The 288,358-nt window shown below is 42.7% G+C and overlaps 2 protein-coding genes, 1 long non-coding RNA gene and 1 other non-coding gene across 4 annotated transcripts; 1 reads left to right on the forward strand and 3 right to left on the reverse strand.

Annotated features, from left to right (window-relative positions):
• Positions 1 to 13,484: 13,484 nt before the first annotated feature.
• LOC124550674 (mast cell protease 1A-like) lies at positions 13,485 to 75,106 on the reverse strand. The gene is made up of 4 exons (XM_047125398.1): positions 74,770 to 75,106; positions 50,582 to 50,789; positions 36,045 to 36,189; positions 13,485 to 13,823 (listed from the first exon to the last, which is right to left on the reverse strand). The coding sequence occupies exons 1-4, from the start codon at positions 75,104 to 75,106 to the stop codon at positions 13,485 to 13,487; spliced, it is 1,029 nt and encodes a 342-aa protein (XP_046981354.1).
• A 4,682-nt stretch (positions 75,107 to 79,788) lies between these two features.
• Positions 79,789 to 195,214, forward strand: LOC124550675 (serine protease ami-like). The gene is made up of 4 exons (XM_047125399.1): positions 79,789 to 80,098; positions 104,943 to 105,144; positions 149,356 to 149,497; positions 194,879 to 195,214. The coding sequence occupies exons 1-4, from the start codon at positions 79,789 to 79,791 to the stop codon at positions 195,212 to 195,214; spliced, it is 990 nt and encodes a 329-aa protein (XP_046981355.1).
• Positions 183,275 to 183,349, reverse strand: Trnas-cga. The gene has a single exon. It is a non-coding gene; the product is annotated as a tRNA-Ser (tRNA).
• Positions 195,215 to 264,643: 69,429 nt separating the features above from the next.
• LOC124550616 lies at positions 264,644 to 278,968 on the reverse strand. Its single transcript, XR_006967728.1, has 3 exons — positions 275,225 to 278,968; positions 274,838 to 274,955; positions 264,644 to 266,207 (listed from the first exon to the last, which is right to left on the reverse strand). It is a non-coding gene; the product is annotated as an uncharacterized LOC124550616 (long non-coding RNA).
• Between the last annotated feature and the right edge of the window lie 9,390 nt (positions 278,969 to 288,358).

Genomic DNA, 288,358 nt, shown 5'->3' on the forward strand with positions numbered 1-288,358 from the left:
ACATTAAGCACTTTCTTCCACTTAACACTTTCCTAAAGATGCACGGTATCTCAAATATCCTTGTGGGTACCGGCAAATAAAAGGTGCCAACACGGTGGGACATTTTTTTGCAGTGTAACATGAACTTTTTGTTGCCATAAACTTCGTATTGAGCAAAACAGTGCTCATCAATCTCTAACTTCCCTGAATGCCAAGTCGTCTGAAGTCAAACAGAGATTAGTTGAATTCAGCTCTGTATTCTGTCATCAAAAAAGTGCATGACAAAAATTTAACTAACGGACTTCAGATCGACCGATCAAGGACTGATCTTTACTAAATGCTTCCTAGTATTTTCTTCTTACAAGGAACAAAAGGTTAATGACCTCTCAGCGAAATGAAGATCCACACTTATTGAGGATCGCAATACATGAGGTGAATCATGACCGAATATAGCGCAAAGAGGGCCCCATCTAAATCTAGTTAAATGATTAAGAAGGTTGTCACTTGTGAGAATCCCTTCGTGTTTCAACGACTGACTTCAAAAAGCCATAGGGAATTCTGACTCGGAAAAAACCGGACCATCTCCTATCCACAATCAAGGTCCAAGTGCTCACCCAAGGGGCGTATCATACTCATCACATATTACCTCAGCGACTCTTCCGCTACTGACTGACTCATGTATTGCGATCTTCAAAAAGTGTGGAGTTTCTTTTCGCTCAGATTCACAAGCCAGCCTTGATGACTCGATCATTACTAGAAAATGGTGAATTTTGCCTGCGGCTATTCTGTTCAGTCTTTGAATCTATGTGTTGGAGCAATTGAGCGTCCACGCTGCATTACTTAAACAATCAAACCCTAGCTGAATAATGATAATCACCATCAGTTTCCCTTATGAAACAGCCCCTTAGAAAATTTATAAATGATAGTGCTGGTAAACCTCTTACGTTATTTGATTTTTAAACAGCTGAGCGAAACTGAACGTACTCAGACATTTCTCTCTTTACTTATTCTGATCGACAGTAAACTGACACACATTTTTTTTTTTTTTTTAGTGCAACGCAATCTGACTTTCAATAATCCCTACAAAAGAATGGCCCTGACTAACAATAACCTATACCTTTCATGAACCACTTACCTCACAAAAATCTTCGTTACTCAAACTACTGCAATACAGCGTGCGCCAGTACTGCCAGCTAAATAAAAGATTCTAACTACTGAAGGCACTAACTACTGATAGGCATAGTTAGCAAATGAAAGATTTTGGTGGAGAACAAACAATGTATTTACCTTAATAGTGTTCAAAAGTCATAATATATATATCTGTTCATGACATCCATTCTTACAAATTTCCTTTTTCTGACGGACGCACATCCAGATCGTCCGCTCTCAAAGCTCTGCCATCTCTCTCCCCACATCCACCACTGCTGGCGGCTCACCTCCAACCGCGCAACGCTACGCGCTGTTAACATCCAGCTGCCCAACACTACAATAGCGAATATTCCAACAATGCCAACCAGCCACAGACTGCACACAGCACCATTACGGAACCATAGCGGTAGGAATTCATATATGTGAATTGTTTTGGAATTTGTGGACTGCTCTCCAGTTAGTGAACAGACCTCGATTTGGAACCAACTTAGTTCGTTTAACTTTCCCCACATTTGCATACCAGCACACCATTCCCCCTCTGGAGGTCATTAACCTCTTATTTCCTATAAGAAAAAATACTAGGAAGCATTTAGTAAAGATCAGTCCTTGATCGGTCGTTTCTGAAGTCCGTTAGTTAAATTTCTGTCATGCAGTTTCTTGATGAGAGAATGCAGGGCTGAGTTCAACTAGTTAACGAAATCCAGCATGCTCGCCTCCAAGTACACAGGCCGTAATAACTTCGAGGGGGCGAACTGACCTAATCGACAAGATGATTTTTTCAGTGGTACCAGGCATTTCCTCCAGTCAGAAGACAGGAGAGACGATGTCTGTTTCTCTCGCTCGAGATTTTCCATCTATTCAACGTCTAAAATCTGAACGAATGCGTGAGTTGCACGTGGGTCTGAAGGAGCCGATCGCAAAGTCGCACGTTAAGAATGCCCGTACAGATAAGGTCCCTCCTGAGCAGCTTCTCAAGCCAGCTTCGAAAATTATACTAAGCTGCTGTTTGCAAGCTTCTGCTACAGAGTTGAAACAAAAATTCCACTTGAATTCACCCATACGCGTGCGTTTGCAGTTGCACTCACATTCATACAACCTAGAAACCATTCATGTTTGGGAAAGATGGTTAAAGGTACATTGTGTGCTCAATATCAAACGTAATAAAAATTAAAATAAACCTCTTCCACAGTTCAGTTCCCAGATTGATCTTTATCCCCGGCATGGTAAAAATAAAAATTATAAGACAGTGGAAAGACACTATGCAGAACTTGACAAAACTACAAAAACCACAAAAATTATGAAAGATGGGTTGACTGCCCTCTTTCAGTGTTAACTTATTCATGATATTAATTCTCTTATTCACTTTCATTCTACAAAGTCCATGTCCTAATTATTTTCTATTATTTTACAACAGTTGCACAACATTATTCAGTATCAACACTGATGTTAGGTTCAAAGTCCATTTTCTAGTTTTGATATTGTATGAACTGCCCGTTAAGGGGTGATCATCACAAAAAATTTCGGGGATAGTTTTCACATTTGACAACCTACCCAAATTGGTTTGTAGTTGGTTTTCGCTTGTTTCCGGTACAGATCTTGAGAAATCATTAAAAAAGACAAACCGAGGAGAAGTAATCCCAGACATCACGCTCGCACCAGTTAGGAAGGTAAAAAAAAGGAGGCGTTATCTCTTCGCAATGCTGCATGTGATTATCAGACCAGTTATCGAAGATATTGCTCAGGCGAAATCGCACTTCTGCCTTCCACCACCGTTGGTCAGTTTTCTTGTTTTTTTTTTTTTTTTTTTCGTTCCACATCGAGTGTACTAAAACTGTCTGTGTGTAGTGTTATTCATGTGAAAGAGAGCGAAAATTTTTTAAACGTTTGCAAATCGTGTAACAGAGGTGGGACTTGGGGACGAGCCGAAAGCTCATCTAGTGAAATGTGGGAAACCGCCTAAAAACCGCATCCAGGGTGACCGGCACACTGACCACTCGTCGTTAATCCAACGGGCAGACTCGCTGTGGCATTAACTGATAATGTTTTCTTTGCTGGAGCTCAAAGCAAGAAAATAACTGCTTAACCAGTAACAAATGCTCTCTCTGATCATGATGCACAGTTATTTACGATAAATAACATAGTGCCTTACTGTATGGACACTCCTCAGTGGAACTCAGAATAATTAATGACTCTGGGATAGTTTAAAAGACATGACATGGGATGAAATTCATAATGACCCATATGTGAGCATAAAATTTAATCTATTTCATAACATATTTATCTTATAAGTTGAAAATAGCTTCCTGCTTAAACTTATCAGGAAGGACATTAAACAGACACATAACAAAACATGATTCACTGAAGGGATTACAGTATCAAAATCACTAAGAAAGCTTGTTAAAAAATCAGGGGACATGTACATTAGATCAGGAAACAGTAATTCTGCTAACAGACTTAGTGCTATATAGAATGTAGTGAAACAAGAGACAGGGTAACAATCCACAGAATAGGATAACATCACCACTGAACTGAATGAAGGGGCTATAAATCATGATTTACAGGTAATGCATATATTTAATAATCATTTATTAAGTGTAGTAGGAAATATGGGGACAAAGAGTTCAACATAAAAATCGCAGCAGTATGTTGAAAAAGCAACTCTCATAAATTTCAGTCATATGAATGTATCACGAACTCCGTCTGAAATTAAGATAATTACATAGTCTCTCAGAAATATAATCTCTTCTGGTTTTGATGGTGTTTCCAATAGAGCCTAAAGATTTAGTCCCATGCAATACGCCCAGTAATATCTGAAATATGTAATGTACCACTAACTCAAGGTATTTTTCCAGAGAGACTGAATTATGCCATTGTCAGACACTTGTTTAAGAAAGGTGATAGGAGAGATGCCAATAGCTACCAAGCAGTTTCACTGCTGACATCACTTCCAAAATATTTGAGAAGATAATGCATTCCAGAATATTATTTCCCCTGAGCAACAATAATACCCTTAGCAACTCATAGTTTGGATTTCAGAAGAGTTGCTCTATTGAGAATGCCACTTACATGTTCACTCACCGTACTATACAAACACTAAATAATAAAATAGTGCAATTTGATATTCTTTGTGGTCTGTCAAGACATTTGACTGTGTAAATCACAATACTCTCCTAGAAAAATTTAAGTTCCATGGGATTGACAGTATAGCTGAACAATGGATAATATCATATCTAACCAGAAGAATGCATCAAGTTGTAATTAATAATTCAACCAAAGGGATGTAGTTGTGACTGAGGAGAGCACACATATGGGGTTCTGCAAGGGTCAACCTTAGGTCCACTATTGCTCCTCATATATGCAAACGTTCTTCCATCTAATATACAACAAGTGGAATTAGTTCTTTTTGCAGATGGCACTAGTACTGTAATCTGTCCATGCAGACATATAGAAATAGAATAAATGGAAACACTGTTCTTAAAAGTATTGTAGACTGGTTTTCTACGAATGGTCTCGCCCTCAATTTTAAAAAGACACAACATATTCAGATCTGCACATCTAGGGATACTACGCCACTGATAAGTGTAACACATGGTGAGGAAATAGTAACCAGGGTGGAAACCTAAAAATTCTTATTTTTCCATATTGATGTGAATTTAAACAGGAAAAACCACATTTTCAAACTCCTTAAACACCCTAGTTCAGCCACATTAGCACTTAGAATCGTTGCCAACCTTGGGGAAAGACAAATCAGTAAAGTGAGACAGTATGCATATTTTCATTCAATAATGTTATATGGAATTATGTTCTGGGGTTACTTATATTTCAGAGACCACGTCTTCATTGCTCAAAAACACGTTGTAAGAATAATATATGGTGCTACTGACGATCATCTTGTAGACATCTGTTTAAGGAGTTGGGCATTCAGACTACTGCTTCATTGTATATTTATTTTTTTGAGGAAATTTCTTATAACTACTGCCCTGCAGTTCAAAAGGAACAATGATGTACACAATTACAATACCAGAAGGAAAAATTAAATTCATTACACTTCAGTATCTTTAACCCAAAAAGGGGTGCACTGTGCTACAAGTAAAATTTTTGGTAACTTACCTAGCGATATAAAACGTCTGAAAGACAGTTAAGCAAAATATGAAAATAAAATGACGAAGTTTCTCCTTGACCGTTCATTCTATTCCATATTAAAATTTCTGCTATTGCAATGTATAAAAGATGGTAGCTTGGAGTTAGTAATTCATATATACATCTATCTATACATATTATAGAAATGATGTATGTACTGTGTGTATGTGTGTGTATGTATGTTTCACATCTTTTCCTAGATCACTGGACCAATTTCAAACAACCTGGTGCACATATACCGTACCACCAGGCTACAGTCGCTATCGGTACAAGAGCCACATACCTATCAAACGGATGGGGTGAGGGTGAAAAAGAAGCGTAGCTACGACGCATGAATTCCCAGACTTCATTCATCGAATATTTGAGAATAGGAGCGCTTACCGACTTGCAGCAGACTCACACACAATTTCAAATCTCATTGGTAACACATACGTAGTGGTGAAAGGGACAATGTTTATCGATTACTACTTTTCCACCGTTCATGGAGTAAAAGTACCGAATGAGCCATGAATATAATTTATTTCTTCTTCGTTAGTAATTATTTTCGTAAAACATTTCACATTAAGCAAATGGCCAGACACTGCGTGGTACAGGTGTGAATGCACAGCTATAAATAAATACTTTGGCAACGCTGGGTGTATATATATATATATATATATATATATATATATATATATATATATGTATGTGTGTGTGTGTGTGTGTGTGTGTGTGTGTGTGTGTATGTGTGTTTAAGATGTAGCTATATTTGCAAATTAATTTGTGATGTGAATATAAATTGATTCATTCCACATCATTCCTATTTATTGTGCAAAATGATACATGGAACATGAAACTAACTGACTAACCAATGCCGACATGGCGTCCGATCGAGAAAAACGGCAACGTCATTGATCGGAAAAGTTGCCAAGTTGACCATTTTGCCAGCAGCTCATTTTTAAACCGTTGAGAGTAAGATTTTAAGACTTCCGTATATAACACGTAATACTACAGATTTCCCTCTAAATATTTTTATACAAAGCTGTCATCTGTTATTCTGTCCATTTGCGACGATTTTTAACTAATTAAAGAAGAGTTCTACAAAACAGAAACTGTAGGTGGCAAAAAATTGTGGGAATCTTATGGAGTGTGATCACAAAAAACAGGTAACCATTGATTATGTTTATGAAATGGAAAAGCGATTTTATGGAGTTTCAGTGAACGATGTATGGAGATTAGCATTCCAGTAGGCAGAGGGGAGCAAAACACTGCATCGCTTTAACAAAGGGTCAGAGATGGCAGGTGAAGACAGCGCTCTAATATTGCCCTTAGGAAGCCTGCCTCAATGGCTGGAGGAGAAACTTTTAATACAATCACGTTTTTTGGTTTTCTTAAAATAGTACAAGAAAAAGAGTTTCATCCTGATCATCACATTTATATTGTGGATGGAACCAATGATAATTCAGTCCAAGAACAGCAAAGTGTTTCCGCTTAAAGAAAGACGCAAAGCCAGTGGCGTTAGCCGGCCGGAGTGGCCGAGCGGTTCTAGGCGCTTCAGTCTGGAACCGCGCGACCGCTGCGGTCGCAGATTCGAATCCAGCCTCGGACATGGATGTGTGTGGTGTCCTTAGGTTAGTTAGGTTTTTAAGTAGTTCTAAGTTCTAGGGGACTGATGACCTCAGATGTTAAGTCCTATAGTGCTCAGAGCCAGTGGCGTTACTTCAGCTGAATGAGGGAGGGCTGCCGTCCACTTACGGAGTATGTTATGTCCGTAATGGCCTCGTTACCCCGTCAGGTTGGAGGAATTAGCCACCATTTAAGACTTCAGAAAAATGATTATAGCTCCTATTTATTATATTTTTTTACTCATTAATATTTAGTGTGATACCTTATAATATGATGTGCCAAAATATGTGTCAAGCTTGTGGCAGTAACAATGCTTAGGTGAACATTCCGTTTCCCTTAGAGAGGTCTCATTATCCGACATTGCCCCATTCAAGGCCAAATAACTTTTATTTTTCCAGAATTAGATTTTCACTCTTCAGCGGAGTGTGCGCTGATATGAAACTTCCTGGCAGATTAAAATTGTGTGCCGGACCGAGACTCGAAGGCAAAGGTCCCGAGTTCGAGTCTCGGTCCGGCACACAGTTTTAATCTGCCTGGAAGTTTCAACTTTTATATTTGTGTGACAATTGTAAGAGTACACCTGCTAGAGATAAGTTCCTGCAGTCGCACTATCGTCTGTGTACACGGTGGCTCACTCGGACAGAGCGTCTGCCATATAAGCAAGAGATCCTGGGTTCGAGTTCCGGTCGGGGCAGACGTTTTTCAACTGTCCCTGTTGATATTTATCAACTCCTGTAAGCAGCGAAAGGTCTAGATTTCATTATAACTTCATTCATCGAGAGCTGCAGGATCACCTATGATATCTGTACAGACACCAGCTTCATATGATAGTGAGTAGACTAGTACAGGACTTATTTTTTTAAATATTTGCTTAACTTATTTTAATGTCTAAATCTCTACGTGTAAAAGGCGATGTCCCGACTGACTGATTCATTCACTCACCAGCTGACCCACTGTAGGAGATTTTTGGAAATTTCACTCCTAAAGGGTTTAAATAGGGGATGAAAAGTTTTTTTGAAAATATGTTGCTGTTATGGAAATTTTGAAGCCAGACCTACGAAAATTGGTATTGGTGACATAGTGGGATAAAGTTTTTTTTTAAATGCGTCATTATTAAATAATTACTAAATATTTTTAAATGTATGTCTACGAACTTTGCATTTGACCTCTCGGTTACAAATAAAAAAATACATGTTTCAGTGTTTTGGTAATTCAACACCTAAAAGGTTAAATAAGAAATGAAATGTTTTATGAAACTATTTTATTGTGAAAGCATTATTAAAAGTAAATACATAAAAATCTGACTTTGGCTTCTCAGCTAAAAATAAAAGAAAGGTGTTTCACTGTTTTTAGAAATTCATTCCTGATACGAGGGGAATAGGAGATCAAATTTACTATGGAAATATTTCTTTATGCAATATTTTTGAAGTTAAATCTATGAATATTTATATTTGGCTTTCCCTTTACAAATAAAAAATACACATTTCACGGTTTTAGAAAATTGAACCTTCGTTATGATGAATTTGGGTGTGAAATATGGTCTGAAAATATTTCATTATGGAAGCACTTGTAAAGCTAAATCCTTGAAATTCGGGATTTGGTTTCTTGGTTGCAAATACAAAAAATATGTGCTTCGCTGTTTCTGGACATTCAACTCTAAGGGACTGAAATAGTGCAAGGGTGAGTCATTGACACAGCATCACCCAGCCTAAACCGCTAAGGATACAAACTTGAAATTTGGCTAGAGTGTTAATCTTATACTGCAGACGTTGAGTAAGAAGGAACTGTTCAAAATTTCATTCCTAAGCAGGCGAAATAGGAACTGAAAAACCCTTTGAAAAGCTGTCGTTATTAAGACAATTTTGAAGCTAGAACTACGATAACTGGTGTTTGGTTTCTCTGTCAGAAATAAAAAAAAATCATGTTTCAGCTTTTTTGGAAATCGAACCACTGACGAGGTAAAAATAGTCGGTGAAAACGTTTTGGATATAAATCGTTGTTAGTCAACTGCTGAAGCATTTTAAAGGTACATCTAAGACAACTCGTATTTGACTTCTCGATTGAAAATGAAGAAAAAAAACACATGTTTCAGTGTTTTTGGAAATTCAACCACCCAAGGGTGTGAAATAGGGGACGTAAAATTTTATGAAATTATTTCATAATGAAAGCATTTTCTAAGCTAAATCTATGACAATTTGTATTTAGCTTCTCTGTTACAAAAAAAAAAAAAAAAAAAAAAAAAAAAAACGCGTTACAATGTATTTGGAAAGTCAACCCCTAAGGGAGATGAAATAGAGGATTTAAGAAAATATTTTGTTATATTAAAAATATTTGAATCCAAGTCTATGAAAGCTGGTATTTCTCTTTCAGTGTGGTTTGAGTTGCATGAGATTGCAGTCGTGTGTGTGAGTTGTGTTTGCATGAGTGTGTGTGTGTGTGTGTGTGTGTGTGTGTGTGTGTGTGTGTATTGCTGACAAAGGCCATTGGCCGAAAGCTTTAAATGTGAAAGTCTTTTTGTTGTGCCTATCTACGTCTCAGCGCCTCCTTTGTATGGTGAGTAGCAACTTTCCTTCTCATAATATTGTTACATTCCATCCTGTATTTTCCATTGTTTTATATTTCACTTCTCAGTTAGATATAAAGAAATATGTGTTAAGGGATGAAAGTTTCTGCGGAAATATCACCAGCAGAACGCAAAATGCATGATTAACAAAAGCCTTGGACACTAGCTACCAGAATCACATTTTCACTAGAAGTACATTCTGAAAAGACCATGCTTCTATGGCCTTTGCGTGAGACGTTTAGCAGGTGTTGCAGTTTGTAAACAACATAAAAATTCTATTAAAGAAAAACCGAAAAATCTGTGCAGACCACACAGCCTACACAAGCGAGGCAGTGGGTGCTAAGCTAGTTAATCATAAATACACAGGATGTTTCCGTATAATAGGACATAGAGGATGGTCCAATGAACAATTTGAGGTAGGAAACCTGGGGTCGCAGCAGCCAGCTTCAGGAGATAATAGGAGCAAAATTACATTACTGTGTACTTTTCTTATTTACATTAGTTAACTGCAAATACCGTCATGGCAGAATGAACGTACCATTTCTACTGTATGTTGGACAAAATGTGCTGAAAGTGACGGCTATCAACCTCAATCCAAGCATGACATCGGCGAACAAGATTCTGATGTACCTTGACAAATATCTCTGGTATGTTTCGAATCACATCACAGGCAGCTACAGTTCCGGCAACTAATTCCATCTCCGTATTGTAATGCGACACCCTCGTCTAACATCACCTTTCTTTATAGAAATAGGCGATACCAAAAGCCATACTTCTAAATTTTGTATAGGAAAATTATCTCAGCTGTTACACTAAAACAATTTCTTATGATTTTATATACAATGTATTCTATTTCAGGCTAAAATGTATGAAAAGAAATTAATCTGTTACAATCGATATGCACTAATGGTTAAAATTACTCCCCTTTTAGAAATATCTGAAATTACTAAATTTCTGGCATGTTTAAAATTCCTATTATTAATTTGCACAATCTGACGATATTTATTGAATTTATTTCTGGACTCATTTATAAAATAATGATATAACTTAGTACAGATTCTTCTTTTGTCAAGAGAGTTTGTAAACTCTTTTGCTTTGTAAGCTCTTCGGAATATTGTGAGTACCGCAGAATGTCAGTAGTATTGGGTATGCCTGTGATGGAAACGCACGTGTTTTTTAATTTTGTCTACAACAATGTAATTGATGACTGTATGCAAATGGAGACTGTGAAGTCAGTGTGATATAGGAGGGTGGGATAAAATAAAAAAAATCATAGCAACAGATAGTATTTTATCAGTTATTTAGTCACCTGGAACCCAGTAAGTCAAAATCTCAGCCGCAAGAATGTAACACTAGACGCGGTAAATGCAACCGAGAACAACAACAACAAGAGAAAATGAGGATAAGTAAAAAGTTTTTTCTTTTGTATGTCTTCCCCTCTTTAAGTTTTTGGAACTAATGGCGGCGCTAAGGAAAATTTAATAGTGATGTGTGTGACGGCAAGAGTACATTATCTATTTGGGTCTCATACTCAAGTGACTCTAGATATCCCTATAGGAAATAACTAGGAGGATATAAATACGACACAACAGCGCCATCTTATGGACAAGTAAAGTAAACAAAACCTGCATCATGACATCCTGGTAACCAGGCTCGTCTTCCTTGTTTCCTTGCAGGAAATAAGGAATGTACATGTACATAAACAGCATAGTACGTGTGAACATGTACGCCTGTTAGTTCTAAATAAGCTGGAAAACAGTAATGCTAGACAAAGTGGTGGTCAAGTTTTGTTCCATATGTCCTTAGGCTGGCTTCTCCAACCCCAGGTTCCCTATCTCAAATTGTTCAGTGCAGCATTCTCTGTGTCCTGTTACATTTTTTGCACGCTCATACGGAAACGTCCCGCTTAACAGGGCGTTATCAATATCATAGTTTGAGACCTGAGTTTCTCCTGGCGTATACAACTTTCAAATAACTTCCGGTAACTCAGCCAGGTAACACTTTCAGCGACCGCCGATATTTCGGCGGGAGAACACCCCGCCATTTTCGAGGCAAACTGCAACGGACAAGCGGCGTACATGCAAATTTAAAACCTCGGTTCTCGGACAGAAGCAGGAAAGATAACACACACACACACACACACACACACACACACACACACACACACACTGAACACTAGTGCCACCAAAGATGACCAAACTCAGAGTTATCGATAGTGAGACTATGAATTCGCAGGTGAGGTACCATTGACTCTGTCCCTCTGTTTTTTGACAAGGGAGAGAGCCGGATTCCAAACAGAGTTTAAACAGAAACCTCCATCCCTGTTAACGAGGTTGCCCGCTAATTGAATCTCAACTGCCTCCCTAATAACACTGTCCCAATAGCTGGACTTGCATGCCAATATCTTGGTGTTATTATATAACATGGGGTGACCAGTACCCAAGCAATGTTCGGCAATAGCACATCTATTTGGCTGCTGTAATCGTGTGCGCCGTTTGTGCTCAGTACATCGGTCCTCCACGGTCCTGATAGTTTGACCAGTATACGCCATGTCGCAGCTACAAGGAATACGATATACACCCGCCTTACGCAGTCCATGATCATCCTTAACGGAACTCAAAAGTGCTCTAATTTTAGATGTAGGTCGGAAAACACATTTCACATATTATTTCCGTAAAGTACGACCGATCATGTTGGACATGTTTCCTACGTAAGGCAAAAAGGCAGTAGACTTGGGTGTTGACTCAGAATTATCATTAATCACACGATGTAAAAATGGCTCTGAGCACTATGGGACTTAACTGCTGTGGTCATCAATCCCCTAGAACTTAGAACTACTTAAACCTAACTAACCTAAGGACATCACATACATCCATGCCCGAAGCAGGATTCGAAACTGCGGCCGTAGCGGTCACGCGGCTCCAGACTGTAGCGCCTAGAACCGCACGGCCTCACAAGATGGACAGTTGGTCGATAGCGCAACGCACGTTCAATCTGTCTATCACTATAACCATTTTGACGAAATGTAACTTCAAGATGGGACAGCTCAGCTGGCAAAGTCTCAGCGTCAGAAACGACATGTGCCCTGTGTACCAAGGTACGAAGTACCCCTTCACGCTGAGTCGGATGATGACAACTATTAGCCTGTAAGTACAAGTCGGTTTGAGTACGTTTCCTGTAGACTGCATGTCCCAATGATCCATCATCCTTCCTCCTAACCAACACGTCAAGAAAGGGAAGGCAACCATCCTCTTTCACCTCCATCGTAAAACGAATGTTCGGGTGAATCGAGTTCCGATGTTCTAGAAAGACATTCAAATTCTCCCTACCATGTGTTATCTTTCCTGCTTCAGTCCGAGAACCGAGGTTTTAAATTTGCATGTACACCGCCTGTCCGTTGCAAATGATCCATTGGCTCTGAGCACTATGGGACTTAACATCTGTGGTCATCAGTCCCCTAGAACTTAGAACTACTTAAACCTAACTAACCTAAGGACATCACACACATCCATGCCCGAGGCAGGATTCTAACCTGCGACCGTAGTAGTCCCGCGGTTCCGGACTGAAGCGCCTAGAACCGCACGGCCACCGCGGCCGGCTGTCCGTTGCAGTTTGCCTTGAAAATGGCGGGGTGTTCTCCAGCGGTCGCTGAAAGTGTTACCTGGCTGAATTCCCGGAAGTTATTTGATTATCATAGTTTGATATTTCTTTTTTTAATACAACTTCTTTCTGAATTAATAATTTATTTTTTCGTATCCAAACAATCTGTGACACTGTCCCTCAATGTCCATGGTGAGCAATCCAGAGTCAGGGCAGGTTGTCACAAACATTTTTTCCGATATAACTTCGTTTTTTTCTGAAAATGCTGCTGTGCCCTCAATTTTTTGGGATTCATGACAAATATAGACGAGGGTACATATTACGAGGTCGCTAGTGATAGAAAGGGAAACTCTGAATACTTCCCCATACGCTGCCTGCCCTGGGTCTCTTGTACAGGAATGTGGTCGGGGAATCTCAGAATGAGTCGGTCTGCCATGCATCGGCAGGCTCATGCAGCCAGGAGAGAGTCTGGTAAGGATCTGAGCAGGGAGAGAGCGAGTCCGGAAGACAGCGCGAGGGTCGGTGCAGACGCGGTCTGGGAGGCGGCGTCCCGGCGCCCCGGCGCCACTGGCGGATTGACGAACCTCATGATCCACTCGCGATAGAAGCCGAGGAACAGGTGTATGTTGAATGTGACCGGGGCCCCGCAGTAGTCGATGGTGCAGTTTTCGTACAGGGCCGCCACCACCATGCCGAACTGGACCCGCACGTTGTTGCAGAAGATGGGCCCTCCAGAGTCGCCGAAACATGCAGACTTCTTCTTGACGTCGAAAGTGCACAAGCCGTTCTGTGGACGAGAAAGCAGGCACAGATGCAAGGGCAGCATACGACACTCCCTGCTGCAGACCATCCTATGACACATCTCCCATGTACATTACTAAGTGCCTAAGCAGACTCCACATTTCAGATGCAGCTATAGTGCGCGTCATTTATGACGGCGGCCGAGTTCAGGTTCGTTCTGTGCAACTGACATCACAAAACACAGTCAGCCAATGAACAGAGAACGACGTTGCCAGAGCTCGACTGCAGTGCAGAGCACAGACGAGTGGCTTCAGTTTTAGAAATGTTGAGTCATAAATAAAATAATTAAACAAAAGCAATTTCTTGATAGCAGACTTTCATTTATAGAAAATTTGGAAAAAGCGTTCCTTATACCAATTGCTTCATATTCTATTAATTAATTAAACCAAACAAGCAATAAGCCTCCTAATTCAGGCGATAGCAAGGAAAGGTGCTGGTACCATTCTCACAAACTGCTTTTTCGCAATAAAGAACAGTGGTAATTGTTTATTTCCTATTGTACTTCGACGAAACGTGAATAATTCAAAGTCATACCAACAGTGTTGGGAGAGGTTCTGTGTTCAAACCTTGTTCGGTGCATAATATTTTCTTTATTTCAAAACAATATTGTAGTGTCTTACTTCATGAATTTTATTCGTTTGAATGTAATTTTTTGAAATTTCTAGTGCTTTGTCTCTTCATTACAATCATAATAAGTTTTCTAATTTTGTCCTCTAATGTTTCTTTTCACAGCAATTAAAAAAAATGAAAAGGCACAGATACAATATTCATGTTATCTGTTTTGTTTGTATATCTTCTCTTCCGCAGTCGCTGTTTTACTATTCATATTGAGATATATTCTTTGCGACAGTATTAAAAATATTGTTTAGAGCAGAATTTCGGCTCATACGTTGCCGAGCCACTTGATTGTCTGACGCAATTCTTTGCTTCGCTGCTTTGGCAACATCATCATATTCAATGTTTTCGTCAACTGATCCATGTTTTGGCAAATACTTGCTGTCCGTTGTGACGAACACAAATTGTTTGCACACTGCGCCTCACTGACAATATACAGGGTGATTCAAAAAGAATACCAAAACTTTAGGAATTAAAAACTCTGCAACGACGAAAGGCAGAGCTAAGGACTATCTGTCAGCGAATTAAGGGAGCTATAAAGTTTCATTTAGTTGTACATTTGTTCGCTTGAGGCGCTGTTGACTAGGCGTCAGCGTCAGTTGATGCTAAGATGGCGACCGCTCAACAGAAAGCTTTTTGTGTTATTGTGTACGGCAGAAGTGAATCGACGACAGTTGTTCAGCGTGCATTTCGAACGAAGTATGGTTTTTAACCTCCTGATAGGTGGTGTATTAAACGTTGGTATAAACAGTTTACAGAGAATGGGTGTTTGTGCAAAGGGAAAAGTTCTGGACGGCTGAGAACGAGTGATGAAAATGTAGCATGCATCCAGCAAGGATTTGTTCGCAGCCCAGGAAAATCGACTCGCAGAGCTAGCAGAGAGCTGCAAATTCCACAATCAACTGTATGGACAGTCCTACGAAAAAGGTTAGTTACGAAACCTTATCGTCTGAAATTGGTTCAAGCACGTCAACTACCCGAGGCGATGGATCGGCCGCCAGGCAGCCCGTGACAGAGCACTTCATCACTGGCCTCCAAGAAGCCCTGATCTTACCCCCCGCGATTTTTTCTTATGGGGGTATGTTAAGGATATGGTGTTTTGGCCACGTCTCCCAGCCACCATTGATGATTTGAAACGAGAAATAACAGCAGCTATCCAAACTGTTACGCCTGATATGCTACAGAGAGTGTGGAACGAGTTGGATTATCGGGTTGATATTGCTCGAGTGTCTGGAGGGGGCCATATTGAACATCTCTGAACTTGTTTTTGAGTGAAAAAAAACCTTTTTAAATACTATTTGTAATTATGTATAACAGAAGGTTATATTATGTTTCTTTCATTAAATACACATTTTTAAAGTTGTGGTATTCTTTTTGAATCACCCTGTATTTTAATTTCTATGTTTTATTACGTCCACAATTCAGTTTTGTGTACTTTGCCAATTTTGTTTTAATCAGAACTTTTTAGAAAAAAGCGGAATGACTCTGGTATAAATAAAACTTTTATTACAGTCGCGAAAGACGGAATATTTCTCAATATTACATACGAAACCTATCTGGTACTTAAATTAAATGAGATATTGTTATACAGTAAATTTAGGTATCTTGTCCACATTTCATTCTCAACATTGTGGCAACTAAAATCGACCATACAGAAAGTATAAGCTATGGATTTCTACCTCCGCAAACTCTTCAAAATTTCGCGCAATGATTTATTACATTTAATTTTGAACAATAACTGCGTTGAACATCGAAACAAAATTAAGTCATTTATGGGGGGAAGGTATCAGTCAAGAAGATGTGTAAAAATCAAATTTTTGGGCCAAATAGTTTTTGTGAAATCGAATGATAAGTGTGTCAAAGCAGTCAGAACACCATGTGTCAGCACAGGCGAGCAGTGCAGTGATGACAATCGCTCACAGCGCGGAATGCGGGAAGCAAGTCTCTGTAGCAGCGAAAGGGTTAATGCGGCCGTGGTGGCTTTACTTCATAAAAAGCGAACTTCCCCCGCCCCCCCCCGCCCCCCGTAACGTGAGTTTGCGAACTATACTATGCTATGGCGCTGCTTCTCTGGCCGCGTGCAACTGACAACGAGGCACTCTCCCGCGTCTGGGCGGGCATGCGGGAGCCGCCAAGATAAAAGAACTGAACTATATGTGCCTAAGCGGACACCTCATTTCTGATGCAGCTAGCCTATCCTACGGCTCCCAGGGGCAGCAAAAACTTTACTTTCACTATTATACATAATTATTGATTGAATTTAATAATTTAATATTCTGTCATAATGCATTCATTATCAGATGTAATATTACGTTAAAGATGTAATACAGTAAGTTAAGTACGAGGGTGAGACAAATGAAAACCTTAAAGCTGTAATAACAAATCGAAATTTCGCGACGTTATCCTGCAAGCTGGTAAGCGTGCTACAAACAGCGTGCAGAATGGCCCGTAGGTGGCAGCATAGTGCAGATGCACACATACCGTCGCAGTATAAGTATAAAAATGGCCGCCCCACTTGCGTCTTGCACCAGGGAAGAACAGCGTTCTGTTATTAGGTATTTGCGTAGTGAAGGTGTGAAACTTTGAAATTCATCGACGAATGAAGGTTCAGTACGATGATGCATGTTTGTCACAGCAGCAAGTCCACGAATGGAGTAGGAAGTTTGCAAATGGTGTGACTTCAGTGGAAGATGCTCCTCGTTCAGGTCAGGCACAACGAGTTGAGACTCCACAGAACATTGCAGCAGTTGAAGCCATAGCGAAGGAAAACCGCCGAGTGACACTGAATGACATTGCGTCATGTTTACAGATTAGTCATGGGTCAGTTTCACAAAGTGTCTGCAAGATGGGTGCCACGGCAGCTGACTCCTGAAATGAGAGAACGACGTGTTCACGCTTGTGAAGAACTTGTTCTGACTTTGAACGAGAAGGTGATGGCTCTCTTGCAAGAATCGTTATTGGGTACGAAACCTGGGTTCACTTCCACCAACAGGAAACGAAGAGAGCGAGCAAGGAATTGGCTCCATTCCTCATCACCAAAACCAAAGAAGTTTCGAACAGAACCATCAGGAGGGAAGGTTATGCTGACTCTCTTTTGGGACGAAAAAGGCGTCATTTTGGATTATTACATGTCTAGAGGTACCACTGTCACCAGTGCACCATACACAGATCTCCTAAAAAATCATCTGCAGCCTGCAACCAAATCAAAGCGACGTGGATTGGTGTCAGCAGGTGTCCTTTTGCAACATGACAATGCAAGGCCCCACACTGGCCGTCCAACAGTTCCAACAATCACAGACCTGCATTTTGAGTGTCTTCCTCATCCGCCATACTCACCACACCGAGTGATTTCCATACGTTTGGACCACTCAAAGGTGCAATGGGAGGGAAGAAGTTCCGTTCTGATGAAGAGGTACGCCACGCGGTGCATGAGTGGTTGCGCGGACTACCAAAAGAATTTTTTTCTAAAGGAATTTATGCACTTTGTAAGTGCTGAAGGACTTGCACTGATATTTCGTTGAAAAATGATACAGCTTTGTACCACTTCTGCACAATAAATAACACTTAAAAAAATATTTAAGATTTTCATTTGACTCACCCTCATACGTTCATCGTACATCTCGCACTGATTTCTTCGGTTATTTCCCACGCTGTTGTCTGTTAGCACTGACAACTCTACGTATATGCCGCTGCTCTTGGTCGTTAAGTGAAGGCTGTTGCCCATTGCGTTATCCATGGCGAGAGGAAATGCCTGAAATTTGGCATTCTCTGCACGCTCTTGATATTGTGGATCGCGGAATATTGAATTTTCTAACCATTTCCGAAATGAAATGCTCCATGCGTCTAGGTTCAAGTATCACTCCTAGCTCAAAGTCTGTCAGTTCCCGTCATGTGACCATAATCACATAGGCAACCTTTTCATATGTCTCACCTGAGTGCAGATGACAGCTGCGCCATGAACTCGTCTTTTATATCTTGTGTATGCGATACTGCCGCCATTTGTAGATGATGATTTTTGTTTAGTTTTTTAATACTGTAAAAACAATATTACAGCCCAGTTGTCGTTTACTTTTATTTTTTTACCAGAGATCAAGACGGGCGATACTACTCAAAACTGGTAATTCTGCTGTAATAAAACCGCGATCGACAGACTGCAAAAATTGTGCTCTCATAAACTACATTGTATATTGCAGTACTTGCAAATAAACACCAGGTATGCAACGGTTCTGCGTGTGCACCATCGCGCCTTAAACAGACATCTATGCATCTCCATTTCCTCTTCTACATCTTGTGCAGATTACTGGAGGTCTGCTTTGAAATGTTTTCTCAGCTCTTTTGCACAATTCTTGAGCAGCCTTTTACCTACTTCGATCCATATGGGACTTGATTATTAATTTATTAATTAATAATTAATAATTTCAGTGTGTATCCAGAAATTTCATTATCCACATCCTCGTGCACAGTTTACTAAACTGTACAGTTGGAGCTGCTTTTGTTAAAATATTTGTCACTTGTTCCTCAGAGCTAATGTCTAGAACATTCAGAAGTCCTTCAGTACACAACTGGCGTAAGATACTGTATTTAATATCCATATGCTTCAGTGGTCTATATTCCCACTTCTGTAATAGGCATGTGCGTGACCGATTATCTTCATTAACTGTTAGAGTTTTCGAAAATATTTTAAATTCCTTTAGAAGATTCTACAGGCAAGGGTATCTGTTGTAGCTGTTGCCAAAGCAAGATATTTTGCTTCCGTTGAAGAGACTGAAAGACTTATCTGTCTCCTTGTAGCCCAATAAACAGTTTTTCAAAAAAAAAAAAAAATCGATCTTCTGTCTTCTTGACTTCCTCAGTGACAATCAGCATAGCAGAGAAGATCTTTTGAATTTTCCTTTTTGTTACACAGATCAACAACAAGTGTTACTTTAAAATACCGAAGAATTTGTTTCAAACTTTCCATTAGAATTCTACTGCTTTATTTTTACGTCTATTAAAATATTTAAGTGATGCAATTATGTCTGGTCTTTGATTGTATCAATCATACCTTAAGACTTGGTTCTCACTTGATACTTCCTGTGACCTTGCTGCAAGACAAAGGCTATCGATGGACACAGTTCAATTAATGACGTTTTGTTATCTTTAGAATTATTACGCTTTGCTTCTCCGTCTAATAGTTTACCCTTTACGAAACTGAGTTACAATTGTTCACTTGACAAGGTTTCCTGAGCAGTAAAACAACCTGGTATGTTGGAGGCATTGTTAGTAACAAACTGCACATTACATCGGCTTCTTCAATATTAACACCCGTTGCTTCCAAATCACATATTAACTTTTCAAATTAAAAAAGAAAAAAGATTTTCAAGAGTATCGTCATTTCCATTACACCTCATGGTCAAGAGAGTCTTTCTTAATAAAAGTAGATTAACCATAGTTTTCCCCTCAAAAGTTTGAGTTCATAAATTCTAGAAATCTTAGGCAGCTCCCTTGTCCTTGACATACTCCGATTAACTGTCTGAAATTCTTTGGATTATTTGAGACACACTTCTTATCGCTTACGCTAAGTTCATCCAGAAGTGCTTTCTCCTGTGCATGTTGTTCAGTTGAGTTATGCTGAGTAATCTCTCTCACTTCGAAGTAGGGCTTTTCCGCAAAACTCAATAATGCCAGATCACGTAACTGTGTTCAGTCCTAAATTTCCAGTTGTTAAATTTCATGCCATCAAGCAATGGTATCCTGTACTTTTCCATCTCATGTGCCATGACTGTGAATTATATATTAAATTAATTAATTAGTTATTGCACCTTTACTTGTTGTGCTGTAAAACTTGGCAGCTAGGCCCAAACCTGTTGTTAATTACCAGGTATTTAGGTAAGTATTTAGATGAGTTTATTATTTATCACAATTACAATTACAGCCATAGAAAACCATGAAGCCGAGATACAGATACAAAGGGGAAAAACACATTGAAAAGCTCTTATAGAAAACAAAGAGAAAATAAGTCAAAGCATGATTACTAAATTGTCAATATTTTATCATGTTTATTGACTAGGGAGAGCTGTGTTGAATTCCCCTAGGATTATAAGTTTTCTGTACGCTTTTTCATACCATTTGACTAAAAAACTTCCAGTATTCATACGTAATAAGCAACGTTGCGTACCAACGTACATCATAAATAACGCAGGATCTTACTTTTGGTTTCCTTTGATATTCTGCAGTTAGGACAGCACAGTGAGATACATCTTTCGACTGCGAAAAGTTGAAGCAACCATTTGTGTCCTAGTTTGTAGCTTGCACATTATACCGTATCTGCAGCATATACTGGTTTGGAGCATGCGAACTATACATTGTTTACAATTTGTTTCTTTTATATATACCTTTATTTCTGGGGGATTTTATTGAGTAAACTTAACACTGCGTATAAAGACTTTTTTGTATTATATGTGAATATATTTTTGTGCTCTGGATTATTCACTCGTAGTAAATTCGTATAGTCATAGTCCACTGCGTAGTAGATTTTGTTTTTCCCTTTTATATATAGATAGGGTTAGTCGAGTATGATGTAGAGAGGCAAGGAGAGTTTTTCACTAGGCAGATTCAATGGAAACACAGGAACTCGTATATCGGAGTCCTCTGAGGGAGAGACGTCAGCAGCTGTTGCAGTGCCTGAAATCCAGACAGCCGAAGTGAGTGAAACTAGGGAGATTTACGGAACGGAGTAGACGATTGCGTGTAGCAGCTCACACTTTTGATCATGGGAGATATTCCATTGTGGGTGAAAAAAATTCTAGAGAAAGCAGAAGCACGCAGCGAAGAGATGGAGAATTGGAAACAGGCGCTAAACAAGTCGAACAGACAAGCGAAGGCAAGTAGGAAAGCAGCACAGGACAGAGACCCGGAGGTCAAAGCAGATCGAATGAGAGTAGACGCGAACAGGAAAGAAGTGCTGGAGAACAGAAAACGAATTCAGGAAGAGATAGCAGCACTATGTGGAGAATCCGATCACCTACTCAAATCAGTGGGCAAACGCTAGATTGTTGTTGTCGTCTTCAATCCTGAGACTGGTTTGATGCAGCTCTCCATGCTACTCTATCCTGTGGAAGCTTCTCCATCTCCCAGTACTTACTGCATCCTACATCCTTCTGAATCTGCTTAGTGTATTCATCTCTTGGTCTCCCTCTACGATTTTTACCCTCCACGCTTCCCTAATATGCTAAATTCGTGATCCCTTGATGCCTCAGAACATATCCTACCAACCGGTCTCATCTTGTAAAGTTGTGTCACAAACTCCTCTTCTCCCCAATTCTATTCAATACCTCCTCATTAGTTATGTGATCTACCCATCTAATCTTCAGCATTCTTCTGTAGCACCACATTTCGAAAGCTTCTATTCTCTTCTTGTCCAAACTAGTTATCGTCCATGTTTCACTTCCATACATGGCTACACTCCATAAAAAAACTTTCAGAAACAACTTCCTGACACTTAAATCTATACTCGATGTTAACAAATTTCTCTTCTTCAGAAACGATTTTCTTGCCATTGCCAGTCTACATTTTATATCCTCTCTACTTCGACCATCATCAGTTATTTTGCTTCCCAAATAGCAAAACTCCTTTACTACTTTAAGCGTCTCATTTCCTAATCTAATTCCCTCAGCATCACCCGACTTAATTTGACTACATTCCATTATCCTTGTTTTGCTTTTGTTGATGTTCATCTTATATCCTCCTTTCAAGACACTGTCCATTACGTTCAACTGCTCTTCCAAGTCCTTTGCTGTCTCTGACAGAATTACAATGGCATCGGCGAACCTCAAAGTTTTTATTTCTTCTCCATGGACTTTAATACCCACTCCGAATTTTTCTTTCGTTTCCTTTACTGCTTGCTCAATATACAGATTGAATAACATCTGGGACAGGCTACAACCCTGTCTCACTCCCTTCCCAACCGCTGCTCCCCTTTCATGCCCCTCGACTCTTATAACTGCCATCTGGTTTCTGTACAAATTGTAAATAGCCTTTCGCTCCCTGTATTTTACCCCTGCCACCTTTAGAATGTGAAAGAGAGTATTCCAGTCAACATTGTCCAAAGCTTTCTCTAAGTCTACAAATGGTAGAAATGTAGGTTTGCCTTTCCTTAATCTTTCTTCTAAGATAAGTCGTAGGGTCAGTATTGCCTCACGTGTTCCAACATTTCTGCGGAATCCAAACTGATCTTCGCCGAGGTCGGCTTCTACCAGTTTTTCCATTCGTCTGTAAGGATTACGCGTTAGGATTTTGCAGCTGTGACTTATTAAACTGATAGTTCGGTAATTTTCACATCTGTCAACAGCTGCTTTCTTTGGGATTGGAATTATTATATTCTTCTTGAAGTCTGAGGGTATTTCGCCTGTCTCATACATCTTGCTCACCAGATGGTAGAGTTTTGTCAGGACTGGCTCTCCCAAGGCCGTCAGTAGTTCTAATGGAATGTTGTCTACTCCCGGGGCATCGTTTCGACTCGGGTCTTTCAGTGCTCTGTCAAACTCTTCACGCAGTATCGTATCTCCCATTTCATCTTCTTCTACATCCTCTTCCATTTCCATAATATTGTCCTCAAGTACATCGCCGTTGGATAGACCCTCTATATACTCCTTCCACCTTTCTGCTTTCTCTTCTTTGCTTAGAACTGGGTTGCCATCTGAGCTCTTGATATTCATACAAGTGGCTCTCTTTTCTCCAAAGGTCTCTTTAATTTTCCTGTAGGTAGTATCTATCTTACCCCTAGTGAGATAAACCTCTACATCCTTACATTTGTCCTCTAACCATCTCTGCTTAGCCATTTTGTACTTCCTGTCGATCTCATTTTTGAGACATTTGTATTCCTTTTTGCCTGCTTCATTTACTGCGTTTTTATATTTTCTCCTTTCATCAATTAAATTCAATATTTCTTCTGTTACCCAAGGATTTCTATTAGCCCTCGTCTTTTTACCTACTTGATCCTCTGCTGCCTTCACTACTTCATCCCTCAGAGCTACCCATTCTTCTTCTACTGTATTTCTTTCCCCCATTCCTGTCAATTGTTCCCTTATGCTCTCCCTGAAACTCTGTACAACCTCTGGTTTAGTCAGTTTATCCAGGTCCCATCTCCTTAAATATCCTCCTTTTTGCAGTTTCTTCAGTTTTAATCTACAGTACGTAACCAATAGATTGTGGGCAGAGTCCACATCTGACCCTGGAAATGTCTTACAATTTAAAACCTGGTTCCTAAATCTCTGTCTTACCATTATGTAATCTACCTGATACCTTTTAGTATCTCCAGGATTCTTCCACGTATACAACCTTCTTTCATGATTCTTGAACCAAGTGTTAGCTGTGATTAAGTAATGCTCTGTGCAAAATTCTACCAGACGGCTTCCTCTTTCATTTCTGTCCCCCAATCCATATTCACCCACTATGTTTCCTTCTCTCCCTTTTCCTACTCTCGAATTCCAGTCACCCATGACTATTAAATTTTCGTCTCCCTTGACTACCTGAATAATTTCTTTTATCTCATCATACATTTCATCAATTTCTTCATCATCTGCAGAGCTAGTTGGCATATAAACTTGAATTCTGTAGTAGGCATGGGCTTCGTGTCTGTCTTGGCCACAATAATGCGTTCACTATGCTGTTGGTAGTAGCTTACCCGCACTCCAATTTTTATATTCATTATTAAACCTACTCCTGCATTACCCCTATTTGATTTTGTATTTATAGCCCTGTATTCACCTGACCAAAAGTCTTGTTCCTCCCGCCACCGAACTTCACTAGTTCCCACTATATCTAACTTTAACCTATCCATTTCCCTTTTTAAATTTTCTAACCTATCTGCCCGATTAAGGGATCTGACATTCCATCCTCCGATCCGTAGAGCACCAGTTTTCTTTCTCCTGATAACGACGTCCTCGTGAGTAGTCCCCGCCCGGAGATCCGAATGGGGGGACTATTTTACCTCCGGAATATTTTACCCAAGAGGACGCCATCATCATTTAACCATACAGTAAAGCTGCATGCCCTCGAGAAAAATTACGACTGTAGTTTCCCCTTGCTTTCAGCTGCTCGCAGTACCAGCACAGCAAGGCCGTTTTGGTTAGTGTTGCAAGGCCAGATCAGTCAATCATCCAGACTGTTGCCCCTGCAACTACTGAAAAGGCTGCTGCCCCTCTTCAGGAACCACACGTTTGTCTGGCCTCTCAACAGATACCCTTCCGTTGTGGTTGCACCTACGGTACGGCCATCTGTATCGCTGAGGCACGCAAGCCTTCCCACCAACGGCAATGTCCATGGTTCATGGGAAAGGGATTCAAAAACGATAGAAAGCAATGTGACAATGCTGGACCAGGTCGAGTCCAATTTAAAGAAAGTGAAGGAAAGAAACGCCTCACTTTCTGAAACAATGCAGACTGCAGGGTAAACAAATACCTCAGTATCCCAGAGAATGTAGGTACTGGAAGACCAAACTGGATATAAAGTTATGGAACCTGTTGGATTCTCAGAAACTGAAGAGTTTGTCTCGATGGGACACGATGTAGAGAATCCAGGGGGAGAAACTGAGCAACCGTAAGTCATAGAGTCATTAATTCCTGTAGCAGAGAATAGTCTGAGTATCAGTAATAAGCGGCATATTTGTCAGTGTTTGGAGACTAATACCGCACTGTCAGAGGCGTAAGATGGGGCCACTCCGAAGGAGTCTCATGCGACACCAGGATCTGCACCCAACAGCGGACAGAACTTCGAGGACAAGCACTTCTTCTCGCTGAGCAGTTTTATCACTTATTTTCTCTCTTATACCACAGACGGAGACGTACTAATTAAGATGTGGAAGGGAATGCTACGAAGAAGGAGAACAAAGGGAGTTAGTCCAGTGAGCGCCATCCCAAGCAAATCCAGCGGAGAGATTCACGTGTCAACTAGTTAAACTTTATCGGATCTATTGTAGTAAAAGACATGGCAATTGGGATGAGTATGTCAAGGAATTCAAGTTCACTTTTCTCACGATTTAAACGAGAAGCCTCCAACCAAAATTTTAACCCTCGAGTGGGCTCGCCTATGTATAAAGTGCACCAACTAGAAAAAACATTCTCTTCTTTTCTTGTTTTAAAATTGCCGCCCCGTACCTGTTCCTTCATTATTGCTTCAGTTAACACAGTAACTGAAACTTCCTGGTAGATTAAAACTGTGTGCCGGACCGAGACTCGAACTCGGGACCTTTGCCTTTTGCGGGCAAGTGCTCTACCAAACACGACTCTTCTGCTTCTGTAAAGTTTGGAAGGTAGGAGACGAGGTACTGGCAGAAGTAAAGCTGTGAGGACGGGGCGTGAGTCGTGTTTGGGTGGCTCCGTTTGTAGAGCACTTGCCCGCGAAAGGCAAAGGTCCCGAGTTCGAGTCTCGGTCCGGCACACAGTTTTAATCTACCCGGAAGTTTCATATCAGCGCACACTCCGCTGCAGAGTGAAATTCTCATTCTGGAAACACAGTAATTAGTTGTGTTTTCATGTGCTCAAGTGAGCAGCAGATGAACAGCGAGCTAGTTGAGAAAAAAGTTGAGGTGTGTACACAAAAATGACCCAGATTCCGAGCTAGCAGCACAGTCCCACAATGAGGCAGTTATTTATGAGATAATTAGTGATCAAAAATAAGCAGTTGGCAGGTATTTAACGCAACTGTTCTGTTTAATGCCTGTAGTGGGACATAATGGCGGGGTGACATTTCCATGCGGCACCAGCATAACATTATGAAAAGCTTATTTCGTTATTGTTTAATTAAACAGTGATACATCTAATGTAACGTAATTTTATTATATCATTGTTTAATTAAACTAAGATTAAATGTGACATTGCTCATACATGTTTACCTTGGCAACTTAAAGACAGCTATTATTTACACATGTACAAAGTACACTACACGCCCAATCGTGTTACGAAAAATGGCGCGACTGTTCGAGGGTTAATAAATCAGGAACCAGAGGACAGGATTAGAGAAATGGCTGCGTTGCCATTGCAGCTGCTGACTCAGCACAGGCAGCTCATTGCGGAGATTACTGCCAGCATCAGGAAAGAAGCACTGCAAGAGCAAAGAACGTGAAGCAGTTTTTCTTCTACCCCGACCAGAAGGTATTGGTGAGAAATTTAGGTGAGTTTGAACGTGGTGTTATAGTCGGCGCACGATCGATGGGACACAGCATCTCCGAAGTAGCATAGAAGTGGGGATTTTCCCGTACGACCATTTCACGAGTGTCCCGTGAATACCAGGAATCCGATAAAACATCAAATCTCCGACATCGCTGCGGCCGGGAAAAGATCTTGCAAATACGGGACCAACGACGACTGAAGAGAATCGTTCAGCGTGACAGAATTGCAACTCTTTCGCAAATTGCTGCAGATTTCAGTGCTGGGCCAACAACAAGTGTCAGCATGCGAATCATTCAACGAAACATTATCGTTATGGGCTTTCGAAGCCGATCGCCAACTCGAGTACCCTTGATGACTGCACGACGCAAAGCTTCACCCCTCGCATGGGCCCATCAACACCGACATTGGACTGTCGATGACTGGAAATATGCTGTCCGATCGGACGAGTATCGTTTCAAACTCTAGCGAAGGTATGGACGTGTACAGTTATGGAAACAACCTCATGAATCCATGAACCCTGCATGTCAGCAGGGGACTGTTCAAGCTCGTGGAAGGTCTATAGTGGTGTGGGGCATGAGCAGTTGGAGTGATATGGGACCCATGACACGTCTAGATACGACTCTGACAGACTACACGTACGTAACGATGCTGCCTGATCACCTGCATCCATTAATGTCCATTGTGCATTCCACTGATTTGGGAAATTCCAGCACGACAATGCGACAACGCACACGTCCAGAATTGCTACAGTTTGGCTCCAGGAACACTCTTCTCAGTTTAAACACTTCCGCTGGCGACCAAACTCCCCAAGCATGAACATTATTGGGCATATCTGCGATGCCTTGCAACATACTGTTCAAAAGAGATCTCAACCCTCTCGTATGCTTACCAATTTATGGACAACCCTGCAGGATTCATATTGTTCAGCACTACTTCAGACATCAGTCGAGTGCACACCACGTCGTGTTGCAGCATTTCCGCGTGCTCGCAGGGGCCCTATACGATGTTAAGCAGGTGTATCAGTTTCTTTGACTCTTCAATATATATTCAGACACACCTTAATAGACACTGCTTTGGCCTTCTATATGCAGAACTGGCAGCTGACCTAACTGAGGGCGGGGGTTGCAGTGCCATCGCTCCTGTTTCCAGAGAATGATTGAGTTACAAATTGTTGTGTACATAGTTCCGCATAGTCTGCGCGTACACAACTTTCCCACTAGAGCACGCCCCGCTAAGCACAACAGCGCAGGCGCAGCGCTCGTCCGTCTCCGCACTATGAGATGGCGCTGCCATAGAGACGGACCAAATTCTGCTTCCTCCAATCCATGTATTAATATGTAACATAGCCAATGAGATTGCTGCTAACGTAGAACCTTTTCTCCTTGCAGATCACACTCGCGCAGTGATACATGAATGAGCGAGGTATTATAACGAGTGTACAGATCTCCAATTAGTCAGTCTGCATTAGTTTGTACCAGTCTATAGTCAAGATTCAGTCTGCGCCTAATAAGATTACCATATTCCTGTACATAGCCATGAAGAGAAATGTATGGACACTTTTGTCAAGTATCAGATATATATGTGAGAATAAGATTAATGTACCAATACCAAAGGAACTTCAGAATGTCAGTTGTAAATAGCATCCAGAACCAAGTTAAGTAATTTTTATGCTTGTTATTATTTTAATAAATGTGTGTGAAAATTAATCCAGTTCTGTTTAAAGTTGGTCACTGTCAATCCGCTACTCTCAGCGTGCAAGTGGCATTTCTATCGTCTGACCTAACGGCAGAAGATAAACACGCCACGATAAGACCACGAGACATATTGCTGACATTCGCCTACTTCATTAGAGTAACAAGTCAAATAATCTGATGGTGTGTGTACTGAAGGTCTTACAGTACGCACACCACACAAATTTTGGCCTTTTCTGCATGATCTTCAAAGGTTGTCATGCCACCATGCTGCTCGGCCAACATGAGAAAAATGGTTGCTTTTACTCCAACATGTTGATCATCCAGTCTAACTGAGTCATGCCAACACCATGTTCGTTGAGAAGAAGCTGAGCAAACAGTTAGACACTGTAAGAGCCCAGTAATGACCCTGTGCTTGTTAATTTGCATTTTGTACACGAAGAGTCCCCCCCCCCCGCCCCCCCCTCCCCCCCCCCCCCCCCCCCGCCCAATGAACCATGGACCTTGCCGTTGGTGGGGAGGCTTGCGTTCCTCAGCGATACAGATGGCCGTACCGTAGGTGCAACCACAACGGAGGGGTATCTGTTGAGAGGCCAGACAAACGTGTGGTTCCTGAAGAGGGGCAGCAGCCTTTTCAGTAGTTGCAGGGGCAACAGTCTGAATGATCGACTGATCTGGTCTTGTAACACTGACCAAAACAGCCTTGCTGTGCTGGTACTGCACACGGCTGAAAGCAAGGGGAAACTACAGCTGTAATTTTTTCCCGAGGGCATGCAGCTTTAGAGAGCTGCATCAAACCAGTCTCTGGACTGAAGAGCACAACCACAACAACACCAAGAGTGGGATGTTTCCGCTGCATACTCCAGCTATTTTTTCATAAAACAAGTGATATTTTCATCCATCAATTAGCAATAGTAATGAATCGTCCCCTGCATGCAGTACTTTTTTAAAAACGTCAGATAGATTAGGGCTGTAACAATTGTTCTGGGCGATTCCGTTCTGGACCACTGTGGGCATTCCATCTCTGGGCTAGCATCTCCTTCTCTTCGTTCATGCAAGCTGTTGTGTGAGAAACATGTCACACAATTGCTGGAGTGCGATCCCAATTCTGAGCAGTTCGTTACTTGCTTAGTTTTCTATGCAACTTTCATTGCTTAATTTGCTTATAATCCGTAGCCTGTCGTGGTAATGTAATCTTCGACTCTACAAGCCGCCCAGAATAGCAGAGTTTGTTGCAATTTCTTCATACACTCTCCCACACTTTTTGGTACCTCCTCACAGTGTTAACGTCATTTTGCAATTTCATTTGAGTTTTAGAGAACTTTGTCCTCTGGCAATTTTCTTATGATTTATGTGAGTCATTAGAGCAAATAAATATCGCGTAATCTTAGTCTTGACTTGGGTTTCAAGAGCCTTTAAACTGTCCTACAACTTTTCCATGGTTATGTGACCCAATAATGATAAATATAACTAAGTATGCTGTTCTCAGTGTGACAGCGTTGTAGTTGTACAGATTCAACAATCATTCTCATATTACACTATGTGATCAAAAGTATCCGGACACCCCCAAAAACATGTAATGTGTAGTAGGCAGACATCTGTCCAGACCATCAGACAGGAATTCCAAACTGCATCAGGATCCACTGCAAGTACTATTACGGTTAGGCAGGAGGTGAGAAAGCTTGGATTTCATGGTCGAGCGGCTGCTCATAAGCCAGACATCACGCCGGTAAGTGCCAAGCGACGCCTCGCTTGGTGTAAGGAGCGTAAACATTGGACGACTGAACAGTGGAAAAACGTTGTGTGGAGTGACGAACCACGGTACACAATGTGGCGATCCAGTGGCAGAGTGTGGTGTGGCGAATGTCCTGTGAACGTCATCTGCCAGCGTGTGTAGTGTCAACAGTAAAATTCGAGACGGTGATGTTATGGTGCGGTCGTGTTTTTTTTCATGGAGAGGGCTTGCACCCCTTTTTTGCGTGGCACTATCACAGCACTGGCTTACATTGATGTTTTAAGCACCTTCTTGCTTCCAACTGTTGAAAAGCAATCCGGGGATGGCGATTGCATCTTCCAACACGATCGAGAACCTGTGCATAATGCACAGCCTTTGGCGGAGTGGTTACACGAAAATAACATCCCTGTAATGGACTGGCCTGCACAGAGTCCTGACCTGAATCCTGTAGAACACCTTTCGGGTGTTTTGGAACGCAGATTTCGAGCCAGGCCTCAGCGACCGACATCGATGCCTCTCCTCAGTGCAGCACTCCGTGAAAAATGGACTGCCAACCCCCAAGAAACCTTCCAGTACCTGACCGAACGTATGCCTGGAAGATTGGAAACTGCCATCAAGGCTAAGTGTGGGCCAACACAATATCAAATTACAGCGTTACCGTTGGAGTGCGCCAAGAACTTGTAAGTCATTTTCAACCAGGTGTACGGATACTTTTGATCACATAGTGTATTTAGTATAGGTAACAAACATTGCCCTCACTCGTCTTGTTCGACTGTAAATCTTTTTATTAATCAGGGAGAGCTGTGTCGATTTCCTACCAGATTATAAGTTCGCTGTGTGTTGTTTCACAATAATGTGCCTAACAACGTTGCAGTATTCAGATGTAATACGCGTTCACATTGCATACATACTGTATGTCGACCATTCTCGAACTTTCTTTGATGTGACGTTATTGTCACGTATCACTCAGCGATATTGTTTCGTTCTCTGCAACTATTTGGTGGTTATTTTATTGAGAATACTGGACATTTGGGGCTTGGGAGAAAATGCTTTGCTCACACTGGCAAGATTCACTCTGGAAGTGGTCTCAGGGCCCTGTTGTCTGCAGAAGGCACTCAATCAATCTCATTATGAGAGGCGAACCTTCCCAGGGAAATGGGCAGTTTTCACAGACGTGAAGTTGCACCCTGTTTTGGACTTTTGTCAGCAGAGGCGACACCTGGTCGAGCTGACTGCAGAGGATACTATGCCGCCACTACAGTCAGCACAGAATAATTGGGTATGACACTTTCGATTTTCCTGCATGAACCTGAAAGTTCGATGCACTATGGTGCCACCAAGCCAGCATAAGAAAAACAAGTACTTCTGCTCCAAAATTTTTGTCATCCAGTCAGAATGAGTCGCACCACCACCATACTTGGCATGAAGACGTATTCAACTGAGGACAAAGTGCTCCCATCCAGTACCACCCTTGTCTTTCTTAATGTCTGTTGTGTACATGAAGAGTGGAAAGCTTTGGTGCATATCCTTGTCTTTTCGTGAAATAAGCGGTATTCTCGCGTGTCACGTTGGTACCAGCATTGAGCTGCCTCTTCCATACGGAGATTTTTTTGGAATTAGAGACTTGTGAAGGAAGATCAACAGGGTGGCACACGAAATGTGTTACCAATTGTTTCTTTCACAATTTACGACGCACATTAGATATACCGCTGGGATCTCTACAGCAGTACCAGCAGAGCTTGGAAAAACAAATGAGTTACGAAATGACGTGTAATTCACAACACTGCCGCTAGGAGACTAGTAAGCAGCAATGGCTGACAATGGAAGACTGACGACACTTTTTCATGAAACGAAAAACCTTGTCGTGACTCCGAGGCGTTTTCGACAACAGTTTAACACGCGATGGGTCCCTTGGAAGAAGACCATCCACAGGTTGTACGATAAATTTGAGCAGGAAGGAACAGTACTGGAAGCGAAGCGACCTCGGCCTAAGTTGTTTGTTCGCCGGAGAATATTGAAGCGGTACGAGTTGCTGTACAGAGAAGTCCCGGGAAATCGCGTAGAAAGGCAGCAATGCAACTGGGAATATCCGGACGCTCCGTTCAACGCATTCTTAAAAGTGACCTCCATATTTACCCATACAAGATGACCTGTGCACAGAAGCTCACTGAAGAACACAAGCAGCAGAGGCTACTGTTTGCTCAGTGGGCGGAGGATAGGGAAGAAACTCTCAACAACGTATGGTTTTCACACGAGGCGCATTTTAATTTAGACGGTGTGGTTAACAAACAAATTGTACGCTTTTGGGCCACTGAAAACCCACAAGCGCTTCATGAACGACAACATTATGCTCCGAAGCTTACAGCGTGGGCAGCAATTTCCAATCACGGACTTATTGGACCTTTTTTCTTTCACTAAACTGTGAACACCGAGCGTTATTTGAGTACGCAATAGCTTCATTCCACAGCTTCTTGCTACTGCCTTGTCCTTCAGCACTCAGTGGTTCATGCAAGATGGAGCAAGGCCACATACTGCAAACAACGTGTTGGAGTTTTTACACGAGCATTTCGACATGCGGATCATTTCACTCAGGTTTCCAGGTCGCTTCAATGACGGACAAAATTGGCCCCTCAATAGTCCAGACCTCAATCCATGTGACTTTTTTCTTTGGGGGTACCTAAAGGAAAAAAATTTCCCGAAACGTCCACGTGATTTAATGGAGCTCAGAAGACTTATTCTTCAAGCTTGCAGTGAAATTACGGAAGTCATGTGCCGTAGGGTAATCACTAACTTCAGTGTTCGTTTGAAGGAAGTTAGGAAACGAAATGGTGGACACATTGAGCATGTGCTGAGTTAGAACAAATCTCCACTTCATTGTAGTATATATTCCTTTCAGATTGTATTGACAATGAAGTTTATATTCAAAACCAAAATGGTAACACATGTAGTTTCGCAGTCATTTGGTGCTGATGGACACACAGTTTGCTGATTTTGGGGAAATGTAAGTGTTGCAATGGTGGCAGCACGATCCATATTCTCAGCATCTTGTTGTTTGCTTACTTTACCACTCAACTTGGGTCGCTTAGTTTATTTTATTTTTTTTTTTTTTACAGTTTGGGCTTCTTGTTACATACTTTTTGCGAGATGCCCAGATGAGCAGACCATGTAGTGCTTTTACCATACAGTCTTCCGTACTTTTTGGCACATCCCCAAAGTGTCAGGGATATTTTGTTTGATTTGAGTTTTAGAGAACTTTGTTCTCTAGTAATTTTTTTATGATTTATGTCAGTCATTGTAGCAAATAGACCTCTGGTAACTTCAACCTGAGCCTTTAAACTGCCCTACAATTTTTCCATGGTCAGGCGACCCACGAATGATAAATATAACTTGGTGCAGAACTAAGCTTGTTGTTTTCACTGTGGCAGCGTAGTCTTGTGGTCGGTGGTCAAACTCAGTCACGTCAGTCATCACCGGGCAGCCACTTTAAGTTAAACTGTCCTCCCTTGTACGAGAATTACATAATGTGTGCACGAATACAGGTCGCAACGCCAGAACGACGACATATGGAACTATGGGTCTGATTGTGGGTCGATCACGAATAGCCAAAGCGGTTGAGGTGGCCTATTGTGTAAAGTGGTAAATGCAGGTTTGAATCCCAGACTCGCACAAATTTTCACTGTCATCATTCACTTATAAAACTGATGGTTGTTCATATTCACAGCTGATAATACATTTCACGTATTTCATGACAGCTGCAGTAGTTGCAGTGCCTGTTCCATCAGACATGCAAGCATGTCCGGAAAATTACATCATTTTCTTGAGGAGGGTAGGACGTCAAAAATTTAAAAATATTCGATTTTTAAAAAATATGCCTATTTTGTAACGCACATCTTCCTGAATACTTTGATCTATAAAACATATATATTTGAGTGATTATAAGGCACGTTATTTGGTCTTAAGTTTACCAAGATGCAGTGTCAAAAGGAAGTGAATCATGGTGTGGCTACCAAAGGTCAAGTGGTGATGGTGAAGAAGATTCTCACAGGAATTCCCTACCAGCTGCTGTAATGGAAGCCATCAAACCTCTAATCAGGGATCTTGCAAATGAAAACTTATTGAAGAAATCCCTTCATGGCGGTACCCAAAACCCAAAAGGAGGTTTTAACCAAGGTGTATGGGAAAGATTGCCAAAAACCATTTTTGTTAGGAGAAATGCGCTTTCTATTGGAGTTTATGATGCAGTTTAATGTTTTGATGCTGGTGTGAAAGCAGGAAATACGTTTTAGAGAAAATGGGAATTAAGCCCAGAGTGAACCGCATCAAAGCTTTGTTTGTGATAGACAGAGAGCTTGTACTGAAAGCAGGTAAACCATTTTTGCAGGTGATAAAATCAAGGAGAGTGCAACATAGGAATGTGAAAAGGAAGGAAACTGATTTAGAAAGTGAAAAAGAATCTGCCTATGTTGATCGACAGTTCTAAAAGAACACAAAATTCTGTAGTTAGGAACATGTAATACCCAAAATAAAGATCTTATTACTTTGAACTTGGCGTGCTTATTAAACACAAACTACTTAATGCAAAAATTTAAAGAGTTTCATACACCTGAAAGTACGGTTTGTGTGCTGTACAAAATTCATCGAAGAATCTTTCTTACTTATGAAGAAAAGTGTACCTATAGCAACAAATGCAGCCAATAGTAAGTGAAAAAATTATGAAATTTCACATGAAAAAAAATTATTTTGTTATGTTTTTGAACTTCCACTGCTATGATTGTGAATCCTGAGTCCTTCCTGGTCATGCTGACAAAGTTTTATGAATTTATTTGTAAAAGTATAGACAGTGGAAATTAAAATGTCCTGTGGTGCCTCTCCTATTCCAAGTCGGCCCATTTGACGTCCTACCCACTTAACAACACAAGCAATATCGTTAATCATCAGTCTGCACTGTATTCGCTCATCTTGTTTGATTGTAAATCTGTTTATTAACAACGGAGAAGTTTGTCGATTTCCCCTAATATTAAAGTTTCTCGTGTGTTGTTTCATGACTACTTGGCTAACGCCTTGCTGGACTCACATGTAATAAGCAGCAACTCTGCATACATTGCTATCATTAACAGACTTTTATCCTTGTGTGCGAATTGCAGCATATCTCACACTCATCAGAAAATAACATTCTTATGTGAGGTGTGCCATTTGGAAATGTACCGACAAAGCACGGTGGGTTGCAACTAGCTGCTCTATGTCAATGTCAATCAGAAACATTAATCTAAATCATTTCATATACTACTGGCAACAACGTTTTTTGCCAACTACAAAGCAGAGTTACAAAGAAAAAAGTTATTTATTTCGTGTATTACATATAGTTAAAAGGGGTATGGGAACTTTTCGGATACGCTGTTTATAGACACCTTCCACCTAATATGTTGTGCCATTTCGGTAATGTACACAAGTCACCGCTGAGATTCTCAATAGTTTTAATGAAGTTAATTGCTTATGCAATAACCATAACTGGGGGACATCAGCATGTAAGTAGTATTTACAGCAGGACAGAACTGATGTCACCCCACAACATACAATGAGAAGAGTATTGGTCTGAATTCTGTACAGTAGGATATGCCTGTGACTACATGTTTTCATTACGACTATGTCGGCCCAGACATAACCCATTGTTAGCAGTGTGTCATATGAACGAAAACTTTTATGGCACATGGAGAGAGAGTCGGGATGCTGAGTCTGATAAGTAAATGATAGTCAACTCTTACCTATAAATGGTTCACTTTACATTTTCAGAAACTGTTATCATCTTATTAAAACAAATGTGTTCTGATGTTTGCGAAAGCCTGACTCATCTTCGGCTACTATGTGATTCATCACTACTTTGACAGAAAGTTGGTCGTGATCTCTATTATCTGAGATGGCTACACCAACCTCAGCAACTGTGTTGGTATTTTCTTGCAAATCTTTAGGGTATTGAGCTGGACGTAAAGAACATCGACCAGAGAGTAGATGATACTCACGTCAGTGATGCCGTTGTAGCCACACTTGCTGCCATGCTCCATGAGGAAGCTGGCCCCCCTCAGGAGTCCTGTATCTGGTATCAGGTTCCTCCCACGTCGTCCGAAGCCCACTACGGTGCAAAGCTGCTTGAACCCTGGATCTAGCCTGCAATAAAGTGGACATTCACTGTGTGACAAACCTTCAAGTGGTGGTGTTCTGGTCTTCAGTCCAAAGACTGGTTTCATGCAAATCTTCACGATAGTCTATGGACTATTTGAACCTGTTTATTGTAGTATAGACTTGTTGTCTCTCTCTCTCCCCCTCCCTTTAATTTTCCCCCAAGCCCCCACACTTCATTCGATCGCCAAATTAGCTATTCCTTGGAATCTCAGAATTTACCCTATCAACTGATCCCTCCTTTTAGTTAAGTTGCATTCTGAAGTTCTTTCTCCCCAATTAAGTTCTGTATCACTTCATTAGTCATTCGATCTCTTCATCTAACTATCTTCTGACCTTCCCTGTAGCGCTATGATTAAAAAACTGCTGTTATTTTCTCATCTTAAATATTTTTCGTCCAAATTTTACGGTGTTAGGTTACACTCCAAACATTGGAGATTGACAGTACATTCAGCTAGTGGATAACGTCACATCTAAGCAAAAGAATGCAGGAAGTTGTGTGGTGTCACCGCCAGACACCACACTTGCTAGGTGGTAGCCTTTAAATCGGCCGCGGTCCGTTAGTATACGTCGGACCCGCGTGTCGCCACTGTCGGTGATTGCAGACCGAGCGCCACCACACGGCAGGTCTAGAGAGACTTCCTAGCACTCGCCCCAGTTGTACAGACGACTTTGCTAGCGATGCTACACTGACAAATACGCTCTCATTTGCCGAGACGATAGTTAGCATAGCTTTCAGCTACGTCATTTGCTACGACCTAGCAAGGCATCATTACCAGTTTATATTGAGATTGTAATAATGTCTAAACAAGACCGATGTTCTCCAGTTGTGGATTAAAGTTAAGTATTCCAAGAACTACGTTCTTTTCTTTATAGGATAATTACTTTACCTTCTTCCAGACCTCACTCCAATCTGCGTGAGCTTAAAAGCGTGCATTTCGGCCTCCTCTAGCAACACGGTGTTGGCTCTTCTGCCAACACTTCAAGTTGTACTTAGTAATTCAACTCATGTAGTCTACAGAGATAATTCTGACTGGGAGAGGGGTGGGGGATCACGAATGGGTTTCCCCAGGGCTCAATCTTGGGTCCACTATTGTCCTTCAAATATATGTAAACGATATTTTCTCTAATATACAGCAAGCAAAATTCTTTTTGCGGAGGACGCTAGTATTGTATTCAGTCCAAGCACACATACACCAAACAGAAAAGCAGTAAACAAGGTTCTTAAAAGTACCCATTTCTGCGAATGGTTTTACCCTCAATTTTAAAAAGGCACAACCTATTCAGTGCTGCACAGTTAGGGGTACTTGACTTATGATAAGTGTAATACGTCGTGACAAAATAATAAATATGGTGGAAACTTCAAATTTCTTAGGTGTTCCTATTGATGAGAATATTAACTGGAAAAAACACCTTTTGGAACTCCTAAACAAATTAGTTCAGCGACATTTGCACTTAGAATCATACTCCTTGCAAATCTTTGGGAGAGACAAATCATTTAGCTGACATATTACGCGTATTTTTATTCATTAACGTCATATGGAATAATGCTCTGACGTAACTGATCTTTAAGAAAGTTTTCATTGCACAGAAACCTGCTGTAAGAATAATATTTCATGCTCACCCACGATCATATTGTGGATACCTGTTTAAGGAGTTGGGCATTCTGACTGCTTCACTGTATGGTTATTCCCTCATGATGCTTGTCGTAAGCAGTCCTCTAAAGTTCAAAAGAAAAATGATTTGTGTAATTATAATACCAGAAGCAAAAATGACTTTCATTACTCCATATTAAGGTTGTCTTTAGCACAAAAACGGGTGTACAATGCTGCAATAGAAAGTTTTTTTCACTTACCCAGTGATATGAAGCATCTGAAAGACAGAAAAGTAAAATTTGAAAACAAACTCAGAAAGTTTCTACTTGAAAACTTCTATTCTTTAGAAGAATTTATATTAATGTAACGTATAAGAAGTAGTGGATAGGAATTACTGTCTCACATCTGTATATCTTTCTTTTGTTATATAAAAAAACTTAGAAATATTCAGAATGTAGCAATATGTACAAATTGATTTACGAAGTGAAGGGAAAATGAATATTTCCATATCATTACGATCCATCGTACAAAATGATCCATGGAACATGTAACTAATAACTAATTAACTGACTAACTGGCTTTGGTTCATAACAGACCTCCTGACACTTAAGTTTGTATTCTACGTTAACAGATTCCTCTCCCTCTTTCAAAAATGTTTTTCTTCTTAGTACTTCGCCCATCGTCGTTATTTTGCTGCCGAAATAGTAAAATTCGTTTACCGCTTTTAGTGTCTGATTTCCTAAACTAATTTCTTCCACACTGCCTGCTTTAATTCGACTACATTTCATTACCCCTGTTTCACTTTCGTTGATGTTCATCGTATAATGTATTTTGTGCGTACTGCCCATTGCGCTAAGGTGCACTTCCAAGTCATTTTCCGTCTGACAGTATTACATGTGAACCGTGAAGTTTTCGTTGCACCTCCCTGAGCTCTGATTCCCTTTCCAAATTTCTTCTCCTTTTTCTTCACTGTTTGCATGATTTACAGACTGAAAAACATCGAGGAGTGGGTAAAACACAACCTTACACCTTCCTCGATGTGATTCTGAACATTTAAGCCCATTGAAAAGTGATACTACACATTCCACATTTGCAGAATACCTCACTGAAAACAAACACCACCACAGGAGGCACATAAACTGATCTTCCGATCCTGAAGCACACAGACACAGTATGTACCATTTATTAAAAATAGAAGAAACTCTCCGCATCCAAAAAACTGTTACACAGGTCAAAAAAATTCATCAATGGCCAAACAGGACTGTGCAACAAAATATTTTCAGCACTGTAGGCGAATTATCAAACAACACTCAATAAACACACCACATACTCACAAATAAACTCTAACACACACACATACCCACAAATAAACAATACTCAATGGAATTCAAACTTCTCAGCTGACAATCGTCAACAAGACAGCGAAGCAAATGATTGGCAATAGCTTATGCGTAACACAAATGTACGGTAGAAAGTCTTCAGCTCATTCGATATATACTCTTGCCCATTATCACAACGGAGATGACTTACTTTCAAATTGAAATGAGGTGTAAACATTGCTTCAAATTTTTGAAAAATTTTGGCACTTCTGGCTTTGCTTCTAGAAAATACACGCAAGTAAAATGAGTAAAGTCATCAATAAATGTCTAAACATACCTTTTAATATCATATCAGTTTCGAATAATTGGTCCAACTACATAACCGAATAAATTCTAGTGGTTTGGTCGCTTTTACTCTTCATGTTTTATGTGTATGAGACGTCTGTTTCCCTTCAATACATGTATGACAAAAATTTTAATCTGACGTGTTAGATTTAAAGTTCATTCCGTTGGCTTGCTTCTGCGACTTACGAATATTATCGTCACTCAGATGAACCAACCATTCATCCCATAATTAAAAACGTCTGTGATGGTGAAACTACATGACATTTAGGGCCCTTTGTATACAATTTAGTGTGTACATGTTTGAGTCACTCCTTTGTGCAATGGCAAGAGCACATTGTTGTTCTGAAAAATACAAAAACTGCTAGCAAACCTTTTGATCCAAGTTTACGCACGGACAGCATGTTTGCTGAGGTTTGGAAGTGACAAAATATTTGTAATCGTACCATTTACAGAACTCATAACTTCAATTTCACCGACACACGTAACATATAGAAAGATTCCAGACTTAGTAACATTGATTTTAATTGAATACGGCAACGTTCTCATGTATTTCAATTGCATGTTGCTATTTTTTAAATGTTCTGTGGCTCCGGAATCCAAATGCCATTTAATTTGAGCCAGTGTTGACGAATTTTCATAACTAGTTGCTGAGAAACAGTAATTATTCTCTTCTCCATCTTGATCATTAGAAGCTGTTCTTATAGGGTTTTTTCTGTGCTTTTTTTATTTTAGACAATCTGACGTTTTATGTATATTCAATGCACAGTTATAGCATCGAAAAATAAAACGTTAGTACCTTTGCTATCTGATTGAATTCTGTTACCAGACTTCGATTTCTGTCCTAAATGCGACAAAAAAACGACGATAAGTTAATATGGTCTCCCTTGGGAACATCTTTCTTCTTCTTATCTTATCCAAAAGTCTGTTCTTCACGAAATTTAGAGTTAACGCGTCTGTTGATAGTATTTTTATCATATCCGCCGGAAATGTCAACAACAGATGACAAACAACAACGGTATCTTCTAGTCTTGCTCCAGGTGATCGTAAGTCTCTAATTAAATTGTCGAATTGATTAAAATGATCAGTAAGCAAGTCACTTGTTGAGTCAAATTTCATCAGTAGCAAAGTTTTCCAAATTAACAACTGACTTGCCGTTCCTCTTGCCTCGTAAACAATGTTCAGCGACAGCCATAGATCAAACGGAGTATCTTTGTCTTTGACATATTCCAGATAATTATCCGCAATTCTCTGTATGATTTGTAACATATATTTTTTTGTCACATTTCTTCAAAATTGCTGGAATAAGTTTATTTTACTTCACGTCTTTGGTCACAAAGTTGTAGGTCCCCAGACTACCGGTTTCGGTCAGCAATGACCATCTTCAGGTCTGCTTTATTAAAAAAAAAATGTGAATACATAGGACACCTTTTTATAAAACAGACCTGAATATGGTCATGTTGTTGTTGTTGTTGTGGTCTTCAGTCCTGAGACTGGTTTGATGCAGCTCTCCATGCTACTCTATCCTGTGCAAGCTTCTTCATCTCCCAGTACTTACTGCAACCTACATCCTTCTGAATCTGCTTAGTGTGTTCATCTCTTGGTCTCCCTCTACGATTTTTACCCTCCACGCTGCCCTCCTATGCTAAATTCGTGATCCCTTGATGCCTCAGAACATGTCCTACCAACCGGTCCCTTCTTGTAAAGTTGTGCCACAAACTCCTCTTCTCCCCAATTCTATTCAATACCTCCTCATTAGTTATATAATCTACCCGTCTAATCTTCAGCATTCTTCTGTAGCACCACATATCGAAAGCTTCTATTCTCTTCTTGTCCAAACTATTTATCGTCCATGTTTCACTTCCATACATGGCTACACTCCATACAAATACTTTCAGAAACGACTTCGTGACACTTAAATCTATACTCAATCTTAACAAATTTCTCTTCTTCAGAAACACTTTCCTTGCCAGTGCCAGTCTACATTTTATATCCTCTCTACTTCGACCATCATCAGTTATTTTGCTCCCCAAATAGCAAAACTCCTTTACTACTTGAAGTGTCTCATTTCCTAATCTAATTCCTTCAGCATCACCTGAGTTAATTCGACTCCATTCCATTATTCTTGTTTTGCTTTTGTTGATGGTCATTGCTGACCGAAACAGGTAGTCTGGGGACCTACAAGTTTTGACCTCACTGTTCCATTCGTCACCATGTCGCAGGTTGTTCAAAATTGCCAACTGCGCGTTTTTCTTTGCGCGTACTTCTGCCTCATCATTCTCGTCAAATACGACCATTCCAGGATATTTTATTGTGATGAATTCCATCAGATCCATCTCATGCAAAGTACCTCAGTTCTAAATTCCCAGTTTCTAAAATTGGTTCCATCGAACAGCGGAACTGTATATTTCTCCACCTCATCAACCATGATCAACAGTGAAGTCGCATCCTTTATATTATACAAGTGAGTTATGTATCCTGTAAATCAGCACAGCCTTGGGCCCATAACGTTATAAATCTAGAGAGCTGTGGGCATTCCTCAGGCACACGAATTATCAGTTTTCTGGCATTAATAACGATTTATCAGATTCCCTTAAAAAAACTTCTATTTACTTCTCAATAATCCCAAGAAACTGTAACAAAACACATATCAACAACAGAATAAAAAAGAAAAAAGGAAAATACTCCAAAACAATTAATAGTTGTGTAGAGACATCTGAATTGCAACTCTCAACATAAATGTACAGTGAAAAGAACGCGTGACACAGAGCAGTGAAACAACAACAGAATCCACCAATGAATTTGAGAAACCTTATGCAAACTCTGTTACAAAGGCGCAACACAGCACATGAATAGCGTACCATACGAGACAGTTTTTCAAAACTAAAACTAACGACGTTTTATTGGTGCCTTGTGATCGCTTTAAATGTAAAAGAAAGGACAAAGACACATTTAACAGCAAAATGCTAAGGAACAACAGCTGCTTTTTTTATCCGAATGCATAGTTTAGCAGTTATATTAAAGACAAAAAAATTCAAAATACACATTGCCGCAACATCCCGTAGTTACTTATGATCTGCTCTATCAATATAAAGTTGAGGCTGATTTCGTTTTGACAGCCACAGGATATAAATAGACTTATGGAATATCGAGAGCTTCAAGAGGTCGAAACATCTCTGACACCAGGGACAGGATCCTTTGGGGAGTAAAAGCGGAGATGATGATGATGTTGGTTTGTGGGGAGCTCAACAACATGGTCATCAGCGCCCGTACGAGTTTCCAATCTTTCCATGTCCAGTCTCGCGACGTCTCGAATGATGATAAGATGATGATGAGATGATGGGACAATGCAAACACCCAGTCGGCTAGCGGAGATAAACTCCGACCCCATCGGGAATCGAACCCGAAAAGACGGAGATGAACAGTGCGTTCTTGACGTTGTAACGGCGTGGCAGTTCTGTAAGCTCGCTCTATACAATAAAAAAATTCATGTATAATTTCATCATACATCATTCACTAGTGGTTCTCGTACACCTTAGTACCCTATTTCCATACCCTAATGTACAGGGTGTTTCAAAAATGACCGTTATATTTGAAACGGCAATAAAAACTAAACGAGCAGCGATAGAAATACACCGTTTGTTGCAATATGCTTGGGACAACAGTACATTTTCAGGCAGACAAACTTTCGAAATTACAGTAGTTACAATTTTCAACAACAGATGGCGCTGCGGTCTGGGAAACTCTATAGTACGATATTTTCCACATATCCACCATGCGTAGCAATAATATGGCGTAGTCTCTGAATGAAATTACCCGAAACCTTTGACAACATGTCTGGCGGAATGGCTTCACATGCAGATGAGATGTACTGCTTCAGCTGTTCAATTGTTTCTGGATTCTGGCGGTACACCTGGTCTTTCAAGTGTCCCCACAGAAAGAAGTCACAGGGGTTCATGTCTGGCGAATACGGAGGCCAATCCACGCCGCCTCCTGTATGTTTCGGATAGCCCAAAGCAATCACACGATCATCGAAATATTCATTCAGGAAATTAAAGACGTCGGCCGTGCGATGTGGCCGGGCACCATCTTGCATAAACCACGAGGTGTTCACAGTGTCGTCTAAGGCAGTTTGTACCGCCACAAATTCACGAAGAATGTCCAGATAGCGTGATGCAGTAATGGTTTCGGATCTGAAAAATGGGCCAATGATTCCTTTGGAAGAAATGGCGGCCCAGACCAGTGCTTTTTGAGGATGCAGGGACGATGGGACTGCAACATGGGGCTTCCCCAAATGCGCCAGTTCTGTTTATTGACGAAGCCGTCCAGGTAAAAATAAGCTTCGTCAGTAAACCAAATGCTGCCCACATGCATATCGCCGTCATCAATCGTGTGCACTATATCGTTAGCGAATGTCTCTCGTGCAGCAATGGTAGCGGCGCTGAAGGGTTGCCGCATTTGAATTTTGTATGGATAGAGGTGTAAACTCTGGCGCATGAGACGATACGTGGACGTTGGCGTCATTTGGACCGCAGCTGCAACACGGCGAACGGAAACCCGAGGCCGCTGTTGGATCACCTGCTGCACTAGCCTCTGTGGTTGCCGTACGCTGTCGCCCTACCTTTCCAGCACGTTCATCCGTCACGTTCCCAGTCCGTTGAAATTTTTCAAACATATCCTTTATTGTATCGCTTTTCGGTCCTTTGGTTACATTAAATCTCCGTTGAAAACTTCGTCTTGTTGCAACAACACTGTGTTCTAGGCGGTGGAATTCCAACACCAGAAAAATCCTCTGTTCTAAGGAATAAACCATGTTGTCTACAGCACACTTGCACGTTGTGAACAGCACACGCTTACAGCAGAAAGACGACGTACAGAATGGCGCACCCACAGACTGCGTTGTCTTCTATATCTTTCACATCACTTGCTGCGCCATCTGTTGTTGAAAATTGTAACTACTGTAATTTCGAAAGTTTGTCCGCCTGAAAATGTACTGTTGTCCCAAGCATATTGCAAGAAACGGTGTATTTCTATCGCTGCTCGTTTAGTTTTTATTGCCGTTTCAAATATACCGGTCATTTTTGAAACACCCTGTATGTTTCACACATTATATATGAAAAGTCAAAGAAACTGATACATCTGCCTAATATCGTGTAGGGTCCCGCAAGCACGCAGAAGTGCCGCAACACGACGTGGCATGGATTCGACTATTGTCTGAAATACTGGTAGAACGAATTGACACCATGAATCCTGCAAGGCTGTCCATAAATCTATAAGGGTACGAGGGGTTGGAAGCCTCTTCTGAACAGCACGTTCCAAGGCATCCCGGATATGCTCAATGTTCATGTCTGTAGAGTTAGGTGGGCAGCGGAAGTGTTTAAACTCAGAAAAGTGTTCCTGGAGCCACTCTGTAGCAATTCTGGACGCGTAGGGTGTAGCATTGCCCTGCTGGAATTGCCCAAGTCCGTCGGAATGCACAATGGACATGAATGGATGCAGATGATCAGACAGGATGCTTACGTACATGCCACCTGTCAGAGTCGTATCTAGAAGTATCAGGGGTCCCATATCACTCCAACTGCACTCGCTCCACACCATTACTGAGGCTCCACCAGCTTGAACAGTCCCCTGTTGAAATGCAGGGTCCATGGATTCATGAGGTTGTCTTCATACCCGTATACGTCCATCCACTCAATACAATACGAAACGAGATTCGTTCGACCAGGTAACATGTTTCCAGTCATTAGCAGACCAATGTCCGTGTTGACGGGCCCAGGCGAGACGTAAGGCTTTGTGTCGTGCAATCATCAAGTGCACACGAGTGCACCTTCTGCTCCGAAAGCCCATATCGATAACGTTTCGTTGAATGGTTCGCACGCTGACACTTTTAGGTGGCCCAGCATTGAAATCTGCAGCAATATGAGGAAAGGTTGCACTCCTGTCACATTGAACAATTCTCTTCAGTCGTCATTGGTCCCATTCTTGCAGGACCTTTTTCCGGCCGCAGCGATGTCGGAGGTTTGGTGTTTTACCGGATTCCTGATATTCACTGTGCACTCGTGAGATGGTAGTACGGGAGAATCCCCACTTCATCGCTACCTCAGAGATGCTGTGTCCCATCGCTTGCGGGCCGACTATAGTACCACGTTGAAACTCACTTAAATCTTGATAACGTTCCATTGCAGCAGCAGTAACCGATCTAGTAACTGCACTAGACACTTGTTGTCTTATACAGGTGTTGCCGACAGCAGCGCCGTGTTCTGCCCGTTCGTATATCCCTGTATTTTAATACACATGCCTTACCAGTTCCTTTGGCGATTCAGTGTGTAACGGCTTTATTTCTGTCACCTATATATCGATCGATGTCGAAAGGGCAATTTCGAGAAACGATATTATTAACCCGCAAAAAAAATCTTGTTCTCTGGAGAAGATGCACACGCACAGATTTGCAGTCTCTGCCGATTCCATATTTAAAAAAAATGGCTCTGAGCACTATGCGACTTAACTTCTGAGGTCATCAGTCGCCTAGAACTAACCTAAGGACATCACACACATCCATGCCCGAGGCAGGATTCGAACCTGCGACCGTAGCGGTCGCTCGGTTCCAGACTGTAGCGCCTAGAACCGCACGGCCACTCCGACCGGCCCCGTATTTTAAAACCAATTTTCTTGCAATAACTTAGTATTTGGAAGCACATTCGGCCGCCATTTTATTAGGCACTGGCTACTGTGAGCATCTTTGAACGCACTTTTTGTTACCGCTTGCCATAGTTACACCACGGAATAACATAATTTGCCATCCTTGTAATTGAATGCTAAAGCACATTATGGTTTGGGCAAGCTAAGCTCACACCAGGACTAGAACTAAAGCTGGATTTGTCCAGTAAAACACAAGTATAGGGTGAACATTAATGAAACCGACAAACTACAGGGAAACCGACAAACTGCAGGGACGCGTCCTGATGCATCGTTGCCACAATAGATGGCACTGACGAATGAACTTTCCTCTGACCACGTGCTGTGTGTTCTTTGTGTGCTGCAGGCTGTGTGATTGACGCAAGGTTCTGTAAAGAGGAGTGAGGACAGAATTCCTATCATTGTGATTGTCTGGTGCAAAAACCATCAACACAATCGTTCCTGTAGAGACAAATCCAACGCTAATAATCCTTGCACTCATTGGAGGTGATAGGGGTAGTAGAATAAATATCATCGTACTTTACGTTACACCGCTATGGCCGTCCTATCGCCCTCACCCCCACCCTTAAGTACCTTGGCGTCACCCTTGACCGTCGCCTCTCCTGGACTCCCCACCTCTGGACAATCCAAGCCAAGGTACGCTCCCGACTCCGTCTCCTCGAGCTCCTTTCTGGCTGTACATGGGGTCTGGACCCCTCCACCATCCTCGACACCTACAAATCCCTCATCTGCCCTATCCTCTGCTACGCCCACCCTGCCTGGATATCCGCCCCTCCTACCCTTTACAAATCCCTTCAAATCCTCAAACGCCATGCTCTTCGCCTCGCCTATCGTATCCGTCTCCCCTCCCCCACGCGGATCCTGTATGGCCTTATCCCATTACCCCACCTCCTCCTTTTCCTCAAATGGATACAGATCCTCTACACCTCCCGTAATCAAGATCCCCCTCACCCGCTTGTTTCTCCCATTCTCTCCCACCCCCGTCCACTGCCGCTCCTGTATTCCCACGTCCCACCTGCTCTCCATCTCTCCACTCTCCTTACCCTCCCCCAAGGTGGCTTCTGCCAGCTCCCCCTCCCTGATGATGCCCTCATCCCCTCCATCTACCCCGACTATCAACTTTGATCCTCCTCTTCGACTTCCTGTGGTTTTTTTCCCTCAGGGCACCCTCTCCCCCTTCTCTCCCTCCTCCCTGCCTCCCCCGGGTTCCCCTACCCCCCATACCTTCTTTACTCCCCCCATCTCCTCAGCCCCTGGCATCTCCACTCTCCCCTCTCCCTCCTCCCCCACGTTTCTCCCCTTTTGGCAGGTCCCCACACACGTTAAGTGGACATTATCGTGCCAGAGATCATCGCCATCGGTTTTGTGTGTGTGCCTTTGTGTTTGTGCTTCAGTGTTTTCGCCGCCCACGCTCCTTCGTTCATGTGTGTCATCTAAATCATCAGCGTTTGTGTACAGTGCTGACAGTTTTCTTGTTTTTCTTTGCGTGTGAACAGCTTCATGTTTTTTAATTACCGTTTTTTAAACACCGTTATGTTACTTTCGTGTCTTCATTTTTTTTTCTCTTATTGTACTGCTTGTGGCTGAAGAGCAGAGTGCAGTTGCCGCTGCCAGCCCACCTTGTATGAGGTGTAAAATGACAAAGAAAAAAAAACATTACACCCCCCCCCCCTTTGCTGTGCCTCTATTGCTGTATCCCTCCCTCTCTCCACCTCCACACCCTCCATCTCCATCATCAGGGCAATTTCCAGCGCCTCCCCCTCCCGGTTGATGAACTTCGCAGTGACATCTACCCTTCCTTCCAACTATAACCTGGCCTTGTTCCCCTCCCTCCCCAGGGCTCCCCTTTTCCTCCACCCTCTTTCTCCCAGAGCGGATTTTCCTCCTTCCCCCCCTCCCCCTGAGCCCTTGCACCCCATCCTTGCCTCTTTCCTTCCCACGTACCTCCCTACCTGGCCCTCTTCAGCGCGCCCCCCACCCATGTCCCCCTCTCTTCCCCTCCCTCCCTTCTTCCCTTCTCCCTCATCTCCTTGCGCCTGGCAGATTCTCCACTTTGATCATCGTCAATGTGTCACGTCAGTGTTGTGTTTAGTGCTGTTTCTCCTGTGCATCGAGAAGTGTGATTTTAATTGTGTGCTGGCCTTGTACTTAGTGTTACTTTCAGTGTTTGTTATGTGCTACACCATCCAACGAGACTTTTATGCTCCAATCATACTGCGCCTTGTGTTCTTTTAATTGTCCCAGTGTGTACTTTTTGTGTGCGCTACTTTTTTACGTTTTTTATAGCCATTTTACAGTCGCCCCTTTTTTGTCTATTGTCTTCCACGACGTCCCCCCTTTTTTATATCTATGTTTTCTCCTTTGATATTTTTAAATGTCTTCTATTGTTTGTTCTACACTCCTGGAAATGGAAAAAGAACACATTGACACCGGTGTGTCAGACCCACCATACTTGCTGCGGACACTGCGAGAGGGCTGTACAAGCAATGATCACACGCACTGCACAGCGGACACACCAGGAACCGCGGTGTTGGCCGTCGAATGGCGCTAGCTGCGCAGCATTTGTGCACCGCCGCCGTCAGTGTCAGCCAGTTTGCCGTGGCATACGGAGCTCCATCGCAGTCTTTAACACTGGTAGCATGCCGCGACAGCGTGGACGTGAACCGTATGTGCAGTTGACGGACTTTGAGCGAGGGCGTATAGTGGGCATGCGGGAGGCCGGGTGGACGTACCGCCGAATTGCTCAACACGTGGGGCGTGAGGCCTCCACAGTACATCGATGTTGTCGCCAGTGGTCGGCGGAAGGTGCACGTGCCCGTCGACCTGGGACCGGACCGCAGCGACGCACGGATGCACGCCAAGACCGTAGGATCCTACGCAGTGCCGTAGGGGACCGCACCGCCACTTCCCAGCAAATTAGGGACACTGTTGCTCCTGGGGTATCGGCGAGGACCATTCGCAACCGTCTCCATGAAGCTGGGCTACGGTCCCGCACACCGTTAGGCCGTCTTCCGCTCACGCCCCAACATCGTGCAGCCCGCCTCCAGTGGTGTCGCGACAGGCGTGAATGGAGGGACAAATGGAGACGTGTCGTCTTCAGCGATGAGAGTCGCTTCTGCCTTGGTGCCAATGATGGTCGTATGCGTGTTTGGCGCCGTGCAGGTGAGCGCCACAATCAGAACTGCATACGACCGAGGCACACAGGGCCAACACCCGGCATCATGGTGTTGGGAGCGATCTCCTACACTGGCCGTACACCACTGGTGATCGTCGAGGGGACACTGAATAGTGCACGGTACATCCAAACCGTCATCGAACCCATCGTTCTACCATTCCTAGACCGGCAAGGGAACTTGCTGTTCCAACAGGACAATGCACGTCCGCATGTATCCTGTGCCACCAAACGTGCTCTAGAAGGTGTAAGTCAACTACCCTGGCCAGCAAGATCTCCGGATCTGTCCCCCATTGAGCGTGTTTGGACTGGATGAAGCGTCGTCTCACGCGGTCTGCACGTCCAGCACGAACGCTGGTCCAACTGAGGGGCCAGGGTGAAATGGCATGGCAAGCCGTTCCACAGGACTACATCCAGCATCTCTACGATCGTCTCCATGGGAGAATAGCAGCCTGCATTGCTGCGAAAGGTGGATATACACTGTACTAGTGCCGACATTGTGCATGCTCTGTTGCCTGTGTCTATGTGCCTGTGGTTCTGTCAGTGTGATCATGTGATGTATCTGACCCCAGGAATGTGTCAATAAAGTTTCCCCTTCCTGGGACAATGAATTCACGGTGTTCTTATTTCAATTTCCAGGAGTGTATGTCTTTCAATTGAAGAGCAGTACATATGCTGCTGCCAGCCCTCCCCAATGTGGAACTGAATTACAATAAAGGGAAAAAAAGCGTTACACCATGTAGGTGGGTCAATTTCCCAGAGCTTGTACTAGGGTTCTTCTCAGTATCCTGTAGAACCCGGTCTTCCCAATGTGGTGTACGCACAGTCCGCAGCATTAATGCGCGTTCGTCTTTCTAAAAGGACCCATGATCACACAAATGCTCAAAAAGGGCTTGAAATGTTGTGTCATGTGGTTGGTGTCTGTGAGAGTACTTGTTTCGGTATAGCCGTGCTGCTTCTCTACCATTTCCATCTGCCTGACCGTGCACAAACACCGTCTCAGATTGTTCCCGATATGAACACCGGACCATTCTGCTGCTTACAGCACTCTGCGTCAATCACACAGCTTGCAAACACAAGGAACACACGGCACATGGTCAGAGGAAATGCTATTGCCCGCACATCTACTGTGGCAGTGATGCACTTCCGGACACATGTTTGTAGGACCTTTTTCCTCCGTTTACAGTCGAGAATCCGTCCCTGCAGTTTGTTTTCTTAATCTCCATCTCGTATAAATATTTCCAGTCGTTACTTACGTCCTCTCTTCAGTGATGGGAATAACTGTGACGTAACCAACGACGGAAGTGAAGCCCCTCCACACACGCACCATCATGATGTCGTGGTCCTTGTGGTCAGGAGTCGGAGGTATGTAACTCTTCGCATCCCTGACAATGCGTATCTGGACGTAGTACTTTGTGAACACCTTGTCTGTCGTGAAGTCCACGTCACCAGCGAATATCACGCCTGTGAAAGAAGAGACCGGGTGGCTGCTTCAAAAAGAAACATGCAGGGGCAAAGCACAGAGTTGCTTGGCGCACAGACAGCGTCAAGCTCTATATTGGCTGTCTACTAATGTGCGAAAAAAAGGCAAGCAGAGACCAATGAAACACACACATAATCATAATGTAAATATTTGAACTTGACTGGAATATTCTCTTTCAAATTCTGAAGGTGACAGGGGTAAAATACAGGGAGCGAAGGCTATTTACAATTTGTACAGAAACCAGATGGTAGTTATAAGAATCGAGGGGCACGAAAGGGAAGCAGTGGTTGGGCAGGGAGTAAGACAGGGTTGTAGCCTATCCCTGATGTTGTTCAATCTGCATATAGAACAAGCAGTAAAGCAAACAAAAGTAAAATTTGTATGTAGTAATTAAAATCCATGGATAAGAAGTAAGAACGTTGAGGTTTACCGATGACATTGTAATTCTGTCAGAGACAGTAAAGGACATGGAAGACAAGTTCAACGGAATGGACAATGTCTTGAAAGAGGGATATAACATGAACGTCAACGAAAACAAAATGAGGACAATGGAAGTAGTCGAATTAAGTTAGGTGATTCCGAGGGAATTAGATTAGGAAATGAGTAACTTAAAGTAGTAAATGAGATTTGCTATTTCAGAAGCAAAATAACTGATGATGGTCGAAATAGAGAGGACATAAAATGTAGACTGGCAATGGCAAGGAAAGCGTTTCTGAAGAACAGAAATTTGTTAACATCGAGTATAGATTTAATTGTCAGGAAGTTTTTTCTGGAAATATTTGTACCGAGTGTAGCCATGTATGGAAGTGAAACATGGACGATAAATTGTTTAGACAAGAAGAGAATACAAGCTTTCGAAATGTTGTGTTACAGGAGAATGCTGAAGATTAGATGGGTAGACCACGCAACTAATGAGGAGGTACTCAGTAGAGGCTGGAATAACAGAAAATTGTGGCATAACTTGACTAGAAGAAAGGATCGGTTGGTAGGATGCTTTCTGAGGCATCAAGGAATAACCAGTTTAGTACTGGAGGGAACTGTGTGGGGTAAAATTCATAGAGGGAGACCAAGAGATAAATACACTAAGCGGATTCAGAAGGATGTAGGTTGCAGTAGTTACTCGGAGATGGTGAGGTGGTCGTAAGGTCTTACGGGACCAAACTGCAGAGGTCATCGGTCCCTAAGCCTACACACTACTTAATCTAATTTAAACTAACGTATGTTATGGACAACACACACACCCATGCCTGAAGGAGGACTCGAACCTCCGATGTGGGGAGCCGCATAGACAGTGACAATGCGTCTGAGACCACGCGGCTACCCGCATGGCGATGATGACGCTTGCAGAGGTTAGAGTAGCATGGAGAGCTGCATCAAACCAGTCTCTGGACTTAAGACCACAACAGCAAAATTGTGAACATTGAAAATTGTAGTACCTAGTTTATAATATTAATTATACAAGGAGGCCAATGAAATTTACACAATTCGAAACGTACACACCAAAGTGTGTACCTTTCGATTGTGTCATAGATGTGTACAAAAAAATCATTATTAGGTTACATCTATAGCCGCTCAAAGAGTAAGAGGAAGCAGATACGCACACATGAGAAACGTTTTCCCGTCTCTCACACTTTTATCAACTTTCAGCGTGCATATGGATCAGGGGCTCTATGTAGTAGAAATTACACGCTAAAGTAAAATCGCGTGAAATCGCATTCTAGGGATATTCGTGTTTAAATGCTGCAGATCGATCATTTGCCGTAATACACGCATACCGGACAGTTACAATGCCACAACTGCTAGGTTGTTGATGTTGCCAGCAGTAGAAAACAAAACATCATAGTAACGTATCCTGGGGGCCAATACATACTACGTTTACACGAGGGACATCTTCCGAAAGGCAGAAACAGAACTTCGGACACTGTCTTGCACTGTCATTTTTATATGTTAAGGTCTGAAAGGGATTCGCTAGCTTAGTTAAATATGGTGTCTGTAAAAATGCTGAGTGTTAGGACAATGTGTGTTCTGGCCCACTCTGCATTGTTGCCAGATGTATCCATGATGACGGCAATGATGTCATCCAAGATGGCTAAGTGTAGACTTGGCAACAATGGATGACATCATCCAAGCTGGAGGCTGTGACGTCATTCAAGATGACAGAGTTTGATGGGAAGTTTGAATTTTGGTGGGAAAGCGCCACACCCCCCCTCCGCTCCTCTCCTCTCAGAAAAATGAAGTGAAGTTGAAATTTCAACAGGATAATGCATCACACCCTGCATATCTCTACTAAGCAAAGAAAATCGCAGGAAAATAGCTCACTTGGCCTACCTCCAGTAACCTAAGTCATCCAATCGCCACTTCTTCCTACGAACTGGCGCCAAGTTTGAATTTTGGCCATAAACAAAAGTCAGTTCGCATATATCTACTAAGCTAAGAAACTAGCGCGAAAGAAAAGACATTTGGACTAACCTCAGTCACCCGAATGCCACCTCATCCTAAGGATTTGTCAGAAAAGGACTTGGACATAAGTCTTTATTTAAACAACTCCATGCAGTGTGGCCATCCAGGGCCGCACATCGCCACCACCAGAGGGCACTCTTGTCTGTGATGTAATCCAAGATGGCGATACCCTGTGTGTTCACCACACGGTCCAGAGCCCAACTGACTTAGTACACATTGTCACTGTCAGAGGGCGCTACTGTGACATCAGATGATGACGCAAGTACCGCTATCCAAGATGGCGACAAACAGTGTGTTCACAAAGAGCTCCAGACTCCAGCTGACTTAGTACACAGTAACAGCACCAGAGCGTGCTGTCGTCTGTAATGTCATCTGATGACATGACTACCATTATTCAAGATGGCGGCATACAAAGAGTTCAACACGAAGCCTAGTACATATTGACACCACCAGAGAGTGCTACTGTGGACTTGGAATGAATTTTCGCGAATGCCATACCCACGTGTACGTGGAAGGAAATAGTTAAAGTCCCCACCACGTTCCTCAACCGACCGCCACACCCCTTTGCCGACCAATGTTGTCAGGCTACCATACACTAAAGTGCACTAACGTGAACTAAAGTGTACTAATGTGCACAGCGCATGATGTCATCCAAGATAGTGGGAAAACAACTCTCTCTATGATGGACCCCTTTGTTATTTTTCAAGCAATGTCTCCACCACGAGATCTAGGCTCCAACTCTCCTAGTACACATTACTACCACCAGAGGGTACCATCATTCCTCCTGTGACCAAATCCCAGATGGTGGCCTGTAGTGCGAAAATGGCGCGAAAAGGACTCAGCCAGTGCTGGGCTGCTGTATAGAGTAAGGAAGGAGAGCACTCTATTTATTTTGAAACAATTTATTTAGGGAATGAGTATATTTATCACACTGACTCAAAACACTAGCCCTGATGTGCTTGGGGACACAATACATAGTCCGCAGACTCGCAAACAACTCCTGGTTTTCTGGAATAATTTCAGTACAGACCAGTAAACTGTTTCTAAATAATCCAGTACACAGATGTGCAGACACGAACTCAACTCGTAACCTGTCCAAATAGCACATAGCACAGCCTACAGGCCCACCCGCAAAATAATGCAACAGACAGGCATTCAACACGTGCCACAGCCCCCGTGAAGTGATGCAGCCATCAGCTGTCACAGCACACACAGATGTCCGTTCAGGACTGCATGCACTGTCACAGCCTCGACCTGCCACTGGACACAGGGGAAATTTGTCTCTATTTCCGAGTATACAGTCATGGTTATAATGACATCACAGAACATCAAGGCACGCTCACGTCTGTCCCATACTCGAGACACCTCAAGGCATCACTTGTCTTTACCACTGATGACAGAATAGCACAGGCTGCTTTCCCCTTAGCGTTTGTAATGGACCATGCGTGACGTGTTCAGCCATGCATACCTGCCCCAGAATGTCTCACACCTCACCTCGCCACAAAACGTCCACGTGGCGACTCACCATCTAAAACGTTCTCAATGTTATTCTTACGTCACATGGCTTTGTAAAAAATAACAGCCAAGTCGACCTCTCGGGAATTGTACAGTGTCCCAGAAATAGACAACGCTCGCTTTCCTGATGTCTCAGCTTGTATGCACGAAAATTCTTACCCTAACAGAACCTGTTTACGAAAATAACGCCGAATGCAGTCTTCCTCGTGGACTTAACGTGCTACACATCCTGCTCTCAACATACGCAAATGATCGCACTGCTATGTAGAGGCTCCTATATCCCAGCACAAAGGACGTGAATGAATCGAGCATTATGATTGGCTCCTATCGAATTTACCCATCGAATTACTGATGCCGCCGGTATCGAAGCACTGTTGATCTCTTCTTTCTCGGACTTTCAGTGGTAAAATTATTTTGCACAGATCGTTAAAATGCATTGACAGTCAAACGCATAAACTTTTCTATAGATCATCAAATACATACGAGACTCACAAGGATATTGGAAGCCAGGAACATATCTACCAGTGTAACTACAATTAAATATAACGATTGCTGCTACAGAGTGATACCGATCGTTGTACAGTTAACGTCTCCTCTTGACAGCGGTGCTTCTGGGACCAATTTCATTATCTATAGCACACGTAATTTCCCAGGTAAAAAATCTCTCGTGGTTATCGATGTGCTGAATCTATACATCCCTCACGATAGAACACACAGTCATCCTCTCTAGTCATGCCACAGCATAAACCATACTAAATTTACAATGCAATATATACACATTCACCACAAGATAATCCACAGCAACTTTACAATGCAATATACACACATTTTACACAAACAGTGCAGTTATCTTTTATATCTGTACAGCACCCGAAAAAATTATGGTATACCTGCACTCACACAGGCTGTATGTCACGATGCTCCCCAGTCCTAGGAAAGCACCGTCAGAATGTTCTTTCTTTCTACAGACGTGACATTCAGCGCCATACAAAATCATCCCTTTTACATCAGAGCACCCTCAGCGGACTGAAGTCACTCTCAGAACTCTTCTACAAATTCGAGATCGTTTCCCCTCGGCACAAACGCGTTACTGTTTCTGCTCCTTGCTTGCTAGCTTTTCTACAGACATTTCCAGACTCGGGGATTACAAGAACACAGGTATTTTCGCCATAGTATTATACCATTTTCGCGGTTCTTCTCGATATGAAACATTAGGTGGTATTCTACCTATGGATACCGCAACTTAATTCCCAAGATATACACTGGAAATTATTTATCTACAAACTCCAAACTTTAGCGAGGTGCAGCATGCTGTAAACCACTGAGTAGCTTGAAACAAATAGAGGAAACTGATATTTCCACTCTCGAATACCGAAGTAGGTGATATAACATATTCCAAATCACCCATACAATTTACAAGTCAACTAAGCTCTTTCTGATGTCTAGAGAACAGGCAAATATGTCTTCCACACACCACAATCGATCTTCTCTCAACTAAATAAAAGCGCGAAATGTGCACAAGCAGTCAATTGAAGAATTTACGTGGGAGGGAATATGCGCAAATGCACAATCTTCTCAAATTTCCACATGATCACGAAAGCCACCCAACACATAGTAAGTATTAGTTCGCTATTTGGGCGTCTAGACGAGGGCAAAGTTAACTCAGATGCATTCCTACACTCCAACAGGCCTCTGCATTCGGACAGCTGCTGCCGTTAATGGGAAAGGTGAATCATTCCCACCACAGGCCATGCATACACGGAATTATGCCAGAAAACCGGTCACATATATGTTTTATCATTATACTTAAAATTAAATTTTACGATCGCGGTCTCAATTGAACGGCATTCGACAATGAGCGAAGTATCGGAAATACACCTTGCTGACGGCTGTGGCTCTGGAAATAGAAATATCTGTACCATTCTTATGACGACATACTTCTCCCTTTGCTATCGCACTGTTCCACGTCAAATCCATACCTTCCTTATGACTGCACATAGTCATTTCCTTTGCACATGTCGGAACACAAACACATACCTTATAAGCGTGATGCTCAAGGCGAACCTATCACACATCCCCTACTACTAAGTATACTACTTCGTCAGTAACTGATTGCCAGCGATGTGAAATAATACTGACCGAAAATCGACGATGCGTGGACATTCCTCATACGTTTTCTTGCGAGTGATACCACTGTGTCCCAGAAAGAGAGGCGTAATCATATTACAGCCAGCGAGATGTTAAAAAAAACAACCGTATTACCATCACAAGCGCTCTTTGTTCTACAGGTGCATACAAGTATCCATGTTAAAAGCTATACCCGCTTCACAAATCGAGGTATGGCATTACCTCTGAATGGAGCGTTTTTTTTTTTTTTTTTTCAGACAAATACCGTGACACTGAATATAGGCAATGATCGCCGGAGTGTATAGTATCAGACCGACATTGCACTTAGACATCGCCAGTGGTGCAACCTCGTAATAAAATTACCGAATTTTGAGAGTGATTCGACTAAGGAGCGTGGTATGAAACTGGTATTTGACGATTTTCAGGGAGACAGAGAACCACCCACCTCTAAACTTACGTACATCTGCGTTAAAGGATGACAGAGAGTGGACTGAGTGATCGATTGAGATGGAGCTGTAACGAGGTACGATTTAATGGTAGACTGATGACGCATTCTAGAGAGGGAGAAGTTGCTGCAGGATGCATCAGACGCATGGCATAGACAGCGTTCGACTTGTATACAACCACGTGTTCTGTATGTGATTTAGAGCACTGTCTACTCGCGATCGTTAACGGCAAAACTGTCGGTCATCAGAGGACTTCCATCTCATGTGTGGTGAAACGTGACACATTCCTCTAAACGAACTATGATTTATGCGATGTACTCTATCCCCCTGTCGCATCTTTGGTGTAAAATGGAGACTTCAGCTTAATAACTGAGATGATTCTAAGTTAGCGTTAGGTGTTTGTGAGGCACTGCGATCCCTGTGTACAGATTTGCCTGACAGATGTGCTGTTTACAGAGTTAGTGGTGGAATGACTTGTAATTTCACATGTCGGACGCTGCTGCTATGCGTAGTTAAAAATATAAAAGGTTGCTTCGGTGGTTAAGTAAAAAATAGACTCAGATGAATGGAAAATAGAGTGTCGCATATGAAGATATAAAAACAGATAGACAGTGCATAGGGTAAAAGGGAAAGACCGATGTGTGACAGTAAAAGAGATAAGTAGATGAATGAATGTGTGAGTGGAAATAGACTGCCAGGGAGAATGGTATCCGGGCAGAGTAGTATTTAAAGGTAGTGCATAGATGAGGGGTTGTAGGTGGATGTTTGGAGAAGGACTGGGGGAAGAGTGGAGAAGGATGAAGTTCTAAACCAAGATTTAGGAAGTAAGTGGATCGGATTTGAGGGGAAGGGAGCCCTGACGAGGGTTGGGTAGTAGGCATCTCTTGGGTCTGGTAGGATCTGCCCTTTTATACCTTGTCTACATCACACTGCTGCCATTTGCGTTTGTGCATATTGCTGTCCAACGACTTTTGTCAGCTCAGTGTATATGCTGAATAGAGACGCAGCATACCATCTTCACATACAAGTAACAACATACAAGGGATGACGCCTGTGCGGCGACACAGATTTTCAGATGACGACGACGAGGATGGTCACAGGCCAGTGGTGACGGCTATATCGATATGAGGCTCTCAAAAGGGGGCACTGGGGTGGCCAGTGGCACCCCACAGTATGACTGACAGCCCCTGTCCATGCATCAAAGCTGTTGGGTCACCATTTGACATGTAGTGTAGCTCTCTCTCCCACTATCGATCAGCATATGTGTGCTGTTGGTCACTGAATCTGGTGCGTTGATGCCTGCGCAGTTCCTTCTAATGTACGCGCGTAATAGAACTCTTCGGTTACAGCCTCAGCAATGTGTTAGCCACAATTGAAGATGTCAGTCAGTTGCGCCAATGAAATGTTTAAGGGATTTCACGACATCCGACGACTCACCAAAGAACCTCTTCTACAGCTCAATAGTGACATTGTTGAAAGCCATGATAAATAACAAGTTTGTTGGTGTAGCCATTCCTTCAACCATCCTTCATACCTACAAATCATTGATCTGTCCCATACTTTGTTTCTCCAATTTTGCCTAGATCTCTGCCCCTCCTAAATTCTATAAAGCCCTCTGAATCCTTGGACGCCATGCACTCGCACTCCACCTCACTCTCCATACCTGCCTCTCATCCCCCATGCGGATACTCTATGACCTCATCCGGTTCCCACATCTCCTCCTTTTCCTTGAACACATCTGTATCCTCCACATCAACCGCCACCCCGATTCCCCTCAGACCCTGCTGTCTCCTTTCCTCTCCACTCCCCGCTTGCTGTTGCACCTTTACCAATGTGTCCCACTCTCTCTCCATCTCCACACCTTCCATCTCTTCTCCCAAAGGAACTTCCAATGTCCCCCATCCCGGATTATGTACTTCGCCCCAACATTTATCCTTCCTTCCAACTCTGACCCTCCTCTTCCCCTCCTCCCTTCCCTTGGGCTTTCTCTCCTTCCCCTCTACCCCTCTGCTGTTTCCTCCCTCCTCCCTACTGTCCTTCCCACTTCTCCTTCCCCATTCCTTGCGCTCCCTCCCCATCTTCTGCTGACTCCACCCCTTCCCCCCCTTCCTGCCTCTTCCTCTGTCAACCCCCCATATCTCTCCCCCGTCTGTGATCTCACTTCCTTTGGCATGATCTTAAAATTTTAATGCAGTTACTTTATCACGTTTTGGTGCTCGCCATGTATGTAAGTGCAGTGTGTGTTCAGTGTCGTAGCCCCATATTGTGAATTCCGTTTTTAATTGTTGTGCTCTTCATGCTGCCGATGTTTATTTGCTACACCTTCATCGAGTGCCATTTTTACTATATGTAGATTTTGTGTAAATGTGCCTCGTCAAACTACCCCTTTTTTGGATATTTTAATTCTAACTGTTTCTCCTTCTCATGTGTAAATTTCATATTTTATCCGCGTATTTTATATATGTACTGTTCTATTGTGATATTTTATGTAATCCCTTGGCTGAAGAGCGGCGAATTGTGTCGGTGCCCCCAAAGAGGAAATAAAAGTGTACGTATTTACTGCATCAACTATATAATTATTTGTTTAGTGACTGAATGTTTACTAATTGCTGCTATATCTTCAAGTGATATCTTTCTCTCTCCCTCTCTCCCTCTCTCTTTCTCTCTCTCTCTCTCTCTCTCTCTTTCTCTTTCTCTCTTTTTCTTTCTCTTTCTCTCTCTTTCTCTTTCTCTCTCTCTCTCTCTCTCTCTCTTTCTTTCTCTCTCTCTCTTTCTCTCTCTCTCTCTGTTTCTCTCACGCAGTTAGCCTTTTTATAGTGGTCTATTGGTACCATCTTTGGCTGGTTATGATGATGACCGTATGGCACTGATGACCAGGACCCCCCACTTGGGGACGTTCAACCGCCGAGCTGCAGGTCTTTTCATTTGACGCCACATTGAGCGACTTGGTGTTGATGATGATGAAACGATGGGGAGCACAACACAACGCCCAAACGCCCAGTCCCCGAATGGAGAAATTCGCCGACCCGACCAGGGATCGAACCCAAGCCTGCTGCATGCATTCAGACGCGCTGACCGCTCAGCTAAGTGGTTGACCAAAATGAACTGGACCCGGATTCGAAACCAGCCAGTAGTTCAGTTCTAAATAAATATCATCAGCAATATCGCGAGCAAAGACTTCCGGTATAAGCACACACCTTTGTTCTTCCAACGATGTTATGAAAGAGGATGGAAGAGAGGACAGAGGTTCAGAGCAGCAGAGCTTGAGGAGGGAAACTGTCCTAAAAGGTGGAAATATCAGCAATGTTAAACGGCATGAAGACGCAGAGAACGATGGAAACGACTGCATTAATGACACATATTTTGTTTACCTGGGACAGGTGACGAGTAAATGAAAAAATGTATCACAATGACCTCCCCATTGGCAAAAGATACCGGATTAGTCCCCCAAACGGACCTCAGAGAGAGAGGACTGTCACGGAGTAAGTGACCATGAGAACAAGGTTGATTAACCAACGAAAGGGTAAGCTCCACGACTCGCGGCATTAAATATTAGAAGTCTCAACGTGGTACAGAAGCTTGAAAACTTGAAACTGGAAATGTAAGGATTCAGTATAGATATAGTGAGTGATATTGAAGTGAAGTGGAAGGAGGATGAGAATTTGTGGACTGTCGAGTGTACGGTTACATTAACAACACCAGAAAATGTTGTAACGACAGTCGGATTAGAATTGAATCGGAAGGAAGGGTAGAGAGCGATTTACTGTGATCAGTAACTCTGTAGTCAGGACGTAGACAGAAGAGAGACAACTGGAGAATATGATCTCGGTAGTAGCAATGAAAGAGGAGAAAGATTCTTTCAGTACTGCGAAAATTTAGAATGCAATGTTCAAAAATCAGGAGAGAAACAGGTAAATTGGAGAAACGGCCTGGACTCCGGGAAGATTACTGTTGGATTACATTACAACCATGAAGAGATTCCGAAATCAGATACTGGTTTCGAAGGCGTACCCAGGAGCAGATGTAGATTCATATCACAATTTAGTTATGGTAAAGAGCAGGCTGATGTTTAAAAGAATCGTTTGTAGGAACAAATGAGGAAAGAAGTGGTATACGGAAGTACTGAAGAATTATGAGGTGCGTTTGCAAAGAAGGAGCAAGACATAGATACTATTCCTTCGGAATTTATAAATTAATGAGGTAAGTGGCAATCAAGTAAATATTCAGGATGTTTAGTAGAATCTATGAGACTGCCAATATATCATCGGACTTGCGCAAAAATTACGAGTACATCCGCATAGTCCCGAACTGTCGCACAATCACCTTATCAGTTCATGCATCAAAGTTACCAACAAGAAGAGTGTACAGAAGAATGAGAAAGAAAACTGAGGATCTGTTATATGACGGTCAGTTTGGCGTTAAGGAATGCACCAAGATGCATTTCTGACGTCACGCTTGATAATGGAATCGAGCTATAAATCTAAGAAACAATGACGGGAATAAAAGAAAAGTTCAGGAATTAGATTAAAATGCAAGATGCAAGGGTATGAATGATAAAACTCTGCGATATCACTGCTAACCTCAGTGAAAATCAAGAAGACTTACAAGGCGTGTTGAATGGAATGAACAGTCCAGTGCACAGACAATATGAACTGAAGGTAATGACCACTAGCAGAAACGAAATTGGGCCGAGCGGTTCTAGGCGCTACAGTCTGGAACCGCACGACCGCTACGGACGCAGGTTCGAATCCTGCCTCGGGCATGGATATGCGTGATGTCCTTAGGTCAGTTAAGTTTAAGTAATTCTAAGTTCTAGGGGACTGATGACCTCAGAAGTTAAGTCCCATAGTGCTCAGAGCCGTTTGAACCATTTAGAAACGAAATTGGTGCTCAAGAAGTTGCCAAAGTCAAAGAATTCTGCAAACTTGGAAGTAACTCATGATGGACGAAGCAAGGAGACCATAAAAAGCAGTGTAGTACAGACAACGAGGGCATTCATGGCCAAAAGAAGTCTACAAGTATCAACTATTGGCCTTATTTTGAGGAAGAAATTTCTGAGAATGTACATTGGTTGGTTTGGGGTATAAAGGGTCCAAACTACAGGGTCATTAGTCCCTTTTCCCTGACGCAAGGAAGGCTGAAGGTACAAAAACACCCAAAGTACGTTTGTGAAAGTAAAAGGGGTAAAAGGAATGGGGAACTACACCTAAAAACAAAATGAATGGAACGAACAAAAAACGAGGAAAACATATATCGCAAGGAAAAGTAGAAGAAAGTATTAAAACCATAGAGCAGATAGTCTGGGCTGGTTGATCACAATAACAAAAGAGGATGAGCCAGCCACTCTGCAACGCATTAAAATGTCCACCTCAAAAAGACAAGGTGAAATGAACACATCTAGGGAAAAGACGGCCACCAAGACAAACAAATGCAAAGAAAGTGCAACAGAGTTAAAATGGAGGGAAAGTGGCAGCCTCGAAGAGAAGGCTAAATGCCCACCCTTATATGATACGATAAAAAAAACCTCACAAATAAAACGCGAAACTAAATCTGCTGTTGAGACATTGTCGTGCAACACCGAAGGTAGGGTGCTGGGAAGGTTATAAGTCCGCCGCAGAGGGGCTAAAAGTGGACGACAGTCATATGTGAGCCGAGGTGACACCGAGGTGGGTCCTCGTGATGGAGGAGGTAGCCATGTGTTAGCCGCGTATGGCCAATGCAGAGCTGGCAGAGAACCACAGAGTCCCTGCAAGAGGCCTGCATGGAGGACTTCCACACATTCGTAGTCTCCTTAATGGCTGGCAATTTGTTGTGTGTACTGAGATTACACCATTCCGTCTCCCAACCCTGAAAAACCTTGCGGCGTAATAATGATCGCAGGTCAGATACGGGGATAACGATCTCCTGAACCGGTTTCCGAGTAGCCCGTTAGACCAGCCAGTCGACAAGTTCATTTCCTGGGATTCCGACGTGGCCTGGGGTCCACATAAACACGACGGAACGACTGGACCATTGCAGGTCGTAGGTGGACTCCTGGATGGTCGCTATCAAAGGGTGGCAGGGATAGTACTAGTCGATAGCTTGTAGACTGCTCAAGCAGCCAGTATAGGGAAGAAACGACTCTCAGGGCATGAGCGGATGTGCTCAATAGCACGAGAAATAGCCGCCAGCTGTACAGTGAAAACACTTCAGCCATCTGGCAAGAGTGCTGTTCAGTATGTCCTCCATGAACATACGAAAAACCAACGCAAGCATCAGCAATCGAGTCGTCGGTGTAAACCACTTCATGGTCCTGGTACATGTCAAGAATCGAGAGGAAGTGACAGCAGAGAGCCATGAGATTAATTGAGTCCTTAGGACCATGTGAAAGGTCCAGGCGAAGCTTCGGCCTAGGTGTACAACATGGAGGTGTACGTGAATGGACTTTGAGTATAACTGATAAAGGCAATGACTCCACTTCAGAAAGAAGAGAGCCATCTGGGGTAGCCCAGTGGTTCTAGGCGCTACAGTCTGGAACCGCGCTACCGCTACAGTCGCAGATTCGAATCCTGCCTCGGGTATGGGTGTGTGTGTGATGTCCTTAGGTTAGTTAGGTTTAAGTAGTTCTAAGTTCTAGGGGACTGATGACCTCAGAAGTTAAGTCCCATAGTGCTCAGAGCACTTTGAACCACTTGAACAGAAATGATCGGACACGAACCCCAATAATAAGCCCTGACCTTGGTCTCCAATGTGGGAGATGAACCGCCGTGGACAAGAAAAGGAGACAATAATTCGGTTGTTCAGGAGAACTACCAATGTGTGCAACGTAACTGCTGAGCAGTTGTGCATGCCTAACCATCAATGGAGGGACTCCAGCCTCTACCAGGACGCTGGTCATCGGACTCGTCCTAAAAGCTCCCGTTGCCAGTATGACGCTACAGTGGTGCACTGGGTTGAGTAAAAGCAATGCTGAGGGCGCCGACGAACCATAAACCAGACTCCCACAGTCAAGGCAGGATTTGAACAATGGCTTTGTAGAGCTGCAGCAGTGTAGAGAAATCTGCACCCTAGTGAGGTGCTGCCAGCACTTCCGCTTCAGCTGACGAAAATGAGGAAGCCATGTCACTTGGGCGTCGAAAACCAGTCCTAAGAATCGATATGTCTCCACTACAGTGAGTGGATCGTCATTAAGGTAAAGTTCTGATTCCGGATGAATGGCCAGCCAGTGTGGCCATGTGGTTCTAGGCGCTTCAGCCTGGAACCGCATGACCGCTACAGTCGCAGGTTCGAATCCTGCCTTGGGCATGGATGTGTGTGCTGTCCTTAGGTTAGTTAGGTTTAAGTAGTTCTAAGTTCTAGGGGACTGATGACCACAGATGTTAAGTCCCATAGTGCTCAGAGCCATTTGAACCATTTTCAACCGGATGAACAGTACGACGCCGACAGAGTTGCATGATACTCGACTTCGCAGCTGAAAACTGGAAGCCATGAACTACAGCCCATGACTGCACCTTGTGGATGGCTCTTTGTAGGCGCCACTCAGCAACACCAATACTGGAGGAGAAGTACGAAATGCAGAAGTCGTCTCGATACAGAGAAGGTGAGATGGACAGCCCAACAGCTGCTGCTAGACCGTTAATGGCCACTAAAAATAGAGATGCACTCAATACAGAACCCTAATGGACCTCATTCTCCTGGATAAAGGGAGAACTATGCGAGGCACCAACTTGGAAAGTACAGAGCGACAGGAAATTTTGGATAAAAATCGGGAGCAGGCCCAGAGACGCCAGTCATATAATGTGGCAAGGATATGATGTCACCAGGTCGTGTCGTAAGCTTTTTGGAAATCAAAAAAGACGGCAACCAGGTGTTGGCGTCTGGAAAAGGCTGTTCGGATGGCAGACTTGAGGGAAACCAGATTATCAGTGGTAGAGCGACCCTGGCAGAGACTGTCCTGGCATGGAGCCAGTGGGCCATGTGACTCCAGGTCCCAACATAACTGCCGACTTACCATACATTCTAACAGCTTACGAAGAACGCTGGTGAGACTGATGGGCCGATAGCTATCCACATCAGGCAGATATTTGCCTGGTTCGAGCACTGGAATGATGGTGCTCTCTCGTCACTGCGATGGGAAGACGCCATTGTACCAGATCCGGTTGACGATGACGAGAAGATGTCACTTGTAGTCGGATGAGAGATGTTTGAACATTTGACTGTGGATCCGATCAGACCCAGGAGCAGTGTCAGGGCAATGTGCAAGGACGCTGAGGAGCTCCCACTTTGTAAATGGAGCATTATAGGGTTCAATGTGACGTTCAGTGAACAAAAGGGCTTTCCTTTCCATCCACCATTTGAGGGTGTGAGATGATGGGGGATAATTCTCCGATGCAGAGGCTCGAGCATAGTGCTCAGGAAAGTGCTCGGCCATTGCGTTTGCGTTGGTAGATAACACACCATTAATGTTAATGCCAGTGACACCTGTCGGGGTCTGGTACCCACAAACACGTCTGACTTTCGTCCAGACTTGAGAAGGTGACGTATGCCCCCCAATGGTCAAGCCTGCCGAAGTGGCCATGCGGTTTAGGCACTGCAGTCTGGAACCACGAGACCGCCACGGTCACAGGTTCGAATCCTGCCTCAGGCATACATGTGTGTGATGTCATTAGGTTAGTTAGGTTTAACTAGTTCTAAGTTCTAGAGGACTAATGACCTCAGAAGTTGAGTCCCTTAGTGCTCAGAGCCATTTGCACCAATGGTCGAGATGTACCACTCCCAACATTCATGTTCCCATCTTTTTCTAAGCTGGCGAATGCGGGCACGGAGCCGTTTAAAAGCTATTAGGTGCTCTAGGGATGGGTGCTGCTTATGTCGCTGTAGTACTCGCCGACGCTCTCTAATGGCCTCAGCGATTTTCGGCGACCACCAAGATAATGACTGTCGCCGGGGGCTCACTGAAGAACAAGGGATCGTGTTTTCCGACGCAAAAACAATCGTTATAGTGACCCGCTCAACTACCACATCGATGATACCATGTGCGGCAGATTCAATGATAACAGCAGAGGTGAAAGCTACCCAGTCTGCCTTGTTTAAAGTGCATTTTGGTAGACGTCCAGGGGAATGGCGCTGGGGGAGTGGCAGGAAGATGGGAAAGTGGTTACTACCACACAACTGATTGTGGGCTCTCCAGTAGACAGATGGGAGAAGTCCTGGGCTGCAGAGGGATAAATCAATGGCCGAGTAAGTGCCATGAGCCACACTGAAATGTGTGGGGGCCCCAGTAATTAAGAGGCAGAGGTCGAGTTGAGACAGGAAAGTTTCGACATCTCTACCTCGACAGTGGAATCCATGTGTTGTCAGGAGACTGCCACCAAATGGCTACATGACGACCCCACCACAATGGACTGGCTACCATGCCGGATACTGGGCGCGGAGAAATCCAGTAGTGTTATGGGGGCGAAAGAGGACAGGAGACAACGGAAGAAGATGACATACCCCGGAAAGTGTTCTCACCCAAATAGTTGAATTGCAAGTGGAGATGCAAAGCCATGACAAGAGGTTCAGGAGATCGAATCTAAGGGCACTATGGACAACTCACGCACCACATGAGGCGTCATTCCCCATATGGCCCACACTTCTGTAGAATTTGAAAAGTGGCAGGTCAAACTATAAAATGGGACCTAAACTTATGAGGCCGAAAAGTGTGACACTCCTTTTACTCGTCTCTTATGACAAGGAGGGATACGGGCCTTTTCTAAACCCCCAGACCTGCAGGGGTGAGAATGTACATACAGAGATACGGAGCACAGTATTGTATTGTAGTGAATCACCACCTGTTTTAAAGTTGGACTGATAAGATAAGGAATGTTGAGGTGCTCCGCAGAATCGGCAAAGAAGCAACATATGGAGAACACTGACAATCAGAAGGGACAGGATGATAGCACATACATTGAGACATCTGGAAATAACTTCCATGGTTCTAAAGAGAGCTATAGAGACTTAAAAATACATACAACAAATAATAGAGAACGTAGGTTACAAGCGCTACTCTGAGACGGCATTCGTGGTGGCCCGCATCAAACCAATCAGATAACTGACAGCTGCAAAAAATGAAATGGGTCTTCAATGGATTTTTAGCTTATCCAGTTGTCTTGAGATCAAGTAAACAGTCAGTTCTTCCAGTAAAAATCATTATATTTCTACTGTCATCTATCGTTAAGATATTGCTACATCTCTAATGAAGTGTGTCATATCATGTAGTATACAAACAAAAAAGTTTAGAGACAAGAAAACTCGAATTTTCGACGTGATTGCGAGTCAAATTTTTATGACGGAAATGAAAGGGAGTCCTTCAACCAATGTCATTTAATAAGATACAGGGATATTCTCACCCCAGACCAAAAATAACCAAATATCCTCCCTTAATAATTATGGCAAGAAAAATTAATAATAATATTGCAGTACCAAAAAGCCTTGTAATTCACACCACAAGAAAAACGCATAAAATAAAAAACATGTTGGCAACAATCGATTACCTACGAAATTAAAGGCGGCAGAATGTGTTACAAAGCTAAGCTGAAATTTTCACTCTGCAGCGGAGTGTGCGCTGTAATGAAACTTCCTGGCAAATTAAAACTACGTTCCGGACCGAGACTCGAACTCGGGACCTTTACCTTTCGCGGGCAAGTGCTCTCTCATTTTTGTAATTTCATTTTCTTCGATATTGTTCATTGCATTTGTTCGGAGCGGACGTCTCAGGACACCCGTTCAAGTTCCAATGATCCATTCACTCAGTTTTTTTATTGCAGAGGGCAGCTGAGTTACCGTGCTGGCAACCACCTGAGCTACCTAAGCACGACTCACGAGCCGGCTTCACAGCTTTAACTCCTCCAGTAACTCGTCTCCTACCTTTCAAACTTCACAGAGGCTCTCCTCTAGACCTCGCAGAACTAGCACCCCTGGAAGAAGGGATATTCTTTCTTCCAGGAGTGCCAGTTCTGCAAGATCTGCAGGAGAGCTTCTGTGAAGTTTGGATGGTAGGAGACGAGGTACTGGCGGAATTTAAGCTGTGATAACAAGTTATGAATTGTGTTTGGGTAGCTCAGTTGGTAGAGGCATACGAAAGGCAAAGGTCCCGACTTCGAGTCTCGGTCCCGCACGCAGTTTTAATCTGCCAGCAAGTTTCAAAGCTGATATATCATCTTAGTGTCATACACTGAATATTAAGAAAATGTTGCCAACAATGAAATCAGCTATACGTGATATCAGAATCATGCACCTCAGTTGAACTACGAAGATAGTATCCTGTTCTTCAGTTGACTTATATAGGTTGACTGAAGTACGGGATACAAATACATGTCGCTATTTTTAGTCTTCCCTAGCACTAGTAGCAGTCGACCTATATAGGTCAGCTGAGGAATAGGATACAAATTTTCAGTATGTCACTTTTTTCACTTCGCTAACACCAGTACCCTTTTCTTCAGTTGACTTCTAGAGGTCAACTGAAGAACAGGATACTACCTTCGTAGTTCAATTCAAGTACAGGATGCCAATGTTACGTATATTGGTAGTAGTAGTATCCTATTCTTCAGTTGACCCATATAGGTCAACTGAACAATGAGATATAAATTTTACACGTGTCGAGTTTTTCGCCTTTGTTAACACTAATATCCAATTCTTCAGCTGACCTGCATAGTCAACTGAAGTACAGGATACAAATTTTACTGTTGTATTCGAAAAAAAATCAGTAACCAACCATAAAATTCATTATAACTAAATTATTAATACACTACTGGCCATTAAAACTGCTACACAAAGAAGAAAGGCAGATGATAAACGGGTATTCATTAGACAAATATATAATACTAGAACTGATATGTGATTACATTTTCACGCAATTTGGGTGCATAGATCCTGAGAAATCAGTACGCAGAATAACCACCTCTGGCCGTAATAACGGCCTTCATACGCCTGGGCATTGAGCCAAACAGAGTTTGGATGGCGTGTACAGGTACAGCTGCCCATGCAGCTTCAACACGGTACCACAGTTTATCAAGAGTAGTGACTGGCGTACTGTGAGGAGCCAGTTGCTCGGCTACCATTGGCCAGACGTTTTCAATTGATGAGAGATCTGGAGAATGTGCTGGCCAGGGCAGCAGTCGAACATTTTCTGTATCCAGAAAGGCCCGTACAGGACCTGCAACATGCGATCGTGCATTTCCTGCTGAAAAGTAGGGTTTTGCAGGGATCGAATGAAGGCTAGAGCCACGGGTCGTGACACATCTGAAATGTAACGTCCACTTTTCAAAGTGCCGTCAATGCGAGCAAGAGGTGACCGAGTCGTGTAACCAATGGCACCCCATACCATCACGCCGGGTGATACGCCAGTATGGCGATGACGAATACACGCTTCCAATGTGCGTTCACCGCGATGTCAACAAACACGAATGCGACCATCATGATGCCGTAAACAGAACCAGGATTCATCCGAAAAAATGACGTTTTGCCATTCGTGCACCCAGGTTCGTCGTTGAGTACACCATCGTAGTCTGTGATGCAGCGTCAAGGGTAATCGCAGCCATGGTCTCCGAGCTGGTAGTCCATGCTGCTGCAAACGTTCGTGGAGATGGCTGTTGTCTTGCAAACGTCCCCATCTGTTGACTCAGGGATCGAGACGTGGGTACACGATCAGTTACAGCCCTGCGGATAAGATGCCTGTCATCTCGACTGCTAGTGATACGAGGCTGTTGGGATCCAGCACGGCGTTCTGTATTACCCTCCTGAACCCGCCGATTCCATATTCTGCTAACAGTCATTGGATTTCGACCAACGCGAGCAGCAATGTCGCGATACGATAAACCGGAATCGCGATAGGCTACAGTCAGACCTTTATCAAAGTCGGAAACGTGATGGTACGGATTTCGCCTCCTTGCGCGAGGCATCACAACAACGTTTCACCAGGCAACGCCAGTCAACTGCTGTTTGTGTATGAGAAATCGGTTGGAAACTTTCCTCATCTCAGCACTTTGTAGGCGTCGCCACCGGTGCCAACCGTGTGTGAATGCCCTGGAAAGCTAATCATTTGCGTATCACAGCATCTTCTTCCTGTCGGTAAAATTTCTCGTCTGTAGCACGTCATCTTCGTAATGTAGCAATTTTAATGGCCATTAGCGTAGTTAATCTAGTGTTCTCTATACCGAAAACAAAAGTAACCATTTTGTATCTTCCGCTCAAAGAATCGTTTGATTCAGCGATTCCCAGTGGCTACCGTATACTATCACCCGATTGGCTATGACCAACTTAAACGAATTGCCAGTACCGCTGACACTGTATTTTCCTCTTAACTGAACTTACAATATGACGTGTATAGTCGCGACATTCCCAGGTATGAAAAGTACTTCTGTTAATGGTTGTAGTAACACTAGTACGTCTAGCGGCAAAAAAGCGAGCCATCGGCTTAATCGTACTTTCGGTGACCGTAGTATTATCCTGCTTTTTTTTAATTGTCATGTTAGATACGGACGAAAATATAATCTCGAATTCTGCGTGGTCATAAAAGTCTTCACGTTCGGACTTTTATCACCAACGGAAGTTCATATAAAGTGAATAATGATCTACCTTTGTTTTCGTCTTCATTTTCAACTCAAAGTTGTGGTTACGGGCTGAGCTGTAGTGCAGTTTGTCGTTTAGGTGAGTTTGGAAGGCACATACAGTTGCGAGACTTTTTTTTTAACGGGTGGTCGCAGGACGTTATATACAACGCTGGGAAAACTTCAAAGCCGACTATGTCCGTAAATCTATAAAAAACATTAAGAACAACCTATTTCTCTACACTTTTAACCATGTTACACGCGCGTGTTTCATTACGGAACAAAAAACAACCTTAGTCATTTTCATACCGCGCATAACAGTGCTACAATCAGAGAACAAGGCTGCAAAAGTAGTGACCGTACCTGATTTTTTAAATAAAATCTACGTAGCTAAAGCGAGATTGAGAAAAAAGTAATTTCCAAGAATGATTGCTTATCCATGTTGCAGTGTCCGCACGATACAAATCCAACGTGCGATCGTAAATCGATCATGCGACTCTGGTGGCAGGCGTTATGAGTTAGTTTAGGGTGGTCGCTACAGCAACGATAAAAGAAGAGCGGTGAAAAAAATACTTATAATTGAAAAGGAGACGACTTACCTTACTCGATGTTGGTGTTGTCATCATGTGAAAGTCCATTACAGTGGTCTGGATGGATAGTCTGGAGGAAGCATGTATTCTTCCTGATACTCGTTCGTTTCCCACACTGTCCGCAATGAAATTGTAAACGGTATTTCAGCATCGAAACTGTTCTTACAGAGTTTTACACACTTCGCACCACCACAGTCTACACAGTCCCTTCTTTTTGTCATCCGGTAGTAATCTATATTTGCGACAAAAAGTCGAACAATTTTCTACGCTGGATAAACATGGAATTAGATTTTTCCATGTGAGAGAATCCGTCTAAGGACATCCCACTCACTAACGACATATATCGTTTGGGATTACCTAACAACTCACAAATAATTCCCGGAAGTATGTAATTTACAGCAAGTAAGGGAACGACGGAAAACAGATAAAAATGACGATCACAAATAATTGATCACAACGCCCGCCACCAGGATCGCATGATCGATTTACGATCGCACGTTCGATATGTATCGTTTGGACACCGCAACTTCGATAGGCAATCACTCTTGGAAATTACCCATGGTTTTCCAGATTATCCATCCAGACCACCGTAATGGACTTTCACATGACGACAACACCAACGACAAGTAAGGTGTCTCCTTTGCAATTACAAGTATTTTTGTAACGCTTTTCTTTTGTCGTTGCTGTAGCGACCACCATAAACTAACTAAGGGTAGATGACACATTAGTAACCAATGGGCATAGTGTGGCAAATCTATTTAACAAGTACTTTATATCCGTTACTGATAAAATAGGATTGACAGGATCAGTAAATAATGTCCTTGAATATCTGAAACTAGCCTTTACAAATAGCTTCAGGTACATGAATATATCACTCACGTCACCAAATGAAATAAGTTCCATAATACAATCTTTAAAAACAAAGCATTCTAGTGGTTACAATGAAATATCAACAAAGTTAATTAAGGCATGTTCTCGTGAGTTTAGTACAATTCTGAGTTGCTTGTGTAACCAGTCAATTATAACTGGGACATTTCCTGACTGGCTAAAATATGCAGATGTTAAGCCTCTATTCAAGATGGGGGATAGAGAGATACCATCAAACTACAGGCCGATTTCAGTTTTGCCAGCATTCTCAAAAATTTTAGAAAAAGTAATGTACAGGCAGCTTCTCAACTATCTGACCACAAATAACATATCATCAAAACACGGTTTGGATTTCTGAAGGGTTCTGATATTGAGAACGCTATTTACACCTACAATGGAAATGTACTTAATTCATTAAATAACAAGTTACAAGCAGCAGGTATTTTCTGTGATTTATCAAAGGCATTTGATTGTCTGAACCACAACATTCTTTTAAATAAATTAGAATTCTATGGTGTCACGTGCAGTGCTGCAAAATGGTTCAAGTCATACCTCGCTAACAGGAAACAGTGTAAGGGACCAGCGAATTAAGTCATCAGTCATCATCAGAATGGGAAGAAATTACATGTGGTGTCCCACAAGGATCCATCTTAGGGCCATTGCTTTTTCTTGTGTACATTAATGATCTCTCATCAGTTACACTGCCAGAAGCAGAGTTCGTTTTGTTTGCAGATGACACAAGTATTGCTATAAATAGTATGTCGAGGGTAGTTCTAGAATGATCTGCTAATGGTATTATCTTGGATATTAATAAATGGCTTAAAGCCAACTCACTGAAATTAAACTTCCAAAAGACTCACTATATGCAATTCAGAACCTATAAGAGGTTTCCACCCAGCATATGCATAAAGTATGAAGAAGAGCAGATAGAAGAAGTTGACAGTCTTAAATTCCTGGGATTACAACTTCATAATAAATTCAGTTGGGAGCAGCACACCACAGAACTGCAGAAACGTCGTAACAAATCTGTATTTGCAATTCGAGTGTTAGCAGACATAGGCGACATAAAAATGAAACAGCTTGCATACTTTGCCTACTTTCATTCAATAATGTCATATGGTACAATATTTTGGGGTAACTTTTCAAGTCAAATAAAAGATATCAGAGTCCAAAAGCGTGTAATACGTATTATTTGTGGAGTAAATTCACGGATGTCCTGTAGAAACCTCCCCAAAGAACTGGGTATACTAACTACTGTCTCTCAATATATTTACTCCTCAATGAAATTTGTGGTAAGTAATATATCTCTTTTTCCAACAAACAGCTCAGTTCATACATACAATATGAGGAACAAAAATGATCTGCACAAGGACTTAAAAGCACTTACTTTAGTTCAAAAAGGGGTCCACTACTCAGGAACACTCATCTTCAATAATTTGCCAGCAAACATAAAAAATTTAGTTACAAATAAAGATCAGTTTAAAAGGAGCCTGAAAGACTTACTAGTGGCCAACTCCTTCTACTCCACTGACGAATATTTTAATAGAAACAAATGACGAGAATGTTGTTAACTAGGGGCCCGACGGCACAGAATATCACCTAAGTTTATAGAATGAAATTTTCACTCTACAGCAGAGTGTGCGCTGATATGAAACTTCCTGGCAGATTAAAACTGTGTGCCGGACCGAGACTCGAACTCGGGACCTTTGCCTTTCGTGGGCAAGTGCTCTACCAACTGAGCTACCCAAGCGCGACTCACGCCCCGTCCTCACAGCTTTACTTCTGCCAGTACCTCGTCTCCTACCTTCCAAACTTTACAGAAGCTCTCCTGTCAACCTTGCAGAACTAGCACTCCTGAAAGAAAGGATATTGCGGAGACATGGCTTAGTCACAGCCTGGGGGATGTTTCTAGAATGAAATTTTCACTCTACAGCGGAGTGTGCGCTGATATGAAACTTCCTGGCAGATTAAAACTGTGTGCCGGACCGAGACTCGAACTCGGGACCTTTGTCTTTCGCGGGCAAGTGCTCTACCAAATGATCAGACGAGGTACTGGCAGAAGTAAAGCTGTGAGGAGAGGGCGTGAGTCATGCTTGGGTAGCTCACTGGTACAGCACTTGCCCGCGAAAGCAAAGGTCCCGAGTTCGAGTCTTGGTCTGGCACACATTTTTAATCTGCCAGGAAGTACCACCTATGTGTATTTACGAAGCATCAGAGATAACGAACGAATAGTGTAATAGGCTATCCACACACGACTAACGATTTGTGGAGATCACTTTTCGTAATTTATGACGCGAATCATTACCGACAGCAGCACACAATGGAAGATCTGTGGACAGGATAAGTACAGTTTTACCACATTGTGATACATACATTATGGCTCCTCACCTTCCCATATCTCATATCCCCCACAGTGGCGCGCCGTTAGAACCCACTCCTTGGCCACGATGCTGCCGGAACAGTGCCAGACGTCGGTATGTTCCCTGACCTGCATGTAAATGGCGAAGGGGTACACACCGATGTGAGTCTGGAAGCCTCCAAATATTCTGCACTCCGGATGTCTGTGCCTCTTCCCCGCGCGACGCCACCGCTCCCATGCTTCCTTGCCCTTCCGTATTTCCTCCGGCGTGTTGAGACCGCAGTGAACCAACGCGACGGTAGCGCACCACGCGGCTAACCAGCACACTTGCACTGTGTTCCAGTGGTGTGCTGCTCGAAGCTTCATTGGGAAATTTCCGGTGGTACCTCCCGCGCAGAGGTACCATCAAATATTGTCGTAATATAATTTCGTCTCATATGAGTCTAAAGTAGCATTTTAACTCGAACTGCTTTTATATGTGAAGCTGAATTTAGAATGAAAACCTGACAGCATGTCGTACTGTTTAATGTAACAGTTAATCTTTTGAAGAGACGTGGGATTTTGTTTACGGTGCAGACAACACTGCCATCGTATATCCTCAGTTGTTAATCGATAGTCAGATGCGTCACTGCTGCTTACTGCGAAGTTTAATCTTTGGCGATCATACAAAGCAATATCTACGCTAAGCGATGAGAGAGTATCTTTGGTGCGAAATCTAAAATTAATTCTGTAACTGTAATTTTTTTTAAATCATGATCAGAGGAGTCTTGAAATTATTAAATATGGAGTACTTGACCGTCATAAAATAATTAACGTAACAGTGGAGGGAGTAACATCTTCATAGCTGTAGCTTGCATGATTATTTCGTTTATGTCCGGTCAATGCCAATATATAGGGTGTCCATAATTGAAGTTCCAGTTTTAAAACTCTGTATAAAGAGAACCACTGCTCAGAATCTACATCTTCATCGGTACTCTGCAAATCACATTTAAGTGCCTGGTAGAGGGTTCATCAAACCACCTTCACAATAATTCGCTATTATTCCAAACTCTCACAGCGCGGGGAAAAGACGAACACCTATATCTTTCAGTGTGAGCTCTGATTTCCCTTATTTTATTTTGATGATCGTTTCTCCCGACGTAGGTCGCATCAACAAAATATTTTCGCATTCGTAGGAGAAACTGGTGACTGAAATTTCGTGAGAAGATTCGGCCGCAACGTCCATAGCTCGTGGTCTTGCGGTAGCGTTCTTGCTTCCCGCGCAGGGGGTCCCGGGTTCGATTACCGGCGGGGTCAGCCTCGTGATGACTGGGTGTTGTGTATTCTTCATCATCGTTGACTCGCAAGTCACCGAAGTGGCGTCAACTGAAAAGGACTTGCAATACGGCGGCCGAACTTCCCCCCATGGGGCCTCCCGGCCGACAATGCCATATGATCATTTCATTTTTTTCCGCCGCAACGAAAAACGCCTTTGTTTTAACAATGCCACTCCAATCCTGAATCATTTCAGTGACACTCTCGCCCCTATTTTGCGATAGTACAGAACGTGCTGCCCTTCCTTGAACTTTCTCGATGTACTCCACAATCCCGTCTGGTAAGGATCCCACACCGCTCAGCAGTAATCCAAAAGAGGACGGACAAGCGTAGTGTAGGCGGTCACTTTAGTAGATCTGTTACATGTTCTAAGTTTTCTGCCAATAAAACGCAGTCTTTGGTTTCCCTTCCCCACAACATTTTCTATGCGTTCCTTCATAAGTGTGAAGGAACGTAATTGTAATTCCTGCACTACAGCTCAGCCCATAACCACAACTTTGAGTTGAAAATGAAGACGAAAACAAAAGTAGATCATTATTCACTTTATATGAACTTCCGTTGGTGATAAAAGTCCGAACGTGAAGACTTTTATGACCACGCAGAATTCGAGATTATATTTTCGTCCGTATCTAACATGACAATTAAAAAAAAGCAGGATAATACTACGGTCACCGAAAGTACGATTAAGCCGATGGCTCGCTTTTTTGCCGCTAGACGTACTAGTGTTACTACAACCATTAACAGAAGTACTTTTCATACCTGGGAATGTCGCGACTATACACGTCATATTGTAAGTTCAGTTAAGAGGAAAATACAGTGTCAGCGGTACTGGCAATTCGTTTAAGTTGGTCATAGCCAATCGGGTGATAGTATACGGTAGCCACTGGGAATCGCTGAATCAAACGATTCTTTGAGCGGAAGATACAAAATGGTTACTTTTGTTTTCGGTATAGAGAACACTGGATTAACTACGCTAATGGCCATTAAAATTGCTACATTACAAAGATGACGTGCTACAGACGAGAAATTTAGTTGAATTTACGGTCTTTAGATTTGACTGATTTATCATGTAACCGAAGTTTACTGGATTCCTTTTAGCATTCACGTGGATGACTTCACACTTTTCATTATATAGGGTCAAGTGCCTATTTCTGCACCACACAGATGTCTTTTCTAAATTGTTTTGCAATTTGTTTTGATGTTATGGTGACGTGACTAGACGATAAACGACGGCATCATCTGTAAACAACCTAAGACGGCCTCTCAGATTATCGTTTATATAGATAAGGAACAGCAAAGGGTCTATAACACTTATTTTGGGAAAAGCCAGAAATCACCTCTGTTTTACTCGCTTTCCGTCAATTACTACGAACTGTGAAATCTCTGATAGGAAACCAGGAATCCAGTCACATAATTGAAACGTTCCATAAGCACTTAATTTCTCTACAAGCCGCTTGAGTGGTACAGTGTCAAAAGTGTTCCAGAAATCTAGAAATGGCCGGCCGAAGTGGCGGAGCGGTTCTAGGCGCTTCAGCCTGGTACCGCGTGACCGCTACGGTCGCAGGTTCGAATCCTGCCTCGGGCATGGATGTTTGTGATGTCCTTAGGTTAGTTAGGTTTAAGTAGTTCTGAGTTCTAGGGGACTGATGACCTCAGATGTTAAGTCCCATAACGCTCAGAGCCATTTGAACCATTTTTGAAATCTAGAAATACGGAATCAATTTGAAATATTTTGTCAATAGCACGGAACACTTCATGTGAGAAAAGAGCAAGTTGTGTTTCACGAGAGCGATGTTTTCTAAATTAATGTTGACTGTGTGTCAACAGACCGTTTTCTTCGAGGTAATTCATAATGTTCGAACACAATATATGTTCCAAAATCCCGCTGCATATCGACGTTAATGAAATGAGCCTGTAATTTACTGGAGTATTTCTACTACCTGTCTTGAATACTGGTGTGACCTGTGCAACTTTCCTGTCTTTGGGTACGGATGATTCGTCGAGTAAATTGTTGTGCATGATTGTTCAGTATGGAGTTATTGTTTTAGCATATTCTGAAAGGAACCTGACTGGTATTCACTCTGGACCGGGAGACTTGCTTTTGTTAAGTGATCTAAGTTGATTTACTACTGCAAGGATATCTACTTCTATGTTACTCATGTTGGCAGCTGTTCTTGATTCGGATTTTGGGTCATTTACTTCGTATTCGTTGGTGAAGGAATTTCGGAAGGTTGTATTATTAACTCTGCTTTGGCAGCACTGTCATCGATAGAACTTCCGTTCCTATCTCGAAGAAAGGGCATTGATTGTGTCTTGTCGCTAGCATACACTATTGGCCATTAAAATTGCTACACCACGAAGATGACGTACTACAGATGCGAAATTTAACCGACAGGAAGAAGATGCTGTGATATGCAAATTATTAGCTTTTCAGAGCATTCACACAAGGTTAGCGCCGGTGGCGACACCTACAACGTGCTGACATGAGGAAAGTTTCCAACCGATTTCTCATACGCAAACAGCAGTTGACCGGAGTTGCCTGGTGAAACGTTGTTGTGATGCCTCGTGTAAGGAGGAGAAATCCGTACCATCACGTTTCCGACTTTGATAAAGGTCTGATTGTAGCCTATCGCGATCGCACCATTGCTGCTCGCGTTGGTCGAGATCCAATGACTGTTAGTAGAATATGCAATCGGTGCATTCAGGAGGGTAATACGGAACGCCGTGCTGGATCCCAACGGCATCGTATCACTAGCAGTCGAGATGACAGGCATCTTTTCCGCATGGCTGTAACGGATCGAGCAGCCGCGTCTCGATCCCTGAGTCAACACATGGGGACGTTTGCAAGACAACAACAGTCTGCACGAACAGTTCGACGACGTTTGCAGCAGCATGGACTATCAGCTCGGAGACCATGGCTGCGATTACCCTTGACGCTGCATCACAGACTACGATGGTGTACTCAACGACGAACCTGGGTGCACGAATGGCAAAACGTCATTTTTTCGGAGGAATGCAGGTTCTGTTTACAGCATCATGATGGTCGCACCTAAGACTGATGACCTCAGAAATTAAGTCCCATAGTGCTCAGAGCCGTTTGAACCATTTTGAACTAACCCCTATACCAACTCCCCTTCATCAAAATAATATCGCAGTTTTAAAACTAATTATTAAATTCATTGATAAATGCAATCTTAATCTGTAAATCGCCAAAATATTGAGAAATCGCTATATATGATCTTAAGGCCAAAAGCGATAATTGGTAAATAAATAAATAAATAAAAACTATGCTCACTCCATAGAAATTCCTACCCATGAATGGGACCAGGACCAAAGATGTTCCACCCTCCCATGCCAGAGATGATACTCTGTAGAATGCAGTGCTGGCGTCAGTCGACGATATACAGAGAGTAAACAATAAATAACGTGTTGTTGCCTCCGATATTTACAAAATTCTGTGTAGCGCTTATGCCGGCAATAAGTTTGTGGTTTTGTGGAGAAGAGTGAGATAAATCGTATCGGCGAGTCTGCTCATATATTCAGTTTGGAAAGCGCATCGATCATAAAATTTTAGAGTGACATCGAATGCAATTTATACGTGGCAGTCTCTATAAAAATAGCATCGGTTGAAGCCAATGGTGGCAAAACTCTTTTAATGTTTTTGTCGGTCGTCCGAGAACGAAACTTGCCGTAATATCCGAACAAAAGGTATCGTGCGTCATACATGTGGCGGCATGGAGCTAGTGCATCGAGTCGTCGTGTGGAGCTCTGTCGTCGTGTTGATCCGGTGCGGCCTTAACACGCCGGAGGAACTGCGGGTGGGGAGGCAAGCCATCGAAAGCTGGCGCTCCACGAAGAAAGACGCCGCTTGGCCTGGTGACAGGCTGTTCGGCGGATTCGCGCCCCACGTCGGCACCTACCCCTTTGCCGTCTTCATCATAGGTATGGAGCCTGGCAGGACCTGGGAATGCTCGGGCAGTGTATTGGCGCCCCAGTGGATCCTAACCGCGGCGCACTGCATGGGCCTCTCGCAATATTGGTATGGTGAGTACTCCTCTAGACGCACCTTTATACCCAGAAAGAATATTTGGGTCTAGTGAAGCAGGGGATACAACCCGCCGGTTTGACCGATGACGTCATACATTAGTCATAGATAGTAATGCCTTCACTTCGAGGCATAGATAATAAAACAGTTGTGTGTTCCGGATAAGCGCTATCATTGTACATTAAAATTATTTGCAATGAGATTGAGGTAATTTGGAGTATTAGTTTGTTATTGTAGCATAATTTATACTGTCTTATTTTCGTTTATAGGAATGGATTTGTCTGTTTGTGGGTATGTAATTTTAGTTACTGTCTGTCTAGGCCAGCTTCGGTTATTCCCCAATATTTCCGTGTGGTAAGTTCACTTTTCCATTTGCTTCTTTCACTGTATTTCACTATTTTGACACATTTCACTTTCTTAGTCCACCAATATGTATATTTCGTGTTGTGAAGTATGTAATAGAAATTTCTCAGCTGTCGATCTTCTTCCGTTTCCCAGCACTAGTATCAGTACGACATTTTCGAATGCCAAATAAAATTTGTATCACGTCCTTCACTTCGCCTTAACATTGACGACACAACTAAAATTTGTATCCCGTCCTTCACTTCGCCTTTACACTGACACTATATATGTAATTGGCGAGCAAGATACAAATGTTGCGCATAGCTATATAGCTCAAGTAACGAATGGGATACTATTAGCGTCCGAGGCAACAAGAAAACTGTACCCCATAGTGAAGTACGGGATACAAATTCTACATGTGTCGTCTTCTTGTCTCCGTGTAGACTCAGTTGTGGTACAGGTCGCAAATGTAACTTAGAGCCTATTTCCACCTTTTCGTTACCAGTGTACATATATAGAGGTCAACGGAAGTCTGGTATACATATATTACATACGTAGGTCCTTCTGTCATCAGTAGTACTGATATGTACGTAAGAAAGGACTGTTAGCAATAGCGGAGACAAAATAAAAAACACATCTACAATTTGTATCCCGTGCTCCACTTTCGGTTTACTGAAGCGGAGGATACATCGTTCAAGTGAAGAACAGGACAGTAATGCTAGTGAAAACGAAGAAATCGACTTACGACGAACTCGTGTTCTGTACTGTACTTAAGCAACACACTTCGAGTGAGCTTTTAATTTGTATCCGGTGTTTCATTTACGGTTTAGTGAAGCAGGGGATACATAGTTCAGGTGAACAACAGGACAGCAATGCTAGTTGAAACTAAGAAATCGACGTACGCTGAACTTGTATCCCGTACTGCACTTACGCAATACAGTTCTAAAGAGTTTCGAGATACAACTGACATACATGTAACGTGATGTATTCTTTGCTAGTAATATATTTCATTCATTTCTTTCCGTTGTATTTTGCGGAGAAATACTAAGATACAAACACGCGATATCGTTAACGTGAAAATACTCCTGGTCCTTATATATGTGAAGTACAGTTTTTCTCTCTTGCATTCCTTTGTTTCTGAACATTCTTCTCAGCTCTTTCATCTTTGTAATCCATGGTCTCTGTCCTATTCAGACATCATTGGTCAAAGTTGACGGGTTGTATCCCCTGCTAAACTAGACCCGAATATTTACCTAAATTCGGTAATTTCCAAGAATGATGGCCTATCGAAGCTGGAACGCTCCAAACGATACATATCGAAGTTTCGATAGTAAATCGATCATGGAGGTCTCGTAGCGCGCGTTACGAGTATGTTTCAAGTTGTCGCTAGAGAACGACAAAAGAAAAGCGTTAGAGAAGCACTGGTAAATTGAAAGGAGCCGACTTGGTCGCCGTCGGTGTTATCGTCTTGTGAGAGTCCGCTCGATGTATAAGCTGCAGGGACAACTACCTTCGACTTTCCCCTGGAGACGCAAGTTGTGAAAGTATAGGTACTGGACGGCCTTCTCTTTTTATGGTTGACTTGACAGACTTCCACAGGCGTTCTATGTTCTGGGTATGGACACTGGCATCATCTGAAGAGACAAACTCGACAGAGTGGTTCACAAATTCGTGCTCGCACCCTTCAGCTTTGAGACTCTGGTATGACTGAAACCCGTCGGTGATGACTTTTGTTCCTGGCAATATGAAATGCTTTATAAGACCCACTAGAGTCCCCTTACCTCGCGACAATACCCTGACAACGAAACATTTGCATGACTCCCTTTCTATGCCACCAAAAACCCAAATATGATCTACCACAGTTTTAGTAGGCCGCCCTCTCTGATTCTTTCGCCTAGCAATGTGAGACTCGCCTACTTCCACTATTTTATGCAGTCCACCAATTGGCACACTGTTGTTTCTCACTACGAGGTGCATTCAAGTTCTAAGACCTCCGATTTTTTTTTTCTAATTAACTACTCACCCGAAATCGATGAAACTGGCGTTACTTCTCGACGTAATCGCCCTGCAGACGTACACATTTTTCACAACGCTGACGCCATGATTCCATGGCAGCGGCGAAGGCTTCTTTAGGGGTCTGTTTTGACCACTGGAAAATCGCTGAGGCAATAGCAGCACGGCTGGTGAATGTGCGGCCACGGAGAGTGTCTTTCAAAAGTCACTAGGAGCCAGGTCAGGTGAGTAGGGAGCATGAGGAATCACTTCAAAGTTGTTATCACGAAGAAACTGTTGCGTAATGTTAGCTCGATGTGCGGGTGCGTTGTCTTGGTGAAACAGCGCACGCGCAGCCCTTCCCGGACGTTTTTGTTGCAGTGCAGGAAGGAATTTGTTCTTCAAAACATTTTCGTAGGATGCACCTGTTACCGTAGTGCCCTTTGGAACGCAATGGGTAAGGATTACGCCCTCGCTGTCCCAGAACATGGACACCATCATTTTTTCAGCACTGGCGGTTACCCGAAATTTTTTTGGTGGTGGTGAATCTGTGTGCTTCCGTTGAGCTGACTGGCGCTTTGTTTCTGGATTGAAAAATGGCATCCACGTCTCATCCATTGTCACAACCGACGAAAAGAAAGTCCCATTCATGCTGTCGTTGCGTGTCAACATTGCTTGGCAACATGCCACACGGGCAGCCATGTGGTCGTCCGTCAGCATCCGTGACACCCACCTGGATGACACTTTTCGCATTTTCAGGTCGTCATGCAGGATTGTGTGCACAGAACCACAGAAATGCCAACTCTGGAGGCGATCTGTTCAACAGTCATTCGGCGATCCCCCAAAACAATTCTCTCCACTTTCTCCATCGTGTCGTCAGACCGGCTTGTGCGAGCCCGAGGTTCTTTTGGTTTGTTGTCACACGTTGTTCTGCCTTCATTAAACTGTCGCACCCACGAACGCACTTTCGACACATCCATAACTCCATCACCACATGTCTCCTTCAACTGACGATGAATTTCAGTTGGTTTCACACCAAGAAAATTCAGAAAACGAATTATTGCACGCTGTTCAAGTAAGGAAAACGTCGCCATTTTAAATATTTGAAACAGTTCTCATTCTCGCCACTGGCGGTAAAATTCCATCTGCCGTACGGTGCTGCCATCTCTGGGACATATTGACAATGAACGCGGCCTCATTTCAAAACAATGCGCATGTTTCTATCTCTTTCCAGTCCGGAGAAAAAAAATCGGAGGCCTTAGAACTTGAATGCACCTCGCATGACGTAGCACACTTCTCGGCAAAATCCGAAGTAATCACAGACGGTATTCGCCGATAGCCCAGTTTCTGATGCTGTGGCTTGCGGAGTGTAATCACGAGTCCAGCACGACACGAGAATTATGCTCGTCTCAATCGATAATTTAGAGGACTCGAACCACGTATTTTTCCTGATGCTGGTTCGCTTTCCACAAAGCCTGCAATGAAATTGCAATGGAATCTCGGTGTCCGCACTCCTCTTACGCAGTTTCACAGACTTGGCAGCACCAAAGTCAGTACAGTCTCTCGTGACTTCGTCGGGCAGAAATCCATGTTTCCGGGAAAAAGTCAAACATTTGTCTACACTGCTCATGCATGGGATGAGAGTTCTCCATGTGAGGCAATCCGCAGACGAAACTTGAGAAGCAGCACTCATTACACTCGCTATGAAGGGAAAATGTCACAAACAATTATGGCCGGAACGTAATTTACTGAAACTGAAGAAACAACGCAAAACTGATACAAATGACGATCACAAGTAATTTATTATAACGCACGCCACGAGACCTCCATAATCGATTTACTACCGCAACTTCGATATGTATCTCAAGTTGGCTAATAAATGCTAGTGCCCGATTCCACTCGTCGGCTTTGACCAATGACGTCATACCTCAGCCCAAGACACGAGATAGAGGTGCTATTTTAGCACGGAGCTAAGAAAACGAGGCAATTGTCATTATGTCTCAAACTTGAAGCCAACGTCCGCTGTCTTATATAGCTCAAAACATTGATTGACTGATTAATTGATTTTAACAGAGGAGCTAGAACAGCTTAGGTCTGACCCGCCACTGCCCGCACCGAAACTAGTTTTGTTGTGCGGTATCGCTCCCTGTATATCTAGTAAAGCCAAGCAGTGCCCTTAAATAGTGCAAGGAGCCCCTCTACCAGTTTTTTGTTAGACACAATTTTTTCAGGTCTAGTTCTCCCGAAGATTCTTATCTTTTACTCTCCAATGCCATGCATTCAAAGCTTAGGTGTGATACAGTTTCTTCACCCTCATCACAGATCCTACATCTAGGGTCCTCTTCCGTTATGCCCATTGTGTTAAGTGTGTTTTAGCGGCCGGAGTGGCCGAGCGGTTCTAGGCGCTACAGTCTGGAACCGAGCGACCGCTACGGCCGCAGGTTCGAATCCTGCCTCGGACATGGATGTGTGTGATGTCCTTAGGTTAGTTAGGTTTAATTAGTTCTAAGTTCTAGGGGACTGATGACCTCAGATGTTAAGTCCCATAGTGCTCAGAGCCATTTGAACCATTTGTAGGTTTTTTTTTAAATTCCCATGGCCGGTCATCAGTCCAATCATGAATTTGATCTCTTTCCTGTTCAATCCCATGGCTTGGGCATCACTACCTTACCATGTTTTTGTTTATGGACCTTGGTCCAATACCCTACGTGCTGTTTCCTAAGCCAGTTCCGTAGTTCTAATTTGATCATAGCCTTGGTGATTGTCAGGACAGGTTCCGGTCCAATAAATGGAGTTGTTGCCCCCATCCTAGCCAATCTATCGGCTTGTTCATTACCACAGATCCCTGAGTGGCCAGGGACCCACACTAGGTTCAACCTATTGCTTCCCCCTAGCTCCACCAGAGCCCTGTGGCAATCTGCAGCAATCTTAGATCTTGTTGCAGGAGCTGCCAATGATTTCAGGGCTGTCTGAATAGATCAAAACATTAGATTCAACGCGTGGTTCACCGCAGTGATACTTCTCCGTGATGTCACTCTGACGTGCCGTGACAAGTTTCGACCGTTGGCGATATCTGTTGACTTTTTTGGTCGTATCCCAAACAACATCTGGTGCTTTATGTGGAGACGTAGTTGTTTCACCAAAAAATCGTGGTTGCTTCGTTTACAGGTGTGCTAATCAATCCAGCCGTAATCTAATGTTTAAAGATATCACATTTCATTCATAAGTGGAACCGTTGAAGCAATATTTTCTTTAATATACAGGGGACAGGGAAAACAATGCGAACACTTATACTTACTTGGGAATGGTTTGTTAATAAGGGGTTGGAACCCCGTTTGCCCATAATACAGCTATGATTCTTCTTGGAATACTGACATACAATGATTGTATAGTCCCCAATGGAATGTTATGCCGTTATTCGATCACAGCCACTTCTGCCTCCTGTATTGACGGTAATTTCCAAGAATGATTGCCTATCGAAGTCGCGGGGTCCAAACGATACATATCGAACGTGAGATCGTACGAGGCTCATGCAACTATGGTGGCGGGCGTTATGAGTATGTTTACCGTGGTCAGTAAAGCAATGACAAAAGAATTGCGTTACAAAAATACCTGCAATTGCAAAGGAGACGACTTACCTTACTCGTCGTCGGTGTTGTCCTCATGTGAAAGTCCATTACGGTGGTCTGTATGGATAATTTGGAAGAGTCGAACTATGTATTCTTCCTGATACTCGTTCGTTTTCCGCACTGTCCGCATTGAAATTGTAACAGTATTTCAGCATCGAAACTGTTCTTACGAAGTTTTACACACTTCGCACCACCACAGTCTACATAGTCCCTTCTTCCCTCGTCTAGTAGTACTCCATATTTGCGACAAAGAGTCAAACAATTTTCTGCGCTGGATAAACGTAGAATTAAATTTTCAAATGTGACAGAATACGCCGAAGAAACATCAAGAACACCAGACATCCAACTCACTAACGATATAATTCGTCAGGGCTTCCCTAGCAACTCACAAATACACTACTGGCCATTAAAATTGCTACAGCACGAAGATGACGTGCTACAGACGCGAAATTTAACCGACAGGAAGAAGATGCTGTGATATGCAAATTATTAGCTTTTCAGAGCATTCACACAAGGTTGGCGCCGATGGCGACACTTAAAACGTGCTGACATGAGGAGAGTTTCCAACCGATTTCTCATACACAAACAGCAGTTGACCGGCGTTGCCTGGTGAAACGTTGTTGTGATGCCTCGTGTACGGAGCAGAAATGCGTAACATCACGTTTCCGCCATTGATAAAGGTCGGATTGTAGCGTATCGCGATTGCGGTTTATTGTACCGCGACATTGCTGCTCGCGTTGGTCGAGATCCAATGACAGTTACCAGAATATGAAATCGGTAGGTTCAGGAGGGTAATACGGAACGCCGTGCTGGATCCCAACGGCCTGGTATCACTAGCAGTCGAGATGACAGGCATCTTATCCGCATGTCTGTAACGGATCGTGTAGCCGCGTCTCGATCCCTGAGTCAACAGATGGGGACGTTTGCAAGACAACAACCATTTGCACGAACAGTTTGACGACGTTTGCAGCAGCATGGACTATCAGCTTAGAGACCATGGCTGCGGTTAGCCTTGACGCTGCACCACAGACAGGAGCACCTGCGATGGTGTACTCAACGACGAACCTGGGTGTACTAATGGCAAAACGTCATTTTTTCGGATGAATCCAGGTTCTGTTTACAGCTTCATTGGGAATTTTGCGCTGATTCCTCCTGCGTAGAGGTACTATCAAATATTGTGCTAATACAAGGTCGTCACACAATACTCTAGAGCAGCATTTCAACTCGAGCTCCTTGTAGAAGCGGAGATGAAGTTAGAATCGAAACCTAACAGCATGTCATAGTGTTTCATGCATCGTTTAATCTTTTGAGGAGACGTGGGATTTTGTTTACCGTGGAAGACAAGACTGTCATCATATACCGTCATTTGTTAATCGAACGTCAGATGCTTAACTGCTGCCTACTGTGATGTCTAATCTTTGGCGTCTACACAAGGCAATATCTCTGCTGCGCACTGCGAGAATATCTTTGGTGCGAAAATGGGAATTAATTCTGTAACTATGATACATCTGCATCTACATACATACTCCGCAATCCACCATACGGTGCGTGGCGGAGGGTACCTCGTACCACAACTAGCATCTTCTGTCCCTGTTCCACTCCCAAACAACGAGGGAAAAATGACTGCCTATATGCCTCTGTACGAGCCCTAATCTCTCTTATTTTATCTTTGTGGTCTTTCCGCGAAATGTAAGTTGGCGGCAGTAAAATTGTACTGCAGTCAGCCTCAAATGCTGGTTCTCTAAATTTCCTCAGTAGCGACTCACGAAAAGAAGGCCTCCTTTCCTCTAGAGACTCCCACCCGAGTTCCTGAAGCATTTCCGTAACACTCGCGTGATGATCAAACCTACCAGTAACAAATGTAGCAGCCCGCCTCTGAATTGCTTCTATGTCCTCCCTCAATCCGACCTGATAGGGATTCCAAACGCTCGAGCAGTACTCAAGAATAGGTCGTATTAGTGTTTTATAAGCGGTCTCCTTTACAGATGAACCACATCTTCCCAAAATTCTACCAATGAACCGAAGACGACTATCCGCCTTCCCCACAACTGCCATTACATGCTTGTCCCACTTCATAATGCTCTGCAATGTTACGCCCAAATATTTAATCGACGTGACTGTGTCAAGCGCTACACTACTAATGGAGTATTCAAACATTACAGGATTCTTTTTCCTATTCATCTGCATTAATTTACATTTATCTGTATTTAGAGTTAGCTGCCATTCTTTACACCAATCACAAATGCTGTCCAAGTCATCTTGTATCCTCCTACAGTCACTCAACGACGACTCCTTCCCGTACTCCACAGTATCATCAGCAAACAGCCGCACATTGCTATCCACTCTATCCAAAAGATCATTTATGTACGAGGGTTATTCCAAAAGTAAGGTCCGATCGGTCGCGAAATGGAAACGACTATGAAAATCCGATAAAGCTTTGCACAGATGTGTTGGGTAGTGTCTCTAGTATAACCCCAGTTAGCATCACGTCGCTCTTCTCATTTCTGAGCTCGCAGTGAGTGCGTAAAGATGTCTAGAAAATAGTGTCTGCCGCCAAGTACGAGGGCCTGGTGAGAAATTTCGCCTGAAGCTATGCAGCCAACATTACATAACTGTCGTGCTGTTTCGTCTTCACGACAATTCTCAGCCGCATTCTGCAGGGGCAATGAAGATGCTCCTGCATCGTTTTCAAATGGAAATGTTAGATTACCCACAATACAGTCCGCAATTGTCTCCCCCTGAGTTTCATCTCTGGTCACATGAACCGCTGTCTTTGAAGACAACATTTTGACACAGACAACGAGGTGTAGGCCAGCGTGGAGAATTGGCGGAAAGCACTGGCGGCTGCCTTCTATGATGAGGCTATTGAAAAGTTGGTACAACGCTATGACAAAAGTCTAAGTCAGAACGGCGACTACGTAGAGAAGTAGCTGAAAGGTGTAGCTAATTGTTACAAGTAAAACATTTCTGATGTTCACTGTGGTTTCAATTTGGCAATCAATCGGACCTTACTTTTGGAATAACCCTCGTAGATAGAAAACAACAACAACGGACCTACCACACTTCCCTAGGTCACTCCATATGATACCCTCACCTCCGATGAACACTCACCATCGAGGACACGTACTGGGTTCTATTACTTAAGAAGTCTTCGAGCCACTCACATACTTGGGAACCAATCCCATATGCTCGTACCTTAGTTAGGAGTCTACAGTGGGGGCACCGAGTCCATCGCTTTCCGGAAGTCAAGGAACATGGCATCCATCTGATACCCTACATCCATGGTTAGCAATATATGTGTTGGTTGCCATCACTAATGGTTTCGGTATAGCAGTTCGTACATGAATATTCGCTTTATGGATAAGAAAATAAGAATAAGAAGAAGAATAAATAAATAAGAAAAAGACTAAAGTGATGGTGAGTGGCGCCCTGAACTACAATGAACCCATACGAATAACAATAAAGGGAGAGAAACTAGGGCAGGTTACAGAATTTAACTACTTAGGTAGCAAAATAACAGCAGATGGAAGGAGCAAAAGTGACATTAAAAACAGAATACAACTTGCCAAAATAGCATTCAATGGAAAAAGAAACTTACTGACGAGTAGAAATGTTAGTTTAGACGTAAGAAAGAGAGTCATGAAAACCTATGTGTGGAGTACAGCCCTTTACGGATGTGAAACTTGGACTAGTGGAAAAGAAGAAAAGAGAAGATTAGAGGCATTCGAAATGTGGTGCTACCGGAGAATGGAAAAAATCAGCTGGCGAGACAAGGCTACAAACGAAGATGTCCTCAGAAGAGTGAAAGAAAACAGATCTCTTTGGCGAAATATACAGAAAAGAAGAATAACCTTCATAGGTCACATTTTACGGCATAACAATTTCATTAAGAGAATATTAGAAGGAATCATTGAAGGAAGAACTCGCCGAGGACGACCTAGATTAAGCTACATTCAACAAGTAATAAATGACATCGGGTGCCAGACCTATGCAGATATGAAGAAGAAAGTTGACAAAAGAACGGAATGGCGTGCTGCTGCCAACCAACCTGTGGGTTGATAACCGAAGAAGAAGAAGAGGAGTTCTCGGCGGACAGTGTCGTTAGATACGGCGTCTCGAAGGTGGCTGCAGTCACTTTAGCCGCCGTAGTTCTGTGTTGTTTTGACACAATTCGTGTTAGAGTACGATGATCTCTGTCATTTGGTCTTAATTTGCGCTCATTATTACGTCTACACGATGACGTCTTTCAGTGTTGTGTGTAGGCTGTCATTACTCTTGAAACAGTTGTTCTTGAAACATTCAATAAGTTGGCTGTCTTGGTTACTGACGCTCCAACTAATGGGGCCTCCACAATCTGCCCTCTTTGGAACTCTGTTAGGTCTTTCATTGCACGTCGATCTCGGCCTCTTAATGCAAATACGAAGTGTGTGCACTGTTGTTGTTGTTGTGGTCTTCAGTCCTGAGACTGGTTTGATGCAGCTCTCCATGTTACTCTATCCTGTGCAAGCTTTTTCATCTCCCAGTACCTATTGCAACCTACATCCTTCTGAATCAACCTACTCGTACAAAACCTGCACTGATGCCTAGTCCGTACTGAACATGCACAGTCTAACGTGACACGTGCCTTACCTTCGTTGTTGATCGTCAGATACAACCATCCCATTACTACCACTGTCCACATTATTTTGCTAATCCCTTCTACGTGAATTATGGTTGCGTTATTTACTTTTTTTTTATCCACACCGTAAACGCTCGGATATCCCAGCCACACTGTATCAATAATCTCGTCCCCACACAACACACGGATTCGTGACCGCGCTGACTGTTGGTGCACCATCTCATGCCCTAAATACCTCCCGCCGATAATTATTCATTGTTCACATTCATCGTTCTTTAAAAAAAAATCTGCTTAGAACAGCCACAGACAGTGGTAATGTGTGTGTGAGAGTTTTGTGTATGGTTACATGAATTTGTGTGTGTGTGTGTGTGTGTGTGTGTGTGTGTGTGTGTGTGTGTGCTTCACTTCCTCTCTGAAGAAGACTTTAGCCGAAAACTTAATGAACACTCTTTTCGTCGTGCCTGCTTTCTGCTCGGCGTGTGACTGGCATATATCCGCTTCACAGTACAGTTATTTCCTCATGAAGTTTGTTGCAAACAATTCACTGCACTTCAAGAAGAACAGTGAAGCATATAATTACAATACCAGCAGAAAAAAATGACATTCATTAAGCCACGTTAAGGTTGACTGTAGCACAAACAGGGTATTATAATGCTACAACCAAAAGTTTTAATCACTTTCCCAGTGACATAAAATGCCTGAATGGTCTAAAACGTAAAATTTGAAACTAAAGTGAAAACATTTCTTTTTGACAACTCCTATTTTGCAGAAGTCTGTCCATTATAATAACGTGTAAACGTCGATGGATAGGAATTATTGACTAACATCTGTGTTTAATTAAAAAACAAATGATCAGCATGGTCTATTTATAAAAAATATGTTAATATAAAATGACTTGTTCCACATCATTATGATTTGTGGTGGAAATTATATATGGAACCATGAAACGAACTTTTAGTATATCATAAAGCATGGTATAGGCACTTAGGTGCCGATACGTCCTCATGTCGAAAACATACGAATTCGTTACCTTTATATATATCACATGAATGACGTGATGAGCAATATATATATATATATATATATATATATATATATATATATATATATATATATATATGTGTGTGTGTGTGTGTGTGTGTGTATGTATATATAACACACTCGGACTTCGCAGCCCGATTACTCACATAGTAGCAACACAAAAGTCTCCCACAAAATTTCGTCCCCGGCAGTAAATAGACGGTAAGGCCGGTAATCTGGCAACACTATTATCAGATGTACTGTGACTACCTCTGTTAACAACTAGTGATACTGCTGTGTAGTTGGTGCAATGGATAGTGTTTTGGGTTAGCATCCACAAGGTTAAGGGTTCGCTCCTAGGTCGAAATGGATTTGTTTTTTATTTGCTAAATGTCATCAGCATGGTACATTATCTAGTGTCTTAATCGTTATACAGCGATTACAGTGGGTCTCCTATAGAACATGTGCACTTACACACTATGAACACAGAAATGGCATACAATAGTTTTCACTGGTCACCTTTTAAAGAAGCTTTGTTCCATTACAGCACTCGTGGCTGCCGCATCCCAATCGCGAAGTGGGGCCGAGACAGTTTAAGATAAGTTTTTACAGTCTGACGATAAATTATGGATTTGTAGTTTTAGCCTGACAAACGGTAGTTACTTTTATTCTGAAGATGGTTGGGTTATCCAGACTGAAACCTAGGTAAATTCTAGGTAAACGGTGCAGCTGAGTCTGTTGGTTATTAAAATTAAAATTAATATTTATACAGTTGCTGACAGGGCCGCTAAATGCTGAAAATTTTTCAAGAAGCCTTTTGCATGTCGAAAACGCGAATTGTTTCACGCCACTGCACCTGTGGTTGTTTTTGTTGTTGTTGTTGTTGTTGTGGTCTTCACTCCTGAGACTGGTTTGATGCAGCTCTCCATGCTACTCTGTCCTGTGCAAGGTTCTTCATCTCCGAGTACTTACTGCAACCTACATCCTTCTGAATCTACTTAGTGTATTCATCTCTTGGTCTCCGTCTACGATTTTTACCCTCCACGCTGCACTCCAATACTAAATTTGCCTCAGAACATGTCCTGCCAACCGGTCCCTTCTTCTTGTCAAGTTGTGCCACAAACTCCTCTTCTCCCCAATTCTATTCAATACCTCCTCGTTAGTTATGTGATCTACCCACCTAATCTTCAGCATTCTTCTGTAGCACCACATTTCGAAAGCTTCTATTCTCTTCTTGTCTAAACTATTTATCGTCCATGTTTCACTTCCATACATTGCTACACTCCATACAAATACTTTCAGAAACGACTTCCTGACACTTAAATCTATACTCGATGTTAACAAATTTCTCTTCTTGAGAAACGCTTTCTTTGGCATTGCCAGTCTACGTTTTATGTCCTCTCTACGTCGACCATCATCAGTTATTTTGCTCCCCAAATAGCAAAACTCCTTTACTACTTTAAGTGTCTCATTTCCTAGTCTAATTCCCTCAGCATCACCCGAGTTAACTCGACTACATTCCATTATCCTCGTTTTGCTTTTGTTGATATTCATCTTATACCCTCCTCTCAAGACACTGTCCATTCCGTTAAACTGCCCTTCCAAGTCCTTTGCTGTCTCTGACAGAACTACAATGTCATCAGCGAACCTCGAAGTTTTTATTTCTTCTCCATGAATTTTAATACCTACTCCGAATTTTTCTTTTGTTTCCTTTACTGCTTGTTCAATATACAGATTGAATAACATCGGGGAGAGACTACAACCTGTCTCACTCCCTTCCCAACCACTGCTTCCCTTTCGTGCCCCTCGACTCTTATAACTGCCATCTGGTTTCTGTGCACTGCACCTACTAGATTCCAAACCTGATTTCTGTATACCCTTCCCCAACGGCCCCATCGATTAGTACCAACCGTAATTCTTGCCACGTTCAGGTGTATTACATTTCGTTGTGGTTGGCGTCGGGCTTTGCAAATAATTTCCAAGCATGTACTATGTAAATGTCAGAAACATATGGCTTAAGAAACTGTGTATACTACAGTATAATACGCCTGGACGCAGAATCGGAACATCGACCTTCTGTATGCAAACCCAAAACACTATCTACAACTGATATGCACTCTGGTGCTTCTACCTGCTGACATTTAGTTCCCGTACATGCGATTAAAGTGTTGCCAGATTGCCAGTGTTGTAACTGCGACCTGGACGGTCGCGGGGGTAGCAATGGCGGAAAGCGCGGCGGGACCCGCGGAGAAGCCCGCGAACAACAACACAACGGAAGAGGACGGACACGACCAACGTAGGACAGAACGAATACAACAAGACCGGCACAACAGAGTCACAAGGAAACAAACACGTCCACTCGTTCACGAACCTGGAAGTAAGCAGTCTAGCGCAAAGCGAGGTGTAAACCGACGTAAGCCAGATTAGACTGACTGGCTGAGTTCTTTTCCTTTTTTCTTTCCTTCATTGTATTTCGATTCCCCTCGAAGGGGGGGGGGGGGGGGGGTTGGCAGCAGCTTATTTCGCTGCTCTGCAGCCTACAGACTTTTTAAAATGTAAGGAGAAGTTAAGAAACAGTAAAAGCAGGCGATAAAACGGGGACGTAAATTGTAAAACGGCGGAAAATTGGGGAAAGTTAAAACATAAAGCAAAGGGTTGGCAAAGCGAAAAAGAATACACAGGATGCAGACAGGTAACATAGTAGAGAAACAATTAAACAACATGGCGACAGTTTGGTTTCTGTTCACAAGAGATATAAAATCACACCCAGCGACAGTATGATGGCCGTTCGCAACACTTCGGAAAAGACACACAACACTGAACACTCACTGTAAACACAGCACTAAAATGTCGGCACAAAGAGGACACACAGGGCAGATGGGGGGGGGGGGGGGGGGTTCCTGGACAGATGAGTGGGAAAACAAGGAGGGAGGAGAGGAAAAACGGAAGGGGGGCGAACCAATGGAGGGACAGGACCCATAGGGGGGGGAGGGGCAGGGCAGACACGAGAGGGAATGGGAAAAGGCAGAGGAGGGAAATGCAAAAGGACTCGGGGGAGAGAAGGGGGTCAGAGAGAGGGTAGGTGGGGAAAAAAGAAGATGGAAGGGAGGAGAGGGAGCCCAAGAAAAGGACGGAGGAAAGGAGGGGGGGTGAGGATCAGAGTTGATAGGAGGGATAAATGGAGGGAGAGAGGGCATCATCCAGGAGGAGGAGTTGATGGAAGCCACCTTGGGAAAGGAGATGAAGGGTGTAGAGATGGAGGGTTGAGGGACACAAGAATGAAGACGTGGCAGGGGGCGGGGACAGGAGTGGAGAGGAGCAACCAGGGGGTGAGTGGGATCAAGGCGGCGGGAGGTGTAGAGTATGGGATATGTTCAAGGAATAGAAGCAAATGGGGGAAATGAATGAGGTCATAGAGGAGCCGTGTGGGGGACGGGAGGCGTATACGGAAGATGAGGCAGAGTGCATGATGCTCAAGGGTCTGGAGGGACTTATAGAATTTGGGGGGGGGGGGGGGGACAGATATCCAGGCAGGACTGGCATAACAGAGGATGGGACGGATTAAGGATTTGTAGGTGTGGAGGATGGTAGAGGGGTGCAACCTCCGTGTCCGGCCAGAGATGAGTTTGAGGAGTCTGAGGCAGTTGTGGGCTTTGCATTGGATGGAGCGTAGATGAGGGTTCCAGGTGAGGTGACGGTCAATGGTGAGGCCAAGGCAGGTGAGGGTGGGGGTGAGGCGGACAGGACGGGCACAGACGGTAAGGGAGAAATCCAGGAGTTGGAAGGTGCAAGTGGTACGACCTACGATGATTGCCTGGGTCTTGGAAGGATTGAATTTCAGGAGCCACTGGTTACACCATGCAGCAAAAAGGTCAAGGTGATTCTGGATAAGGCGTTGGGACCATTGGAGGGTAGGAGCGAGGGCAAGGAATGAGGTGTCATCGGCATACTGCAGGAGGTGTACTGGAGGTGTAGAGGAGGTGAGGAGGTGGGAGGGCAGATGACAGACCCCCTGGGGCACACCTGCAGAGGGGTAGAAGGTGTGGGAATTGGCATTATGGATGGTGACATAGGAGGGGCGGCGGGAGAGGAATGAGGCCATCAGACAGATGTAGTTGACAGGAAGGGTGTAGGTTTGGAATTTAAACAGGAGACTGGGATGCCAGACACGGTCGTAGGCCTTTTTGAGGTCGAGGGAGACAAAAATGGCGGAGCGACGGGAGTTAAGCTGGAGGGAGAGGAGATGAGTGAGGTGGAGGAGTTGGTCATCGGCAGAGAAGGAAGGTCGAAAGCCACATTGGGCGTCGGGGAGGAGGTGGTTTTGGTGGAGGTGGTGATGGATGCGCCGGGAAACTGGCTGAGCGAGAGGCCGGTGATTAAGTACGCTATCGGGGGCGCCGCTATAGGCCGCTGGGACCACGTGTTCCACTGTGGCGCCCCCACACTAATAGCGGGCCAGGAGGCGCGCGCCGCCACAGCTTACGGCGCGATGGTGGAGAGACCTCTAGGGGTCTTCGACATCGATGACGTCTGGCGTAGATTCAAATTCCACGGCGCGCGGTACCAGATCCAGTCCTTAATGTTCATTTGTTGCAGGAAACATGCGTAGGACGAAATTTTGTAAGACATATTTTTGTATTGCTATGTGTGAGGAATCGCACTGAGAGAAGTCGGAGTGCGCGAATTTTTCTTCGTCCTGTATATACAGAAATGGTCAGGCGCAATTTCTTTTGAGTTTTGGCAGACTGGGAAGAGAGTTAGCAGTTGTCACATTATGCAGGGACAGACATTTATTGCTGTGAGAGAGAAGAGAGCAAGAGGGCAGTGGTTCACAACACTACAGGCCACAGGAACCCCATAGTGCAGACAGTGTGGGTGGGAGGTTGTACTCTGGTGGGACAGAAAAAAAATTTCAAAATAGCGTTCCTGACTGAAGAGCATCAGGTGCAGGGTAAGGTGAAAAGACATACCTTTTAGACTGAAGGAATGCGCGATATCACAGACGGTGGTCACGAGCTGACCTCCGAAGAATCTTCTCACAGAAATCGCCTAGGCATGCTTCCCACTGAAAAGCAGAGACTCATATTTGCTTGGATGTAGGAGGTGTAATGTGTCAGGCAAATCCAACACCTTCCATGAAAACCCTGACATGATAGCAAATCCGGCAATATGTCACATAGCTCTGAATAAATCCTGAAATTAAATTAACCAAAGTAATACGATCAACGAATGAGCAAATGGAATACCACAAACTAACACAAGATCGTCTAAATGCATGTCATACTTTCCTACCATGAAACAGACGCAGGTCCGAGGGGAGAAACGAGAACAGAAGCCGAGAGCGGAGCTGTGTAGGCTAGAAGACCCTACGATAAGAGTGGGACAATGAGACACCCGCATCGCCGGCCGACCGCCAAGAGGTCCATCCCTCAACCCACGTTAAAAGATAGAGCCCTCCAGAAGAACTGTATAGATCTTACGATAACGCTGAAAGTGCCACACCAACTGCAAGTTTTAGCGTGAGACTATACGCGTCTCTGTTAAGTAGCAAACATTAAAAACATTGCCCCACCACGAAAAGTATAATGTTTCTCACTGGATTGACAGAATTTTTCTAGGCGGAGCTTAAGTAAGGTTAACACTGAGACGCTGACTGGTCAGTTGTAAACACAGCCAGATACCTGTTTCTTAAACCAACTTTGGTAAATAGTATTAAGGATAAATTCAAGAGAGTTGCTACCGAGACAGCGAGGTGTGTGGAGACGCGCCGCCAGCCACCCCTGACGCTGCCTAACTACCGACAAGGTAATGAACGCATGTGATGCCACATAAGAGCGCATAAGGCTTAACTCAGAATTGCAGAAGTCTCATTTGTTACATCCCCTATTTACGTAATACTAGCGTTGATCGTCAATTAAACTTTGTGGTATTCACATTTGCTACTTGAAGTTAAAATCTGAAACGCGATGACTATCTGTTATATAATTATTGAGAAGCTACATCAGCCACTGTAATTTATGACAATTAAATAAGTAATTAAAGATAACTGAGGGTCACTAAGGACCATTTTTGATAGTTTTATCTTTTATGAAACTTAATTTAAACCTAGATTATAGATGTGATATGGCATAGGTCATCCTTCGATTCATTGTAGAACTTGGAAACCCATTCAGGGAATATTCGTTCACATTTTTGTTGAACGTAGTTGGTTTTTATCATCCTGTATTAAAATATTTCCTTTCATCAATAGCGCAATTTAATAGCGCAATTTATAAACAATGTTTTGTGAGTAGAATAAAAATTCCAATGGTAAACTTAACTGCTTTTTCGACGTTATTTTACCAGCTAACTAAAAATAGTAAAGCCTTGAACCCCTTCCACTAAATTTAGTTAGTATTAAGATTCTTTTACAGGGAGTGCAGTGGAGCTGACGCTGAAATCACTAAGTATTTGGTTATATCATCGCTAGTCTCACTGAACTCTTCTGAATTCTACGTGTCATGTGTGGTCTGGCGTCTCCTTACCAGCAACAGGTCCCAGGTTCAAACTAGTCAATTCCCTAAAAAACACGCTCAGAGTGCTCTTGCGCGGAAGTGGTAGGGAGACACGACTTAGAACAAACAGTCACCATGCAGAATGTTAGAGAGCGCAAATGGAAATTTCCAGAAAACCTTCTGAAAGAAGTGTGAGCTTCAGGCTATTGGCTGGCAGACTCATGACCCATGTAGTGGGAGGCAACAGTTTTGTAACAGGCACTGGGATTCGTCACCTGAGCACAAACGTAGACAAAAAGGGATTACGGACATTGGCTTCAGATGGGCATTCATTTAAATCAAAGAGGAAAGTTGGAAATTTGTGCCAGACAGGGATTCGAACCCAGGCCTCGTGCTCACTAGGCAATGTTCTGACCGCTAACAAGGGGAGGCCACAATGTTGGAATACCAGTTTCTTTGGAGCTACAGTGTATGTGTAGTTACTTGGTAACTCGCTATTACTGTCATCTAAGAAAAAAAAACTTCATTGGACTTTTTTTTAGCCTCCCCTACATGATATATCTATAATTTTGCGGTCTTGCCCTCCCATGTTGTGAATAATGGTGAGGTGGCTCCAGCAGAATGCTTCCCATACCGATATGTCACGCGCAAAATTAGAGCTGGAACGGTACCTCTCCAGGAGAAGTCCCATTTCTGTGGGCCAGGGATATATCGTAGAGGGTTCTTTCTACATAAAACTGTAGGTATTGCCTTCATAATCACGAAACTATGAAATATCCATATAGTGTCAAAAAGTGGAGAAGTGCTGTTTTTGCAATATAAGATTCACACCTTTTGCATGTAGGCGCTAACTTTTTTACCCCAAAACCTCTAACTAAAGACCTGAAAAAGGTAATCTGTAAGCTATGACTTACAACATTTTACTGATAGTGAGTGAAAGCCTAGAATAAGCTTTAGGATCATTCCATGGTGAAGTATGAAACATTTGTGTAATTTACACTGCAGTATTAACACGAAGATAATGAAACAGATAGACCTGAATATGGCACTATACAGGATGCCCCAGAAATCTTTCGACGAACTTCCAGTGGTGGAAGAGAGTCTCTTGAGGAACAAACTGGAAATAGGAATCCACGTCTGGAAACGTCTAATGACATTACTGAAACCCGAAGTCATGGGCGCCAGCGCTTGCCTCTAATACAGAAACCTTTAGATGTCAGATACTCAAAAATGGTTGGTTCAAATGGCTCTGAGCATTATGGGACTTAACATCTGTGGTCATCAGTCCCCTAGAACTTAGAACTACTTAAACCTACCTAACCTAGGGAGATCACACACATCCATGCCCGAGACAGGATTCGAACCTGTGACCGTAGCGGTCATCAGACACATCTGTACCAAACATTGCACACTACTGGCCATTAAAATTGCTACACCAAGAAGAAATGCAGATGTTAAACGGGTATTCATTGGACAAATATATTATACTAGAACTGACATGTCATTACATTTTCACGCAATTTGGGTGCACAGATCCTGAGAAATAAGTACCCAGAACAGCCACCTCTGGCCGTAATAACGGCCTTGATACGCCTGGGCATTGAGTCAAACAGAGCTTGGATGAACTGTACAGGTACAGCTGCCCATGCAGCTTCAACACGATACCACAGTTCATCAAGAGTAGTGACTGGCGTATTGTGAAGAGCCAATTGCTCGGCCACCATTGACCAGACGTTTTCCATTGGTGAGAGATCTGGAGAATGTGCTGGCCAGGGCAGCAGTCGAACGATTTCTGTATCCAGAAAGGCCTGTATAGGACATGCAACATGCGGTCGTGCATTATCCTGCTGAAATGTAGGGTTTCGCAGGGATCGAATGAAGGGTAGAGCCACGGGTCGTGACACATCTGAAATGTAACGTCCACTTTTCAAAGTGCCGTCAGTGCGAACAAGCGGTGACCGAGACGTGTAACCAATGGCATCCCGCACCATCACGCTGGGTGATACGCCAGTATGGCGATGACGAATACAGGCTTCCAATGTGCGTTCACCGCGATGTCGCCAAACAAGGATGCGACCTTCATGATGCTGTAAACAGAACCTGGATTCATCCGAAAAAATGACATTTTGCCATTCGTGCACCCAGGTTCGTCGTTGAGTACACCATCGTAGTCTGTGATGCAGCGTCAAGGGTAACCGCAGCCGTGGTCTCCGAGCTGATAGTACATGCTGCTGCAAACGTCGTCGAACTGTTCGTGTAGACTGTTGTTGTCTTGAAAACGTCCCCATCTGTTGACTCAGGAATCGAGTCATTACTGCACGATCCGTTACTGCCATACGGATAAGATGCCTGTCATCTCGACTGCTAGTGATACGAGGCCGTTGGCATCCAGCACGGCGTTCCGCATTACCCTCCTGAACCCACCGATTCCATATTCTGCTAACAGTCATTGGATCTCGACCAACGCAAGCAGCAATGTCGCGTAACAATAAACCGCAATCGCGATACGCTACAATCCGACCTTTATAAAAGTCGGAAACGTGATGTTACGCATTTCTCCTCCTTACACGTGGCATCACAACAACGTTTCACCAGGCAACGCCGGTCAACTGCTGTTTGTGTATGAGAAATCGGTTGGAAACTTTCCTCATGTCAGCACGTTGCACGTTGTAGGTGTCGCTACCGGTGCCAACCTTGTGTGAATGCTCTGAAAAGCTAATCATTTGCATATCATAGCATCTTCTTCCTGTCGGTTAAATTTCGCGTCTGTAGCGCGTCATTTTCGTGCTGTAGCAATTTTAATGACCAGTAGTGTGTAGAGTACATTTGTGTAGATAGGTGTGGTGCTCTGTCGCACATGTGCGACAGAACAGACACCACTCGTGATGAAGCAGCTAGTGCATTTGAGTCTGACAGAATAATCATAAGCAGTGGAGCAGTAGAATAAAGAAACAACTGCATCACACGTCCACATAATAGTTTGACGCGTAATACAGTAAAAAAAAAAAATCATTGGAATTTGAATCCAGGTCTCTTGGTACGACGCTTAAACGCTCTACAAACTTCGCCACGGAAGCTATACGTATTAGCTCCTCATAGTTATGCTTTTCCTGTGGTCCGTATTTCTGGAATTACGAGGGTCATTCAATAATTAAAGAGAGAAATTAGTCTAGAGGAAAGAGCGTTTATTTCTACAAAACAATACTTTTTCTACTTTTCAGCATAAACCCCTTAAACATTTACACACTTGTTCCAACGGACTACGAGCTTTGTTATTCCGGCTGCAAAGATCTCTCTATCTTGATGTTTGAACCAATTTCCCATAAACTTTTTCACGTCCGCGGGTCGCTTGCCACATAATGCCTGTTTCTGTGCACGAAACAAATGTAAATCACTAGATGCTAAATCAGGACTGTAAGGGGGATGAGGCAGTACTTCCCAGCCCATCTTGTCGATGGTTCCACGGGTTAGTTGAGCAATATGAGGACATGCGTTGTCTTGCTGGAGATCACACCTCTCCTCTGAGATCCACGATGTCTCTCTCTCTCTCTCTCTCTCTCTCTCTCTCTCTCTCATGGCTGGTTTCACCTTTAATAGCAAATCCGAGTAGTACTGGCTGTTCATTGTACGCTGCTCTTCGAGATAATCTCTAAAAACTGGACCATCAGCATCCCAAAACGCCGTCAACATGACTTTTCTTGCTAATGCTTGGGTTTTGAATTTTTTTCTTGGCAGGTGAGTTGCTGTGCTTCCACTCCATGCTTTGTGTTTTTGATTCTGGCTCATAATAGTGAACCCAAGTTTCATCACAAGTTAAAATTTTGTTGAGAAAGTGCTCACCTCTTTCATAACGTTCCTTTAGCTCTGTGCACACTCTCAACCTTTTTTCCTTGTGTAGCCGTGTCAACTCCATTGGGACCCATCTTGCTCAAGTTTTGCGGCACTTCAGATTGTTACAGATGATTTTGTGAACTGTACCAGTACTAACTTGAAGATTATCAAATAACATTTCCACAGACACACGGCGGTCAGCACGGATAATGTCATCAATTTGAGTTTTAAGTGAGAGAGTTGAAACTGCAGCTGGTGGGCCAGAACGGTGTTCGTCGGTCACAGAGTCGCGGCCGTTTTTAAACTTCTCTACCCACTTGTAAAAGTTTACACGATTCATACAACCTTCACCATAGACTTTACACATTCTACAGTATATATTCACTCGTTTCTCGCCTTCAGCAAGGAAAAAACGGATAACAGAACGTTGTTCAACTAACGTGGACGTTTCAAGCGGACTCGCCATCTTGAAATGTATTTTTGAGGTTAAAAACAAAACAATAATCAGGGCTCATCCCAATGATGCCAACTTAAAGCCATAAAAGTACCAAACTTGCCCTACCAACAGTTTTTTCTCTAGACCAATTTGTCTCTTTAATTATTGAATGACCCTCGTACTTTTAATTAACGTTTACGCCCGTTATGTAGAACGACAGCACACAGTTTTTGACATCTGGAGGTTTTGGTGTTAAGCCACCCCTTCGGCAGCAAACGTGACTGTGTGCGCTGCTGGACCATAGGCGTAACGTCTCGCAAATGTTTGTTATGGAGTGATTACCACTGATTGCCGCAATCGCTAGTCTGTGGAAAGGCTTTGCCTCCTATGAATTTGATGCTCTGTTGCCTCGGAGGACGAAGGTATCGGACAATAGGTTCCTTCTACAGTTTGGTTTTCTCCTTGAACTCTCTAAAGTCTACGATGTTTCTCGACATACAGGAGAAAAATAAACTGCAGGTAGAAGCCAGTGTCAGAAATCATCATCCACCGATGAAACAGAGCACCACATTACAGAGGACAATGCCTGTCTAAGCTAGCTCCATCTTCTCCAGTGGCGATCGTGGCAAACAACAATGCGAGACGCTCCGCCTACGGTGCGTCAGCGTACGTAGGTTGTTTGAAAAGTTCTCGGAATCACCACGAGAGGTCGGCGCTAGCGCAACGAGTTGTTCACGTGATATTCATTGGACTGTTGCGTGTAAAGACGTGCCAAGTCGGTGCCCTTGGAAGAGAGCTGTGGCGGCGAGGTGGCTCTGTTGTTCCCGCGTAGTGATTTGCGAAGAGGGGGGGAAAAAATCGAGATCCGAGCAGTGATTAAGTACTTCGTAAAGAAAGGTGTGAAATCAAAGGACATTCACGCCGATTTCCAGAATACACTGGGGGACTCAGCTCCTTCACATTCAGCTGTTGCCAAGTGCACAAATGAATTTAAATTTGGTCAGGAGAGCTTAGATGATGATCCGCGCAGTGGTCGGCCAAGAAGTGTCACTACTCCAGAAATCACTGCAAAAGAACACAAAATGGTCATGGAGGATCGCCGATTGAAAGTGGGTGAAATTGCTCACGCTTGCCAGATGTCATCTGAAAGGGTATATCACATTTTAACTGAAGAATTAGAAATGAAAAAAATTATCTGCAAGATGGGTGCCGTGACTTTGACACTGGATCAAAAACGCACGAGACTGGACATATCGGGACAATGTCTGGCCTGTTTTAGGAGAAACGAACTGGATTTTTTTGCGCCGGTTTCTTACCACAGATGAAACTTGGGTGCACTACTATACCCCAGAGACAAAACAACAGTCAAATCAGTGGAAACATGCTGAGTCTCCGGCAGCAAAGAAAGCAAAGACAAGTCCTTCAGGGGGAAAGGTCATGGCATCTGTATTCTGGGATGCGAAGGGGATCCTGTTTGTTGATTGTCTCCCCACTGGGCAAACAATTACTGGAGAATACTATGCTAACCTCCTTGACAAATTGCAACAAAAGATACGCGAAAAAAGGCCAGGTTTGGCAAGGAGGAAAGCCATCTTTCATCAAGACAATGCGCTTCCGCACACAAGTGCCGTCGCCAAGGCAAAATTACACGAACTAAGGTATTAATTGTTGCCACACCCACCTTATTCACATGATATGGCTCCGTCAGACTTCCATCTCTTCCCAAAACTGAAAATTTTCCGTGGTGGACGAAGATTCACTTCAACTATTTTGCAGGCCTGGAGGATACTCATTTTCGAGATGGGATCAAGGCACTGGAACATAGCTGGACCAAGTGCATTAATCTACAGGGAGACTATATTAAAAAATTAAAAAAGCTTCAGTGATGTAAGTACTTTTTTCTATTCTGCTCAGAGAACTTTTCAAACCAACCTTGTACAAAGACATGTTTGTTTCCAAAGAGATGACCTAGTGGAATTCGCCGGTTTCTATAACTTCGAAGCTCTGTTGCGTCGTTGGATGACGTTTCTGGACAGGAGTTCCTATTTTCGTTTTGTTCCTCAAGACGCCCTCTACAACCTCTCGTAGTTTGTCGCAACGTTTCTGAGACACCCTGCCTACAGTGGAGGTTTGATGACGTGAGATGTGTTGATTTGCCACTAAAGAAAGGAACATCAAGTGTTACAGGCGCAACAAAACCTTCCATTTTCATGGAATGACTCTTTACCACCGTAACGTTGCTTTCTCATAATCAATGGTTCAAATGGCTCTGAGCACTATGGGACTCAACTGCTGAGGTCATTAGTCCCCTAGAACTTAGAACTAGTTAAACCTAACTAACCTAAGGACATCACAAACATCCAAGCCCGGGGCAGGATTCGAACCTGTGACCGTAGCGGTCTTGCGGTTCCAGACTGCAGCGCCTTTAACCGCACGGCCACTTCGGCCGGCTTTCTCATAATCCTTTTTCCTTTTCCACAGGGGTTATTTTCGGCGGCGACATAGACTTTTCAACCGACAGAGTCTTCACAAAGTACAACATCCAGATCCGACTTGTCCAACAAGCCTATCAGTACGTTGTGAACGACACCTACACTAATGACATCGTGTTGTTTAAGCCTTTCAGAGGTTTCACCTTAGAAAGGGGATTCGTCGAAACCATTCCTTTGACGGACCAGAGAACGTGAGTAATGACGACATTTGTTTTCACAGTAGATAGATTGTGGCTAAACTGAAGAATACGATACTGCTATCGGTTCTTGACTTTGCAGACAACATTAACAGTAGTCCATTAAATTTCGGGCATGTAGCCGCGCAAATAAAATTTAGTCCACTGATATTTCGGCCGTGTATCGTCCGGCCATCCTCAGAGTGAGTCACAAGACAAGACAAGATGCCAACTGCGGCTTTACATGCTCCACCGCGGCGGACATGCCGTATATTGGAAGCCAACACACACAAATCTGTACCTACATGCCAATACCTGCCATCACCCTTCACTGATCACAGGTGTCCTTAATACCTTAGTGCACAGGGCGCACTGTATACCGATAAAGATAATTTGCAAGAAGAGCTCACATGCCTCAAGAGCGAATGGATTTTCTCCGCAACAGATTCGTAGAGCATTCAATGCAAAACCTAGAATGCAGATATGTGATGGGGAAGAAGACAGTAATTCCTTCAGATCAAGTGGGTTTTTGCCCTATGTGGGCACTCTTCCCTCGAAGATAGGCCGTATTCTCGTGGAGCACGATTTTAAGGTGATCTTCTGGCCTTCCACAAAGATTGCAACTTTACTCGTCGGCTCTGTAAAGGAGATTTATTGCTCCGAAAGGCGATTCCTTGCGGAAATTGTGAGAAATCGTACATAGGTCTGTAAGAGGTCCATGACTAAGGAATTTTTTGCTAGCGCACTCGAGCAGATGTAATTTCGATGGATTGCTCACGCGCTGCCTGCGATATGTAAGCTATAAGAGAATCTCAGACCAGAGAGCAGTGTTGCCAGCAGTAGGAACTGTATGGCAGTAGGGGTAAGTAGCAGCTAGGAGTCGTGTGTATGAAGTTGGCTGGGCCGGTCGTGTGGAGCGATGGCGGTGCCTGAGCGATGTAGTATAAGGTAAAAGCAGCCTCGCGCATATGTACAATTGTTATATCTGAAACGTCCCCTTAGAAAAATTATACATGACTGTGCTTAAACTGACACACAGTATTTTTAGCGCAACGCAATCTGACTTTCAAAAATCCCTACAAAAGAATGGCCCTGACTAACATTAACCTATTCCTTTCACAAATCACTTACCTCACCAAAAATCTTCGTTACTCGAACTACTGCAATACAGCGAGCGCCACTACTGCCAGCTAAATAAAAGATTCAAACTACTGAAGGCACTAACTACTGATAGGCATAGTTAGCAAATGAAAGATTTTGATAGAGAACAAACAATGTATTTACCTTAATAGTGTTGAAAAATCATAATATACATAGCAGTTCATGACATCCAGTCTTACAAATTTCAAAACTCCGCCATTTCTCTCCCCACATCCACCACTGCTGGCGGCTCATCTCCAACTGCGCAACGCTACGCGCTGTTCACATCCAGCTCCCCAACACTACAATGGCAGACAACAATGCAAACTAGCCACAGACTGCACACAGCACAGCCAGTGATTTTCATACAGAGCGCAACGTAACGTTGCCAATAAGAAAACATAAACAGACTACTTACATATCAAGTCCCATGTAAATGTTTTTAAAAAATATCTTAATAATAATCTTTCTTATAAAAAAAATTACTTTTGACAATCATTCATCTCAATTTAAAGATTTTATTAATTTCTCCAATCCATGGTCATCACGATTATTGTAAAGAAAAATCAGTTGTTTCTTTTATACATGACAAATCCATCGGGTAGCATTGCACTGAGCTGTCCCAGAAAAATTTCTTATAGGAGCAGATATATATGCGGTATCCGGCGACCTTATTGAGGTAAGAATTTTAATTTATTCAGTAGGATCTTTCAGGGCCATGATGCAGCACTCCTGACGCCCAAATTTACCAGTTTAGATTCGCAGTCAGTTAATTATTGAAAGGTTATAAGTAAGCCACAATTTTATTGAGAGTTTAGTCACATTGTATTATTGGTAGGTTACGGAATTTTTTCTGTTGGGAGACCAAGTGTATTTTTTTTATAAGAAAGATTATTATTAAGATATTTTTTAAAAACATTTACATGGGACTTGATATAACAATTGTACATATGCGCGAGGCTGCTTTTTCCTCATACTACATCGCTCAGGCACCGCCATCGCTCCACACGACCGGCCCAGCCAACTTCATACACACGACTGCTAGCTACTACTTACTCCTACTGCCACACAGTTCCTACTGCTGACAACACTGCTCTCTGGTCTGAGATTCTCTTATAGGTTACATATCACATGCAGCGCGTGAGCAATCCATCGAAATTACGTCTGCTCGAGTGCGCTAGCAACAGATCCCTTACAGGTCAAACAACACGCACCGTTCATGAGAGATGTGTGGAGCAACGAAGATACACACCCTTATCACAGCCAGACAAGTCAGCTGTGGCCGAACATTGTATTGATTCAGAGCATTCCATGAATTACAGTGATATAAAGATTTTAACATCCACCTCTTCCTTTTGGGAATCTGTCTGCAAGGAAGCTATAGAGATTACATTAGCTACTAATTTAATAAATAGAGATAATTGTTTTAAAATGGACAAAGAATGGAATCCAGCTCCGCCGCCGCCCATCATACATCGATAAGCGAATCGAATGTCTGTACGCCTTCGCCACAGGCGGCGCATGTGTGAGCATATTTCTCTGCCGCCGACCAGCATCTGTAACCCGCACACGCAGTACCGCTGCGGTGGAGCATATAAGGCCGCGCTTGGCATCTTGTCGTTAGTCTTGTGACCCACTCTGAGGATGGCCGGACTATACACGGACGAAATATCAGTGGAGGAAAGTCTATTTGCGCGGCTGCATGGCCGAAATTTAATGGACTATTCATTACGCCGTGAGAAGTTGAAAATACACAACAGTAACTTCACACTTCTCGCATGCGATGCAATTAAGGTACCTTTAGCGTAGTGCTTTCTAAAAAATTATACTCAAATATTCAGTGAGATAGTCATAAGGATTCGAATTGGGACACTGCTTTAGCTGTTCAGAAAGGTAAAATTGTGCACAAAAAGAACAAAAAAGTAGCACCTTATGACTCCGGTATCAACGAGTCACGACAGAATCCTGTCAACACATACAGAGAGCGGCGGTTGGGCAAAAATACGGCGAAAAAGCGAAAAATGCCTGTTTGAACATACACTACTGGCCGTTAAAATTACTGCACCAAGACGAAATGCAGATGATAAACGGGTATTCATTGGACAAATATATTATACCAGAACTGACATGTCATTACATTTTCACGCAATTTGGGTGCATAGATCCTGAGAAATCAGTACCCAGAACAACCACCTCTGGCCGTAATAACGGCCTTCATACGCCTGGGCATTGAGTCAAACAGAGCTTGGATGGCGTGTACAGGTACAGCTGCCCATGCAGCTTCAACACGATACCACAGTTCATCAAGAGTAGTGACTGGCGTATTGTGACGAGCCAGTTGCTCGGCCACCATTGACCAGACGTTTTCCATTGGTGAGAGATCTGCAGAATATGCCAGCCAGGGCAGCAGTCGAACATTTTCTGTATCCAGAAAGGCCCGTACAGGACCTGCAACATGCGGTTGTGCATTATCCTGCTGAAATGTAGGGTTTCGCAGGGATCGAATGAAGGATAGAGCCACGGATCGTAACACATCTGAAATGTAACGTCCACTGTTCAAAGTGCCGTCAACGCGAACAAGAAGTGACCGAGACGTATAACCAATGCCACGCCATACTATCACTCCGGGTGATACGCCAGTATGGCGAGGACGAATACACGCCTCCAATGTGCGTTCACTGCGATGTCGCCAAACACGGATGCGGCCATCATGATGCTGTAAACAAAACCTGGATTAATCCGAAAAAATGACGTTTTGTCGTTCATGTACCCAGGTTCGTCGTTGAGTACACCATCGCAGGCGCTCCTGTCTGATGCAGCGTCAAGGGTAACCGCAGCCATGGTCTCCGAGCTGATAGTCCATGCTCCTGCAAACGTCGTCAGACTGTTCGTGCAGATGGTTGTTGTCTTGCAAACGTCCCCATCTGTTGACTCAGAGATCGAGACGTGACTGCACGATCCGTTACTGCCATGCGGATAAGATGCCTGTCATCTCGACTGCTGGTGATACGAGGCCGTTGGGATCCAGCACGGCGTTCCGTATTACCCTCCCGAACCCACCGATACCATATTGTGCTAACAGTCATTGGAACTCGACCAACGCGAGCAGCAATGTCGTGGTACGATAAACCGCAATCGCGACAGGCTACAATCCAACCTTTATCAAAGTCGGAAACGTGATGGTACGCATTTCTCCTCCTTACACTAGGCATCACAACAACGTTTCACCAGGCAAAGCATGTCAACTGCTGTTCGTGTATGAGAATTCGGGTGGAAACATTCCTCATGCCAGCACGTTGTAGGTGTCGCCACCGGCGCCAACCTTGTGTGAATGCTGTGAAAAGCTAATTATTTACATATCACCGCATCTTCTTCCTGTCGGTTAAATTTCGCGTCTGTAGCACGTCATCTTCATGGTGTAGCAATTTTAATGGCCAGTAGTGTAAAAGCAGATGACAGCCAAGCCTAGAGGCGACGCTATTGTACTTTACCACCAAGGACATCTGTGCAATGCTCTTACTATGTTGCAAGCGTCAGTCGTGGTTATAGCAGTGTTCTGTGTACACGTCGCAACTAAGTGCATTCGACCGTGCGCAAATTGTTGGTGGTCGGACGGTGGGTGCCTCAGTAACCAAGGTAGTAGAAGCGTATGGTGTCTCAAGAGGCACCGCATCGAAGGGTTGTACCACATACAGGGAAAGCGGAAAAGCATCTTGTAACAACGCGGCTGAAAGTCTGTTTTTGGGTGATCTTGATTGACGAATGGCCATTGAACAGGATCGCGACGAAAAATAAGAGGACGGCAACTGCAAAAGTCATTGCAGAACGGAATGTCGCACTCGCGAAACCTGTCAGCATCAAAGCGAACAAAGCTTCGTAAACAGCGAATTGCAGGGCGCTTTGGAATTCCAGAACCACCCATTAGGGATACAACTGACCGTAACAGGGAAACGCGGTGCCGAAGTCGACTATTGTTTCATGCTGTTTCCAATTTTTGGCCCAGTTTACGCCCAAAGACGACTTGGAAAGCCATATCGTGGTATTCTGTGGGCCCCATAGTTACTATGCAAGGTAGCATTACTGCCACCGTTTTGTGAGACCATTTTGGCTGATCAGGCCCATCCCATGATACAATGCTTGTTCCCCAGTTGTGTTGCTAAGTGATATGTCTGTGTAAGCAGAAGAAACTAACGATCAAAGTCCAAAAACAATGCATTGGACTGTTCAATTAACTAAAACAAATTCTCCAAGTATAAAACCAACACAAAACAGTGATCCGTCTTCGAACCACAACTACATACAAGAATAATATAGAAAACAACTGAAATAATTTCCTACTAGTCTCCGCCAGGAACTTCTCCGATATATCAAGCCTAATCCAGAGATCAGCGAGAAGATCCAAGCCGGGCTGCGGGGGTGGCAGCTATCCACGTCTGCTGGCGGTCGATGAACTGCCGATGTGCGGCCGAGCGCCGGCCTTTATAGCGCTTCGGCGGATGAGTACCTCGGAACTATTTTCCATCACGTGGTTTGATGTGTGAAAATAGTTCCGGGATCTGCAGCGACCTCTTCCTTATGTTTATGTGGGCTGGTAGTGTGAGAGGGCTATGTGAGAGGCGTCCAATGAATTCGAAAGTAAAGTTCTATGTACTGACTTGGCAGAAAATCCTAAGAAATTCTGGTCTTATGTCAAAGCGGTAGGTGGATCAAAACAAAATATCCAGCCACTCTGTGACCAAAATGGTACTGAAAAAGAGGATGACAGACTAAAGGCCGAAATACTAAATGTATTTTTGCAAAGCTGTTTCACAGAGGAAGACTGCACTGTAGTTCCTTCTCTAGATTGTCGCACAGATGACAAAATGGTAGATATCGAAATAGACGACAGAGGGACAGAGAAACAATTAAAATCGCCGCTGGACCTGATGGGATACCAGTTCTATTTTACACAGAGTACGCGAAGGAACTTGCACCCCTTCTTGCAGCGGTGTACCGTAGGTCTCTAGAAGAGCGTAGCGTTCCAAAGGATTGGAAAAGGACACAGGTCATCACCGTTTTCAAGAAGGGACGTCGAACAGATGTGCAGAACTATAGACCTATATCTCTAACGTCGATCAGTTGTAGAATTTTGGAACACGTATTACGTTCGAGTATAATGACTTTCCTGGAGACTAGAAATCTACTCTGTAGGAATCAGCATGGGTTTCGAGAAAGACGATCGTGTGAAACCCAGCTCGCGCTATTCGTCCACGAGACTCAGAGGGCCATAGACACGGGTTTACAGGTAGATGCCGTGTTTCTGGACTTCCACAAGGCGTTCGATACAGTTCCCCACAGTCGTTTAATGAACAAAGTAAGAGCATATGGACTATCAGACCAATTGTGTGATTGGATTGAGGAGTTCCTAGATAACAGACCGCAGCATGTCATTCTCAATGGTAAGAAGTATTCCGAAGTAAGAGTGATTTCAGGTGTGCCGCAAGGGAGTGTCATAGGACCGTTGCTATTCACAATATACATAAATGACCTTGTGGATGACATCGGAAGTTCACTGAGGCTTTTTGCAGATGATGCTGTGGTGTTTCGAGAGGTTGTAACAATGGAAAATTGTACTGAAATGCAGGAGGATCTGCAGCGAATTGACGCATGGTGCAGGGAATGGCAATTGAATCTCAATGTAGACAAGTGTAATGTGCTGCGAATACACAAAAAGAAAGATCCCCTATCATTTAGCTACAACATAGCAGGTCAGCAACTGGAAGCAGTTAATTCCATAAATTATCTGGGAGTACGCATTAGGAGTGATTTAAAATGGAATGATCATATAAAGTTGATCGTCGGTAAAGCAGGTGCCAGACTGAGATTCATTGGAAGAAGCCTCAGGAAATGCAATCCGAAAACAAAGGAAGTAGATTACAGTACGCTTGTTCGCCCACTGCTTGAATACTGCTCAGCAGTGTGGGATCCGTACCAGATAGGGTTGATTGAAGAGATAGAGAAGATCCAACGGAGAGCAGCACGCTTCGTTACAGGATCATTTAGTAATCGCGAAAGCATTACGAAGATGATAGATAAACTCCAGTGGAAGACTCTGCAGGAGAGACGTACAGTAGCCCGGTACGGGCTTTTGTTGAAGTTTCGAGAACATACCTTCACCGAAGAGTCCAGCAGTATATTGCTCCCTCCTACTTATATCTCACGAAGAGACCATGAGGTTAAAATCAGAGAGATTAAAGCCCACACAGAAGCATACAGACAATCCTTCTTTCCACGAACAATACGAGACTGGAATAGAAGGGAGAACCGATAGAGGTACTCAGGGTACCCTCCGCCACACACCGTCAGGTGGCTTGCGAAGTATGGATGTAGATGTAGATATAGATGTAGTGGCCCCTGGTGGCCGCTGGTGTCTTTGCTGTGTTGTTGTTGTTGCTGTTGTTGTTGCTGTGGCCGTTCATCAATATGGCCTGTCGGTTGTGTAGTGCTTCGGTGTGCCTGCGAGGCGGGCAACCCGCGGCCGCAGGCTGTCAGTTTGGTTGCTGATACTCTAGGCGCCGTGATGTCTGGTGGAGAAAGCCACAGCACTAAGTTTCCAAGACAAGATGGCCCTGTTCACATAGCTTGCATCACGCTGGACTAGTTTTGCGAGTACGAGGATGAACTGTCGCACCTGCCTTGACAACTACAGTCACCAGATCTCATTATTGTTGAGCTTTTGTGGCCTACTTTGGATACAATGGTGCACAGTTACTGTCTACCTCCATCGTAGCTACCTAAGTCACCACTACGTTGCAGGAAGAATCGTATGAATCCCTGGAAAACCAGGCAGGGCCAGTATTTATTCAGTTCGAGAGGACTGAGAATTATCTTTAATGCCAACGGTTTTCCTACACCGTATTAGGCACGGCAACGTGTAGCGTTTTCGGTGTTCCCGTATTTTTGTCTACCCACTGTACGTAAGTGTATAACACTATACCCCAACACAACAAATAGTCCTGTTACGGGAACAACCACGTAAAACACTATTATAATGGGAATTGTGCGTCTTGTACATACTTCATAAACGTTCCTACTTTCCACAACTGTCACATAATGTTACCCGTTTTTAAAGGACTTGACTTAATGTATGAATAATGGATGTGGAAATCATGCTAGCAATTCTTTTCGTAAGAGTTTTCTAGCTGTTAGAAAGAAACGCAGTAAAAACTTAATAATAGTGAATATAGCACCAAGTTCATAAAATGGTTTGTCCAATGGATTTACGGTCGCCAGCCTATCTAGACAAAGAAATGGTTAAGTTTCAGGAAAACAGAACAGGTAAATTTGGCCTACTTTCCTGCTGTTCCCTAACATAACGTCACGAATAAAAATAACTTTTCAGGATGTGGTTCTGAGAAAGACACAGGAATCTTTTAGGTACTACATCTACATACAAATATAGTTTTGATCTAGAAAGGCCGCAAATCTTTAATCATCACTATATGCTAAAAAAAATTGGCCAGGGCGGACTTCTACAAGTATGCTTGCATTTTGTATGACCAACAAGTTAAATACTTAAATATTCTAATACCATAATACAAACATTTAAATTTATTAACAAACTTTTTTATACCTTTCTCTTCTACATCTACATCTACGAGATTTCTCTGCTATTCACAATAAAGTGCTGACAGAGGATTCAATGAACCACCTTCAAGCTGTCTCTCTACTGCTCCACTCTCGAACGGCACGCGGGAAAAACGAGCCCTTACATTTTTCTGTGCGAGCCCTGATTTCTCTTATTTTATAGTGATAATCATATCTCCCTACGTAGGTGGGTGCCAACGGAATGTTTTCGCAATCGGAGAAAGAAACTGGTGACTGAAATTTCATGAGAAGACCCCGTCGCAACGAAAAACGCCTTTGTTTTAATGATTGCCACTCCAATTCACGTATCATGTCTGTGACACTATCTCACCTATATCGTAATAATACAAAACGAGCTGCCCTTGTTTGTACTTTTTCGATGTCATCCGTCAGTCCCAACTGATGCGGATACCACACCGCACAGCAGTACTGCAGAATGGGCCGACAAGCGTGGTGTAAGCAGTCTCTTTGGTAGACCTGTTGCACCTTCTAAATGTTTTGCCATTGAATCGCAGTCTTTGGTTTGCTCTACCCACAATATTATCTATGTGAACGTTCCAATTTAGGTTATTTGTAATTGGTATCCCTAAGGATTTAGCTTCAGATTTGTGTGACTTATCGCGTAATCTAAATTTAGCTGATTTCTTTTAGTACTCATGTAAATAACTTCACACTTTTCTTTATTCAGGGTGAACTGCCACTTTTTGCACCATACAGATATCTTTTCTAAATCATTTTGCAAGTCGTTTTGATCATCTGATGACTTTACAAGACGGTAAACGACAACATCAGCTGCAAACAATCTAAGACGGCTACTCAGACCGTATCCTATTTTGTTAATATAGATCAGGAACAATAGAGGGCCTATAACACTTCCTTGGGGAACGCCGGATATTACTGCTGTTTTACTCGATGACTTTCCTTGTATTACTATGAACTGTGACCATTCTGACAGGAAATCACGAATCCAGTCGCACAACTGAGCCGATATTCCACAGGCACGTAGATTGGTTAGAAGACGCTTGTGAGGAACGGTGTCGAAAGCCTTCTGGAAATATAAAAATATGGAATCAATTTGACATCCCCTGTCGATAGCACTTATTACTTCATGAGTATAAAGAGCTAGTTGTGTGATTACATTTTCACGCAATTTGGGTGCATAGATCCTGAGAAATCAGTACCCAGAACAACCACCTCTGGCCGTAATAACGGCCTTCATACGCCTGGGCATTGAGTCAAACACAGCTTGGATGGCGTGTACAGGTACAGCTGCCCATGCAGCTTCAACACGATACCACAGTTCATCAAGAGTAGTGACTGGCGTATTGTGACGAGCCGGTTGCTCGGCCTCCATTGACCAGACGTTTTCCATTGGTGAGAGATCTGGAGAATGTGCTGGCCAGGGCTGCAGTCTAACATTTTCTGTATCCAGAAAGGCCCGTACAGGACCAGCAACATGCGGTCGTGGATTATCCTGCTGAAACGTAGGGTTTCACAGGGATCGAATGGAGGGTAGAGCCATGGGTCGTAACACATCTGAAATGTAACGTCCACTGCCCTAAGTGCCGTCAATGCGAACAAGAGGTGACCGAGACGTGTAACCAATGGTACCCCATATCATGACGCCGGGTGGTACGGCAGTATGGCGATGACGAATACGCGTTTCCACTGTGCGTTCACAGCGATGTCGCCAAATGCGGATACGACCATCATGATGCTGTAAACAGAACTTGGATTCATCCGAAAAAATGACGTTTTGCCATTCGTCCACCCAGGTACACCATCGCAGGCGCTCCTCTCTGTGATGCAGCGTTAAGGGTATCCGCGGTCACGGTCTCCGAGCTGATAGTCCATGCTGCTGCAAACGTCGTCGAACTGTTCGTGCACATGGTTGTTGTCTTGCAAACGTCCCCATCTGTTGACTCGGGGATAGAGACGTGGCTGCACGATCCGTTACAGACATGCGGATAAGATGCCTGTCATCTCGACTGCTAGTGATACGAGGCCTTTGGGATCCAGCACGGCGTTCCGTATTACCCTCCTCAACCCACCGATTAGATATTGTTCTAACAGTCATTGGATCTCGATCAACGCGAGCAGCAATGTCGCGACACGATAAATCGCAGTCGCGATAGGCTACAATCCGACCTTTATCAAAGTCGGAAACGTGAAGGTGCGCATTTCTCCTCCTTACACGAGGCATCACAACGACGTTTCACCAGGCAACGCCGGTCAGCTGCTGTTTGTGTATGAGAAATCGGTTGGAAACTTTCCTCATGTCAGCACGTCGTAGGTGTCGCCACCGGCGCCAACCTTGTGTGAATGCTCTGGAAAGCTAATAATTTGCATATCACAGCATCTTCTTCCTGTCGGTTAAATTTCGCGTCTGTAGCACGTCATCTTCGTGGTGTAGCAATTTTAATGGCCAGTAGTGTAATAATTCAGTAGTCCTCATCCGAGGCTACTGTGCAACAATTTGCAAGCAAGGCATCCCGTGTTCTGTCCGCGTGTTGCCCTTTTCACTGCTGCCTACGGACTGTGTCCTCTCGGTGCCGCTCGCTCGACAAGTAGCGCGCCAAGAAACCCAGGGCACTTTTACAATTACCACAGTCACTTCCACACAGTTCAAAAGCACTCAATCTTTTGCATAACACACATCGTACACATTGTTACTAAGCGTGTACTATTTTACACAAATGACATTGTGCATTAATACGAGTGCATAATTCTCGTGTCGTGCTGGATTCGTGATTACACTCCGCAAGCCACAGCATCAGAAACTGGGCTATCGGCGAATACCGTCTGTGATTACTTCGGATTTTGCCGAGAAGTGTGCTATGTCATACAAGGTGCATTCAAGTTCTAAGGCCTCCAATTTTTTTTCTCCGGACTGGAAAGAGATAGAAACATGCGCATTGTTTTAAAATGAGGCCGCGTTCATTGTCAATACGTCCCAGAGATGGCAGCACCGTACGGCAGATGGAATTTTACCGCCAGCGGCGAGAATGAGAACTCATTTAAATACTTAAAATGGCGACGTTTTCCTTACTTGAACAGCGTGCAATCATTCGTTTTCTGAATTTGCGTGGTGTGAAACCAATTGAAATTCATCGACACTTGAAGGAGACATGTGGTGATGGAGTTATGGATGTGTCGAAAGTGCGTTCATGGGTGCGACAGTTTAATGAAGGCAGAACATCGTGTGACAACAAACCGAAACAACCTCGGGCTCGCACAAGCCGGTCTGACGACACGATCGAGAAAGTGGAGAGAATTGTTTTGGGGGATCGCCGAATGACTGTTGAACAGATCGCCTCCAGAGTTGGCATTTCTGTGGTTCTGTGCACACAACTCTGCATGACGACCTGAAAATGCGAAAAGTGTCATCCAGGTGGGTGCCACGAATGCTGACGGACGACCACATCGCTGCACGTGTGGCATGTTGCCAAGCAATGTTGACGCGCAACGACAGCATGAATGGGACTTTCTTTTCGTCGGTTGTGACAATGGATGAGACGTGGATGCCATTTTTCAATCCAGAAACAAAGCGCCAGTCAGCTCAATGGAAGCACACAGATTCACCACCACCAAAAAAATTTCGGGTAACCGCCAGTGCTGGAAAAATGACGGTGTCCATGTTCTGGGACAGCGAGGGCGTAATCCTTACCCATTGCGTTCCAAAGGGCACTACGGTAGCAGGTGCGTCCTACAAAAATGTTTTGAAGAACAAATTCCTTCCTGCACTGCAACAAAAACGTCCGGGAAGGGCTGCGCGTGTGCTGTTTCACCAAGACAACGCACCTGCACATCGAGCTAACGTTATGCAACAGTTTCTTCGTGATAACAACTTTGAAGTGATTCCTCATGCTCCCTACTCACATGACCTGGCTCCTAGTGACTTTTGGCTTTTTCCAACAATGAAAGACACTCTCCGTGGCCGCACATTCACCAGCCGTGCTGCTATTGCCTCAGCGGTTTTCCAGTGGTCAAAACAGACTCCTAAAGAAGCCTTCGCCGCTGCCATGGAATTATGGCGTCAGCGTTGTGAAAAATGTGTACGTCTGCAGGGCAATTACGTCGAGAAGTAACGCCAGTTTCATCGATTTCGGGTGAGCAGTTAGTTAGAAAAAAAATCGGAGGCCTTAGAACTTGAATGCACCTCCTACCTCGTATATAAAATTACAATCACGAACATTTTCACTTCATTAGTTCATGGCAAAATATTATTTAGTAAATTATACGTTTCAAACATATCTGTCTATAAGTTACAAACATCTATTAGCAAAGCACTCTAACGTCACATACACTGAAGAGCCAAAAAAACTGATAGACCTGCCTAATATCGTGTAGTGCCCCCACGAGCTCGCTGAAGTGCCGCAACACGAAGTAGCAGGGACTCCACTAATGTCTGAAGTACTGATGCAGGCAACTGACAGCATGAATCCTGCACGGCTGTACATAAACCCGTAAGAGTGCGAGGGGAAGAAGATCTCTTCTGAATAGCACGCTGCAAGGCATCCCAGATATGATCAATAATATTCATGTCTGATAGGTTCAGCGGCCAGCGAAGCTTTTAAACTCAGACAAATGTTCCTAGGCCCAGTCTGTAACAATTATGGATGTGTGGGGTGTCGCATTGTCCTGCTGGAATTGGCCAAGTCCATTGTTTTTACCTGTCTTCTGGAGGGAGGCTGTACCATACACGAAGCGATCCACGAATGGTATGGGAGTGCCTTCTAAATTCTCCGTTGGTAGTTTAAGCTTCCTGGCACAAATTCCGGTAGGAGCTTTCTGAGGACTTGCGTACAGAGTGAGGAGCAGAGGTTCAGACGTGAAATGCAGAGGTGTGGGGTTGAATTTTGGCCGTGAACTGAGGAGGTGATCGCGGTTCTAGGCGCGCAGTCCGGAACCGTGCGACTACTACGGTCGCAGGTTCGAATCCTGCCTCGGGCATGGATGTGTGTGATGTCCTTAGGTTAGTTAGGTTTAAATAGTTCTAAGTTCTAGGGGACTGATGACCACAGCAGTTGAGTCCCATAGCGCTCAGAGCCATTTGAACCATTTTTTTTGAGGAGGTGATTTGGTTTTGGATTTGGAGTGTGAAAGCGAAGATGGATCTAGACAAGAGGAAGAGAGTGCCACCTGACCCGACGCCGAAGCAAACTGACTGCTACATTTCTAGTTTCCTACATGTGTATGCTGATTTGCAACACCAGCACTAGAAATATTTAGAGTGAATTTCTCTTATTTTACTGCATGCCCACCGTAGCTGTTGTTGTCTGATTTAAATGCATTATGGTACTTTGCTTCAGGGTTCAGTTTGTAACACCATTATCGACTGTAAGTAATTTATAGTGTTATTATGTATATGTAATTATGGAGTGAATTCTCTGTACTAGTTAAGATCTTTGAATCGTCAGAGGGAAAGTGGAAGCTTGTGATGCATACAGGGTGTTACAAAAAGGTACGGCCAAACTTTCAGGAAACATGCCTTACACACAAATAAAGAAAAGATGTTATGTAGACATGTGTCCGGAAACGCTTAATTTCCATGTTTGAGCTAATTTTAGTTTCGTCAGTATGTACTGTACCTCCTCGATTCTGATGATCAAATTGTAAATTTTCACAATCAACATGTGTGGGCTGACGAGAATCCCTACGCAATTCTGCAATCACGTCATCAACACAGATTTTCTGTGAATGTTTGGGCAGGCTTTGTTCGTGATGTCTTGATTGGGCCCCATGTTCTTCCACCTACGCTCAATGGAGCACGTTATCATGATTTCATACGGGATACTCTACCTGTGCTGCTAGAACATGTGCCTTTACAAGTACGACACAACATGTGATTCATGCACGATGGAGCTCCTGCACATTTCAGTCGAAGTGTTCGTACGCTTCTCAACAACAGATTCGGTGACCGATGGATTGGTAGAGGCGGACCAATTCCGTGGCCTCCACGCTCTCCTGACCTCAATCCTCTTGACTTTCATTTATGGGGGCATTTGAACGCTCTTGTCTACGCAACCCCGGAACCAAATGTAGAGACTCTTCGTGCTCGTATTGTGGACGGCTTGTGATACAATACGCCATTCTCCAGGGCTGCATCAGCGCATCAGGGATTCCATGCGACGGAGGGTGGATGCATGTATCGTCGCTAACGGAGGACATTTTGAACATTTCCTGTAACAAAGTGTTTGAAGTCACGTTGGTACATTCTGTTGCTGTGTGTTTCCATTCCATGATTAATGTGATTTGAAGAGAAGTAATAAAATGAGCTCTAACACGGAAAGTAAGCGTTTCCGGACACATGGCCACATAATATATTTTCTTTCTTTGTGTGTGGGGAATGTTTCCTGAAAGTTTGGCCGTACCTTTTTGTAACACCCTGTATATTGTAAAGATTTACTAACGTTTAAAAATAATGAAACTTTATAAAATATGTATGCTCGTAAAAGAGAAATTGTACTTTCTGGTTCATACTTAGGGAAGTTGTATTATATAAGTAAAAGGTGTAGGGAACCCCCTCCACTGCGGAAGGGGCTTGGCGCGCGGGAAAAGATGGATTTGGCGGTCAATCTGGGTGGCAAGAGATAGAGCACATTACGCAGTCAGTAGCCAGCGATTGTACAGTCAACACTGTAGATGCCAAGTGAGGCATTCGGAAGCTGATTTATGTTGAAATTGCCTGAGATGTGGTTTCGGCTGTAATATGGTGCTCTCGTGTTATGGAATTGTTCTGAAATGATTAATACGTTGCCAAGAAGAAATTTGAAAAGAGACTTAAACTGCAAGAGGTGAGGCCAGATAGCCGCCACGTACTTGCCACCAGTATTGCCCACTGATCGCCAACTTCAGGAAATCAGATATGTATCTTAGTATGGACCAGTACGTTGGTGTGTGTGCTTTTTCAATAATAATTCAAGTGATAAAAAAATGTATGTGAACTTTGAAATCGTCCTGAACATAAAACCGTTTTAGGGTCCTACCCTAAACGCGCAAAAGACCCAGTATCCTGTTTCTGAATAACCATTGAATTGTTTGTAATATGAATGTGCCAAAGTTTCAGTGTTGAAGTGTATAAACGTGGCTAGTTAAATCACCTGCTGAAAACGGCACTTAATTTGATTTACAGGAAATTTGATTTTGTCTTGACCATTACCATAAACTAATTTGTGAAGTTTTATTTGAGAATAACATTTGAGCAAATTGTTATATAGTGTTGAAAATATAAACAAATTCAAGTGGGGTTAGAAATCCACATTAGTGTAGTGCAATTTGTCTCTGAAATAGTTACAGAATTTGCCTGTAGAGTAAATGACAGTTTATGGACCCCACTATATTCTTCTCTACAATGAGAAAGTTAAACTAAATATTGCTTTTGCTAAAGGAATCTGAAGTATTTCCATAAAAGAGAGAGTATGAAAAAGTGTTTGTACAGCGTTATTTTATTGCATTTGTGATTTTTATGGCTTAGTTAAACCAGGACTCTTGTCATGCTTCACTTAGTCTCGTGAAGTCTTTGATAATATTTTGGTGTTGAATTAATTAGTGATTGAGAAGGTAATTATCAATAGAAGTAAAATGCCATTTATCTTACTGTGATAGCCAACTTAAGCAAATGTTAACTACTGTTCAGTTTGTCTGGTAATCATGTGTGTTTATTACACTTTACAAAGAGAAAAAGAATGAAAATCCCTTTTGCAAAATTATATTTAAATTCATTGAAATTTATGTTTCAAAATTATTGTGCCTAACTAGGCTGGCGACCGTTTATTATTTCATTCACGAAAACTTTCACTACTTTCATTGTTTCCAAAATTAAAGTCTCTCTATTAATTGCCATTTATACGAAATTCATGTTCGATACCCTCTGTCCATTAGGTAAACACACGGTCAAACCTCAAAATTCCTCACAGAGGGTAACGCTTATTGTATGTTAAGGTCATATTTGGCACAAAGTGCATATATGTGTTATGAGTTCACAACTAATGTCATTTGTATTAATCACAGTTGGATCAGATTATCCATTTTTTTAAAAGGCAAAACTAAAACCAAGTCACCACCCTTGGTTCAACATTGTTAACTGTCTATCAAAACACCTTACTTCACTAATACGAGGTAGAATATGATCAATGTGTTATGTTGACCTACGTTCCATTTAACTCGTATTTTTTGAATAAGTCTCACAATAATAAAAGTGACAAAGAAGTCTTTCGCGACGACCCTGATATGAAAAACATTCTCGCTTTTCTTGCCTCGTCGATTTGGGATAAAACCTCAAGCTTACGACGATAGCCTCCATCGTCATCATCAGGAGCCAATGACTGTCTTCAATGCTGTTGTAGTGGTCTTTTATAGCCCGTGGACGGCTTCTGATTGGTCGGCTTTTGATTGGTCGGCGATTACGTACTGCTGTCGCAGACGGTGCCAATGTCTGCGCTGGTGGCGCCACCGCTTCCGTGGGACCGTAAACCCGCCTACGATTGTCTCTGCTGCTTCTCTGCATACAGCGCTCGTCTCCATGCACCACTCAGATAGCATCCGCTATCACAGTTAAAGTTCTTCTCGCTCATTCTTATTTCAACAGCCTCCTTAATAACAGAATCCCAGTATGTGGAGGCATGGGACAAAACTTTTATTTCGTAGTACAGTATTTTATGTTAAAAAAAAGGGTTTAAATGGCTCTAAGCACTATGGGACTTAACATCTGAGGTCATCAGTCCCCTAGACTTAGGACTACGTAAACCTAACTAACCCAAGGACGTCACACTCATCCATGCCCGAGGCAGGATTCAAACCTGCGACCGTAGCAGCCGTGTGGTTCCGGACTGAAGCGCCTGGAACCGCTCGGCCACAGCGGCCGGCTGATTTCTCCAGTTCTCTATTTTTAGTATGCCGTTGGTGTTCTGCACAGCAGCTGTAAACAAACGAATGGCCTTACCTATATAATTGCTTCCACACTCACAGGGGTATTATAAATTCCAGGGACCCTGAGGCCGAGACTGTCCTTAACAGGGCGAATCATCTACACTACTGGTCATTAAAATTGCTACACCACGAAGATGACGTGCTTGAGACGCGAAATTTAACCGACACGAAGAAGATGCTGTGATATGCAAATGATTAGCTTTTCAGAGCATTCACACAAGGTTGGCGCCGGTGGCGACACCTACAACGTGCTGACATGAGGAAAGTTTCCAACCGATTTCTCATACACAAACAGCAGTTGAACGGCGTTGCCTGATGAAACGTTGTTGTGATGCCTCGTATAAGGAGGAGAAATGCTTTGATAAAGGTCGGATTGTAGCCTATCGCGATTGCGATTTATCGCATCGCGACATTGCTGCTCGCGTTGGTCGAGATCAGATGATGGTTAGCAGAATATGGAATCGGTGGGTTCAGGAGAGTAATATGGAACGCCCTGCTGGATCCCAACCGCCTCGTATCACTAGCAGTCGATATGACATATCCGCATGGATGTAACGGATCGTGCAGCCACGTCTCGATCCCTGAGTCAACAGATGGGGACGTTTGCAAGACAACAACCATGTGCACGAACAGTTCGACGACGTTTGCAGCAGCATGGACTATCAGCTCGGAGACCACGGCTGCGGTTACCCTTGACGCTGCATCACAGATAGGAGCGCCTGCGATGGTGTACTGAGCGATGAACCTGGGTGCACGAATGGCAAACGTCATTTTTTCGGTTGAATCCAGGTTCTGTTTACAGCATCATGATGGTCGAATCCGTGTTTGACAACAGCGCAGTGAACGCACATTGGAGGCGTATATTCATCCTCGCCATACTGGCGTATTACCCGGCGTGATGGTATGGCGTGCCATTGGTTACACGTCTCGGTCACCTCTTGTTCGTATTGACGGCACTTTGAAGAGTGGACGTTACATTTCAGATGTGTCACGACCCGTGGCTCTACCCTTCATTCGATCCCGGTGAAACCCTACATTTCAGCAGGATAATGCACGGGCCTTTGTGGATACAGAAAATGTTCGAATGCTGTCCTAGCCCGCACATTTTCCACCAGTTGAAAACGTCTGGTCAATGGTGACCGAGCAACTGGCTCGTCACAATACGCCAGTCACTACTCTTGATGAACTGTGGTATCGTGATGGAGCTGCATGGGCAGCTGTAGCTGAACACGCCATCCAAGCTCTGTTTGACTCAATGCCCAGGCATGTCAAGGCCGTTATTACGGCCAGAGGTTTTCTTGGTGTAGCATTTTTTCTTGGTGTAGCAATTTTAATGGCCAGTAGTGTACTTCATTTTCTTAGGAGAACGAGAAATCGGTCTTATACCTCGTCTACTCTGGACTCTTCTTATTTTTCTAGATATAGCGCCACAAAAAGGAAGAACACGCAACCGGTGTTTCACCCTGTGAGTGTGCATCATTTTCACGTTTCCTTTTCTTGGAGAACGCTGCCTTTATATCTCGTGCACCATAGCCATTCTTTCGGAACACGTACTTCAGATGATTAATTTCAGATGTCAAGTTGTCCTCGTCAGCAACAGTTTTTGTTCCATATACCAACGTGTCCAAAACGGCTGTCTTCTGAACAGGATGATGGAAACTCTGTGCAAGAAGGTATAAATGTGTATGCGTCGGCCTGCGGTAAACGGAAAGGCCGAGGCGCCCGTCCACTGTCGTTGTACTAAAACGTCGAAGAAAGGCAACCATCCTTCCTTCTCCATCTCGACAGTGAACCGGACGTTCGGATGTATGCTGTTCATGTATTCCATGAATTGCTCGAGTGCTTCTGTCAGTCAGTTCCTCCTGACGATGATGGTGGGCGCTATCGCCGAAAGCTTGAGATTTTTATACCGAATTGATGCGACAAGAAAATCGAGAATGTTTTAAATAACAAAAACCCCTGACTATTATGCTGTGGTCGAATGTATTTCACCTTAAAACCCAAATTTCATCCCGATCTGTGGAGCACATTTTCAAGGGAGTCGTAGCTTCGTTGAATGTCCAATTCACTCCCTGGCTTGCTACGTATTACAGCAAAATTCCCCTTGCGCGTTCCTCCGCACAGGGGCGTGACGTCACATTCTTTGAATACGAGGTGCGACAATAAAGTAATGAGACTGATGTGAAAAAAAATGTTGCTTACCGTTTTAGTCAAGTTTAGTGTTGTCTCCTTCACAGTAGTTCCCTTCTGATTGCACACCCTTTTTCCAGCGGTTCTGTCATTGATGGTAACATTTCTGGAATTCATCTTCTGTAATACCCTCCAAGACCCTCGTCATAGCTTTTTGGACATCTTGTTTGGAAATGGTGTCCTTTGACCGCCGTTTTGACTCTTGGAAATAGAAAAAAGTCCTACAAAGAGATATCTGGTGAATAAGGTGGCTGTGGTAGTACTGAAATTTGTTTTGAGGTTAAAAATCGCTGTACTGACAGAGCAGTATGGGATGGCGCATTATCGTGCTGCAGAATCCAATTATCAGCAATGCTGGCACAGACATGAAGAACTCTTTTACGAAGTCTTTCTAAAATTTCTTTGTAGTAGTATTGGTTACCTGTTTGTCCAGGAGGCACCCACTCTTTATGAACAATTCCCTTGGAATCAAAGAGGTTGATGGTCGTCCACTGCGGTCTTCATCTTCAACATTCTTTCTGCCTAGCCTAAACATTTTATGCCAACGAAAAACTTAAGCTCTTGACATAACCCCCTCTCCAAAAGCCTTCTGAACCATACCGTAAGTTGTCGTCGCGTTTTCACCCAATTTAACGCAAAAATAAATGGCATACCGTTGCGCAATATTACGCACTTCCATTTCCGTGACGAGAGACACAAACACGTGTTAACTTATTACAGCACAACTCACGACTGAGCAGCTGCATCGATGTGCTGCTTGGACTAGAAGCAACTTATAGACCGAGGTCAAAGATATTGTGACTTCGCAAGCCTGCATGGTTGTCACATCTTGCAAAGAAAATCAGTCTCATTACTTTATTGTTGCACCTCGTACGCGAGCGCAACTGACCGTTGTCGATTGCTGTCATCCGCTGTTGCTATCACCTTATAGTGGAAGACTGGTACACATCTTCTTCAGCACCGGAATTCAGATATCATTCAGTTTCGTGCCCTCCTCCTTCCAACTGAAATTCCTGGGGTGTTTTACTATCTATATGGCTTGACCGTATAGCCTTTCATGGTGTCTGCTAGTACTCGAGTCCTATTAAAATGAATATGGTGGTCTCCTGGCTGCAAAGAGTGTTCTGCAACAGGAGATGGATCGATCTCCCAGCTTCAGCAACTGCCTTCATGCTCTTCTAGTCATTTTCTGACCATTGATTTTGTAGTACCCACGTACATCTCTCCACTACTAAACTACTGGCCATTAAAATTGCTACACAACGCAAATGACGTGCTATAGACGCGAAATTTAACCGACAGAAAGAAGATGCTGTGATATGCAAATGATTAGCTTTTCAAAGCATTCAAACAAGGTTGGTGCCGGCGGCGACACCTACAACGTGCTGACATGAGGAAAGTTTCCAATCGATTTCTCATACACAAACAGCAGTTGACCGGCGTTGCCTGGTGAAACGTTGTTGTGATGCCTCGTGTAAGGAGAAGAAATGCGTACCATCAAAATTCCGACTTTGATAAAGGTCGGATTGTAGCCTATCGTGATTGCGGTTTATCGTATCGCGACATTGCTGCTAGCGTTGGTCGAGATCCAATGACTATTAGCAGAATTTGGAATCGGTGGGTTCAGGAGGGTAATATGGAACGCCGCCCTGGATCCCAACGGCCTCGTATCACTAGCAGCCGAGATGACAGGCATCTTATCCGCATCGCTGTAACGGATCGTGCAGCCACTTCTCGATCCCTGAGTCAACAGATGGGGACGTTTGCAAGACAACAACCATCTGCACGAACAGTTTGACGACGTTTGCAGCAGCATGGACTATCAGCTCGGAGACCGTGACCGCGGTTATCCTTGACGCTGCATCACAGACAGAAGCGCCTGCGATGGTGTACTCACCGATGAACCTGGGTGCACGAATGGCAAAACGTCATTTTTTCTGATGAATCTAGGTTCTGTTTACAGCGTCATGATGATCGCATCCGTGTTTCTCGACATCGCCGTGAACGCACATTGGAAACGTGTATTCGTCATATCGGGCGCTAATGACCACTGTAGTTGTGCGCCCTAAAACCACAAAAAAAAAAATCTGCATATTGGCGTATCACCCGGCGTGATGGTATGTGGTGCCATTGGTTACACGTCTCGGTCACCTCTTGTTCGCATTGACGGCAGTTTCAACAGTGGACGTTACATTTCAGATGTGTTATGACCCGTGGCTCTGCCCTTCATTCGATCCCTGCGAAACCCTACATTTCTGCAGGGTAATCCACGACCGCATGTTGCATGTCCTGTACGGACCTTTCTGGATACAGAAAATGTTCGACTGCTGCCCTGGCCAGCACATTCTCCAAATCTCTCACCAATTGAAAACGTCTGATCAATGGTGCCCGAGCAACTGGCTCATCACAATACGCCAGTCACTACTCTTGATGAACTGTGGTATCGTGTTCAAGCTGCATGGGCGGCTGTACCTGTACACGCCATCCAAGCTTTGTTTGACTTAATGCCCAGGCGTATCAAGGCCGTTATTACGGCCAGAGGTGGTTGTTCTAGGTACTGATGTCTCAGGATCTATGCACCCAAATTGCGTGAAAATGTAATCACATGTCAGTTCTAGTATAATATATTTGTCCAATGAATACACGTTTATCATCTGCATTTCTTCTTGGTGTAGCAATTTTAATGGCCAGTAGTGTAGATCGAGTAGCATAAGTTGCTACTTTTTCCAGCGGTTGGCGAGCGTCCTTAGCAAATTTTAGGTGTTCTTGTATCTTCCAGGTCGGTTTGTAGATTACTGTGATGTTCTGCTTTTTCAAGGTTTTGCCTAAGTGGTCAGTAACGTCCTTAATGAAAGGCAAGAAAACTTTCAATTTCACTAGCGCTTGAGCATCGCTATGATTTCTCCACGGTGGTCTTAACACTCTTTTCACCACAGCAGACGAATAACCATTCCTGAGCAGCACATTGGGGAGATGTTTTAATTCCGTGTCAAGCAGCTCTGGTTCGTAGATTTTCTTTGCTCTATCCGCCAACGTTTTAATGATGCCTCGCTTTTGTTGTTGCTGGTGGTTCGTCTGCCGGTGTAGGTAACGGTAACCAGAAAAGATTATACAGATAGGCCATAGAGAGTGTAAAACACCCCAGGAATTTCAATAGGAAGGAGGAGGGTGTGGAATTGAATGACGTATGGATTCCAGTGCTGAAGAATATGTGTACCAGTCTTCCACCATGGGGTGATAGCAACAGCAGACAATGGCAGTCGACAACGGACAATTACACTAGTCTATTCAAAACATGTGACGTCACACCATCGTGCGGAAGCAGAAATTTGCTGTAGTCAGGAGCGAGCCAGGGTGTGAATCGGACATTCAAAGAAGCTACGATAATCCTTGAAAATGCCCTCCGCAGACGGGGACTAAACGTTCGATTTTAAGGCGAAATCTGTTCGGTCATAGCGCAATAGCCCGGAACATTTTATTAACTGTGACATTTTGGCCGTAAAAGTTTACATTTTACATGTATAAGTCTGTTGTGACGTTGAATTCTATCTATTATTCAAGCGACCTGATGAAAACCTATTGTTATGAGAGGAAAAATATCCGCCTTGAGTCATAGATCGTGGTGGCTTATTGAAAAGAATAATAAGACGCTAACCCTGATGCTTAGTACGAGAGTGAGTCAAATGAAAACCTTAAATATTTTTTTAAATATTATTTATTGTGCAGAAGTGGTACAAAGCTGTATCTCAAAAAATGGTTCAAATGGCTCTGAGCACTATGGGACTTAACTTCTGTGGTCATCAGTCCCCTAGAACTTAGAACTACTTGAACCTAACTAACCTAAGGACATCACACACATCCATGCCCGAGGCAGGATTCGAACCTGCGACTGTAGCGGTTCCAGACTGTAGCGCCTAGAACATAATCTCCCCCACGCTCAATCCAAGTCCTCCAGCGCTTACAAGGAGCATAAATTCCTTTAGAAAAAATTCTTTTGGTAGTCCGCGCAGCCACACATGCACCGCGTGGCGTACCTCTTCATCAAACCAGAATTTCTTTCCTCCCATTGCGTCTTTGAGTGGTCCAAACATATGGAAATCACTTGGGACAAGGTCTGGTGAGTATGTTGGATGAGGAAGACACTCAAAATGCAGGTCCGTGATTGTTGCAACTGTTATACGGGCAGTGTGGGGTCTTGCATTGCAATGTTGCAAAAGGACACCTGCTGACAGCAATCCACATCGCTTTGATTTGACTGCAGGCCGCAGATGATTTTTTTAGCAGACCCATGTATGATGTACTGATGACAGTGATCCCTCTAGGCACGTAATGCTCCAAAATGACGCCTTTTTCGTCCCAAAAGAGAGTTAGCATTACCTTCCCTGCTGATGGTTCTGTTCGAAACTTCTTTGGTTTTTGTGATGAGCAATGGCGCCATTCCTTGCTTGCTCTCTTCGTTTCCCGTTGGTGGAAGTGAACCCAGGTTTCGTCCCCAGTAACGATTCTTGCAAGGAAGCCATCACCTTCTCGTTCAAAGCGCCGAAGAAGTTCTTCACAAGCATCAACACGTCGTTCTCTAATTTCAGGAGTCAGCTGCCGTGGCACCCATCTTGCAGACACTTCGTGAAACCGGAGCACATCATGCACAATGTGGTGTGTTGACCCACGACTAATCTGTAAACATGCTGCAATGTCATTCAGTGTCACTCAGCGGTTTTCCTTCACTATGGCTTCAACTGCTGCAATGTTATGTGGAATCACAACTCGTTGTGCCTCACCTGGACTAGGAGAATCTTCCACTGAAGTCACACCATTTGCGATCTTCCTACTCCATTCGTAGACTTGCTGCTATGACAAACATGCATCACCGTACTGAACCTTCATTCGTCGATGAATTTCAATAGGTTTCACACCTTCACTACGCAAAAACCGAATAAGAGAACGCTGTTCTTCCCTGGTGCAAGTCGCAAGTGGGGCGGCCATCTTTATACCGATACTGCGACGGTATGTGTGCATCTGCACTATGCTGCCACCTACAGGCCATTCTGCACGCTGTTTGTAGCACGCTTACCAACTTACGGGATAACGGCGCGAAATTTCTATTTGATATTACAAATTTAAGGTTTTCATTTGACTCACCGTCGTATCATTATGTTGTCGTAGCACAACTTGATTTTTCCCCAGCATATAAAATGTGCAGACGGCTTATGGGAAGATCCCTTGATCGTCTAATTTCGTCAGTTCTGTGGGACAGTAATAGCAGCAGTCTTAGAGTAAAAAAAAAAAAAAATGCAATGTGTCGTCTTCAGTTTCACTACACAGCGCCACGTTTTATAGTGATTAGTATTTAAGCAGTGTCACTGAAGCAGTGGTTCTGTTTTCTTAGGGATATTGAGATCCAGTAGTTCATTAGAGGTTCCCACATGCTGTCCACCAGAGAGACTTTTTGAAAGGACAGTGAATGCTCAATGCACGGGTCCTAGAAGATGTTGCAGAGTCCGAGGTTTTGAATTTCGTTGCACAAAGCTCTCTCATTGCATTTGTGCCTGGAAAATGACAGGTGTTCACCCACCGAAATATCGGTGGTTGTCGAAGACGCCATCCGGTTTCGTTCCCATATGCTGCCTGCACATTTTACACTACTGGCCATTAAAATTGCTACACCACGAAGATGACATGCTAAAGACGCGAAATTTAACCGACAGGAAGAAGATGCTGTGATATGCAAATGATTACCTTTTCAGAGCATTCACACAAAGTTGGCGCCGGTGACGACACCTACAACGTGCGGACATGAGGAAAGTTTCCAACCGATTTCTCATACACAAACAGCAGTTGACCGGCGTTGCCTAGTCAAACGTTGTGAGGAGGAGAAATGCGTACCATCACGTTTCCGACTTTGATAAAGGTCGGATTGTAGCCTATCGCGATTGCGGTTTATCCTATCGCAACAATGCTACTCGCGTTGGTCGATATCCAATGACTGTGAGCAGAATATGGATTCGGTGCGTTCAGGAGGGTAATACGGAACGCCGTGCTGGATCCCAACGGCCTCGTATCACTAGCAGTCGAGATGACAGGCATCTTATCCGCATCGCTGTAACGGATCGTGCAGCCACGTCTCGATCCCTGAGTCAACAGATGGGGACGTTTGCAAGACAACAGTTCGACGACGTTTGCAGCAGCATGGACTATCAGCTCGGAGACCATGGCTGCGGTTACCCTTGACGCTGCATCACAGACAGGAGCGCCTGCGATGGCGTACTCAACGACGAAACCTGTGTGCACGAATGGCAAAACGTCATTTTTTCGGTTGAATCCAGGTTCTGTTTACAGCATCATGATGGTCGCATCCGTGTTTGGCGACATCGCGGTGAACGCACATTGGAAGCGTGTATTCCTCATCGCTGTACTGGCGTATCACCCGGCGTGATGGTATGGGGTGCCATTGGTTACACGTCCCAGTCACCTCTTGTTCGCTTTGAGGACACTTTGAACACTGGACATTGCATTTTAAATGTGTTACGACCCGTGGCTCTACACTTCATTCGATCCCTGCGAAACCCTACACTTCAGCAGGATAATGCACGACCGGATGTTGCAGGTCCTGTATGGGCCTTTCTGGATACAGAAAATGTTCGACTGCTGCCCTGGCCAGCACATTCTCCAGATCTCTCACCAATTGCAAACGTCTGGTCAATGGTGACCGAGCAACTGGCTCGTCACAATACGCCAGTCACTACTCTTGATGAACTGTGGTATCGTGTTGAAGCTGCATGGGCAGCTGTACCTGTACACGCCATCCAAGCTCTGTTTGACTCAATGCTCAGGCGTATCAACGCCGTTATTACGGCCAGAGGTAGTTATTCTGGGTACTGATTTCTCAGGATCTATGCACCCAAATTGCGTGAAAATGTGGTCACATGTCAGTTCTAGTATAATACATTTGCCCAATTAATACCCATTTATCATCTGCATTTCTTCTTGGTGCAGCAATTTTAATGGCCAGTAGTGTAGTAACGTTTGTTCTATTTAAGGAGCTTTAAGAGATTTCACATAAAAATTTGGAGGCACTACTTTTCAGCTCAACCTCGTATCTTCTACATCTACATCTAAATTCACATTCAGCACACCAATGTGAAGAGCATGGCTGTGGATCCATTCCATTGTACCACTTGTTAGGGTTTCTTCCATTTACATTATGTATGGAGCGCAGGAGAAATGATCGTTTGAATGCTCCTGTGTGTGCTGTAATTATTCTGATCTTGACTTCACGATCTCTATATGAGCGACACGTAGGTGGTTGTAGTATATTCATAGAATCATCATTTGAAACCGGTTCTTGAAACTTCGTTAGTAGACGTCCTCGGGATAGTTTATTTTTAAGAGTGTGCCAGTTAGGTTTCTTCAGCATGTCTGAAACACTTTCCCACGGGTCAGATAAACCTGTGACCATTCGTGCTGCCCTTCTGTGTGTATGTACACTATCCCCTCTTAGTCCTATTTGGTGCGGGTCCCATACACTTGAGCAATGTTCTAGAATCTGTCGCACAAATGATTTGTAAACAATCTCCTTTGTAGACTGACTGCACTTCATCAGTATTCTACCAATAAACCGAAGTCTATCATCTGCTTTACGCACCACTGAGCCTATGTGATCATTCCATTTCATATTCTTACAAAGTGTGACATCCAGGTATTTGTATGAGTTGGCCGATTGCGTATGTGACTCATTATCACAGTCATAAGATACTACGTTCCTTCTTTTTGCGAAGTGCACAATTTTACATTTCTGAACATTTAGAGCAAGTTTCCAGTCTCTGCACCACTTTGAAATCTTAGCAAAATCTGAATATTTATGCAGCTTCTTTCAGACAGTACTTCACTGTAGAAAACTGCATCATCTGCAAACAGTCTGAGGTTACTATGAATATTGTCTCCAAGATCATTAATATACAACAGGAACAGCAAACGCCCCTACACACTTCCCCGGGGCATACCCAAAGTTAACACACTTCTAGATTACATTAGATTAGATTACTACTTCTTCCATAGATCATGAATATGACACTTCGTAATGATGTGGAAGGTGTCAGCTTAATAAAAGTTGTTTATACAAGTTATTACATTACGTAAAATATTACATGACACTTAATTTTTTTGAGGTGGGGGGTGGGGAAATTACCCACTTACTATGTCCAAAAATTCATCTAATGAATAAGAGGTGTTGCCATTTAGAAATTCTTTTAATTTCCTTTTAAATGCTATACGGCTATCTGTCAGACTTTTGATGCTATTAGGTAAGTGACCAAATACTTTTGTGGCAGCATAATTTACCCCCTTCTGAGCCAAAGTTAGATTTAACCTTGAGTAGTGAAGATCAATCTTTCTCCTAGTATTGTAGCCATGTATACTGTTATTACTTTTGAATTCGTTCAGATTGTTAATAACAAATTTCATAAGGGAACATATATATTGTGAGGCTACAGTGGAGATCCCTAGCTCTTTAAATAAGTGTCTGCAAGATGATGTTGGATGAGCTCCAGAAATTATTCTGATTACACGCTTTTGTGCACTGAACACTATTTTTCTCTGTGATGAATTACCCCAGAATATGATGTCATACAGAAGCAGAGAATGAAAATAGGCGTGGTAAGCTAATTTACTCAGATGTATATCGCCAAAATTTGTAATGAACCTAATAGCATAAGTTGGTGAACTCAAACGTTTCATCAGATCTTCAGTGTATTTTTTCCAGTTCAACCCCTCATCAATGCATACACCTAGAAATTTTGAATATTCTACCCTAGCTACCGATTTCTGATCGAAGTCTATATTTATTAATGGTGTCATTCCATTTACTGTGTGGAACTGTATATGCTGTGTTTTATCAAAGTTTAATGAGAGCCCATTTGCAGAGAACCACTTAATGATTTTCCGAAAAACATCGTTTACAATTTCATCAGTTAATTCTTGTCTGTTGGGTGTGATAGCTATACTTGTATCATCTGCAAAAAGTACCAGCTTTGCATCTTCGTGAATATAGAATGGCAAGTCATTAATATATATTAAGAACAGCAGAGGACCCAAGACCGAACGTTGTGGCACCCCATTCTTGATTGTTCCCCAGTTTGAGAAATCACCAGTTTTTTGTATATCATGTGAACTGTTTATTTCAACTTTCTGCACTCTTCCAGTTAGGTATGATTTAAACCATTTGAGCGCTGTCCCATTCATACCACAGTACTTGAGCTTATCTAGAAGTATTCCATGATTTACACAATCAAAAGCCTTTGAAATATCACAAAAAACCCCAACGGATGACTTCCGGTTACTCAGAGCATTTAATATTTCATTAGTGAAAGTATATATAGCATTTTCCTTTGAAAAACCTTTCTGGAAACCAAACTGACATTTTGTTAAAACTTTATTTTTACAAAGGTGTGAAGCTACTCTACAATACATTACTTTTTCAAGAATTTTGGATAGGGCAGTCAGAAGAGAGATTGGGCGGTAGTTGTTGACATCAGACGTATCCCCTTTTTTATGCAGTGGTTTAACAATGGCATACTTCAGTCTATCTGGGAAAATACCCTGCTTCGGAGAGCTATTACATATGTGGCTAAGAATCCCATCTACATCTGATGATGGCTCTCCATCCAAGATAACGTGCTGTGTCCTCCCTACCAGAAAGTCCTCAATCCAGCCACAAATTTCGCTTGATATAACAGATGATTGAAGTTTTAACGATAAGTGTAGATGCAGCACTGGGTCAAATGCTTTTCGGAAATGAAGAAACGCTGCATGTACCTGGCTGCCTTGATCCAAAGCTTTCGGTATGTCATGTGAGAAAAGTGTGAGCAGAGTATCACATGAGCGATATTTTTCAGAATCCATGCTGGCTGGCATGGAGGAAGTCATTCTGCTGAAGATATTTCACTATGTGTGAGCTCAGAATATGTTCTAAGATTCCAAAACAGATCGATTTCAAGGAATTTGGACAGTAGTTTTATGGATCATTTCCACTACGCTTCTTGTACACAGGTGTGACCTGTGCCTTTTTTCAAGTACTGGGCACGGTTTCTTGTTCGAGGATTGTACGATAGATTATGTTAGAGGAAGCGCTAACTCAACCACAAATTCAGTATAGAATCTGATAGGGATTCTATCGGACCCAGTAGTTTTGTACAGTTTTAACGATTTCAGCTGTTTCTCAACAGCAGTGACACTAATACTGACTTCACCCACCTTTCCAGTGGGACAACGATTAAATTGAGACAATTATCCAGAGTTTTCCTTTGTAAAGAAACATTTGAAAACAGTGTTGCTACTTTCAATTTCAGTTTCTGTCTCATTCGATAGGGGCTGGACGCTAACTTTGGTGCCACTAACAGCCTTTACATGTTGTTGTTGTTGTGGTCTTCAGTCCTGAGACTGGTTTGATGCACCTCTCCATGCTCCTCTATCCTGTGCAAGCTTCTTCATCTCCCAGTACCTACTGAAGCCTACATCCTTCTGAATCTGCTTAGTGTATTCATCTCCTGGTCTCCCCCTACGATTTTTACCCTCCACGCTGCCCTCCAATACTAAATTGGTGATCCCTTGATGCCTCAGAACATGTCCTACGAACCGATCCCTTCTTCTGGTCAAGTTGTGCCACAAACTTCTCTTCTCCCCAATCCTATTCAATACTTCCTCATTAGTTATGTGATCTACCCATCTAATCTTCAGCATTCTTCTGTAGCACCACATTTCGATAGCTTCTATTCTCTTCTTGTCTAAACTATTTACCGTCCATGTTTCACTTCCATACGTGGCTACACTCCATACAAATTCTTTCAGAAATGACTTCCTGACACTTAAATCTATACTCGATGTTAGCAAATTTCTCTTCTTCAGAAACGCTTTCCTTGCCATTGCCAGTCTACATTTTATATCCTCTCTACTTCGACCATCATCAGTTATTTTGCTCCCCAAATAGCAAAAAAATAGCAAAACTCCTTTACTACTTTAAGTGTCTCATTTCCTAATTTAATACCCTCAACATCACCCGACTTAATTCGACTCATTGCATTATCCTCGTTTTGCTTTTGTTGATGTTCATCTTATATCCTCCCTTCAAGACACCATCCATTCCGTTCAACTGCTCTTCCAAGTCCTTTGCTGTCTCTGACAGAATTACAATGTCATCGGCGAACCTCAAAGTTTTTATTTCTTCTCCATGGATTTTAATACCTACTCCGAATTTTTCTTCTGTTTCCTTTACTGCTTGCTCAATATACAGATTGAATAACATCGGGGAGAGGCTACAACCCTCTCTTACTCCCTCCCCAACCACTGCTTCCTTTTCATGTCCCTCGACTCTTATAACTGCCATCTGCTTTCTGTACAAATTGTAAATAGCCTTTCGCTCCCTGTATTTTACCCCTGCCACCTTTAGAACTTGAAAGAGAGTATTCCAGTCAACATTGTCAAAAGCTTTCTCTAAGTCTACAAATGCTAGAAACGTAGGTTTGCCTTTCCTTAATCTTTCTTCTAAGATAAGTCGTAAGGTCAGTATTGCCTCACGTGTTCCAACATTACTACGGAATCCAAACTGATCTTCCCCGAGGTCAGCTTCTACTAGTTTTTCCATTCGTCTGTAAAGAATTCGTGTTAGTATTTTGCAGCTGTGGCTTATTAAACTGATTGTTCGGTAATTTTCACATCTGTCAACACCTGCTTTCTTTGGGATTGGAATTATTATATTCTTCTTGAAGTCTGAGGGTATTTCGCCTGTTTCATACATCTTGCTCACCAGATGGTAGAGTTTTGTCAGGACTGGCTCTCCCAAGGCCGTCAGTAGTTCCAATGGAATGTTGTCTACTCCGGGGGCCTTGTTTCGACTCAGGTCTTTCAGTGCTCCGTCAAACTCATCACGCAGTATCGTATCTCCCATTTCATCTTCATCTACATCCTCTTCCATTTCCATAATATTGTCCTCAAGTACATCGCCCTTGTATGGACCCTCTATATACTCCTTCCACCTTTCTGCCTTCCCTTCTTTGCTTAGAACTGGGTTTCCATTTGAGCTCTTGATGTTCATACAAGTGGATTATCTCCAAAGGTTTCTTTAATTTTCCTTTGGGCAGTATCTATCTTACCCCTAGTGAGATAAGCCTTTACATACGATAAGAATTTATTTGGGTTTTGTGAAAGATTACTTGACAATATTCTGCTATGGTAATCATTGAAGGCTTCACTTCCCAGAAACTTGGAGAGCTGAAAGTTTAAACACAGCTCAGAACTGGAGTACAGTGCATTACTAACTCGTTTTCTTATCTGGTGTTTCAGAGGGAACTTCATTTACCTTTACGAATTCCGCTTTTCTTGTTAAATTCACGAATGGTTCACTGGAATAACGATTGCTGATAAGCCTCCTTGTGTAGTCGAATCTCTCTAATTTTTACCTTCATGGGCTTTCTGGGAAACATACATAGGAGGGAGCAATATATTGGCTGAGTCAGTTGAAGAGAAACTGAAACAAATCTGAAATTTACCACATTTCTTTAACCTCATCAAAGCGTGTAACACCGTTTGAAATATATGAGATAATCAAGACTAAAAACAGAAATTAATAATTAAAATAAAAATCATTTGATAATGTACCAGGTTTTAACATTGGACTAAAAAGTATGAAATAATTTCTCCTCGCCCCATACAGATTCGTAGCCCCTCACAGACATTCCTGAATATTTGTGATTGTGATATTCTAATAGTAATGAAAACATCTGTAAGCTTTAAAACGAAAAATGTGTGCTCTGTGTAATACATAGTTGATGCATGAGAAGTTCACATCCTTAATATTGCACTGTTTACTAAATGATGCAAGAATAGCTCACCTCTTACTTTTAGATTTTGCATGCTTCCTGCATTTTACGTTTTAAGTCTTACAAGTATTGTCATAACTGTTAAGGTCCGCCCCTGGTAGCTGAGTAGTCCCGCGACGGCATGTCGTACCTAACGGCCCGGGCTCGATTCCAAGCCGGATCGGAGATTTTCTTCACTCAGGGATTGGGTGTTGTGTTGTCTATATCATCATCATTCCATCCCTATCGACACGCAAGTCGCCGAAGTGGCGTCAACTCGAAATACTTGCATCAGGCGAACGGTCTACCCGACGGGAGGCCCTAGCCACGGGGCATTTCCATTTCCATAACTGTTAAAAATTCACAACCACAGATTATGGGATTAGGAGATAATATTCTAGATTTTTTACTCCTGTTTCACAACGTGGTGAATTCACCTTTATTAAAATATTTTCCTTTCATCTTTCGCTACGACTTTATTTGAAACAAGCTGTTCTCGGCCACGTGTTTGGGTGGCTGTCTGCATTAATGGTAAATGAAGAAAAGAGAAGGCAGACGTCTTTAATATACGGAGACTTGGATATAACTTCTAATCTCCTTCTCCCCCCTCCCATTTTTCTGTCCATCTTCACTTCCTCCCTCTCCTTGTCCTCCTCCTCGTCCTACCCCCTCTCTCCCTCTCCTACTCCACCCTTCCTTTTCATAATCTCCTTCCCAATCTCTCTGTATCTAGTCCTCCCCTCTCACACCCATCTCTCTATCCATCACATCCTTCCCCCTCTCTCTGTCCATATTCTCCTCCACCTTCTCTCTATCTGCTACTGCCTCCTCTCACTCCCATCTCTCTATCATCTCCTCCCCCTCTCTCTGTCCATATCCTCCACCACTTTCTATCTCCTCCTGCCCCCTCTCACACCCATCTCTCTGTCCATCATCTCCTCCCCCTCTCTCTGTCCATATTTTCCTCCACCTTCTCTCTATCTCCTCCTGCCCCCTCTCACACCGATCTCTCTGTCCATCACCTCCTCCCCCCTCTCTCTGTCCATATCCACCACCACTTTCTGTCTCCTCCTGCCCCCTCTCACACCCATCTCTCTGTCCATCACCTCCTCCACCCTCTCTCTGCCCATATTCTCCTCCACCTTCTATCTGCTACTGCCTCCTCTCACACCGATCACTCTATCACCTCCTCCCCCTCTCTCTGTCAATTTTCTCCTCAACATTATCTCTATCTCCTCCTGCTCCCCCTCACACCCACCTCTCTTTCCATCACCTCCTCGCCCTCTCTCTATCCATACTCTCCTCCACTTTCTATCTGCTCCTGCCCACTCTCAGACCCATCTCTCCGTCCATCACCTCCTCCACCCTCTCTCTGTCCGTATTCTCCTCCACCTTCTTTCTATATCTACTCCTGCCCCCTCTCACACCCATCTCTTGGTCCTTCATCTCCTCGCCCTCTCTCTGTCCATACTCTCCTCCACTTTCTATCTGCTCCTGCCCACTCTCAGACCCATCTCTCTGTTCATCACATCCTCCCCTTTCTCTCTGTCCGTATTCTCCTTCACTTTCTCTCTATCTCCTCCTGCCCCCTCTCACACCCATCTCTCTGTCAATCACCTCCTCCCCCCTCTCTCTGCCCATATTCTCCTCCACCTTCTCTCTATCTGCTACTGCCTCCTCTCACACTGATCTCTCTATCACCTCCTCCCCCCTCTCTCTGTCCATTTTCTCCTCCACATTATCTCTATCCCCTCCTGCTCCCCCTCACACCCTCCTCTCTTTCCATCACCTCCTCCCCCTCTCTCTGCCCATATTCTCCTTCACCTTCTCTCTATCTCCTCCTGACCCCTCTCACACCCATCTCTCGGTCCATCACCTCCTCGCCCTCTCTCTGTCCATACTCTCCTCCACTTTCTATCTGCTCCTGCCTACTCTCAGACCCATCTCTCTATCCATCACCTCCTCCACCCTCTCTCTGCCCATATTCTCCTCCGCCTTCTCTCTATCTCCTCCTGCCCCCTCTCACACCCAATCTCTGTCCATCACATCCTCCACCCTCTCTCTGCCCATATTCTCCTCCACCTTCTCTCTATCTACTCCTTCCCTCTCTCACAAACAACTCTCTGTCCACCACCTCCTACCCCCTCTCTCTGTCCATATTCTCCTCCACCTTCTCTCTATCTGCTACTGCCTCCTCTCACACTGATCTCTCTATCACCTCCTCCCCCCTCTCTCTGTCCATTTTCTCCTCAACATTATCTCTATCTCTTCCTGCTCCCCCTCACACCCACCTCTCTTTCCATCACCTCTTCCCCCTCTCTCTGTCCATATTCTCCTTCACCTTCTCTCTATCTCCTCCTGCCCACTCACACCCATCTCTCGGTCCATCACCTCCTCGCCCTCTCTCTGTCCATACTCTCCTCCACTTTCTATCTGCTCCTGCCCACTCTCAGACCCATCTCTCTGTCCATCACCTCCTCCTCCCTCTCTCTGTCCATATTCTCCTCCACCTTCTCTCTATCTGCTACTGCCTCCTCTCACACCGATCTCTCTATCACCTGCTCACCCCTCTGTCTGTTCATATTCTCCTCCACCTTCTCTCTATCTCCTACTGCCTCCTCTCTCTGTCCATCTGCTGCTTTCCGCTTTGTATGTCCATTTTCTCTTCCCTTCTCTCTGAGTTTGAGCCATGTTACTGCAAAGTCAGTTTCTGTGTAGCTTCTAATCATAAACTGATAAGCGATAAATACAAGTTACCAGTTTGCTAACAACACTGCACATATACTACGCGTACAAAAGTATCCGGTACCCGCCCAAAAGCATACGTTTTTCATATTAGGTGTATTGTGTTGCCCCCTACTGCTGGGTACTCCATATCAGCGACCTCAGTAGTCATTAGTCATCGTGAGTCAGCTGAATGGGGCGCTGCGCGGAACTCATGGACTTCCAAAGTGGTCTAGTGATTGGGTGTCCCTTGTGTCAGACGTCTGTACGCGAGATTTCGACACTACTAAACATCCATAGGTACACTGTTTCCGATGTGATAGTGAAGTGGAAACGTGAAGGGACACGTACAGCACAAAAGCGTGCAGGCCGACCTCGTCTGTTGACTGACAGAGACCGCCGACAGTTGAAGAGGGCTGTAAAGTGTATAGGCAGACATATATCCAGGCCATCACACAGGAATTCCAGACTGCATCAGGATCCACTGCGAGTACTGTGACAGTTAGGCAGGAGGTGAGAAAACTTGGAATTCATGGTCGAGCGGCTGCTCATAAGCCACACATCATGCCGGTAAATGCCAAACGACGCCTCGCTTGGTGTAAAGAGCGTAAACATTGGACGATTGATCAGTGAAAAAACGTTGTGTGGAGTGACGAATCACGGTACGCAGTGTGGCGATCCGATGGCAGGGCGTGGGTGTGGCGAATGCCTGGTGAACGTCATCTGCCAGCGTGTGTACTGCCAACAGTAAAATTCGAAGGTGGTGGTGTTATGGTGTGGTCGCGTTTTTCATGGAGGGGACTTGCACCCCTCGTTGTTTTGCGTGGCGCAATCACAGCACAGGCATATATTGATGTTTTAAGCACCTTCTTGCTTCCCACTGTTGAAGAGCAATTCGGGGATGGAGACTGCATCTTTCAACACGATCGAGCTCCTGTTAATAAGGCACGGCCTGTGGCGGAGTGGTTACACGACAATAACATCCCTATAATGGAGTGGCCTGAATCCTATAGAACACCTCTGGGATGTTTTGGAACGCCGACTTCGTGCCAGACCTCACCGACCGACATCGATACCTCTCCTCAGTGCAGCACTCCGTGAAGAATAGGCTGCCATTCCCCAAGAAACCTTCTATCACCTGATTGAACGTATACCTGCGAGAGTGAAAGTTGTCATCAAGGCCAAGGGTGGGCCAACACCATATTGAATTCCAGCATTAACGATGGAGGGCTCCACGAACTTGTAAGTCAGTTTGGGCCAGGTGTCCGGGCACTTTTGATCACATAGTGTATATATACGTATGTGTGCGTGTGTGTGTGTGTGTGTGTGTGTGTGTGTGTGTGTGTGTGTGTGTGTGTCTGTGCGTGTCAAAATATATATCCTGTCCGTTTTCAACCGTTTATAACAGTTGCAAGTAAAGATTTAAAATACATCAGTGGAGCAGTTTTTTGAGATTTTTGGTTAGAATGTTTCCGCTTTACATATTACATATACATACTTCTGTATTAAAAGTATATCGCTTATGACCGTCAATATATTCACTAGAGTATTGTGCAAAAATTTTAATTAAATCGGTCAAGAATTTATCGAAATTTTTGTTATTAGTGTTTCCCCTTTACATATTACATATTTAATTATAAATAATTAGTGACAAAAAATAAGCACGTATTAGAATGCAACGTTGTGTCGTAATTTAGAAAGCATTCAGTGAAGAGCTTTCGGAGATTTAAGATTTTAAGTGAACGATGATTTAGATTTTCATACATATTTCCCCTATAATTATTTTATATACGTTTACCTAAAACACAGCCGGAAAAAAATTAGTACACTATTGTAGAGGTTTCCAATTCACTGAAGATTTATTGTTGCAACGATGTTGTTGGAATAAGTGAAATGAGCACTTATACACTTCAATAGCATAAACGGTTCTGAGGTACCAGGTATCGACCCCAGCTGGATCACGCACAGCCGGCAATCCTGTCACTGACTGCGGCATCCAATCGATCGTACAGACGGCGAATACAGTCCTGTGATACGTTATTCCACGCCTGCTCGACTTGGTCGCGTAGTTCTGTAAGTGTTGTTAGTTGACGAGCCACACATGTCATTTCTCATCCCATTATATTCCACACATGCTCGGTTGGAAACAAGTCCGGAGATCGTGCTGCCTAGGGAAGTGGGTGCACGTCTTGCAGAGCTCATTAAATTTCACAGGCACTGTCCGGGTGAGCGCTATCCTGTTGGAACGACATATCCCCTTCCTGATGCAAGAGCGGCGAAAGAATGGCTCTAACAACATTTTGTATCTACCGAGCGCTGGTTAGCGTCTCCTCCAGAAACACCAAATATGAACGAGAGTTGTCGCTTATCGCACTCCAGAACATAACCTTGGGTGGGACCAGTGTGTCTTGGACGACTGCACTCTGCGAGACGATGCTCACCTGGCCTACAAGGTAGAGGCAAACGATCATCACTTTCGCGCAGTGTAGCAGCCCTTTTTCTGTTTTCGCTTTTGCGTCTAATAGGTGAAAGTTTGATTTTATTTTTTTACACATTGACTGTCATTGAAGGGTTTTACTTTTATTTAATATTGTCCCGGCTAAGTATCAGTTTGATTACTTTTAAAACCCAATGTTAAACGTGTGTCACTACACGTATAATCTTCCCAACTCTGAGAGAAAAAATCTTTAGCAGCTTTACTACCAATGTTTACAGACGACGATACTTTAACCTTTCGTTCAATTGTTTTAGTTACGAATCGCTAGTTTGTTCTTGGCATAGATCACGTAACCTTAACGTTTATTAATCTAAGTTAAATTAATGTTCAAGACTTGTATTATGTTTCAAATTAACAACGTCAGTTTATTGACAAGAATTATTAATAAATACGTTCACCCATACTTTCTCATTCAAAGAAGTTCTTTAATTAGATGTCTAAGTAGGATTCCCGCTAGCATCAGAGATCTTAGATAATATCCTGTCACTTTCGGTAAATAAGTTATTTCTATGTAATATCCGCAAACTGTCATTAACTATGATCATCAGTTGCGTGAAGTTAAAGTTTCCCACTATCACAATTCAAAGTCCGAATCCGGTTAAAATTCTCAATTCAGTAAAGCGTTTAAATATTCACACGAATTGACATTAAAACCAAAGCGAGTACTATTCACCTTCCCGTTTATCTAATCTGATAAATGTCCAAATTAAAGTCTTGAATTGACAATCCTCAAAAACAATCTCGTCACGATCTATTCTTGATCCCCGTTTAATAAAGTCCCAATTGTTGTTCTCTAAACCTGTACATCCCAAATAACTTCCGAACTAGAACAGACTAGAGATTGGAGTACCGTAATTACAACGTATGGCTATTTATACTTCAATAAACACTATCTTTGGTGTCCCAGACCTACGTTCTATGACTATAATATTGATTTTCTTACGCATTGGAATAACTAATATTTTAATATTTTCTACTGTTTTCCCCCATTCCAATGTTTCTAAAATTTATGATTAAATTTTCCTTTCCTTTTCTTTTGCTTTCTATACTAGATATTTCCCTCTGTTTGTATTTTATTTATTTTTCGTAATTACTACTTGTGGAGGGACTGGGGTCATTTTGTGAATTGATACTTTAAGGACATGGGAGCTGATTTGGGAGCTATTTTTGTTTTTTCAACACCGAGAAGCGCTGTAGGTGTTACAGGAGGCAGACTCTGCTTTCATCGCTGGTGACCACAGCGCGCCATTCCATCTTCCACGTGATCGTCTGGTGACACCAGTTGAGCCATGCACGTCGATGCCATGGCGTGTGTGGAATCCGGGCTAGAGGTGTGCATATTCATAGTCCCACTGCTACAATAACTGGTTCACAACACTTTGTGTTGACACACCTGGACCCACAAGACCCCTTACTGGTGCTGTGGTAGCTGTACGATCTGACACTGCTACCTTTAAAATATGACGATCCTGGCGGATATGTGCTGAATGGATGTCCAGAACCTCGTTTACGAGTGTGAGAATGTGCACGTGATCACTGATACCACTATTGTTGCACAACTGATGAAGCACGTCCATCTCGTGTGGCAGTTCTCTGATAGGAGCATACCACCAATCGGCCACAGTTTGACCTCTTTCAAACTCTCTCAGCTGGCTATAGCAAGCACGAATGCGTCTCTGTGGCGTGGTTGACTGCATGTTTCGCAGGCTTGTCGTAACGGCCCCTTAATAGTTAGAGGGCCCGCACAACCGACACGCAAGATGGGCTGCCAACTTGCTTTCAGGAGCACAGAGAGAAACATCGCTAGCGGATATAAACAATAACAGCCTTTCCAAATAAAAACGGAACTACTTCGCCAGACAACACGTGACAGTGTTCCACCAATTGGAACTCATATGACTCATGTAGCACTCCATCGACCCGGCTTTGTGAGCACGCCCGGACAGTCAGACCGGCAGTGTTTACGTACCGCTAGGAACAGCTTCGGCCAGTAATTTCGCCGGCCCCAGCATTGTATACACTCGCCGTAGCATTGTAGTAGCACGTTGTATTTTGTAATTTGTAGAGTGGATTTTGGTCAATGTTTTCTCCTATTGTCTTGTTTCGTTATCTGGTTTGCCACCACAAGAGTTGTGGGGTTTTCTTGTTGTTATTGTGTTTAAAACTTATGTCATGTCCTGACATAAGTGGGAGAGGGAAAAAAGGGGTTATTGATCAGTCTGCGCTACCGAGCGGTACAGAGCAGAAGGCAGAAGGTCAATTCACAGTGAAGGCATTTGATTGTTTTCTTCTATCCGAGCCAACACTGATACAGGCATTTACTAGAAATGCAGGTGGTGAGACTCGGTAGGGAACTCGTTGTGGAGACTCTTGGTCAAACAGGGTTTTGAAATAGTTGTTTATTCCAGACAGAACTAACTAATAGACTGGAGGCTAGTTCTGGGGTTAGAAAAAGCACGAATAACACTGATACAACAGAAGCCAGTGCAGAAGTCCCAGGAGTGGATGCCAACCACAGTAACAAACACAAGCAGCATCTTAAGGCAACAACTTAATTGCAAAACAAAACATACTGAATGTGACACTGTTCACTGAGGCACTCCCAGTGAGAGAGCAGACTTACGCGGTGCTGGACCGAGGCTGGAGTCGACGGACGCGGATTCGGCTCCCAGATGGTCTGAATGAGAACTCCGCCAAAATGCGGAATCTAGGGGTTTTTAAGAGTCGCGTGGGGGCACTGTTTTTCCCAGTTAAAGCCACCCAGCCAGTCTCTCAGGTCTCTTGCAGATGCCTGCCAATCACGGTTTAGTTAGGTCCCCTCTACTGCTCCTAAGGCGGGGATGTTAATGCCGTTGCACTAACTAAGTCAGTATTTGGTATCAACTTTGTTCAGCTGAAAGCTAAACGTTACTGCTCTGCCAAACAAGGCTTGCAACATTATTGTTATACGTCATTTAGGTCCCCCCCCCCCCCCCCCTCGGGCTCCCAGGAGTAGGGACTGCTAGGTCAACATTTTTTTGGCGTCTTCGCTCTCTTTCTAACCCTTGTGAGCCTACTGACATTGCTGTTCTCAGGGCTGGTATGAAGCTGGCTTTATACACTAGTACATGCCACTTGGTTAGAAATTTCTACGGTGGCAACCTACCACAGCGTCTAGATGACATATGAAGTTAAATGTTAATTCCTTGAAGAGCCCAGGGACCACATCTGGGGGGCATCTGCATTTTCGCAAGGCTCTCTCCTTACAGCTTACTTCATGTACGAATATCTCTCATACTTTTGTCTGCCCTCAGCATCGTCTCTGTTTCCGCACCTTGCAGCACCTGTCCTCCTTTCTCACAGCTTCAAGATAACACTACAGTAGCAAGGAATAATCAATATGTTACACTTAGTGTGTTCCAAGAAGCCGTTTTTTCTTTAATTATAATAAAGTGTGTTCAAATTGAGTGTTAGTTCTTTCCTGCCGACAGCAGGAAACTCCTGTCGTTAGGACACAGGTACCATAAGCCTTGTTTGGAATTACACCAATAGAGAATGTACGAAATGCTATTATATCTCTCTCGTTATAACTCTCCAGTCCTCCAAGCGGTGTCTCTCCTCCTCGTAGTATGGCAATAGTCATCCACAAATTACCACTCACAACCCCTGTAGTTGTACAAGAAAAATTAATCTTGCATCCTACAAAGGTAATTGGACCTCCTAGTAGCTGCTGTTGTGCTGTTGGTTTTCGTTTAAAGTCGTAAGTATCAACATTCTTGTAGACAGGCATCTGTCTCTTTCTGATGTATCTTCTCCTTCTGTATGGCATAGCTGTGTGTACTATGCGGCTGCCTCGAGTCGAATGAGCATGCTGTTGCCTCACGAGCACTGCTGGGCGGATGTGGCTACTGATAAGAGCTTCCGGGCGCCCCAACAGCCAATCAGCGCACGCCGGAAGGGCGTTGCCGCAACGGAAGTTAGTCTTTTGCAGCGGATCACGCTCTGTTAAAACTAGAGCGCGATCCTGCCAGGCGCCTCGTGCAGCGGCGAAGTCCCGTTCAAGGTCAACCGTCTTGCGCAAAAAGATGGCGGCCAACACAGCCATGCTGTGTCCTCCAAGCGGTGTCTCTCCTCCTCGTAGTATGGCAGTAGTCATCCACGAATTACCACTCACAACCTCTGTAGTTGTACAAAAAAAATTAATCTTGCGTCCTACAAAGGTAGTTGGACCTCCTAGTAGCTGCTGTTGTGCTGTTGGTTTTGGTTTAAAGTCGAAAGTATCAACATTCTTGTAGACAGGCATCTGTCTCTTTCTGATGTATCTTCTCCTTCTGTACGGTATGGCTGTGTGTACTGTGCGGCTCCCTCGAGTCGAATGAGCATGCTGTTGCCTCACGAGCACTTCTGAGCGGATGTGGCAACTGATAAGAGCTTCCGAGCGCCCCAACAGCCAATCAGCGCACGCCGGAAGGGCCACACTGAGCCTTCCGGTTGTGAGCATTCCCTGTTACAAGGTAGGCACAGATGACCCTCTAGTAGCTATGCCACTAAGCTGTCTGTTGGCGGACGACGTTGTAACCATTATCAGTATATCTACTATCCCGCAGGTGCCGTACACTGTCATCGGATCAAAATCGGCGTCGTCTTTCCAGGTGTACTTATTTTTTACCTGCAGGGTGCATGTGGTGCTCCACTGGACACTTGACAAAAACAACAACAACAAAAAACACTCCCCTATTCGAATGCAACGTGGTGTCATAATTTCAAAGCAATCGGTGAAGAAGTTTCGAAGATACAGGATTTTGAACAAATGAACACTTAAATTTCTATTAACACTACAGGCCATTAAAATTGCTACACCACGAAGATGACGTGCTACAGACGCGAAATTTAACCGACAGAAAGAAGATGCTGTGATATGCAAATGACTAGCTCTTTAGAGCACTCACACAGTGTTGGCGACACCTACAAGGTGCTGATATGAGGAAAGTTTCCAACCGATTTCTCATACACAAACAGCAGTTGACAATCATTGCCTGGTGAAACGTTGTTGTGACTCCTCATGTAAGGAGGGGAAATGCGTACCATCACGTTTACGACTTTGATAAAGGTCGGATTGTAGCCTATCGCGATTGTGGTTTCTCGTATCGCGACATTGTTGCTCGCGTTGGTCAAGATCCAATGACTGCTAGCAGAATATGGAATCGGTGGGTTTAGGAGGGTAATACGGAACGCCGTGCTGGGTCCCAACGGCCTCGAATCACTAGCAGTCGAGATGACAGGCATCTTATCCGCATGGCTGTAATGGATCGTGCAGCCACGTCTCGATCGCTGAGTCAACAGATGGGGACGTTTGCAAGACAACAACCATCTGCACGAACAGTTCGACGATGTTTGCAGCAGCATGGACTATCAGCTCGCAGACCATGGCTGCGGTTACCATTGACGCTGCATCACAGACAAGAGCGCCGGCGATGATGTTCTCCACGACGAACCTGGGTGCACGAATGGCAAAACGTCAATTTTGCGGGTGAATCCAAGTTCTGTTTACAGCATCATGATGGTCGCATCCGTGTTTGGCGACGTCGCGGTGAACGCATATTGGAAGGGTGTATTCGTGATCGCCATACTGGCGTATCACACGGCGTGATGGTATGGGGTGCCATTGGTTACACGTCTCGGTCACCTCTTGTTAGCACTGACGGCACCTTCAACAGTGGACGTTAAATTTCAGATGTGTTACGACCCATGGCTCTACCCTCCATTCGATCCCTGTGAAGCCCTACATTTCAGCAGGATAATGCACGACCGCATGTTGCAGGTCCTGTACGGGCCTTTCCGGATACAGAAAAAGTTCGACTGCTGCCCTGGCCAGCACATTCTCCAGATCTCTCAGTAATTGAAAACGTCTGGTCAATGGTGGTCGAGCAACTGGCTCGTCACAATACGCCAGTCACTGCTCGTGATGAACTGTGGTATCGTGTTGAAGCTGCATGGGCAGCTGTACCTGTACACACCATCCAAGCTCTGTTTGACTCAGTGACCAGGCGTATCAAGGCCATTATTACGGCCAGAGGTGGTTGTTCTGGGTAGTGATTCCTCAGGATCTATGCACCAAAAACTGAGTGAAAATGTTATCACATGTCAATGCTAGTACAATATGTTTGTCCAATGAATACCCGTTTATCATCTACATTTCTTCTTGGTGTAGCAATTTTAATGGCCAGTAGTGTATGTAGATTGTTGAGTAACTGCACGTCCCAGTGTCTGGTTTTGATTGTTGCCTTGTAGGTACCCATCGAACTGGAAGAAAACCTGCACAGTAGTGGGATTTGGCTTGCGTGGCAGGAACCTCCATCCACCAGTAGGCATCCAGAGAGCAGCCAGCTTCCTGATGGAGCCTGGGTGGAAGTGTGGCGCCCGCGGCATCAGGGTGAGTAAAGTAATGTAGGCCAGCCCTACCACCTACCAGCGTCCTCTCAAAACGTTTGCACACGGCACACACTCTTACCAGAAACTAATCAAAGCTGCGTCGTCACAGGAAAGTTTAGATTATTTTCTTTTCTTGGATGTTCCGCAGATCACACTCAAAACAACCCACCATGATGTTTGTAAGGTGGCAGAATAAATGGTCAGATTCGCACCTTGCATGAGACCTCTACAAATCGCAATGAGAAGGTGAACATGACACCTAACGTAAATCGACAGTTATGAGAACATATGCCTATCAATATGTAATGCAAAAAGGGATGACAGTCAATTGATGGTAATTAACACACCATTTCTATACAATGCCTATCTTTGAGCTGAAGGTAGAACAGGTAACGCGAGTCGAGTCGCTTTTAGTTTTGAAAAGCCAACTCCGCAACGGCATAGCGAAGTCACACTGTGGGAGTTACGCCAGCAACCACTTAAAGGGGTGGGAGGAAGGAGGACAGCGACCCCGAGCCAGATGATTCAAGCTGGAGACCCACCTGTAGCGAGGAATCTGCTCAAGGGCAAACAAGAAGCTTCTGAAAACTGCGTTTCGAAATTCCAACGGGATACGAACAAAGGAGTGATGCAATTTCGTCCAGCGAGTGCAACACATGGACAGGTTAATCTACTTTAGGCATCTGGAATGGGCACAAAACGTCCTATTGGCGGAAACTCACTAGGAAGGAGAAAACTACTGAAGTTTCGACGCAGTTTGATAGAAGGGACGTTGCAGTTGGTAGAGGGTCTTTCTACAAAATAAGAGGAACGCTCCTATTCGTCGATAAAAGCCATGGCGTGAAAAAGGAACCCAAGTGGAGGAAGGCAGTTCTGCCATGAGTAGGACAAGAGAGAAATTTTGTGGGGGACTCTTCTTTGAACTGGCCTCAAGTGCAGAATGGAGCGCTTAACGCTCTGTACCAAGCAGAGAGGAAATTGGTGTGGACACTGCCTTCACAGCAGCTGCACTCCAGCTAAAATTAGCTGTAGCAACTTTTAGCTCCAACTGTGGAGAAACGAACCAGCCAAATTAGTTTATTGTTCTTGCGAGAACTGAGAGGGCACTATAATATGCACGCTGCTCCAACCATGTGTGTGTATATCGCCAGATAATAAGACCAGGGCTGAGTACATGTTTTCTTGCATAACGGGAAACATAGGGAAAGTTTCTGCTGGAAAGTTCAGCAAAGGCCAGATTAGTTTTGTAGGAATTCCAGTGGGAGATAGTGGCCTTGCAGACAGCAGCACGTCGCAGCTTAAGGTAAATACCGCACGCAGAGGCGTAAACTTTGTTGGTTCACCAGCTTGCGTCTATTGTAAACTCGAGCGACCTTGGGTAACCTTGCACTCAAATTTGTCACTTGACTAACCATCCACCGTAGACTTGATTGTCATCTTAAATAGTACCGAACTTTGAACCGGAATTGGACAATTGCCGGCCGGTGTGGCCTTGCGGTTCTAGGCGCTTCAGTTTGGAACCGCGTAACCGCTACGGTCGCAGGTTCGAATCCTACCTCGGGCATGGATGTGTGTGATGTCCTTAGGTTAGTTAGATTTAAGTAGTTCTAAGTTCTAGGGGACTGATGACCACAGGTGTTGAGTCCCATAGTGCTCAGAGCCATTTGAACCATTTGAACCATTCGGACGATTTTCGTAGTACTGACCAACAGCATAACGTATGTGTAGGAGCAGTTTTGTAAAGAAACGTTCAATAAAACTTTCATATTATTGTGCTTAGGATTAATGTAAAGAAACTTCCATTTAAACTTTCATAATATTGTGCTAAGATTAATGTTCTTTCAGAGAGTTAATATTTAACATTGCTGTGTATACACTTATTTCACTTTTTGATGTTGGTAAGATGCGTTATCCATTGCGCTGTTTTTATGTTGGCGAGTTGAAAACTGTGTGAAAAGCTGTAATTAGGTGAGAAATATTGCGACATTAAACTTGTCATTTCACTTCACACAGTTGTTCTCAATTCAAGAATAAGCAAAAAACGAACCTCACCCTTACATGTTTAATATCGGTAATTTTTCGTGAATTCAAATGGAAATCCTTGGAAAAAAGATGACATTCTTTTCGCGAAACACTACTGGCAAAATTTTGACTACTGGCATGAAGTTGACTGCAGAACGATCGTATTTTCACCAACGTACATTTCATGTAAAGACCAGGAAGACAAGATAAGAGAAATTTGGGCTGGAACGGGAGGGGTATTGGCAGTCTTTCCTGCTTTGCACCATTTGCGAGAGGAAAAGAGAAGACAATGGCAGTGATATAAGTTACCCACTGCCATACACCACAGGTGGCTTGCGGAATATGTATGTAGACGTAGATGTAGAAATTCTAGTAGCAGCCGTGCTTACACGTTGAATTATAAGAATCCTGGTCCCCCTGCTATGCAAACAAATGAACAATGAAATGCACACTACACCCTTGCGTTACTGGCGTGTGGATAAAGATTTTTATGTATAGGTTTAGGAGGCGAGTAGCTGCCATCACCCTTCACTGATCATAGATGGCCTTAAGACCTAAGTACATAGAGCGCACTGTATAAACGGTAAAGATAATTTGCAAGAAGAGCTCACCCACCTCAAGAGCATTTTTGAAGCGAATGAATTTTCTCCGCAACGAATTCGTAGAGCATTCGATGTAAAACCTAGAATGCAGGTATGTGATGGGGAAGAAGATAGAAATTCCTTCAGATCAAGTGCGTTTTTTCCCTGTGTGAGTGCTCTTTCCTCGAAAATAGGCCGTATTCTCGATGAACACTCTGTTAAGGTGAGCTCCCGGTCTCCCAGTAAGATTGCAACTTTACTCGGCTCTGTAATGGACGATTTACTGCTTCCTAAGGCGATTCCTTGCGGAAATTGTGAGAGGTCATCCATAGGTCAATCAACACGCACCGTTCGTGGGAGATGTGGGGAACATCGAAGATACACACGCTTATCACAGCCAGACAAGTCAGCTGTGGCCGAACATTATATTGATACTACAATGATGTAAAGATTGTAATATCCACCTCTTCGTTTTGGTATCTAAGTTCAAGGAAGCTATAGAGATTAGATTAGCTAATAATTTCATAAATAGAGACAATGGTTTTAATTTGAACAAAGCATGGAATCTGGCTCTTGGAATAATTAAACTGCAGAGAAGTCGTCGTGGTGTCATCGCCACCGAACATTCATCGTTGTTGTTGTTGTGGTCTTCAGCCCTGAGACTGGTTTGATGCATCTCCCCATGCTACTCTATCCTGTGCAAGCTGCTTCATCTCCCAGTACCTACTGCAACCTACATCCTTCTGAATATGCTTAGTATATTCATCTCTTGGTCTCCAACTACGATTTTACCCTCCACGCTGCCCTCCAATACTAAATTGGTGATCCCTTGATGCCTCAGAGTATTTCCTACCAACCGATCCCTTCTTCTAGTCAAATTGTGACACAAACTTCTCTTCTCCCCAATCCTATTCAGTACTTCCTCATTAGTTATGTGATCTACCCATCTAATCTTCAGCATTCTTCTGTAGCACCACATTTCGAAAGCTTCGATTCTCTTCTTGTCTAAACTATTTATCGTCCATGTTTCACTTCCATACATGGCTACACTCCATACAAATACTTTCAGAAACGACTTCCTGACACTTAAATCTACACTCGATGTTAACAAATTTCTCTTCTTCAAAAACGCTTTCCTTGCCATTGACAGTCTACATTTTATATCCTCTCTACTTCGACCATCATCAGTTATTTTCCTCCCCAAATAGCAAAACTCCTTTACTACTTTAAGTGTCTCATTTCCTAATCTAATATCCTCGACATCACCCGACTTAATTCGACTACATTCCATTATCCTCGTTTTGCTTTTGTTGATGTTCATCTTATATCCTCCTTTCAAGACACTATCCATTCCGTTCAACTGCTCTTCCAAGTCCATAGCTGTCTCTGACAGAATTACAATGTCATCGGCGAACCTTAAAGCTTTTATTTCGTCTCTATGGATTTTAATACCTACTCCGAATTTTTCGTTTGTTTCCTTTATTGCTTGCTCAATATACAGGTTGAATAACATCAGGCCAGCCGAGGTGGCCGAGCGGTTCTGGTCACTATAGTCTGGAACCGCACGACCGCTACGGTCGCAGGTTCGAATGGATGTGTATGATTTCCTTAGGTTAGTTAGGTTTAAGTAGTTCTAAGTCCTAGGGGACTGATGACCTCAGAAGTTAAGTCCCATAGTGCTCAGAGCCATTTGAGCCATTTTTGAATAACATCAGGGAGAGGCTACAATCCTGCCTCACTCCCTTCCCAGCCACTGCTTCTCTTTTGTTGTGTACATAGTTCCGCGTAGTCAGCGCGTACACAACTTTCACACTAGAGCGCGCCCCGCTAAGCACAACAGTGCAGGCGCAGCGCTCGTCTGTCTCCGCACTACGAGATGACGCTGCCTTAGAGACGGACCAAATTCTGCTTCAGCCGATCCACATATTAGTATGTAACGCAGCCAATGAGGTTGCTGCTAACATAGAACCTTTTCTCCTCGCGGATCACACTCGCGCAGTGATACCTGAACGCGCGAGGTATTATAACGAGTGTACAGACCTCCGATTAGTCAGTCGGCATTAGTCTGTATTTATCTGCACCTGTCTGTACCAGTCTGCATTAGTCTGTACCAGTCTATAGTCAAGTTTCAGTCTGCGCCTCATAAGATTACCATATTCCTGTACATAGCCATGAAGATAAATGTATAGACACTTTGTCAAGTATCAGAAACATGTGAGAATAAGATTAACGTACCAAGACCAAAGGAACTTCAGATTGTCAATTGTAAACAGCATCCAGAATCAAGTTACATAATGTCTATGCTTTTTATTATTTTAATAAATGTGTGTGAAAATTAATCAAGTTCTGTTTAACGTTGGTCACCGTCAATCTGCTACTCTAAGCGTGGAAGGGGCATTTCTATCGTCTGACCTAATGGCAGAAGATAAACACGCCACGATAAGACCACGAGACATATTGCTGACACTCGCCTACTTCGTTAGACCGACAAGTCAAATAATCCGATGGTGTGTGTACCGAAGGTCTTACAGTACGCACACCGCACCTTTCATGTCCCTCGACTCTGATAACTGCCATCTGGTTTCTATACAAATTGTCAATAGCCTTTCGCTCCCAGTATTTTACCCCTGTGACCTTCAGAATTTGAAAGAGAGTATTCCAGTCAACATTGTCAAAAGCTTTCTCTAAGTCTACAAATTCTAGAAACGTAGGTTTGCCTTTTCTTAACCTAGCTTTTAAGATAAGTCGTCAGGTCAGTATTGCCTCACGTGTTCCAGCATTTCTACGGAACCCAAACTGATCTTCCCCGAGGTCGGCTTCTACCAATTTTTCCATTCGTCTGTAAAGAATTCGCGTTAGTATTGTAAGTAGGCTGTTTATGTTTTCTCTATGTAAGTAGGCTGTTTATGTTTTCTCTATGTAAGTAGGCTGTTTATGTTTTCTTATTGGCAACGTTACGTAGCGCTCAATATGAAAATCACTGGCTGTGCTGTGTGCAGTCTGTGGCTGCTTTGCATTGTTGTAATTCTCGCCATTGTAGTGTTAGCCAGCTGGCTGTGAACAGCGCGTAGCGTTGCGCAGTTGGAGGTGAGCCGCCAGCAGTGGTGGATGTGGGGAGAGAGACGGCGGAGTTTTGTAATTTGTCATGAACTGCTATATTTATATATGATGATATTAAGGTAAATACATTGTTTGTTCTCTATTAATATCTTTCATTTGCTAACTATCCCTATCAGTAGTTAGTGCCTTCCGTAGTTAGAATCTTTTATTTAGCTGGCAGTAGTGGCGCTAGCTGTATTGCAGTAGCTTGAGCAGCGAAGATTTTTGTGAGGTAAGTGATTTGTGAAAGGTATAGTTTAATGTTAGTCAGGGCCATTCTTTTGTAGGGAATTTTGAAAGTCAGATTGCGTTGCGCTAAAAATATTGTGTGTCAGTTTAAGCACAGTCAAATTGTTCAAAGGGGAAGTTTCATATGTCGACCCTTAGCCGAGGATACCTCACTGGAATCTTCTGATTTTTTTTTCTTGTAGTTTGTGTATTTAGTGTAGCTTTTGTTTATTGCTAGCGCGTAATTGTAGAGAGAATCTCCTTTGTAGTTGCAGTCTTTCATTGTTGTACTGTAAAACAGTTGTGGCATGCATGTAGATTTGCACCAAGTATTTCGCAGCTGCGCTTGTAATTAACTAGATATTATTTTCAGTGCTATGTTAATGTGTTCTCTTATTTTTGCTATTCAAATTGTGCTTTTCTGTGTTATCGTGTGAAATATTGTGACAATAATGGCGTGTGAAAAACGTAACACTCGGCTCCAAAGTAAAATGAGAAATGACAATGAAGACGAAAGCAGTGTGTTGGCCCCACCATGTAATGAATTAACTAATATTCAAAGTAGTAATTTGGTAACTGTGCATAGGGAAATGGAGCGGGCGTCAAACAATGGCGTAGGCAGTCAAACAGGTAGTGAACAGGGAAGCATTATCGATCGATCGGTCGGCAACAGCTCGCCTCAGGAATCCGAAATGATAGGACACAATTTTGCAAATACTGTAGATTCAGGTTTTGCGTCCTCACCGTTTTCTCAAATAAGTCAAGACACATTTTCAGCTTGTCAAAATGTGAATGTTGCCGGTGCAAATGCGCTGCCGAAAAGAGTAGAGGAACAGATTCCAGACACTAATGCATTGTTATTACAACTAATGCAACAAATGGAACAAAATCAGAGACAAACACAGCAAAAGCTGCAAAAGTTAGACACAATGGAACAAAATCAGAGACAAACACAGCAAAAGCTTCAGAAGTTAGACACAATGGAACACAATCTTCGGAAGTTAGACACCACACTTGAACAAACACGTGAAGATTTAACTACTGAGTTACATAACATTGAATCGAAATGTCAAAAAGTCTGTAATGACGTAAAAACACAAATTTGTGAGCATTTCCAACCTATTTTTTCGCGTCATGAGAATGCATTACAGAATCACGAAGCAGCCATAAAAGAGCTGCAAACCATTGTTCATGAAAATCATGAGACCTTGTGGGCTAAAATTGACTCAGTTGCATCTACCGATTCGGTTACGCAACTGGCAAAAACTCACGAAAACTTAAAGAACACAGTAGATTCGATTTCAACACAAATGGACACTCTGAAACTTGGTTCAGAAAAACACACTGAGGAAATGTGTTCACTATCGAAGAAAGTAGCCGAACTTTCGGATCAGGTCACTAACTTATCTACAAAGGTAGATGATGATCTGAATGACACAAGACCCGTAGCCTTCACTGACACAGAAGAGTATGAACAAATAAGAAAATTCAAACAAAATCAGAATCAAATTAATACGCAATACAAAAGAGAAATGCGGGAAGTACAAGATCAGCTGACACAGGTAATACAAGAATTACGTATTTCAGAGGACACTCGCGCCCCAATAAGGGAAGAGGGACATAGAAATACGGAACAGCCGCAAAATAATAACACAGGGCATTTCGGTAATTATGAAAGAAATTGGCAAGGTACACCGAATTTTGAGATGGAACCGCCGACACGACGTAACAATGACCGATATGCTACTCGCCGACACGATGATTTTGACTATAAGCTGTTCATTACTACACGTAAATTCAAAACGTTTAAGAATTCTGCCAACGACATTCATCCACAAGCGTGGCTCCATCAATTCTCTCATTGTTTTCCTCCCAACTGGTCATTGGAGCACAGGTTAGAATTTATGTGTGGCTACTTAGAGAATGAACCAGCTGTAGGAATGCGATCGGTCATTCACGATTGCCACAGTGAAGGAGAATTTTACCATGCCTTCCTCTCAGCATATTGGTCTCAAGCCACACAAGACCGCGTAAAACATAGCATCATAATGATGAAACACTTCGAACAATCTGAATTTTCCAGTCTTGTGAAATATTTTGAAGACATGTTGCACAAGAATCAATACCTGTCAAACCCATACAGCCCCTCAGAACTTATCCGCATTTGCTTAATCAAACTGCCTGAACATTTACGACATATTATTTTAGCAGGACGTTGCAAAGACGACATTGAAGCTTTTCAGGGACTGTTACAAGAATTGGAAATTGACACTGACAATCGCAGAATGCGGAAACAGGAACACAAAAATTACAGGTCACATCCGTCACAATTCCTCGATAATAACTGGACGCGCAGAGTTACGATTCAGGGAGAAATTCTCCACCACATGACCGACAAACAAGAAACTATGTAAACTACCGACATAACGACAGACCTGAATTCCATCAGAACTGGCGAGCTTTAAACAGAGCTGAGCCCTCTCGGCAAGGTGAATTTGTAGAAGCTAGGTCTCCTAATCCCAATAACGACGCGCGCCAACAAAGGGACAGACAATGACTCGCACCGCAGGCAGCCGCGTGCGGCCGCTGGCTCAGAGAAAAATAACATAGACGCTAACCTTGAGAAAAGATTTAGCATTCCTTACCGACGTGTAAAACATGACAATTGCTTTGCAGTTGAAAGTCTGCGTACTAGGAAGAGTAAAGGTTTACACCACATTTCTCATGTAAAACCATTTATTGACAGATAATCTGCCTTTTAACTTTGTCTTTGCCATAAAACGTTTCACTTCACGTTACTAGTATGCTTTAGAAACTGTTACCATGCAACAATGTTTGAAGTTAAATATCCAATCAAGAACCAAGAGAACTTATTTAAACAGAAATGACGAATGCATTGTTATAGTAAACAGACGTCACAGTGTTATTGTGTGTGTACATTCTTGCTTGTTTGTTGCACGATTACGTAACGACTATAAGGCTCACATACTTAGAACATTTACCAGTACTGCTAATGAGATTTTAATGCAACATTTTGGTTTATTTGAAAATACATTCTGAATTTAAAGTGCTTTCTGAGAGATACCAGATGACACAGAGGTTAGTTTATGTGACAGCTACACGATTTTTATCACGACGCTACTAATGAGTGACAATTTACAATGTTGCTTTTGCAGTGTATCTATTTTATATCTGCACAGTTTTCTGAATTCTTCTAGGAAGAAAAACATGTTTTATTAGTAACTTTTGTGGTATAGCAACAATGAGACAGCCTTTTTCGTGGCACAACATTACGTTACAGTACAGTACTTTCTTCATCACGGCAATAAGCGTAATAACTAAGACATTTATACGCAAAGCATTTCACTTTTGTGTATTATGAGGTAAGTACATTGACTTATGCAGAACTTAGCTTTCGGAGGACGATAACTACGACACTTCCACACAGATTATGTTGCAACAAGACGCACATTTAGCGCTACAGTACACGTATTTGAGTGGTTAATTTTGTACTTAAAACATTTATTTTGAAAGATTTTTGAATTACAAAGAAAGTTTTCCGTGATACATTTCATTCCATTGCTGTAATCTGTAACACCTGAGGGTATAATTACATTAATCCTCAGGGGGTACACGCTTGCTTTGTGTACCATGTGTTTGGCAAGCACAAGGAGCCCTAGCTAATATGGTATTTGCTTATACAACTTTACACATCGGTACCATATTTCTCTAACACAGAATTACACAGCTATCTGATTATTTGACAGAGAAACAAACATTCTTTTTACTATGTCAGTGACACATGTTTACGCAATTACACCGTTGGATAACTTGACACTTACAAAATTGTATGTTGTTTGTACTTTGTGAACTGTTCATATATTTTCGGAACCATTGTGATACTATGAGAGCTTTGAATGATGTATTTGGTGTGAGATCATGATTTTTAAAGTACGTTTGAGGTAGATGACACTATTGAAATGAGCAGAGAATTTTTTTAGGTTTTGAAATTAGTGGAGGAAGCTACGACGATTTTGAGATTTGACTGAGGTGTTATGATGTTATTTTTACGACGACGATGTGTATTATGCTGCTGAGGTATGTTTACGATTAATAGGCTGAGGCTATATGAGTTATTTGATTATGCTTCATATTTATAATGACGAAATATTGACGAGTGTCGATGGATATGTATATGTGTAATAAGGTAAGGAGTAATGAATAGTGGGTAGGGACTCTTGACTTGTGAAACAGGATGTTGGAAACCAAGAATCGTACTTTAGAATTATGAAATGTGTGAATCATGTGTGAATGTATCACAATGCCACTGAAAATTTTTTTGGACACTGTTATATTCATAGGATTTTGTTTCTACACATTTGCAAAGTAAATTCTCGACCTGTGAAATTTTGTATATATGACTGTCACTGTAGTGGAAACTGCTGTCGTAAATATTTCCGTACGAAAGTTAAGTGACCACCTGCACATAATGCGTCGTGGGCACCCAGGTGTGTCAGACGCCTGGAGAACAAGCCATTAGTATGAGTGCCTCGTCAGAAGCACAGGTAAAAAAAAAAAAAAGAAAGGGAAGGCCATTGTCCGCGCTACTGACATCTCCTTGTTGAAAGCATACTGTGGAGCTCGTAATTTATGATATTTACTGAAATGCCTAATGAAACGATGAGAAACATTTCACAGCTATTGCCTTGCTAGTTAAGAAAAATGCCATATGGCTTGCTTTATGTATTTATTTACACATTTTGTTTAATATCAAGTTTCTAGCTGCACTGCAGCATTGGTTAAAATAAAATTTTATAGATGTACTAATATAAATATTTTCTGTCTACAGATCGAGTATATAATAATTTTTTTCAAAAAAATGAGGGAGCACAAAGCGACAGTTACCTTCACAGGAACTGCATTCATAATTTTCTTTTCAAGTACTTGGTAATTTCTTTTGTAGAATAAATTGTGATGCATCACTCTAATGTTAAGATGTGACATAGGTATTAGACATGGCCATTTGAGTGTAATATTTTTTCTGCTTGCGCTATGTCATGTTTAGGTATAAGTTGCTGCTGTTTGCCAGGCATAGTGTTATTGAATTTGACTTTTGCTAATTTATACTGTAGCTTGCTTTGCAATTTTCCATTTTTTTCATTGCTGTTTATAATAATTGTTTTACATGCTGCTGCATTGCCTCGTCCCTTAGTTTAGCATCTGAGCTCAGTAGATTTAAGTTAGCTTAAGAGGGGGTAGACTATATGAGAAACTGACTATGGAGAATAGGTAAAGAATGCATTGCGAAGTTATATAAAAAGGATTTGGGCCCAAATGAGTATTGTACAATCAGAAATAATTATTTTGAAAGAAATATGAACAGTATACAGAAAGCATGCTTGGATAAGATTTTTTTTGGTGGAAGCAAAGGTTGAAATAAGACGAAAGATCTATAGAATGAAGTTTTGGGATGGACTGCAGTACCAAATGTTACACTGAAAACGAACCCTGTCCTTTCCTTTTGTGTTATCCCAGTATGTGTTTGTGTACCCTTGTGTATTTGTTTTCTTCCTGTCTCTGTGTAGTTTCATAGAATTTTTTTCTCTTTTAATATTAAGCTACATTCACTATGATATTCTGTTCTGTTCAATGCTCATGTGTAAAGTTGATTTTTCAAAAGTTATTCTGATCTTTTATGTATTTACTTATGTCATAATTCCTGTAACACTGATGTATATGTTTATTTCTATTCTTTTGTAAAGCCCCTATTACTACAAACGTTATCTGTAGTATTATGTTTTTAATGATGTGTTTTGTACCTATGTTATTGTATTCTTATGTTATAAAAATTGTAATTGTCACCAGTTCATGATATTATTAACTTGTTAGTTACATTTCACTGCACACGTTTCTGTTGGTCATAGTATATGGACAATATGTGAGAAGTAGGGACTGATAGTGTTTGCATGTGTGTTAATGATTCAGCAAGGGACTGGATAACAGCATTGCTGGTTCTAAGGACAATTTCAAAAACTTTGTGAGTGCACAAGTGGTGGTTTATGGTTTTGCTATATTATCCGCAAGACTCTTCAACGGTGATTGTGCACCTGCACAGTCACAACAGATGGCTGCTGGCTATCTCTCCAAGGACTACAGTGGGTCTGCATCTTTGATGACCGACCAGTACCATTATCTCTACAAGGACTACAGTGGGTCTGCACCTCTGGTGGCCCACCAATACCGTAATCTCTACCAGGACTACAGTGGGTCTGCTCTGTGATGACCTAACTACCAATATTCTTCAAAACGTCGACTGACTCTGCTGTGGGTTTACTCTGTTGTGGCCCATTACCTGTCAGCATGTCAAGAGTCAACACTGTCTTTCCGTTGGAAGGACAACACTACTTCTTCAAGACTGAATGGAAATCCACCACTTCTGTGTGCATTTTTTTTTACTAATGAGACTTTGTGAAAAAAAAACTGTAATTACTATTGTGATGAACAATCTGGACTGTCTTTATGGACTGTGAGAAAATTTTAGCTTTTGACCAACATTGTATCAATAAGTGTGTGCATTTGATTTCTTTGTTATTGTAATTATGAAAAATTTTATCAAATCATTATTGGCCACTGCCCAAAAAAAAATTTGTAAAATTTTTGTGGGGAGCATGGGGGCTATGTAAGTAGGCTGTTTATGTTTTCTCTATGTAAGTAGGCTGTTTATGTTTTCTCTATGTAAGTAGGCTGTTTATGTTTTCTTATTGGCAACGTTACGTAGCGCTCAATATGAAAATCACTGGCTGTGCTGTGTGCAGTCTGTGGCTGCTTTGCATTGTTGTAATTCTCGCCATTGTAGTGTTAGCCAGCTGGCTGTGAACAGCGCGTAGCGTTGCGCAGTTGGAGGTGAGCCGCCAGCAGTGGTGGATGTGGGGAGAGAGATGGCGGAGTTTTGTAATTTGTCATGAACTGCTATATTTATATATGATGATATTAAGGTAAATACATTGTTTGTTCTCTATTAATATCTTTCATTTGCTAACTATCCCTATCAGTAGTTAGTGCCTTCCGTAGTTAGAATCTTTTATTTAGCTGGCAGTAGTGGCGCTAGCTGTATTGCAGTAGCTTGAGCAGCGAAGATTTTTGTGAGGTAAGTGATTTGTGAAAGGTATAGTTTAATGTTAGTCAGGGCCATTCTTTTGTAGGGAATTTTGAAAGTCAGATTGCGTTGCGCTAAAAATATTGTGTGTCAGTTTAAGCACAGTCAAATTGTTCAAAGGGGAAGTTTCAGTATTTTGCAGCCGTGACTTATTAACACTTTCAACACTGCCCCCTTTACACCCGGCACTTGGCTGTGAACTGGCATATTTAATGAATGTTTGAAATTAGATTGCAAAGAACAGGAAAACGATAGGAATATGGTTCTTGCATCATTTAAAAGGAAAAAGTAGGAGCTTTACATGATAGTGAGTTCATTTTACAATATAAAATACAAATTGGTGTTATAATTTAAAAAAAAGAAAACTAAAATATCGTGGATAAAAAAGTTTTACATGATCTCTCTCTTGAGTAATGCCATTATTACTGTATCTAAATTTTAAAAAAATATCACTTGACTGTCTAACTGCCGGTATCTGTAAACTAGAGTATTTTAATAGTTCAGATGTAGTTAGCTTTCGTGTGAAAATCCTGGAAACACTGTGGGACGCAAAGGCCAACGCCACAGTCCTTGCACCACCATCTACTTCCTTCCTGACGCGCTTACCCATCTCTTTCTTCCCCCTGTCTGAACATACTTTGCAATACCTAGTAGTATTCACCTTGTTTGCAGTGGGTGGGACCTTCTCTGGAAAGTGCCTTGCAAATGTCCTCTCACTTGTGCCCCCCAGGGGCTCAGCATTCATTTGCTGAGTACAGGCTTGGCGACCCCGGGGTCCTGAGCTGGGGACTGGTCAGCGCCGCCAGTCTCCTGTCACCGTAAACCCCTGACATGCTTCAGCGACCACCGCATGGCGCGGCGGTGGAACGTTGTGTGCTGCGGGGAATGGTAATCTTGGCTTGACCGCCTGGATTGCGAGGAAGGTAAACCTCTATAAAAAACCCTCAATCTTACGGTGTGCTGCGCGCCTATAAGATGCTTGGCTGTTGGGGTGGAACAGTCGCAAGCGGGCAACCTCTGGGGCACCTGCCGCGCCCCAGTTGTATAAGGCTTACCTAGGCAGACGGGGCTCTGTCTAGGTGGACTTCTAGTTCCCTAGCTGCTCGTGGGACCGAGATGGAACCCTCGAACTTTTATTCTTCTCCTGCCAGCGGAAAGGGTGGACCTCTGGTGGGTTCTAACACCCAATCCAACAAGAGGGCTCGCGTAGCCAGTCCTCCTGATTCAGGTAGTAGTAACAGAACGCATGCTGCTTCGCAGAATGTGTTTTTCATAATTAAAAGAAAAGATGGGAGTTTTGAAAAAGTTTCACCATTTTATATACAGAAGGGCTTAGAAGGTATTGCTGGCACATTAAAATCTGTAAAGCGCTTGCGAAATGGCACCTTGTTGGTTGAAACATCTAGCTTCCAGCAAGTCCAGAACCTTCAGAAGGCACAATTTCTTGGCGAGTTTGCGATAGAGACTGAATTTCACAACACCTTGAACTACAGCAAGGGTGTTGTGACTTGCAGAGATCTCGTTGACATTCCCCAAGACGAACTGAAGGCTGAATGGTCCCGGGAAGGAATTGTCGACGTGCAACACATTATGAAACGGGTGGATGGTGCTCTCATAAAGACTGACTCATTTATCCTTACATTTAACAGCACCAAATTGCCAGAGCATGTGAAGGCAGGTTTCCTACGTCTCAGTGTACGGCCTTATTACCCCAACCCCATGCGGTGTTTTAAATGCCAACACTTTGGATACACTACTCTCGGCTGTAGAGGGGAAGCCACTTGCGGGAATTGTGGTAAAGCCGCCCATGAGGGAGTTGGTTGCTCCTCTCCTCCCAAGTGTGTCAACTGCTCTGGGGATCACCCTGTGTGGAGTAGGGAATGCAGAGTTTTCCTTGAGGAACAGAAGATCCAGGAACTAAAAACTACAAAACGCATCCCGTATGGTGAGGCGAAGAAAATCTACAAGTCCATGCAGCCGCCCACGTTCGCTGCTTCCTTTTCTTCCGTTCTCAAACAACCAGTCTTGAAAACCGATGCCGCTACACAAACGGAGGTTGCTACTGTCAGCACTAGCACCTGCGCTTGTCAATGTACGTGTGCTGCTGCCGTTCCTGTGAAGCCTGCTGCTCCCCCCCCGGCCTTCTGACCAGGCCGTGGTAGCTGACATCATGGAACTTCCTGCCCCTTCCCGGGTCCAGCTTGTGCACCGCCCAGCACTGCTACACCCCCTACTGCTTCTGAGGTTTTGGCTCCAATGCCACCTCAGGCCAGAACATCGAAGCCAAAGACAAAGGTGAAGACTCGCCCACTAAAGGAGACTGCAGTTATACAGTCTCCTGATGTGGATGTCATTCTCTCTGACGTCTCTCTCGACTCCTCTTCTGCGGCGATGGAGGTTGATGTCAGACTGGGGCAATCATCTCGCCCCAAAACTGAGCCTCCACCTGTTGTGGGCTCTCCTCCCCAACAGAAAGTGAGAATGAAGGTACTCCCACCCTGATAGATGGCTCCCATTATACAGTGGAACATGAATGGATTCCGGGCACATGTGGAGGAACTGAACCTCCTAGCATGGCAACGCCCCCTGTGCTTGTGTTTACAGGAAACGCATTTAAAACCATCTGATGCTCCTGTACTAAGGGGCATACGTCATATCGCAAAGATGACCTGACTGGAGAAAGGGCCAAAGGCGGAGTCGCTGTGTTTGTCAGTAATGATCACCACTCCTCTGCCCTCCCCCTGGATACTGACCTGCAAGCAGTTGCAGTTGAAACTTATTCACCTCGGAGGCTTACCATTTGCTCCCTTTATTTACCCTTCCTGGATGCAATGACCATAGACGCTCTCACAGATCTTATCGACCAACTCCCCCGCCCATTTCTTCTCCTGGGAGACTTCAATGCCCATCATATCCTGTGGGGCTCTACTTCTCTTTGCGCTCGAGGTCGAATTTTGGAGAGCCTTCTAATATCTCAAGTGTTGTGCATCCTCAACACAGGTACTCCGACTCATTTCTCTACTGCTACAGGGTCATTCTCAGCCATTGACCTATCTTTCTGCTCTCCAACCCTCACCGACTCTGTTCACTGGGAGGTCATTGACGACCTTCATTCCAGCGGTCACTTCCCTATCCGCATTCTTCTCCTGGATGGTGTATTGCTGGAGCCGCGGCCACCATCGTGGATGATTGGCAGGGGTAACTGGCCACTGTTCACTCGGTTGGCTGTCTTTGACCGCCACAATAACGTACCGGAATGGGTGGATCACATCACGCTTGTGGTCCATCATGCTGCTGACCTGTCCATACCACAGTCTTCTGGCACTCCTAAGCGGCGCCTTGTGCCTTGGTGGACAGAAGAGTGCCGTTCAGCCATCCGGGACAGGCGTGCGGCTCTTCGCCGATTTAAATGCCGCCCAACAGCGGTCAATCTTACCGCCTTTCGAATCGCGAGAGCCAGGGCACGGCGTGTCATTAAAGAGAGCAAGAAAAGGTCATGGCAGGAGTTCCTGGACTCCATCAACCGTTCCACTTGTTCCACAAGAGTATGGGAAGCCATCCGGAGGATTTCCGGTAAACATAGCCGTTTACCAATAGCAGCGGTCCTGAACCAGGGATGCCTCCAAACGACACCCAGAGCCATTGCTCAGACGCTGGCAGAGCATTTTGCACAAAGTACTGCCACTGCAAATCAGGATCCAGCGTTTCGTCGCTACCGTGCGGCTGTCGAAAGAGCGACCTTGGACTTTCGGTCGAACAGTTCTGAGGCCTACAATTTCCCTCTCTCGATGTGGGAACTTGAATCGGCACTTACTGAGACTTCTGACACTGCACCAGGTTACGACCGCATCCGGTACTCCATGCTTAGACATCTGCCAGCGGCGTCAAAGGAAATCCTCCTCGAATGTTTTAATCTCATATGGCAGACAGGAGTGTTCCCCACCTCGTGGAGGGAGGCAATTCTCATCCCCCTCCTCAAACCAGGAAAGGACCGCACATGTCCCGGTAGTTATCGTAGTATCGCCTTGACAAGCTGTGTTGGAAAGACCCTGGAACGAATGTTTAACTGGCGTCTGGTCTGGCTGTTAGAGACCAGACAGCTCCTTAGCCGCTTTCAGTGTGGATTCCGAAAATTTCGGTCCACGGTCGACAACCTGACCCTCCTAGAGGCGGCTATTCAGCAGGCTTTTCTCCGTCAGTATCACTGTATCGGTATCTTCTTTGATATCAGTAAGGCATATGATACTACTTGGAGACACTGTATTCTTGCACAAATGCATCAATCGTGGCCGCCTCCCCATTTTCATTCGGTCTTTCCTGTCTCGGCGTTTTTTTCGGACCCGAGTTGGTAACACACTGTCTGATCGCTTTGAGCAAGAGAACGGTGTCCCCCAGGGCAGTGTTTTAAGCGTTACCCTCTTTGCCATAGCCATCAACAGTGTAACGTCTACAGTGAGGAGTCCAGTACAGTGCTCCTTATTTGTGGACGACTTTGCTGTTTTCTGTTCCTCCTCCAGTGTTGCAACCGTGAGCCGTCAGTTGCAGCTAACAGTGCGGCGGTTAGAGGAGTGGGCTGCAAAGACGGGTTTTCGGTTTTCTGCCGAAAAGCGTGTTTGTGTTCATTTTAATCGTTCTCGTCATCTTTTTACTTTGCCTGCCTTGCATATGGGGGATACTGTACTACATTTTAGAGACACAGTGCGGTTTCTGGGCCTAATTTTTGACTCCAGGTTGTCATGGCTGCCACACCTACGTGACTTGAAAGCCAGAACGCTGAAGGCACTGAACATCCTCAAGTGCCTCAGCCACAGGTCTTGGGGCGCGGACAGGGCGCGTCTCCTACAGTTTTATGGAGCTTCTGTGCGCTCACGGCTGGACTATGGGTGCACAGTATATGGGTCAGCGGGGCCATCTTATTTGCGGATCCTTGACGCTGTTCACCATGCTGGGATCCGACTGGCCACGGGTGCTTATCGGACCAGTCCCGTACCCAGCCTCTGTGCTGAGTCTGGCGAACCGCCACTTACCATCCGGCGCCAGCTCCTGCTGGTGCGCCAGGCTTGTAAGTTTCTTGCAGCTCCCAGATCGCCTGCTCACCATCTTGTTGCCCATCCACCTCTGGACCGCCTTTTTTCCCGCCGTCCCCGGGCTACGTTGCCGTTTGGGATCCGTGTGCAACGTGTACTAGAGTCCCTCGGTGTGGTGTCTGTACAACCCCAAATCCAAGGTTTTAACCGCCTGCCACCCTGGTTACTGAAGAGGCCCGGAGTGTTTTTAGATTTATTGCAGTACAAGAGAGATTGCACTCCTGCCACCGTTTTTAATGCAGCATTTTCTGCCATTTTATCTGAGCACCACGACTATGTAGCTGTTTTTACGGATGGATCGAAACAAGGGGATTCTGTTGGTTGCTCAGTTGTTTTTTCATATCGTGTCCTCAAGGTCCGACTGCCTCAGACTTTTACTGTCTTTGATGCAGAATTGTTTGCGATCTTGCGGGCACTGGAGCACATGAGACATTCTTCCTCTCCTAAATTTCTTGTCTGTTCCGATTCACTCAGTGTCCTTCACTCATTGCAACGTTTGTATCCGGCAGACAAAATTGTCCAGACCATCCAGGATGCCCTCCTCCGACTACAGCGACTGGGAAAGGTTGTAGCTTTCTGCTGGGTTCCGGGGCATGTCGGCATTGCTGGGAATGAAAGGGCAGATCTCGCAGCCAAGGAGGCGTGTCTCGCCCCACAAGTATCTCAGTGTGCTATCCCCTTGCACGCACTCACCTCGCTGTTGAGCTCACGGGTCATGCGTCGGTGGGAGGATGAGTGGCTGGAAGTGACTGACAATAAGCTCCGTATAGTGAAGCCCACAACGCGTGTGTGGTGTACTTCCTTTCAGCCCCATCGACGGGACGAGGTTCTCCTTACTCGGCTTCGAATAGGCCACAGCCATATGACGCACGGCTTCCTGCTCCGGCGAGAGGACCCTCCAATGTGTAGTGCTTGCGGCGTCCAGGTCACTGTGCGCCACGTTTTATTGGATTGCGTTTTATTTTCTGACCAGCGGGTCGCGGCTGACTTGCCAGCGGACCTGCCATCTCTTTTAGGCAACACTCGGACGAATGTGGTTAAAGTGTTAAAGTTCTGTGCCATTTAAAATGTTTTTACAAAGATTTTAGGGAGAGGATCTTAATTTGCTCACTGTGTGACAAGCTCACCCATATTTTATGTAAGTGGCCAGCCAATAACAATTTCCTGTGACATTCTTGTTGCTATGTTTCCCCTTTCCTTAGGTTTTACTTTCTTATGTAGCATTTTCCTTCTTTTCCTGCTTTCTTTGAGTGTGTGCTTTAGTTTTCTTAGGTCTGTCCACATTCGTTCCTTTTAATGTGTGTCAGGGCGCTGATGACCTCGATGTTGAGCGCCCATAAGGCCCAACACACCACCACCACATCTCACTTGTGAGGATGAAGCGGCTTGTTGCTGAAAAATATTTCCGCCCTTCTCAGCCAATTTCTGCCCCACTCTGTGAATAAAGTCTACTGGGAATACATTCTACCTAGTGTTCTCTTTATATAAAATAAAACTGTTGACAGTTGACACTATAAACAAGTGGAAAAACAGCTTTTACCACCACTCGAAGTTTTTCGGGCAAACGGGCTCTTCACTTTATGAACAATTGAGACATATACATACCTGAATCGTCACTTGTACTTTCGTCTGGAGAGTACGACTCCTCTTTGTCAGAATCATCAACTTCAGATCCTTCATCTCCATAAAGAATATCTAAGATCTCTGCCTCCGTCAACTCGCTGCGCGATATTTTCACGATCGTCAACACCTGTGAATGAACTGCAGGTAACTTCGACTTTGCAGTGCTCACAGCCGCTCCCAGTATGAGATAGCCGATAAGTGCTTGCCTCTTGCGGAAGAAGAACGAAATACGTCCACATTAGTTGGCGAAACTGCTTCGGAGACGCGCTAAACGCGCTTACAGAGCCAAATATAGGCTCGCCCGTACGGTATACGTCGCCAACGTCAGGGCAGCCGCGCCCGTATGGCGTACGGGCACCGTGCTGTAAGTGTTAAACTGATAGTTCGGTAATTTTCACATCTGTCAACACCGGCTTTCTTTGGGATTGGAAATGGAAGGGAATCGAATGTCTGTATGCGTATGTAAGTGTATGTCTTAGCTGCCGACCAGCGTCTGTCTGTGATTCGCAGGCACGTACGGCCGTGGTGGAGCATGCAAGACCGCACTTGGCACCTTGTCGTCAATCTTGCGACTTACTCTGTCGATGGCCGGACGATACGCGGCCGAAATATCAGTGGAAAAAATTTTATTTGGGCGGTTGGATGCCCGAAATTTAGTGTACTATTCATTACGCAGCGAGAAGCTGAAAATGTACAAAATACAGAAAAATCACTCGTTATTATAAGAACAGAATACAGAGTAATAAATTATTGTTACAACAAGTGAACATTCAGTAGGTCAATAGTTCACAGGAGGTGCTGGAAATGTTCGCCATAAACCTCGATACACAAGTCAGCACGCTTCAGCATGTTTCTGAAAACTATTGCCAATTCAATTGCTGTGACTTCCACATTCGCAATGCAAATGCTTGTTTTCAACTCTTCAGTTGTATGGCTGTTTCTGTAGATTTTGCACTTTAAATTATTCGACGAATAAAAATCACAGTTAGGCGGATCTTGTGATCTGGGAGGCCATAAATCTGCGGAAACGGGGAAACGGTATGTTCTTCTCCGAAAGCTTCATGGACGTGTGACTCTGAAAATCGTGAAGTGTGCGCAGTAGCTCCATCTTGCTGTACTGTTGTTCTTCCTCCGTTAGCTGCGCTGTAAATGGTTGCCACAATTCCGTTACATACATACACACACACACACACATACATTAATCCTTGTTCCATAGATCATAAATATTACATTTCGAATGATGTGGAACGTGTCAGTCTAACAAGTTTTCTTTGATTAATTAATTTTTTACAGTTACTACTTCGTATCTAAGAATTCATCTATTGATTAGAGGGCGTTGTCATTCAGAAATTCTTTTAATTTGCTTTTAAATGTTGGTTGGCTACCTGTCAGGCTTTTAATACTATTTGGTAAATTACCAAAGATTTTTGTGGCAGAATAATTCACCCCTTTCTGTGCCAAAGTGAGATTTAATCCACAATAGTGAATATCATCCTTTCTTCTAGTGTTGTAGCTATGCAACTCGCTGTTATTTTTGAATTTTCAGTAGTTGCAGGGGCAACAGTCTGGATGATTGACTGATCTGGCCTTGTAACATTAACCAAAACGGCCTTGCTGTGCTGGTACTGCGAACGGCTGAAAGCAAGGGGAAACTACAGCCGTAATTTTTCCCGAGGGCATGCAGCTTTACTGTATGATTAAATGATGATGGCGTCCTCTTGGGTAAAATATTCCGGAGGTAAAATAGTCCCCCATTCGGATCTCCGGGCGGGGACTACTCAGGAGGAAGTCGTTTTCAGGAGAAAGAAAACTGGCGTTCTACGGATCGGAGCGTGGACTGTCAGATCCCTTAATCGGGCAGGTAGGTTAGAAAATTTAAAAAGGGAAATGGATAGGTTAAAGTTAGATATAGTGGGAATTAGTGAAGTTCGGTGGCAGGAGGAACAAGACTTTTGGTCAGGTGATTACAGGGTTATAAACACAAAATCAAATAGAGGTAATGCAGGAGTAGGTTTAATAACGAATAAAAAATAGGAGTGCGGGTTAGCTACTACAAACAGCATAGTGAACGCATTGTTGTGGCCAAGATAGACACAAAGCCCATGCCTACTACAGTAGTACAAGTTTATATGCCAACTACCTCTGCAGATAATGAAGAAATTGATGAAATGTATGACAAGATAAGAGAAATTATTCAGGTAGTGAAGGGAGACGAAAATTTAATAGTCATGGGTGACTGGAATTCGTCAGTAGGAAAAGGGAGAGAAGAAAACATAGTAGGTGAATATGGATTGGGGGGAAGAAATGAAAGAGGAAGCCGCCTTGTAGAATTTTGCACAGAGCATAGCTAACACTTGGTTCAAGAATCATCAAAGAAGGTTGTATACCTGGAAGAATCCTGGAGATACTGACAGATTTCAGATAGATTATATAATGGTAAGACAGAGACTTAGGAACCAGGTTTTAAATTGTAAGACATTTCCAGTGGCAGATATGGATTCTGACCACAATCTCTTGGTTATGAACTGCAGATTGAAAGGTGGGAATTTAAGGAGATGGGACCTGGATAAACTGAAAGAACGAGAGGTTGTAGAGAATTTCAGGAAGAGCATAAGGGAACAATTGACAGGAATGGGGGAAAGAAATACAGTAGAAGAAGAATGGGTAGCTCTGAGGGATGAAGTAGTGAAAGCAGCAGACGATCAAGTAGGTAGAAAGACGGGGGCTAATAGAAATCCTTGGGTAACAGAAGAAATATTGAATTTAATTGATGAAAGGAGAAAATATAAAAATGCAGTAAATGAAGCAGGCAAAAAGGAATACAAATGTCTCAAAAATGACATCGACAGGAAGTGCAAAATGGCTAAGCAGGCATGGCTAGAGGACAAATGTAAGGATGTAGAGGTTTATCTCACTAGGGGCAAGATAGATACTGCCTACAGGGAAATTAAAGAGACCTTTGGAGAGAAGAGAACCACTTGTATGAATATCAAGAACTCAGATGGCAACCCAGTTCTAAGCAAAGAAGGGAAGGCAGAAAGGTGGAAGGAGTGTATAGAGGGTTTATACAAAGGCGATATACTTGAGGACAATATTATGGAAATGGAAGAGCATGTAGATGAAGATTAAATGGGAGATACGATACTGCGTGAAGAGTTTGACAGAGCACTGAAAGACCTGAGTCGAAACAAGGCCCCGGGAGTAGACAACATTCCATTAGAACTACTGATGGCCTTGGGAGAGCCAGTCCTGACAAAACTCTACCATCTGGTGAGCAAGATGTATGAGACAGGTGAAATACCCTCAGACTTCAAGAAGAATATAATAATTCCAATCCCAAAGAAAGCAGGTGTTGACAGATGTAAAAATTACCGAACTATCAGTTTAATAAGTCACAGCTGCAAAATACTAACGCGAATTCTTTACAGACGAATGGAAAAACTGGTAAAAGCGGACCTCGGGGAAGATCAGTTTGGATTCCGTAGAAATGGTGGAACACGTGAGGCAATAATAACCTTACGACTTATCTTAGAAGAAAGATTAAGAAAAGGCAAACCTACGTTTCTAGCATTTGTAGACTTAGAGATAGCTTTTGACAATGTTTACTGGAATACTCTCTTTCACATTCTAAAGGTGGCAGGGGTAAAATACAGGGAGCGAAAGGCTATTTACAATTTGTACGGAAACCAGATGGCAGTTATAAGAGTCGAGGGGCATGAAAGGGAAGCAGTGGTTTGGAAGGGAGTGAGACAGGGTTGTAGCCTCTCCCCGATGGTATTCAATCTGTATATTGAGCAAGCAGTAAAGGAAACAAAAGAAAAATTCGGAGTAGGTATTAAAATTCATGGAGAAGAAGTAAAAACTTTGAGGTTCGCCGATGACATTGTAATTCTGTCAGAGACAGCAAAGGACTTGGAAGAGCAGTTGAACGGAATGGACAGTGTCTTGAAAGGAGGATATAAGATGAACATCAACAAAAGCAAAACGAGGATAATGGAATGTAGTCAAATTAAATCGGGTGATGCTGAGGGAATTAGATTAGGAAATGAGACACTTAAAGTAGTAAAGGAGTTTTGCTATTTAGGGAGTAAAATAACTGATGATGGTCGAAGTAGAGAGGATATAAAATGTAGACTGGCAATGGCAAGGAAAGCGTTTCTGAAGAAGAGAAATTTGTTAACATCGAGTATAGATTTAAGTGTCAGGAAGTCGTTTCTGAAAGTATTTGTATGGAGTGTAGCCATGTATGGAAGTGAAACATAGACGATAACTAGTATGGATAAGAAGAGAATAGAAGCTTTCGAAATGTGGTGCTACAGAAGAATGCTGAAGATAGGGTGGGCAGACCACGTAACTAATGAGGAGGTATTGAATAGGATTGGGGAGAAGAGAAGTTTCTGGCACAACTTGACTAGAAGAAGGGATCGGATGGTAGGACATGTTTTGAGGCATCAAGGGATCACAAATTTAGCATTGGAGGGCAGCGTGGAGGGTAAAAATCGTAGAGGGAGACCAAGAGATGAATACACTAAGCAGATTCAGAAGGATGTAGGTTGCAGTAGGTACTGGGAGATGAAGAAGCTTGCACAGGATAGAGTATCATGGAGAGCTGCATCAAACCAGTCTCAGGACTGAAGACCACAATACAACAACAATTAATGGAAAATTTCATAAGTGAATATACACTCCTGGAAATTGAAATAAGAACACTGTGAATTCATTGTCCCAGGAAGGGGAAACTTTATTGACACATTCCTGGGGTCAGATACATCACATGATCACACTGACAGAACCACAGGCACATAGACACAGGCAACAGAGCATGCACAATGTCGGCACTAGTACAGTGTATATCCACCTTTCGCAGCAATGCAGGCTGCTATTCTCCCATGGAGACGATGGTAGAGATGCTGGATGTAGTCCTGTGGAACGGCTTGCCATGCCATTTCCACCTGGCGCCTCAGTTGGACCAGCGTTCGTGCTGGACGTGCAGACCGCGTGAGACGACGCTTCATCCAGTCCCAAACATGCTCAATGGGGGACAGATCCGGAGATCTTGCTGGCCAGGGTAGTTGACTTACACCTTCTAGAGCACGTTGGGTGGCACGGGATACATGCGGACGTGCATTGTCCTGTTGGAACAGCAAGTTCCCTTGCCGGTCTAGGAATGGTAGAACGATGGGTTCGATGACGGTTTGGATGTACCGTGCACTATTCAGTGTGCCCTCGACGATCACCAGTGGTGTACGGCCAGTGTAGGAGATCGCTCCCCACACCATGATGCCGGATGTTGGCCCTGTGTGCCTCGGTCGTATGCAGTCCTGATTGTGGCGCTCACCTGCACGGCGCCAAACACGCATACGACCATACGATCATTGCTTGTACAGCCCTCTCGCAGTGTCCGGAGCAAGTATGGTGGGTCTGACACACCGGTGTCAATGTGTTCTTTTTCCATTTCCAGGAGTGTATGTATTGCGAAGGTACGGTGAATATCCCGAGTTCCTTAAATAAATTTCTATAAGGCGATCTTGGGTAGACTCCAGCTATTATTCTGATTACAAACTTTTGTGCAATGAATACTTTCTCTCTTAATGACGAATTGTCCCAAAATATGATCCCATATGAAAGCTGTGAATGAAAATAGGCGTAGTAGATTAATTTACTGATACGTTTATCACCAAAATTTGCAATAGCCCTAATAGCATAATTAGCTGAACCTAACCATTTCTGCAGATGATGGATGTGTTTCTTCCAATTCAATTTCTCATCAGTGCACACACCCAGAAGTTTTGAGTATTCTCCCTTAGCAACACACTTCCGTTCATAGTCTATATTTATCAATGGTGTTAGGCCATTTACTGTACAGAATTGTATAAACTGTGTTTTCACAAATTTAGTGACAGTCGATTTGCAGAGAACAACTTAACAATTTCTGAAAGATATTATTTGCATTTTCCTCAGCTGATTCTTGCTTCTTGGGTGTGATTACTATACTTGTGTCATCAGCAAAAAGAACTAACTTTGTGTCTTCATGAATACAGAGTGGCAAGTCGTTAATATATATTAAGAACAATAAGGGACCCAAGACTGAACCCTGTGGGACACCATTCTTGATACCTCCCCAGTTTTGAGGACTCTGCTGTTTTTTGCAGAGTATCTGTATTGTTAATTTCAACCTTCTGCCTTCTTCCAGTTAAATATGAATTAAACAATTTGTGCACTGCCCCATGCATACTGCAATACTTAAGCTTATCTAGACAAATTTCCTGATTCACACAATCAAAAGCCTTTGACAGATCACAAAGTATTACAATGGGTGATGTTCGGTTTTTCAGTGCATTTAACATTTGATCAGTGGAAGCATTATAGCGTTTTCTGTTGAAAAGACTTTCTGAAAAAAATTGACATTTTGTTAGTACTTCATTTTTACATGCACTTAAGAGTGTTGTTAGGCCAGTATTACACTATCATATTTCTGTGTCAAAGTTGATATGTCAAATATTTGTCAAAGAAATTTGATAGTGTAACAGCGCACTTTGTCAAATCACGCCTGTCGTCAAATAAATATGATCAAATCTGGGGCCTTGCCGCAGACTTGATCATAAAAGTCGTTCGTCTTCTGTTCAGTGCAATGTGAAGAATAACCGCTTGGAGCGCTGGCGTCGCTGCAGCTGTTTGTCGTCTCTGTAGTGTGTTTGTAAACGTGGCTTCAAAATAGCTGTGTTCCTTCAACTTCTTATTTTCTTTTTCTTTTTTTTTTATAAACTGCTTTGACTAAGGTGAGGGGTGAGCAAGGGACATTATTAATTGTGTGTTGTTAGACAAGTGGAATATGCTGCAGGCGACTTCGTGTCCAAAATCACTGCTGCAGCCATCCACCTCTACATTGCGAAGCATCTAAGGCAGAGGATGTGATCACACACTAAAATAAAAAATTCTTTTTTAGCTTTCCATTATAATTTATTTTTGAACTCTTGGTGCCACAAGTTAAAAAGCGCCTCATCTGTTTCGTACCTTTTATTAATTCCATTAAGTAAATTATTCAGAAATAAAAATTGTTCTTATTTCCCATATAGTGTACTAAACATTTATTTACCTTTACATACTCCCCCTTCAGTGCTTTATAAATCGCTTCACACGTTTCTGGAATGATTTTGGTCTATGTGAAATGTGATATGCCAGTGTTGTGTTGTAAATTAGAGTAGCTCTCTCCCATAGCAGAAATCAGCGTGTCACAGTTTACCAGTCATCTGCACATATAGCATTTTTCAAGAGAGGATTCTGTTTTATAATATGAGAAACCACTTTACTGAGCAAATACTGACATACACTCTCATTTATTCGCAAGTAATTTATATATAAGATTTGATGTCTTCCACTAGCAGCTCTCGTAACAAATTTTGCTGAATGATTTCACTATCTCGACGTAATACCTATGGCTTCATCCAAGTAGACTATGTTTCCTTTTTTACCGTCACTTTTCTTCCAAATATACACACACAGTGCAACTGTGGTACTAACAACTGCAGCGCATAATTACAAGTTGTTGTTCACCGTCTTGAAATTTGATGAAAAATATGATGAATGTGTAATACCCCTTTTTGCCCCAAGTCAAAGATTTTTGTCAAAAACATTTGACAAATATTTTATCATATTTCTTTGTCAAAGAAATATGATACTGTAATACCGGCCTACAGAAAAAGGAGCTTACAATCCGTTGGCCTGAACTGTTCACCAAACACCTACTTTCAAATCATGCGAAGGCAACTCAGAACGTTCCCTGGGATTGTCTGTTGACCAATAGTGTGTGTTTTCACAGTTCACCTACTTGCTATCTACATCTACATGACTACTCTGCAATTCACATTTAAGTGCTTGGCAGAGGGTTCATCGAACCACACTCATACTATCTCTCTACCATTCCACTCCCGAACAGCGCGCGGGAAAAACGAACACCTAAACCTTTCTGTTCGAGCTCTGACTTCTCTTATTTTATTTTGATGATCATTCCTATCTATGTAGGTTGGGCTCAACAAAATATTTTCGCATTCGGAAGAGAAAGTTGGTGACTGAAATTTCGTAAATAGATCTCGCCGCGACGAGAAACGTCTTTGCTTTAATGACTTCCATCCCAACTCGCGTATCATATCTGCCACACTCTCTCCCCTATTACGTGATAATACAAAACGAGCTGCCCTTTTTTGCAACCTTTCGATGTCCTCCGTCAATCCCACCTGGTAAGGATCCCACACCGCGCAGCAATATTCTAACAGAGGACGAACGAGTGTAGTGTAAGCTGTCTCTTTAGTGGACTTGTTGCATCTTCTAAGTGTCCTGCCAATGAAACGCAACCTTTGGCTCGCCTTCCCCACAATATTATCTATGTCTTTCCAACAGAAGTTGTTCGCAATTTTAAAACCCAGGTACTTAGTTGAGTTGACAGTCTTGAGAATTGTACTATTTATCGAGTAATCGAATTCCAACGGATTTCTTTTGGAATTCGTGTGGATCACCTCACACTTTTCGTTATTTAGCGTCAACTGCCACCTGCCACACCATACAGCAATCTTTTCTAAATCGCTTTGCAACTGATACTGGTCTTAGGACGACCTTACTAGACGGTAAATTACAGCATCGTCTGCGAACAACCTAAGAGAACTGCTCAGATTGTCACCCAGGTCATTTATATAGATCAGGAACAGCAGAGGTCCCAGGACGCTTCCCTGAGGAACACCTGATATCACTTCAGTTTTACTCGATGGTTTGCCGTCTATTACTGCGAACTGCGACCTTCCTGACGGGAAATCACAAATCCAGTCGCACAACTGAGGCGGCGATACCCCATAGGCCCGCAGCTTGATTAGAAGTCGCTAGTGAGGAACGGTGTCAAAAGCCTTCCGGAAATCCAGAAATACGGAACCCACCTGAGATCCCCTGTCGATAGCGGCCATTACTTCGTTTGAATAAAGAGCTAGCTGCGTTGCACAAGAACGATGTTTTCTGAAACCATGCTGATTACGTATCATTAGCAGCTGCTATGGTGAAACTATTCTTCGTCTGATTCGAAGCAAAGATTTAGTTCCAGATAACCATCGGCGGCTTGCGGGAGTAGCCATTCAAAAAAATGGTTCAAATGGCTCTGAGCACTATGGGACTTAACATCTATGGTCATCAGTCCCCTAGAACTTCGAACTACTTAAACCTAACTAACCTAATAATGGTTCAAATGGCTCTGAGCACTATGGTCATCAGTCCCCTAGAACTTAGAACTATTTAAACCTAACTAACCTAATAATGGTTCAAATGGCTCTGAGCACTATGGGACTTAACATCTATGGTCATCAGTCCCCTAGAACTTAGAACTACTTAAACCTAACTAACTTAATAAATAATGGTTCAAATGGCTCTGAGCACTATGGGACTTAACATCTATGGTCATCAGTCCCCTAGAACATAGAACTACTTAAACCTAACTAACCTAATAATGGTTCAAATGGCTCTGAGCACTATGGGACTTAACATCTATGGTTATCAGTCCCCTAGAACTTAGAACTACTTAAACCTAACTAACCTAAGGACAGCACACAACACCCAGTCATCACGAGGCAGAGAAAATCCCTGACCCCGCTGGGAATCGAACGCGGGAACCCGGGCGAGGGAAGCGAGAACGCTACCGCACGACCACGAGCTGTGGACGGAGTAACCATTCGCAACAGTGTTGTCGCAGTGCGTAATCCGTAGGTTTTAATGCTTGCATCGCTCTTACTACTTATGGTCGCATGTGTAACAGTTTCAACACGTTCTGGCATGATAATCGTTTGACGGTTATTTGGAAAGATAGACATCTAGCTGATTTCCGTTTACTTCTTACCATAGGCTCGTGAACACGTTCAATATTTACGGCAAATAAGCTTCCATTACGTTGTTAGTTTGGCGTTAGCGACTGAACCTGCTGCTCTAAATTTAGTGATCAATTTCCGCACAGCAAATTTGACAGGAGTAGCTTTCTCTGGACACTTTATCGTGAACCTTTCATGCAAGAAAAGTCTCGATAATAAACATTCTTTGTTCGACTGAAAAAGGCATTCTGCAGAACTACATTCACAGCAAGCTTCAAACTGACTACTGAAGACGCTTCACTGATCGCTAAATCATCGCTCGACGTCACGTGACCTAGCGTTAAGAAATAACAACACCCTTAGCATCGAATATAACTTTCAGCATGACACACGGCCTCTTTTATCCTGGTCACCCCGTACAATAACAGCTCCCAGTAACGAAGAAAATCAGACAATAGCCACAAAAGACATAAAATGTTTCTAATCATAAATCTCGTTAAAGTAATTACTACTTATAACATATCTGCATTGTCCGCCCCCGGTAGCTGAGTAGTAGACGGCACTGTAGCTCAGCGTGTTCGGTCAGAGGGTTTACCTATCCTCTGTAATAAAAAACTGAGTGAACGGATCAATGAATAACCAGAACAAGTGTCATAGGACGTCCGCCACGAACAAAGTCAACGAACAATATAGAACAAAATGAGATTAATAAAAAAAAGAAAGTAGCCAGTGCGATAGAATGTCAATCCTAAGGGCCCGGGTTCGATTCCTGGCTGGGTTGGAGATTTTCTCCGCTCAGGAACTGGGTGTTGTGTTGTCCTAGTCATTATCATCTCATCCCCATCGATGCGCAAGTCGCGGAAGTGGCGTCAGATCGAAAGACTTGCACCCGGCGAACGGTCTACCCGACGGGAGGCCCTAGTCACACGACATTTTATTTTTTTTTTATATCTGCATTTTACAAAACTGCATAAAAGTACTCACTGATGACGTCACAAAGGTGCTGAAACAGGTATGCACACTTATAAACAACAGTTGTTTGTTTAATACGCGAACCTGCATTCACATGAGACACATTTTCTCTATGAAAACGTGGCTGCTCACTGGCCATGTACATAATTGGATTTTTTTGCTTTAGTCTTAACTAGCGACTTGTACTGGCTTCGCAGGGGTAGCATTAAGTACCTACGGCTGGAAGAATTCTGTGGCTTAACGGTAAAAAATTATATACACAACCCTTCAAAAATGGTTCAAATGGCTCTGAGCACTAAGGGACTCAACTGCTGAGGTCATAAGTCCCCTAGAACTTAGAACTACTTAAACCTAACTAACCTAAGGACATCACACACATCCATGCCCGAGGCAGGATTCGAACCTGCGACCGTAGCGGTCACGCGGTTCCGGTCTGAAGCGCCTAGAACCGCACGGCCACTCCAGCCGGCTACACAACCCTTCTCTGGGAATCATCTACATTAGAGAAAATCGTATCAAAATCCCTACAGTAATTCCTGAGATTGTCGTTCATGTATACACAGAAAACAAGCAGTGGTAGACTTTAATTTATAATATGTATACCTTCCAGTGAAGTTTTGCTGGTCTCTGGAGTTGCAGCAGCTGTTAGTTTACTACTTCCCCGCCAGATACCGCCACCTCTACAGCTGACCAGCCCATAGCTTCAACAACTGCCACGTTACTTCGTTCCAAATGCCTATTAAATACGGAACAGACAAGAAGACATATATTATACACTCATCATTACTATGATTATAAATTATACAAACAAACCTTTGCTGTAAAACAATCTGTCAGTTAATGAAGACCGCATCAAAATCTCTATGGTTCTTCCTGAGTTTAGCGTACACATTCAGAGAGTAAAACGAGGTCTGCGATTTCGGTTCATCATAGTCCAGCCATAGTCCAGTAAATAACTAGCTATGCCGAGTCACACTTGGCCGTAGCTCAGTTTGCTCAAATGGAAAAGAAAAAGCAAGAAAGCACACGTTTCTGATGTGTATGGGAACTGGATATACATCATAACCTCGTTCACTCACCTGTCTCGGTCCATCTCCCCTCACCCTCTCCTTGTCCATCTCTTCCTCCTCCCCCCTCTCTCCATCTTCTCCTCCTCCATCCCTCTCTCTGTCTCTCTCTCTCTCTCTCTCTCTCTCTCTCTCTCTCTCTCTCTCTCTCCATCTCCTCCTGCCTCCTCTCTCTGCCACTCTCTCAGTTCATCTCTTCCTCTCCATTTCTGTGTCCATCTTCTCCTCCTTCCTCTCTCTCACTCCATCCCCTCCTGCCTCCTCTCTGTGTCCATCACCTCCTTCCCATTTTCTTTGTCCATTTTCTCTCACCCCTCTGTCCATCTCCTCTTCACCCCCCCCCCCCCCCCTCCCCTCTGAGCTCAAGCCTTGTTAATTGTCATTCAGAAGTCAATTTCTGTAGTAGTTTCTAATCATAGACCAGTAAGCCATAAATAGAACTTTTCCAGTTGCTAACAACATTTCACTATTACATGTATGTATGTGTGTTACAAATATAGGCGCTGTATGTGTCCACACGTTAATTACAGTCATAATGTCATACTGTAATATATGTATATTTTAATACATGTAATACATAAATATGTACATGTAATATACAAGACGAGTCACTAACTATTGCCATCTAACTCTGAAAGTATGATAGTAGCTGAAAAGTTTGTGGGACAAATGTTGCATGGGACAACAGGGGCCACAATATGACGTTGGTTTTTTGTTGCTAGGTGGAGTCGCATCAGAGATATGAAGGGCAATTTTGTTTTTTTAAATGGGATGCTATAGTTTGGTACTTATTTTCTGATAGCGGCTATCAAGACGAATCCAATGATGTGTAACAGTAAGGTCTTTGAATGTCACCAAAGGTCAAAAGGCGGCTAAAGACAACACACATACCCATGCTAGAGGGAGGACTCAAACCTCCAACAGTGGGAGCCACACTAACCATGGCAAGGCGCCCCACACCGTGCAACTACCCCATGTGGCCTGTTGTTGGGTGGACTGTGAGAGGGTTTCCTCGAGTCATAGTTATTACTATTAGTAATAGTGTCGCAATAAAACAGTATCTCTATCTTCAAAAAAAAAAGTTATACAAGAAAGTTCCAGACTGCATCAGTGTTGTGAAAAAGAACCCATAGTATCTGAAGAGTCGAATTCTATCAGTATTGTGAAAAAGAACCAAATTGTATTTCAAGAACCAAACTATCTATACATCTGTGAGAACTGAATAAATGAATTTCGTTACCATGTATCTTTGTGTTATTTACTGAAAACCTATCCCCACTGCACTGTATATATAAAAAAGTGTGCAAGACACCTATATGACATTAGTTTTCAACATGAGTGCTGTTAAGGAGGTGAAGTTTAAGATGGAGAATAACAAAATATATGTAAGGGGTAAGACTGGAAAATTAAAGAGACCTTTGGAGAAAAGAGAACCACGTGTATGAATATCAAGAGCTCAGATGGAAAACCAGTTATAAGCAAAGAAGGGAAAGCAGAGTGGTGGAAGGAGTATATAGAGGGCTATATAAGGGCGATGCGCTTGAGGGTAATATTATGGAAATGGAAGGGGATGTAGAGGAAGATGAAATTGTAGCTATGAAACTGCATGAAGGGTTTGACAGAGCATTGAAAGATGTAAGTCAAAACAAGGCCACGGGAGTAGACAACATTTCATTAGAAATACTTATAGCTTTGGGAGACATGACATGACATGACAAAACTCTTCCATCTGATGAGGCAGGTGAAATACCTTCAGACTTCAAGAACAATATAATTATTCCAATTCCAAAAAAACTATCAGTTTAATAAGCCATGGTAGCAAAATACTAACATGAATTCTTTGCAAACGAATAGAAAAACTGGTAGAAGCCGGCCCCAGGGAAGATCAGTTTAGGTACTGTAGAAATTTTGGAACACACAGGGCAGTACTGACCGCACGACTTATCTTAGATTATAGGTTAAGGAAAGGCATTTGTAGACTTAGAGAAAGTTTGTGGCAATGTTGACTGGAATATGCCCTTTCAAATTCTGAAGGTGGCTGGTGAAACATACAGGGAGCGAAAGGCTACTTTCAATTTGAAACTTCCTGGTAGATTAAAACTGTGTGCCGGACCGAGACTCGAACTCGGGACCTTTGCCTTTCGCGGGCAAGTGCTCTACCAACTGAGCTACCCGAGCACGACTCACGCCCCGTCCTCACAGCTTTACTTCTGCCAGTACCTCGTCTCCTACCTTCCAAACTTAACTAGAAACAACCCCCAGGCTGTGGCTAAGCCATGTCTCCGCTATATCCTTTCTTTCAGGAGTGCTAGTTCTGCAAGGTTCGCAGGAGAGCTTCTGTTAAGTTTGGAAGGTAGGAGACGAGGTACTGGCAGAAGTAAAGCTGTGAGGACGGGCCGTGAGTCGTGCTCGGGTAGCTCAGTTGGTAGATCACTTGCCCGCGAAAGGCAAAGGTCCCGAGTTCGAGTCTCGGTCCGGCACACAGTTTTAATCTGCCAGGAGGTTTCATATCAGCGCACACTCCGCTGTAGAGTGAAAATCTCATTCTAGATACTTTCAATTTGTACGGAAACCAGATGGCAGTTATAAGAGTCGAGGGGTGCGAAAGGGAAGTAGTGGCTGAGAAAGGAGTGAGACAGGATTGTAGCCTATCCCCGATTTTATTCAATTTCTGTATTGAGCAAGCAGTAAAGGAAATAAAAGGAAAATTTGAAGTAGGAATTAAAGTCCACAGACAAGAAATAAAAACTTTGACGTTTGCTGATGACACTGTAATTCTGTCAGAGACAGCAAAGGAGCTGGAAGAGCAGTTGAATGGAATGGACAATGTCTTGAAAGGAGGATATAAGATGAACATCAACAAAAGCAAAACGAGGATAATGAAATGTAATCGACTTAAATCAGGTGATGCCAAAGGAATTACATTAGGAAATGAGACACTCAATGTAGTAAATGAGTTTTACTATTTGGGGAGCAAAATAACTGATGATAATCGAAGTAGAGAGGATATGAAGTGTAGACTGGCTATGGCATGGACAGCGTTTCTGAAGAAGAGAAATTTGTTAACATCGAGTATAGATTTAAGTGTTAGGAATTCTTTTCTGAAAGTATTTGTACGTAGTGTAGCCGTGTATGAAAGTGAAACATGGGTGATAAACAGTGTAGACAAGAACAAAATAGAAGCTTTTGAAAGGTGATGTTACAGAAGAATGCTGAAGCTTAGAAGGGTATATCATGTAACTAATGAGGAGGTACTGAATAGAATTGGGGAGAAGAGGAATTTGTGTCACAACTTGACTAGAAGAAGGGATCGGTTGGTAGGACACATTCTGAGGCATCAAGGGATCATAGGTTCAGTATTGGAGGAAAACGAGGAGGGTAAAAATCGTAGAGGGAGACCAAGAGATGAATACACTAAGCAGATTCAGAAGGATATAGTTTGCAGCACTGCACAGGATAGAGTAGCATGAAGAGCTGCATCAAACCAATCTTTGGACTGAAGACCACAACAACAATAACAAAATGTACTGGCTGTATGAGATTTCCCCTATCATGCAGCACACATTAGGTTGTGGGATCAGGCAGCATGTGACTGTGTCCACTTCCAGAGACATTAGCACATATGTCTAAAATTATACCACATGTGCTTGAGAAGGATTAGAGGCACAGTATCTGGACAGAGTTGCATAATATATAGCTATCAAAGTGTGAGTAGGGTGGAATCAGTAAAAAAAAAGGTACACAGAATGTAAGGTAACAGTCCATTTATTCCTCGTCCAATTTTAAAGTAATTTTACATTTTGGTAAATAGACAGACACTATTTTGCCATTTCTTCTTCTTCTTGAATCAATGGAGAGCAGGTCACTCGTGGAATTCCAGGTCTTTCATAGCTGCATACTTGTGGATTCCACACATCCTTTGATGTAGATGATGGTATCTGTGTAGTTAAGTAATTGAAACGATGTCACCATATCTTTATAGTGTGTACCAGCATTGTCCTAGGGAATTCCATGGGAAGCACATGTTAACCATTTTGCATTCCTCCATGTTTTAGCACACTTCACATCCATGAAAGGCTTCGGTGATGCTATGCTTGCTGAGAACATCTCTTTTATGTCAGCACCTTCTGTGAATGTTGTGAATGCAATATCTTTAAATACAAACCATCTGTTCTCATTATCATAGAAACCTTGAACATCTGCAATAATGATCACAGTCTGAGAAGCCATTCTGCAATACTCTGAGTATGGCATAACACAATACCTGTTCATTTATATGGCTCGCTGCACAACACTATTGTGTAGACAATAGTTAAACACATGGTCAAGTAGAACTAGAGCATATGCTGCAGTGTGCTCTGGGAACTTCTCTGAAGATTCAAATTCAATTTGTATATCTATCAGTCTTGATTGAACTACTTCATTCTGTTTTATGCCATCTGTTACAAGGATTGGTGCTGGCTCATTGAAATTTCATGGACTGAGAAGACCTCCTTACAACCTTCCTCTTCAGCACACTCATTATAAAAAGCACAGAACTTCGCATATATGTCAAACGCTAGACTGTATACATTTTCATCTAACTTTAGCAATGAAGTGTCATAAAAATAGGATTCTGAATTCAAGTAGACTCTGGCATCAGTTAGCCTGCAATTGTCAAGTGCAGTGGAATAATTTGCCCTCTTACTGATCATTATACTGCTGTATTCTTGGCATATAATTCGCTCATCATATTCTACAGGGACTATATACTGAGAGACATCATTGCAGGGTTTCAGGACCAATGATTTCAGAAACTCACAGTTCGCATGTGTTGTCACCTTATGGTCCTACTATGAACTGCAATGCCGTAGTTTGTGTGTGGTAGTTTTGTACCTTATGCTCATTCGGTCTTAGATGCAGTCGCACAATGATATCTTCACCACCAAAGTTAAGAAGTTGATTACTCAAGTCCACAATACGCAGCTCCAGAAAATCCAATGTCGGAACTGTGGCTGGGAGGTATACAGCATTGGTGAGAGTCTCGAAAATCTTATACTCCGATCCAGCTGACGGGAAGAATCCATAAACTGATGACTAAATCAATCGTTGAGATAGGAGTTCATTGCAATGTTACACTTGACACAGGTCGTACTGACGGGGAGTTTATGCTAGTCATCCAGTTGTGTCTTTCTCGTTAAAGTCAATCATTATGCCGGATTTAAGTGTATTGGTGTTTGAATGTAGCTCAATCGCTTTTCCAGATTGCTCCAGAATATCGTTTAAATCTTCAGTATCATATGCACTGGGTTCTATTTCCACAATTTCTTTTTTATCATTAATTTCCAGATGCAGTTTGTTAGTTTTTGTGCTATTGGGGATGCTGTTGTATGTCTCCAGCACAATCAGCGCAATACTCCATTCTCCAATATTTAAATCAATCGATGGAAAGTAATTCGCACGTAATACTGACGATAGTTCTTTTAAAGTCAAAGTATACGGGACTGCATCCGAATCTCAACTGATTAATGGATCCTTTTTTCGTAAACTAGTAGATGACCTCACAGGTGAGTGTTACAATCTCGGTAGCGTTGAAATTTGTAGGATACTTGTCTTCTGCTGTTTAATTTTCTGGCGGAGGGATATCACTGCTTTCAGTGAACGTCACGTATATCACACCATCGACACCTTGTAATATCTGCTGCAATAGTTGGTATTTGGGATGAAACAGCGTTTTTGAGAACACACATACATGTTCAAAGTGGACGCCTTCTGGGTGTGTTAGCAATGACATGAGAACATTTGTCTTTTTGCAATTGAATGCGCCCACAGTCACCGCTCACATATTATCAGGAAGGAGCATCCCACTCTTCTTCTTCTGGTCTTCCACACAATCACTGGACCCATCGCATACAACAAAGTCCCTGTGACAAGGATGCTTCCCCCATCCTGCCATGATACTGACTACATCAGGTGTTGCAGTGCGTTGTGCTTCTATAGAAGGAAAACACTTGCAATCATAATCATTATATATATATATATAGAGAGAGAGAGAGAGAGAGAGAGAGAGAGACAGAAAAGCCAAAGAAACTGGTACACCTGCCTAATATCGTGTAAGGCCTAAGCGAGGATGCAGAAGTGCCACAACATGACATGGTATGGACTTGACTAATGTCTGAAGTAATGCTAGAGGGAACTGTCACTGTGAATGCTGCAGGCCTGTCCATAAATTCGTAAGAATATGTGGGGGTGCAGATCCCTTCTGAACAGCACGCTGCAAGGCATCCCAGATATGCTCAATAATGTTTATGTCTGGGAAGTTTGGTGCCCAGTGAAAATGTTTAAACTCAGAAGAGTGTTCCTGGAGCTACTCTGTAGCAATTATGGACGTGTGGGGTGTCGCGTTGTCCTGCTGGAATTGCCCAAGTTAGTCGGAATGCACAATGGACATGAGTGGATGCTGGTGATCAGAGAGGATGCTTACAATACGTGTCACCTGTGAGAGTCGCATCTAGACGTATCAGGGGACCCATATCACTCCAACTGCACACGCCTCACACCATTACAGAGCCTCCACTAGCTTGAACAGCCCCCTGCTTACATGCAGGGTCCGTCTATTCATGAGGTTGTCTCCATACCCATACACATCCATCCGCTCGATACATTTTGAAACGAGACCCATCCGACCAGGCAACACCTTTCCTGTCATCAACAGTCCAATGTCAGTGTTGATGGGCCTTGGCGAGGTGTAAAGCTTTGTGTCGTGCACAAGTGGGCTTTTGGCTCCGAAAGCCAATATCGATGGTGTTTCGTTGAATGGTTCCCACACTGATACTTGTTGGTGGCCCAGCACTGAAAGTTGAGGCAATTTGCAAAAGAATTGTACTTCTGTGACGGTGAACGAGTGTCTTCAGTCGTCATTGGTCCAGTATTTGCAGGATCTATTTCTAGCCATAGCGATGTCGGACATTTGATATTTTACCGGATTGCTGATATTCACGGTACAGTCGTGAAATGGCAGTACAGGAAAATCCCAACTTCATCACTACCTCGGAGATGCTGTGTCCCATTGCTTGTACGCCGACTGTAACACCACGTTCAAACTCACTTAAATCTTGATGACCTTCCATTGTAGCAGCGGTAACCGATCTAACAACTGCCAGACGCTTGTTGTCGTATATAGGCGATCCCGACCATGCTCTGCCCGTTTACATACCTCTGTATTTGAATACCCCTGCCTATACCAGTTTCTTTGGCGCTGTAGGATGGACGACATTAACAAAAACATCCACTGATTCATTTTTCACAGCATTCCACGAATAATTCTTTTTTGCAATGCACGAAATTCTGCTTGGATTTATTTCAAACTGATTGGAGCGTCTGAAAACTCGGGTATTCTATCTGCAGCTTTATCGTGAATCGACTCCGTAGCTATTGGAGTTCACTTTGGCACTGCCTTGATACAAGAACTAAAGCACAGTTGCAGATCATCTACACACACACTACACATGTGGAGATGGTTCACAACGTCACTGTACACAGCGTGAATACATAGTAGACATCGCTCCATTCTTTCTAACGCATAAAATTTCACCATCCTTAATCCAAATAAGTTCGCTGCAATGGTTTGCTGTAAATAAGTGGATCGGTCTCCAGACTTCACTCTGAGCGCTGCATCATCACACACATTAATGAGACAGATGGTGAAGAATACTCAGTATTGTAGAACACTTAGTATAATGCCGTTTACTGAAACTGAACTACACTTCTCGAACAATCACTATATACACACAAAGAAAACAAATAACATCTAGACGACTATTCATCAAGAGCATCGGTGAGGTCCGTCGGAGCTGGTCCTAGCTCGTCGAGGAACTGCCTGTACTGCTGCTGTGCTGGCCTTATAAAGCCAGCGGAGGTCGGCGGAGTACTCCGACTTTCCCTGTGTCTGTCAGGCGACCTCTGCAGAAAAAGGTTCGCATTAGTCTCTAGAAAGTTCTATTTATTTTGAAGAATTGTTTTCCTCTTGGTTGCGCCTGCAAGTGCTTGTGTATGTTCTATGGTACACAAGGGTGTCTTGAGTGTAGTCTGCCTGGCAGGGGCCGTCTGTGGCAGACGTAACAGATAGCATCAGGCCAGCACTGTAAATGTCGAGGGCAAACAGAGGTTCGTTATACTCCATAGTCTTCTGAGTACTGATGTAGGGTATTGTATGATTCAAAGGGTGGTGCGCATTTGGAGCCCATACTGACTTGCACCATGCTGTCTGAAATAGCCAGTGGACTTCTGCATGTCAGGGACATGCTGAGTGTCTTCATCGATGAGTGATATGGAGAATGGCAGCTCCTTGTCCTGCCCCCAACATGCTGAGCAGATTCATTACAGTGTCCCAAATGCTCAAGGTCACCACCCCTGCTGCAAGTCCCAAGACTTTGGAGGATGCTGTTGCGGGTTTGGATCCTGACAAGCTGAAGGCCATTGCTGCTGCTGCAGGTCTAGATATGCTTGAACAAGAAAGAGGAGGAACCATTACATGTAAGGAGTTCTTACTCTTTTGCTTCTTCCTATTCTACTGGGAGGCGCTGGACAAACCTGGCTGTTGCTGTTGATGCTTCATGGTCCTTCCGCTGACTGAGATAGGCAGGCTACCGTTTTCGCTTTATATCCCTCACTCCACAATCACATGACTGGATACAGTGTTTCCATTGGTTCCCATCACAAATTTAAGCACTCTCTGGTGGTAGTACTGTGAACGTGGTCAGTAAGGCTGGGGTTGTTGAAGACCACACTTTAGTCTCTTAGGTATATTGACTGGCCATTTCAAAAAAGTTAGACAATTCTTGCACAAGCAACTATCTGCGTGAGTTGTGAAAAGCATCTTCAGCCCATCGCACTACTACATCACCATTATTTGCTGAAAGTATTCTTTCCCTTACGCTCCTCGATTATCTTCCTTTTACAAAGCTCATATAGGGCACTATGGACACAATCCTCAGTTGAATGTTTACAGGGAATACAGTTATTAAAGTCCTCTCTGTTCAACGTCAGCATCTCGTCAATTGAACACATTGCAAGCATTTCCCACCCAATTTCCTGTAGGATATCAGCCAAAATAAAGAAAATTAACTACCATAAGTGCTTCCACACCAATAGCTCAGGACAGACTGAATGATTTTTACTGCCAATTTTTTTCCTGTATTGGCGGAAGAAGGGGGAGGAAGGAGTGGCGTAGGAATGAGGGGGAGGGGAAATGATGAATGGGTGGGGGAGGGGGATGTGGGGAGATGGAAACCCATGGTAAATGTTAATGAAAATGTCTTGTGACTAGGGGCTCCCATTGGGTAGACTGTTTGCCGGGTGCAAGTCTTTCGATTTGACGCCACTTCGGCGACTTGCGCGTCGATGGGGATGAAATGATGGTGATTAAGATAACACAACACCCAGTCCCTGAGCGGAGAAAATCTCCGGCCCAGCCGGGAATCAAACCCGGGCCCTTAGGATTTACATTTTGTCGCGCTCAGCTACCAGGGACGGACGGAAACCCATGGTGTCACCAGTGCAAAGTTACCACAGGGGTGGGAGGAGGGTCCGCCATCTTGAATAAATTACAATTGGCGTAGGATCCCCCTTATCTCACTATTCCTGATGACACAGCAGGTGCAGCACGTGCTCAGATTTCATCCCTGGGAGATGCTCGGTGCTACTTGCACAATGCATCAATCTTACAGACGTCCAGAGCATGACCTGTAGGTGTGAGAATTTTCCACAGACCACTGCCGAAAGTAGTGACACACTAGTTGTGCCCAGCATCTGCAGGAATCCTTCTAAACGTCCATCCAGCTTCCCACAGAGCCATATAGTGAGCCCATACAAACGGACGAAGCTGTTCAACAGGAGCATGTGCTCATTGGTAGCGCACAGTTGCACCTTAACGTGAATATTGCAAGTATGGCAACTTTTTTACAACCACATATTGGCAGAACTGATTCTTATGTAAGAGACTCATGTCATTTCATTGAGGAACTGGAGGGAATAGCTTTGGCTCCTGAGGATATTCCTGTCAGTTTTGACATAGTGTCTTTATTTACTATGATTCCGCTTAACGAAGTTGTGGTTTACATAGCGGATGTTTTCCAAGCAGATTTGACTGCTCTTTTCAGACACTGTCTTACCTCTAGTCAGTTCCAGTGGGAAGACGAGTTTTATGAGCAGTTTGATGGTGTGGCCATGGGTAACCCACTGAGTCGTACGATAGACAGTTTTTACATGGAAAAATTCGAACAATTAGCTCTGCAAAAAGCGAATAAGACACCATGTCGATGGTATCGACACGTGGATGATACATTTGTGGTTTGGTCACATGGCAAAAAGGCCTTGAGGAATTCTTTTGTTATTTAAATAGTATAAATCCTAAAATCCAGTTTACCATGGAAATTGAGAAAGACAATGCAATATCCTTCCGTTATGAGACAGACTGATGGCAGCTTGAAACATAATGTCTTTCGGAAGGGTACACATACCGACAGATAGTTGCATAAGGATTCCAATCATCATCGACAACATAGAAGAGGTGTAATTAAAAGTCTAATATACACAGCTAAAAGGATTTGTGTGCCGGAATACCTGGACGCCGAGTTAAAACATCAGATGCAGGCTTTTGAGAAGAATGGGTACTCTAGTAAGGAAATAAATAGAGTTTTGCGGCCGAATAACAGGAGGCCTAAGGATAACGAAAGGACGCAGCGATGGAAGAACACGGTTTCTCTACCCTTCATTAAAAAAGTAACAGATCAAATCGGCAAGATTTTCAGGAAACATAACGTTCGACCGATTTTCAGACCAACTAAGAAAATAGGCCAAGCACTTCGTTCCGTTAAGGATAAACGTCCCCCTCTGTCTGCAAGTGGTATATACAAGATTCCGTGTACATGTGGCAGGATCTACGTTGAAACTACAAAGAGAAGTGTGAATACACGGTTGAAGAAACATAAAAGTCTTTGCCGACTAGGGAAAACAGACAAGTCAGCCGTGGCGGAACATCCTCTTCAGTTGGGTGATCACGTAGTGAAATTTTCGGAAACTGAAGTTTTATGTGCTATGACGAATTATTATCCGCGGCTATATAGAGTAGCCATCGAAATATATAAACACTGGGTAATTTTAACAGAAAGGAAGAAGCTATGAAACTCAGCGATATATGGACAGTGTCGCTACAGAATCGATTAGAAGTTTTTATCTTTGACGTACTATGATCGATGGTTATATTTTATCTTTAAAAAGGTCTATCTCTGATATCACGTGAAATCCATACCACGCCTACTTTCCACGGTATTCAGGCTTTTCTTCGACATCCGACTCGTCAATCGGCAAGACTCACAACAACCAGGAGCACCTCCGAAGATGTCCAACGTAGCTTTGAACGAAACTTCAGGGATAGAAGAGTTTCATGGACCGCGGCCATACAACCCAGAAGAATTCTCGGCAGCTAAAACATTTGGTCGTGAAAGCCTTCATTGTATTATGTCCACCTCTATACTCAGCACAGTAACTGTCTACAATGTCAATATTGTGAGGATACACTGAGGCTCCCGAGCGCCGATGACTGTGACAAATGAACCACTAACACTACAACCCCTCAACATATACATGTTATACCCTGGTTCCACTAGGCACAGTCCTTGATGGTGTTGCATTTTTTTCCAGCAGTGTGTTTCATTTAGTAATATTTTTCATCAGTACTTTATTTTGATAAACCTACTGAAAAAATTATAAAGTTTCAGACAGTGTGAGAGACAGCAAAGGACTTGCAAGAGCAGTTGAATGGAATGGACAGTGCCTTGAAAGGAGGATATAAGATGAACATCAACAAAAGCAAAACGAGGATAATGGAATGTAGTCTAATTAAATCGGGTGATGCTGAGGGAATTAGATTAGGAAATGAGACACTTAAACTAGTAAAGGAATTTGCTATTTGGGGAGCAAAATAACTGATGATGGTCGAAGTAGAGAGGATATAAAATGTAGACTGGCAATGGCAAGGAAAGCGTTTCTGAAGAAGAGAAATTTGTTAACATTGAGTTTAGATTTAAATGTCAAGAAGTCATTTCTGAAAGCATTTGTATGGAGTGTAGCCATGTATGGAAGTGAAACATGGACAATAAATAGTTTGGACAAGAAGAGAATAGAAGCTTTCGAAATGTGGTGCTACAGAAGAATGCTGAAGATTAGATGGGTAGATCACATAACTAATGAGGAGGTATTGAATAGAAATGGGGAGAAGAGGAGTTTGTGGCACAGCTTGAAGAAGGGATCGGTTGGTAGAACATGTTCTGAGGCATCATAGGATCACCAATTTAGTGTTGGAGGGAAGCGTGGAGGGTAAAAATCGTAGAGGGAGACCAAGAGATGAATACACTAAGCAGATTCAGAAGGATGTAGGATGCAGTAAGTACTGGAGGATGAATGAGCTTGCACAGGATAGGGTAGCATGGAGAGCTGCATCAAACCAGTCTCAGGACTGAAGACCACAACAACAAATACCCTGGTTCCACCAGGCACAGTCCTTGATGGTGTTGCATCTTTTTTCTGGCAGTGTGTTTCAATTAGTAACATTTATCATCAATACTTTATTTTGATTGTTGTTGTTGTTGTGGTCTTCAGTCCTGAGACTGGTTTGATGCAGCTCTGCATGCTACTCTATCCTGAGCAAGCTTCTTCATCTCGCAGCACCTACTGCAACCTACATCCTTCTGAATCTGCTTGGTGTAGTCATCTCTTAGTCTCCCTCTACGATTTTTACCCTCCACGCTGTCCTCCAATACTAAATTGGTGATCCCTTGATGTCTCAGAACATGTCCTACCAACCGATCCCTTCTTCTAGTCAAGTTGTGCCACAAACTTCTGTTCTCCCCAATCCTATTCAATACCCCGTCATTAGTTATGTGATCTACCCATCTAATCTTCAGCATTCTTCAGTAGCACCACATTTCGAAACCTTCTATTTTCTTCTACTATTTATCGTCCATGTTTCACTTCCATACATGGCTACACTCCATACTAATACGTTCAGAAAGTTTTAAGTCCCATAGTGCTCAGAGCCATTTGAACCATTTTTTTGAATTCGACTACATTTGATTATCCTCGTTTCGCTTTGTTGATGTTCTTGTTATATCCTCCCTTCAAGACACTATCCATTCCGTTCAACTACTCTTCCAAGTCCTTTGCTGTCTCTGACAGAATTATAATGTCATCGGCGAAACTCAAAGTTTTTATTCCTTTTCCATGGATTTTAATTCCTACTCCGAATTTTTCTTTTGTTTCCTTCACTGCTTGCTCAATATACAGATTGAATAACATTGGGGATAGGCTACAACCATGTCTCACTCCCTTCCCAACCATTGCTTCCCTTTCATGTCCCTCGACTCTTATAACTGCCATCTGGTTTCTGTACAAATTGTAAATAGCCTTTCGCTCCCTGTATTTTACCCCTGACACATTCTGAATTTGAAAGAGTATTCCAGTCAACATTGTCAAAAGCTTTCTCTAAGTCTACAATTGCTAGAAACGTCTTTTTTTTTATAAACCTACTCAAAAAATTATAAAGTTACATAAATCTGCTTAGGAAGAACTGCAGGTAACTTTGGCAGTCTTTCAGGGTCGCAGGGTCACCCTGATACGGTTGACCCTTTTGTGTGTTGGTAAATGAATGGGACTGACCCCGTGCCCACAGGATAATGGCCTCTGCACCTTCGACGTGAAGACCAAGTCCGCCTGTACGGGCGACTCCGGTGGCCCGATCTTCTGCGAAGGACAGTTCATCCAGTTCGGACTCGTCGTGGGCTCCCTCTACGAGAACTGCACGCATTGGTACTGCGGCTCGCCGGCTGTATGGAACATCCACATGTTCGTCGGCTTCTACCGCGACTGGATCGACTATACGATGCACAGGTACTCCGAGCCTCGGTCGGCCAGCCACCGGCGACGAGCCAGCTCGCTGGCAACTCTGCTGGCCGGCTTCCTGCTGGCGCAGCTCAACCCTCCAATAAACACTCACACGCCTCTCTGATCTGTCGCTTGTTTATTTCTACATCTACATCTACATACATACTCCGCAATCCATCATACGGTGCGTGGCGGAGGGTACCTCGTACAACAACTAACATCTTCTCTCCCAAACAGAACGAGGGAAAAATGACTGCCTGTATGCCTCTGTACGAGCCCTAATCTCTCTTATTTTATCTTTGTGGTCTTTCCGCGAAATGTAAGTTGGCGGCAGTAAAATCGTACTGCAGTCAGCCTCAAATGCTCTCTAAATTTCCTCAGTAGCGATTCACGAAAAGAACGCCTCCTATCCTCTAGAGACTCCCACCCGAGTTCCTGAAGCATTTCCGTAACACTCGCGTGATGATCAAACCTACCAGTAACAAATCTAGCAGCCCGCCTCTGAATTGCTTCGATGTCCTCCCTCAATCCGACCTGATAGAGATCCCAAACGCTAGAGCAGTACTCAAGAATATTAGTGTTTTATAAGCGGTCTACTTTACAGATGAACCACATCTTCCCAAAATTCTACCAATGAACCGAAGACGACTATCCGCCTTCCCCACAACTGCCATTACATGCTTGTCCCACTTCATATCGCTCTGCAATGTTACGCCCAAATATTTAATCGACGTGACTGTGTCAAGCGCTATACTACTAATGGAGTATTCAAACAGTACAGGATTCTTTTTCCTATTCATCTGCATTAATTTACATTTATCTATATTTAGAGTTAGCTGCCATTCTTTACACCAATCACAAATCCTGTCCAAGTCATCTTGTATCCTCCTACAGTCACTCAACGACGACACCTTCCCGTACACCACAGCATCATCAGCAAACATCATTTATGTAGACAGAGAACAACAGCGGACCTACCACAAAAAAAAAAAAAAATGTTCAAATGGCTCTGAGCACTATGGGACTTAACAGCTGAGGTCTTCAGTCCCCTAGAACTCAGAACTACTTAAACGTAATTAACCTAAGGAACACATCCATGCTCGAGGCAGGATTCGAACCTGGACCGTAGCAGTCGCGCGGTACCGGACTGAAGCGCCTAGAACCGCTCGGCCACCGCGGCCGGCGGACCTACCACACTTTCCTGGGGCACTCCAGATGATACCCTCACCTCCAATGAATACTCACCATCGAAGACAACGTAATGGGTTCTATTACTTAAGAAGTCTTCGAGCCAATCACATACTTGGGAATCAATTCTATACGCTCGTACTTTAGTTAGCAGTCTGCAGTGGGGCACCGAGTCAAACGCTTTCCGGTAGTCAAGGAATATGGCATCCGTCTGATACCCTTCATCCATGGTTCGCAAGATATCATGTGAAAAAAGGGCGAGTTATGTTTCGCAGGAGCGATGCTTTCTAAAGCCATGCTGATGCATAGACAGCAACTTCTCTATCTCAAACAAATTCATTATATTCGAACAGACACTATGTTCGAGAATCCTGCAACAAACCGATGTTAAGGATATTGGTCTGTAATTTTGAGGATCCGTCCTTCTACCCTTCTTATATACAGGCGTCACTTTTCCAGTCGCTCGGGACTTTACGTTGGGCAGGAGATTCTAAGTAAGGAGCCAATACAGTAGAGTACTCGCTGTAAAACCGAATGGGAATCCCATCAGGACCTGGCGATTTATTTATTTTTAACCCATTCAGGTGCTTCACAACCCCAGGTATGTTTATCACTATGTCCTCCATATGGGAATCTGTACGAGACTCAAACGGCGGTATGTTTGTACGAAAGATTTCTCAAATGATAAATTTAAAATTTCAGCTTTCGTTTTGCTGTCTTCCGTTTCTAGGCCAGACTGATCAGTGTGTGACTGGATGGAAGCCTTGGACCCGCTTACCGATTTTACGTAAGACCAGAAATTCCTTGGTTTTTCAGCAAGATCTTTTGCTAAGGTATGACGGTGGTAGTGGTTGAATGCTTCGCGCATCGCTCTTTTTACAGCAGCACGAATCTCTACTAACTTTTGCCTGTCCTCATTCTCCCGATCTTTCTTGTACCGCGAGTGCAACTGCCTTTGCTTCCTGAGCATTCTCCGAATTGCCCTGTTAATCCGCGGTGGGTCTTTTCCGTCCGTAACCCACTTTTTCGGCACATACTTGTCCAATGCGTGATTTACAATGTGTTTAAAATTTGCCCATAATTCATCCACGTCCATCGTACCGCAAGAAAATGAAGTCGATTCATTTACCAAGTGATATGCTAAGTCGTCTGATTCAGTTACTAGTATTTCGTAAATCGGTAAATTTAAAAGTATGGCACACTACTCGTCATTAAAAGTGCAACGCCAGGACATGTTAGCAAATAGCGAAATTTTACTTATTCTGTGTACACATAATAGCTGGGTGAATAGAAGATTTACGAGGGTCACTCCAAAAGAAATGCACACTATTCTTGTAAAAATACAGTTTTCATTCTGCATGTGTGAAAGTTTTACAGTGTGTAGATACACCCTTACCGCTTGTTTTCAAACTTAGTTCAACCTGTTCCCGTGAGTGGCGCCGTCAAAGCATGTCTTCAAGATGGCTGCTACACTTGTTCGTCAGAAGCAACGTGCTGTCATAGAATTCCTGTGTTGTGACAGTGGGAAACATCCACAAGAGGTTGAAAAAGGTGTACGGAGATGCTGCTGTCGATCGCAGTACAGTTATCGGTGGGCAAGCAGGATACGTGATGAAAGCGGGCACGGCAATATTGAGGATTGTCCTCGCAGGCAGGCCTCGTACTGCAATCACTCCAGACAGTGTGCAGAGAGTTAACGAATTGGTGACTGCTGACAGACGCATCACAGTGAACGAATTCTCACGCTACGTTGGGATAGGGGAAGGAAGTATTTGCAGAATACTGAAAGTGTTGGCGTTTAAAAAGGTTTGTGCCAGGTGGGTTCTCAGGATGTTGACAGTGGCTCACAAAGAAACAAGAAAAACGGTATGCAGCGAACTTTTGGAACAGTACGAGAATGGTAGAGATGAATTTCTTGGAACAATTGTGACAGGTGATGAAACATGGCTCTAATATTTTTCACCAGAGACGAAGAGGCAATCAATGGAGTGGCATCATGCAAATTTACCCAAGAAAAAAAATTCAAAACCACACCTTCTGCTGGAAAAGTTATGGCTACAGTGTTTTTCGATTCTGAAGGACTCTTGCTTGTGGACATCATGCCAAGTGGAACCACTATAAATTCTGATGCATATGTGACGACACTGAAGAAACTTCAAGCTGGACTGAGTCGTGTTCGACCACATCGGCAAAAGCACTATTTTTTCCCGTTGCACGACAATGCACTGCCACATGTCAGTCAAAAAACCATAGAAGCTATCACAAAACTCGGATGGACAACACTGAACCACCCGCCTTACAGTCCTGACCTGCCTCCATGCGACTATCCTATCTTTGGGAAACTGAAAGACTCTCTTTGTGGAATAAGGTTTGAAGACGATGACGCCCTTGTGCACGCTGCCAAACAGTGGCTCCAAGAAGTTGGTCCAGAATTTTACTGTGCGGGTTACAGGCGCTGGTTCCAAGATGGCATAATGCACTTGAGAGGGATGGAAATTATGTGGAGAAATGAAAATATAGTTCCTAAAGGATGTATCTACACAATGTAAAACTTTCAAACGTGTAGAATAAAAGATGTGTTTAAAAAATAGTGTGCATTTCTTTTGGAGTGATCCTCGTAAATATGTAGCTGATTTAGACCCTGTACATCTCATCCATACTCTGCAAATCACTGATAGAGAGTGCCAATTACTAAACTATGTGAAATAAAACGGTCATAACTTCTGTACAGTTCGCGTTAGTACGTTCACACTGTACTGTTGGCTGTGGGGCATGATGGGAATAAGTGTGCGTTGTATGGTTTGGTTTAGTGACGAAGCCCACTTTCATTTGGATGAGTTTGTCAGTAAGCAAAATTGGCACGTTTGGGGGACTGAAAATCTGTATTTCGCTATGAAGAAGTCTCTTCACCCTCAACGGATGACTATGCGGTGTCCAATGTCCAGTCACAGAATAATTACTGCGATATTCCTTGATGACAAAGTGACTACCGAACTGTATATGTAGGTTTTGGAAGACGATTTCATCTGCCTTATGCAAAGTGAACCTGATTTCGACAATATGTGGTTCATGCAAATCGGAGCTGGACCCCATCGAAGCAGGAGAGTGTTTGGTGTCATGGAGGAGCACTTTGGGGAGCACATTCTGGTTCTGCGGTACTCAGAGGCCACTGGCATGGGCCTCGATTGGCCATCGTATTCTCCGGATCTGAACACATGGGACTGCTTTGGTTGGTGGTTGGTTTGGGGAAGGAGACCAGACAGCGAGGTCATCGGTCTCATCGGATTAGGGAAGGACGGGGAAGGAAGTCGGCCGTGCCCTTTGAAAGGAACCATCCCGGCATTTGTCTGGAGCGATTTAGGGAAATCACGGAAAACCTAATTCAGGATGGCCGGACGCGGGATTGAACCGTCGTCCTCCCGAATGCGAGTCCAGTGTCTAACCACTGCGTCACGTTGCTCGGTGGGACTCCTTTTTGTGGGGTTATACTAAAGACAAGATGTACAGCAATAACCGCAAAACAGCTGCTGAGCTGAAAACAGCTATTCAAGAGGTCATCGTCAGCATCAACCTTCCGACACTTCAGCAGGTCATGCAGAATTTCGCTATTCGTCTGCGCCACATCATCGCTAATAATGGGAGGCATATCGAACATGTCATAACCTAAATCCGAATATCTGTAGTGACGTTTGAATGGTGAATAAAGTGTGTGCACGCCGTAGTTTGTAACTAATTTCCTTTTTTCTTCATATGGTTCAATAATTGTCGCCCTTAAGTGGGTGGCAGAGGATACGTCCATTGTACCAGTTACTTTTCTCTTTCCATTCACGTACGGAGTGCAGGTATAATGATTTCTTTAACGGCTCTGTATGTTCTGTAATCAGTCTGGTCTTACCTTTGCTATCGCTGTGGGAGCAATACGTAGCGAGTTGTACTATAAGGGCAGTCAAATGAAGACGAGACAGGTGGGAAAAAATTAATCAGCTGTTCATTATTTCAAAAATAATCTGCATGACTATCAACATATTTATCCCAGCGTCAGACAAGACTGTAAATGCCTTCGTGGAAAAATGTTTGCAGCTGCCTAAGTGATGATGATTGTACCCAGGCATACATCTCTTCGTCCAACGCAGTCCGACAGCTACAAATGTATTTCTTCAGGACTCCAAAAACATGGAAATCATATGGGGAGAGATCAAGGCTGTATGGAAGGAAGGACTTCCAAGCAAAACTTCTGCAGCGTAATCTAAACAATAGGCACACCAGCTCGATGAAAGACAATATTCTAGCAATAGACTAAAACTTACCACCCACTGAGCCTACACGGCCATTCAATTTCATGTCATTGCTAACTTTTACACCAAGGTATTTGAATGAGTTAACAGATGTTAGCTGTGATGTTTTTTTTTTCGCTTTATGAAATGCACAGTTATTCACTTCTGAAAATTTAAGGCAAGTTTCCAGTCTTCGAACCACACTCATATCTTATCAAGATCTCACTGAATATTTGTATAGCATCGTTCGGACTGTTCTTCATTGTAGATAACCTGTAACTTACCAGGCACAGTCCAGAATTATTAATCAGTCGCACCTGACTGCCTCTGTAGCTTGGAGAATGCTACAGGGCTATTCAAAAAGAAGGAACATATTTCAAACATTTATTGCTTCCAAACTACAAAAGATAGAAACACAGTTCCAACGTTCCTGGACAGAGAAAAATTAAAATTTTTGTGCATTCAATGTGGGCACCAAATGTTTCACGACAAATATGAGAACGGTGGCTCATTTACTGCCAAACACGAAGCAGCTGGTATCTCGTTGTCGATTTCACAGTTTCAAGAATGCCATGTCGCAGGCTTCCAAGAGTGTCAAGCGTAGGGGGAAAGAAAATGCGGTCTTCTACACAACCGCACAGACAGAAGTCACTAGTTGTGAGGTCTGCACGAGAGGTCACCTCCTCTTCCAATCCGACGTTGTTGAACGGTGCCATTCAGGTAACATCAGATGGGCATAGAGAAGGTGCATGGTGGCAAATGCATATTTTAAACACTCAGCCGCTACGTAAATACTTTCACCCTTGAGCTGAAAACATGCCGTTTTGGACGTGAGATAAACCGCTCTGTTTCCTCATTATGACGATGCCTGCACTGTTGCTGGCCGGGATGGCCGAGCGGTTCTAGGCGCTACAGTCTGGAACCGCGCGACCGCTACGGTCGCAGGTTCGAATCCTGCCTCGGGCATGGATGTGTGTGATGTCCTTAGGTTAGTTAGGTTTAAGTAGTTCTAAGTTCTAGGGGAGTGATTACCTCAGAAGTTAAGTCCCATAGTGCTCAGAGCTATTTTTGAACTGCACTGTTGTTTGAGTGCTCCCCCACCTTTTTTAAAAAATTTTTTTAGAGGTGGAGCCCCTCCACGCCCACACCGGCATAATGACCATCTCAAAAGGTCTACTGCCATCTCTGCATGAGATTAGTTTCCACTAGAGTGAGTTGTCGCAGCATGTGGGTGCTGCGATGTTTGCGTACGTCTGGTTAAGGTTAACAAGTAATACGCGCTCATCTGGAGACAGACTGGGTCGAAGTCGAACGAAGGGTAGCGGTTTGAAGGGCAGAGGAAGAAAAGTGGAAGGCGAGAGCCAAGGGAAAAAAACCTCTGCGATAGTTGGGTCGGGTGGTAAGAGCAGAAGCGGATGTCTCGCTGCCTGCGATAGGTCGTGCTAGGGTCGGTTTTGTTAGTAGTGGGTATCATGCATGTCGATAGCTTTGACGTTGTGCATTGCTGTTGCTCGGCGGCTGCCACTGGGTGCCGGATTTGAGCTCTCGATCAGCGTCAGCAACCTGCAACAGTTAGGTCTGTCATCGTTTTGTGTCCGATAGGTCATATACCGGATTCACAGTGTAGGGTGACGTTGGTGATTTGTTTGTGCGTCAGTGGGCGAGCTCGTCGGTTTCCCTACTGTGGCCTGTTGGTCGGCTCTAATAGCACCTGGTAATTTCCAGTCAACGTCGCTGATATGCAGGGGCTTGCCGACGTTTGTCGCTTGTTGGTGTATGTTAACTTGTCATCGGTGGCTATGCCCTAGCTAGTGTCTTTGGCCGCTTATACTTCCACTTATGGTTGTGATCGTAGCTTCCCAGAGCAAGGATGAAAGGATTGTTCGAGTGTCTCGAGTTCCTGTATAGTCGTGTGGCGTGTTTTTTGAATACCAGGCGTGTTTCTTACATAAGCACCGTTTTGCCACACCGCGGCCGCAGCGCTGCGGTCGGCGTTCTGCGCATGCGCACTGGGTACCTACATTTGTTGTCTACGCCCTGACGCCATTACAGTCTGATTCTTTCTTGTTTACGTTGTGTACTGAGTGTTTAAGATGCCTCCGATAATCGTGAGTCCCGCCGACTCTGAAGTACGGGCTGTTGTAAGATTTCTTAGTGCTAAAGGCCTAAAAGCGATAGATATTCATCGGGAGATCTGTGCCGTTTACAGAGAAAACATTACGAATGACGCAATGTTAAGAAAGTGGGTGAGAGCATTTAGAGATGGCCGCACAAATGTGCATGATGAACAATGGAGTGGGCGTCCTTCAGTCGTTAATGAAAGTTTGGTGCAGGAAGTGGACAATAAGGTGAGAGAATACAGACGCTTTACGATTTCCTCCTTGCGGGATGACTTTCCTAATGTTTCTCGTAGTGTTTTGTATGGCATTATGACCGAGCACTTGAATTACCGAAAATTGTGCGCACGTTGGGTACCGAAAATGTTGACGGATGTGCACAAAACCAAACGTTTAGACAGTGCATTGCCTTTCCTTGAGCGGTACCACAACGACGGTGATGATTTCTTAAGCCAAATTTTTATGGGTAACCTATGTCACACCAGAATCAAAGCAACAGTCCATGGAATGGCGGCATTCAGATTATCCCAGAAAAGTGAAGTTTAAACAAACAACTTCTGCCCAGAAAATCATGTGCACAGCTTTCTAGGACAGAAAAGGAGTATTGCTTATGGAATTTCTGCCTCGTAATGAGACAATTAATGCAGCAGCTTACTGTAAGACATTGTACAATCTGCACCATTCAATTCAGGACAAAAGACGTGGCAAGTTGAGCAAGGGCATCGTTTTGCTGCAAGACAATGCCCGTCCGCATGTGGAGAATCAGACCAAAGATCTCATCACATCTTTTCGATGGGAAACTCTGGATCATCCTCCGTACAGCCCTGATCTTGCGCCCAGTGACTACCATCTGTTCCTGCACTTGAAGAAACACCTGGGCGATCAGCGTCTTCAAGACGATGACGAAGTCAAAACAGTGGTGATGCAGTGGTCAACAAGTCAGGCGGCAGACTTCTATGAGGAGGGTATTCAAAAACTGGTACAACGTTATGACAAGTGTCTCAATATTGACAGAAATTATGTAGAAAAGTTCATTAAGGTACAGGCTTTCATGTAAAAATAAAATTATTGAGGTATCTTAGCACGTCTTTTTTTTAAATTTCAAAACGGTACTTACTTAAAAAAACACGCCTCGTATTTCCTTGAGAGTTTCAAGGCGGTATTGAGTCCCCCCTTCCCGAGACGCTTTATATACCCTGCACTGCAAGTGCTGTCGCCTGCCGTTTGTGAGTGGACGTTGCACGTTGACGTCGAACGTAGGAGGTGGCCACATTAATGTGACTCGACTGTGTATGAGCTTACATACAACTCTTGTCAGGACAAATAGGCAGAAACACCTTAGAGCCCAGAAAAGTAACAGCTCTAATAGCACATTTTCTGATCACTTAATAACCAACCAACTGTCGCCTAACAGGCACAGTTGCAAATATAGCAAGGCCCAGAAACAGGCTATACACCAAAAATATACAACAGAAGAACACCTCCACATACAAAAGGCATTGGCAGAAGGAAAACAGGCAATAAACAACTAAACCACATTATGCAATGGCACGCTGTTTAACACATCATAGGAACATGTGGAAAACAGACGACGCAAAAAAGGGAAAGAGAAAGGTGCAGTCAAAAGCTCTCTGGTGCCCCATGCTGAAACTGCCCATTGTGAAGCAGAGAATGGCAGGATGTGGCACGCCCAGCATTTACGACTTGCAATCCCCGCTGTCTATCTTTTACGCTGGCTAGCAGCTCTCTGCTCAGCCGTGGCTAGCCGCTCATTTAACGTCCGGAACACACACTTATACTACCTGCGAGAAAGTGTGGTGCTGCGGGGCAGCTGAGATCGCATGGGGAACACGTGTCATCCGAAAATAATTTTAAAAAAATGCGATGGCTAAATATATAATGTAAATAGTACTAACATTAATATTAATGAAATTTAAAAGGTATCTTAAATATTTGAAATGAGAGTAATGCAATAACTATTGTGACAATTTCCACCAGGTTCTCTTTCTTACTCATTTATTCATGATGTTCAGTCAGGGAAGAAATCATTTACCTAGTAACATTCTCGCTTTGGCATTAGACAAACCGGATGCCAATATAATAAAACGGCTACATTTTGCTTTAACACAGAACAACACATCTTCAGTAACGTGGTCTGAAGGATCAATAATACAAAGAACGAATACTGGAAAGTTAGTTGTCTTAAAAAATTATGTTCAATGAAATTTTCTCAAGGACAAAAAAAAAGGGAATCCCAACACCACTGAGAGCATATGTAGATGTCAAAATACTACTGTGTACTACTGAAAATATAATCTATGACGAATAATTCTGGAACCAGTAGCACTTGTGTCCTAACTGTAATGAAGCTACAAGTGAAAGTAAGTTTGAAACATTACAAACTTATCAACTGGCTGTCTACAATTCTCTTCATACTTAGAGTATCTGAACGTTATTGTGTGCACATCAGTTTCCTAAATAGGTATGACACAATTCTAAGTAAAAGGACTCAAGAAAATCACCTTTATACAACAGAAGACCCCCATGAACCAAGGACCTTGCCGTTGGCGTTTATTAGAAAATTATGATTCAGTGTCTGTTACATACAGTTCCATTTGTTGATAAAATCGAATGGAAGTAAAATCAAACAAAGGTTCATATTAGCAATATCTCAACCAAGTAGCTTAACACTACGCAGCTGACAACTGTGTTGTTAATAAATTTCCAATCCTTTTTATTAAACAGTGATCAGAAATCTTCCAGTCATCAAAGGCGATTTTTTCGAGTCTATTTTTTTAGAACCACGCCATACACCTTTAGGAAACTGATATCCTGGCACTGACCTTCAAATTCTGTAAGTGTGAAGAAAACAGAAGAGGTCCCATCTGTAAGTTCGCCTTGTGAGTGCCGATCATTGTGATAACACTCGACATTTTGGCTGCCTGTAGGACTAATATGGTGTGCAGGTAGTAGCACAATGAGTTTCAGGCGTTATAGGAGCAGCTGAACACTCGACCTGCTTGCAGAATAAAAGACATATGACTTTGCTAATGCCTGAGATCTTGACTGCTCTGCAGTACCACCATGCTGTGCGGTTTGTATCGGAATATGTTTTAGGCATTATACAAACAGTCGATCATGGCTGAGGAGAAACATATAAGCTGACCTAATGCCCGAAATCTCATGTGCCCTGCAGGACTGGCATGTTGTATGGGCTGCATCCAAAAGAATTCTACTCATTATACGAATGACTGGGCATGGCTACAGTTGTTAGGATTCATGAAGATCCACCTAACACATTGTCATTTTTCTCAGATGTAGTCTGCACCTCAACAACTAATTTATCTTATTCTTCAGACAACTCTCATAACAGGTAAATATAGGAACAGGTATCTCCCCTGCATGTGGGATAGGGCATTAAGCAGATCAGGATACATCCAATTAATCTAGTTATTTTTATTGATGCCCTTTACGTTCGCTGAACAAACATAACGGCCATCAAAGTGGTTTCTCTGTTCTCAGCTTACCATCGGCAACACTTATCGCATCCATTTTCGTTTGCCGTTTCAACAGAGTCACAAAGATTTTGTGCATGTCTTTGCTACAAATTGAGATTCCAAGTCTCATCTTTTCTAGAAGATTTACTTTGAAGCAGGCGAAACACCCTTATTACCAATTCAGCTTTATACTTCCTATGCTGAAGAAATGTGTGCTCCCCATAAATGAAACAATGTGATTCACAAATTTTCTGTGTAATTTAGCCAAATGAAACTTTACAGTTCCAGACACCTTTTCAAGTCTCAGACATGTATGAAGCAACAAATGAACATTTCTGCCAAGGCCTGGATTCGAACCTGTGTCTCCTGCTTTCTTGGCTGATGCAACTGCTTTGCAACCCTGCTGCTGTGGCTTTGTATGACGGGATGGACTATCCTACCACACCTCCCTCCTCAATCCAGCTTCCCATTCACGCATCAGCCCACTTCGTATTCCCTCTGAAATTGAACAGCACTGCACAGACTCTCCAGCTGTATTGGAATTGTACCTCAGCATAGGACGCAATGGGGAATCCTGCCTGAAACCCAGGCACAGGTTTTCATTCTTCACTGCAGTCTGCGTATAATTACTTTAAATTTTAAGCATTTTATTATTAGAAAGTGAACAAAATACAGTGTAAATTATCTATCAACGTTTCCACATACATTAAAGATTATTATTGTTGTTGTTGTTGTTGTTGTTCTTGTGCTGGTGTTCAGTTCAAAGCCTAGTCTGATGCAGCTCTACACACTAATCTATCCTGTGTAAACCCTTTCATCACTTCGTAATTAATGCACCCTCCATGGACTTGAACCTGCTAGTAGTCGGAAAAAAGTATTTACAGCCCCACATTGCATTGTTGTCAAATTTATTCAAGATGGCGGATCCAAGATGGCGGCCTTAGATGTGGCAACATCACAGAGATGTCATGGCAGGAAACTCAAAGTTTGATGGGAAAATAGATCAACTGGGCTACCTCCACTAACCTAACTCCCTCCACTACCCCCATTCCCTCCCCTACCCATCTGGAAGTTGGTGGAAAAAGACTCAGTCTGTGCTGGGCTGCCAGATAGGATGGACATAAGTCTTTATTTCGTATACATTGCCCCACTCCCCTTCCCCATCAGGAAATTGGCAGGAAAAGAACTCAGTCTCTGCTGGGCTGCCAGATAGGACAGTGTAAGTCTTTATTTTGCATGCACTGTTTATTTAAACAATTTGAATTGTCATAGACAGTAGCTCCATCCAGTGTTCACCATGAGGTCCAAAGTCCAACGGACCTACTGATATTTTATGAAGACAAATACGCTTCAGGAAATAATGAATATGGACTCAGTTACACTTTGCAACTCATACTGATAAATGTGCATGCTGTAAATGTAGATCATTCCATAAAATGTCAGTCAATCAGGCTTCCAAAGTGCAAGAGGCAAAACGTTCACCTACTCCAGTGCAGGCATCCACGGGTACAGTTGAGGAAATGCTGGTGATCAGCAGGGGTGTATTTAATATGTGTACTACATGCAAGCACTCAGCTGAGGACTGTATCCATAGCCTCCTTCACAATGAGTGGAAAGAAAAGATAATGGACGAGGATGTGGTCATTACTTTTCGACAAATAATGGCAATGCAGTGGGATGGTGTGAGTATGCATTTCAGTACTCATGCAGATAGATACTTGTGCTGGAACTGCCTACCTATTTTGAAATTGCATAACACCCCACATCAACTTCACCCTATTCCACAATGAACCATAGGTGTTCACCTTGAGAGTTGGAGACTAATTGACCTAGTTCACAATACCGCCACCAGAGTGCACCGTCGGCCCTCCCATGACGTAGTCCAAGAGGGAGGTCCAGAAAAAGAGGGTGGAAACCAATAGGAACCCTGAATTAAGTCATGTGTTAGGCTTCAGCCAATAGGATGACAGTAGCTGGTGACAGCAGCAACAACAGCAGCAGCGGAAGAAGAAGAAGAAGAAGAAGAACCATGAAGCATCAACGGCAGTCATGATCTGGCACAGTCCTGCAGAACAGAAAGAAACAGAAAAGTAAGTATCCCTTATCACATCTTTGTCTGTCTGTAGTTAGCATTATTACTATTATTATTGGTTGTTTGTGAATCTTGGTCCATATGTAATGCTGCTCCCTCCTCTTTGTTCAGCAGTAGCCTTTGAAATGTCCAAGCCTGCAGGGATGAATGCCCACATGTCAATTTCTGCAGCATCCAGACCTGCAGCAACCTCAGCCACCATCTTGTTGAGATCTGTACTGATCTCTGTAGCTGCAGCAGCAACAACCTTCACCATGTCTGAACCTATAGTGACCACGTGGGATCCTGTAGCGTGCATAGCCCACTTGCTGCAGCAGAACATGGAACTGTTATTGTCTGTCCCACTGTGAGGGTACTGGTGTGTAGTATCTGTAAGTGGTTGTTCTTTGGAGGGCGACAATGCGCAGTGGCGCAAGGAATCGCAAACAGAGGCAGTAGTTGAGAAGCTGTGGAAGGTGTAGGCTGCATGAGCCAAAGGCGGTTGCGTAGCGAAGGATTTATCTCTGTGTTTAATAGTAGTGGCACACAGTTTGAATAACAGTGTGTTTATGTTTGTGCAGCGTGATAAAGGAAATAAATTAAATTTTACCAGTTCTTAATGCGTCTCCATCAGTTAGTACCACACCTTTGCATTTAACAATGAACGAAGTCTCGATATACACGGTCAACTACAACAAGAGGATTGTAACATAATAATCATTAATTAACCCATATAATCTCCAAGATGAAGGGAGTTTATACCACCACTCATCGATTTGTGTGACAAGGTCATGCTGTCTGCTCCCAACACACTGAATGCTGCTGGTGGACCTAAACAATAGCAAGATGGAAAGATGGAGGACAGTATTGGTCACTGACATACGTCCCATCCTAATACAACATCCCTGAACTAGTGCAGGCACAAGTGCACATGCTGTAGATAAGAAGCTATCAAGTGTACCCATGCTTTTCAGTTCTACAAATAATTTAACTCAAATAGGAATGAAATGCGTAAATGTGGATATGGAGGAACATCATGACTGGGGCTTGCATGTGAGAATAGAAATTGAAAATACATCAAAGGATGTTAAAGTGCCTATTTCTGAGTTTGGCTGGGATTAAATATGCTGTGCAGAGTGCTACATCAATCAGCAGATGACTACAGAGTATTATCCAACTCGTTCCCCCCTGGACATTCGCCTTTGGTGTGACACCATCTATTACAAAAGTTTATGATGACTCTGCACTACGTGTGAAATCATGCAACAAATATTTTTGTCTATGGCATGCCTCATTTATTAACTTATACGATCTGGATACTTAGTTGCACCTTGCACTGGAGAGACTGAGTTGTTGGTAAATGAGCACAGACTCCACATACACTGATGTTTTAAACTTTCTATGTGTGCATGGTGCACATGTTGATGATTCAGAGCAGTATCTTTGTTTGCAAATTACCACAGAACCAAAAGAAAAAAAGTGTATGTGAAATATTATAGGACTTAACTGCCAAGGTCATCAGTTCCTAAGCTTACACACTACTTAACCTAAATTATCCTAAGGACAAACACACACACCCCTGCCCGATGGAGGACTCAAACCTCTGCTGGGACCAGCCGCACAGTCCATGACTGCTTGGCTAATCCCACACAGTGAACCAAAAGAGAAATAGGTTAAATGTGCATGTGAAAAAACCGAGTATTGTGAGGTAACCATTGGCTTGAAGGAGATACACAAGGAATTTATTGCATATCAAAAAATACTGTACAGCTGCGAAGAAGAAGATATAGAAACAGACTGATGATTTTTTTAAATATTGCATCCGAACTATTTCAATAAATAAGACACCTAACTCTGCTACCATAAATATCACTGGAACAACAATAAATATTCAAAAACAGTTTCTACCAGCATGAACGTACAACAGGGGCTTAGGAAACCAAATACTACGCGTAATTTTAAAACATAAACAAATAATATTTTCAACACAAAATTGTGTATTTTTAAATGGACACCCCCTATTATTTCGTATGCAATCAATAGCACGAAAAATCACAAAAATCATGGCGTTGGTTGCATCGCAATACGTCAGTTACATCCTGAGAAATTGAGGAGTGCAGTTGACACTTGAAATGAATGAAGCACACGTCCTGAGACTCAAGCGTGCACCTCACACTGCCGGTAATCATGATGTGATTGATGTACTACGTTAGTGGATTATTAATGTATGGTGTGGTATTGTATGACAACACATCATTGATGGCACTTCTAAAGGGGGATAGTTTAGCCCCTTCTTGAGCTGTACCCTACTTGAACCGGTTCACCTCTTATAATGCGTCAAATGATGCGGTATCAGAATGATGGATGTCCTGCACATAATGTTTATTGTTGAAATGACAACTGGAGGTACAATTAGTGGTTTCACGTTTCTGAACCTCATAAGTTCTTAAATATGTGGCTTGTAAAGGATAGCAACGGCGTAACAGTTTCTGATGTAATGCATCGCATGTAGTACTGTGTTCAGAGCAGGGGTTGCCTGCACTGGCGTCTGTATCCTGCCGTAAACATACAAATATCACCACGGCACGCTGTACCTTCAGTGTACAAGTGTCTCTTAATCCAGTCTGCTGAACTGCTCTCATATTGTAACGTAATTCACATACGTTGCCACATTAAAACCTGTTTCCTTGTGGATTGTTACATTTGCCGTCATCTAGGCGAATGTCACAGAAATGGAACCGCAGCTGTGACACTGTATACTGAACGCTACCCAGGTGGGTGGCGTCCATCACGTCAAACCATTGGCAACATCTCACGGAAACAAGAAGTTGGGCTCCCGCAAAACGTCGACGTACAACGCCGGCGAATGGCAATGGAAACGAAATTGCTGTTCTGGCTGCTGTACCGCACAATCCTCAGGTGGGTGTATGAGAAATTGCACGAGGTGTAGGAATAAGCCAAAGTAGTGTGTGCAGAATCTTACATCTGCATCGGTTTCACCCGTTCCATATCTGACTGCACCAAGAATTGTAAGGGAATGACTTTGAATACCGCATTGCATTCTGTCGTTTTGCACTTCAGCAGTTGCCAGGTAATCCAGTATTCGTAAGCGTACGTTATTTATGGGTGAGGCTTCATTTACAAATCACGGTAATGTGAATCTGCGAGACATGCGCTACTAGTCCGTGCAAAATCCCCACTGGATTCGCCAAGTTACTCATCAACGACAGTGGAGTGTCAATGTTTGGTGCGGTATCATTGCTAACGGTATTGTAGGTCCCTGTTTTTGCTGTGGAACATTGAATGGACAGCGATATGTGTCATTCCTTTAACATACACTAGCGCTCCTCATGGAGGATCTAGGATTGGAAACTCGTCTATCAATGTGGTTCCAACACGATGGATGTCCTGCACACAATACCAAAGTTGCCAGAGACATTTCCAAATAGGTGGATGTGGTGGGGAGGTACTCTGCAATGGCCAGCACGGTCCACCGACTTGATGCCATTAGACTTCTTTCTCTGGGGCACAGTAAGACAACCCCCAACGACAGTAGAGGATATGCAACATCGTATTACTGCAGCGTGTGCGGCAATATCTGTAGAAACACTGCAATCTGTGCAACACTCCCTCGTTACCCATCTGCAAACGTGTATTGATGCAAACGGAGGGCACTTCGAACATATGTTGACGTGACACAGTTTCATTGGTCAAGATGTGGGTGTATTTTACATGCTGGATGTAATGCACAACATACAGTTTCTTTGGGCGATAGAGCACCAGTAAACGTGTTTAGCAAAGTGAATTCAAGTGTGTTAGCTCTAATTGTAGCTCTAGTTGTCATTTTGCTAGAATAAACATACATTTACAACTTCAAAACATAGCTTTGCGTTGGACGTGTTACTTGTTTATTTTTGTGGATTGTGCATACGTTCCCATTGTGTGAGCCACCGACACAGCCAGCGTGAGGTGCACGCTTCAGTCTCAGGACGTGCGCTAGCTGTGCACTTCATTTATTTCAAGCATCAACTTCACTTCGCAATTTCTCAGGATGTAATTGACGTATTGCGATGCAATCTACGACATGATTTTTGTAATTTTTGATGCTGTTGATTGCATACGAAATAATATGGAGTGTCCATTTAAAAATACACAAGTTTGTGTTGAAAATAGTATTTGTTTACATTTTAAAATTTCGACTAGTATTTGGTTTCCTAAGCCCCTGCCATACGTTTATGCTGGTGATGCCATTTTTGAATATCTATTGTTGTTCCAGAGATATTTGAGGTGGCAGAGTTAGGTGAGACTTCAAGAAGGCCTACGACTCAGTTGACAGACACACAATATTCCAGATACTTTATGAATCAGGGATAGATGAAAACACCAGAAGACTTGTTGAACAAACGCTCACAGATACAACATCAAGAATTAAGTTTCAAGGCGAAATTTCTGAACCATTCAAAATCAAAACAGGAGTTCGACAAGGTGACGGACTGTCCCCATGGTCGGTCAACACAGGGACGTATTAATGCTGTTTGTAAGTGACGCTGGAGTTGTCGTTAGACGGAGACAGGTTTGGTGATACAGCAGGCCCAAGAACATGTCAGCACTCTGCAGAGCATGATGGATTACAACAGCGGTATGTGGGCTAATTCATGCTGTTGGAATGCTATAAAAACAGAGGCACAAAGGGTATAAGCATGGGCCAAGGAAAAAACAAATTTGAAGTAAAATGTTTAGCCTTTGCGGATGATATGGCATTGATAACTGAAAACCAAACAGACACAACAGTTATGCTTGATATGTTACACGAGATTGCTGAAAACACTGGGCTAAAAATATCCTACGAAAAAACAGAGTATATAGAACACAAACATAATACAGAAAAGTTTATGAAAACAAAGTATGGAAAAATTAAAAGAGTTGATAGATTCAAATATCTGGGGGAGTGGATCCAAGCCAATGGACTGGATAACACAACAAATATAGAAAGAATAAAAAAGTTGGAATTTGCATATAAATTAACACAAAACTACTACAATAAGAAATCAATATCCATACAATCAAAGATTAAACATTATAATTCAGTTATTAGGACACAAGCAACATATGGATCAGAGTGCCTAACATTGTATAAGAAAGGCGAATTAAGAGAACTAGAAAAAAGAGAGAGAAAAATATTAAGAAAAATTCTAGGTCCTGAGAAAAACAAGGAAAATAGGTGGATTAAAAGGAGAAATGAAGACCTATACAAAAATACAGAAAAGATCACGGATACAATGAGGAAGAGGCGGCTAAAATTTTATGGACATTTAAAAAGAATGGAAGAAACACAGATTACAAAGAAAATTTTTAATTACGTTAGTAAGCTGAAAAAACTGTAGGATGGATAGAAGCAGTAAAGAAAGTCGTCAACAAAATAGGTGTTACATAAGAAATAATATGTGACAGGATTAACTTTAGGCTATTTATAGAAAACGCAAACTATGAAGAAGATGCGCCAAAACCTCGACCCAAGAGAGTGTGGACAGATGAGCAGAGACGAGCAGTTGGCGAGAAAATGAAGAAGTACTGGGAAGAAAAAGAAACACCATAAGTCTTAAGTTGTATGTAGTTCATAGCTGGCCAAATTCATTATATATATATATATATATATTCAAACTGTTTGTCTTTTATTTCATACCTCTTTCAGTATAGTCCAAATATTACACTTACTAATATCATGATTTTCAGTGCTGCACTTATAATCATGCAGCAGCAGACAATTGCCTCCAACATCTCCTCATGAGTCACAGACAAAATGAGTCATGAAGTTACTCTTCATGGGTAAAATGTATAGCTGAATTCTCTGTGTAGCCAAAATAGCTCACTTGGTTAAGTGGTGGAACTATAATGGCTACACATACTATTACCATTCTTACAAGTGTGTCTTTCTATACATATATGCCAACTACTTGTCATTACCTGATGTAGTTGGTATCATGGCAAGGTGGGTGAAACACCTTCATCACAAGGACTTCGTCAATGACTGGTCCTGTGAAGATGCAAAGGAAGACCTGAAGAAGAAGAGAGGAATATTCCTTCCTGATAATGTGTGAGCAATTATTGTAGGTCCTTCCAATTGGGGCAAAATTAATATCCTCATGACGCTGCTATCAAATGTAGATGGAGTCCAATACGAACATGGTTGTGTATTCTCAAAAACATTGTTTCAGTCTAAGTATCAGCTATTAAAGGCGATATTGTGCGGTGTGACATGGGTTACATACGCAACATTCAGTGAAAACCATGATATCCCCCACCTGAAAAACCAAGCCAAACACTGTCTTCATATTTGATGACATTGTTGTGGAAAACCCAGACCAAATTCGAAAATAATTCTGTTTCGGTCGGCATATGGGTGATAATGTATTTTATCTAAGTCAAACATATTCCAGAATACCGAAACAGTTGGTTAGGGATAACGCAAACCTCATTATAGCCTTCAAACAAGACAATCTGAATTTAAAACGCATTTACCATTCACATGAAGGAACTGACATGTCATTCAATGATTTTGTAAAGATAAGTGCTGATTGTTGGAACCATTCACAGCATGGGTTTCTCATTATTGATAAAACAAGAAAACTGAATGACGATAGGTACAAGCGGAACTTCCAAGAGTTTCTATATATATATAGCCCAGTAAGAGAGGTGAGTACATCAGTATACGCTGCACCACGGACAAATTCGTGTGAATGTATAGCCCTCAAGCCCAGAGGATGGGTGTACATAAACAGAAGATTCGCTTGTACGTGGTTGCAGAAATTCAGGCTAGTGTGCATAAAGTAGGAGGTATGGGAAGGGAGCTAGAGACATATTACCAGACTCTTGTGAGACTAACACTGGTAGCACCAACACAGTGGGATCTAAACTTACACGTAATGCTTTAGCATTCCTGTTTCAAGAGGTTCGCTATCAACTCAGTGGGTCTGAGATCGCCCATACACACAATGTTGGCATAACATCAACCCTCAAAACATATGTCTCTGCATCACCCACGGATCTGAATGGTTTAGAAAATGCAGGATGTTTCATAAACGATATGGCAGATAGAGCAATTGCAGAGTACAAGCGATTTATTGCATACATACCTCTAAAAATGCTTATGGGCTACTTTGAGGACATGAGGCAGATTATTATGTATGGTAAACAGGAACTGATTCTGGTAAATAGTGCGATGGACAATAATTCATACATTCAAGGAGCTCAAGAGGAGAATATGACCAGAATCAGCAAAATAATGTGGAAAATGTCTCACAACAGTGTATTAGACGATGAGCATTTGAAGCTTTTAAAAGTTCTGAATTCCAGTACATTTTATCACTAAGATTTTGATCTTTGATGGTTTCCAAGAACTCAGTGCTACCGACTGCAATCAGTCAAACATGGGCTATTATAACCTCTCCACAACTGGAGACACCTAGATTCATCATACTTGTGTTTTAGACTGATAGAAGGGGGACTATAGCAAATGATTCCACTGTATTCGACAGCTGCAGGTTAACTAATGCCATAGTCAACCTGAATTCAGAATTCTACCCATATGACAATTTACAGCTACAGTGGGATGAAAATGTATACAGCCTAGCACATGACATGTATGTGAGGTTTCGTGCTTCTTACTGTGAAAGTGCTGAAGAAGGAGGACAGTGTCTCCTCAGTCCACCGAAATTCAGGGAGCTATCATCGATCATTGTAACAGACTGCCCGAAACAGAATGAGATAAGTAAGTGTGGACCTACAGATGTGCAAATTGAATTTCCATCTTCAGCAAATTTTCTGGAATACAGTGCCATGTATGCTCTAATTCTACATCACTGTGTGATCAAGTACTGCCCACTCGCTAGTGTTGTGCAACAAGCTGTATAAATGAACAGGTGCTCCATATCTAGAGCATTCCACAATGCTATCTCAAGGTGTGAACATCACTGCAGACGCTCAGGGCTTCTATGATGGTGAGCATAGACATTTCATATTGAATTCATACGCTGCATTCATAGCATACACAGAAGATGCAGGAATAATAGAGACATTCTCAGCAAATGTTGCGTCGCTGAGGTCTTTCAAGGATGTGAAGTGTGCAGCAACACGGCAGAGTGCAAAGTGGTTAACAAATTTCTACCATGAAATTCACTGGGATGATCCTGGCATACCCTATAAAGATATGGAGACGTCGCTTCGATTATTTGACCACACAGATACCATCATCTACGTGAACGGGAAGGAGAAGATCTTATGGACGCATCGAATCTTCAAGTTTGCTGCACAACAGGCAAGGTTCCATGCAACATTTCTATATATTTTGCTATTCTCGGTCTTAAACATTACCTCCTTATTAGCACTCATCTTCAGAAAAAACTAATGTCATTTGTGACTTTCATAGCCTTTACACACACTTGAGATACAATTTGATTCTGCTATTCCAATGCAGAGATGCTTACATACTTCCACAGTAACACTGGTCGAGAATATTTTCTTACTTTTTTCCAGGAGCACTGGATGAGAATGTTTAGAATTTTTTTGTTATAAATCTGCGCTAAAAACTAATGTGGAGATACTTTCAGTGGAACTAAATTCCACAGCTCCAGTAGTTTATCTTTTACAATAATTATGATGGACTGTGAACATTTAGAATCTAATTTCAGCAGCCCCAACACGAAAGGTATTTACAATAACAACAATTTTCAAGGACTCTGGGGTATATAGATAAACATACATTTAAAAACTATTCTGACTTGGATGGCTAGCGGTAGGTGAAAAACTTAAAAACTATTCTATTTACAAGACACAACCGGTGGCTAGATATATATTTACAGGCTGCACATATGTTACATATGAATGAACAAAAATACAAATATCATTTTTCTCTTTATGCTTTTTTAAATATTTTTTATTTATGCTATTTTTTTAACTTTTTCACACACATGGTGTGCGTATACACACATTTTTCTTTTTCTTTCTTTTTTCCCCACACATGGCCTATGTGTGTGAAAATATACATGTACATAGTACATATAAAGATTTATACAACATATACACCCACACCCATCCACCCACCACCCATCCACCCACACACACACACGCACATAACACACACGAAATATTACTTAACTGTGATAAAAGAGCCATACTACCAATCTGCAGACACTCACTCTCTCCCACACACACATTCTTTAACTCTCACTCAATCAGAGATCAGAGTCCCCAACCCCTTCTCTCGCTACAAGTGAGTAGTGTGAGTACAGGAGAGTTTCAATCCTGTCATCACAAATGATCCTTCTATTGTCATGAGGTAACAGACCGATTTTAGACTGCAGCAAAGTCTACAGCTTGTGTCCTCTCAGTCGAATACTGGTCTGCCATACCATATGCGACGGCTGGGGCTCAGCACTGCAAACACCGCTGTACAGGCACCAGAAATCGTTTTTGATGGAGAGGACTCTCGATGCTGTGTGATGCACACACTTAGCCTGCCTCTGGATGGCACATTCCAATGTGCGAGACAAATATGATTTTGATTGCAGCCCTACAAACTCCACAATCAGCAATCCATTCACCTTGTCCTTCAGAAGGACGATAACCTAGTTGTTCTGTGGAACAACATCATAAGGATTATCAGCCTTGTATGAGGATGTGTCGAATTCATTACCAGTATTTCGTTACTTCATATTGATCGCAGTCCTTTACCCAATAGATGAAGCTATCTGCATCTATATAAAGTGTTTAGGATCTGCAAAATGAGTTTTTGGAAACTCATAATGAAAGCAGTACATGTGAAGTTTGGATAGGTTCAGTATGCACATCCCACATAAATAGATTTCGAAAACTCTACTGCAGTCTTCACCATCTCCACGGCAACAAAGTTCTCATTGAATATGGTGACCGGCTTAAAATTTGGTCTGTCAATGCATTTTTTTACGCAAAAAAGCCCATACCATTTGGTTCTAATCAAAATTTCACGTCGTTCCCTCAATTTTTCCATTGTTTTCCGAAAATTAAATTATTCATTAATTTGTAATAATATTTCTCTAAGTCACACGTCACAGAAGCTCTCTGTCTTGTATTCAAATCAATATACTCCTTCAACCAGGGGGACTGCTTGAAGTAGGTAGTGCGGGTGATTCTAACCACCTACATACTCAAGCTGAGACACTGTTGGAGATTACGATAATGAATAATGTTTTCCCCTTATGCCCCAGCGTTTTAATCGGTTTTGGTGTGAGCCTCCTCACGGAACTAGTTGTTCTGGACACAATGGTAAATTCGCATGCACATTACACAAACTAATAGGGTAAGTGAGATCTGCCTCCAACACATACCGGTACCCCGCATCAGAATCAGCTGCCATATCCCTCATGATTTTCACCTAATGTCTTGCATTCATCTTCAGGCACCCAACGAAACACACAGATAGGCAGTTTTTGTTGCATGGCACGCCTATATAAGTTATTTCCATTGAGGTACACTCTTTGACATAAAACTTGACCGGCGGCCGGCCGCTGCAGAGGCTAAGTCCGTGCCGATCGTGACATGGGACAAAAAACTGACCAACTCGCTAATTCTCTAAGTTCGGTTATCTGCACAATCTGGCAACACTGTAGATTGCGGCACTTCCTGGAGGAAATCATGTTCCATGATAGAGCAGTCGTAAGCTGTTTACACATGTCGTCTAGCGGTAGCGTTCGTTGTTTCTGTTCACGATGTCTGTGGATCGAGAGCAGCTGGCGTAAAATATTTTTATAGCCTCTTTTGTCTGAATGCTGAAGACGTGAATGTAATGGTAGCGCAGATTCAATCTATTTCGCCTTCTGACACACCGATTTCAAAATTTAATCCAGTACCATTTTGCGGCAGATTTCCTGCAGACTGCTCCGGGGTCCATTTGCTGGCTACCGGCGGCTGCCGTGGTGTCAGCAGCGGCGCTGCACTGCCCCGTTCTTTATCGAAAGCGCCTGCTACCGCTCATCGCTTTTAAAACGCTTTATTATTAAATGTTGCTCCACAGAAAATTTCTACGATTTCCATTCACACTCGAAAGCAACGGAGACAGATGCCCGATTAGTAGGTGGGTACTGTATTACATTAATCGGCAAGAGCTGAGTATGGCCCGAAATTAATTTTATAGACTGGGACGAAATTAAACCACCTCACTTCATTAGATGAATTTATAAATGCTTCTTTTCCTTTCAAAGTCAATTATTTGCGCAACTTTTGGGCAATATTCGGATGTTTTCGTCAAGGCAGAGTGAGCGTCTGTGGTGTAAAGTCTATCACAAATATGGCTCTGAGCACTATGGGACTGAACATCTGAGGTCATCAGTCCCCTAGAACTTGGAACTGCTTAAACCTAACCAACCTAAGGACATCACACACATCCATGCCCGAGGCAGGATTCGAACCTGCGACCGTAGCGGTCACGCGGTTCCAGACTGAAGCGCCTAGAACCGCTCAGCCCCACCGGCCGGCAAAGTGTATTACAGTTCTTGTTTCATTCCTTATGGTAAGTCTATGCGATAAACTGTGTGAATACCTTGCAATGCATGCTCTATAGCAGTGCAGGAACAATGCACATTTGGAGTTCCATGTATGGATGATCGGGAGCGATAGTTAAGGTCATCAGATTTAAACCAGAAAAATGTATCGTTTTGGAGACTTCAGAGAACGGAAATAAATTGCCAACGCCGGTCTCAGAAAACGTCTACAGTTAAATGCTATTGCAAAAATTTAGAAGAGAGGAACTATATTAATCAACATGTGCACTTCATAAACAACCTCCTGACATGTTAGACCTATATGACGAACAAAGCTCAAATTCGTATCGTTGGCAGTCGGTTTGAATCTTTTCGGGAAGTACTTTACAGTGAAGCACCTTGGCATTTACAAAGGAGACATCCGCGATATTAACATAATTTACCAAGTCGAAATTGCACGAAGATTGATGTGTAAAGGCATTCTTCAGATTTCGTATAAGGAATTTTACTAGCAGTTTGCAAATCCATTAATTAAAATGGAAAATAAAAGGTTATATTCAGCGGCTTGCACCGAGCTTGGAACTGCAATCTCATATAGCAGAAGGGAACCACTGAGCTAACGACACACTGGCGGCAACAGGCGGACTATAGTCATTGAGATATTGCTTGAGCCTCAAAACGCAACCTTAAACACACAAAAAGGTATTACTTATGTGAAGAACGCCGTTCTTGGAGTCCAGAAATTAAATATATTTTCTAAGTATCTCATCTTACAGCGGATTGTATCGTGCGAGTCTTCGATGTGGAAAACGAATGTCAAGTGAATTTAGCGAGGTAATGCCGGGCTACACCCGGAAGTAAATGCACTATCAGAGTGTTGACAAATACTTGCTACGACGCTGCCATTTCTCGGTTCTCTTACGAGGCAGCTCTTCAGCGAAATGCTTGCCGTGATTCTCCGATGCGGTCCTTCAGAGTGGAGACGCGCGCGCACGTTTGGTTTTTATGCGGCGTTCTCCCCTGATGGTTTCTGACGTCGCCTTGTGGGCTATGTCTACATTTGAGACATTCAATTATCATTAATCCAGAATGATACAAGCTTCAGCTTCCGGCGTGCAAGAAGGCTGTTCACGTCGACATTATATCATTTCAACGTAGGGAAAGCAAAACGGATGATTCAGTGTTTCTCATTCAGCATAAAGCATGTGAGATAATTTTCCGGAACGTTCATAATCATCTCAAAATACAAACGACGTAAAAATACATAGGAAGCTTATCTGAAATGAATATAATGTAAGATATCAAACGCTTTGCACCTAGATGTCGAATGTGTCCACGTGCAGTCTTTTGCAGTATACATATAGAATGTCATGATTACCACGAGAATGAAGAAAAATGTTGGTAGGGATGGAAGCAAGACGAGACATAATCAACAAATATTCGATTCCTCATGGCAGTCATTTAATTTGAGATGTAAGAAGAGGTAAAGCGGGATATTACTTTCGCTAACACGAAAGATATGCCGCACATGTGGATAACGAGGAAGTCTGCGTCTTCATACGTTTCCTCCTTGAAATTTGTATACTCTATTATATACTAAGTAGCCTGGTCATTGTTTCCGTAATGTTACACTCTTCTTGGCCCCTTAACGATGAACAGATTCCAAATGCATGTCTCTCCACGAAAGTAGTTATTTGAACCCTTCCTGCATTGTTTTTTGTGTTTTTTTGCTTGGAATTCATGAAGCAGACCACTGTGCCTTCCCCCCTCGAGGGTTAGGTCTCAAAACTAAACCGTTTTTTATCCAGTGGCATAATTTATTCAGACAGCATCAGCACAAGAATATCAAACAAAGCCTTCCATTTACAGTTGCAACACTCTAACCAGCAGCTGACCCAAGGGTAATCCACGGTCATGGTCCGAAATTGGCAGCTCCCTGCTACTGTGGCAAAGTCCGTACTACATTTTCGATTCTGCAGCACCAGTTCATCTGGTAACGCTGTGTTAAATCAACGGGAATAGTTTCAGAGCTGTGCCAGCATATCTGTCCTCCCATTGTCAACTTTATGTATCTCACTTCTCCTGTAGTGTTTATCACGAGGAGCCGAAGTAAATGAGTGGCTATGAAAGAAGGGAATACTGAATGTTACGTCATGCAGAATACACTCTTCATGTGCATCGATACCAAATAGGGATGTGAAAACTCTTGCGAGTCACAGAATGACAACAATACTAGTAACAAAAGCACGCAAATAATGAATTAAGTTTATTGCAATGTAGAACGAGAATGGCTGTGAAAATAAAAATCTATAAAAATAGGTTGATCGTTGAGTTGGCACAATGCAAATATCTTCTTAGCATTTTGTTACTGAACTTAGTTCTGGATGTTTGCAGAGAAAAAGGAAAAGTCGGTACTTCTCACTAGTGTAACATAATGTGAACCAGCAGCTACTCTTTCCTTAGTTCACGACTCAAGCAGGTCACCAAGTAGCTACCAAGGCACTTCTGCATTCTGTTCCCTGACATTGCTCTGAAGACGGTTAATGCAGATAGTTCCGATTATGAAATACAAAACGTATTTCACGTTAGTTCCTAGGATCGTAATACTAAATTTGCGATGTAGATGGCACATGAACGTGACGACTATCCAGATTATTCGTCAATATAAAAAGACAATATTTTGGGAATTGCCGGCCGGGGTGGCCGAGCGGTTCTAGGCGCTACAGTCTGGAACCGCGCGACCGCTACGGTCGCAGGTTCGAATCCTGCCTCGGGCATGGTTGTGTGTGATGTCCTTAGGTTAGTTAGGTTTAAGTAGTTCAAAGTTCTAGGGGACTGATGACCACAGAAGTTAAGTCCCATAGTGCTCAGAGCCATTTTGGGAATTGAGCAGGATTACTCAACATGAATTCTGAAATTGGGTGACTGACCGCACAGGTGCTTAACGTCGTCAAGAATATACGAAGTCCCAATCGCACTAACAATGTGAAGATCGTCTTCGACAGCTCGCAGCTTTCACATTGCTATCTCCACCCTACTCCAGACAGCCCTCGGTGGAGCTGCACTAAGTTGCCGATGTGATGGAAGGCCTTCAAAAAAGATGGTTCAAATGGCTCTGAGCACTATGGGACTTAACATCTATGGTCATCAGTCCCCTAGAACTTAGAACTACTTAAACCTAACTAACCTAAGGACATCACACACATCCATGCCCGAGGCAGGATTCGAACCTGCGACCGTAGCGGTCACGCGGTGCCAGACTGAAGCGCCTAGAACCGCACGGCCACACAGGCCGTCGTTTTCGTAGCCTGAATATTTCATGATAGGATCCAGACATCCAATCTATCGCGAGAGATTCTGCTCTCCAAATTTTAGATATGTGGTGTGGCCATGTGCCTGCAATTTAGTAATAACCTTCTGATTGTAATTCCAATTTATGACGAGAAAGCCCTGCCATGGGTTATCTATATGTCTACTGAAACAAGCGACATTACATAATAGCAGGAAGCCTGTCATATACTTTCAGATAAGTTTTCCTGAACCTCAGATATGTATGGTATTAGCATCCTTACCCCATCAAAAAGGATATATTGTTATTGCATTTTACATACGAGGTGTGGCTAGAAAAAAACTGGACTAGTACTGGTGAAACAATAAAACGAATGCAATAAGGCTGAAAGTCGCGTGGCCTGTCACGTGACTCTCGCTCCGCCTGCTGCTCGAGTTTCATCTGCCTCCTGCACTCAGTCTGCCCGTGGCGTCTGTTTTAAGTAGTTGACGTTTTGTCTGTGCGTCGGAAAATGTTGAGTGTACAGAAAGAACAGCGTGTTAACATCAAATTTTGTTTCAAACAAGGAAAATCTGCATGTGAAACGTTTGTAATGTTACAACAAGTGTACGGCGATGATTGTTTATCGCGAACACAAGTGTTTGAGTGGTTTAAACGATTTAAAGATGGCCGCGAAGACACCAGTGATGACACTCGCACTGGCAGACCATTGTCAGCAAAAACTGATGCAAACATTGAAAAAATCGGTAAACTTGTTCGACAAGATCGCCGTTTAACAATCAGAGCAGTGTCTGAGTTAACAGGAGTTGACAAGGAAAGTGTTAGGCAGATTCTTCATGAAAGTTTCAACATGAACAAAGTGTGTTCAAAAATGGTTCCAAAGTGTCTCACAATTGAACAGAAGGAACGCCGAAGAATGATTTGTTCTGACATCCTGGAAAACATTGAAAGTGATCCCACCTTCTTACAAAATGTTATTACTTGCGATGAATCGTGGTTTTTTACTTACGATCCCGAAACTAAACGCCAATCGATGCATTGGAAAACTCCTGGTTCTCCACGACAAAAAAAAGCACGAATGTCAAAATCGAAATTCGAGGCAATGATGATTGTTTTTTTGACATCAAAGGGATAGTGCACATTGATTGGGTACCAGAGGGACAAACAGTGAATCAGCTTTACTACATTAGCGTCCTGGCTACCCTACGTGAGCGAGTACGGAGAAAACGGAACGATTTGTGGAGAAAAAAGTCATGGATCCTTCACCAAGACAATGCCCCAGCTCACAGTGCGTTGTCAGTGAAGACGTTTTTGGCAAAACACAACATTCCCATCTTAGATCATCCACCCTACTCACCTGATTTGGCCCCCTGTGACTTTTTTCTTTTCCCTAAAGTCAAGTCAGCTTTGAAAGGAACTGGATTTGAGACTGTTGAAGCAGTAAAAGAAAAAGCGACGGAAGTAATGTATGGACTTACCGAAAATGATCTGCAGCATTGCTATGAACAGTGGAAAATTCGTATGGAGCGGTGTAGAGACCGAGGAGGAGAGTACATTGAAGGAGATAACATGAAATTTTAAATAAATGTTTTTTCCAGCATCAGTCCGGTTTTTTTCTAGCCGCACCTCGTATACTTTACTACTGAAGGCCTCAGGTTTCTTGCTTCCCACATAGCAAACAATGGTCAGCACTCTCACTGTCGCATGTCATACCCTAATTCCTTCAGCATCATCTGGTTTAATTTCGACTACAGTTCGTTATCCTTAGACATATGCCCATATTTCAAAAACTATGAGTATCATCTCTACGTAATGTTCACTCCAGAGTTACTCAAGAAGCTTTTCGAATAGAAGCGAAAATCTTTTAGCGGATGAGAATTTTATTTCGTGGTACACCTCAGAACGAAAAAAAAAACAAAATAATAGGAAGAGCAGCAGGCTCATCATATCGAGCGTGGGCACCGTCAACGCAGCGCCCTGAATTTGGCCATATTCGTCCGAATTTACTTCCTGATAGCCCAAAGGCGCTGTCACTACAAAAATATCAGCATATTCACCCGGGAATTACTATCCACATATAATTGCTAGAATACCTTGCTACGTCAGGTATCAAGTATCTGTTATCAGACGCTCGATCTGAGCTGTTAATTTTTATTGAACCAACCTGCTGTGTTAAAGAAATTGATCAGCGCAACTGGATGAGTTTATTATTTTGGTATAATGTATGAAAGCCCACTTTTCCCACTTATCCTATCCTGAATATTCGACGATTGGGTTGAGAAAAAGGGAAATAGTATGCATTGTGGATAGAATGGGAGTGAATATTGAAACGAAATTATTAGAATCATGGGAAGGCAATGACGTATCGACATGCAGCGACATTAGAGTTTTCTGAGGTAAAGGTCTGTCTCTGACATTGGAGAGAAGGGGGCTAGGTTTGTCTGTATTCTTACGTTAAGCGCGGGCAGATTTCATTGTGTGCCAGGAGTTTGAAGTGCTTGAAATTCTGGAGCCTTGATTGGCCAGGGTGCACACCACCCGCGCCGTAGGCAGGGAGAGAGCGGTAGCGTGGCTTGCCTGGGGACGACTGAAGCAGCCGGATGGACTGAGGAAGTGGCGGAGCAAACTGCTCTCCGCAAAGGGTAAGGAAATGAGTTATCTAAGGCTTTAATGTTCCACTTACGTGAAAACCTTCTCTTTCAGGGTAGATTTAATTTAATATAATATTGTGGAGGGAGCTAAATAGTTTATAGGCAGGTAAAAGATAGACGAATGTGAGAATGCTATGTCGCGACCGTGAAGAGTAACTTGAAAGTTAACGGAATTTGATATTTCGTTTGAGTAATTCGGTGAACAGTAAAGTGTTAGAATTCAGTTGTAAAGCAGGTACGACACAAGTAGGATGCATGTGATGAACTATTATAGCGTAAAGACGTGGCACTCACGACATGGCGCTGATGAAGAAACGATGAAGTGTGGATGACTGAATGCTAGGACCCATTAGTTTATAAGTAGGAATGTGTTGATTTACCATAATTCTATTTAGTAATGGTCAATCTAAATTCATGATTTTGGTTAGTTTGTGTCAAAATGTGGTCTGGAAGTGCAGAAAAATAGTATCTCGTAGCTTTAACTAATCGAGCTGCTAACAGAAATTCATGGTAGAAAGTAATGCTCTTAATTTTGATCTGAAAGAATTAGTTTTCAAAGAATCCATTTGTAGCTTGCATGAGTTTCAATTTGTAATTTGACGAGTTTATGAAATTTATGGATAAATGCAAGTTTGCTAATTCAATGTGAAAGAATAAGAAGTCACCTTCTGTGAAATCAGTTAATAGAAATTTACGTGTGAAGCTGATTTTTAGAAAAACGGGATTTGAAAGATATGTGGGAATCAGTGAGGTCGTTTTCCTGAATTAAATAAAGGGGAAACAGCATAATAGTAATTCGTGTAGCCATGCTATGCACGCTTTACACGAACTGTAAGTATTGTGAAAAGTTCTGTGTGTATTTATGTATATTTTGGAGAGGAGGTTTTGGATGGTATATTATTTAATGGTGCCGAGATATAATTAGGAAATCAGTCTAAGTAATTTGTGGAGGTTTTTTTTCTGTTGCAATAGCATGCCGCGCACGAATATGAGGGGAACGTAAATTTCAGAATCACGACCGCGCGAACTTTCCAACCATGCGACACTTAGTTAACATCGAGGAATGTCAATAAGCGAGAGGTGTTTTTGGGATCAGACAGTGATTGAAGAAGTTACAGAATCTTTCTAGTACTGGTCCGCGTGGAGATATGATCATTGCTTTGCCCAATGGTAATAAGAGTGACAGAGTGTTACTGTGGCGTTATGAATCAAGCATTGTGGGCTATCCTTCATTCCTTCCCGTGGGTGAGAAAAAGGTTATCTTCGTAAGAGACCATAGTAAGTAGAAATATCTTTATGTGTGTTGTTACAAGATCAGCTGTTAATCAATTTAATCTTGTGTGTTACTGGTAATACCGTTATTATGTTTTGAGAGATGAAAGTAAGACAGAATGAAAAGAAATAGCTTACAGAACGGAGAAGGAGTTATTATGCAGGTCCAGCTACGATTCCGGTTGCTTACGCATTTTCTTTAAACACAGTCTGGTGATTAACAGTGTACCACATTTGGGGTTAATACTAGAAAATTTAGATTAGGAAATGAGACACTTAAAGTAGTAATGGAGTTTTGCTATTTGGGGAGCAAAATAACTGATGATGGTCGAAGTAGAGAGGATATAAAATGTAGACTGGCAATGGCAAGGAAAGCTTTTCTGAAGAAGAAAAATTTGTTAACATCGGGTATAGATTTAAGTGTCGGGAAGTTATTTCTGAAAGTATTTGTATGGAGTGTAGCCATGTACGGAAATGAAACATGGACGATAAATAGTTTGGACAAGAAGAGAATAGAAGCATTCGAAATGTGGTGCTACAGAAGAATGCTGAAGATTAGATGGGTAGATCACATAACTAATGAGGAAGTATTGAACAGGATTGGGGAGAAGAGAAGTTTGTGGCACAACTTGACCAGAAGACGGGATCGGTTGGTAGGACATGTTCTGAGACATCGAGGGATCACCAATTTAGTATTGGAGGGCAGCGTGGAGGGTAAAAATCGTAGAGGGAGACCAAGAGATGAATACACTAAGCAGATTCAGAAGGATGTAGATTGCAGTAGGTACTGGGAGATGAAGAAGCTTGCGCAGGATAGAGTAGCATGGAGAGCTGCATCAAACCAGTCTCAGGACTGAAGACCACAACAACACAACAACAACAACAACTACTACTACTACAAAATCAAACATTTATCCGTTACGCATACATTTGTTTATTTATTTCTTTGAGTAAAGAATTTAATTAGTAGTTGCTATGTGTAAGAATCACGCAGTGACACATTTAATGAGAATACACAGGGCCCATTTAGCTTTAGTAGGTTTCTGGAACACTTTACGACCTCGCAACTGGTTTGGCCTTTATTTTTCTTTCAGTACCCTACCCATCCTCCCTCGTTTTCTCTAATTGCTCAAAGGCGTCTGGGAAGTAACAAGGCTATATCCCTCGAGAGATTGTGATCATCGTTTATCTCCCACCATGTATTCTCTATATTTTCCCACGGAGTTTCTGAATTCCTTGACCCAGGTGGTAACGATCTCGTAACCGCCGCCCACATATTTTCAGTGGGGTTGAGGTCTGATGATTTTGGCACGAAAGGGAGAAGTTTTATTCTCTGCTGATCTTGGAACCCGTTCTGGACGGCTCTGCTGTTATGAATCGGGTTATGGTCCTGTAAAGAAATGATCATCCATTAACTTAGAAATTCAATACTTCTAATACTTTAAATCGCTACTGTATTGTGTTCCACGAAGAGCATATCCCGGCCAATAAATGCCATACGATCATTTCCTTTCATGTGTTCCAAAAGTGGACCAACACACTATTAGCCAGCTGGTTACAATGTTTTGGCTTCTCAGTGTAGCTTGTAATTTTGTGTGATTTCTTGTCAGTTTATCGACTCTTAGTTTTCATACTATTTTATTTTCTGAAATTTACCTTAGGTATTTGGAAACATACATGTAAAAACAGAAACGCTTTTTAGAAATGGATTATTGGGGGAGTGGGCGGTCATGACCCTCCCCTCTTAAAATCCATGCTTTTTCTACAAAAGGCATTCATAAGTAATGCAACACATTTTTTTTCTGAAAGCTGGTTGGTTTCATTCAGGATTCCAATACACGATATTATTCCCGACTCTTTTGGTAACAAAACCCTCTTTTTCAACATAATCTACGATAAATGCATCAGTCTTACCTTACTGGAAGGGCACATATGCGCATACGGTACAACGCTACTGGTCGAAGTTGCATCCAATGTCTTGCTACATCAATAACCTCCCCACAAACTATGTACTGCTTCCCATGGCGTGCATCTCTCATTGGGCCAAACAAATGGAAGTCGGAAGGTGCCAGATCCAGGCTATAGGATGGATGAGAAATGTCCAATTAAGTTTTGTGAGCTCCTCTTTCGTGTGCAGGCCTTGCGTTGTCATGGAGATGTCATGATGAGTTAGTTTGCATTTTTTGTGGCGACGATCACGCTGAAATCGTTTCTTCAGTTTCCTGAGAGCAGTACAATACGCTTCAGAATTGATCACTGGTCAATGAGGGAGGACATCAAACAGAATAACCCATACAGAGTCCCATAAGGTGGTGTGGCACCACACCATGGACTACCATTTCGTTTCTGCTTCAATATGATCAACCCATGTTTCATCAACTGTGAGGATTTTCGACGAAAAATTCTCACGATCAGCCTCATAATACACAAGTAGTTGCCCACAGATGTCTGTAGCTCGTGGTCTCGCGGTAGTGTTCTCGCTTCCTGAGAACGGGGTCCTGGGTTCGATTCCCGGCGGGGTCAGGGATTTTCACCTGCCTCGAGATGACTGGGTGTCATCATTCATGCCCATTACGGTCGGAGGAAGGCAACGGCAAACCACATCCGCTAGGACCTTGCCTAGTACGGCGGTGCGGGTCTCCCGTATCGTCCCCTACGCTCTGTACAGACGGTCCTTTGTTGCTCTCTATGGTCTTCTGTCAGGCTGTGAGTAAACGGTGGACGAGTGTTCCAGCACTAGCAACAAAGACATCCAGTCGATCACCCTGAATGAGAGTTTCCTCCACGTTCCAACATTGCAGGGGTCACAGCTGTGTGCGACCAACTGGCACGCGGTAGATCAGAAAGGTCTGCGCGACCAAGTCGCAATGATGACAGACGCCTTGTCCAATGGCTCACTGTTCTTTTGTTGACTACCATGTATCCGTAGACATTCTGCAAGTGCCTATGAATATCTGCGATGGTCTGATTTTCCATCAAAGGCAACTCAATGCACCTCTCTACTTAGAATGCATCTACGCTACAGACGCCATTTTGAAGCTTAAATATAGCACTACCGCCTATTGGAACTACTTGAAACCATAGGGTATGATGCACGAATATTCCACATCGTCCAACAACAACTACCGCATTTTTTCAACCAAAATTGGCGGAGAAAAGAATGTGTTGCATTACTTATTGAATGCCCCTCATAACTGGACAGGTACTAAGAAAACTGCCTCAAATTCTAAAATGCAGTTCCTATAAAACACTCCTAAACAGCTGAAGGCACTCGTCTCTTGATTTATATGTATTGGTAATTTGTGGAATATCTTAGAACCTTACAATAAATTATACATTGATATGTAAAATCTGGATGAAAGTAACCTTTGCACGGTGTTTAAACCAATTTTGATGGAATTGGAGGGCTGGGTATTAATTGTCGAGGCTGGATTGAATGAAGTCTCTTTATATCTTTAAACAATTCCGAATAAGAAGAAGATCAAGCTCTCCAGGATGGTCGGCAGCCGCTGGATGATTAGAAGATGGAAAGCACCCTCTCGTCGGTCCTGCTGCCGGAATTCTGAATGTCGGTCGAATCTCAGGGAGGCAGCCCGCAGGACTAACTGGTAAGAGTTGACCCTGGCCAAAACTGCAACACGCTGCGGCAGGACCCCTGAAGCCACCATCTCAATGACTACTATCATCCTGCAAGTATCTTACCCCAATCAAATGTCTGGCGCCAAACACCACGACGACAACAACAACAAAAAATTAAAATTCCTGCAACATAAACATAAGGGCTTAAAATTCAATAAGCGTATAATTATCGTTCAACCTACCCTCCTTTAAAAATTACGAATATGCCCACTAAGGCCTGCCTGCGCTGGAAACCCATCAGCTCAACATTACTACGGGGTGTTCAAAAAGTTTCTCCGCGCTTGCCGTATGCCGCAGTGAATATACCGAAATGAAACTCAGTGAGATACAAGATACTAATTTATTGAATATTAATTTTTACTTACAAATTTTCACATTAAATGTCGAAAGTGTCTCCCCTGTTGTTGAATAGGGCTACACAATTCAGTTCGTCTAATCATGTTTCCAAACACAAGCTGTAATATTTCTTCTGTGACAGAAGCAGTGAAAGTGGATATTACAGTTTTCAATTCCTCGATGACTTTTGGACGGTTTTTATAGACAGTTACTTTCGCTGCACCCCAGAAGAAAAAGTCAGGTGGTGTTACGTCAGGCGATCGTGGAGGCCAAAGTCCCTGTGAAATTATGCGATCACCAAAAACATCAGCAAGCAGTGACACTGAAACGCGAGCTGTATGCACGGTTGCACCATCTTGTTGAAAATAACCGTTCAGTATTTCACTTAACACAAATGGTTCAAATGGCTCTGAGCACTATGGGACTTAACATCTGAGGTCATCAGTCCCCTAGAACTTAGAACTACTTAAACCTAACTAATCTAAGGACATCATACACATCCGTGCCCGAGGCAGGATTCGAACCTGCGACCGTCGCGGTCGCGCGGTTCCAGATTGAAGAGCCTAGAACCACTCGGCCACACTGGCCGGCTCACTTAACACAAGTTCTCCTATTAATGGGTACAGAATATCACTGCAGTATTGTTGTGCATTTATTGTTTCGCGGAAAAATATGGGACCCACAATCCGACGTCTAGAAATTGCAATCCAATCTCCTATTTTCACAGAATGAAGTGGCTCCTCGTTAATACACAATGGACTTGCACCACTCCACATACGAGAATCTTGCGAGTTCATGTACCCGGATGAATGAAACCACGCCTTATCAGTGAAAAACGTTTCATTACGAATATCCCTTCCATTTTGTTGAACGAAATTTTGAACCATTGACAATAATGCAGCCTCTTGCCATGATCAGTATTTTTCAGTTCTTGCACGACTGGCACTATGTATGCGAAAAGTTCTATTTTTTCCTTATAGCTGTGTGGGCCGTTCCGACACTAACATCGATTTCCTGGGCGAGTTTTCTTACTGACTTGTTCGGACTCGTGGACATTTTATCGGAAATATCGAGTATTTTACCCTCAGACAAAACGCTAGGACGACCACTTCTCGGTGCATCTGTCACTGAACCCGTACTTCGAAATTTGTTATCAAATCTCGCACAGTATCGCGATGTGGGAGCGTTGTCTCCGGGAAAACTGAATTAAATGTTTGACGAACAGAAACTGTGTATTTACCGCCAGCTTTGAACACTTGTTCCACTAAAAACACACGTTTTTCAATTGTTAGCATTGTAACAGTGACAAAAACGAAACAAACGCTCAAAGGAACTAAACTTTAACATTCCCGTCAACACGTAACGACACACACCAACGATACTATTGCGCTGGCTGAGATAAACGAAACAGTGAAATGTTGGGAGAGTCCACTCGAAGGGAAGTAACTCAGGCAGGGGAACAATCATACGGCACGCGCGGCTAACAATCATACGGCACTGCGGAGACCCTTTTGAACACCCCGTATATAGAATGAAATTTTCACTCTACAGCGGAGAGTGCGCTGATATGAAACTTCCTGGCAGATTAAAACTGTGTGCCGGACCGAGACTCGAACTCGGGACCTTTGCCTTTCGCGGGCAAGTGCTCTACCAACTGAGCTACCCAAGCACGACTCACGCCCCTCCCTCACACCTTTACTTCCGCCAGTACCTCGTCTCCTACCTTCCAAACTTTATAGAAGCTCTCCTGCGAACCTTGTAGAACTAGCACTCCTGATAGAAAGAATATTGCGGAGACTTGGCTTAGCATCCCCCAGGCTGTAGCTAAGCCATGTCTCCGCAAGTAGGAGACGAGGTGCTGGCAGAAGTAAAGCTGTGAGGACGGGGCGTGAGTCGTGCTTGGGTAGCTCAGTCGGTTGAGCACTTGCCCGCGAAAGGCAAAGGTCCAGAGTTGGAGTCTCGGTCCGGCACACAGTTTTCAAAAAATGGTTCAAATGGCTCTGAGCACTATGGGACTCAACTGCTGTGGTCATAAGTCCCCTAGAACTTAGAACTACTTAAACCTAACTAACCTAAGGACAGCACACAACACCCAGCCATCACGAGGCAGAGAAAATCCCTGACCCCGCCGGGAATCGAACCCGGGAACCCGGGCGTGGGAAGCGAGAACGCTACCGCACGACCACGAGATGCGGGCACACAGTTTTCATCTGACAGGAAGTTTCACCCCGTATATGTTTATGTATGGCAGAGCTCAAGGGGGCAGGCAGTTCAAATACCAAGACTTAATTTTATCAATCAAACAATTTAAAATGCATCTAAAGCTTTAGCAACAAAACTTTTAAAACTTACTATACATTAGAAAAAAGGCTTGGGGATGGCCAGGCTCATAACTACTCTGTTCAAATACAAATTCACTACTGGCAATTAAAATTGCTACACCACGAAGATGACGTACTACATACGCGAAATTTAACCGACAGGAAGAAGATGCTGTCATATGCAAATGATTAGCTTTTCAGAGCATTCACACAAGGTTGGCGCCGGTGGCGACACCTACAACGTGCTGACATGACGAAAGATTCCAACCGATTTCTCATGCATAAACAGCAGTTGAGCGGCGTTGCCTGGTGAAACGTTGTTGTGATGCCTCTTGTAAGGAGGAGAAATGCGTAGCATCATGTTTCCGACTTTGATAAAGGTCGGATTGTAGCGCATCGCGATTGCGGTTTATCGTATCGCGACATTGCTGCTCGCGTTCGTCGAGATCCAATGACTGTTAGCAGAATATGTAATCGGTGGGTTCAGGAAGGTAATACGGAATGCCGTGCTGGATCCCAACGGCCTCATATCACTAGCAGCAGAGATGATAGCCATCTTATCCGCATGGCTGTAACGGATCGTGTAGCCACGTCTCGAACCCTGAGTCAACAGATGGGGACGTTTGCAAGACAACCACCATCTGCACGAACAGTTCGACGACGTTTGCAGCAGCATGGACTACCAGCTCGGAGACCGTGGCTGCGGTTACCACTGACGCTGCATCACAGACAGGAGCGCCTGCGATGGTGTACTCAACAACGAACCTGGGTGCACGAATGGCAAAACGTCATTTTTTCGGATGAATCCAGGTTCTGTTTACAGCATCATGATGGTCGCACCCGTGTTTGCGACATCGCGGTGAACGCACATTGCAAGCGTGTATTCCTCATCGCCATACTGGAGTATCACCCGGCGTGATGGTATGGCGTGCCATTGGTTACACGTCTCGGTCACCTCTTATTCGCATTGACGGTACTTTGAACAGTGGACGTTACGTTTAAGATGTGTTACGACCCGAGGCTCTACCCTTCATTCGATCCCTGCGAAACCCTACATTTCAGCAGGATAATGCACGACTGCATGTTGTAGGTCCTGTACGGGCATTTCTGGATACAGAAAATGTTCGGCTGCTGCCCTGGCCAGCACATTCTCCAGATCTCTCACCAATTGAAAACGTCTGGTCAATGGTGGCCGAGAAACTGGCTCGTCACAATACACCAGTCACTACTCTTGATGAACTGTGGTATCGTGTTGAAGCTGCATGTACCTGTACACGCCAAGCTCTATTTGACTCAATGCCCAGGCGTGTCAAGGCCGTTATTACGGCCACAGGTGGTTGTTGTGGGTACTGATTTCTCAGGATCTGTGCACCCAAATTGCGTGAAAATGTAATCACATGTCAGTTCTAGTATAATATATTTGTCCAATGAATACACGTTTATCATCTGCACTTCTTCTTGGTGTAGCAGTTTTAATGGCCAGTAGTGTAAGTTACACAGGCTGCCCCGTACGCGCACAGAATCACAAAATGAGCTATAGATGCCGATAAACTCAGCCATAACTGGATGTGGCCGTGCAAGCAAGGGCAAACACCGGACAGGCTTTAGCACAACTGGCCCTAGGGCGCTGTGCAGAGCAAGTCACGTAAGACAGAGCGACCGTATCCATATCAGTACTTACAATCAAACATCCTTAACTAAAATAACCAACTACCGTGGTGCATCATTTCATCATTCTACTCAAGCCAAGCGCCCTACTTAACACAAACGTGCTCCGCAACGTTATCCTCAACAAAAGGCAAAAAACAACACTATAAAAGCCTTTAAAATCAACGCAACAATACCAATACTATTGACAAACAAGACAGCTGATCTCACATAGCCCTGCGCTGTCGGGAATAGTCGGATCACGTGACAGTACATCGGAGTGATGCTTCAACGTTTCGCACTCTGTCACCGTTTTGCAAACCTTACCTTGGTGGCGGCAGCTCACCGGTTCTTCCCTTTTTTATTAATACAATAGCGACAACAAGACAGAGAAAATCGACGCCTATTACACTCTTGAAAGGTGACAGTTGTCACTTTACGACGGCAAGGACGGGTTATAACACTCCTTTGCAAATAACAGACTAAAATAACCCATGTTACTGTCGTCGCCAGTCCTTATGGCAATCTACAACAGCAACACAGCACAACTTCTTGGCAACAGTGGACTACTGGGTGGCTACAATTAAACTTACCTATTTAACAGGAAAACTAATTACCATACAGCTGGCCAGGGTGGCCGAGCGGTTCTAGGCGCTGCAGTCTGGAACCGCGCGACCGCTACCGTTACTATATGTCAAACTCTATAGACAGTACGAGTCCGTAACCCTAGATGGGTGTTAGAGCACAGGACCACTATGCAGTAGCCTATATTACAAAATGGTTCAAATGGCTCTGAGCACTATGGGACTTAACAGCTGTGGTCATCAGTCCCCTAGAACTTAGAACTACTTAAACCTAACTAACCTAAGGACATCACACACATCCATGCCCGAGGCAGGATTCGAACCTGCGACCGTAGCAGTCGCACGGCTCCGGACTGCGCGCCTAGAACCGCGAGACCACCGCGGCCGGCGCCTATATTACACTAGGAACAAAAAAACTAATGCATTTCAAGACAACAGCATGCATGGCGCAATGTCACAAGTACTGTGCCTACGTTGCTCTGCTTGGTGTATGTCAATGCTCTTACTGCCACTTGAGGCTTTAAGCTATTCCAGACTACCCTTCCGAACGATAGTAATAACACATTTCATGTTGCTTTAAACCTATGACGGTCCCTTTGAGCCGGCCGCTGTGACCGAGCGGTTCTAGGCCCTTCAGTCCGGAACCGCGCTGCTGCTACGGTCGCAGGTTCGAATCCTGCCTCAGACATGGATGTGTGCGATATCCTTAGGTTAGTTAGGTTTAAGTAGTTCTAAGTTCTGGGAGACTGATGACCTCAGAAGTTAAGTCTCATAGTGCTCAGAGCCAATTACCATACAAGTATCAAACTTGGCAGCATTAAGGTCAAGGCATGGGGAAGAGAAATAATGCAGAATCAGTTCAATTGAAACACTTTTAATGTGCTGCTACAGTACATCATACTGTAACATAGTGACACCATTACTGCTACAAAAGGAGCTCAATATGGCACCTATCAGTGTCCAGGAGAGTGCAGGATTGCATTCTGTACAGCATAACAAATTATGCTCGTAGGCATGCTGGTTACTCTCTCGATATGCTGCGCTTCGGATCAGCACATGTGTGAATGTTCCCCTGGTAAACCCAGTCCTTCAGGTAGCCCCACAAACGGAAACCACAGGTAGTGAGATAAGGTGATCATGCCACCAAACATTTGGAAACGATCAGCTGATAATTCGATTGTTTCCAAATGTGCTTCAGAGAAGCTGGTGAACTTCAAGAGCGATGTGCAGTGGGGTCCATCTTGTATGAAGAGTTCGATGTGACTCCCTCCTGTAGCGGGCGGGGGGGGGGGGGGGGGTATGACATGGTGGCGAAGCATATCGCAGTAACGCTAGCCAGTGACACTGCATGTCTTTCGTCCTTGACTGCCAACCTGTTCTAAAAAGAATGGGCCAATGATCATAGTCACCGTAAGCCACACCACATTGTGACACATTCACCATACATAGAAACTTCTTGCACGGCGACTGGAGGTGAAGATCCCCACACTCGGCAATTCTGTATGTTCACCTCACCTGTCAGAGAAAAATGAGCTTCGTCTGTCCAATGGAAGCATATCGCAGTAACGCTAGCCAGTGACACTGCATGTCTTTCATCCTTGACTGCCAACCTGTTCTAAAAAGAATGGGCCAATGATCATAGTCACCGTAAGCCACACCACATTGTGACACATTCACCATACATAGAAACTTCTTGCACGGCGACTGGAGGTGAAGATCCCCACACTCGGCAATTCTGTGTGTTCACCTCACCTGTCAGAGAAAAATGAGCTTCGTCTGTCCAATGGATGCTCCAGGGCCAGTCCTCATCAACTTAAATTCTTGCAAGAAAGTGGACAGCGAAGCCAACACATCGTTATGCATCCTGTGCTGCAAGCTGCTGTAAGATATGGATCTTGTACAGATACCATTTGAGAATGGTTCAAAGCAACTTCTGCACAGTGGACCACAGGATGTTCAATTGCCGTGAAACAGCACGGGAATTACGCACAGTGTTGTCTGCCATAGCAACAGCGATTTCATCAACCACCTGTGGTGCAACCGGTCGTCATCCACTTCCCTGAATGATGCGCAATTCTCCACATGATTCGAACTTCTTTAATATGTTCCACACAGCAGGTGGAGAAAGAGGGCCCTTTTGTAATCCTTTCAGTCGGCAATATTTTCGAAGTACATCTGCAGCATTACTGTTGTTTTGATAACAGAGCTTCACCAATAATACCCTGCTCCTTTTGTCCAAGCTCATGCTGCACATCAACAATTGCACTGTGACTGATCAGGTGTATGAGGCTATGAATCACGATGACTGACCATAGCACCTGGTGGCCATAGGTGGAACTGGACAGTGGTGCTGTGATGCATGGAAATCCTCCATCACATACTCTGGACATTAATGCTACCAAGTTTGGTACTCAAACAGTAATTACACTGAGGCACCAAAGAAGCGTATTCAAATACAGAGATAACTGAATCTGAACGTAGTGTTATAGTCGGCGAACGAACGATGGGACAAATCATCTCCGAGGTAGCGTTGAAGAGGGGATTTTCCCATACGACCATTGTGGTGTCACCGCCAGACACCACACTTGCTAGGTGGTAGTTTTAAATCGGCCGCGGTCCATTAGTACATGTCGGACCCGCGTGTCGCCACTGTGTGATCGCAGACCGAGTGCCACCACAAGGCAGGTCTCGAGAGACGGACTAGCACTCGCCCCAGTTGTACGGACGACTTTGCTAGCGACTACACTGACGAAGCCTCGCTCCTTTGCCGAGCAGATAGTTAGAATAGCCTTCAGCTAAGTCCATGGCTACGACCTAGCAAGGCGCCATTAGCCTTACATAGCTTGTATCTAAAGAGTCTCACTTATATCGTCAATAGCGATGTACCAAGGATAGATTAAAGTTAAGTATTCCAGAAGCTACGTACTTTTCTTTATAGCATTCATTACGTATCCTGTTACAGACCTATCTCTTGCCTGCGTGAGCTAAACGCGTGCCTTTCGGCTACTTCCGTGGCGTGGCTGTCTTGCTACGCCACAACAACCATGTCACAAGTGTACCGTGTATAACAGGAATCCGGCAGAACATCAAATCTCTGACATTGCTGTGGCTGGAAAAAGATACTGCAAGAACAGGATGAAAGACGACTAACGAGAAACGTTCCACGTCACAGAAGTGTAACCTTTCTGCAAGTTGTTGCAGATTTCAAATCTGGGCCATCAACAAGGGTCAGCGTGCGAACCATTGAACGAAACATCATCCATATGGGCTTTCGGAGTCGAAGGTCAACTCGTGTATCTTTGATGACTGCATGACGCGAAGTTTTACGTCTCCCCTGTATCCATCAATACCGACGGTGGACTGTTGTTGACTAGAAACACGTTGCCTGGTCGGACGAATCTCGTTTCAAACTGTATCGAGCGGATGGACGTGGACGGGTATGGGGACAACCTCATAAATGCATTGACTCTGCATGTCAGCTGGTGGAGGCTCTGTTATGGTGTGGGGCATGTACAGTTGGAGTGATATGGGACCGATGATATGTCTAGATACGACTCTCACAGCCTGGTGACACGTATGCAAGCATCTTGTCTAGTCACCTGCAACTGTTCATGTTCATTGGGCATTCCGACGGTCTTGGGCAATTCCAGCAGGACAATGCGGTACCCTACACGTCCATAATTTCTACAGAGAGGCTCCAGCGACACTCTTCTGACTTTAAACGCTTCTGCTGGCCGCCAAACTCCCCAGACATGAACATTATTGAGCATATCTGGGATGACGTTCAGAAGAGATCTCCAGTCCCTCTTACTCTTACGGATTTATGGACAGCCCTACAGGATTCATGGTGTCAATTCTCTTCAGGGATACTTCAGACATTAGTCGAGTCCATGCCACGTCGTGTTGCGACACTTCTGCATTCTTGAGGGGGCTCTACACGATATGAGGCATGTGTACTAGTTTCCCTGGGTCTACAGTGCAGTTTCTGCGTTAAAATGTGCTAAAAAGGGAATGTTCAATTATAAACATCTGGTATATGTAAAATAGGGTATAATATCATGTTTAATATTACGTACAACAATATCCCCCCCATGAACCATGGACCTTGCCGTTGGTGGCGAGGCTTGCGTGCCTCAGCGATACAGATAGCCATACCGTAGGTGCAACCACAACGGAGGGGTATCTGTTGAGAGTCCAGACAAATGTGTGGTTCCTGAAAAGGGGCAGCAGCCTTTTCAGTAGTTGCAGCGGCAACAGTCTGGATGATTGACTGAACTGACCATGTAACACTAACCAAAACAGCCTTGCTGTGCCGGTACTGGGAACGGCTGAAAGCAAGGGGAAACTACGGCCATAATTTTTCCTGAGGGCATGCAGCTTTACTGTATGGTTAAATGATGATGGCGTCAAACTTGAGTGAAATATTCCGGAGGTAAAATAGTCCCCCATTCGGATATCTGGGTGGGGACTACTCTGTAGTACAAGTTCATATGCCAACTAGCTTCGCAGATGACTAAGAGATTGATAAAATGTATGATGAGATAAAAGAAATTATTCAGATAGTGAAGGGAGGCGAAAATTTAATAGTCATGGGTGACTGGAATTCGATAGTAGGAAAAGAGAGAGAAGGAAATGTAGTAGGTGAATATGGATTGGGGGAAGAAATGAAAGAGGAAGCCGCCTGGTAGAATTTTGCACAGAGCATAACTTAATCACAGCTAACACTTGGTTCAAGAATCATGAAAGAAGGTTGTATGCATGGAAGAACCCTGGAGATAATAGAAGGTATCAGATAGATTATATAATGGTAGGACAGAGATTTAGGGACCAGGTTTTAAATTGTAAGACATTTCCAGGGGCAGATGTGGAATTTGACCATAATCTATTGGTTATGAACTGTAGATTGAAACTGAAGAATCTGCAAAAAGGTGGCAATTTATGGAGATGGTAGCTGGATAAACTGAAAGAACGAGAGGTTGTAGAGAGCATCAGGGAGAGCATTAGGGAACGACTGACAAGAATGGCGGAAAGAAATACAGTAGAAGAAGAATGGGTAGCTTTGAGAGACAAATTAGTGTAGGTAGCAGAGGATCAAGTAGGTAAAAAGACGAGGGCTAATAGAAATCCTTGGGTAAATATAAAATTGCAATAAATGAAGCAGGCAAAAAGGAATACAAACGTCTCAAAAAGGAGATCGACAGGAAGTGCAAAATAGCTAAGCAGGGATGGCTACAGGACAAATGTAAGGATGTAGAGGCACATATCACTAGGGGTAAGATAGATACTGCCTACAGGAAAATTAGAGAGACCTTTGGAGAAAAGAGAGCTACTTGTATGAATATCAAGAGCTCAGATGGAAACCCAGTTCTAAGCAAGGTGGAAGGAGTACATAGAGGGTCTATACAAGGGCAATGTTCTTGAGGACGATGATATAGAAATGGAAGAGAATGTAGATGAAGAGGAAATAGGAGATATGATACTGCGTGAAGAGTTTGACAGAGTACTGAAATACCTAAGTCGAAACATGGCCCCAGGAGCAGACAACATTCCATTAGAACTACTGATAGCCTTGGGAGAGCCAGGCCTAACAAAACTCTACCATCTAGTGAGAAAGATGTATGAGACATGCGAAACACCCACAAACTTCAAGAAGAATATAATAATTCCAATCCCAAAGAAAGCAGGTGTTGACAGATGTGAAAATTACCGAACTATCAGTTTAATAAACCAAGGCTGCAAAGTACTAACACGAACTCTTTACAGACGATTGGAAAAACTGGAGAGAAGCCGACCTTGGGGAAGATCAGTTTGGATTCTGTAGAAATGTTGGAACACGTGAGGCAATACTGACGCTACGACTTATCTTAGAAAATAGATTAAGGAAAGGTAAACCTACGATTCTAGCATTTGTAGACGTAGAGAAAGCTTTTGACAATGTTGACTGAAATACTCTCTTTCAAATTCTGAAGGTTGCAGAGGTAAAATACAGGGAGCGAAAAGCTATTTACAATTTGTAAAGAAACCAGATGGCAGTTATAAGAGTCGAGGGGTACGAAAGGGAAGCATTAGTTGGGAAGGGAGTGAGACGGGGTTGTAGCCTATCCCCAATGTTATTCAATCTGTATATTGAGCAAGCAGTAAAGGAAACAAAAGAAAAATTCGGAGCTGGTATTAAAATCCATGGAGTAGAAATAAAAACTTTGAGGTTCACCGATGACATTGTAATTCTGTCAGAGACAGCAAAGGACCTGGAAGAGCAGCTGAACGGAATGGCCAGTGTCTTGAAAGGAGGATATAAGATGAACATTAACAAAAGCAAAACGAGAATAATGGAATATAGTCGAATTAAATCGGGCGATGCTGCGGGAATTATACTAGGAAATGAGACGCTTAAAGTAGTAAATGAGTTTTACTGTTTGGGGAGCAAAATAACTGATGATGGTCGACGTAGAGAGGATATAAAATGTCGACTGGCAATGGCAAGGAAAGCGTTTCCGAAGAAGACAAATTTGTTAACATCGAGTATAGATTTAAGTGTCAGGAAGTCTTTTCTGAAAGTATTTGTATGGAGTGTAGGCATGTATGGAAGTGAAACGTGGATGATAAATAGTTTAGACAAGAAGAGAATAGAAGGTTTTGAAATGTGGTGCTACAGAAGAATGCTGAGGATTAGATGGATACATCACATAACTAATGAGGAGGTATTGAATAGAATTGGGGAGAAGATGAGTTTGTGGCACAACTTGACTAGAAGAAGGGATCGGTTGGTTGGGCATATTCTGAAACATCAAGGGATCACCAATTTAGTATGGAGGGCAGCGTGGAGGTTAAAAATCGTAGAAGAGGAATACACGAAACAGATTCAGAAGGATGTAGGTTGCAGTAGGTACTGAGAGATGAAGAAGCTTGCACAGATTAGAGCAGCATGGAGAGCTGCATCAAACCAGTCTCTGGACTGAAGACCACAACAACAACAACAACATCTTCTTCTTTTTTTTTATAAATCCTGAGATAACATACTCCCATTATATTCCAAATCCATGCCTGGTTTCTGAGCTTCCTTCCATGCTGTTTTCAATGTACTCCTCTGTGCATAATTACTCATTATCTGCTCATGTGCTTCTGTAACTCTTAGTCCATTCATATACGGTATATCTTTGAGTAATAGGAAAAGGATGTTAGCATCTTAAATATATAAACAAATTATTTATAAGGGCATACGTCCCTTCTTTCTCCTGTCAAATGGGATGGTGCTAACAGCCAGTACTACTCCGAAGAAAGAACTCACTTTGGTTTCATAGTTTATCTGTTGGCCAATGTTTGATGACTTCTATTTCAGGCTTTACAAATCAATTACCAGTAATTCAATGGTACATTATTAATATATCATTTCTTACAGCTTTTCTTTACATTTGTCGTAACAAATCCAGATGTGAATGCAACGCTATGTCACACCAGTTACACATGAGTACTATATTGTACATTAATTTGATATCTTACGGTTTAAAGCTTACACGCGCACTGAAGCCTGGTAATCTGTATGTCTTACTCGTTCCAGTCACAATCCTGTAAACTCTTAATTTCTTTTTCTATAGCCTCGTTTATCATTTATTTGAAAGGTGTAGGATAGTTAACAGAAATTATAGTTTTAATGAAGACAGCACAAGGGAAAGGGTACATTTATGCTGCAGCCTCACTGTTGAGACATCGCTACTAGCCGGTAGTGTGATACATTTATGCTGCTCGTCGAGAGTAATTACAGTGCAGCTGTTTATATAGCTAGCAGAGTCAAATCTGGTGATGCTGCAGTGACTTTGAAGTAGCCAATCATGGCTCAAGTTTCAGAACATATGCCGATGATTGCAGTGAGAAACACAAACCAGTTTGATATCATTGCTTGGCGAGGATCGTAGCTAGAGGTGGTGGTGCAGGTTAAATGGACTGGTAAGATGTTGGAGGTTAGATTAATCACTGGCAGGCAATGCCGGCATGCAGCAAAAGCCAGCATCAACGCACCCTAAGAGACTGCTATATGGAAATTTAGTTGTGAAACAGTGTGGCAGACTACTACGTGCCTAGTGGGGATCAGTCTGCTTAGTCCACCCAGAATGTGAACTTACACTATGTGATCAAAAGTATCTGGATACCTGACTTCCAAGTTCGTTGCGCCCTCCATCAGTAATGCAGGAATTCAATATGGTGTTGGACTACCTTTAGCCTTGATGACAGTTTCCACTATTGCAGGCATTAGTTCAACCAGGTCCTGGAAGGTTTTTTGGGGAATGGCAGCCCATTCTTCAAGGAGTGCTGCACAGAGGAGAGGTATCAACGTCGGTAGGTGAGGCCTGGCACGAAGACGGCGTTTCAAAACATTCCAAAGGTCTTCTACAGGATTCGGGTCAGGACACTGTGCAGGCCAGTCCATCACACGGATGTTATTGTCGTGTAACCACTCCGCCACAGGCCGTGCATTCTAAATAGGTGATTGATCGTGTTGAAAGATGCGATCGCCATCCCCGAAATGCTCTTCAACAGTGGGAAGCTAGAAGGTGCTTAAAACATCAATTTAGGCCAGTGCTGTGATAGTGCCACGCAAAACAACAAGGGGTGCATGGAAAACACGACCACACCAGTACATCACCGCCTCCGAATTTTACTGTTGGCACTACACACTCTGGCAGATGACGTTCACAGGGCATTCGCCATACCCACACCCTGCCATCAGATTGCCACATTGTGTACCATCATCCGTCATTCCACACTACATTTTTCCGCTGTTCAATCGTCCAATGTTTACGCTACTTCCAACAAACGAGGTGTCGTTTGGCATTTAACGGCGTGATGTGGCTTATGAGCAGCCACTCGACCATGAAATCCAAGTTTTATAACCTCCCGCCTAACTGTCATAGTACCTGCAGTGGATGCTGATGCAGTTTGGAATTTCTGTGTGATGGTCTGGATATATGTCTGCCTATTACACTTTACGAACCTCTTCAACTGTCGGCGATCTCTTGTCAGTCAACAGACAAGGTCGGCCTCTACACTTTTGTGCTGTATGTGTCCCTTCACGCTTCCACTTCACTATCACATCGGAAACAGCGGACCTCGGGATGCTTAGGAGTGTGGAGATCTCATGTACAGATGTATGACACAAGTGACACCCACTCACCTGACAACGTTTGAAGTTCATGTGTTCCGCAGAGTGCGTTATTCTGCTCTCTCTTTACGTCTAATGACTACTGAGGTAGCTAATATGGAGTACCAGGCAGTAGTTGGCAGCACAATGCACCTAATATGAAAAACGTATGTTTTTGGGGTGTCCAGATAATTTTGATCACATAGTGTATTTGACCACCCCATGAACCATGGACCTTGCAGTTGGTGGGGAGGCTTGCGTGCCTCAGCGATACAGATAGCCGTACCGTAGGTGCAACCACAATGGAGGGGTGTCTGTTGAGAGGCCAGACAAATGCGTGGTTCCTGAAGAGGTACAGCAGCCTTTTCAGTAGTTGCAGGGGCAACAGTCTGGATGATTCACTGATCTGGCCTTGTAACACTAACCAAAACGGCCTTGCTGTGCTTGTACTGCGAACGGTTGAAAGCAAGGGGAAACTACAGCCGTAATTTTTCCCCGAGGGCATGCAGCTTTACTGTATGGTTAATGATGATGGGTAAAATATTCTGAAGGTAAAATAGTCCCCCATTCGGATCTCCGGACTACTCAAGAGGACGTCGTTATCAGGAGAAAGAAAACTGGCATTCTACGGATTGGAGCGTGGAATGTCAGATCTCTTAATCGGGCATGTTGGTTAGAAAAACTTAAAAAGGGAAATGGATAGGTTAAAGATAGATATAGTGGCAATTAGTGAAGTTTGGTGGCAGGACGAACAAGACTTTTGGTCAGGCGAATACAGGATTATAAATACAAAGACAAATAGGGGTAATGCAGGAGTAGGTTTAATAATGAATAAAAAAAAATAGGAATGCGGGTAAGCTACTACAAACAGCGTAGTGAACGCATTATTGTGGCCAAGATAGACACGAAGCCCACGCCTACTACAGCAAAGGACTTGGAAGAGCAGTTGAACGGAATGGATAGTGTCTTGAAGGGAGGATATAAGATGAACATCATCAAAAGCAAAACGAGGATAATGGAATGTAGTCGAATTAAGTCAGGTGATGTTGATGGTATTAGATTAGGAAATGAGACACTTAATGTAGTAAAGGTGGTTTGCTATTTGGGGAGCAAAATAACTCATAATGGTCGAAGAAGAGAGGATATAAAATGTAGACTGGCAATGGCAAGGAAAGCGTTTCTGAAGAAGAGAAATTTGTTAACATTGAGTATAGATTTAAGTGTCAGGAAGTCGTTTCTGAAAGTATTTGTATGGAGTGTAGCCATGTATGGAAGTGAAACATGGACTATAAGTAGTTTAGACAAGAAGAGAATAGAAGCTTTTGAAATGTGGTGCTACAGAAGAATGCTGAAGATTAGATGGGTAGATCACATAACTAATGAGGAGGTATTCAATAGAATTGGGGAGAAGAGGAGCTTGTGGCACAACTTGACTGGAAGAAGGGATCGGTTGGTAGGACATGTTCTGAGGCATCAAGGGATCACCAATTTAGTATTGGAGGGCGCGCGTAAAAATCGTAGAGGGAGACCAAGAGATGAATACACCAAGCAGATTCAGAAGGATGTAGGTTGCAGTAGGTACAGGGTTATTACAAATGATGGAAGCGATTTCACAGCTCTACAATAACTTTATTATTTGAGATATTTTCACAATGCTTTGCACACACATACAAAAACTTAAAAAGTTTTTTTAGGCATTCATATGTGCCCCTTTAGTGATTCGGCAGACATCAAGCCGATAATCAAGTTCCTCCCACACACGGCGCAGCATGTCCCCATCAATGAGTTCGAAAGCATCGTTGATGCGAGCTCGCAGTTCTGGCACTTTTCTTGGTAGAGGAGGTTTAAACACTGAATCTTTCACATAACCCCACAGAAAGAAATTGCATGGGGTTAAGTCGGGAGAGCGTGGAGGCCATGACATGAATTGCTGATCATGATCTCCACCACGACCGATCCATCGGTTTTCCAATCTCCTGTTTAAGAAATGCCGAACATCATGATGGAAGTGCGGTGGAGCACCATCCTGTGGTATGTTTAGCTCCCTGCTTGCTTTATTCGTCGACTTCTGCGGGCTACACGTGAAATTTGCCCCCATGCGTTCAACCGTTTCTTCGCTCACTGCAGGCGGACCCGTTGATTTCCCCTTACAGAGGCATCCAGAAGCTTTAAACTGTGCATAACATCGCCGAATGGAGTTAGCAGTTGGTGGATCTTTGTTGAACTTCGTCCTGAAGTGTCGTTGCACTGTTATGACTGACTGATGTGAGTGCATTTCAAGCACGACATACACTTTCTCGGCTCCTGTCGCCATTTTGTCTCACTGCGCTCTCGAGCGCACTGGCGGCAGAAACCTGAAGTGCGGCTTCAGCCGAACAAAACTTTATGAGTTTTTCTACGTATCTGTAGTGTGTCGTGACCATATGTCAATGAATGGAGCTACAGTGAATTTATGAAATCGCTTCAATCATTTGTATAGCCCTGTACTGGGAGATGAAGAAGCTTGCACAGGGTAGAGTAGCATGGAGAGCTGCATCAAACCAGTCTCAGGACTGAAGACCACAACAACAACAACAACAACAACAACAGTCTTCACTTAAAACTTCCAGGCTGATAGGCCGTGGTTGAAGTATAAAACTGTCTCCTGATGTTTCATCTCCGACTGCGGGAGACATCCTCGGAGACGAAACGTCAGGAGACAGTTTTATACTTCAACCACGGCCTATCAGCTCGGAAGTTTTAAGGGAAGACAATACCGGCCGTGAAAGTTTACATTGTATGATCAAACAACAACAGTGTATTTGAGGATGTTGACGCTTAACTAGTATTCTTCTGTACCAGTGTGGTATCAAAAATGTACCCTAGGATTCATTTCTGGATTACATCAATCGGCCTGCCCATCTCAGTTTTTTTAATACACACATCAAAAAAAGTTTTACATCTCCCCAGTACCCAGAACTCCTGAAGATAGAGGTTGATTGTGGATATTGTATCACAGACACAGTCCCTTTGGCTGTTCAGAGATGACACTCAACCCACCCAAAGATGAACACAACCATGCATGAGCAGTGCCTATTAGACGGAGGGGGTCCGACAGCCAATCAGTTCCAGTCATTCCATTAGGAAGGAGGTACACGGCTTGTGTTGTCTGCAGTTCAACCATGCCTAGATTGTCAATACCGCAGTTCAATCACATCCGCATTGTTACTTCACGCCAGGAAGGGCTCTCAACAAGGGAAGTGACCAGGAGTCTAGGAGTGAACCAAAGTGATGTTGTTTGGGCATGGAGGAGATACAGAGAGATAGGAACTGTCAGTGACATGATTCGCTCAGGCCGCCCAAGGGCTGCTACTGCAGTGGATGACCACTACCTACGGATTATGGCTTGGAGGAACCCTGAAAACAACGCCACCATGTTGAATAATGCTTTTCGCGCAGCCACAGGACGTCATGTTAGGACTCAAACTTTGTGCAATAGGCTGCATGATGCGCAACTTCACTCCCGACGTCCACGGCAAGGTCCATCATTGCAACCACAACACCATGCAGCACAGTACAGATGGGCCCGCAACATTCCGAATGGACCACTCAGCATTGGCATCATGTTCTCTTCTCCGATGATTGTCACGTATGCCTTCAACAAGATGCTCGTTGGAGACATGTTTGGTGGCAACCCGGTCAGGCAGAAGGCCTTAAACACACTATCCAGCGAGTGCAGCAAGGTGGAGGTTTCCTGCTGTTTTGTGGTGGCATTATGTGGGGCCGACGTACGCCGCTGGTGGTCATGGAAGGCGCTATAACGGTTGTACGATACGTGAATGCCATCATCTGATCGATAGTGCAACCATATTGGCAGCATATTGGCGTGGCATTCGCCTTCATGGACGACAATTCGAGCACCCATGGTGTACATCTTGTGAATTACTTCTTTAAGCCTAACAACATCTCACGACTAGAGTGACCATCATGTTCTCCAGACATGAACCCTATCGAACATGCCTGGGGTAGATTGAAAACTGCTGTTTATGGACGACGTGACCCACCAACCTTTCTGAGGGATCTACGCCGAATCCCCATTGAGGAGTGGGACAATCTGGATCAACAGTGTCTTGATGAACTTGTAGACAGTATGCCACGACGAATACAGGTCTGTATCAATGCAAGAGGACTTGCTGCTGGGTATTAGAGGCACTGATGTGCACAGCAATCGGGACCACCACCTCTGAAGGTCTCGCTGTATGGTGGTACAACATGCAATGCGTGGTTTTCATGAGCAATAAAAAGGGAGGAAATGATATTTTTGTTGGTCTCTATTCCAATTTTCTGTACACAGTCTGGAACTCTCGGAACCGAGGTGATGCAAAACTCTCTCTGATGTATGTGTATGCATGAGGTCATTTGCATTATCTTCAAACTTACCATGTTGATTTCTTTTAAAATCCCCAAATACTTCAAATCTGTAAAGAACATAGCGTAAAATTCCAAGGTAAATGTATAATTAATTCTGTTTCTGTTATTTTTGTACACAATCACTTTTACAAATGTTAACATTAAATCACAGGTACTAAATCTTATGAAAACGTAAGATAGGTAATGTAAATTAATACCAAAAGTACTCAGCATGTCATCTAAATTAACACTAGACGATAGTAGATAACTTAAACCTACACAATTATCACGAAATTGTTGACTACAATCTGTCAGACAAATGTTCCACCAGTTAAACTGTAGTTGTTCATGAAACCAGATAATATTTCCCAAGTAGACTTATTAGCAATAACGTCTGTCAAAGGAGGTGCATTAATAGTAAATTAATCATCCTGTTGCAGATTTAATTCGGATAAATGCTGGCAAAGATGACAAAGCAGAATACAAAACATCTACCTGTATCTTGGATTGGAGTACCTAGACTGACACACATCTGAATTTAGTCTCCTTCATCTAGTGTCTTTGTCCCGCAGGGTCAGCACTCAGCACGGTTATTAGCGGATTTGGCATGGTTATTTTCCAACGGTGGCTGGATGCTCTGCTGTAGCCACCCACACACGTTCTGGGGCGGAATATGTGTACCTGCGACTGTCTGCATGTAGTTTTATTCATGTGGAAGTGACAAAAAGTTTTCTAAATCTGAGGCAGAACTGCGGTCCTAGCACAGTATTCACCTGGTGGGGTGTGGGAAACCGCAATAAAACAACATTCAGGCTGGCCTGCACAGACTCTCATCGTCAATCTGCCGGGAGGATTCAATCTGGGGCTGGCACATCTCCCTATCCTGGAATTGGCGCTTTAACATGCACGGCTATCCAGGCGAGTTCGTGTCTGTAGTTGTTTTTAACTTAATAGTCACGTCTACAAATCCCATAGTTAATAGGCTTGGGACAGACTCAAACTGTTCAGCTACAAGTATAATAGTGTCTAATTTCCATTTCATCTGTATCCCCACAAGAAAGAGGTGTACTTTTTGCCTAACTTTTTTTTTTTTTTTTTTTTCCGATTAACTTGCTAACACACTCCTCCAGACAAGCAAAAATAGAGCCTTGAATTGCAGCGACATCAGAATTTTTGCTTTGTTTCGACAATTTTAATCTTAATTGTGCATTTCAGATTTGTTTGAGTCCTGTTTTAAACTCATGTGCAGTTACTTCTTTTAACTGTGTTAAGTCCTCATTACACCTTTAAATTGCTCATTCACTTCACTGCAGACAAAATCACGCTGTTAAATTACCTCTGAATTTAACTCCTTTGTTAAAGTGGAAAATGTTGTTTGTAATTGAGATATTTTATCATTAACGTCGTTTTTCCTTATGCGACTCTTAAGTTATTAAGAGGACATTGTATGTCCTATGTCGCCAATGTTAAATTATCGAATTTTGTGACCCTCTATCTCGGAAACTTTTTAAGAGACCAGCTTACAATTTTCCATAATTATTGAACATAAAAACAAAACAACTCAGGATATTTTAATTATTCTAGTTCTACATGTGTTGAATCTCAGATTTACCATGCTGTGAAAATTTCATGTCTCTACCATCAGTACTTTTTTAGAAAATGGGTCATTTATTGCAAAAAATGTAGTTCAGAGATATTGAGGTTTAAAACTTTTTTATTGCAAATTCTTATACAGACTTACATTTCTGCATCTTTTATGCACTAGAATTGCCCTGGCCCATAGTCCGTGTCTTCTTCAGTGTCACAACAGCCCAGAGCTTGCCGCTTTCTTTTCTTTCTTGCTTTGTTTGTCATTTGCTCAGCAGCTAACTTTGCTTCACATAGACGAAGCTCATCCAGTTCCTGCGGTCCTGCAGCTGTGTTCTGTCCAACTCTTACCCCTAACTTCTCCAGAACCTTAAGCCTTTCATAGTTCCCACCATTAAAAATTATTACAGCATCAGCCACTACTAACTTTAGTCATAAGGCCAACAAATAAATTTTTAGGTACACAACACCACACATCATTGAAGGACTCATTCACATTCTGGGTCTTCCCATGTAAACACTTCTTTAGTATTTCAGGATTTGCCAATCTCTGTAAATAGGTTCGATTGCCTACCTTACTGCCAAAGGAAGAGAATGTTTATGTGTAAATTCATGCAGGGTGCCAGAAAATTCAGTTTGCCTATATTTACACCAAGTTTTTAATGGAGGTGGACACAAAGCATGACACGGCTTTTCATTGGTTGATATTTGATGAAATTAGTACTTCAGAAGAAAATGTAGGTCTCTCATATCTGTTACCGCAAATTTGCATTTCTTGAAGTTACTTTTACGCTTAGTCATTTTACTTAAGTATAAAAAGAAATAGAAGTTAGCTTACTACAAAAATAGCCGATAATCACACTAATTTCCAAGAAATCTAGTATCAGAAACAAAGGACTGATTTGTTTATTCATAATGCCAACTTCTGAGATGTAGTAGTAGTCACTAAACAGAGCAATTCACAGCCTTCTAGACTGTGTGGTTCCCAAAATATGACTGCTCAACTGTGGCAGTAAATGCGTAGCGGCGAAATTTGATAGTCACACGCCAATATTCAAAATATTATTTGAAGGTCTCACAATTGTCTGATTTTTATGTATTACATACCAAAATGTTCAGGAAAGTCCCAAGTACATTAAGGAGTCGAAAACAGAAAATGTCTAATTTCAACAAATTTCACATACAATGCCCCTAGTTATTACATGTACAATCTATCATATCTGCACGTTCATCCCTATCAGCTTTTACAGTAGCATTATTATTGTCTAATTAGCATGTAGCTTCTTATTTCAAATCTGCATTTGCTTCTGCAGTAGCCTTTGTATTGGCGCTGAAATATGCACTAAAATCTTTCAACCACTCTTGTGCATTCACGTCCATGGCTCTCATCACGACGGGCACACAATGACTATAAGAATACATTTATAGTTTACTTAGGTTCCTGCTATGACAGAGCCAGCCTGCACTACACCCCCAAATTTCGTTGTCATATCACTTATAGTTTACCCCAAAAGACAAACACACCATTACAACCAACCACAAACATCCTTCAGTGAGGGCTGAGTACAGCTCACTGAATTTCTTGCAGCACTCACCAGGTTGTGATGCCACTGGAGAGCTAGACCGATATGACGTACTGCGTGACCGGAGGCTGCGACATGACAGAAGCCGATGCTGTCGGTTGACGAACCACAGATGTGATCTTGTGATGGTTGCTGTGGAGTTGTCATGGGACTTATGACACAAGTGAAACCCTCGAGAGTTGCAGTCAACAATCATACACCACACTGCAGTGTTAACATGGGATTCTTTGAAATAACATGTTCCACTTTTATCCTCTTAGGCTGAAGAAAAATGTTTGTGAGAAAGGAAAACATAGTTCAGGTAGTTATTAGTTGGGGAATGTACAATTGAGCACACTCTTGTTTTATGTATGTGCAGTAGAAGTGTAAGTCATGTCAGCTCCAGGCAAGGCGTGACTGCGAGGAAAGCTTGGTTCACACACACAACAAAAGTGTTGCCAAAGCTAGTGGCCTACTGCAGTTGCACATGTGAACTCCCAGTTTTTAGTGGCACAACTTGGGAGATGTGACATTTGCCATACCACAAAATTTCCAACTTGGTTGTGAGACCAAGCATTGTATGAATTAAGGATTATATGCAGGAAATAGCTCCGTAGTGTAATGTGGCAGCTGTCAAACTAAAAATTAGTTATTCGAATACAAGAACATTCTAAAATCTTCACATGCCAGCTATTGGGTAGTTTGCCACTGCAGACAGCATTTTTGGCTCTGAGTGTTATTTCTTTTATAACTTTGTTTGTGGCCCCTGATTTTTCCTGTGCGACACCCTTTTTAGATCCGAGATTAGGGATTTGGCTTCCTTGTGTTTAACTCTTGTCATAGCTCTAATGCCATAACCAGCACTATAACATTCACACCCGCCCCTATGATTTCAACTTAAGTCATACTGAAAGCTGGGCAACTACATAGAATTTGTGGCACCCTGTGTGAATGGTAGCTCAGGATGCCAGTACAGAAAGCCACAGGCTATGGCGCCACATTAGTTGTGTGCATTAACTCCGCTTAAATCTCTCCACCTGCTGTGGTGGAGCGCTTTGTCTATAGGTGTTGCGGCCTGCAAGTGCGCACAGGAATTTAAACTATGACAAACACCAAAAAATCAATATAAAATCCGTCATTCGTTCAGCTGATAATATCAAAGGTAGACGCTACAGCCTCTCCCAAGATTATTATGAAGTGTCTGATACCACCACTTTATATATATGCATCCTTGTATTTACTGTACGATTCAGTGCTCCCTAAGGCCTTTTATGTGTATCTTTATAGGTATCATTCAGTTGAATTTGCCAAAAAACCTATTATTCTTTGGAAACACATGAAGAATATTCTGGACAGACATACATTATTGTGATTCCAGAATGAGATTTTCACTCTGCAGCAGAGTGTGCACTGATATGAAACTTCCTGCCAGTTTAAGGTAGGAGACTGAGGTACTGGCAGAACTAAAGCTGTGAGGACAGGGCGTGAGTCGTGCTTGGATAGCTCAGATGGTAGAGCACTTGCCCGCGAAAGGCAAAGGTCCCGAGTTGGAGTTTCAGTCCAGCACACAGTTTTATTAATCTGCCAGGAAGTTTCATTATCGTGATTGTCAATAGATTGTTGTCATTAACAAAATTATGTACATATGCCAAATTATATATTGAATTGAGAAATTTAAGTAATAAATGTTTAGCAACAAATATTAAGAGAGTGTGGAAATGTTGGCATAAGTAAATAACGACTCTAATTACCATAATTACAATTGGCACATTAGTTAACACAAAAAAATGTTATTCCGATTCAAATCAAAATAACAATTATCATCCAGTAATGCAAATTCATTCGTTATTCATTTTTACATAATTCATTGTAATTAATAGTGCTCGTAAATTATGCTGATAATTACCTCTTGTTAGTTACACTGCCCAAATTTACAAAACTTTTGCATATAAGACAAGTGTATAATTTATGTAATCTGGTGAAGCACGATGTGTATACTTCGAACTAAATTTGTACAATCACTAATTACGAAATTAAAGTAAAATCAAAATAATTGTTGAAATCAGATCATAAATTAATTTTCACACAAAAGACCAAATATGATATAAAATAATATGTTAATCTACATTGTATGTTATAATCTGTACAAATGCGACAGCAGTAAGTTTTGATGAAATTGTTTTTAATTGTTAGTTACGTTTTGTAATAAACTAACAATGTAGCAATTGTTAAAAATTGTATTTAAAGCGACACAGTGAGGCTGTAGGGAGGTCAGTCAGTCAGTGTGTTTTGTTTATCTCAGGAGCCTGTGCACTTAAATTGTCAACTAATGTCAATACATAATTTTGTGAAGCTTGAAACTTTCGTGATGTTCTTTTCGATCTTCAATGAACCAGGCAAACGCAAAGTTAAGTTACATTCAAAAATAAAATCGTTACAACGTGTGAATATTGTAATAGTCTGTCATGAGCTAAGAGATTTGTTTACTCATCATTACAATTGAAGCTGTATACGAAGAACAGTGTGCAATAAATAAAGAAGACTTGTTTACACCATTTAGCAGCTTGGACAGATAGGAGCTCTCTTCCGGCACCAGCACATCGCAAACAAGGTGCAAGTCCAACAGACCGGTCACTTGGCACTGCATACCAGGACGACGAAAGGAATGAACTTTGAGAATGGTGACCGCAAAGTATTTTCAAGGTAAAGTTGACACATGCATCAGGGTGACATATCATACACGGAGTTACAAATTCACCACATAACACGTCATTTTGACTTAGTCCTGCAACAGGACAGCTGTGTTACATTCCAGTGTGGACTAATTAATTTCGACTGATTTATCGATTGTTCATCGACTACTCGAATCTTCTCACAATCCTAAAGATGCAGTGTTGTAAATTGCTTTGGACTAACGCGGGATAGTGGATGTTATCCTTCATTGCTGCAGACAACCGTATGATTTACTCAGAATTCCTCCCGAGGAAATTTATTAATTTCTTCTTCTGATCGAATTCTTACAGCTTTCCAGCACAGAAATGTTCTCGCAAAGATGAGGTGCTATTCCGTATATTACGTGGTGTGACATATTCGCCGATAAACTTATGTTTGCCATCAATTAATAATTCTGACCTCATGTCGGAACCGATAAGTCTGAATAACTACGCATGACTTAACAACTGAGAAGTCAGAATAACCACTTATGACTTCGTTGATGTAGATTTTGTCTCCTTTTGCGATTTCTTCTGTGCTGGAAGCTGAAAAGGTCTCTTACAAATCTCAACTTTCAAAAAAATGATGCAGAAGCCTTCGTTAATATAAATATATTGATTTATTCGGTACAATAGTCGAATACCTCATGCAATATTTTATGACAATAGTGTGTGCTTAATACAACTTCATTTGATAGCAACTGATTCTCGTTTGCTCTTGAATGACAGCTACCAGAAAATCCTCTAACTCTCCAGATATCCGTGAGGTCACCTCGATTGTCACTGACACCCTCCTTCCACGGAAAAGGCCATATCTCCGAGTCAGGTGGTGCTAAGTGTGATAAACTAGCTATTGTCGTCCTGGTTGGCAGATATGTAGCGCCATTTCACACCGGATTACATGCAAAAACAAATTTACAAAAATACCTTTCATGGTAGCAATCAACATTCGTTCGTTTGGTAGACGTTGTGCAACACATCTGCAACACATCACTTCACCAAAATGATATTTTATACTTCACGGCATGTAAGTGTAATTAGCCCCATATCCCTGAATAGGCTTCTCCAAGTTATGCCATGGACACACAACATTCTTGTTGCTCACTTTTGTAAAATAAATACCTTCATCTTAGGTGCACTGTTCCACAAGATTATGCAATAGGACAGTACAGTGTATGTTGTGGGTTGGCGAGAGAGCCAACCCGGTTTACTAGAGGAAGCCGAAAGGCACACGTTTTAGCTCACGCTGGCTGGCGTGAGGTCTGGAACAGGACAAGGAAATTAGACTTTATAAAAATGGACGTAGCTGGTGGAATACTTAACTTTAATCCATAAATGGTGAACATTGCTCTTGACGGTCATGTTTTACAGCACCAATAGTAACTGGTAATGGTGCCTTGCTAGGTCGTAGCAAATGACGTAGCTGAGGGCTATGTTAACTATCGTCTCGGCAAATGAGAGCGTACTTTGTCAGTGAACCATCGCTAGCAAAGTCGGTTGTACCACTGGGGCAAGTGCTAGGAAGTGTCTCTAGACCTGCCGTGTGGCAGCGCTCGGTCTGCAATCACTGATAGTGGCGACACGCGGGTCCAACGCATACTAACGGACCGCGGCCGATTTAAAGGCTACCACCTAGCAAGTGTGGTGTCTGGCGGTGACACCACAGTGTAAATGTATGTAAAGTATGCTATCAAATTTGTCTGTAAGATCAGCAAAAAGAGAGAGATAGCTAAATCTAAAGCAACTAGAACTGAGCTTTCTGGTTAACTTATCCACTTCTCAGGCGACTTTATTATCCATCTGGATGTCAAGGAACTTCACACACAGAGTCTCATCCAGCGTATGGCATTGGTCTCTATTTCTGGTACCTGTAAGCTGCTTGCATGGTAAACCGTGATAAATTACTACAAAAGCGCTGCTCCTGCTGGTATGGTGGGATGTGTGTGTGCAGTTGTTAGAACGTGCTTGTATAAGTGTTTGATGAGTGGTTTTGAGAATTCGTATCAGATGGTCAATAATTACAATAAAATGTTTTATTTACATAAGGGCAAAATTAATAGATTTTTATGTTACAGGGAAATTAAAAATATAATTGTTATCACCTCGTAACTTTAGAATAAAATTGTGGGCGAATGTATGCATACTTTTGCTGGACGCATTTGTGTCTGACCGGGAACGCAATATCGTATTTATCTGCTGACACTGGGCAAGCAACTTTTACACACACACACACACACACACACACACACACACACACACACACACACACACACTATCCATTTGTTGGAGAATCATAGAACATATTCCAAGGTTGAACATAATGATATATCATGAACAGAGTGACCTCCTCCTGCCAATCAAAATGGATTCTAGGAACACTGATCATGAGAAAACCCAACTTGTGCTTTTTTCACGTGATGTAATGAAAGTTACGCATCAAAGCATCTGGAGAACATCTATTTTCTTTTGTTGTACTGCATCAGAAACAGCAGACTGTGTCCAAAGTTTACGTCTTCAAACAACCAAAGTTTAATTACACCTACTTGTGATCTTGTGGAAGTATTCAGAGCAAGTAATACTTTAACACGATTGAATGGAAATATGTCAACTTACTGATTTGCCTCTCCCAAGAGATTTGCAATGATTTTAAGCACATATGTGTCTGAACTAAGTTGTTTTAGAAGTCCCAAAATGGACTTCTTAGTGTAAAGTCTCATAAATACGGACACCTAACATCTCTAAAGCTCCCACCGTATTTATTATTTCCTCACCATGTGTCACAATTTCATCATTGATGTAGTACTTCTAGATGTGCAGAAGTGAATATGCTGTGTCTTTTTAAAACTGAAAATATTTTCAAACAATGGTGTGAATTTATTATGAAACAGATTAAATTTTATCTCAGCATCTGGTTAGTCATAAATTTCATCCCAGGACATCTCTTATAAGCTACTTTTAAAAATATTTGTTCTATAGTCATTAATTGTTCTGATTTCCACTGTAAGGCACTATCTTAGAATATCGTAACTGTGCATCGTGATCAGAGATTATTTGTTAGTGGTCATAAGGTTAATTTATAGCTTTGAGCTTCATCAAACAAAACATTATCAATTCATGTCCTACTGCCTTTATCCACCAGTGGTGGAAAGTTAATTACTGACATTATATTGTAGCATCCAAACAAGATTCCCAGATCCTTTTTTCCATAAGAATGCTTTACAAAAATCATCACGGACTACTAGCTATTTGCTGCTGTCTGATAGATAGCACAGTACGGAATCCAAATTCCTCATAAACATTTCAAAATTTACTCATGCAGATCTACACTCATGCTCATAAATTAGGGATAACTGCTGAATGTGGTGCCACACAATGTGGCACTACACAACACAGATATGTAAGTCCACTGTATTGGTGATAAGTTGAGAAAACCTTCCCAAAACACATGTGCTACAAAACACCACTGTTTCCTGCACATGTACCCACATCAATATGGGATATGATCACCATGCACACGTATACAGTCCGCACAACTGGTTGGCGTATTCTGGATCAGGTGGTCGAGCAGCTGCTGGGGTATAGCATCCCATTCTTGCACCAGTGCCTGTCGGAGTTCCTGAAGTGACGTTAGGGGTTTGAAGACATGCAGCGATACATTGACAGAGAGCATACCAGATTTGCTCTATGGGGTTTAGGTCTGGAGAACAGGCAGGCCACTCCAATCACCTGATATCTTCTGTTTCAAGGTACTCCTCCATGATGGCAGCTCGGTGGGGGGCGTGCATTATCATCCATCAGGAGGAAGGTGAGACCCACTGCACCCCTGAAAAGTCGGACATACTGGTGCAAACTGAAATCCTGATACACCTGACCTGTTACAGTTCCTCTGTCAAAGTCATGCAAGGGTGTGCATGCACCAATCATAATCCCACCCCACACCACCAAACCACGACCTCCATACAGGTCCCTTTCATGGACATTAAGGGGTAGGTATCTGGTTCCTGGTTCACACCAGATGAAAATCCAGCGAGAATCACTGTTCAGACTATACCTGGACTCGTGCGTGAACGTAACATGGGATCACTGTTCCAATGACCATGTACTGTGTTCTTGACACCAGGCTTTACGGGTTCTCCTGTGACTAGGGGTCAGTGGAATGCACCTTGCATGTCTCCAGGTGAATAAACCATGTCTGTTCAGTCGTCTGTAGACTGTGTACCCAGATACAACTGTTCCAGTGGCTGCGGTAAGGTCCCGAGCAAGACTACCTGCAGTGCCGTCTGCAGGCACTGATGGTGAGATATCGGTCTTCTTGTGGTGTTGTACACTGTGGACGTCCCGTACTGTAGTGCCTGGACATGTTTCCTGTCTGCTGCTGGAATCGTTGCCATAATCTTGAGATCACACTCTGTGGCACACGGAGGGCCCATGCTACGACCAGTCACCCTAGTATTCTACCCCTCATAACGTCATAAATATGTGTTCTTTGAGCTATTTTCAACACACAGTCACCATTAGCATGTCTTGAAATGTCTGCACACTTACTCGCTGCACAGTACTCTGACATGCACCAACACACCTCTGCGTATGTGGACTGCTGCCCACTGTGTGACAACCACAGGTCAAATGCACTGCATGGTCATACCCCGAGGTGATTTAAACCCGCAAACTGCCCACCAGAGTGTTGTTTCACCATGTATCAGCATTACCCTTAATTTATGAGCATGAGTGTATATGTTTACAATTAAAAGTGAATTATGTTTCAGTATTAATTCACAAGTATACAGTTCTATGTGCTGATCATTGCAAAATTTACTTCTCTCACTGTTTTTGAACTTAACGTTCTGCTTTAATGTATGTACCAACTCATTTTCCCATATTAGTTCTACATGAGTAGGATGCTAGAGTGTAATCTTTTATATTTATCTTTTCAAACCCTGTAATTATGTGATGCTCACATAGGCACAGAATGTCTATCTTTTCAGAACTCTCTACATTTTCCTAACAGACAAGAAGCTCTTCTACCTTGTAACTCAAGCCTCTAATATTTCGGTGAAATAAGATAACCTTCCATTTCTGGGAGTTTTTAAGCACTTTGTGGGGCTCTCCTGTTAATTTAACTTCTTTCATAACAGCAGGGTGCCTGAACCCTGATTCTAACCTAAAAAAGGTACCTCTCTGACACCAGTAACCACAGGGATCTTGGCTCAGGTGATGGTGGGCCCCATAAAACTTTCAGTAACTGTAATATATACAGTGCTACACTTCCTGGACAATTTTACATGACAAAATTTGAGACAAACTACGTAACATATGTGTGAAAAGTTCATTTCATGTCAGTTAGAAATGTTTTTGTTCCCTATTATCACCTTCGCAATGTGTGTGAAATAAATCAGAAAGAAAATAAAATAAAATTTAAAATGGAACTGGTAATGTGATGGTCGTCCTCTTTACACTTATATATTTTGAGCTATAATGATAAAACATGAAAACAACCATGATAATTTTGGTACTGAATTTGTTCACAAGACACCGACCTAGAAGGTAAACTGTCTGCGACCACCGATGAAATTGAGCAGTCGCAGGATACCACGTGCCATGAAACCCAGGCCCATAATAATTAAACTTGTGTCATACCGGAAAAGAGCTGAAGTGTTTGCTCAGAAAAGAAAACTCGCCTAGAGAGAAGTTACCCTGAGGGAAGATCTGACGCGCGAAAGACTAAAAGTTTTGAACGCTGGGATCACACAGTTCGGCCTTCAAAATGTATGGACCCAGGACGGCAGGATCGTAGTCAAGACGGAAGGAGGGAGGAACACGGTGACGAACATGTTCAAACTGAAAGACTTATACTCTGTCTAATATAAGTTAATTTTTATTCTTTCTTTTCATTTTTTAACGTAAATATTGCTTCGTTATTTCTATAAGAACCATAAGTACTCTATTTAAAATCAGTCAATTGCTTCACATAAATATTGCTTCTTTATTTGTCTATCATAAGTGCTCATGTGTATTCATATTGTCAGTCAAACGGGAACTAACATCCTCCATTAACAGGAATCTCCTTAAAACTGCCTTTCTATATCTGTTATTTTCATCCTCGTCACTACCACTACTACTACTATTATCTTTTTCGTAACCACTACTGCCACTTTCCATCCTTATTTTCGCTCCCTTCTCCAATACCTCCAGCCTGTTTTTCACCTTTATCCCACAGACGCTTGAGTCAGCATCGACCTTGGGCACACCTGCAAATATGTCTTCCCCCATGAATTCCAGCTATTGTCCCTCTTCCGGCCAGCAGGTAAACGGAGTGCGCTCGGTCCTACAGGCGGCCACAATGGAACGGACCAGTTCCGGCGGCAGGCTCTTTGTGGCCCACACGAACGCGCAGTCGCTAACGGCTCACTTCGACGAGTTCTGTGACCTGTTCTGCCAGGCGCTGTTCCATATTATCCTCGTCTCTGAAACTTGGTTGAAGCCAAACATTTCTTCCGACCCTATCCGAATCACTGGTTACTCTCTCGTAAGGGCAGATCGTGAAACACAACGCGGGGGTGGTGTAGGTGCCTATGTTCGCTCTGATCTGAAACCTACTATACTATGCACATCGGATGCAAAGGGCGAAGGAGAAGCAGAGTTCTTGTTTTTCGAAATAAGTGCATCAAATCAGAAACTGCTAATTGGAGTAATAGATAAACCTCCAAACGTCAGTGCTATGTCCTCCTTTCAGTCTGCCCTGTTCTCGCTCACGACACAGTATGAACACATAATCATTATGGGACAGTATGAACACAAAATCATTATGGGCGACACAAACATCGACTTACAGTTAAAATCTCCCTCTGCAGAAAAACTACGGAGACTGTTCCACTTCAATGATATGAGTTTAACACCGCTGGACCCAACTCATCACACGCCACACAGCCATACACTCATAGATATAATAGCAACAAAGCGACCAGATAAAATAATTCGCGCCAATCAGACATCCGCTCCGGGACTTTTTGCTCATGACATGATATTCTTAAATTACTCAATGCATACTACCAAAGAAAAATCTCACCTGGTAACCTACAGAAACCTAAAAAATGTTAACCATGACGCTCTTCAAAAGGATTGCTCAGACATCCCTTGGTATGATATAAGCAATGAACTGACTTTAGACGGAAAAATTTGGGAATTATGTCGCAAAATTATTGCACTGTATGACAAACATGCTCCTCAATGCACTATCAAGGTAAAGAGAGCTCCCGCTCCGTGGCTCACCACTGCATTACGCCAGTTAATGAATAAACGTGATGCTGCACATAGGGCCTTCAAGCGTAACCCAATTCCCGAAGTGTACGAAGCTTATAGCAAACTCCGAAACAGAACCAAGCAAAGTGTGAGGAATGCCAAAATCAGACATGCCCGCTCTGTTGTATGCGGCATAACGAAACCTGCTGCACTGTGGAAAAAGCTGCGCAGTTTCGGTATAGGGAAGCGAAGATCTGACGCTGTTTATCAAGCGTCTGCAGAAGAATTAAATGATTTTTTCTCAACAGCTGTAAACTGCCACGCAGCGACAAATTACCAGCCCAAAGATATCAATCTCTCGAGAGACAAGTTTTTCCTAAAACATGTCACCACCGGCACAGTGCACAAGGCAATTATGAGAATCTCTTCCGAGGCAGTAGGAAATGATGGAGTATGCACTGGCATGATTAAGAATGCTGTAGACACTATTATTCCAGTTATCACAGACATCTTCAACCTGTCTCTTGTCAGTAGTACATATCCTACTGAGTGGAAGCAAAGTTTGATTCAACCTATACCCAAGACTGACAACCCTAAGTCCCCAGGTGCCTACAGGCCGATCAGCATACTACCTGCAATATCTAAAGCCCTAGAATACATCGTCCATGAACAGCTGATGAATTACCTCAAAACTCATAACACCCATGACAAATATCAGTCAGGCTTTCGAAAGCACCATAGTACAGCAACTGCATTAATCAAAGTAACTGATGACATTAAACATGCTATGGACAGATGTGAAGCTACCATGCTAACACTGCTTGACTTTAGCAAGGCTTTTGATACAGTTGACTTTGATATATTACTAATTAAAATGAAACAGCTGAATTTCTCAAACAGTGCAATACACTGGTTCGACAGCTACCTCAAAAATAGAAGTCAACAAGTCGTTTGTGGGTCGGAAAAGTCATCATGGAAAAACGTGCGCTCTGAAGTTCCCCAAGGCTCCGTCCTTGTTCCATTACTCTTCTCACTGTACATTAATGATATTTCTTCAGTGATTCACTCCTGCAACTACCATCTATACGCCGACGATATCCAACTGTACGTAAGTGCAAGCCCCAAGAACATTGCTGCCGCAGTAGCGAGTATGAACGCAGACCTTTGCTCTGTTTCTCGATGGGCACAGAACCTAGGTCTGAAACTAAACCCCAAGAAATCCCAGGTCATACTTATATCTCATCCAAAGTTAATCAGCCGGTACTTTCGTGAAACAGTCCCTCAAATACTCCTCAATGGTACCCAACTACCATACCAAAAAAATGTAAAAGACCTTGGAATAATCTTGGATGAACACCTAAACTGGGAAGAACAAACAGTCACAGCTTGCCGGAAATCGCTCTCCTCCCTACATGCAATTCAAAAATTTATAAAAATATTTCCAACCCATGTTAAACAAAAATTAGTCAAAACACTAGTTTTGCCTAATCTTTACTAAAGTGATGTAGTTCAACGAGGCACAAATAGTGAAAATTCGAGATGCCTCGAGCTAGTGATGAATGCTTGCGTTAGATACGTGTGCAATATACGGTTGTATGATCATATCAGTCCTTCATACTCCCAGCTAGGTTGGATACGCCCACATAAGGCACGCAATCTCCACACGATGTGCTTACTTCATCGATTTCTTAGCCACTGGTGCCCCCAATACTTATCTTCTCACATTAAACATCTATCATCATTCCACAACCGCAATACCAGATCGGATACATCTAGCATCTTGGCTGTACCTTTACTCAACACAAAATCTTTCTCCGTGTCATTCTCCATCTCAGCCATATGACTATGGAACGTGCTCCCCTGTGATCTGCGTCTTATCCAGAACCACTCAACATTCAAGAGGGAACTCAAAACTTACATATTAGGGACGGTATAGCAACCATTGTTGTGCCCCTCTCATCTCTTTCTTTCTCCTCTCCATCATAGCTTCGAATTTTACCATTCTATTTCTCTTCCTCTAACCTAGCTATCTCTTCTATATCTCTTTCACCCCATTCTATCGTCTTATGTCTCTGCTCAATGAGAATAACTCACAAGCTGCAAGAACATAACGAGAAAATTCCCAACTAGCAATAGGACTGACATTCATAAAAGAAAATATGTTTACTTTCATATACATAGTCATTACTACTACTATTATTATTATTATTATTCTTGATTGTTATAATTATTTTTTTGATTGTTACAGTTATTGTACTACTGTTATAAGCTCTATTTTTTTTCTTTAACATTAATACTGTATAACTTGTTATATGTCCTTAATGTTCTGTACAAACTGAAATTCGTCCAATCTGAGTATGCTTGGTTAGGTGTAAGAGAGGGCCTGAAGGCCCTAATCTTGCCAGGTAAAATAAATGCATAAATAAATAAATAAATAATAAATTAGAAATTATCCTTTCTGCTCTTGGGGCTTTGGTTGTTAAAATCATTTTATGTATGGTACATTAACAGAATTTTAAAAATAAGCCAGTTGTGTGTAATTTCATTTATTTTCAAATCGTCCTCAGTATCTGTACAATGTCACATGACAAAACAATATGCAAATCTATTCTGACTCATTTTTTACATTTAGTTTTTAAAGTCTGTTTCTTTTTTCAGGTTGTATTTCGACAGTTTACCTTTTTTTCTATTTTGATAATCTTAACTTCAATCATTCAAATAACGAGAATAAAACGTAACATAAAGAACAGAAACATGCACTAAAAACTGAAAAAACTTATCCTCAATCTAAATGTAAGTAGTAGGTTCAAAACTGCCAATCACCTCCTGCTATCTCCATGCATCTGACACTACTGAATACATAACTGAATACATAACTGAGTATTTTCATTGTAGCAACATTCACACCACTTTCAACTTTATTGAAAATCAATGAAGATCACTGTTTATCTGCATGATGGAAGTTATGAAGATTACTACTGCTTTAGAGTGTAATGGATTATCAGCAACAAATTTAACTAAAAACGCAATTTACTGTAAATCTGTGATTACAATGGATAATTCGTTTAGAATATTTATTTTAGATTATTGTTGGTTAGCATTTATCACTTATTTAATTTCTTTTCTCCGAGAGTCACAATGCAATGTTTGAAAGTTTCTGCTAATCATAGTGCTTAAATTCTCACCTACATTTAAACTTGTAAGATCCTTGATATGTCTTGTGTTTACTGTGGGACATTGTGCCCTCTTTATGTAAAAGTGAATATCTGTCAGTATCTGCCTTCATTTGACCTATGTCAGTACTACCTCTTGTAATGAGAAAGTTTAGTGCTTTACTTGTTTGAGACTGCGAAACAAGGTACTAGTTGATGGAAAAGTTTACACTTGAATACAATGGTGGATACTCTGAGCAAATTATTAATGTCAGACAAATAACTGAGATAAAAGTTAAACTTTTTATAGATGTTCGCGACATAATACCCATAAATATTGTTAGAAAAATAGCAATTCTGTACGCTTCCTGACACACGAAGTAACCATTACTTGGATCGTCGTTCATAAAAAAAAATTATAACTCAAATCATAAATTACAGACTTTGCTCTATTACATCTGTCCAACACAATATTCACAACTGTTGCAATTTACAGTCAACAATTCACATTGCAAAAATATTTGCATGTACTGTAAACCATACCTATTTCCAATATCGATGAATCATTCGCAGAAAGCAGTGAAACGGACTAGACCAATGGTGAACAACGTTAAAATTACATTTCTCTCCAAGGAAGAAACACTGAAAAATAATAAACTAAGCACCTAATTTAGTGATTTGCTAGTCATGGCTGCATTTTAATGTAAAATTACAACTTTTCTACGATTTAAAGCTTATTGACCAAGCATATAAGAAGCAATTCTCCAAATAATCTGGATATGTGACTTAGAATTGGTTGTGGTGCAGTTAGTAAAATAATATTTGATTATGCTGCATCTGATGCTCTTGCGCACCAATTCTTCTTGATGCTCAATCGTCACAAACTCAGGTCAACCTCTGCTCATCAACTGTTCACCATGTTTTAAAGTTCATTTTCTGCTGCTGAAAAACGGTGTAAAGGAAAGAATAAACTCACAACATGTTCAAACAAAAATGTCTGCAGCAAAGATAAATGATACAAGGTATGTCCAGAAATCAGGTGCCATAAGTATTTCTTTCCACGGAGCATTAGAGTCATAGCTTGGCAGATATGATGTGGTCATGTTGAGTGAAGGAGAAGGAGATGGCATCATTTAGAGTACAATCTGTGTTATTTCTGCTGTATAGTGCCTGTTTAGAATTATGTTCATCGAAAATCACACCACGTGAGAGATTAGATCTGTAATTTGTTTTGTGAATACAAGATCATTAAATCAGTCAGCATTCATCAAAAGATTTCAGAGGTTTAAACGTGTGAGTACTAAAATCCTAATGGTTAACTGCAGAAGTACTCGCAACGAAGTGCCAGCCAGAGTTTGAAGCGCTCACGAAAAGCAGCAAAACTCAAACAATACTAGGTACAGAAAGCTGGTTGAATTTTATAACAGTGAGATTTTTGGGTAAAATTTACATGTATATCGAAAGGATAGGCAAATGGGAAATGGAAGTGGTGTATTTGTCACAGCAGAAAAGAAGTTTAAATCCACCGAGATAAAAACTGAAGCTGCTTGTGAGATCTCTGGGTAAGACTCAGTATCAAGTGGGCACAAAATGGTAATTGGATCTTCCTATCGCCCGCCAATCTCCTGATGGAACCGAAGACTTTACAGAAAACCTCAGTTCACTAGTGTTCCCCACTCGTACTGTAATCATCAGTGGAGGCTTTAATCATCCAACAATCACTTGAAACAATTACAGTTTTGTTTGTGGTGGACATGATAATACATCCTGTGTAACATTACTAAATGCCTTCTCTGAAAACTTCATAGTAGGCCTACAGATAGTTAGGAACCCCAGATGTCCACAATGATTACCAAACTCCAAATATATATGTATGTAGGGAGACTATGGCTCCATAGATTATAGTTAGAAGAAGGGCTAACTCAGACACAAATTCAGTGTAGAATCTGATGGTGATTTCATTGAGCCCTGAGTTTTGTTTGCGCAAGTTTTAGTTTCTTCAGCTTCCTTCCCCCTTCCTGGTACACATCCACTGTAAAGAAACTTCTAAAGAAACAGACTACTGCACAGTAGGTGTAAAACAAAGCATAGTGCTGCAGATAAAGAGGTGCTGAATGAAACACATTTGGCTGTCAAGAGAGCAATGTGTGTAGCTTTCAATGACTAACTGCCTGTTGGCTTCTGTCTCGGGTTCTTTGGCTAATGTTCATCTGATGATTTTTCTGACGTTTCGCCAGAATAAGTGGCTGGCATTGTCAAAGTTTCACCCTCCATTGCTGGTGGTGGACTGGAGCTGAGCTCGTGGCCGCAGACTGTAAGTACCTGGTGCACCAACGTCCGAGGTCTTCTCTGCGGTCATTTCTTGTGCAGGTCTCTTGCTACGTGTGATGGTCGTTTGCTGCAGCACAGGAAGCCAGGATCCGTTTACCTTGAGGCTTTCCTCTTTCTTGTTGAAACTGTTCTCATGCTTGTGTATTTCTACAGCTTCTCTGAACAAGCAGGTGTGATAGTTCTTCTCTATAGCCAGAACTTCCGTGTTGGCGAATTTTACTATGTGGCCGGTCTCACACAGCGCGGGTTCTGCCACACCCTATTTCTACACCTGCCCCAACCTGCAATGTTGTTTACATTCTCTAATCCTGGTGTTGATTGATCATCCAGTCATTCCAATATAAACTTTGCACACATGTGCAAGGTATGTGGTATATTCCTGGCATTGCAAGTGGCTCCCTTTCCTCCCTTGTTGATTTGAGACACACTTTGAATTTCCTTGTCAGTTTGTAGATAGTCTTTATGCCGTGTTGCACAATATATGGGCATTTCTGTCTGTCACTCTGGGAATGTATGGCAGAAAGGCCGTACTCGACATTTCTTTTTCTGATTTGTCACTTTGCCGAGTGTTTGGCTCTGTTATACTTTTAATATCACTTGTGGAGTACCTGTGCTCTGTATTTCACGTATGAGGTGCTGTGGCTCACATATTCGTATTGCCCACGTTATGAGCGTCTTCATCATGCATCTTTTCTAGCTTGGGTGGCGATCTGATAGTTGTGCACATATCAGTTCGTGTGTGTCGGTTTTCCATACACGTTGTGTCCCAGGTTTTCACCATCCCTTGTGACCAGCACATCTAGAAATGGATGGTAGGTTTTTGTCCTTCTCTACTTCCACAGTAAATTTTATGTTGGCATGGAGACTGTTCAAGTGTCTTAGGAAGTCACCGAGCTGTTCTTCACCATGGCTCCACACAACGAAGGTATCATCGGCGTACCTGTACCACAATTTAGGCTTACAACATGCCAAGTCCAGGGCCTGTGCTTCGAAGTGTTTCAAGAAGAAGTTGGCCACCGCTGGACTCAGAAGACTACCCATGGCGACGCCTTCCAGCTGTTTGTAGAAGTTGCCATTCCACGTGGAATAGCTTGTGGTGAGACAAGCATGAAAGAACTTTATGACGTCTTGCAGAAAGATGGAACCGATGTGCTCCAGAGTGTCCCCGAGTGGCACTTCATAAACAAAGAAACAACATCAAAGCTGACCAGGATGTCATTCCGCGTGCGAGTTTTAGTTTCTTCACCTTCTCAATGAAATGTCCTGAGTCCTTCATTGGGAAGCTGAAGAAACTAAAACTTGAGCAAACAAAACTCAGGGCCCGATGAAATCTCCATCAGATTCTACACTGAATTTGTGGCTGAGTTAGCCCTTCTTCTAACTATAATCTATTGTAGATCCCTTGAACAAAAAACTATGGCCTGTTCTTGGAAAAAAACACAGGTCACAACAGTCTACAAGAATGGCATTATACATGGTTCATAAAATTACCACCCAATATCCTAGACAGTCATTTGTTGTAGAATCTTAGAAAATATTCTGAGCTCAAACATAATGAGATATTTTGAACAGAATGACCACCTCAATGCCAACCAGCATGTATTCCGAAACATCAATCACGAGAAAACCAACTCGCACGTTTGTCATGTGAGATACTGAAAGCTTTGGATCAAAGCAGTCAGGTATATGCCGTGGTTCTTAATTTCCAAAAAGCATTAGACTCAGTACCACACCTACGCTTATTGTCAACAGTTCTATCATATGGCGTATCAAATGAACTTTGTGATTGCATTGAGGACTTGTTGGTAGGGAGGACACAGCACGTTATCTTGGATCAAGAGTCATTGTCAGATGTAGAACTAACTCGGGTTGTGCCCCAGGGAAGTGTATTGGGACCTTGGCGTTAATGTTGTATATAAATGTCCTTGCGGACAATATTAATAGTTAGTAATCTCGATATTTTGCAGATGATGCTGTTATCTATAATGAAGTACTGTCTGAAAGAAGCTGCATAAATATTCAGTCAGATCTTGTTAAGAATTCAAAGTGGTGCAAAGACTGGCAACTTTGTACACTATTCAAAAATGATAAAACTAAGTATTCTATAACTCTAATATCAAAGAGTGACTGTTGGGATCTGCCAATTCATACAAATACCTGTTGTAAGGATATGAAATGGTATGATCACATAGGTTAAGTTGTGGGTAAAACAGGTGGTAGACTTTGGTTTATTGGTAAAATACTGGGAAGTGCTGCCAGTCTACAAAGCAGATTGCTTACAAATAATTCATGCGATCCATTCTAGAATATTGCTAAAGTGTGTGGGACCTGCACCAATAGGACTAAAAGGGGATATTGAATGTATACATAGAAGAACCCCCTCATGAACCACGGACCTTGCCGTTGGTGGGGAGGCTTGCGTGCCTCAGCGATACAGATAGCCGTACCGTAGGTGCAACCACAACGGAGAGGTATCTCTTGAGAGGTCAGACAAACGTGTGGTTCCTGAAGAGGGGCAGCAGCCTTTTCAGTAGTTGCAGGGACAACAGTCTGGATGATTGACTGATCTGGCCTTGTAACATAACCAAAACAGCCTTGCTGTGCTGGTACTGTGAACGGCTGAAAGCAAGGGGAAACTACGGCCTTAATTTTTCCCGAGGGCATGCAGCTTTACTCTATGGTTAAATGATGATGGGGTCCTCTTGGGTAAAATATTCCGGAGGTAAAATAGTCCCCCATTCGGATCTCCAGGCGGGGACTGCTCAGGAGGACATCGTTATCAGAAGCGTGGAATGTCAGATCCCTTAATCGGGCAGGTAGGTTAGAAAATTTAAAAAGGGAAATGGATAGGTTAAAGTTAGATATAGTGGGAATTAGTGAAGTTCGGTGGCAGGAGGAACAAGACTTTTGGTCAGGTGAATACAGGATTACAAATACAAAATAAAATAGAGGTAATGCAGGAGTACGTAATGAATAAAAAAAATAGGACTGCGAGTAAGCTACTACAAACAGCATAGTGAATGCATTATTGTGGCCAAGATAGACACGAAGCCCATGCCTACTACAGTAGTACAAGTTTATATGCCAACTACCTCTGCAGATAATGAAGAAATTGATGAAATGTATGACAAGATAAGAGAAATTATTCAGGTAGTGAAGGGAGACGAAAATTTAATAGTCATGGGTGACTGGAATTTGGTAGTAGGAAAAGGGAGAGAAGGAAACGTAGTAGGTGAATATGGATTGGGGGGGAAGAAATGAAAGAGGAAGCCGCCTGGTAGAATTTTGCACAGAGCACAACTTAATCCTAGCTAACACTTGGTTCAAGAATCATAAAAGAAGGTTGTATACATGGAAGAAGCCTGGAGATACTGACAGGTTTCAGATAGATTATGTAATGGTAAGACAGAGATTTAGGAACCAGGTTTTAAACTGTAAGACATTTCCAGGGGCATATGTGGACTCTGACCACAATCTATTGGTTATGAACTGTAGATTAAAAGTGAAGAAACTGCAAAAAGGTGGGAATTTAAGTAGATGGGACCTGGATAAACTGAAAGAACCAGAGGTTGTGCAGAGCTTCAAGGAGAGCATAAGGGAACAATTGACAGGAATGGGGGGAAAGAAATACAGTAGAAGAAGAATGGGTACCTTTGAGGGATGAAGTAGTGAAGGAAGCAGAGGATAAAGTAGGTAAAAAGACGAGGGCTGTTAGAAATCCTTGGGTAACAGAAGAAATACTTAACTTAATTGATGAAAGGAGAAAATATAAAAATGCAGTAAATGAAGCAGGCAAAAAGGAATACAAACGTCTCAAAAATGAGATTGACAGGAAGTGTAAAATGGCTAAGCAGGCATGGCTAGAGGACAAATGTAAGGATGTAGAGGCTTGTCTCACCAGGGGTAAGATAGATACTGCCTACAGAAAAATTAAAGAGACCTTTGGAGACAAGAGAACCACTTGCACGAATATCAATAGCTCAGATGGAAACCCAGTTCTAAGCAAAGAAGGGAAAGCACAAAGGTGGAAGGAGTATATAGAGGGTCTATACAAGGGCGATGTACTTGAGGACAATATTATGGAAATGGAAGAGGATGTAGATGAAGATGAAATGGGAGATATGATACTGCGTGAAGAGTTTGACAGAGCACTGAAAGACCTGAATTGAAACAAGGCCCCCAGAGTAGACAACATTCCATTAGAACTACTGATAGCCTTGGGAGAGCCAGTCCTGACAAAACTCTACCATCTGGTGAGCAAGATATATGAGACAGGCGAAATACCCTCAGACTTCAACAAGAATATAATAATTCCAATCCCAAAGAAAGCAGGTTTTGACAGATAAGAAAATTACTGAACTATCAGTTTAATAAGTCACAGCTGTAAAATGCTAACGCGAATTCTTTACAGACGAATGGAAAAACTGGCAGAAGCTGACCTCGGGGAAGATCAGTTTGGATTCCGTAGAAATGTTGGAACACGTGAGGCAATACTGACCCTACGACTTATCTTAGAAGAATGATTAAGGAAAGGTAAACCTACTTTTCTAGCATTTGTAGGCTTAGAGAAAGCTTTTGACAATGTTGACTGGAATACTATCTTCCAAATTATGAAGGTGGCAGCGGTAAAATACAAGGAGCGAAAGGCTATTTACAATTTGTACAGAAACCAGATGGCAGTAATAAGAGTCAAGGGACATGAAAGGGAAGCAGTGGATGGGAAGGGAGTGAGACAGGGTTGTAGCCTCTCCGGGATGTTATTCAATCTGTATATTGAGCAAGCAGTGAAGGAAACAAAAGGAAAATTCGGAGTAGGTATTAAAATCCATGGAGAAGAAATAAAAACTTTGAGGTTTGCCGATGACATTGTAATTCTGTCAGAGACAGCAAAGGACTTGGAAGAGCAGTTGAACGGAATAGATAGTGTCTTGAAAGGAGGGTATAAGATGAACATCAACAAAAGCAAAACAAGGATAATGGAATGTAGTCGAATTAAGTCGGGTGATGCTGAGGGAATTAGATTAGGAAATGAGACACTTAAAGCAGTAAAGGAGTTTTGCTATTTGGGGAGCAAAATAACTGATGATGGTCGAAGTAGAGAGGATATAAAATGTAGACTGGCAATGGCAAGGAAAGCGTTTCTGAAGAATAGAAATTTGTTAACATCGTGTGTAGATTTAAGTGTCAGGAAGTCGTTTCTGAAAGTATTTGTATGGAGTGTAGCCATGTATGGAAGTGAAACATGGATGATAACTAGTTTGGACAAGAAGAGAATAGAAGCTTTTGAAATGTGGTGCTACAGAAGAATGCTGAAGATCAGATGGGTAGATCACATAACTAATGAGGAGGTATTGAATAGGATTGGGGAGAAGAGAAATTTGTGGCAGAACTTGACAAGAAGAAGGTATCGGTTGGTAGGACATGTTCTGAGGCATCAAGGGATCACCAATTTAGTATTGGAGGGCAGCGTGGAGGGTAAAAATCTTAGAGGGAGACCAAGAGAGGAATACACTAAGCACATTCAGAAGGATGTAGGTTACCGTAGTTACTGGGAGATGATGAAGCTTGCACAGGATAGAGTAGCATTGAGAGTTTCATCAAACCAGTCTCAGGACTGAAGACCACAACAACAACAACATAGAAGAACATCACCAATGGTCACAGGTTTGTCTGACCCTTGGGAGTGTGTCAGAGTGATGCTGGAGCAACTGAACTTGCAGGCTCTTTAAGATAGACATAAACTATCCCGAGAAAGTCTGTTAACAAAGTTTGAAGAACTGGCTTTAAATGATGCCTCTAGGAATATACTGCAACCCCCTCACGTAAGGGTCATGACGACAAGATTAGAATAAGTACAGCATGCACACAGGCATTCAAACACTCGTTCTTCTCAAGCTCCATCTGTGAACCGAATGGCCAGAAACCGTAATAACTGGTACAATGGGACATACCCTCTGCCATGCTCTTTGTGGTGGTTTGTGGAGTATAGATGTAGGTGTAAAAAATCAGATGAATGAGTCAATGGTAATGAGATCGGTTTGGCAGTTCACTGAAGGAAGAAATCAAGTGCACGATTATGAATGAAGTGGGCTGGCATTTTTTTAAATGATAAACTGTTTTGTGCAGTTGAAGGACTCATGAAGGAAAACCACTGACAGTATCAACTGACAGAAGGTGGTGGGGGAACCTCTGCCTCAACAGGCCATGAACATGAAGGCCAAACAGTACTGGCCAGCCACCATGTCATCCTCAGCCCACAGGTGATGCTGGATGCGGATATGGAGAGGCATGTAGTCAGCACACCACTCTACTGGCCATGTGTTAAGAGATTGAATCTTTCTAAGAACTTACCTCACATTTCACAATCACCTGTTCATGAAACTGTTTCTGAAAAACTAAATTTTGGAAAATTGTGTTTCTTGTGTGGAAAAAAAACCCTTATAATGTCTGAGCAGTGCTCTTCATTTTTTGACATGTAACAACAAAGATAGTGATGATTTTCTAAGCAAGCAGTGACAAGAGAAGGGACTTCGTTTGCTTATGAAACCCCTCACAATCCAACAATGGAATGGGGGAGGGGGGGGGGGGGTCACTGCATCACTGGTAAAGTCTTAAACCAAGCAAATTCTGACACCTCTAAAAGTCATGGTCACAGCCCTTTGGGATGGACACGGTATTCTACAGGTGCATTTTTCTACCATAAGGTGGGATAATGATTGCGAATGTTTACTGCGATATGCTTATGAAATGTGTCATGCAGTACAGAAAGAACCATAGAAAGCTCACAAACGGTACTGTTTCATTTCACACTGTGAACAATGACAACTCTTACTGGACTTTGGCTGGAGCCAGACTGAACATCCTCCATATAGCCCTCACCCCACCCCTAGCAATTTTATTTCTTTCTGTGCTTGACAATGTTCTTTGGAGGCAAAAAAATCCAACAATGATTACAAACTCCAAGAACATATTACCACACAGTTGGCATCATCCTATGAGGTAAGCTACGAAACTTGTGCCATACTATGACAATTGCCTACAAAATGGTGTGAGCTATGTAGAAAGACAATTTGGATTCGTAGCTTTTCCCACTAAATAGTTTATCCGTATCTGTTCTTGTTTTTTGTTTATTACCAAATGGAACTCATTTTCTGGATGCACCTCATAATAATAATAATAATAATAATAACAACAACAACAACAACAACAAAAAACAACAGTAGTGTCATGCATATAGTTACCAGCCAATCTGCCCTGAGGGTTAATTTGAGGGACAGGAATTACAGGCACTTGTATTTCAGTTCCAAGCACACATCCGATAACGATCTGGAGATTATCCAAAACAGCTGTGCTTAGGTGCTAAAACAAGAAATGAGAACAGCAATCAGTTGCATCCTCAATATTCACCTTGCATCAAAATTTATCAGGTGTCAATTAAATTACTTAAAAAAAGACATATTTCAAAACTCCTGTTAACCTCTCTTTTGAATAATTATTTGACACACTGCACCATAAACACCTGTTTACAAACTGCTACAAAAGCTGCAAATTCAACAGAAAATTAGCTAAGTTTTAACCACCATAAAACTGTTCGACGTAACTACTACCAGTCCAATGGGAAATCTTACCTGAAACATATTTTCTGTGGACTTTCCCTGCAATGTTTCACACATAGAGGAAAGTGAAACACCTCAGGCAGTTCTTGCCCAAACTCTTCCATTCACAGTGCACATCACAAGCTGCACTCCATATCCAGACATCACTGCTTGTCAATGCGTAAGACTACTTCTTAGCCGCAGGACCTTGTAAGAAGCTCTGTATAAGATAAAATACATTAATGTGTATAATGGCATTACAATGTTGAAACCTTATTACCCTCACAGTCTACAATAGTCAGCAAACACAAATGAATAGCTACTCAGTTTTAAAGACCTCATTCAGCAGCCTACAAATAAAACCTCTTTTCTGGTGTTAAATTGTAAAACCCACACAAGACATATTCATCTACAGCTATGATAGTTACAAGAGGTGAGGGCTCAACCTCATTTTTTGAGAAAGAGTTTTTTATTTCACTGGCACAATCCAATGAAAGACAAATGGCAGCAACATAAAGTCTAACTCGGGGGTTCCCACACTTTTTCTCTGACAGAACTCTTTAGAATCCTAGCACTTTGATGGAACACATTGTTTGTGCTGAAGGTTAACAAAATTTTTAAAAAATGAATAAAATTTGTTTTATTTAGTGATTGTTTCAATTTTAAATCCTACCTAATAACACAGAAATCTTAATAAAAATTTTAAAAAGTTACAATTGATTTTGTCGGAATGTCAGAAACACAAAATTCCATGTTGTAAATAGTTTTTCTTGGATCATTTACTCACTTCCCATGAAGCACCAAAATTCCACAGAACACAGTTTGGGAAACCTTGGTCTAACCTAATGCAGCAGATTTCAAGTTTGGATGTAAGTTCATGCCTTTCATTTAGCATCTGAGGATGTTCCTCATCTCACAGCCATGGTATTTCAGTGGATCAGTAACACTGAAATATGAACAGAATTGTCTTCAGTGTGGACGTTTGTCCATATACCTAGCAACAACTGCTACTAAAGAAAATGCAATGACAGGTATTTCAATGAGCCTGTGCAACAAAAATAACAGGAAAATTGAAGTTTGTAGAAATCATGCTTCTAACCAAGGAACAGTAGTAGGTTCAGTACTAGTAGTAGTGTGGGCATATGCATCTGGTACATTCAATGTCAGATCAAAATCAGTATTCAATGTGGTATTGAAATACCGCTATACTAATTTCATACAGAAATAGCGCTTTCCTTGACAGTGCTGCTGATCTAACAAATGTGAAAGGTGCGCACTTCGTTTTCAGTAAGAGGCCACAGCACCATGCATGCACTTAAGGAGTCTAGAAAACAAATGCAGTTAGTACATTGAATGCATCCCTTCTTGAACTTCTGAGAGACATAAACTTCTCCTGCTACACAATTAAAGATTACTTAGAAGATTCAGAACAGTGGTTATTAATGAAAGGGAATGACAAGAACTCCCTCTCACATTATAATATCGGGTGGTTATAATTAAAGTGCGGTTCCTCACAGAGGTTCTATGTATGCTGTAATTATTGTATGGCTGCAAAAATTGGTAAATATGCTAATGTGTTTATATGGAACCGATTTATGCTGGGGAAAAAAAATAGTTACATTTATGGCCACCAGGTGCAAATCTGGTGCTGTATGCAGTTTGAGTGGCAGTATGACATCCTTGCTGTCATTTGACAAGATATAACATGAGTGAACAGGTGGCTATCAAGAACAGAGACCATGTGCTGTTAGTGAAACTGTTTTACGTGAATGGCAGCAATTACAGTGTTGCACTGAGAGTATCGCTGAGTGAAAGGTTTTAGGAGAGGCCAGATTCCATTAAATGGTTTAAGAAATATGATAATGAAATTCGGAAACACGGGTCAGCTTGGGTAGCAAACGGAAGAGGAAGGCGTCCTATACTGGTGGAAGTTATTGACAAGGTTACTGTTGCTATAACTGACCATGCAGCACGTGTCCCCGATAGAGCTAATTTTTGTGCAGTGTTGCAAGAATTGTCTTCCTCAGGGTCAAAAGTACAGAAAATTCTGCAGGCTGTATTACAATGGTACCCATACAAGATCCGGCAAGATGTAGAAATTCAAACCTCATGATCAACAGCAACTTCTGACATTGCTCTTTGGTTTCCAGCACAGACGGAAGTTTTAAGTGTGGCCGGCTATATTCTATCGAGTGACGAGGCACATTTTACACAACACGGTGTACCGAATACACAAAACTTCAAAATTAGGGGCACTGTTAAATCATATATTGTACACAAAGAACTACTGCATTCACTTTACGTGACTGTGTTGTGTGGATTCACAAGCATCTTTATTCTTGGTCTGCTCTTCTTTGAAGAGAATATAACTAGAGGGCCTGTCAGGTGTATCGTTATGTTTGCACATTATTGAGACCTTGTTTTACAGCACGATTCCTGATTTGAAAGAGCACAACCGTAGGGAAATCACTGTTTTCAGGCAAGATGGGACTACACATCACATTGCTAGAACAGTGAAAAATCTGCTTAATGCAACCTTCCATGAATGTGTTTTCTCCAAAGGTTTTAGATGCATGGCCTGCCAGATCAGGTGATGAGAACCCATGTGACTTTTGGCTCTGGGACTATCTACCATAAAAGAATGTGTTTACCACAGACACGTTCGATCCCTACCTGATCTGAAGGCCTGTATATAGGGAATAGGTTACTCAGATCCCACTGAAACTGCTGTGAGCAACTGTTGTACAGATGCAACATCCTGTCAACATCTCCAGTGCTCATCCTGAATAAGTTCTGTAAACAGCAGTTAATAATAAACATCAACATTGTGCCTTTCTCACTCATTTGAACTTTTCCACCCGTGTACTGTTCCTAATAAATTACTTACAGAAACATTTCTGTACATCTTTCTTGCATTCACAGTGCCAGATTTGCAATGGGTGGACAAAACTGGAACTGTTTAATTTCCCAGCATAAACTGGTTCATGATAAGAAGCACACTGTACAACAGGGACCAAAGAACAAGGAACTGCTGTCATTAAGACACTGACCTCATATTCTGGGAGACAGAGTTTCCCTGTCTCGCCATCCTAATTTAGATTTTCCTAAATTATTTCAGCAAAAGCCAGGATGGTTCCTTCAGTAAGGCCGTAACTGACCACCTGTTCTATCCTCGTGACACATACTTTTATCCTGGATGTGTGTGTATATTAGAGTTATTTATTTTCAATGTACTGTGATAACAAATCTTACATCACCGTGAGATGATCCCTAGGTGAATAAATACATCAGTTCCAAAGACAGCCTGCACTGGATCTTGTCCGACAACTACACAGTGCCATTCGAGCCAAACATACTTTATCATTTTTTGATCTGCCTTTAATTTAGACATCTCATAAATGTCACATTAATTCTTGCCTCACCCGAAAGCAACCACCTTCAGAAACTTTTTTGAAAGGATGCCCAGCGTACTCAAATTGAAAGAGAATATTTACTCAGAATGGTATTACAATGCGTTACTTACGCACATCACCAATATTGAAAGTAAAATTAAGTCCAGTACAATAAAGACATGAAATTCCATCGAGGTTTCATCATTTTTTGTACATGTCAAATGTGCTCTATTCTCTCTTGCACTTTGTGGAAAAATCAACTGCAAGGTGGCAGTCTGGTGGAGCCTTTTGTAAAAAGTAAACATATTTTGTGCAGATGTAACAAAGTTGGAATTTTGTAGCTCATGTGAGCAAATAAAATACGTATTCACGTGGAATTTGTCTGTTATTGCTGAACCAGTTAGCTGAGAATTTTATATTACAGAAGCAAAAAGGGACTCAGTATTATTATTTTGTCATTGAAGTGACCTAACAAATCAAACATTTCTCAAAAAAATTACAGTTTTCTTCATACGAGAACTATACAACATTGTAATTCAACTTCAGACATTGAGCCCAACAACAAAACTAGCTAAGTAACAAAACTAAAATAAATGTAAGTGATCATGGCTTTCAATTTAAACAAAAAATTACAAACACCTGTGCAGTGAATTCATCATGAGATAGTTATCGATTATTAAAATGGCATGTTACAGTTTATATATCAATCACTCGACTCAACTGCAATAGTTCATGCATATCCTTGATGAGTGGTGCAAATGCGGAGCAACAAAAGGATTAATGAATTGTGTGTCTAACACAATACTTGACCAAAAACCTCTCAAGACTTGTAGAAGGGGGGGGGTGAGGGGAAAAAAAGGAGGCAATAGAATCATTTCTTTCAGAGGGTTCAAATGACAGAATTAATTAAAGTCTCCCACTTTCTTTCTTTCCTTCCTTCCTTCCTTACCACTTGATCGCCTGCCTTGTCTTCCTCATCACCATACAGCCCCTGTAACATTTTTCACGGTATGAGACTATTCCCATAGTTTTTGTATTGTCTCTATGTGGGTTGCTAAACAATGTGAATAACCCAATATAAACACCTCATTTCCAAACCTTGGTTCCTATCTTTCTACACTGAAATTACACAATTTTTTTTATAACTGCATTTTTGACACTATTCTGAGCAGACAGAATGCATGTGATACGCATCATGTTACGTCACGACACCAATCCAATGTGAACTTCATTAAAAATAAATAAATAAATAAAGATTCTAGTAGAGATATTACTGTCAAATGTCCTCTAAAGAAGGCAAATGAAAAGGAGAGACTATTGTGGAACACAGGAGTGTTTGTAACCTGGTGTACCAACAAATGAAAATGTGTAATGCAGTCCCATAAGTTCATGTTTATCCACTTTCCTGTCAAAGGCAGTGTTTATTTATGGAGAATAGCAGAGGTCAAGTACATTTCAAACAGTAGTCTTTCAGCTGAGAAGCATGGCACAAGTTATGTAATTGTAAAGGTAGCTCTACCATCATTCCCATACTCTTGTGGTTACACAAAATGTCATCATGACTATATTTGAAAATGTTGAAGTTTCATATGATTGGCATAAAGAAGAAACAATGTTTCCTTATTGCCTCTATGACTAAAATTTTTTGTGTTCATTGTGCTGTCATGCATCATGGGCTGTCTTAAAAACCTAAAAGAAGTAGAATCTATTATCCTTCTCCAGTATCTCTAAGGCAATGGATCAGTTTCTTTGTGGATGGTATAGAATCACACTGATCTAAATGCGTCAATCCCTGAGAGGACTTGGGATTATTTATTTTCGGCCACAATGGCTATGTTTGTGAACCGTGACTGTAGTATAATTATTTATTTGTAATTTCTGCTACCAATCACTTTTTTATTTTTTGTTTTATGTTTAATCTAATATAATACAACGCGTTTTGAACATTTCTGTTCATCATCAGGCGTTTATACAGACATATATACAGAGAAATGTAACTTACAAATAAATTGTCTTAAACTAAATTAACCTAGAACTCCTTGTCCATTGTTTGTTACTGTATGGGCTGGTGTGGCACTGACATTGATTTCTGCCCCCCCCCCCCCCCCCCCCAATGCCACTACAGTAGCAAACGATGTACAAACAGTTCTAAGTCAATGTAAATTAAGACAATTTATTTTTAAGTAACATTTTTCTGTATATATAAACACTGGATGATGAACAGAACATGTTGTACTATGTTAGATTAAACATAAAACAAAAAATAAGAAAGTGACTGGTAGCAGAAATTACAAATAAATAATTAGGACTTGGATTGTTTTGGAGTTCTGCACCATATAATGTGGCTGTTCATGTATTTCTGCCCCATCTTTACACTGACACGTGAATATTTTGGGGTTGCCACAGTGACCTGGGTCAGTTCCTCTCCACCACCTGAAGTCGTTCATTCGTTCCCCAACTTTGATTAAATTTTCTATATTGCTATTTTGAAAAGTAGCATTGTGTTACCTGAAGTCTTGGCTTGGAGAAGATTAAGAAACTAGTTCTTTTACCACTGCGTATTTGTGTCTACAAGCTTATGCATCACTAACTGCTGCGTGAATTGTATTTTATTTCTTTATTTCACTCAAAGTGAGTATACGCTTCTTAATGCTACACAGTATTTAAATGCTAGTATGAATAAGTTTGTCTTTGGAAACATTTGTTTGAAGAAAACCTGTTAAAATATAATGAAGCACAGAATCTGACCAACAGAGAACTATTTTGGAACACTCACCTTAGAAGTTGTAAGCTATCAGTTTGAGAATATGTCAAACCTAAATTATTTGCACCTGAAAGAAAAATATCATTAAAATTATCAGAAATGCAGGGACTTTCAGTGACAGGCCCATTTTTTTCTCATTACAACAATTTTCCTCACTTCCATACTTCGTTTTTAATCGTAATTTCAAAATGCAGCAGTACCTAAGACTAAATTATGGAATTTGTTCTCATCAGTCAGTGTTCTCAAAGAGGATACCGCCAACAAGACAACAAGCTGCGAGATATTCTCCATACTAAAATGGTGTTCTTATAGTAATTGAAATTGCCGAGGAGCCTCTTGACCGCCTGAGTGAGCTGAATTACACTTAAGTACAATGCAGCAAAACCTGCAACCCTTAAAACAAAAACTATCTCCAATAATAGCCCACAAGGATCAACCTGAGACCCTGTGTTATGAGACATGTTAGCCCCATCCCCTATACAGCTGCAACATTTACAGCAGTGAAAGAATGAGCCATTGGTATCACTAGAGATACAAAAATAAGGAAAATAATAAGTTTGGCTAGACACAATTACAAGCTATCAATGAAAACAGTGAGTGCAATTGTCTGGAGTCCCAGGCTGCCATTGATAACGTAAGTACAAATGGTAAACAAGAGCACAATAAGGATTCCTAGTTATCAGGAGCTCTTGGTGCAACAAAGGAGTTGGTTCACACAGGCACAGCTCATAATTGAAGGATCTGAGGCTGATCCGCTCCAAAATATGTATTAAAATAAATTTCTGAATAAAGTATTACAGATTTAAATTATCAAATGCGTTCGGTTTACCTCCCACAAGATTTAAATAATCCCAGTCAATGTTTTTGGAACTGTTGATATGTAATACCAAGTGATGTTTTTTGAACAGGTAGTAGCCAGCCTAATGGTGGCACCTTAAAATGCCCCTCAGAAATTAAGCAGAGGTTTGGGGGCTTGGCTTCCTCAGAGTACAGCTCTTATGCACGTCTTGAAGGCTGTGGCGTTTTCAGCCTAAGGGTGTCGAATCAAGTTGCACACACTTTTCACATTCTACTTCTCATATCCAAAGGGAATGAACAAAGTTGCTGAATCTTTGCTATTGAATCCCTGTCTCTGTATATTTCTACTATGCATTGATGCATCATTAATCAATGTTTAGTGTTACTGTTTTAACAGGGTTTTAGACCGTTGAGACAAGTTTGCAAATGTCTTGCCACAGTGCACTGGAGTATTGTAACATAAGTATCACCACCTGGTGAAAATTTCATGATTATTAGAGGAAAAAGTGTGCGAAATATACCCTGTGTGTGAAATATGTCCCGTCACTTTAGTTTCCTTGCTTACTGACTACAGGTAATGTGTTTTACAATAAAAATTTCTTTTTGTGAGTGTGTTATGCACGAGTTTAGTGAGGTTCACTTTCTTGTGAACGACAACAGCATATGACGAGTTTGGAAACACCCGCAACATGAATTCAGTGTGCAATTAATAAAGTAAAATTTTGGAACAAGCTGTTAGGATGAAATAAAGGAACTCTGTGACCCACATTCAATATAAACATGATCAACATCGAAAACAGTCTAAATCCAGGCAAGGGGTACATGCAATTTTAACAGAGCAATGTACAATGCAGCTGAGTAGTTGTGTGCTCTAGTAATACAAAAGTACAAATATGACAAATACAGCAGCTGGTTGCTCGGTTTGCTCACATCAACAAATCACACCACAATCTCCATAAAATTACTGTTTCGTCACGTGAACTCATAAAGACCATGGTTTAAGTGCACAAAACAGTAAATGTCTGAAGTTTACAAATGAAAATACCAAAAACATTAAGCATGCAGTGAAGCTAACATACACCACATTAAAGAGCTCTCCAAAACACAACTTTTAGTACCATTTGCTGTGGTAAACTGTTGGAAACATGACATTTGGGGATAAATAAGTTACCTATAAATTTTATCTTTGAGTTAGCTTTTGATATTATTTAGTAGTTGATTATGAAATAGAAAGAAGATACAGTATGTAAACATTTGGCTAGAGTGTGATATTGTCTCCCCCCACCCCCTGGAATTTTGGTTGAGGTGACAGAGTGATCTGTAGTATAACCCCAGGTCCAGATAAGTTCTGATCGATAAATGTTGCAGTTTTCCCCAGTACGGAAACTACGAGCCGAACCTGAGTTCAGGGGATGTTCAAAATAGATACACTTGACATACAAATACAATTAAGGAAGAAAGCAGCTATGTACTGGATGAAGATCAAATCTGACAAATAAGGGAGGAGGAGGAAGAGGAGGGGGGGGGGGGGGGGAGGAGGACGATGAAGAAGTAGCCTATCACCAAGGTATGCCCACTGCAGCCAGGGAGTTGAAGTTAAGATGTGCACACAAAGACTAAAGCTATACAGCATAGATCATCGGAAGCAGTTTCTCTTGCAGTGTCCCTATGGGCTACAGCACTCTCAGTCCGCGGACTAGGATGCAACCGATGCAACAGCATGGTAATAAATTGAGTAAACAGATGCAATTAGCTAAATATGCTGGAGATAGAAAGCTATAGTTAGGGTTAATAATTATTGTTTATGTAAAAACAATAACAAATAAAAAAGGAACAAAAACAACACTGATAATAATGGTGGTAATAAAAGATAGCTAGCAGTAAGGGTAGTAGTCAATCCTTTTTTTTTTTTTTCTTTACAAAAGCAATGTTACTTAATCTAATAATAATGAAGAATGAGTGTTGATGAATGCAGTATAGATAACAGACTACAACTAGAACAAATAAAAAGATATAAGAATGGTAAAACACATTTTATAATAGTGATAGGAAGAAGTGCTCACTCATCCAGTTTTTTTCAAGTGTGGGGTTTGCTGCAGAATTCCGTGATCACAAAGTGATGGTTCTCCAAAAGGTCTGGCTCACATGCACAGTGACAGCCCCCCCCCCCCCCCCCCCCAGCACTCTTCATCAGGGACATTCCGGGAATCGTCTGCACTAATAGCTTGCTCGTGAATCTGGCCCACAATGAAATAAATAGAGCTGACGAATTATAATGGGCAATATGTTATGCATATTCAGAAACTTCGTTGTAACCTTGCAACTGGCAGAAGTAGGAATTATAAATTTGCTGTCTTGAGTAGAAAGCAATAGCAACCTTGTAAGTGACTAAGAAATATAAATTTAGCATACAGTAGTGATGTTCCAAATAGATTTCTGAATACCCACTCAAATTTTGTTATGTGTGAGCTTCCATCTTTTAGCAGAGTATAGAAATTTACTTTCTACATCCTGGAGACAAGAAATCTACTCTGTAGGAATCAGCATGGGTTTCGAAAAAGACTGTCATGTGAAACCCAGCTCGCGCTATTCGTCCACGAGACTCAGAGGGCCATAGACACGGGTTCACAGGTAGATGCCGTGTTTCTTGACTTCCGCAAGGCGTTCGATACAGTTCCCCACAGTCGTTTAATGAACAAAGTAAGAGCATATGGACTATCAGACCAATTGTGTGATTGGATTGAGGAGTTCCTAGATAACAGGACGCAGCATGTCATTCTCAATGGAGAGAAGTCTTCCGAAGTAAGAGTGATTTCAGGTGTGGCGCAGGGGAGTGTCATAGGACCGTTGCTATTCACAATATACATAAATGACCTTGTGGATGACATCGGAAGTTCACTGAGGCTTTTTGCGGATGATGCTGTGGTGTATCGAGAGGTTGTAACAATGGAAAATTGTACTGAAATGCAGGAGGATCTGCAGCGAATTGACGCATGGTGCAGGGAATGGCAATTGAATCTCAATGTAGACAAGTGTAATGTGCTGCGAATACACAGAAAGAAAGATCCCTTATCATTTAGCTACAATATAGCAGGTCAGCAACTGGAAGCAGTTAATACCATAAACTATCTGGGAGTACGCATTAGGAGTGATTTAAAATGGAATGATCATATAATGTTGATCGTCGGTAAAGCAGATGCCAGACTGAGATTCATTGGAAGAATCCTAAGGAAATGCAATCCGAAAACAAAGGAAGTAGGTTACAGTACGCTTGTTCACCCACTGCTTGAATACTGCTCAGCAGTGTGGGATCCGTACCAGATAGGATTGATAGAAGATATAGAGAAGATCCAATGGAGAGCAGCGTCTTCGTTACAGGATCATTTAGTAATCGCGAAAGCGTTACGGAGATGATAAACTCCAGTGGAAGACTCTGCAGGAGAGATGCTCAGTAGCTCGGTACGGGCTTTTGTCAAAGTTTCGAGAACATACCTTCACCGAAGAGTCAAGCAGTATATTGCTTCCTCCTACGTATATCTCGCGAAGAGACCATGAGGATAAAATCAGAGAGATTAGAGCCCACACAGAGGCATACCGACAATCCTTCTTTCCACGAACAATACGAGACTGGAATAGAAGGGAGAACCGATAGAGGTACTCAAGGTACCCTCCGCCACACACCGTCAGGTGGCTTGCGGAGTATGGATGTAGATGTAGATGTAGATGTACATATTTCCGTTGAGAAGTGGTTCTTGGTGGTTCACTGCTAGCTTTCCCCAACAAAGACATCTTGAAAGCTTTTCATTTCAACACAGTCCTCTATTGTTAATGGGGTAATGCAACAGTCACCTTCCAGTGTATTTTAGCCTGATCTTTATCTTCTGTAGAATTACATGGTCTGAAACTAGTTATATGTTTAATTGTCTTCTATTGTATATTGACACCTTTTGTTTTTCTCCTGTACTATATCACCTTTGGACGTATTTCACTATTAACTCTGAGACTATTGTATTCGTTTGGTGATCTGTTATAAAGAGATTGAGACCAATCCACTGTCCCAAAATATCCGTACACTCTTACACGAACATGGGATCCAATGAATTTCGCTGCCATCAACAAAAGTTAAAGACGATCAGGGCTACTAAGACATAACGTTACAATAAGTTTCTGTCTCTCTTACATCATCTCTCTAATTAAAAGAAATACGAGCCATACACAGACGAGCCTGTAAGAAACTCTCAGATTTCCCACATATGAAACTGGTCTTGATATATGTATAAAGAGAGATACAAAAGAAATATCTGAGAGTGTACTGTTTTTTTTTTTTTTTTTTTTTTTTACATGCTGATATCCAAGAAACTTTTGACACAGCTGATCGAAACAGGCAATCAATCAACGGTTGCCAAGCTAGCTTTAATTTTTTGCACCAAAATATAGCAAGGTATGATTGGAATCTAGCCATCAAGCACATTTAAAGATGCTCATTCAGGTCATCTGACAAAGACGATTATGCCAGCCATAAAAATACTGTGCTTGCAAACGGAACTGTGAACTGTATTAGGCGTTGTAACCGGTGTCTTCAATTAGTGGAGTCGGGAAAACACTGAATATCACATTACATTATAACTTGTTAATCACTATGTATCAAACGATTATAAAAACAGTCAATACAGAATTCACCGCCCATTATTAATGATTGCTGAGAATATAATTTTCTGTAATACCACCTCATAATTTTTGAAATCTATGAACATTTCCTTGCTAGTTGCTTGCTTTGTTTTTGATTTCTGTTACAGCTAACCCCATATCCAAATTCTGATTATCCCCAAGTTTTCAAGAGGAAATTGTGACTTCCCACTTTGATGTAGAACGAGTCTGTTTTACAATTATAATACACCTCAGTGAAAAATATGGCATGATGCTGACCATTTTACTTTTTTTCCCATACAGTGATTTACATTTAACTATGTTCAGCTTCTCTCTTATTTAAAAACGAAAAAGAAAGAGGGAAAAAAATAATAAAACCCACATACATGAAGGCCTCGTGTGCAAACCCACCTCCCCTCTCTCAGAAATTCTTATACGAGCAGATACAATTTCAGTACATTTTAAAATGTGTGATCACATTGACAACATCGTAACTGAGGGAAGCTATTGCACACACCATTCACCAAGAACAGGAGCAACAACAATTGTTATAATTGTCACTTCTGGGCCCTACAATTGTGCTATGTACACTACTGGCCATTAAAACTGCTACACCAAGAAGAAATGCAGAAGACAAACGGGTATTCATTGGACAAATATATTATACTAGAACTGACATGTGATTACATTTTCACACAATTTGGATGCATAGATCCTGAGAAATCAGTACAGCCACCTCTGGCTGTAATAACGGCCATGATACGCCTGGGCATTGAGTCAAACAGAGTTTGGATGGCATGTACAGGTACAGCTGCCCATGCAGCTTCAACACGATATCACAGTTCATCAAGAGTAGTGACTGGCGTATTGTGACGAGCCAGTTGCTCGACCACCATTGACCAGACGTTTTCAATTGGTGAGAGATCTGGAGAATGTGCTGGCCAGGACAGCAGTCGAACATTTTCTGTATCCAGAAAGGCCCATACAGGACCTGCAACATGCGGTCGTGCATTATCCTGCTGAAATGTAGGGTTTCAGCAGGGATTCACTGAAGAGTAGAGCCACGGGTCGTAACACATCTGCAATGTAACGTCAACTGCTCAAAGTGCCGTCAATACAAACAAGAGGTGACCGAGACATGTAACCAATGGCACCCCATACCATCACGCCGGGTGATACACCAGTATGGCGATGACGAATACACGCTTCCAATGTGCTTTCACCGAGATGTCGCCAAACACGGATACAACAATGATGATGCTGTAAACAGAACCTGGATTCATCCGAAAAATGACATTTTGTCATTTGTGCACCCAGGTTCGTCATTGAGTACACCATACAAGGTGCTCCTGTCTGTGATGCAGCGTCAAGGGTACCACAGCCATGGTCTCCGAGCTGATAGTCTGTGCTGCTGCAAACGTCATCTAACTGTTCTGTTGTCTTGCAAACATCACCATCTGTTGACTCAGGGATTGAGAAGTGGCTGCACAATCCATTACAGCCGTGCGGATAAGATGCCTGTCATCTCGACTGCTAAAGATACGAGGCTGTTGGGATCCAGCACGG

The sequence above is a fragment of the Schistocerca americana genome, chromosome 9 (assembly GCF_021461395.2).
Source record: "Schistocerca americana isolate TAMUIC-IGC-003095 chromosome 9, iqSchAmer2.1, whole genome shotgun sequence".
Classification (NCBI taxonomy): Eukaryota; Metazoa; Arthropoda; class Insecta; order Orthoptera; family Acrididae; genus Schistocerca; species Schistocerca americana.

Bases quoted from the DNA above. Each gene is read 5' to 3' on its own strand.
- LOC124550674 (XM_047125398.1), bottom strand. From the start codon at position 75,106: ATGAAGCTTCGAGCAGCACACCACTGGAACACAGTGCAAGTGTGCTGG. The intron at 50,790-74,769 runs GTGAGGAGCCAT...CTTCTTTCACAG, and splicing joins GGGATATGAGATATGGGAAG to GCGTGATATTCGCTGGTGAC. The intron at 13,824-36,044 runs GTGAGTATCATC...TCTCGTCCACAG, and splicing joins GCTACAACGGCATCACTGAC to AACGGCTTGTGCACTTTCGA.
- LOC124550675 (XM_047125399.1), top strand. From the start codon at position 79,789: ATGGAGCTAGTGCATCGAGTCGTCGTGTGGAGCTCTGTCGTCGTGTTG. The intron at 105,145-149,355 runs GTGAGTAATGAC...GTTGCCTTGTAG, and splicing joins CCTTTGACGGACCAGAGAAC to GTACCCATCGAACTGGAAGA. The intron at 149,498-194,878 runs GTGAGTAAAGTA...CCGTGCCCACAG, and splicing joins GTGGCGCCCGCGGCATCAGG to GATAATGGCCTCTGCACCTT.